This window comes from Stegostoma tigrinum, chromosome 13, assembly GCF_030684315.1.
Source record: "Stegostoma tigrinum isolate sSteTig4 chromosome 13, sSteTig4.hap1, whole genome shotgun sequence".
NCBI lineage: Eukaryota > Metazoa > Chordata > Chondrichthyes > Orectolobiformes > Stegostomatidae > Stegostoma > Stegostoma tigrinum.
Genome location: NC_081366.1, coordinates 49185108 through 49473465, shown reverse-complemented (window position 1 = coordinate 49473465; position 288358 = coordinate 49185108). Strand labels below are relative to the sequence as shown.

At 40.6% G+C, this 288358-nt stretch overlaps 1 protein-coding gene across 3 annotated transcripts; it reads right to left on the bottom strand.

The window, feature by feature from the left end:
• Window positions 1-70252: 70252 nt before the first annotated feature.
• Window positions 70253-240614, bottom strand: htr4 (5-hydroxytryptamine receptor 4). 3 transcript variants are annotated; one of them, XM_059650525.1, is made up of 9 exons: window positions 239996-240614; window positions 217352-217549; window positions 214853-214934; window positions 199158-199304; window positions 190084-190284; window positions 187855-188008; window positions 178533-179095; window positions 124200-124273; window positions 70253-71271 (listed from the first exon to the last, which is right to left on the bottom strand). In XM_059650525.1, the coding sequence occupies exons 3-8, from the start codon at window positions 214876-214878 to the stop codon at window positions 124213-124215; spliced, it is 1152 nt and encodes a 383-aa protein (XP_059506508.1). In that variant the 5' UTR covers window positions 214879-214934; window positions 217352-217549; window positions 239996-240614; the 3' UTR covers window positions 70253-71271; window positions 124200-124212. The 3 variants fall into 3 exon arrangements, with proteins under 3 accessions (XP_059506508.1, XP_048399439.1, XP_059506509.1); XM_059650526.1 differs by lacking the exon at window positions 70253-71271 and adding an exon at window positions 104510-104553; XM_048543482.2 differs by lacking the exon at window positions 124200-124273.
• Window positions 240615-288358: the final 47744 nt, after the last annotated feature.

Below are 288358 nucleotides of genomic sequence, written 5' to 3'. Positions count from 1 at the left end.
ACCTGAGGACTCGTGGTGTCGGTTGGCTTGGTTGGTACTTCGACTTCTGTTGGACTCAGTTTCCTCTGGGTGTGGTCGGCTGCAAAGTTTGTTAAGGTTTGCCGTCGGAGTGGCAGATGGAATTTAATTTAGATGAGTGTGAGGTGTTACATTTTGGAAAGGCAAACCAGGGCAGGACTGATACACTTAAAGGTAAGGTCCAGGGGTATGCTGCTTGGAGTGCAGGTTCATAGTTCCTTGAAAGTGGAGTTGCAGGTAGACAGGATAACAAAAAAGGCATTTGGTATGCTTGCCTTTATTGGTCAGTGCATTGAGTATTGGAGTTGGGAGATCATGTTGCAGCTGTACAGGCCACTTTTGGAATACTACGTTTAATTCTGGTCTCCTTGCTATAGGAAGAATGTTGTGAAGGCTGTTGTCAGGCTTGGAGGGTTTTAGCTATAGGGAGAGGCTGAATAGGCTGGGGCTATTTTCCAAGGAGTGTTGGAGGCTGAGGAGTGACCTTATAAAAGTTTATAAAATCATGAGGGCCATGGATAGGATGAATATCCAAGGTCTTTTCCCCAGGGTGGGGGAGTCCAAAACTAGAGGACATTGGTTTAAGGTAAGAGGGGAAAGATTTAAAAGTGACCTAAGGGGCAACTTTTTCACACAGAGGGTCTCCCATGTATGGAATAAGCTGCCAGAGGAAGTGGTGGAGGCGGGTACAGTTACAACATTTAAAAGGCATCTGGATGGGTATATGAATAGGAAGGGTTTAGAGGGATATGGGTCAAATGCTGACAAATAGGGTTAAATTTATTTGGGGTATCTGTTTGGCATGACATGTTGAACTGAACGGTCTGTTTTCATGCTGTACAGCTCTATGACTCTATCATTGTTACAGTAGACCTCTTGGCTCCACACTGTATCCATGAGTTACTATCTTCCCTGCGCTATGTGGCCAGAGATGTAAAACAATATCTGAAAAAATCAGAGTTAAAATTTCGGGTCCAGTGACCCTTCCTCAGAACTCAAGAAGTTCTGAGGAAGGGTCACTGGACCTAAAATGTTGACTCTGATTTTTGCTTCATAGATGCTGCCAGGCCTGCTGAGCTTTTCAGGAACTTTTGGTTTTGTTCCTGATTTACAGCATCCGCAGTTCTTTTGGTTTTTGTGCAAGACACTAGTCAGGCCGCCAACAAGACATTAGATAGACGACAGCTGGAATACTGAACAGTTTTGGGCCCGTTGATTAAGAAAATATATACCAGTATTGGAAGCAGTCCAGAGAGGGTTCACTTGATTGATTCCAGGTATGTTTAATGAGGAGAGGTGGAGTAGCTTGGGCCTGCACTCACTAGAATTTAGAAGAATAAGAAGCAACCTTATTAAAACATGTCACATTCTTGGATAACTTGAATCAGGGCTATAGGGGAAAAGCAGAGAAGTGGAGTTTAGGGTTATCAGATTAGTCATGATCTCCTTGAATAGCAGAGCAGACACAATGTGCTCAGTGGCCTACTTCTGCTTCTAAGTCTTAAGGCCTTAAGGTTAAATCCATTCTTATAACTTAACTTCGGAAACCCCAATGTCATTTTACTGAATCCATGCAGTATAATGTCTCTAATTGCGATATCCTTTCGAGGTGTGGTGTCAAGAATGAATGACAATATGGAAGTGGGCATGGGCATGTACCAAAGCTGAATACAGTGGAAGCATATCTCATTCCCTTTGTATTGCTGCCCCTTTGAGATAAAGACCAACTTACTGTTAGCCTTATTGAATAAAATTTGTACGTGTGGACTAGTTAATGGTTTTGTGGTGCCCTTTAATTTTCTTGTAAGACCTACATCAAATACAATCTTAGACTGAGTTTGAAAGTACCAATCTAAAGTTTACTTATCTTTGTTAGTTAGAATACTCATTCCAGCCACATGTATGTTGTCACAAGTTTTACAGAATTTATTAAGTTTGTCACACACGCAAAAGAAATAGTATTTAATAAAAGCAGTGGTTTTCAGCGGTTCCAGATTCAGATGCCAGTTCATGACATTAGTTGATTGGGCACAGGTCTCCTGTTCTGTTTTGTTCCCTGCAGTTTTTTTTTGTCTGTCTTTGATCCTCTTTTTCATACCACTAGAACACAGGTTGTATTAACCCTTACTAGCCACAAACCTTACACATGATCAGAGGCATCTGAAATCTAATTGGCTTATTATTGCAAAAACAGTGCATGAACTTGGATTGACTAAACAATTTGTGTCCAGTTTCTAGATAATAAAACGTGAGGCTGGATGAACACAGCAGGCCAAGTAGCATCACGGGAGCACAAAAACTGACGTTTCGGGCCTAGACCCTTCATCAGAGAGAGGGGAGTTCCCGTTATCTCTGTGTCCAGTTTCTGACTGGTTTCTTTAAAAGCATCAGACATTTTACACAGAGGGAAAGAAGTAGTGAAAAACCAGTATTACTTGGAATTGAGTGAACTGATGATATATGAGCTTCATTTAGAAGTAAGCAAGGCATGCCTGACCAGTGTATTTCATTTGCAAGTATTCCTAGTTTTTCATCTGGATAGTAACATCAATTCCTATTGCCTCCTCATTCATTCCCTAATATGCCAAGTGCTTTATAACAGTTTGTTCCTCTTAGTTTACCATTTCCATAGATTTTCACCAAGATAGTGTGGCTCCAATAAGATGATTTATTTATCTGCTCCGAGAATGTTATTCATAATTCATCTCCAAGTGATCAGCTATCATCCCAAATCTCCCAAATGATACTTTTGAAGAGATTAAAAACAACAAAACTCACTGCAGACCTAATTCCAAACCTATATGTACAGCTATAAACCTGCTACACACTTTGTTATCAACTAAAACATTTTAAAACAGAGCAAAATCTTTGAGTAAAACCCCTTGCACCTGAAAGCATTCTCATGTGTTTGGTACATGCCCATGCCCACTTTCATATTGTCATTCGTTCTTGACACCACACCTTGAAAGGATATCACAATTAGAGACATTATACTGCATGGATTCAGTAAAATGACATTGGGGTTTCTGAACACATTCTCATGTGTTCACCTGAGTTTACATTATCCGGAGCCATAAAACAGCAATAAAGTCACAAGATAACAAAGTGTGGAGCTGGATGAACACAGCAGGCCGAGCAGCATCTCAGGAGCACAAAAGCTGACGTTTCAGGCCGAGACCCTTCATCAGAGAGGGGGATGGGGTGAGGGTTCTGGAATAAATAGGGAGAGAGGGGGAGGCGGACCGAAAATGGAGAGAAAAGAAGATAGGTGGAGAGGAGAGTATGGGTGGGGAGGGAGGGGATAGGTCAGTCCAGGGAAGACGGACAGGTCAAGGAGGTGGGATGAGGTTAGTAGGTAGGAAATGGAGGTGCGGCTTGAGATGGGAGGAAGGGATGGGTGAGAGGAAGAACAGGTTAGGGAGGCAGAGACAGGCTGGGCTGGTTTTGGGATGAAGCGGGGGGAGGGGATGAGCTGGGCTGGCTGTGTGATGCAGTGGGGGGAGGGGACGAACTGGGCTGGTTTTGGGATGCATTGGGGGAAGGGGAGATTTTGAAGCTAGTGAAGTCCACATTGATACCATTGGGCTGCAGGGTTCCCAAGCGGAATATGAGTTGCTGTTCCTGCAACCTTCGGGTGGCATCATTGTGGCACTGCAGGAGGCCCATGATGGACATGTCATCTGAAGAATGGGAGGGGGAGTTGAAATGGTTCGCGACTGGGAGGCACAGTTGTTTATTGCGAACCGAGCAGAGGTGTTCTGCAAAGCAGTCCCCAAGCCTCCGCTTGGTTTCCCCAATGTAGAGGAAGCCACACCGGGTACAATGGATACAGTATACCACATTGGCAGATGTGCAGGTGAACATCTGCTTAATATGGAAAGTCATCTTGGGGCCTGGGATGGGGGTGAGGGAGGAGGTGTGGGGACAAGTGTAGCACTTCCTGCGGTTGCAGGGGAAGGTGCCGGGTGTGGTGGGGTTGGAGGGTAGTGTGGAGCGAACAAGGGAGTCACGGAGAGAGTGGTCTCTCCGGAAGGCAGACAAGGGTGGCGATGGAAAAATATCTTGGGTGGTGGGGTCAGATTGTAGATGGCGGAAGTGTCGGAGGATGATGCGTTGTATCCGGAGGTTGTTGGAGTGGTGTGTGAGAATGAAGGGGATCCTCTTTGGGCAGTTGTGGCGGGGGCGGGGTGTGAGGGATGTGTTGCGGGAAATGCGGGCGACGCGGTCAAGCGCGTTCTCGACCACTGCGGGGAGAAAGTTGCAGTCCTTGAAGAACTTGGACATCTGGGATGTGCGGGAGTGGAATACCTCAATGTGGGAGCAGATGCGGCGGAGGCCAAGGAATTGGGAATGGGGATGGAATTTTTGCAAGAGGGTGGGTGGGAGGAGGTGTATTCTAGGTAGCTGTGGGAGTCGGTGGGCTTGAAATGGACATCAGTAACTAGCTGGTTGCCTGAGATGGAGACTGAGAGGTCCAGGAAGGTGAGGAATGTGTTGGAGATGGTCCAGGTGAACTTGAGGTTGGGGTGGAAGGTGTTGGTGAAGTGGATGAACTGTTTGAGCTCCTCTGGGGAGCAAGAGGTGGCGCCGATACAGTCATCAATGTAACGGACGAAGAGGTGGGGTTTGGGGCCTGTGTAGGTGTGGAAGAGGGACTGTTCCACGTAACCTACAAAGAGGCAGGCATAGCTGGGGCCTATGCGGGTACCCATGGTCACCCCCTTTGTCTGTAGGAAGTGGGAGGAATCGAAAGAGAAGTTGTTGAGGGTGAAGACGCTGTATCGGCGCCGCCTCTTGCTCCCCAGAGGAGCTCGAACAGTTCATCCACTTTACCAACACCTTCCACCCCAACCTCAAGTTCACCTGGGCCATCTCCAGTATTGGGGAAACCAAGCGGAGGCTTGGGGACCGCTTTGCAGAACACCTCCACTTGGTTTGCAATAAACAACTGCACCTCCCAGTCGCGAACCATTTCCACTCCCCCTCCCATTTTTCGATGACATGTCCATCATGGGCCTCCTGCAGTGCCACAAGGATGCCACCCGAAGGTTGCAGGAACAGCAACTCATATTCCGCTTGGGAACCCTGCAGCCCAAAAGTATCAATGTGGACTTCACCAGCTTCAAAATCTCCCCTTCCCCCACCGCATCCCAAAACCAGCCCAGTTCGTCCCCTCTCCCCACTGCATCACACAACCATCCCAGCTCATCCCCACCCCCCACTGCATCCCAAAACCAGCCCAGCCTGTCTCTGCCTCCCTAACCTGTTCTTCCTCTCACCCATCCCTGCCTCCCATCTCAAGCCACATCTCCATTTCCTACCGACTAACCTCATCCCACCTCCTTGACCTGTCCGTCTTCCCTGGACTGACCTATCCCCTCCCTCCCTCCCCACCTATACTCTCCTCTCCACCTATCTTCTTTTCTCTCCATCTTCGGTCCGCCTCCCCCTCTCTCTCTATTTATTCCAGAACCCTTTCCCCATCCCCCTCTCTGATGAAGGGTCTAGGCCTGAAATGTCAGCTTTTGTGCTCCTGAGATGCTGCTCGGCCTGCTGTGTTCATCCAGCTCCACACTTTGTGATCTTGGATTCTCCAGCATCTGCAGTTCCCATTACCTCTAATAAAGTCACAAGCTTTACTCTTGATCAGGGCCACATATCTTTTTCCCTACAGAAAGCATTTAAAACTAATCATACTCAAACAAATTATAAATTAGCTCTTCACTTGCTTAATCAACTAAAATTTTTTATTATTGAAAAACTCTGAATTTTACACCAGTAGTTCATAACAATCTACTTCAGTGCTATGAAGCAGTTAATTATGGTTTTTGAGCTGCTGCAGAAATTCAATTTGTAATTTACTTAAATAATTAAATAAACTTGGGATAAATTAAAAGGTTATCCATTTCAGCATTATGAATAAATCTCTAGAGTTCATATGAAAAATTTGAATACAAATATATCAACCTTTCACTGTATTTTGCCAAATTTACTTCATTAACTACCTGACTCACCTCATGACATCTCACATGACCGATTCCGGCCGCATCTTACTGCATGCCATTCCCAAAATAACTTACCACTGACTGGATATCCATTGAAAACACAGAATCCCTTGTATGTGTGTCATCTTTGTGAAGGTGGGGTGTACCTGGACAAGAATTGGCAAGCTGGTGTTGTCCCTTATCAGTGTAATGACACAGCACTCACAAAACTGCGCTGTCACACTGCATATCCAAGATGATTGACACTTTGTTGCACGTACAACTACATTCTCTCATCCTGGTCACTGTTATAACCCCACCGTAGACAGTTTACCTGTCCTTAGCCACACCCCATCTGAAGATTCCCTTTGAATCTCTGATACTTTTCTCAATTCACAATGGCCACTCACATTTTGTCATTATGCAGTAGGGGTACGTCAGTTACAGGTAACCATTTAGACAAGTCCGAATATGAGCTTTTAGTGTCCACCAACAAAAAGGACTGGAAAGAAAATCAATGCAAGGTACAGTTCATACTTACAACATGCACAAATGTTAGCATCTTAACCTTTACAGGCCATGGTGGCCTTCTGCACTCTATTTGCATCCACTGGAACTGGGTCTCAATAAGGACCTGTCTGTCTTGTAGGGACCAATACAGCTGTTTCCTTTACCCCAGCAACTCAGCATCCAGCACATCACATGGTTGCCTGCTGCAATCATCCAGAGCACAGCATGCCAGGATGATGTGACACACTTTGTCCAGAATATACTGGATGGTCCCCAAGACTGCTTCAGGCCAGAGTATCAAACCTTCAGCAGCCCCATCACTTGCTTAACTGTGGTCCTGGCCACAGCATGAGCAACAAACTGGTGAAGGTGCTGCACTAGCTGCAAGATAAACACATAAGGCCAAATACTGTAGGGGTCTGAGTGATTTGGGCTCTGCTAAGAAGTGTGGCAAATTTTGGTGACAAGAGTAGTATCTTTCATGCTTTTTACAAGTAGCATGGTGAGATTCTTGCGAGGCACCAGTGAATTGCTGATTGATAGTCATTATTGTTTGTTAAGCACCTTACTAATGTCACAACATGCCTTATTAAATTCAGACTCCAATCTTAACAAATTCACCAAACAAGACTGACAACTTGAAGATCTCCCAAGGAAATGAATGTAAACATCCGGGAAGTTCAGCTTGCTGCTTGCTATGCTTTATGTTTTATACCTGGCACCAATATCTCAGGCCACGATCCATGGGCAATGGTCCCTATGTCGATGGACAATGTCATACAACATGTACCAGTCTTGAAGAACTCTCGTGGGACATCTCTGATCTACTTCAGGACATTTTAACACTTCAATGCTGTAACACAATTGTCCCAGCAACTATCATTGTAATGTTCCTGCAAGGACACTGTTCTAAGGGACACATTCCCAGCTAAAGGAATGGCCCGGTCTGCATTTCCAGGCTGTCAGTTGCTAGAATTGTGCTTACTTCCTCTGAGCTTGTTTGGACATTCTCGTCATCCCTGCCTTGCAAAGCCATGCCTTGCCTTTTTGTGCTTTTCTCCTGAGCCAAATATACCAAATTCATAGTGCAGCAGTCCTCAGTTATGTCAAGGAGGGGTAGCCTTTCCTCATGGATTCCTGCACAATAAGTCAAGGGCAGCCTCAGATATCAGCCCAGGCCCTACTTGGGGTGATCAGAGTCTGAAAATTCTCAGCAGAAGGGGTTTGGAGCTGAATGACAGGCAACACATTTCCTGTTTTGAGTCCTCTGTGCTAATTTGGGCTTTTTTCCTCAGGGAATAAGAGAGAGGATGGTATTACTGGAGAAGGAAGTGGGTTGCACTACTACTACTGTTGATGCAGTTGGGGAGGTGTCCTAAGTGTGCGAGTAAGCAGCACATAAGACATACTGGCTTAGTGGTTTCAGGGTGTGGCTTGGGTGAAAATAAGTGGTCAAGATGTTGCAGGCAATAGTGAAAGTGTAGGACATAATCCTTAGTGGGAGCTGGATACAGTAGGAGAGACTAAATATGATGTATCAGAGAACAGATGGTGGAACTTACCCTGGAAGAGTGGGCAAGAGGGTCATTGAGTTCCTTTCTATAGTGTTGGGCATTTCTCCAGATGGCTGAGACTGCTTTAACTTTGGTGGCAAACTTCTGCTCAGGTTGGCATGATCTGGGACCTGCAGGATCCTGCCCGCAAAGTTGGATGTCAACTTCCCCCTGTCTACAATGACCTGGGCAAATGTTAGCATCAGTGCATACAGCTCTGACTGACAGTGCCTGTTCTGGTGCTCAATAGGCTTTTAAACATGGCCCAGACACAAGAGATGCCACTTAGCAGTGAGTTGATGTAGGAAGAGTGGGTGGTAAGTTGAGGTGGAAATTGGATATTAGAGATACCATAGGGGCATGATAGGTAATTAATGAGGTGAAACAAAAACAGAAATCACTTTAAAAGCCCAGCATGTCTGGCAGCATCTGTGGGAGAAACCAGAGCTAACATATCTGGTTGAGTGACCCTCCCTGAGAACACCTTGGTTTTCAACTAATGAGGTGAGTTTAGTCAGAAATGGCAAGATATCGTGCTAGGTCTCATGGTGACAAACCCTGCAAAAAACTCCACACAAGCTGCACTTAGCCAAAAAAGGAAGAAGATTCAGCCTATAACAAACAGGAAATGCTCACTGCACTCTGACTACTTCCCATCCCAGACCCATCTGAACCATTCCACTTTCTACTGCATTCATTAGTTTCAATCATCATACTTGCATGACATATGATGCAGCAAAGTTTTCCTTGCCCCAAAATGCTCTCAGAAGTTCCACAAAAGGTAGTGTGCTTTTTCCCTGCATGCACCTCATTTTAAGTTAGAATCCTGCATCACTGAGATGACAGCGTTTGTTTGGCTAGCAGCAACAGCATTGTGCAATCTGTTATTGACAAACGGTTGATGTAGCTGAAGCTTGCAAATGCACACTTCATGTATTTGTCCCTTCAATGTCCTAATGTCTAGTTGATGTGGTTCCCATGCATTCACTCATCAAAGTGACATTTGATCACCCACTGTGGGAATTGTCGAGATATTTTTCAATAGTTTTGCACATCTAGAGAATGGCAAGTAATGGGATCACAAGTCATGGTGGGCACCGTCAGGAGCAGTCTCCAGCTGGTTACCAGGTAACTGAACACCTGGCCACCAAATTACCATACCCCCTTTTACACCCTGCTAGCCCTTTTCTAGCCACCCTCAGTGCTACCTGAGGGACCCAGGAGTATATCAGAGAAATGCTGTGAAAGTCCAAATGGTATTGGCAAATGGTGGATGTCAATGTCTGTGGATAAGGGGTGTGTGAAACTGGTGCCCATGGCGGTGAGATGCTGTTTGGTCCATGTGCAGGCCCTTCTGAGCAAATGGTGAGCTGAATTCACCTGTTACCCCACTCGTATTTCCATGTTGAGTTTTCGGGATGTCTGGTTTGTTTGGGATACTTTCTAACACAGAAGGCTGAATATTAATGAGGTGAGTTGGACTATTAACTAGGCATTTAACAACTGATAATCTTTCTTAATGTACAACTCGTTGCTGCTTAATCCCACCATGCCGCTTAACAAAAGCATAAAAGATGGAGCAAGCTGCTCCTAATGTCAAGCTCGGCCTCACTGGACATCTCATCTGATTCTGCTGCACATCTCCTCATTGCTCAGACCCCTGTAAGATTCTGCCCTCAGTACATACAAACTTAACTGGAGTTCATCACCTGGCAGAATTGTAAATTATTAATTTTTATAAATTGTCACCAAATTCATGCTTCTCTTTTCAAATGTTACTGATACTATTTTAAATTAATTTTGCCTTTCAATTACTGTTGTGATTTACATAAAGCTACTGCACTTGACTGGTGTTCCATGAGTTACCTTCATTAAATTTGATGTATCTTCCATTGAATGAATGCACCAAATCCACCACGTGAACACAAAACATGGCGTAGCCCTCAAAATAATGCTGCTCTTTCTCCTGCTGCAGGGTATATAGAGACAAAACTCCAGTGAAATTGAGAGAACCAGGAACAATTCGTAACAGATTTCCTAATTCACAACTGCAATGAAGGTAATGCAGATTAGTGGCTTATCAACTCCTCTGGCCTCTCAACTAGAGACAGAAGTGAACACCAGAGCCCCATGCACCCAGGCATGTGGATTTGATGTTATCCATAAATGAAATATGATAATCTACATAATAATCAGTTTCAACATTCTTACACTGCCAGTCTTAACTCATTTTCTTCCCTCTGCCAAGACCTGCACATGTACCAGGGAAAATGTCAGAGTTCACCCTTTGTATGTCCCGAATGATATCTCAGAGCATTGTAGGAGATTTTCTTCCACAGCGTAACCAACTTCATGAAACATTGGTCATGGAAACAAAATGAGTCAATGAAGGTCTTGACCTAACTGGATGTCAACATGCTTATCACACTAAATACGATGCCAGACACCTTTGTAGTGACCTTAAAAAAAGACTTGAATTTAAATAACCACACAGTCAGAACCTCACGACATCCTAAAGTGTTTTACAGTCCTGAAACTCTAGTGACTGTTGTAGTATAGCAAACATGGCAGCCAGTTTGTACACATGAAGCTCCAACACACAAAAGCATAATAATGACTAGGTAATCTATTTCATTGTGACATTATTGAGGGATATTTATTGACCAAGAAACTGTGGAATGTGCTGTTGTTCTTCCTTGAATTATGTTGTGGGATCTTTGTATGCTCTTGATACTGTAGGCTGTGTTCAGTTTAAAGGCCCATCTGAAAGATGGCACTCAAACAGTATGATATTCCTTATGTTCCGTAATGTATACTTACAATAGACCCCTAATTTGTGCAAATTGCTATTCTCTAGCTGAGTAGATCAGACTTCATATTAGGAGAATGCCATTTAACCCTTTGAGCCTGTTCTGCCATTCACATGATCATGGCCAATCTCAAAGCTAACACCATTTGTGGAAGAGACTTCCAAACTCCTACTAAATGTTATTTGAAGGAATATTTCTTAATTATACTCTGAAAGATCTGATTCAATTTTTTGACAAAATTCACTAATCTTCTCCTGACCTGTTTTGTGCTTCACCAAATATTTGGAAACTTTGGTTATATTACCCCTTAATCTTAATTCCAGGGCAGGCAACCATAAATAGTTTAAGCTTACCTTATAAAGTAACCCCTAGAATCCTCATATCAACCTGGTAAACCTATGTTCCATTCTTTCTAAAAACAATATACCTTTCCTAATAGATGCTACAGAACTATACTCAGTACTCAGTTACCATCTAACCAAGGCTTTGAGTAGTTGAAGCATAATTTCTACCCACTTGAATTCTATTCCTCTAAATTTGAATGTCAGAATTTCATTTGTCTCTTTGATAATTTTTTATACCTGTTCATGACATTTTAATAAGCTGGATACCCGGGGTTCTTTGGACTTCTCCTATTTTATGTTCTCTAACATTTTCCTCAATTTTGTCCATTCACTTAATCTAGCAGTGTCTCATTGTAATTTTACACTTTCATCTATGCTGCTTACAATATCACACAGATATTTTTGAAGCAACCTGTTAAGAGATGTTATTACACACTTCTGAAGCAGGTGGGACTTCAACCCAGGTCTCTGAGCCTAAATGTGGGGACACTATCACATGCCAGAAAGGCCCACAATAATATCACATGTACATGTTATTCGAAAATTTGGACATGTAGTTTTCGGTCTCATCATTGAAGGTGTTAATGAGTAGTTACAGACTCAACACATACTAGTCATAATTTTCCGGTTATAGTAACTGTCTAATTTCACTAGCCTCCATTCTCTTCTGCTTAACCAGTCAACTAATCAGGTATTAATTTCAAATTTGTTAAAGGTGTCTTATGAATGGCATGATCAAATTCTCTGTGGAATTTCATACAGATAACATATCCATAAATATATCCCCTGTCCATTAATTTTGTCACTTGTTTAAAACTAAAGGAAGTCCACTATAGTGACCTACCCTTCACAAATCCATGTTGCTTCTTTTATAGAGTCATTGAAGTCATAGAGCCATAGAGTCATACAGCGTGGAAACAGGCCCTTTGGCCCAACCAGTCTGTGCTGAACATGTTCCCAAACTAAACTAGTCCCACCTGCCTGTACTTAGCACATATCCCACCAAACGCTTCCTATTCATGAATTTATCCAAATGTCTTTTAAATGCTGTAACTGTATCTGCACCCATCATTTTCTCTGGCAGTTCATTCTACACACTAAGTACTCTGAGTGAAAAAGTTGGTCCTCATGTCCTTGATAAATCGTTCTCCTTTCATCTTAAGGAAAGGCGCCTAATTTTAAACTTCCTCGCGCTAGAAAGAGACCCTTGTCATTTGTCTCATCTATGCCCCTCATGATTTTATAAATCTCAATAAGGTCACCCTTGAACCTTTTATGCTCCAGTGAAAAGAGCCCAGTCTTTCCAGTCTATTTTTATACCTCAAACTCTCCATTTCCAGCAACATCCTGCGTAAATCTTTTCTAAACCATCTCCAGTTTAGCATTATCTTTCCCATAGCAGGGTGACCAGAACTGCACACAGATCTCCAGAAGGAACTGCACCAATATCCTTAGCAATGTCAACATGGCAACCTAATTCCTATACCCAAAGGTCAGGGCAATGAAGGCAAGCATACTAAATGACTTCTTAACCACTTTGTATACCTGTGATGCAATTTTCAAAGAATTATGTACCTGAACCCCTAGGTCTCTCTATCCTACAAAACTACTCAGGACCCTACTGTTAATTGTATAAGTCCTGTCCTTGTTAATATCACCAAAATGCAACATCTCATATTTATCCAAATTAAACTGCATCTGCCACTCCTCAGCCCAATGACCCAATTGATCAAGACCTCTTTGTAATCTTAAACAATCTTCTTCAAAATCCAGTATGCCACCAATTTTGGTCTCATATACAAACCTACTAACCATGCCTCCTATATTGTCATCCAAATCATTTAAATAAATGACAAACAAAAGTGGACCCAAGACCAATCTCTGTGGAACACTGTTGGTTACAGGCCTCCCATCTGAACGCCAACCCTCCACCACTACCCTCTGTCTCCTACCATAAAGCCAATTTTGTATCCAACTGGCAAGCTCTGCCTGAATCCCATGTGATCAAACTTTACTAATTAGTCTACCAGGTAGAACCTTGTCAAAAGCTTTACTAAAGCCCAAGCAAATAACATCTACCACTCTGCACTCACCAATTTTTTTGGTTACTTCATTAAACACCTCAGTCAAGTTTGTTGGACATGATTTTCTTCACACAAAACCATAATGACTCCCCCTCAGCAATCATTGCCTCTACAAATGCACGTAAAACATCCTGTCTTTCAGAATAATCTCCAACAACTTATCCATCACTGATGTCAGATCATAGGTCTATAATTTCCAGGCTTCATCTTACAGCCTTTCTTAAATAAAGGCAGAAAATTAGCCACCCTTCAGTCCTCTAGTACTTCACCTGTGTTTGTAGATGACACAAATATTTCTGCCAGTGCTCCTCAATTTCCTCCCTAACTTCCCACAATGTCCTAGGATACACTTGATCAAGTCCTGGAGATTTCTTATTTTCTCAGACCTCCAGCACTTCCTCTTCTATAATGTAAACTGTTCTCAAAACACCAATATTTATTTCCCCAAGTTCTCCGGCCTCCATGTCTTTCTGAACAGTAAAAACTGATGTGCAACATTCATTTACTATCCCTCCCATTTCTTGAGGTTCAACACAATGACAGCCTTATTGATCTTAAAAGGGTCCTACTCTCTCTTGTTCTTAATATATTTGTGGAATCTATTCAGTCACTCTGTCATTAATTATAGGTTTGAAATTTCTTGGCAATAGACGTCAAGATAACTTGTTCATGCTTCTTTGCCACATATTTGCAAGATCCACTCGTTTACAGCTGCTAACAGTTAGCCAATATAAAAAGCTCACTTCAGTCTTAATTGCTTCTCTATTTCTTAATTCTACCCATAAATGCTTTATTGCCTCGTTATAGCTCTTGTTATATCCTTTCTTCTTGAACTGATTTAATTCTAATTAATTGATGCTCCTCTCCCTTAGTGACCATTTTCCCAAACTTTACTGTCACTGTAGCTGTTGAATGTGATAGATTCAGTTCCCAGCCACACTTTCTTGCAGCCATGCCTAAGTAATGGCTATCATTTCATCCTTTCTGTGCTGAATTTTTGCATGCAATTCAATCAATTTTTTTACTTACACGCCATATTTGAATAAAGAATGCTTATTTGGGCCATCCATTCTAACCAGTTTTTCAAGATAATGAAATGTGAGGCTGGATGAACACGGCAGGCCCAGCAGCATCTCAGGAGCAAAAAAGCTGACGTTTCGGGCCTAGACCCTTCATCAGAGAGGGGGATGGGGTGAGGGTTCTGGAATAAATATGGAGAGAGAGGGGGAGGCGGACCAAAGATGGAAAGAAAAGAAGATAGGTGGAGAGGAGAGTATAGGTGGGGAGGTAGGGAGGGGATACTAACCAGTTTTTCAGCTTTGTTCAACATAAATTTTAATCTCTTTACATCTTTAATATTTCACTTTGCATAATGCGTAAAACACAACTTCTCCTTTGTTTTAGAATGATTATTAGTACTAAATTTTCCACCCACGTCCCCCCCCAAAATTTGTTAAAGTTCTCCTGAGCATCTTAATTATCCTTTCCAAAGTACTCTGCTAGCACCCTGGTACAGATGGGTCTTGTCTCACTGTTTAGCTCTTTCCAGTTCTGATAATGTTGTCACTACCCTGTGAAATAGAGAGCTTCTTTCCTACACGACTCCTTCAGCCATGTGTTTAACTCCTCAATGTGCTAATCCCTACCCAATTTGCATATGTCTCAAATAATAATCTCGAGTATACAACCCTTGAGATATATGTTGTTAATTTAGTTCCTAGTTCTCCAGAGAACGTCTGACTTAATCTTCCCTGTGGTTCCTTTATTGTGCACCTTGACTGAATCCTCCTACGATTCCTAAAATACCCTCTCAAGCCAGTGGAGCGGTGGTTCACATGGGCACCACAGGCAACATACAACCTACAATTGCAAAGGGTGCCATCTGACCCCTTAAAGATTAAATTACTTGCAACAATCACATTACCATTCCCCTCATTCACTTCCTGCTTTGGACAAGCCACCCGATTCAAGTTTCCATGATCACCACACAAAGGCAGGGCAATGATGATCACCAATAAGAGACAATCTAACCACAGCACCCTCACATTCACTGGTGTTGCCATCACTGAAATTCTACTATCAACATCCTGAGGATTACCGTCAACCAGAAACTCAACTGAACTCACCACATACACACAGTGGCTACAAGAGCAGAATAAAGACTATGAATACTGTGATGAGTAACTCATCTCCTTACTCCCCAAAGCCTGTCCATTATCTATAAGGCATGAGTCAGGAGTGTAATGGAATACTCCCCACTTGCCAGAATGGGTGCACTCCAACAAAATTCAAGAAGCTTGACACCCTTCAGTATAAAGCAACTGGTTTCACTAGCATCCCAGACACATGTGTCCTGTCCTTTCACCACCAGTGCTCAGTATCCTGACTTGGAAATATATTGCTGCTCCTTCACTGTCACTGGGTCAAAATCCTGGAATTCCCTCCTCAAGGGCATTGTAGGTTAACCTACAGTATTTGAATTGCAGCAGTTCAAGGCGGCAGCTCACTACCACCTTCTCAATAGCAGTTAGGGATGGTCAATAAATGTTGCCTCAGGCAGTGAAGTGTACCACAAGTGAATTAAAAAAAACTCTTCTAATTTGATCAGGTTCCATATACAAAATAATATTATTTGCTACCCGATGACAAATCCACTTAGCCTGCACATCTTTGACTGTGGGCGGAAACCCGCACAGACACAAGGAAAACATCCAAATCACACACTAACAGTTGCTTCAGGCCAGAATTGAAGTCAGAACCCTGGCTTTGTGAGGCAGCAGTGCTAACTACGTGCCACCCTAATGGACTTGTCACTGATGTTTTGGTAAATACTGATGTCTCAGTTATTGTCTCATGGGAGCTTGATGCTGCTACGTTTCGCATATTATAACCAATAACATTTGAAGTGCAATCATGTAGAACAGTTTTTGATGTCATTGTTATCGGTGCCATATAAATAAATACATGTCTTTCTTTTTAAATTGGTGATTGGTTAAGAGGTTTTCAATCAACACACCAAGTAAGTCACAAATATTGCACTGCAGAGGCATCTGAACTACAAGTCCCACAGAAACATGAATGATTTGGGATGGGAATTAAACTGTCTTTCGGGCACTACTGTATCACGTTGCTACTGGTTGTAATTTGTTGAAAATCATGTTGCAATGAAAATAAAGAATTCATGCAAATTAGTATGCCTAAAATAAAGTGAATACGTATTGAACAGGAAGATGAAGATTTTCATGATCTTAAGAAATAGGGAGAATGATTTGTTTCTATGATCATTTTGATTGAATAATTTTCCTTGTACTGGACAATTTAAAAATAAACAAGTCTGTTCATTTACTTTATACTTTAATTTAGATATTCTTCTTTGCCTTTGCACCCATTTCATTTATATTTATTCATGCTCTGATTCTTTTCCAATTATTTCCTATTGACTTTTTTCTTTTCTATTTTCTGTTTCTTAGTTTTCTATTTTGTTTCTATAATTTTGCTTGTTTTGTATTGTTCTTTTCATGCTGTGCTTATTTAAGCTGCTTCCTTCTCACTGATAATAAAATGTGAGGCTGGATGAACACAGCAGGCCAAGCAGCATCTCAAGGAGCACAAAAGCTGACGTTTCGGGCCTAGACCTTTCATCAGATCTAGGCCCGAAACGTCAGCTTTTGTGCTCCTGAGATGCTGCTTGGCCTGCTGTGTTCATCCAGCCTCACATTTTATTATCTTGGAATTCTCCAGCATCTGCAGTTCCCATTATCTCTCCTTCTCACTGAAGTGTCCTCTCATAGACGATTTGAGTATCAGAGTAGGGAAGACTTGCTGCAGTTATACAGGGCCTTGTGAGGCCTCACCTTGAGTATTGTGTGCAGTTTTGGTCTCATAGTCTGAGGAAGGATGTTCTTGCTATGGAGGGAGTCCAGCAAAGGCTCACCAGATTGATTTCTGGGATGGTAGGACCGACATATGAAGAAAGATTGGATTGACTGGGCTTGTACTCAGTGGAATTTGAAAGAATGATGGGAGATCTTGTAGAAACATGTAAAATTCTGATGGGTCTGGACAGGCTAGATGCAGGAAGGATGTTCCTGATTTTGGGGAAGACCAGAACAAGGGGTCACAGTCAAAGAATAAGGGGTAAGCCAGCCATGACTGGTGAGGAAGAATTTCTTCACTCAGAGAGTTGTGAATCTGTGGAGTTATCTCTCACAGAAAGCTGTTGGGTCAAGTTTGTTAGAAATATTCAAGAAGGAGCTGGACATGAAGCTTGTGGCTGAAGGGATCAAGGGGAGTGGAGAGACACTGGGAATGGAATACTGAGGTTGCATGATCAGCCATGGTCGTATTGAACGTTGGATAATGGTCGAAGGGCTGAATGGCCTGCTCTTGCATCTATTTTCTCTGCTTCTATGATTCTAATAACCTAAATATTCCTGGTATATTGAAGTTCTGCTGCAAACTGTATTTATCAACATGAGAATTGCTCTTTAACAACTCTGAGAAATGATGCCTTTGATTTTAAATACACTAGTTTTATCCCAAGAAAAGTGACAATTTTTTTTCAAATTCTATCTTTTTTTATGTACCATTTATATTATTCACCTGACAGAAATATCAACTTTGAGATAATGGCATCATGATAAAAAGTTCTGAGAGCTCTCAGAAACAAAAACAGAAATTGCTGGAAAAATTCAGCAGGTCCAGCAGCATCTGTGGAACAAAATCAGAGTTAATGTTTCAGGTCTAGTGACCCTTATTCAGAACTGATGGTAGGTGCCCAGAGAGAAAGAAGACAGTTGACCAGACTAAAGACTGAATAACGCTGATTAGATTAGATTCCCTATAGTGTGTTAACAGGTCCTATGGCCCAACAAGTCCACACCGCCCCTTGGAGCATCACACCCAGACCCATCCCACATAACCCACACACCCCTGAGCACTACAGGCAATTTAACATGGCCAATCCACCTAGCCTGCACATCTTTGGACTGTGAGAGGAAACTGGCGCACCCAGAGGAAAACCATGCAGACACAGGGAGAATGTGCAAGCTCCACACAGACAGTCACCCGAGGCTGGAATGGAACCTGGGTCCCTGGCGCTGTGAGACAGCAGAGCTAACCACTGATTTCTCTCCACAGATGCTGCCAGACCTGTCGAGATTTTCCAGAAATTTCTGTTTTTGTTTCTGATTTCCAGCCTCCTCAGTTCTTTGTTTTTTTTTTCTGAGAACATTCATCCTGTTTATATTAATCAAGACTCTGAATATTCTATAATGTTGCTAAGTTGTGAACTGCTGACAGTTTCAGGTTAGGGTGATCAATATTTGAATCCAGTGAATGTATTTGGCCAACTGAACAAAAACATTTATGCCATAATTCAAAAACAGACATGTTAAAAATATCTTGAGTTAGCGATTAAAAATGATATAACTTATCTGCCATCATGGAATGCTGCTTGAGTGAAGAGCAAAACCAGTCATTAATCATTTTATGAAGAACAATGTAGGACGATAGAAATCAAATATCTCTGCTTTATTATTTTTCATTCTGAACAGAAATGCAAGCTGCAAGATGAGATAACCAGTGAACTACATTCAGCAACCAAATTGACTCAATATATATTTAACTTTTGTTACAGCAATATCTTTTCTTAAAGTAGATTCTGCTGTACATTCATGATCCAAATATTATTGTTCATTTCAGTTTCAAAATAAGTAACTGACTATAATTATTAACATGTTGGCAAATGTAATTCAAGTATGAATATATCACTTCTCCCAACATTTACTAATTCATTTTAATTATTGGTTGCGGGAGGTTTTATCACTAGACTATTAATTCAGAAATACAGGTCATGTTATGGGGATCCGGATTTGGATCCCACAATGCAGAATTTGAAGTGAATAAAAATCTGGAATTAAGGCTCTAACTATGATCAAGAAAAAGTTGCTGATCATCGGGAAGAGCCTATCTGGCTAACTAATGTCTTTTAAGGAAGGAAATCTGCCATCTTTACCTGGTCTGGTCTACATGTGACTCCAGGCCCACACCAATATGTTTGACTCTTAACTGCCCTCTGGGCAATAAATGCTGGCCTGGTCAGTGATGCCCACATCCTAAGAATGTATTAAAATGAGACTGGACTGTGCACTGTCTTTAAAATATAGCCACAGATTTGACAGCAATCTCATAATGCTGCCTGCTAATTTTCTGGTTCATCTGGACTTCCTGCATCATGTAGTTGTTCAGTCTTGTGTCAAATTCATTTTTCATTAAAGAAATCACGTGTATTCATGTATAGCTTTCACTAAATTAGTGCCATTGTCTACGAAAATCATGTCAACTAACAAATTATTGAAGCGAATTAAATCCATGTACGAATTCCTCAAAAATTCAGCAGAATTTATACCTTTTTGAATCTGACCTGAGCTCAGTAGGAAATTACATTTAAAAATGCCAATTTTTCAGTAATTACCCGTGTATGAAACTGGTCTAGTCAGCTGACACAACAGATGCTAGAAATTTGTAAAACATTTGAATAATAGAGCTGGGCCTGCTGTGTTCATCCAGCCTCACATTTCATTATCTTGAATAATAGAAGAAATGGTCTGACTCAAATTTTCAGACAATGCACCCCAGTTCTAGAATACCTAACCAGTGGACATAGTTTATCTTGACTTACTCCTTTTTCTTCCTGTTTATGTCTTTACGACTTTGTTCAGATGATGCCTTAACTGTCTAAGTTCTAGAGAAAGTGGGCCTAATTTGTATAATTTATCCTCAAAATTTAACTGCTGAAGTCCAGATATCATTCTTGTAAACCTATGTTAAGCTCCTTCCAAGACCAATATATTTTTCCTAAGGTATGATGCTCAAATCTGCTCACAGTATTCTAAATGAGCTCTAACCATGGTTTTGTATAATTGCAGCATAACTTCTGCATCCTTAAACACCAGTCCTCCAGATACAAAGGCTAGCATTCCATTAGCTTTCTTGATTATTTTCGATAACTGTTAATGACATTTTCATGAATCTGAACTTCCCCAATCCTCCAAATCTCTTTGGACTTTGCTGTATTTCAATTTAAATCATTTATAAAGTAACCTGATCTGCCTTTTACTAGTCCACCTGCCACAGTTTTGTCCATTCCTTTAGTTTATCAATATCCCTTTCTAATTTTATGCTGTCATTTATACTGTCTACAATGCTCCCTAACTTTGTGTCACCAGCAAATTTAGATATGAGATTCTATTCCATTATCGAAGACATTAATAAATAATGTGAATGATTGAGGCCTGAACACAGATCCTTGTGGAGACGTCGCTAGTGACATCCTGCCAAGTCGTTAGCAATCACTCATTAATGAACATGACTGACCATTCAGGGAATTCTATGTCACTGGTATATAGAGTATTGGGTTATTCAAGTATTTTGATAAGGAACATAAAGATTGAATATTCCCTGTCACTGCACTGGAACAGGAAGTCAGTCACGTTGATATCATTAGTGTGTATTTGGAATAAGAAGTCAGTATCCAGGCTTCTAAAAGGTATCTGTGCTATCCTGATGTCATTGGTCACCATTGTGCCTACAACATGTGGCTTGCTGTCCTGCTTCATTTGTCCCATTTTCAGCCCTACATTGCTCACCATTATGTTCTCCCTTTCTGCTTGTCTCCTCCAAACCTGTCCTGGCCTCCGTTCGATTACTGATCCACTGCTCCATTTAGCTCACTGCCCCACTCCAGGGTCTGGCTTGCAACCTGCCTGACTCCCCATCTTGCTGCCCTGCTTAACACCGTGAGAACTTTGATGCTGGATATTAAGCTGGTGGTTGAGTTCTCACAACTTCTAGATAGCAGACAAACATTTGTAAAACAGCACATTCTGTCAGTTCAATCATAAAACTGTAGTTAAAATAGCTTCAAATTGCTCAATGAAATGGCTTATCTTGGAACTCCCTCTCTAAGTGTATTGTGGGTCTACCCACATTACAGGGACTGCAGCAGCTCAAGAAGGCAGCTCACCACCACCTTCTCAAGGGCAACTAGGGATTTGGAATAAATGGTGGCCAGCCAGCAATACTTGCATCATACAAATGAATTTTTAAAAATCCTAAATTTTGATGTACAAAGATACATGTGGCAATGATGCCATAGGCCTTTGAATGCCTTTGAGATGAACATACCCCTGTAACTGCAGTGGCAGCAAACACAGCTAAATAAAAAAAAATTGAATCATATATTTAAGTAGTTAACTAAAACATGTTAAGGATGACAGGAAAGATGATGTATCATGGATGCAGCTTGTGATCTCCTGGATGTCAGTGTGATCCAGAGAAGCATGTCTGCAATATTTTGAAGGTGCCCTGGCACCTTCAGTTTGGAGTTTAGTTCAGAAGCTACAATCACTGCAACACATCAGAAATGGGGGAGGTTACCTGTACAATTTCTTCACAGGCTTTAGGATAGAATGTTCTGGTTTGTCCTCTGGTTATGGCTTGCAAAGGGACTCAGAGGTCAAGAGTGCAAAACCTTCAGCCTTTGCAATTGTCCAACATGTTTGAGAATTTTCTGAGCTGTTTGGATGACAGTGAGGCAGCAGGATGGATGAGTTAACTAATCATGGCCCTGTTAAGAAGATGAGGAAACTAGGTAAAGCTAGAGGAATGACAATGTTAATCAAGGATGGCATTTGTCCAATAGTTAGATATGTCCTTGATTCAGGTGATTAGGATTTGGTTTGAGTGGAGATGAGGAATAATAGGGGAAAGAAGTCAGTAATGAGACTCCCCAATAGTAACCAAAATGTGACATAAAATAGGCAAGAAGAAATGCTAGGTGCTTATGATAAAGGAACAGCAAGAATAATAGCTTCAATCAACACATAATGTGAAAAAAATCAGATTGACAGGAATAGTTTACTTGAGAAATACTTTGAAAGAATGGAATGCTTTGAGATTTGTTTTTAGAGCAATACATTTTGGAACCAACCAGACAGCAGGTTCCTTAGATTTGCTATTGTGTAATGTAGCAGAATTAATTAGTAATCTTCAATGAACTGTATAATTAAATTTTTGCGTGCTTAGATTTTGTGGAATTATAATGTTTATATATATAGTAGCATACTAATAGCCTGGGACTAGAGGTTTTAAAAACAAAGCCATCTCAGTATATTAATGGTTCATTTTTTTCTTTTAAGAGGGAGGTATTATAAGATGTACTTTTCAAAAGTATGTTCTGTCATGTCTCTTTTGAAAGCAAGTATTATAAACTTGGAGGAGACCTGTCTGGTCTGAGCCCAGCAATGTAGCTAGTTTTGAGTTTTTCCAAAGAAAACAATAGAAGCAGCATGAAGGGATGGGGTCAAGCTCCGAAAGAACTGGGATTTTAATTTAGCCTTCAGTAGCTTTTAGGGTTTGGAAGCTGCTACACATCTCTTACTGCTGCAGCAAATGCTTGAGTTTTTTTTCTCTCTCTCTCTGCTTTGTTTTCTCTCTCTCTCTCACTTAAGAGTTTGTTTCTTGATGGTCTTTCCGTCCGGATTACAGAATTGCCCATTAGACAATCTATTTTACTGAATTTTCCTTTGCCAAGGATGTGTTTATAGTAAGTTACTATCCTGGAACAGTTGCTGTTTAGTAGTTAAATAATCTATTATTCTGTTAAGTTTTTCAATATAGTTAAGTTATTCTGATTCTTTTTTTCTCATTTGTATTTTAACTACCATGTAAGAATAAAGTATGTATTACTTCAGGCTGGTAGTCTGACTGTTCACATTTCATCCATGCCTTACGCTTGCCTTTAAAAAAATAGAAATAGTTGGGGTCACAGCTATTTCCTAATATATCTTAAGAGGGTTTGATCTGATCCATTACATTGGGGAATGCACAAACATAATACCTCTCTCATTTGGGTTTCAGGTCATCATGACTCACCCATTGTTAAGTTTGAACACCACTGTTCAACATGCATTCAGGCCTCTGCTGGTGCTTGTTGGCTTTTGACCTGTGGTAACATTGGCCTCTTTGTATTCCAACAGGCCTTGCTTGCAGAAACTGTTTATCCAGTTTTATGTTGTACTTGTTGCTTAGGCTGTTGGCCAACTGGCCACAATTTAATACTTAGAATAGGACAAACACTGCATTTGATTATTCAGTTTCTGTTTAATTTAGTATGAAGTTATCTTTGTTTCAAATATGTGAAGATGTTGATCTTCAAATAAATGGCTGTTGTGAGAATTATATTGTTACCTGAATGATAACAAAACTACAAGCCGTAGCTGTCTAATATACTCCTTTACCTCATTGTCTCCCTTGCACAATCTGCCAAAGGGCTTTCTACCATTGTTTTTCGCAAGTCCACTTGCACTGGCCAATTGCATGTTGGGTTTTATTTGTCTACTCTATTGCCAACAAGGTTAATCTCTAAACGGGTTCCTTGCCATTTGCTCATCTTGCAAGTTTGATGGAGAAATAGAATGCAACAAAGCCACTCTCAGGCACAATGTCCATCCTAATTACCTAATCTTTTGATATAATCTTGCAAAGGATATGGTGATTATTAACTCATCTAGCATTTATGGCTCATTACTCATGGGCCTTCAGAAAGTAGTGGTGAGCTGCCTTCTTGATTTGCATCAGTCCATATAGTGTAGGTATACTCATGATGCTATTTGGAAGGGAGTACCAGGATTTTGATTCTGGGACAGTGAAAAAAGAATGGTATAATTTCATGTCAGGATCAGTGTGAGCTTGAGAGAAATTTTGCATGTTTGTGCTGTTCCCATACATCTGATGGCTTTGTCCTTCCAGATGGCAGAGATTTCAGATTTTGACGATGCATTTTGTAGATTGTGTGTTGATAGTGGAGGGAGTGAATGTTGAAGGAGGTGAATGGGGTGTCAATCAAGTAAGTTGTTTTGTCCTGGATGGTGATGAATGTCTCAAGTATTGTTGGAGCTGCAGTCATCTCGGCAAGTGGAGAGTAATTAATCATCATTCTGACCTGTGCTTTACAGATGGTAGATAGGTTTTGGGGAGTCAGGAGTTGAGTTAATCATTGCAAAATTCCCAGCTTTTGTACTTACTCTTGTCACCTTAACATGAGGAATTGTGATCCTCAGGTTAAATTCACTACCGGTTGTCTCTTTCTAATGATTGAGCAGCTCTATGGTCTTCTGGAACAATGGCGGCATTACATTTAATATATATGTGGCTTGTCCAACGTGCTTTCTGGTATATGGAAACCTGCAGGATGATGATATTGAGAGTTTTAGTGATGATAATGCCATTGAAAGTCAAGGCGAGTTGGTTAGATTCTCTGTTTTGGAGAGAGTCATAGCTTGGCACTTGTTTATTGTGAATGTCACTAGCCACTTATTGGCCCAAACCAAGATGTTTTTCAAGACTTTTAGGAGCAATTGTGAATGGTGCTCAATATCAGTGAATATCCTTGATCCTGATCTTATGATAGAAGGAAGGTAATTGATGAAGCATCTGAAGATGATTGAGCCTGGTCACCACCCTGAGGAACTCCCCAGTAGTTTTCTGGGACTGATATGATTGACTTCAAATAGCGACAATCATTTTCTTTGGTTGGAGTCGTATAGACCACAAATGTCAAGTTTCCGCACGATTCCAATTGACTCCAGAAGAGTATTTATATCCCAGATGTAATGGGAACTGCAGATGCTGGAGAATCCAAGATAACAAAGTGTGTAGCTGGATGAACACACAGGCCAAGCAGCATCTTAGGAGCACAAAAGCTGACGTTTCGGGGCTAGACCCTTCATCAGAGAGGGTCCCTCTCTGATGAAGGGTCTAGGCCCAAAACGTCAGCTTTTGTGCTCCTGAGATGCTGCTTGGCCTGCTGTGTTCATCCAGCTATACACTTTGTTATCTTATTTATATCCCAGTTGCTTTTTCCACATCAATGTCTTCACCAATCAGACTGATCTTGCTAGCCAATTATCATCCATTTCCCTTGTTGTATAAATGATTGTGATCATTTAGAATTCAGCATGCTTGCATTTGTCCTGAAGAGTGCGAGACAAAAATCTTTAGGTTTTTCTGGACTTTTTTCAGCAATCTTAGGTTACTAATTTAAGACATGTTAGATTTCATTTCAATTTTGGATCTGACTACTTCGCTATTATTGAATAAATTGAATGATTCTCCACATTGTGAAAACAATCATGATGCATGTGCCCATGAAATCAGCTGACCATGAGAAGATATGCCCCAGGAACTATCTGTATATGCACCAACGCACAGGGAAGTCATCATCAGTGCATGCACCACTGACAATGGGCCAGGGGAGGTGAAGTGGAGGTTGAGGCCCTACCAGGAGTGGGACAAAGGCTGGCACTTGGAGTGAGAGCAGGGGGATTGGCCTGTACTGACAATGATTCTGGAAAAGTGTCCCCATCAGTGAGGGAAGAGGTCTGCACTGGGAGCTGGTGGAGTGAAGTCCACATTGGGAGTTGGGGAAGCCAGCTCCATTTCTCTTTTTTTCAGTTTTATTGTTTAGCATTAGCTTTTAAAATAAAAAATATAATAATATAAGAAATTTCTTTTCCTGCAGGACCATCTTTAAGATTGGTGTTCAATGATATCAACTTTGTCTTTTTACATGTGTATATTTTGTGCACCTACAGGTAGTCTTTATCTGAACTACAGTCTTGAATAAGCCCCACATAAAGATTCTGGTCGAAACTTTGTCCATTAAATCAGGATGACAATTAAATGTCTTGCTAAATTTTATAATCCTTTTAAATGCAAAAATTCAGTGAGTATTCTTCAAGTGTGCACAAGCACGAACCGCCACTTTGGAATTTTATTATCTTCCATAAAGTAACAAATCGGATCTGGGGCTATAATTCTTAAAACAAACGGGGAAATTTTTCAAAGGGTACCACGGCTTGAAATTTAAAGTTATCTATTTAAGATCTCTAAACTGTACCTTAACTTTAACGTTCTGCTGACAGATATTGAATTAATCTCAGGCTCAGAAATAATCTTCAACATTCTTCACATAAAGCAGAAAATATGAAAAACCATTTGGGTCTAACATTAGTGAGTTAATGCATTTTGTTTTGTAATTTGCTCACAGAAATTTTTCAACTGTATTTTATGAATTCAGATTTCTAGCAAAATTTTACACAAGTAGCTCTCTCATAGCTTTGCTTATGATTAATCCAATATTGCAACTGTTAAATGGAACATGGGGAGGCTGCTTGTGGATGTTAGAGTGCAGAATGTCACCCTTATTTTCTTTCATAAACCAATCATGCTAAAGGAAGAGAATCAATGAGGCTTGAGAATGTTACCAGACCAGAGAGAGAAGTACTATGATAATATATAAATGGAATAAGGCACAATGTCTGAAATAAATATGAAATGAATTTCTGAAATTTAGAAATGAGGAAATTTGGTACCTGAGGGGGTGAAATTTTCTTTTGTATTCACTCTTGGGACTTGGACATCGCTAACTGGGCTAACATTTACTCCCCATCCCTAGTCGTCCCTGAGAAGATGGTGGTGAGCTGCCTGCTTGAAATGCTGCAGTTCATATGCTGTACGTAGACCAACACTGCCTTTAGGGAGGGCATTCCAGGATTTGACCCAGTGAAGAAACAGTAATAGATTTCCAGTTCAGGATGATAAGTAGCTAGGCGGCAAACATGCAGATTGTAGTGTTCTCATGTATCTGCTGCCCCTTGTCCTTCTAATTGGAAATGGTTGTAGATTTGGAAGATGCTGTCTGGGGATTTTTTGTAGTATCTGCAGTGCGTCTTGTAGATAGTATGCACTGCTGCTACTGAGCATCAGTGGTGGAGGAGGTGGATGTTAGTGCATGTTGTGCCAATCAGGTGAGCTGCTTTGTTCTGGATAATGTCAAGCCTCTTGTGTATTTTTGGAGCTACACCCATCCAAGCAAGTTGACAATATTCCATCACACCCCTGGCTTGTGCCTTTGGACAGGCTTTGGTAGTAAGGAGATGAATTACTGTCTGCAGTGCTCCTAGACTCTGGCCAGCTTTTGTAACCATTACATTTATGTGGTGAATCTCAGTTGAGTTTCTGGTCAATGGTAACCCCCAGGATGTTGATAGTGAGGAATTGTGGTGATGGTACATTTGGTGTCAAAGGGCACTGGTTAGATTGTCTCTGGTTGGAGATGGTCATTGTCTGACATTTGTGTGTTGCAAATGTTACTTGCCAGTTGCAAGTCTAAGCCTTGATATTGCCCAGATTTTGGTGCATTTGAATGTAGACTGCTTCAGTATCTGAGGAGTTGTGAATGGTGCTGAACATTGTGCAATCATAGGTGAATATCCCCATTTCTGACCTTTATGTTGAGGGAAAGTCATTGATGAAGCAGCTGAAAATGTTTGGGCTAAGGACACTACCCTGAGGAACTCCTGCAGAAATGTCCTGGAGCTCAGATGGCAGTGCTATTAGGAAAGGAGTTCCAGGATTTTGATTCAATTTATCATGAAGGAATTTTAATATAGGATTGAATCTTGTGTTATTTTTGCTAGGTGTCAGCCGCGCTGAGGATTTTGAAGGACTTTTTTTGCCATGTGGCCTTGTAGGATTTCTCACCATATCTTACCAAACTTGTCACATTAACGACCTATTTTACTCCAACGGCATCCCTATCATTGTACTCTAGCCCTGTATTAGCATGCGCCATTCAGTGAATATTTGCTGAAAGATTAGCATGTCTGGTTCTCATGCCGTCTTTAAAAGGCCACTGTGCACCTGGATAAGGACTGGAAATCAAATGTTGTACGTCACTGGCAACGTAATTGCTCAGCAGCCGCAAAGCCATGCTTCTTACGGCATATACGCAGCATGGCTGATGCTCCCTTGCACATCTAACCCTATTCCTTTACCCTAATCATTGTATAGCCACCTGGCCTGTCATTAGCTACATCCTGTCCAGACATCCTCTCTAAGTGACGTTTACTTTGTAGGGATCCTGGGGACCCATAGCTTGTCATTAATCAGTCAGGGATGTCACACACAGGCAAGTAATCAAAGGATTCCAGGAATGAGCCACGAAAAATGATTACAAATAAGATGAATAGAGGCTGCAGTGCAAACCAAATGCCGGTACAATGATAAACGACTGGTTAAAATTCCACGGTGGTCTGCTGTACCAAGCTCCATCTGTTGGAACTGGAAGTTTATCAGGTCTTGTCTGGTTGTAGCCTCTGATGCCCCTGAGCTTTGCCATGTAAAAGGAGAGTTTCCTTCTACCAATGTCCTTGTATTACTCCTCCTCCTTCTCCTCAGATGACTGCTCCCAATCTGTCAGCTCCTCAGCATTCAGCAGATGGCCCACTACCCAGTCCAATTGCTCAGAGCACAGCACACCAGGATGATGCTGCAAACTCTGTCTGGACTATTCAGGAGGACCATCCCACCCTCCCACTGACAGGTCTCAGCAGCAGAACCATACCTTCAACTGCCGTATTGTTTGTACTACCACTGCACTTGTCACGGATGTGCATCAACTTGTTGGAAATGCTGTAATGGCTGAATGACAAACACATGGCATTCAAAAGGGAGTACCTGCTGTACTCCAACCTCCAACTATGTCAACATTCAACTTTCCATTACATTCAGTATGGTCCACCATCATACTCACCTGACATGTTGAAGTAATGTTTCCCTCCTCCCTTCACGGCAGCCTCAGGAATTTTTCAGTCATTGCATCTAACTTCCGCATCATTGTGATGCCAGTGTTAGATTCACGAGCACAAACAGCATGGTGCAAGTCACCTTTGATCAGCATTTGAAGCCAAAGCACGTTCACTCTGCATACTTTGCAAGAGGGTGAAGAAATTATTGTAAATAAAATCTGGCTGGAGTTTGCAAATGCACGCTTCATGCATTTTCCCCTTCAATATCCTGGTGCCCAGCAGACACGGGGGTTTGTGTGCATCTGCCCAACAAACTAACACTAACCTGGGCCTCCCTGGGCATTATCCAAAACATTTTTTCATTGCATTTTGCACTTACAGAGTGACAATTGATCGCAGAGATTGCAGCTCGCAGTGTACACTATCAGCACCAGGCCTGGTTCAGGTCCCCACCTTCCCTTCCCCATAGTCTCCATGTCCCGTTTTACCTTGAATTACCCAGACAACCCATTTCCGTCAATGTGCTTATGTAGACACTGATCATATTGAATTGTGCCTCCTAATCCCTGCCCCTGAGCCACAATATTACACTTTAATGATGCCTACCCTGACCCTCTATGCTTACAGTAAATGTTCACTGCCAATAAGCCCTCTCCCATACTATCCAATGTTGTTCTGCCAACACCCACTATACTGTGAGACTCTCCTCCATCGTGAACCTGAACTCACTTTGACACACACCTCTGCTTCTCCTCCCCCACCCTGTTTGGCAGTGAGCCCCCTGCTTCCCCTAAATTATCTCCATGCAACATTTAATGATTAGGGCACACACCCCCAAGACTGTAGTCACCCCTGACCACTAACCAACTTCGAGCACCCCCAGACAAAACTGACCAGATCCCTGACCACTGTCATTGTAACTCCCCAATAGGCAATTCCCCTGAAAGATTGTAGCCTGACTGTTGCCCACTCCTAAACTGTAGTCTGACATAGATCCTAACAATGCCCGGCCCCTGTGGTCAAGCCCCTGGACTGTTTGCAGGCTATGCATGTGACTGAGCCATTGGGATTTACTGACTTAGTGGCAACCTCTGTGTCCAAGTTTGAATGAACTGAGGACTAAACACCCCCAACAACTCTCTGATATGGCCAGTTGGTTGAACAAACGTGCAGTATGTCTGCTACCTAGGCAGCAAATGCTGCAGGAGTTAGACTGATGTATCAGTGAACCAAACAACTAGATGTCTTCCCAAGACATACCATGACTGCTAAGCACGATAAACAGCCTGTCTGTGTGTCTGCACCAAAGACTTATTCAATATGACAGCCATGCTGACGTTGACACTTCATCACTGCAAGCACAAGAGTGTTCCCCCTTAGTGTTGTGACACATATAAACTTAGCCTATAACATTTTTATTATTTTATGTTACCTCTGAATGAAACAATGGTTAATTATTAGCTCTTAGTGTTAAAGAGACATATACATACTCACTGGTAAAATAAATGCCATTTTTAATCGTAAAATGTTCCAGTTACAATGGTGTGTTAATCAACTTATTCAGAGCAACAGGGCAAGAGAATCATTAAGTTGAATTTGAATATCCTGGAGCATTGTATTTCTGACACATTTCAAAATATCTCACTGGAAAGCACCAAACTGTGTCACATGAGTATAGACCCCCATGTACTTCAAATGCTGCAGTCATTAAACAGGAACAAATCATAAGCACATAATCTACTAATGAACAAAAAAGTTCAAGGACTGTCAATCAATCAGCAGTTACATATTTGAAAGATGTAAAGGAAACAAAAGAAATGATTCAGATCATTTTTTTCTCGCAATTTTACTTCAACAATAAGCCAAAGACACAATTTTAAATATAAAAATAACACACCACCGTACAGAGTTCTTGGTTCTGTCTGAAGTGCCATTGGGTTAACAGGCAAGACATGGCATGGCAAGACATGGATGTTTGAGCACATAAGTACGTACTAAATGAGTGAGCATGCAGCTCTGAATTGTTGCATAGTCCCGTCTCCTACCAGTGTGCCTGTTCCTGCGTGCAAAGTGTCTTTGAAGCAACTTTTCAGTGCCAGTTGCTAGTGCTCCCTGCAATCCAGGTCTGGACTACAGAAGCATCCTGTAAGTGGATCAAAGAGATGCTATCAAGTTCCTGAGGGGTAAGCAAATGTCAGATGCCAAAGTCTGTGGGTGATGGGTGCAACAAATGGTGCTCATTGATTGTGCTCTGAACTGCTATTTGGTGCTTTGAACATGGTGGCTTGTGATTTATAACTGTTGGAGCGGCAGTGGGGAATAGTAGATGTGTACCTCACCACGGAATTCCCAGCCTCTAACCTGCTGTAATAAACTGATTATTTGCATGGTTATGACAACGCAGTGTGGAGCTGGAGGAGCACAGCAGGCCAGGCAACATCAGAGGATCAGGAATGTTGATTGGGCCCCTTCTTAAGAAAATTTATATGGCTAGTTCAGTTCAATGGCAAATCCAAGGATATTGGTAGCGATGCTAATGCATCGGTGAACATTAAAGAGGAAATGGTTAGATTCTCTCTTGTTGGAGGTGGTCACTGCTTGGCACTTATATGCCTTTATTACTTGTCACTCATTAGCCCAAACCAAAATTGTGCTCAGATTTTGCTAAATTTCAATAAAGTCTACTTCACTGTCTGAGGAATCACCAATGGTGCTGAATGTTGTGAAGTCATCAGCGAACATTCTCATTTCTGGTCTTTTCATTGAAGAAAGACATTGATTGTCTGGCTAGTTCAGAGGAATGGGAACTGTTCCTTCCTCAACCTCAAATTTTAGCGTCTGTTTATAAGTAGGTGGAAACATGTTATTTTTATTTTTATTTTTAAAAATATGTCTTTGGATTATTGTGGACGTAAAACCGCAAAAAAAGACAAAAATAATCTGAACCATGTGTTTCATTTACTTTACATCTTTGGAATATGTAACTGCTGATTGTACATCTTTGACATATTGATTGACAGTTCTTGTACGTCTTTGCTCATTTGTAGATTTGTTCCTGTTTAATGACTACAAAATTTGATGTATTTAGGGGTCTATACTTAACTGACGCAGTTTGGTGCTTTCCAGTGAGATATTTTGAAATGGGGCAGAAATACAATGCTCCAGGATATTCAAATTCAACTGAATGATTCTCTTGCTCTGCTGTTCTGAATAAGTTGATTGATGCACTATTTTAAATGGAATATTATACAATTAAAAATGTACTATTTATTATACTAAAGAGTATACATATGCCAGTTTAACACTATAGAGTCTCAGAGCTAATAATTAACCATTGTTTCACTCAGAGGTAACAACATAATAAAAAATGTTATAGGCTGAGTTTGTATGGGTCACAACACTAATGGAGAACACTCCTGAGATGCAGTGTCAATGTCAGCATGTGACTGTAAAGTGAGACATGCTTTTATGTGCAACTCTGTTTTCTGCCATTGAATTATGCATTTATTTTGCAATTTGGGTTTTATAATTGTCTTCCTTAAACGAAAATCAGTTACTGGAAAAAATTACAACCGCTCAACTGTCAAAAAATTTTACAGTAGGCTCTTGCAATAGTAAAAATATGTATTTCTTCCACAGCAAACAATTAGTTTTGTTGAGACCCCCCCCCCCCCCCCCCCCCCCAGTATTGGAAACCAAACTATTGCTCTTAACTGTAGACATTCACCATGAAATATTTTCAATGAAATATTTCAGTAAAATACTACCACCCAAAGTTAGTCATAAAATCCTGACCCTGGAATTAGGACAGTTTACACTGACAGGGCACACTCCAGGACACCTAAGTGGAAGTGACATCATGAAAAGTCGGAGGTCTAATGTGAATGGGTGAACCTTCTCACTGGCCCAATTTCTCATCCACCCTGCCAGAACACCCCACTTCCTTTGCTTATTCTCCCAGATTGAGAGTTTTGACATTTATTTTCCTTCTGTTTTCCCTTATTTTCCACCAGCTCAGAATCTTTTAAATATTAAATTCTGACTTCCAACATGAGTTGTGTTCAACATCCCAGTGGGAAAAGAAAACAAATAGAGCACCATTTACATTGTACTGACTCAGTTAATAATGTATCAAATTTAGCAACAGCTCCAACAAATATGATGTGAAACTTTATACGCTCTCAGACAGCCCTTCCAATTCACTAATGTAATAATTCAATCAGCTCATCTAATTGGTAGACAGATCCCAGCATAGATACAGAAAGCTCTATCTTCACTTGACAGATCCAATTGAACTGACAAATTTAAAATGATGATACTACACTGTGATAATCTTCTGCCCATAAAACGCATTAGGAAGCGTCCCCTCAAAACCATTTGTGTAGCCCAGAAGAGTTCAGCTCACCAACTGATTCTGCATTGCAATAATAGCTCACAGCTTTGGTTCTGTCTTATTTGCCTGTCTTCGATCTGATCCTTTTGATAAGATCACTCATTGTTACTGTGCAATCATGAATCTCAAATTTGAATCTCAAGGGCAACTAAGGGTGGCAACAAATGCTGGCTAGCCAACGACACCCACATCCCGTGTAGATAAAAGGAGGTCTTGGTCACATTTATCAAGCTGAGATTTTCTTAGTACTGAGAATGAAACTTTCACTTTCTACGCTGTACCAGTTTACTTTTAAAAGCCACCAGGAGATTAATGTTGAATCCAGTGGACTCCCAGATATACTGAGAAGATCCATTATCGATCAACTGAATTAGCTATGTTAATTTATTCGCTTGTTCAACTTGCTCCAATAAATCGAAAGAAAAGTAATGTAGAGTGGTTCAAGTTGCAGTGTTGAACTGGCCTTGAAGCATCTATCAGCTTAGTGAATGAATCTTGTAAAATGGTAGTAGCACACTGCAGGCTATGTGTGCATGACACTTTTCCATTCGTTAGCAGGAGTTACAGTGAATTTTAAATGCACAATAGTATTGTTCAATTAAGATGGAGAATACCTTTGTTAAGCAAGTTTTCTTCTTGACAGAATTCCTTTCTAAATCTCTTTGAATTGTGACACAGAATGAAAAAAACGCACTCTGAACGTGAGCAAATACCCATTTCTTATTGCCCTTAATTCAATATAGGCCTGCCCAGGTAGGTGCTAGCTTTTTCTTTCCTGAAAGGGAGAAGTTATCTAGTTGAAATATTAAAATAATCCAGCATCTTCCATGGTTGTTTCTTCTAGTGTGAACTCACAACTATCAAATTTCTTGAACTCAGTTGTGCAACTTTCTATGCAAAGGTTTGGACCCAGAACATTAACACTGTTAGCTAAGTTTCATAACCACTCGGCAGTAGCACTGTATTTTTGAGTCAGGACGATGTTTGAGATTGAGGTACCACCACTACTCCAGTGGTGGTAATGATTTCATAATAATAAAGTTTGCAGATGGGAGATACTATGAAATCATTGTGGCTACTGTAGTGATCCTTTAAATAAGAAATAAAGCATAGCAGCAAAAGAGGGGTTGATCTTGAGGCCATCGGCAGGGGGAGTAATTAAGTGAACTGTATTCTGGATGGGGTCGATTGCTTTGAATTTACACTGAAGTCAGTGAACTCTTGCAGCATTATCCTGAGGATGTGATGATAGCTTCTGACAATGAGAGAATCTTCTTTCGTGTCAGGTATGATGTGGATCAAATTTTGCCACTAACCTGCACTGACCTAATTATGTGCTGAAGTTCCTTTATGCTCAGTTGATGACATTTCATTTTACTTCCTCTTTGTGACTGAAAATATGTTGGATGGGAATCTGTTCTATTTTTAAAATAATCCTCATTGATTTCCTCTGGTATTGCAGAAAGGCAGTCAAGGCCAAGTGTAGTCTTCTCTTAAATCGACAAGCATAGCAATAGATAATTGGGACCAACTGGAGAGAACAGTGACAGACAGTAGAGAAGAGTGATGGAAAAAAATTGCAGAGATAGAGGAGATGAAAGCAGGAAATTAGGAGAGCAGGAAGTGGCCATGAAATGACGTTGGCCAGTAGAGTTAAAAAGCATCCCCAGGCATTCTATACATACTTCAAAAATAAGAGGATAACTAGGGAGAACGTAGGACCACTCAAAGATAAAGGAGGGAACTTTTGCCAGGGGCAGAAGATGTGGGTGAGATCCTAAATGAGTACTTTGCATCAGTATTTACCCAGGATGAGGATATGGAGGATAGTGAGATTTTGAGATCAAGAACAAAGTGGTTTTGGATGTCTTGAAAAGCATTAAGGTAGATAAATCCCCAGGGCCCAATGGTATCTACCCAGATTTTTGAGAAAGGAGATTTCTGGGGCCTTGCTCAAAACCTTTGTATCCTTACTAATCATTGGACAGATCCTGGCAGGGGCTGGCAACTCGCTAATGTCTATTCAAGTAGGGAAATAGTGATAATTCAAGAAACTATGGACCAGTGAGTCTCCCTTCGGTGGTTGGGAAGTTATTGGAGAGAATTCTTTGGGATAGGATTTATGCATATTTGGAAAAGCATGGCCTAATTAGGGACATCAGCAAGGCTTTGCGCAGGGTAGGTCATGTTTTACTAACTTGACTGAACTTTTCAAGGAGGTGACAAAGATATTTGATGAGGGTAGGGCAGCATATATTGTCGAATTGAATTTTAGTAAGGCTTTTGACAACATCCCTCATGGTAGACTCATCCAGAAGAATAAGACATATGGGATACACGGTAACATGGCCACATAGATTCAGAGCTGGCTTGCTCATAGAAGGCAGAGGATAGTTTTGGAAGGGTGTTTTCGTAGATGGAAACCCATGACTAGTGGTGTTCTGCAGGGATCTGTATCAGGACCTGTGCATTTGTTATAGATATAAATGACTTTGATGAAAATGTAGGTGGGTGGGTTAGTAAGTTTGCAGAAGATACAAAGATCAGTGGAGATGTGGATAGTGTAGAATGTTGTCGAAGGATACAGTGCAATATAGATCAGTGGTAGATGTAGGTGGAGAAATGGCAGATGGCGTTTAATTGGGGTAAGTGTGAGGTGCTGCACTTTGGGAGAGCAAATGATAAGGAGAAGTATACAGTTAATGGCGAGACCGTGAACTGCATTAATGTGCCAAGGGATCTTGGTGTTCAAGTCCATATCTCCCTGAAAATGGCCATGCAAGTACGTAGGCAGTTAAGAAGGTCGATGGCATGCTCGCCTTTACAGGTTAGGGAATTGAGTACAAGAGTCACGATGTCATGTTGCAGCTGATTGACTGATTGATTTAATGTCATGTGTATTGAAAAATAGTGAAAAGTTTTGTTTACATGCAATACAGACAAACCATGGAAGCAAAGAATATACGGATGAGAAAGACTTAGAGGCATACAGGTTACATTGCAGTTTACATTATTTGAGGCTAGAGTCCATTCAATAATGTTTGAAAACAGCCAGAATGGAGCTGTTCCTGAACTTGCTCATGTAAGAAAGCACTGACACTGGACGACTCCTTGTGAGCTCCTACAGCAGATCTATAGCTTTATTAGACTTTGGTTAGACCGTGTTTGGAATATTGCATTCAATTCTGGATGTCGCATTACAGGAAAGATGAGGAGGCTTTGGAGAGGGTGTGGAAGAGGTTTACCAGGGTGCTACCTGGATTAGAGTATATGAGCTATAAGGAGAGGCTAGAAAAACTCGGATTGTTTTCTCTAAAGCAGCAGAGGCTGAGGCCACACTTAATAAAAATGTATAAAATTATGAGATGCATAGATAGGGTTGACAGTCGGAATCTTTTTCCCAGAGTTGAAATGTCTAAAACTAGGGGTCATGCAATTAAGGTTAGAGGGAGAAAGTTCAATGGAGGTGAGGAGCAAGTTTTATACAGTGAGTGGAGGAGTCTGGAATGCGCTGCCAAGGATGCTGGTAGAGGTGTATATGATAGGGAAGTCTAGGGGAATTTTAGATAAGTACATGATTATGCAAAGAATGGAGGGATATGGACTAAGGTCAGGCAGAAGGGATTAGTTTCATTTGGAGTCATGTTCAGCACAACATTGTAGGACAAAGGACCTGTTCCTGTGCTACACAGTTCTATGATCCATGAAAGATGTGAGGAGAGGCAGGAGAATGCAGGAAGATGAGGAAAGGTGGGAGAATCAAAGAGAAGATGAAATGAAAACTAGAAGGGTAACAGGATGGGAGGAGAAGGAGTAGGCAATAATCTTGCACGGATAATGATGGGGTCTTGAATGGGGGAGGAGTACCATTGTGCATCAGTTTACCCAGGCCTGCTTTGATGCTCTTTGGAGGAGGAAAGTCATGAATTCCATTGGGAGATGAGGTTAGTGTGGGTCTATGTCAATGTACTGCCATGCTCAGAGAGATGGTAGGCGACAGATGTTGCTAATGGAAGGAGACAGTGATGGAAGAGACCAAAAGACATGCCATTGACTAGGTGAGGGAACAAGAGTTCAAGTGTCACTCATTTAGGTCAAGGATGAGTGAGAGGTTGGTGAGGCCCGAAATTATTTAGTGAACAATTGATGTGGAGAAGAGAGCAGCTGTGATAGCAAAGGGGTGATGTGCCTTGTGAAGATAGTACTGTGATGGGAGGAGGTGATTGGACAAGTATTGATCAACTGAACTATTGTTGAAATTGGTTAGAGTGCTAAATTCAGAGAAGCTTTGAGCACTCTTCTGAAGTTGATTCTGACAGAACAAACTCAAATACACAGTCTGCTTTGATTATGTAATACTTAACTGGATAGGTACTCCAAATTGATACTGTTGGCCAGGATAAAAAATGATCTGTTCATCAGAACTCACATCTATCAACTTCATGAACACATATTTTCCAGGTTTTGTTTTACAAACACTTTGAATAGAATTTAGCATCAATGGGTCTATTATATATTTTGGTTTAATTCTACATTCATTAGAAGTATTTCCACTTTGTATTAATGTTGAAGAATAGCCACCTGACTGGGCACTTTATAATCACTCAGAATCAACACCAAGTGCAATCACTTCAGATGATAAATACTTCCCAAATTTTGTTTTCTTTGAGCAGGAATTGTTGATGGTGATTCTGCTTTCCCACTTAGATCTCACTTACAAACATTTCTTAACTTGCCCATTTAACATCTCTTATAACAGCCCTGGCATAGCAGTCTTATTATGTTATAAGGTTACAAGCACAGTTTAAGGGCTTGTATCAAAGCTGCTACTCCAATACTGCATGGGGGGAATGTTGTACCATCAGAGGTCTGTCTTTCAGATGAGACTTTAAATGAAGGGTCCATCTGCCTTCCTGTGTGATGTAAACAATCTCCTGAAACTTTGTTGAATAAGAGGGGGAAAATTAATCCCGACATCCTGATCAACATTAATCCCTTATTAACATTTAAAATCAGATTATCTTGTCATTTCTGCATTGCTGACTGTTGGAGCTTGCTGTGCACGTATTAACTATTGTGTTTCTGACAACAGTTATTATACTTCAAAAAACACTCCCCTGGCTGTACCGTTCAATAATATGTCTGATGCTAATGAGAGAAGCTACATGAATAATACAAGGCATTTTGCATTCACTAGCATCTCTTTCTCTGCTTAATCTCTCCCGTCTTGCATCATAGATATTACATTTTGTTCCTTTCACCATTCCCCTCATTTCCTGCCAATCTTAAAATTTTTACATCTTAAAACACTTGTGGTCCCAATGAAATAATGACCAATGTCTTTCTGTCAGTGGTGAGGCTGAGGTGCACGTCGCTAATCTTGATTTAAACTGTGATCTTACCTTAGTTCACTGGAGTTTAGGATTTCCCTGTTCTGGCCTCAAGATTCAGTGATCAATGAATGTGACCACAAGGGGTCGTGATGAGGTACAGAAGTGTGAAGGCAACATTTACTTTCAAATTAGAGGTGGAAAGGCACTGATAGTGCTAGAACAACATTTCACCCTTCTGGTGAATGTTTTTCAAAGGCCGTAATCTATGTTTTTTTAATATATATATTCATTTATGGGATGTAGGCATCACTGACTTTTCAGCATTTATTGCCCATCCCTACTTGCCCTTGAGAAGGTGCTGGTAAGTTGCGTTCTGGAACTGCTGCAGGAAATTCCAAGATTTTGACTTGGCGCCAGTGAATAAACCGCGATATATTTCCAAGTCAGGATGGTGAATGGCTTGGAAGGGAACTTGGAAGATGGTGCAGCTCTCATACGTCTGCTCCCCTTGTTCTTCTAGTTGGAAGTGGTCTTAGATTTGGAAGGTAAAATCTGAGGACCTGGTGAATTTCTGCAGTGCATCTTGTAGATAGCACACATTGCTGCTACTGAGTGGTAGTGGTGGAGGGAGTGAATGCTTGTAGATGTGGAACCAATCAAGCAGGTTGCTTTTCCTGGATAGTATCAAGCTGGCTGAGTGTTGTTAGAGCTGCACTCATCCAGGCAAGTAGGGAGTATTCTATCACTCTCCAATGATTGTAACACCATTCAATGTAAACGGGCAGTGGTTAGATTTTCTCTTATTGGTGACCAGCTAAGCCTGGCATTTGTGTGGCATGAATTACTTGCCATTTGTCAGCTGAAACATGGACATACAGAAAGTTTTGCATTTGAACATGCACTGCTTCAGTACCTGAGAGGCCGCAAATGGTGCCGAATATTGTGCAATCATTGGTGAACATCCCTGCTTCAGACCTTAAAATGGAGGGAAGGTCATTGATGAAGCAGCTGAAGATGGTAGGGCCTAGGATGCGACGCTAAGTAACTCCTGCAGGGAAGTCCTGAAGCTAAAATGAACACGACCATCTTTCTGTGATCCAGGTATGACTCGAACCAGCGGAGCGCTTGCCCCCGATATTTTGCTAGGGGTCCTTGATGCCATGCTCGGTCAAATTCACCTTTGATATCAAGTGCTGTCACTCTACCTCAGCTCTACAATTCAGCTCTTTTGTCCATGTTTGAACCAAGGCTGTAATGAGGTTAGGAGCTGAGTGGCCCTGACAGAACCCAAACTGGGCATCAACCTTTATTTAGGGCAGGTCCATTTGACTTGAGCGGATAATGTAGTCCAAACAGAAATCTATTGAAAATCAAGTGAACGTATACCTACCTTGGCACAGTAAATGGGCAGGTGATTTTGTGAGATACAGGCAGAAAGAGGCAGGGCAGATACTGGTGTAAGGAAATAGCGGGCAATGATGTTACAGAGATAATGTTGTTGGATTAGAAATCCTCAACTTTAGGCTGATAATCTGTGAACACAAGTTTAAATCCCATCATAATAGTGGAATTTGGAATTCGTGAAGATAGCCTGATGTGACCATGTAACCATAGTTGTAAAAAACCCTCAGGTTCATTTTAGAGAAGGAAATCTGCTATTCTTATATGTTCTGGCCTACATGAGACTTCAGATCCCCAGCAATGTGGCTGAATCTCAACTGACCTTTGAGCAATTAGGAATGGATATTAAGTGCTGGGCCACATCCCATGAATTAAAAATGAAGCCAGATGTTAGTAAGTATCCAATTTTCTGTTCACAGGAGAGACTGACTTACAAAGGACACTGGAAATTACAAGCTAATGTGGCAGGGCAAAGTGAACCTGGTGGAAAGCTGGGAATAACTTTGAGGCTTATTCTTGTAATGCTTGTAATGCTCGCATGCAGTGAACAACAAAAGGAGTTGTTAGAGAAATCTCAATGTGTAATCTAGTGAATGTGAATGTACCCTTTCTTTAGTTCAATGTACTTGTTTTCTTTTACATAATGTCAGATTTCCACTTGTTTTAGTTTGTTAGTGACTGTGGATTTCATTTAAATGATCATTCTCAAGTGATCAATACAAGGCGCTGGTCAAACCATAGTTGGAATACTGTGAACAGCTTTGGTCCCCTTACCTGAGGAAAGATATACTGACATTGGGGACAGTCCAAAGAATGTTCACTGAGTTGATCCTGGGTATGGGCAGACTGCCTTATGAGGGGAGGTTGGGCCTGTGCTCAGTGGAATTTAGAAGATTGAGAGGTGACCTTATTGAAACATGTAAGATTCTTAGAGGACTTCACAGGCGAGATGTGGAGAGGTTGTTTCTTCTTCTGGGAAAATCTAGAATGGGAGGCCATAATCTCCAAATAAAAGGTTGTACATTTAAGACAGACATGGGATGAATTTCTTCTCTGAGAGGAGTAGATCTGTGAAATTCTTTACTGCAGAGGACTGTTAAGGCGTTAAGTAAATTCAAGGCTGTGCTAGACAGACTTTTAGTCAGTAAAGCAATCTAGGTTATAGTGAAAGGCAACCCAATGGAATTGAAGGTTATTAGATCAGCTCAGTTTTTCAAATTAACTACTTCTGCACCTATGTCCTATGGTCTGTTAATATTAAAATGTGAAGTGCTGTCCTTTGGCTCTTTCCACTGTTATCTGGGGAGTTCATCTCTTCTTAAAAGTCTGTATGGGGGCCATAACTAACACACAGTTCACATCAGCTGCATGTTGAGAATTTAGAGAAATGGGGCAAGGCAGGCATTTTGAATTTTTAATTTGCGCCAGGTTTGAAATAAAATATATGAGTAAGGGTAAAGGCACCATAGTCTTATCAGGCTTAATGGCTGCTCCCTCATTACAGAAAGGTGGTTTAACCTGAGGGTCACCATAACCTCAACTGGTGCCCTGTTCTATGTGCACAAGAGAGAATTTGTCCATAAATCGCACTTTGTTCATTGAAAAAAGTGTCATGGAGACGGCGCTTTCTACTGCATTCCCCATGGCAACGCTCTGATCAATCAATGTCTACCTGCCTGGCCTGAGATTAATCAGCGAGTGAGATTGACAGCTAACATCTCTGTGTCAGTCATGGTTCAACCAATCAGCCCCCTTTTCTCTTATTGCATGACTAAATGTTCCCTCTTCCAGTTTTGTTTCATGTTTGTCAGTCCTGATGAGTGCAAAGTGAAAAGCTTTGACTTTGTGTCTTGTTTTAACAATGTTTAAGTTTTGTGTAATAAAGCAATTACTGTACGTTGACCATTGTGCACTTTTTGTTACGCCTGAAGCACTGATAAGGTTTAGTTTCCCTAGAAACAAGCTACTGGAATAATTATTCTTTGGTGGTGACAGCTGTAGCTAGCCCAGAAAGGGGTCATGGTCTGAAGAGAATTTTGCCATTGCGAAAGAACAACTGGATGAAAATGTAAAGAACAAGATTAAAGTAATCTGTGTTGGGCTTTTCATTTAATCTTGTTTAATTTTGATGCTTTCTGAAATGCAAATGTTAATTATTGTGTGTAAATAGAATAGAAGCAAGTTAGAGTATAACATTAGGGTTTAATCGTCTGGTAAGAAGTAAGAATGGATCACCAAAAAGCCTTCGGAATAGACATAAATAACTGATAACAGAACATAAGCAAATAACATAAGTTATCTTTCAAGGCTGGAGGAGGAATGTTTCTGAAGAGAACAAATCTAGCCAGGAGAACAGCTTGATATTAGAATTGCCCAGGTTTAATTGATCAAGAGGAGGAAGCACATGCAAAGGATCAAGAAGTCAAGTGGGCAAAATTAAAAGCAAGCTTTGAACTCCAGGTTTAGGCAGAGAATATTAAGTCTTACAAGGTATTTTGAAGTTAAATAAATCTTTATCAGACAAACAACTTTGGCCATAATCTGTCCAGGTCCATCACTGAAAAGGACATGACAGAGACTTCAGCACAGTTGGCAATAGACAGAAATTCCCAATGAGATAGATCAGCTTGAGTCTGGTATAGTTGAGAAAAGGATTAAGTAAAACAGACAGGGTAGGCAGGCACAGAGTAGAGAATGAGGTAGGACTGATAAATTAAACTGAATTTATTTCAATGCAAGAGGCAGAACAGGGAAGGCAGATGAACTCAGGCATGGTTAGCAACACGTGAATGGAATATCATTGCACTTACAGAGATATGGCTCAGGGATGGACAGGACTGGCAACTTAATGTTCCAGGGTAGAGATGCTATAGGAAGGATTGAAAGTGGGGTGAGAGAGGAGGGAAAGTGGTGGTTTTGATTAGCGATAATATTACAGCTATATCTAGGGAGGATATTCTTGGGAATACGTCCAGGGAAGTAATTTGGATGGAACTGAGAAATAAGAAAGGGACAATCATCTTATTGGGATTGTTCTGTAGACCCCCAAATAGGCAGTGGGAAATTGAGAAACAAATTTGTAAGGAGATCTTACTTATCTGTAAGAATAATAGGGCTGTTATGATAAGGGATTTTAACTTTCCAAATATAGACTGGGACTACCATAGTGTTAAGGGCTTGGATGGAAAGGAATTTGTTACGTGTGTATAGAAAATTTCCTGATTCAGTATGTTGATGCACCTACTGGAGAAAGTGCTAAACTTGATCCACTTTTGGGAAAAATAGGCAGGGCTGGTGAATGAGGTGTCACTTTGGGGCCAGTGCCATAATTCTATTCATTTTAAAATAGTGAGGGGAAACGATAGACCGATCTGAAAGTTAAAGTTCTAAATTGGACGAATGCCAATTTTGACAATGTTAGGCAAGAACTTTCAAAAGTTGATTGGGGTCAGATACCCGTAGGTAAAGGAACTGCTGGAAAATGGGAAGCCTTCAAAAATGAGACAACGAGAGTCCAGAGACAGTATGTTCCTGTTAGTGTGAAGGGCAAGGCTGGTGGGTATAGGGAATTCTGGATGACCAGAGAAATTGAGGTTTTGGTCAAGAAAAAGAAGGAAGCCTATGTCAGGTATAGACAGCAGAAATCGAGTGATTTCCTAGAAAAGTGTAAAGGCAGTGGGAGTGTACTTAAGAGGGAAACCAGGAGGGTAAAAATGGGACATGAGATGGCTTTGAAAAAGAGGGTTAAGGAGAATCCAATGGGATTCTACAAATACTTTAAGAACAAAAGAGTAATTAGGGAGAGAATAGGGCCCCTTAAAGATCAGCAAGGCCTCCTATGCATAGAACTGCAGGAGATGGGGGAAGATACTAAATAAGTAATTTGCATCAATGTTTACTGTGGAGAAGGATATGGAAGCCATAGAATGTCAGGAAATAAATAATGACATCTTGAAAAGCATCTATATTACAGAGGAGGAGGTGCTGGGCAGCTTAACATGCATAAAGGTGAACAGATGTACCCTGGATCTCTGTGGAAAGCTACAGAAGTGATTGCTGGGCTCCTTGCTGAGATAGTTGTATCATCGTTGATAACAGGTATGGTGCTGGAAGGGGGAGAAAAGATAAAGTTGTGCCACTATTTAAGAAAGGTGGTAAGGAAAAGCCAAAGAACCATAAACCAGTGGACCTGACACCATTATGGGCAAGTTGTTAAATGGAACCCTGAGGGACAGGATTTTTTATGTATTTGGAGAGGCAAGGACTGATTAGGGATAGTCAATATGGCTTTGTGTGTGGGAAATCATGTCAAACAAACATGATTGAGTTTTTTGAAGAAGTAACGAAGAGGATTGATGAGGACAGGGCATTGGACGTGATCAATATTGACATTGGTAAGGTGTTCACAATGTTCTTCATGGAGAACTAGCTATTTGGATATAGAACTGGCCCAAAGGTAGCAGACAGGATGTGGTGATGGAATGTTGTTTTTCAGACTGGAGACCTGTAACTAGCAGTGTGCCTCAAGGATCGTTGCTGGGTCCACTGTTTTTCATCATTTATATAAATGATTTGGATGTGAACATTGGAGATATGGTTAGTATGTTTGCAGATGACACCAAAATTGGTAGTGTAGAGGACAGTGAAAAAGGTTACCTTGGAGTACAATGGGATCTTGATCAAATGGGCAAATGGGCCAAGGATTGGCAGATGGACTTTAATTTAAATAAATGTTAGGTGCTGCATTTTGGAAAGGCAAACCAGGACAGGACTTACACACTGGGAAGTGTTGATGAACCAAGAGAATTTGGAGGGCAGCTTCATATCTCCTTGAAAATGGAGTTGCAGGTAGATAGGATAGTGACAAAGGTAATGAAATGTGAGGCTGGATGAACACAGCAGGCCCAGCAGCATCTCAGGAGCACAAAAGCTGATGTTTCGGGCCTAGATCCTTCATCAGAGAGGGGGATGGGGTGAGGATTCTGGAATAAAATCTCCCCTTCCCCCACCGCATCCCAAAACCAGCCCAGTTCATCCCCTCCCCCCACTGCACCACACAACCAGCCCAGCTCTTCCCCCCCACCTACTGCATCCCAAAACCAGTCCAGCCTGTCTCTGCCTCCCTAACCTGTTCTTCCTCTCACCCATCCCTTCCTCCCATCCCAAGCCGCACCTCCATCTCCTACCTACTAACCTCATCCCACCTCCTTGACCTGTCCGTCTTCCCTGGACTGACCTATCCCCTCCCTCCCCACCCATACTCTCCTCTCCACCTATCTTCTTTTCTCTCCATTTTCGGTCCGCCTCCCCCTCTCTCCCTATTTATTCCAGAACCCTCACCCCATCCCCCTCTCTGATGAAGGGTCTAGGCCCGAAATGTCAGCTTTTGTGCTCCTAAGATGCTGCTTGGCCTGCTGTGTTCATCCAGCCTCACATTTCATTATCTCGGATTCTCCAGCATCTGCAGTTCCCATTATCACTCATAGTGACAAAGGTGTTTGGTATGCTTGCCTTTATGGGTCAGTGCATTAAGCATAGGAGTTGGGAGATCATTTTACAGCTGTACAGCACATTGGTCAGAGCACTACAGGAATATTGTGTGAAATTCTGGTCTCCCTGCTACAGGAAGGATGTTGTGAAACTTGAAAGGGTTTACATGGATGTTGTTGGGGTTGGAGGGTTGAGCTTTAGGGAGAGGTTGAATAGGCTGGGGCTACTTTCCCTTGGAGCATTGGAGGCTGAGGGCTGACCTTATAGATGTTTATAAAATCATGAGGGGCATGGATAGGGTCAATAGACAAGGTCTTTTTCCTGGGGTCGGGGAGTCCAGAACCAGAGGGCATAGGTTTAAGGTGAGAGGTGAAAGACATAAAAGGGATCTAAGAGGCAACTTTTTCACGCTGAGGGTGGTGCAAGTATAGAATGATCTGTCAGCAGAAGTGCTGGAGGCTGGTACAATTACAATATTTACAAGACATCTGGATTGGTATATGAATAGGAAGAGTTTAGAGGGATAGGGGCCAAATGCTGGCAAATGATTCTAGATTTATTTAGCATATCTGGTTGGCATGTACGAGTTGGACAGAAGGGTCTGTTTCCATGCTGTAAATCTCTAAGACTCTATGACTCTCTGCTGGCAACTTTTGGCAGCTTAAGAGGTTGTGAATTTGTCAGGCACCAAGAAGAAATGGAAAGTAACGAGAAAACTGTTTATGCAGGCCATCTGATCTGTCTGATCTGGAGTGGTGCTCATAGAGCATCACAGCTGTATGTTTTTGTTGCATAACTTGTGTGCTTCATCCTATATTAAATACTGATTAAACGCAACATCCCCACCTTATCAGTTGCAGTTAGCCTTGATTAAGTAGAAAAATTAAAATATGTTTTAACTGTAGTAATTCATGAATTTTCATGATGTTGTACCAGGATTTTCTTTCCATTTCACTCCCTATCGATTTCAACTAAAAAAAACTTTTTGATAATGTCTTCTGGAGATGTGGTTGCCAGCGATATTGATAAAATGCAGACTGTCATTTCAGATGTGACGTAATGGCTGGTAGTGCATTTTCTGCATAGCAATTAGAGAGTGTTTGAGATGATTTGTTGATTGTTTTTACACATCTTTAGTTGTTCCACTATTATCTTGAACTTCAATTGTTCTGCATTGATGTTCTCAGTGAGAGACTCAGGGCAGGTGGATGAGCTGTTTATGGTTGTATTCTGTGATAAACATTTAGAATATATTATTACAGTACCATTTTTGGGATTTGAAGAAAAAATACAGGCAGGTCATTTTTGGTCTGTTCTGAGTTTTTGTTTCAAATAAGAGTTCAGAAAATTATTTGAACAGTGATTGAAATACATAATTTCCAAGAGATTTGACTGCAATCTTGTGCATGGCAGAACTGTGGTGTTACTTTTTAAAGAAATCATTCAGGTATGTGAGCCTCACTGGATCAGCCAGAATTTATTCCCCATCCCTCACTCCCTTAGGCAGATGGCAGTGAGCTGCCTTCTTAAACCGCTGTAGTCCATGTGGTGCAGGGACAGTTAAAATTATAGATGGAGTTTTGGATTTTAACCATGTGACAGTGAAGGAACAGTGATGTATTTCCATGTCAGGTTGGTGAATGGCTTATGGAGGAAGTTGCAATTGCTCCTATATATCTGCTACCCCTATCCTTCTGGATGATAGGATCTTCCAAAACCACAACTACTATCTAAGGAACTTGCTGAATTCTACAGTGCATTTTGAAGGCGGCACACACTGCTAGTTTTGTGCTTCTATGGTGGAGGGTATAACTGTTTGAGGATGTGGTGCCAATCAACTGGGCTGCTTTGTCTTGGCTAGTGTCAAACACTTTGAGTTGTTGCAGTTGCATTCATCTGGACAATTGGGGAGTATCCCATCATACGCCTGACTTGTGCCTTTTAGATGGTGGATAGGTTTTAGGGAGTCAGTGAATTACTGAGTCTGCAGGATTTCTAGCCTCTGACTTATTTGTGTAATCACAATATTTGTACGGCTACTCCCGTTCAGTTTCTGGTCTCTGGTACCCCACGAGACATTGATAGTTAGGGATTCAATGACGATAATGTCATGTGGCAATGATTAGATATTTTCTTATTGGAGATGGTCATTGCTTGGCACTTATGTAGCATGAATGTTACTTGCCACTTGTTACTAAAGTATGAATGTCATTCAGTTCTTGTTGCATTTGGCCATGGACTGCTTTAGTATCTGAGAAGTTATAATGTTAAACATTGTACAATCATCAGTGAACAACTCCATTTCTGACCTGATGGGGAGAAGGTAATTGCTGTAACAGCTGAAGTTGGTTGCATTTAGGACACAGTGTTGAGGAACTCTTGCAGGGATATTTTGTAGCAGTGATGACTGACCAATGATAACTATAACCATCTTTTGTGCCAAGTATGGCTCCAACTAGTAGAGAGTTTTCTTCTTGATTCCCATTGACACTAATTTTGCTCTGGCTGTCAAGGGCAGTTACTCTCATCTTACCTCTTGAGTTTAGCTTGTGTTTTGACCAAAACTGTAATGAGGTCAGGAGCTGAGTGGTCCTGGCAAAACCCAAACTGAACATCACATAAGCACATATCTCCTTTACTATTGCTGGAGTATTGTCAGAGTTCATAATCTTTGCAGCATTCAGACCTTCAGAGTTTCTTGATATCTTGTTGAGTGATTTAGCTGAATTAGCTGACACCTGGCACTTGTCATGCTGGGGACTTTCGGGGGAGACCAAGATGAATAATCCATTGTTACTTTCACTGAAGATTTTCTCAAATGTTTAGCCTCATTACCTCTGATGTCTCCCCCACTGTAGAGGATGTGAATATTTGTAGCACTCTTCCTGAAGCAAGTTAGAATCATCATAGAATCACAGTGTGGAAACAGGCCATTTGGCCCAACAAGTCCACAACTGACCTTCTGAAGAGCATCCCACCCAGACCCATCCCCCTACCTGATCCCTGCATTTCCCATAGCTAATGCACCTAACCCACGCATTCCTGGAAACTACGGGCTATATAGCACAGCCAATCCACCTAACCTGCACATCTTTGGACTGTAGGAGGAAACAAAAGCACTCAGCAGAAACCCACGCAGACATGGGGAGAATCCACACAGACAGTTGCCTGAGGCTAGAATCAAACCCAGGTCCCTGATGCTGTGAAGTAGTGGTGCTAACCACTGAGCCACCGTGCTGCCCTAATGTTGTTAAATGTCCATCACCATTTATGACAGTATGTAACAGGGTTGTAAAATTTAGATCTGATCTGTTGGTTGTGGAATTGCTTTGCCTGGCCTAACACTCTCTACTCGTGTTGTTTGGTGCAGACGTTGTAGCTTCACATGGTTTTCACTTCATTTTTGCTTATTCCTTGTGCTGCTCCTGGCATGGTTTCTTGCACTCTTCATTGAGTTAGATTTATCCCTTGGCTTGAAGGTGGTAACCTTAATAGATAAGATGTTTATACTATGGTGTTTATGAAGGAAAGAGTAAACACATCCAGACAATTAGCTTAACCTAGACTTCAGAACAGTAAGTTTAAGGTCTCAGTTCAGAAGAACTCAAACTTCAGCTCAGAAAAAAAAAAATTTTCTCCTGAGGTTGCAGTTTTGCTGGCTGAGCCGGTGTGTTTGATTGCAGATGTTTCATCACCCAGCTTAGTAACATTGTTGGTGCGTCTCTGGTGAAACATCGGTGTTCTGCCCTGCTTGTTATTTATATGCCTCGGTTCATTGGGTGATTGGTATTACTTCCAGTTTTGTTCTTCTGTGGTTTGTATATCGGGTCCAGTTCAATGTGTTTGTTGATGGAGTTCTGGTTAGAATGCCAGGCCTCCATGAATTGCCTGGCATGCCTCTGTTTGGCTTATGCTATTATGGATGTGTTGTCCCAGTTGAATTTGTGTCCTTCTTTGCCCGTATGTATTGAGACCAGTGAGAATTGGTCATGTCTCTTGGTGGCTCGTTAGTGTTTGTGTATCCTTATTGCCAGTTTTCTTCCAGTTTGGCCTATGTAATGTATTTTGTATATTACATTAGTTTTGTTGGTTGTGGGTTTGGGATCCTTTACGTTCATCTGTAGCTGCTGCAAAGTGGTTGTTGGTTTGTGGGCTACCCTGATACCCAGGGGTCTGAGTAGTCTTGTGGTCATTTCTGATACATCCCTGATGTTACGGTAGGGTGACTGGTGTGTCAGGCCATATTATGCCTTCTTGTTGTGGTCTGCCATGGAGGTATCGGTGGATTGTGCTTTTTGGGAATCCTATCCTTTTAAAAACTCCATATAAGTGCTCCTGTTCTGGTAGTTCTGGGTTGCTGCAGTGTGTTATGCCTCCGTTATGGATGTTGGGGTGGTTGCTGGTGTAATTACACTGGGACAACGCATCCTTAATAGCATAAGCCAAACAGAGACATGCCAGGTAATTCCTGGAGGCCTGGCATTCCACCCGGGACTCCATTAAGAAACACATTAAACTGGACCTGATATACAAATCATTGAGGATCAAAACTGGAAGTAATGTCAACCATTCTAGCAAACCGAGGCATAAAAACAACAAACGGGACAGAACACCAATGCTTCATTGGAGGCACACTGATGATTTTTCCTAGCAGGGTAACGAAACATTTGCAACCAAACACACCAGCTCAGTGAGCAAGTCTGCAAACTCATTCATAACCTGAGCTACAAATCTTCTCAAAAACTTTAAGCCTTTTCTCCTATTGGGAAAGCCAAGCTTTTCAATTTAATTCAAGACACCAGATCACCTCAACAGAAATGATTTCTAATTTGTACAGCTTCCAAGCCAGGAGAGGATAAATAAAAATCAACACATTGTTTGGAACTGAAAGGTTAGGCTCTCACAATTCTGAAAGGTTGATCCCAGTTTACTTGGACAATTATCTCCACAGTTTAGGACAAAGAAACTAGGGCAAGTCAGTGGAGTAAGGAGCTGATTTAGGAGTAATATTTTTCTGGGATTAAGTCCCTGTATAGGCTTGGAAAATAGGTTTAAACTTTGTTTTCCTGTTTGTGTAATTAGCTTATGTTTCATTGTTTAAAACAAAACTTCTGCAGTCTTCTGTGAATATGTTTTAATGACTAACAAGTATGGTATCCAACTGCAAAAGTTAAATATGTCAACTAAAAACCCAGATTTCATTCTGGAATCTGATTTGTCCAGTATTACCATCATTTGGGGGCATAACAATATCTGTTTTCATTAGACGCATGATGTATTTTATAAAAATCACATTTATTTTATTGTTGAATAAGCTGTGGAATCAAAAAGGAAGATATTACTTTATGCAAAGGAAACTGTGTTCAAAGAGATGGCTGCAGTTTAAAAACATTGGCTTCTCAAGTTATAGTTATATACAGCATTTCTGTCTCCTGGAACAGTGAAAGAAAATGCAGATCATGCAGAGCCCATGAGTTCTGAACTCGGGAAGACTGCTTGACAACAGTATATTTATTAGGTGACCATGGCTTGTGTGGGGCCAGTGTAAGAGAAAGCACTCAGTCTGCAAAAAAGAGAGCACAAAATCTCTCTTCTTGTCTCTCTTCCATGTGGAGGTATGAGAATTTCTCCAGGAACAGCCAGCTGGCTCCAATTCACCCTTTTGTGTAAATTTCCATGTTGCGAGGAAAAAAGGAAAAGCACTTTCAGAGACTCTGAAACCAGTGAATGAAATAGTGTGCAAGTAACCTCAACTCATCTGCAATGAACTAATTTGGCTTTAGAAGAAACTGAATGAAAGCAAATTATTGAATCCTTTGGTTCAGACTGGTGCTGTCAATCTGAGGTTGACTGAATCTTTAATCCACTTTCAGATCCTTGCCTTTCCTGTCTTTGTGTGACTGTTTGTGAAGGGGGAATCTAAAAGGGGTAAATTTTAAGGTATAGTTTTGGCAAGTTGTGTTTCTTTTCTACCAATGAGTAGAAACAATCTATTTGCAATAAATAACAATTTTCTTGTTAAATAGAGGTATCAGGTCAATACATTTTTTACACTGGCTTAGTCAGTCCAGTAAATTAAGGAATTTATATTGCTCCACTGAATTTTTTCACATTTGTGATAGCTGCAGAAGTAGAGAGGCTTTATTTCCAGTGCACTACACCAGTGACTTATGTCAGTATTGTGACTGCACGGTGTGTGATTAGTTTCTCAAAGAAGATCAAAGCAATGAATCAAATATAATCTTCCATAAACACTTCTTATTTCAGTTTTGTTCTCACTACGAGTTTTTGCAGCTATAGAAGTACGACCACACAAATACCATTTGAGGCCATAAGACATAAGAGTAGAATGAGTCCATATGGTCATCGGGTCTGCTCAGCCATTTGATCATGGCTGATATGATTCTCAACTCCATTTTCTTGCCTTTTCCCCGTAATCCTTGATCCCCTTATCAATCAAGAACCAGCTATCTCTGTCTTGAATACACTTAATGTCTTGGCCTCTACAGACGTCTGTAGCAATGAGTTCCGCAGATTAACTATCCTCTGCCTGAAGAAATTCCTCCTCACCTCAGTTCTAAAGGATCGTCCTTTCATTCCGAGCCTGAGCTTGGGTTCTCCTACTAGTGGAAATATCCTGGCCACATCCAGTCTAACCAGGCCTCTTAGCATTCTGTAAGTTTCAATCAGATGTGTAGCTTTGAGACAAACTGGAAATACTGGAAAGCTCAAAATTTTGTTTTAGCTGATACTGAATAGCGCCAGTTATCTGAGCCTTTATCTCAGATTTCTACAACTTAATTTAATTTGACCCTGAAGGAGGGATGAGTTTCTACCCATTTTTCTAATATGAAACATCTCCCTTTTCATGCTTCCCCTACAATTATTTACGACATTTCTCAAAGAGATATTTCTTCTTGCCCATCCTCACAGTACACTTTTGTAATAATTCTCTCCCTGTTACTGCAGCTCATAACACATATACAATCCCCTCTTATTTCCTCATTGGTCAAAAAATTAAATGTTTTCTATCATTGCAGAAGGAACAAGATCCCATTTCCATTAAAGTAAATTTTCAAGGGCAAAGAGATGGGCAGTAAGCAAGATTTATCATTAAAAATTCATTTACACCTGCATGTTGAGGCACTTTTAGTTTAATTGGCATTTGACACCAATTTTACACATCAATTGGTGAAGCAATAATGTGGATTCTTTACTTGAAGATTTGTCTATATACAGATAAGTTTGACTGGGACTCATATACACATCTTCTTGTCCTGATGCTCCAGACTGAACACTCAACATGGGATTAATACGGCACATCCTGTCTATGTATGTAATGTTTGACATCAATACAGTATATGTACATCAGATCAAAACAGGCAACTGCATATCTTTGAGAGCTTGTAGACGTCAAACCTCTTCATGAAATACTGGTGTAGGACGCTTGTGAGAAAGGAGGGCAACATAACAGTCCCTGTAATGCAGGAAAACATTCCAAGGTAATTCATGTAAACATATTATATATTATATAATGTCATTTATTATATGACATGAGATTACAGAAGAAAATTGTTATTAGCCATGTAGAGCTGAAGGACATAAAAATTGAATGCCCACTGACCAACTTAAGAAAATTGTATGATAAGCTTTTAAGTTGAAAGATCTTAACTGTAACAAACAAGCTAAAATTTACATTGACTAAAGATTACTTTGTAGGAAACTAATACCTATAGAAATGACAGCTATCATAAGTATATACAGCTAAGATCAAGTGAATCCTGAGGCAATAGGACCATACCTAAGAGGGAAATCAGGAAAGCAAAAAGGGGACATGATAGATTTGGCAAAAAGGGTTAAGGAGAGTCAACAGAGATCCTATAAGTACATTTAAAGGCAAAAGAGTAACTAGGAAGAGAATAAGGCCCCTTAAAGGCTATGTATATGTGGAACCATAGGAGATGGGTGATATGGTAAATGAATATTTCATGTCACTTACTGTGGAGAAGGATATAGAAGCTAGGGAACTTGGGGTAATAAACAGTAATGTCGTTAAAAGTGTCTATATTGCAGAAGAGAAGGTGCTGGAGGCCATAAAGTGCATAAAGGTAGATAAATCCCTGGGACCAGATCAGGGTAACTCAGAACTTTGTGGGAAACTAAAGAAAAGATTGCTGGGCCCCTTGCTGGGTATTTGCATCAGTGACAACCACAGTGAGGTGCCGGAAGACTGAAGGGTTTCTAATGTGGTGTCATTATTTGAGAAAGATGATAAGGAAAAGACATGAACTATAGAACAGTAAACCTGATGTCAGTGGTGGGTAATTTGTTGGACGGATTTTGAGGATCAGGATTTATATGCATTTGGAAAGACAAGGACCGATTAGAGTTAGTCAACATGACTTTGTTCATGGGAAATTATGCCTCACTAGCTTGATTGAGTTTTTTTAAGAGATAACAAAGAAGACTGTTGAAGACCAAGCGGTAGACTTTTAGTCTATATAGACTTCAGAATTATGATCGATAAGGGTCTGCCTGGTAAACTGATTTGCAAGATTAGATCGCATAGAATCCCAAGGCAGTGAGCCAATTGGATGCAAAATTGACTTGAAGGTAGGAGACGGAAGGTGGTAGTAGAACATTGTTTTTCCAACTAGAGGCCTGTGACCAGCGGTATGCTGCTATGATTGGTGGTGGGTCTTCATCATTTATATAGATAATTTGGATGTGAATATAAGAGGTATGTTAGTATGTTTGCAGATTACACTGAAATAGGTGGTGTATTGGGCAGTGAAGAAGGTAACCTTAGAGTACAATGGGACCTTGATCAGATTGGCCAACGAGTGACAGATAGAGTTTAATTTAGAAGCTGTAGCATTTTAATAAGGAAAAACAGGGCAGGATTTATATAGTCAATGGCGGGGACCTGGGGAATGTTGCTGAACAAAGAGACCTAGGCATGTAGGTCCATAGTTCCAGGGAACTGGAGTTGCAGGTAGACAGGATGATGAAGAAGTCATTTGGCACACTTGCCTTCCTTAATCAGATCTTTAAGTATAGCAGTTGGAACACCTTGTTGAAGTTGCACAGGACATTGTGAGGCCTCTTCTGTAGCGCTGTGTGCACTTCTGGTCGCCCTGTTAGTGAAGAGATATTACAAAACTGGAATGGGCTCAAAAAGGATTTCTCAGGTTGTTGCTGGGAATGGAGGGTTTGAGGTATAAGAAGTAGACTGGTAAGCCTAGAACTTTTTTCACTAGAACGTAGGAGGTTGAGGGTAACCTTACTGCAGTTTATAAAATCATGAGGGCCATAGTTAAGTTGAATGCCAAAGGTCTTTTCTCTAAGATGGAGGAGTTCAAAAGTAGGAGACATATTTTTAAAGTGAGAGGAGAAAGATTTGAAAAGGGCCTGAGGGTCATCTTTTTTTACACAGAGAGGTTTGTGTGTGGAATGAACTGGTAGAGCAAGTGATGGGTGTAGGTACAGATGCAATGTTTAAAAGACATTTGGATAAGTACATGAATAGGAAAAGTTTGGAGGGATATGTGCCAAACTCACGTAGGTGGGACTAGTTTAGTCTGGGTTCATGGTCGGCGTAGACTGGTTCAATTGAAGGCTTTGTTTCTATGCTGTATGACTCTATGACTGCATGGCTGGGGCATTTTTCCCTCGAGCATTGGAGGCTGAGGGGTGACTTTACTGATGTTTATGAAATCATGAGGGACATGGATAGGGTGAATAGCCAAGGTCTTTTTCAAAGGGTAGTGATGCCCAAAACTAGAGTGCTCTGGTTTAAGGTAAGACAGGAAAGATTTAAAAGGGACGTAAGGGACAAATTTTTCAGACAGCGTGTGGTGCCTGTATGGACCAAGCTGCTAGAGGAGGTATTGGACGGGGGTACAATTACATTATTTAAAAGACATCAGCATAGATACATGAAGAATAGGGCCAAATACTGGCACATGAAATCAGATTAATTTAGGATATCTGATCGGCATGGAGGAGATGCACCAACGAGTCTGTTTCCGTGCTGAATAATTCTATGACTCTTGGTGAGTTGATATGCATGAATACACTTCATAGCAAGTTTGCAGTCTTTCTTCACAATAAAAGTATAATGTAACTATCAGCTTTAAAACTGGTTCACTTCTCACTGTTATGCAGACTCAAAGAATTCAATGAGTATTGAAGAATTTTTCCCTCAGATTGCTGACAATTCCCAAACTGCAGTTACAACAGCTATTTCTGAAGAAGGGTCTCAACCTGAAATGTCAATTTTCTTGCTCCCTCATGCTGCTTGGCTTGATGTGTTCCTCCAGCTCCACGCTGTGTTATCCCTGACTCCAGCATCGGCAGTTCTTACTGTGTCTGAGTGAGTTCCAACAGCAAGGTTCACTTTAGTGATTTCTTCCCCTGGCCACTAGGGGGAGGCAGTTGCATAGTGATATGGTCATTGGGCTAGTTATTCAGAATGTTAGATGATTAACGTTTCTATTGGTATGTAATAAATGGGCTTATTTTTAAGGAAGAGAAAAGTTTTCAAAGGATGACTGTTTATTGAATTTGTTTATTTACCAATCTCGTTGTCACTTTAGGAGTCCATTCATTTTAATCGGTGTAATTGGTGAATGGGCTTGGAGTTTTCCCAGCTTGGAATGGAGGGTGTGAAGGGCAATAAGGGGTGAGTTGACAGGCATTGCTTGACATGGGATGGATACAGAGACATTGTTGGCCTAGAGGGAATGAAGGATGGTCTTTGAACTTTGTTTTCTAAAGTTTCCCTCATTCGGACTATGGTTCATAACATCGCTGAGTGCTGTGGACAACAAATCTTTGAAAAGCTAGCCTGAGTCAATCAAAACTGCAGATGGTTAGGTTACATCTATCTCTGCAATGGACCAAACCATTTTGGGGCTGCTGTGTGTGGGCTTGTGACCGAATCAGTCTATATCCTTAAAAAACCCTTGTGAAAATCAGGAATCGTGAGAATTTGATTGGGAGTTCCAAAATTGGGTCACAGTTATCATTTTCAACATTCATGGAGTTTTCCCCATGAAAACCCAAGTCTGGATAGCTGCAGGCACTGCTCCTATTAATGGAATCTTTGATGCTCAGATAGTTCAAAGAGTTCTGAGGTTGAAGAGATAGTGGCATATGAGCTCAGGGGGTATTTGAAAGAAAGGATAAACATTTTAAAATCAAGGTGTGATGCAAAAGACATAATTTAGTTAGATCCAGGAAAATGTTGCTGAGATAGCAGGTTATTTCAATGTGCTATTAAGTTGTCCAAAAACCAAAGAATAGCAGATGATTTTTTTCCCTCTTTGCACAGGAAATGCACCTTGCTTTGATACTGAAACAAATCATACTTCATGCCTTTCTATGACGATGATCATTTCTACCTTTTTGTTGCAGGATAGAATATTGTTCTTGGCAAGTATACAAGTGAAGACCAACACAAATAAAATCATAAATTAGATTAACTTCTAATCTAGTTTGCAAGTCATCTTCTGTACTAATAGGTGAATCAAGGGCACGAGCACACATTTGTCTCACTGCGATAGCTTAAAAACTGTGGTTATGGTTAGAGATAATGGGAACTGCAGATGCTGGAGAATCCGAGGTAACAAAGTGTGGAGCTGGAGGAACACAGCAGGCCAAGCAGCATCTTAGGAGCACAAAAGCTGACGTTTCGGGCCTAGAGTTAATTCTGTTATAACATTCAAGATGGGGATGACTATTCACTACCTGTATAAAATTGCTCATTATAGTGTATGAGCTATAGAATTATACGCAGGAATAGAAATCTATCTGCGTCCATCCTTTTTGAATCACAAACTAATTCACAAGTCGGTTATAACTGTGACAACAAGGTGTGGAGCTGGATGAACACAGCAGGCCAGGCAGCACCAGAGGAGCAGGAAAGCTGATGTTTTGGGTCTGGACCCTTCTTCAAGGAATGATTTTCTGAAGAAGGGTTCAGACCCGAAACAACAGCTTTCCTGCTCTTCTGGTGCTGCCTGGTCTTCTGTGTTCATCCAGCTCCACACCTTGTTATCTCAGACTCCAGCATCAGCAGTTCCCACTATCTCATCTATAATTGTAGCTTGTAGTGAGAGGCAAACTTTTTTTTAAAAGCATGATTCTGAACACAATTTCGGCTCAGTTGTGCCAAAATAATATTAGGATTGAAAGGCACTATTATTCTGAAAAACCTTTCGTTCAACTGCTGTATTCACCTTGGGAGAACAGCTATGTAATTTATTAGTTTATACGGAAGAACATGGCAGATGTCACAGCATGAAAGCAGAAAATGGATTGTTTTAGTTCAGAGATCTTTAGACAACAACATTCGACCACTGCTGAGGTAGGTATTTGTTATTAGAATGTTAAAATTTGAAGTAACATTTTTACTGAAACATAAGTCGAAATTTATCAGACCATAATAAATTATATGCTATAGTCATCTTTTAGATATTTTTGCTCACTCAACATACAGTGGGAAAAAAAAACTATCAATAGACAAAAAATGTAGATGAGCTAGGAGGCGATAACTTAGAAAATGTGTGGCAATGACAATACATTAATCAAATTTCAGCAGCACATACTGTTAACCTAAAACATTTTTTCCAATTATTCCAATTTGAGAAGTAATTCCATTGAAAGTGTTTGCCTGCAGAATCACCCCAATCTTTGTCTGCTGGGGGTAGAAAGATGATTCATATTGTCAAAATTTCAATCAACCTACCAGAATATCAAAAACATATTCAGAATATTCCTAAATATGAATTGATTCTTTGTATTCAGTGATTTTAATTAGAAATGACTCAGTGTCTAAAGAATAGCATCTTCTTGGATGAGATTCCAATTTTAATGAAATCAGAAATCCACAAACAACTGCTCACTATCCATTAGCAGATTCATTAGCAGGTAATTAGTTACAAAGGAAAGTCAGTTGCTTGGCAAGAATTACAGTCTGCCCCAACCAATAACAGTGGTAATATTATCAAAGTTTACTTATGCTATGATGTAAGTGTTAATCCTCAGCAAAAAAGACCACAAGTGCTATGTTGGCCCTTTGTTTTCTGCGCTATCAAAATAATGTTAAGTGATTCCTAGCCTAATATAAACTGGGAAAACCTGAGGTGTTTTTATTAAGCTCAGCAGAACTCAGTACTAAGGAAGGGTCACTGGACCCGAAACGTTAATTCTGAGTTTTTTCTTCTCAGATATTGTCAGACCTGTTGAGCTTTTCCAGCAACTTTGTTTTTGTTTCTGATTTACAGCATCCACGGTTCATTTGGTGTTTTTGTTAAGTACATGTAGTGTGCACAGTCCCAGGATCGTGTTCCAGTTTCATAATATTACAAAATAGTTACAGCACTGAAGGAGATCATTTGGCCCGTCACATCTGTGCCAACATTCACAATAGCAACTCACTGAGTCCCACGCTGCTGTCTTTTTCCTCACAGCCTTACATATATATTCTCTTCAGGCAGTTATCCAATCCTATAAATTGAATGCTGTAACTGAATCTGCCTTCATCTCATTCTCAGAAAAGGCGCATTCTTGATCCTTACCATTAGCTTCTCAAAAATGCTATTCCTTATCTTGCCTTTGCTTCTTTTTGCCAATCATTTCAAAATCATCTCGGGCAGCACGGTGGCTCAGTGGTTAGCACTGCAGTCTCACAGTGCCGGGGACCCGGGTTCGATGCCTGCCTCAGGCAACTGTCTGTGTGGAGTTTGCACATTCTCCCCGTGTCTGCGTGGGATTCCTCCGGGTGCTCCGGTTTCCTTCCACAGTCCAAAGATGTGCAGGCTAGGTAGATCGGCCATGCTAAATTGCCCGTAGCATTCAGGGGTGTGTGGGTTATAGGGGGATGGGTCTGGATGGGATGCTCCAAGGGGCAGTGTGGATTTGTTGGGCCGAAGGGCCTGTTTCCACACTGTAGGGAATCTAATCTAATCTAATCTTAAATTAGTGTCCTCTGGTTACTGATGTTTTAAGGAGTGGGAACATTTTTTCTTTATGTACTCGATCCAAGCCCTTCACAATTATTAAAAACTTTATCAAATTTTCTCTCATCTTTTATAATCTGAGGAACACTGCTCTAGCTTCAAAAATTTTCTCATCTTCTGATCTGACCAAAACCCCTAATCTCTCAAATCAATTTCATGAATATTTTCTGCACTCCCTATGCCTTCTCGTTCTTATAGAGTGATACTGCGAATTGTCGTCCTACACCAACTGAGTCAAATCAGTAATTACAAAAGTTATAAATAAGTTCACTGCCTTTCTACTTGATATTTCTTTTTTAAGTTTAGTCAGAAAGGAAAAGGAAGCAAAAAACTGAAGTCAGACATGAAACATGGAACAGTACAGCACAGGAAGGAACCCTTCAGCCTGACATGTCTGTGCCTACCGTGATGCCATTCTAAACTACTCCCAAATGTCTGCATTTGTTCCATTCCCTCTAATCCCTGCTTGTCCATGCGTCTGTGTTAAACATAATTGTTATTGTATTTGCTTCCAGCAGCTCACTGGAAGTGTATTTCATGCATCTACTACCTGCTGTGTAGAAACTTTCCTCGCACATCTTTCTCAGACTTTTCTACACCTACCTCAAACACCTTATTATGTCCCCTTGTATTTAACATTTCCAGTTGGGAAAAAGACTCAGATTATCCATTCATTCATTCATTGGCAGTCCCTTGCAGATGAGGGTAACTCTCTTCCACTCTCAGGGTAAGTTTGCACAGACCGATGTGAGACTACCGCAGGCTCTGTTACACTTGGGGCAGGTGGTGGTCACAGGAAGGGGTAGGTGTGGCATTGGTGTGTCAGCGAGCTCCTATCGCTGTTTTCACCTGGCTTCCATTTTTTTCTCAATGGCAAGTCTCAAAGTGCTTGACGTCTTCTTGGAGAGGCAGGGGAAAATATTCCTGGAGGCTTGACAGGAATCTTTGTATCCTCTTTAGCCACAGGTAAGGCCCCAGAAGACTGAAGAATAGCCAGTGTTATTCCTTTATCTAAAAAGGTCAACGGGGAGAAGCCAAAAAAGTATAGGCTGGTGAGCATTACATCAATGGTAGTAAAACTATTGGAAAAGATTCTTATGGGCAGGGTTTATTTCCATTTGGAAAAAAATGACCTATTATCTATATTCAAAATGGCTTTGTTGTCCGTACTGTCCCTACTGAGGCATTTAACAAGGTCTGTCATGGTAGGCTGGTCCAGAATGTTAAGTTACATGGGATCCACTGTGAGTTGGTAAGTTGGATACAAAATTGGCTTGGTCATAGAAGACAGAGGGTAGTAGTGGAGGGGTGTTTTTCTAACTGGAGGTCTGTGACTAGTGATGCTCCACAAGGATCCGTGTTGGGACTTCTGTTGTTTGTAATATATATAAATGATTTGGATCACAGAGTCAGTTGTCTGATTAGTAAATTAGCAAACAACATGAAAATTAGTTAAATTGTAGATAGTAAGAGGCTTGTCAAAGGATACAGCAGGATATAGAACAGTTGGAAAGTTGGGCAGAGACATGGTAGATGAAGATTAAACCAGCCAAGTGAGATGATGCATTTTGGGTGGCTAAATGCAAGAAGAAAGTATACAGTTAATGTAGGACCCTTAGAAATATTGATATACAGAATGATCTTGGGAAGCATGTCCATTTCTCCCTGAAAGTGGTTAAGGTGGTAAAGAAGGAGTGAGGTATGTTTCCCTTCATTGGTCAGGACATTGAGTATAAGAGTTGACAAGTCATGTTGCAGTTGTATAAACTTTATTTAGGCCACATTTGGAATATCATGTGCAGTTCTGTTCACAACACTCTAAGAAGGATGTGGAGGCTTTGGAGAGGATGCAAAAGGGGTTTACCAAGATGTTGCCTGGATTGGAGTGTAGTCGCTACAAGAAAAGGATGGACAAATTTGGATTATTTTTGTGAGAGCATTGGAAGCTGAGGCAAGACCTTGTGGAAGTATGTAAAATTATGAGAGGCATAAATAGGATGACTAGTTGGAGTCACTTTCCCAGGGTGAAAATGTCAAATACTAGTGGGCACAGGTTTATGGTGAGAGAAGAAAAGGTTTGAAAGAAGATGTGCGAGGCAGGTTTTTTACACAGAGGATGGTAAGTACTTGGAATATACATCCAGGCGAGGTAGTAACATATATGACAGGAATATTTAAGAGGTGTTGAGATTAACACATGAACAGGTAGGGAATAGAAGGATATGGACCAGCTGTAGGTGATTGAAATAGTTTAGTATAGTATCTCGATCAATGTAGACGTGGTAGCCAAAAGCTCCTGTTCTGGTTATAACAAAGCATGGAGCTGGATGAACACAGCAGGCCAAGCAGCATCTGAGAAGCACAAAAGCTGACGTTTCGGGCCTAGACCCTTCATCAGAAAAGGGGAATGGGGAGAGGGTTCTGAAATAAATAGGGAGCGAGGGGGAGGCGGACCAAAGATGGATACAGGAGAAGATAGGTGGAGAGGAGAGTACAGGTGGGGGGGTAGGGAGGGGATAGGTCAGTCCGGGGAGGACTGACAGATCAAGGGGGTGGGATGAGGTTAGTCGGTAGGAAATGGAGGTGCAGCTTGAGGTGGGAGGAGGGGATAGGTGAGAGGAAGAACAGGTTAGGGAGGCGGGGACGAGCTGGGCTGTTTTTGGGATGCAGTGGGGGAAGGGGAGATTTTGAAGCTTGTGAAATCCACATTGATACCGTTGGGCTGCAGGATTCCCAAGCAGAATATGAGTTGCTGTTCCTGCAACCTTCAGGTGGCATCATTATGGCACTACTGGAGGCCCAGGATGGACATGTCATCTGAGGAGTGGGAGGGGGAGTTAAAATGGTTCGCGACTGGCAGGTGCAGTTGTTTATTGCAAACCGAGCGGAGGTGTTCTGCAAAGCAGTCCCCAAGCCTCCGCTTGGTTTCCTCAATGTCGAGGAAGCCACACCGGGTACAGAAGATGTAGTATTCCACATCGGCAGATGTGCAGGTGAACATCTGCTTGATGTGGAAAGTCATCTTGGGGCTGGGATGGGGGTGAGGGAGGAGGTGTGGGGGCAAGTGTAGCACTTCCTGCGGTTGCAGGGGAAGGTGCCGGGTGTGGTGGGGTTGGAGGGCAGTGTGGAGCGAACAAGGGAGTCACGGAGAGAGTGGTCTCTCCGGAAAGCAGACAAGGGTGGTCATGGAAAAATGTCTTTGGTGGTGAGGTCGGATTGTAGATGGCGGAAGTGTCGGAGGATGATGCGTTGTATCCGGAGGTTGGTGGGGTGGTATGTGAGGACGAGGGGGAATTCTCTTTTGGCGGTTATTGCAGGGGTGTGGTGTGAGGGACGAGTTGCGGGAAATGCGGGAGACACGGTCGAGGGCATTCTCGACCACTGCGGGGGAGAATTTGTGGTCCTTGAAGAATGAGAACATCTGGGATGTACGGGAATGGAATGCCTCATCCTGGGAGCAGATGCGGCGGAGGCGAAGGAATTGGGAATAGGGGATGGAATTTTTACAGGAAGATGGGGTACTTTTCCCTGCAACCGCAAAAAGTGCCACACTTGCCCCCACACCTCCTCCCTCACCCCCATCCCAGGCCCCAAGATGACTTTCCACATCAAGCAGATGTTCACCTGCATATCTGCCAATGTGGTATACTGCACCTGCTATATCCGTTGTGGCTTCCTCTACATTGGGGAAACCAAGCAGAGGCTTGGGGACCACTTTGCAGAACTCCTATGCTAGTTTCGCAATAAACAACTGCACCTCCCAGTCGTGAACCATTTTAAATCCCATACCCATTTCTTAGACTACACGTCCATCCTGGGCCTCCTGCAGTTCCACAATGATGCCACCCGACGTTTACAGGAACAGCAACTCATATTCCACTTGGGAACCCTGCAGCCCAATGGTATCAATGTGGGTTTCACAAGCTTCAAAATCTCCCCTTCCCCCACTGCATCCCAAAACCAGCCCAGCTCGTCCCCGCCTCCCTAACCTGTTCTTCCTCTCACCTATCCCCTCGTCCTACCTTAAGCTGCACCTCCATTTCCTGCCTACTAACCTTATCCTGCCCTCTTGACCTGTTCATCCTCCCCGGACTGACCTATAACCTCCATATCTCCCTTCCTATACTCTCCTCTCCACCTATCTTCACCTCTATCCATCTTCAGTCCGCCTCCCCCTCTCTCCCTATTTACTTCAGAACCCTCTCCCCATCCCGCTTTGCTGATGAAGGGTCTAGACCCGAAAAGTCAGCTTTTGTGCCCCTAAGATGCTGCTTGGCATGCTGTGTTCATCCAGCTCTACGCTTTGTTATCTCAGATTCTCCAGCCTCTGCAGTTCCCATTATCTCTTGTCCTGTTCTTGTGTTGTGCTGTTCTATGTTTTACGCAATTTCTCAATGTGTTCTGTCACTTTCCATGATTTACTTCCATACACTCGCAGCACCCTCTGCCTGAAATGCATTCTTTGTTCCATGTTGTTTCCCTTTATCCCTCTGACCAAGATATATCACCACACACTTCTAGTAATAGATTTCTCCTGTTGCTTGTCTACCAATCTGGATGTTTTCTCTCGAAGTCTAATAGTCTACTCAATTCGCAAAACATTCAGGTTTGTGTCATCTAAATTTTATATTTTGCACACCTGCACCTAGGCCATTAATATAACTCAAGAAAAGTAGTGGTCCTAGCAGTGACAAAATGAGAACCCAAATTGACCTTCCTCTAGTCCGATTTTTAAAAAACCATTGTCAGTTTCTTGTTGCAAACCCAGCCTCTTATCTATATGACCACGACTTGTACTTTTCTGACATGCTTGTGTGGCTCTTCATCGCATGTTTTTGGATATTTCTGGAGACCAAGTAAATGGTATTTAGTCTTCCAGATGGTGTGGTAAGGTGTCTCATAAAGAGTTATTATACAAGATATGAGCTCATGGCATTGGGAGTAATGTGTTAGTATGGACTGAGGGTTGGTTACAATATAGAAGACAGCAAGTAGCGATTAATAGGTTTTCTTCAGTTTGGAAAGATGTAAGTTGTAATGTCCCACAAGGCTCAGTTGTATGGCCTGAATTATTTAGAATATATATTAATGACTTGGAGAAGTGGGCAGAGTGTAATGCATCCAAATTTGCTGATGATATAAAAATAAGTGGGAGGGCATGTTATGATGAGGACATGAGGAACCTGCATGGGTGTGTAGATAGGTTGAGTAAGTGGGCATAACTTGACAGGTGGAATTCAAAATAGGAACATGAGTTCATGCACTTTAGTAGGAAGAATCAAAAGGCAGACTATTATTTACATAGAGAGAAACTCCAAATAAAGAGCAACACAGAGGGATCTGGCTGTTCCTGTGCATGAAACACAAAAAGTTAGCATGCAGCAAGCACTTAAGAAAGCAAATGTAATTTTGGCCTTTGTTGATAGAAGTTTGGATTTTAAAAATGGAGAAGTCTTGTTACAACTTTGTCGAGTGTTTATGAGGCAGAACCTGGAGCATTGCGCACAGTTTTGGTTTCTGCATTTAACAAAGCGTATGCTGGCACTGGAGGCAATTCAAAAAAGACTCACTAGGCTAATTTCTGGGATGAAGAGGTTGACTTGTCAAAAACCATCAGATAAGTTAGGCCTTCATCTGTTAGTGTTTCAAAAAATGAAGGATGATCTTATCGAAACATTTAAGATTCTGAGGGGGCTTGACAGGGCAAATGTTAAGAAGATGTTTCTGCTAGTCGAGGGAATTCTGAAATTCAGGTACAGTTACAAGATAAGGGACATTCATTTAAAATTGACACACAAAGGAAAGTCTTCTCTCAGAGGCTAGTGAAAGTTGTGGAGTCTAGATCACTGGAAGTATTTGAAGAGGAGCAAAACAAATATTCAATAAATTGTGGAGTTTAGGGCTTTGGGGAGCTGTTATAAAAGAAGAGTTGGGGCATTGGGCAAGTCAATCATGAGCTTATAGAATGGCATGGCAGGTTTGAGAGGCTCAATGGTTTACTCCTGCTCCTATTTCTTATGTTATTATGTTCTAAGTACATTAGTCTCTCTACCACCTCATTAAAAACTGAAACAGTTTATTTAAGTACAATTTGCCCTTAATAAATTCCCACTAGCTTTATTTAATTAATCTACATTTGTCGAAGTATAATTCTAGAATTCTAAGTTGCTGTTAATTCTGTCCTGTTTCCAGGAACCGTGCCACCATAGCAGTTAATTGGCTGGCTTGCAGTTATTTGACTTAACCTTGCACTTTCCTTAAAGTAAAGAATAATGTTTGCAATTCTCCAGTCCCTGGTACAATTTTTGTATGTAAGAAACATTAGAAGACTGTGACTATTGTCTTCAAATTTTCTGTCCTTACTTCTCTTTGTATCCTATCATGTGACAATAGTAGTTTTCATTTTTAAGTGAACACAATAAATTGAACATCCCCTCTGAAAATTCCTTGCTATTTGTCAAATACATCTTCTTTCATAATAAGTCTGGTAACATCTTCCTCTACGGTAAAGTACTCATTTAATACCTCACTTGTACCTTCTGCCTATGTATAAATTTCTTATTTTGTCCCCAATCAGTGCACTCTTCCTTTTACCATTGCTTTAAAAAGTTTATGTCTTTAGAAGACTTTCAGCTTCCTGTTACATTATCTTCCAGTCTCTTCTCAGACTCTATTCTTGCTTTTATTTCTTTTCCACTTCTTTCTCTGAATCTTCTATATTCATTCTGGTTTATCACCTGTGTTATCAGTCTGTCAACTTCCATAAACTCCTTCCATATGCGTCATGTCACTTTCTTTTTTTTTTATCATCCTGGCTGTCTTTATCTTAACTTTTTTCCATCGTGGAAATGTACCTCAACTGCAGATTATTTGTCTCCTTTTTAAAAGCACCCCCAGTGTTCCATAGCATTTGTTGCCTGTCAGTATTTGACTTCAATTTACCTGGACCAGATCTATTCTCAACTCTTTGAAATTGTCCCTCATTCAATTAATTGCTCTTACTCAAGATTTCTGCAGTTTGGGAGCAATCCATTTGATGCCCAATTATCTTTATGTTGCACACTTCTACTGCCATATCTCTGGCCAAACTGTTCAAGTACAGCTGCAAGTATGTCTTGTCCACAAAATCAAGACAAATACATTTTGATCAGTTACAATCCCGTAAGCCTACCTTCAATCATCAGCAAAGTAATCAATTGCTGCTCAGTTAATGTTGCATTAGAGCACTCGGCTCCAGACCTCAATATGGCCTTAGTCCAAGATGCACATTTCAGGTCTGAATTCTAATGGTAAAGTAAAAGCAAATACCCTTGATATCAAGGCAGCATTTGACTGAGTGAGGCATCAAAGATCCTTGATAAAATTGAAATCAATCAGGGGTAACTCATCCCCTGGATGGAGCACAAATGGAACATTGTTGAATTATTGGAAGCCAATTATCTCAGTCATAATACAGCACTGCATTCGTCCCCAGGGTAGTGTTTTAGGCTTATTAGTCTTTCAGTTTTTTCATCATAATGTCAAAGCTGGGGATGTGGTTGATGAATTCAGTTCCATCTGCATCTCCTCACATAATGAAACAATTTGTGGCTGCAAATTGTAAGATTGACACAGCTATCATAAATGGGCTGATAATTGGCAACAAACACAGCACACAGTTAATAATAGAGTTTGATGATCTCCTTTTGACAATCAATGGGATTACCATTGCTGAACTGCTCACTATCTGGGCACCAAGTTGTGGGAAGAGGGGAGAGCAGAACAGAGGCTGGGAATTTTGTGGTAAGGAAGTTATTTCCTTGCCCAATTAACCTTTACACGATACACATGGCAAAGGTCCATGCTGTGATGCAATTTCTGTAATAAACTCAAGAAACTCAATACAATCCAGGACAAAGTAACTGCTTCATTTTCATTGTTTCTCACAACCTTGGAAGACACACACCATCCCTCACTGGCAGATTGTTGATGCAGTTTGTACTACTGACAAGATACACTGCAGCTAACTTATCCGCTTTGACATGCCTTCCATACCTATGACTTAGGCCTCTTAGAGGGGCAGCAGGCACATAGGAGCATTACCAACAGCAAGTTCCCCTGTAAGTTACATGTGGTTAACATGTATCACTGTTCCTTTATTGTCACTGTGTCAAAAGAAATGCCAGATCTCCATCCCTACAGCTCCATAGGGATAGTTTCACCAAGTGGTCTGCAGCAGTTCAAGAAGGCAACAACTCAACAACACCTACTCAGGAATGGATAATGAATTCTGCCTTTGTCAGTGATGTCCATGAAAAGTAATAGAAAATTTATGTTACATATATCTCTCATTTCATAAGCTATTCAAAAATGTGCTGCTATGTACCCACCTTAATTTGCTGGATGCCCTGTTAAAAACTGGAATATTATTTTGTAAGCCAATAAAACATATTTTTCCTTATGCATGCTAATTATATTCATGCAGTTATGAATTTCAAGCTGCCTACTTACACAACATCACTGAAAATTACTTTAATTAGGGATGTCTAAAATAATTTGACATTTCCAGGCTATCCACGTTTTCTCTAAATTATATGTAAACGTTTTAATAATTAAAATAGCTAGTTTCCTCTTCCTTTTTAAAATTCATTTAAATCCTTAATTGTAAGTTGAGAAATGACAAATATATTTAAATGATAATTGATGGTGAAGGCGTTTGTATATCACCACAGAAAACAATTTAAAATGTTGGATCTTTAACCTAATACTTTAATGATAACAAAGGAAATGTTTATATATTACCTATTATCCATCCTGTTTCTGACTTGTACATTAGTGACTCTAGATCATACGTTGAAGTGCTAATGAGAATTATTTTGCAATTAGTTTAACAAATTAAAATGGTTAAAAATGTATAATTGTACTAGTTTTATTGGATTACTTGAAAATGTTATTTATTTCCCCTGGAAACTGACAAAAATTTGCCATATTCTGATGATTTTCGTCTGAGATATGGAATTGTTCATTAAGTAAGGCTGCACATTATGGTGTCCCTAAAATTCAGCCCACTTGTTTTTACATCAAGGCATGGTCGGTCAGTGGTTATCACTGCTGCCTCACGGTGCCAGGGAACTGGTTTCAATGCCACCTCAGGTGACTATCTGCATGGAGTTTCACATTCTCCCCCTGTCTGCATGGGTTTCCTTTGGGTGCTCCGGTTTCCTCCCACAGTCTAAAGAAGTACAGGTTAGGTGAATTGGCCATGCTAAGTTGCCCATACTGTTCAGGAATGTGTAGATTAGGGGGAATGTTTCAGGGTGGGATGCTCTGAGGTTCGGATTTGTTGCGCTGTAGGGCCTGTTTCCACACTGTAGGGATTCTATGAAATAACAATACTGGCCTCTGGAATAAAAGTAAATTATCCCAGATGGTAGAGGTATGAAACAAAAATAGAAACTACTAAAAATAGTTAGCAAGTCTGACAGCATTCTTTCAGATTCTGTTGAAGCAACATAATTGACTCAAATCTTTCACTCTGTTTCTCTCTCCATTGATGCTGCCAGACTGACTGAGTTTTTCCAACATTTTCTGCTTTTAGTCTTGTTGATCTCTTGTACCTCACTGTGAGTGGCCACTAAAATTCCTCTCTGTGCCTTTTACCCCTTCAAACCTGGTTGTTCTGCAACGGTCTCTAAGCCAGCCTCTTGAAAAATTATGATTAATTATAAATCCATACCTGCAGATTTAGGCTACTTTTTGATGAATGTCTATTATTTAGTTTTGAAATTCTTGAAACATTGAGTGGTTTAAAACTTAGACATTTTGTTCAGTGTTTTAACAATACACAATGAACCAAAGTCCAAAAGTAAAGCCAGACAATAATATTGGGATTATACCAACCCTCAAGAGAAAGTCAGGAAAATGGATGATTAGTGAAGCAACAGTGGAGAACATGGGAAGGGAAGCCCAATATATCTTGCTGCCATTGAGTAATTCAAAAGACAGAACACCAACTTCACAATGCCACTGACTGAAGTGGCCATTGCTGAGGCTGAAAGGGGAAGAAGATATTTTCTTAATGAATCTGTTCAAGGGTATCATTGGATACCTCTGGAGAAGGTGGGACTTGAGCCCAAGTCTCCTCAGTCAGAGACAAGGCCACTCTGCCACAAGAGCAAAGATAATGCTCCTTCAGACTAAGCCATCCTCAAAGTGGGTCAGGGAGAAGCTTTCTTAATCTCCCGGGCCTTGTAGACAGGCTGCAGTGATCAGAGGAGTGAGCCCTCCGCTGGTGATATCAGAGCTGCAGACTGGACGCTGTCACCAGGGATCCCTTCTGTAGGCCATCAAGCCACACACAGAGAAAGGCCCCTTAAACTGCTGGGCAATTGCTTCCATTTTACTGGCTGTCCTCCCACATAGTTTTGGAAAGGATGTAGTGCTATTCTGACACTGGAAAACTGGAGGTGCAGGCTACTTAATCTAATTAATTGGTTCATTCACAGCTTTGTCATATCCCTCCATCGATACTTACATAATTCTTGAACATTCTGGCCAAAGTCTTGCATCCAAATTTCAAAACATTAAGCTGTTGTCAATGCATTAACAGCCTGAGTATTTAAAAGAGTACCCAGGAATGTATATTTATGTTATTAAATATTTATTTTCCTCTCAAAACATCCGTCAGCAACATTTGAAAAGAAAACATCTTGTTAAAGCCATTACACATGGAATGAATTAACAATTCAATACCTTGTGATGGAACAAAATCTAGCATAAGCATTTGTTTTATTTTTGTCAAGCCATTCCTACTTCAAGCCGTATATAATATAAAATGACATTTGATCCACATAATTAACTAATTGATTCTGTTGAAGATATTTACCAAAACTATGAATCTATTTACACAGATTTGCTTTAGATACCACCTAGAAGTATGTGACTACTAGGTATATATTAAACACTGCTTCATTTTCCAATAACTGATTATATGTGGGAATTACAGTTAAAGCTCATGACTCAATTGCTGTAGTCACTTATCTGTCATCTCTGGCTTCAATAAGAGCAAAATGAACTACAATTTTCCAGCAGGCAATGTCTTAAAATCCTTTCACAATGTAAAATACTTCTAATGCTTTGAATAGGCTTCACGTTTTGAAGACATTTGAGACACATTTACACCACTTGGTTTTAAAGCTTACAAATAGTACATCCCATTTTACAAGCAGAAACTCAACACCAAAAGATTGTGTGCATTTGATCTATTATTCGTAATATGTAAATAGCTGATGGTGATTTTGTTTTGTCCATTATCTGTTTCTAACATTTGGTTTAAAACAGCTGTCACATGGTAACAGAAAAATACAACATAAGTTCTAAAATTTAGAAGCCATTCATAAAAATTCCCTTGAGGAGCACACTTTATTCACTCTAACAATAATTTACAAAATATTTATTCTAACCATGCAAATTAATCTTTTATTTTGGGTATAATGGCATTGTAAACATATTTAGTATTTATTAGTGGGAGGAAGGTCTTAAACAGAGAGAGAGAAAAAAAAATTCCAGTGATGAGTTAAGGCCGTGTTTTCTGCGTCTTAGTCCTGTTCAAAAGCAATACCTCTACGACTCAATGTCAGTTTGTAGAGACAGATTCTCATGCTCCTGAAGATGGCCGTTGTGAAAAACTGTGTACCTATAAACAAAAATTAAAAGGGTTCAGCTAATACTATGATAATAATGTAGCAACATTTCTTGGGAATTACACTTACTTACATTATATAACAATCTTATAACCTTTGTCAATCTGTATAATGTTTCTTCAAATTCGTTTTCTCATTTTCTCCAATCTCTTCTTAAACTGCCTCAAAGTGCATTTTGTGTATTAATTCTAACTCATCTCCCCTTAACCCTAGTTCTCCTAAAATATTGATCATGCAACTTCACTTCTTGACTTTCATGTTAATTGTTTTTGTTAATAGTATCGCTGTCGAGAGTTATGTTCCTCTCTTCAAATCTGCTGTCCTTAACTATAGCAGGAGGCTGCTGATTCCAAAGGTGGACTAAAGTGGAAAGCTTACCTGGGAAATAAAGCATAAAGCATTGCCCTTGTTTTCACCTTCTCAATGTCCATGCCTCATCCGTGCTAATTAATGCCCTACACCCACTTCCATTTCCTGTGCCAACCTATGCATCTGTTCAATGCTCAATGTCCCTCACGCACTCATACCACACTGTGCCCATCCAGGGATTTCCCTTGGGCCTTTATCCCTTATGTCATGCTAAACATAGAAACATAGAAAATAGGAGCAGGAGTTTGGCTCTTTGACCCCATTCCATCATTCATTACTGTGGCTGATCATTTATCTCAGTGCTGTTTTGACACTCTCTCCTGGACACCTTGACACTTCTGGCTTGTAGAAATCTGTTTCTTTCTGAAATATATTCACTGACTTTGTCTTCACACCTTTTTGTGTGTAAAATTCCTCAGTTTTGCTACACTCTGAGTGAATAAATGTCTTCTCATCTGAGTCCAAAATGGCCTCATGTGAACCCTGAGATAGTGACTCCATGCTCTGGATGCCCCAACTTGGGTAAACACCATCCCTACATCCAGTCTGTCCAGCCATGTAAGAATTTTATATGTTTCAGTTAAAGCCCTTCTCATTTTTCTAAACACCAGTGAATATACACACATTCATCCAAATCTCTCCTCTTAAGACACTCCTACCTTGCAGCACTCCCTCTATGGCAAATGTATCTTTTCATATGTCCATATTATCAGCAACTGGAGCTATCCATCAGACTGCTAACTCATTAGGCACACCTTGGTGAAAATGATAATTTGGGAAATCAATTGTATAATATAAATCCTGTAATGGTTTAAGTCAACAGGAACATTGAAATACCCAACACAGATTTTTTTCTTCTCAGCACCACTCATTTTTGGTTAATTTCTTTACAGCCTTCATTGTCCCAATCATCATCATCAGCAAAGTAGAGGAGTCATCATTAAGTGGCTTTGGATCAGCAGTAATCTGTTTAGGGATATTCAGCCAGGATCCTGCCAGGGCCACTCATCTCAAGCCATCATTACAAAGTTGGTTCAAACATGATGGAAACATGTGAACCCCAGATGTGAGGTGAGATTATGGCATCAAGAGGGCCTTGAGAAACTGCAGTCAATTTGGATTTTGAGGAAATGTTCCACGAGTTGGACTTTTTCAGAAGATAGTTTTGGATGGTGGGAGATCAAAAGTTTCAGTCCAAAGCTATCATGTGTTCCTCTGGGTCATGTTTTAGGTACAACCCATCTTCAGCAGCTTCATCAATGATCTTTTCTCCACCATAAGGTTAAAAGTATGGATGTTCACTGATGATTGCACAATGTTCAGCATCATACACAATTCCTCAGATGCTGAAAGAACCTCAGTCCATATGCAGCAAGACCAGAACAAGATCTAGGCTTTGGTTGGTAAATTGCAAATAACATTTATGCTATACAAGAACCAAATAATGACCAATACCAATGAGACAAAATCTAAACTTGATATACCATTACTGAATTTCCCACTATCATTATCCTGGGAGATTACCGTTGACCAGAATCTGAACTGTGGCTACGAGAGCAGGTCAGAGGCTGGGAAGTCTGTAGCAAGTAAAGCATCTCTCATGTTTCCACCATCTACAAAGCACAGTTCAGGAGTGTGTTGGATTTGAGGAACATATTTTCATCCAGAGGGTCCAGGGATCTGGAATGCACTGCATTTGAAGCCAAATATTGGCGTAGAGGCAGACTCGAGGAGTCTGACATCATTCAGAGCTGTGGTAATAGGGGACTCCATAGTGACAGGGACTGAAAGGGGTTTCTGCGGCAACAGGCGGGATTTGAGGATGGTGTGTTGCTTTCTTGGTGCCAGGATCAAGGACGTCACTGATAGAGTGCAGGGAATACTCAAGGGCGATGGTGAAGAGCCAGAGGTGGTGGTGCATGTTGGCACTAATGATGTCAGGAAGAAAAGGAGGGGCATTCTACAGCAGGACTTCAAAGACCTCGGAAGAAGGCTGAAAAGCAGGACTTCCAGGGTGGTTATCTCCAGTTTGCTTCCAGTTCCTCGGGCTGGAGAGGACAGGAACAGGGAGATAATGGGCTTGAACGTGTGGCTGAGGAACTGGTGCCGGAAGCAAGGCTTTAAATTCTTGGATCACTGGGGTATGTTTTGGAGTAAGGATAAATTGTACAAGAGGGACGGGTTGCATCTTAATAGGTGGGGGACCAGCTTTCTGGCAGGCAGGTTTGCCACTGCAACACAGGTGTGTTTAAACTAAGTAATGGGGGGGAGGGGCCAAACTGGAAATTTAAGAATGAAGGTAAAGGGAAAGTGAGAATAAGAGAAGTTAAGAAAGACAACAAAATCAACAGAGCAGAAAACTCAAGAAGGGATCGTACAGTATGGCCAAGTGAAATAGGGATTGATAGGAAGGGTGAGGGGAGAAACAAATTAAAAATATTATATATGAATGCACGAATCATAAGGAATAAGGTGGATGAGCTTGAGGCTCAGTTGGAAGTTGGCAAGTATGATGTTGTGGGGATAACTGAGACATGGCTTCAAGTGGACAGGGCCTGGAAATGAATATTCAAGGCTATACATGCTATCGAAAGGACAGACTAATGGGCAGAGGGGGTGGGGTGGCCCTGTTGGTGAGGAATGATATTCAGTCCCTTGCGAGGGGGGACATAGAATCAGGAGATGTAGAGTCAGTATGGATAGAGCGAAGAAATTCTAAGGGTAGAAAGACCCTAATGGGAGTTACTACAGGCCCCCAAACAGTAGTCAGGATGTAGGGTGCAAGTTGAATCAAGAGTTGAAATTGGCCTGTCGCAAAGGTATCACCGCAGTTGTTATGAGAGATTTCAACATTCGGGTAGACAGGACTCCAAGAAAGGGAGTTTGTGGAGTGCCTCTGAGATGGATTCTTAGAACAGCTTGTACTGGAGCCTACCAGGGAGGAGGCAATTCTGGATCTGGTGTTGAGCAACGAACTGGATTTGATCAGGGACCTCAAAGTAAAGGAGCCATTAGGAGGTAGTGACCATAATATGATAGGTTTTAATCTGCAGTTTGAGAGGGAGAAGGGAGAATCGGAAGTGTCAGTATTGCAGTTGAACAAAGGGAACTATGGAACTATGAGGGAGGGGCTGGCCAAAGTTCAGTGATACAATACCCTGGCAGGGAAGACAGTGGAACAACAATGGCAGGTATTTCTGGATATAATGCAGAAGGTGCAGGATCAGTTCATTCCAAGGAGGAAGAAAGATCCTAAGGGGAGGCAAGGGTGGCCATGGCTGACAAGGGAAGTTAAGGACTGTATAAAGATAAAAGAGAAGTATAACATACCAAAGATGAGCGGGAAGCTGGAGGACTGGGAAGCTTTTAAAGAGCAACAGAAGATAACTAGAAAGGCAATACGCAGAGAAAAAATGAGGTACAAAGGAAAACTGGCCAAAAATATAAAGGAGGATAGTAAAAGCTTTTTTTAGGTAAGTGAAAAGAAAAAAAATGGTTAAGCCTAAAATTGGGCCCTTGATGTCAGAAACAGGTGAATTTATTATGGGGAACAAGGAAGTGGCAGAAGAGTTGAATAGGTACTTTGGATCTGTCTTCACTAGGGAAGACACAAGCAATCTCCCAGATGCAGTAGTGGCTGAAGGACCTCGGGTAATGTACGAACTGAAGGGAATTTATATTAGGCAGGAAATGGTGTTGGACAGACTGTTAGGTCTGAAGGCTGATAAGTCCCCGGAACCTGATGGTCTGCATCCCAGGGTACTTAAGGAAGGGGCTCTAGAAATCGTGGACATATTGGTAATCATTTTCCAATGTTCTGTAGATTCAGGATCAGTTCCTGTGGATTGGAGGGTGGCTAATGTTGTCCCACTTTTCAAGAAAGTAGGGAGAGAGAAAACAGGGAATTATAGACTGGTTAACCTGACATCAGTGGTGGGAAAGATGCTGGAGTCAATTATGAAAGATGAAATTACGACTCATTTTGATAGCAGTAACAGAATAGTCAGCATGGATTTACGAAGGAGAAATCGTGCTTGACTAATCTTCTGGAATTTTTTGAAGATGTATTTATGAAGATGGACAAGGGAGAACCAGTGGATGTAGTGTACCTGGACTTTCAGAAAGCCTTTGATAAAGTCCCGCATAGGAGATTGGTGAACAAAATTAGGGCACATGGTATTGGGGGCAAAATATTGACTTGGATTGAGAATTGGCTGGCTGACAGGAAGCAAAGAGTAGTGATAAACGGGTCCCTTTCAGAATGGCAGGTGGTGACCAGTGGGGTACCGCAAGGTTTGGTGCTGGGACCACAGCTGTTTACAATATACATTAATGATATAGTTGAAGGCATTAGAAGTAATATTAGCGAATTTGCTGATGACACAAAGCTGGGTGGCAGTGTGAAATGTGAGGAGGATGTTATGAGAATACATGGTGACTTGGACAGGCTAGGTGAGTGGACGGATGCATGGCAGATGCAGTTTAATGTGGATAAATGTGCGGTTATACACTTTGGTGGAAAGAACAGGAAGGCAGATTACTATCTAAATGGTGTCACGTTAGGTAAAGGGGAAGTACAAATGAGATCCAGGTGTTCTTGTACATCAGTCAATGAAAGCAAGCATGCAGGTACAGCAGGCAGTGAAGAAAGCTAATGGCATGCTGGCCTTCATAACAAGAGGAATTGAGTATAGGAGCAAAGAGGTCCTTCTGCAGCTGTATAGGGCCCTGGTGAGATCGCACCTGGAGTATTGTGTGCAGTTTTGGTCTCCAAATTTGAGGAAGGACATTCTTGCTATTGAGGGAGTGCAGCGTAGGTTCACGAGGTCAATTCCCGTAATGGTGGGACTATCATATCTTGAAAGATTGGAGGGACTGGGCTTGTATATGCTTGAATTAAGAAAGATAAGAGGGGATCTGATTGAGACGTACAAGATTATTAAGGGATTGGACACTCTGGAGGCAGGAAGCATGTTTCTGCTGATGGGTGAGTCCAGAACCAGAGGACACAGTTTAAAAATAAGTGGTAGGCCATTTAGAACAGAGTTGAGGAAAAACTTCTTCACCCAGAGAGTGGTGGACATATGGAATGCTCTGCCCCAGAAGGCAGTGGAGGCCAACTCTCTGGATATTTTCAAGAAAGCGACGGATAGAGCTCTTAAAGATAGTGGAATCAAGGGGTATAGGGATAAGGCAGGAACAGGATACTGATTGTGGATGATCATCCATGATCATAATGAATGGTGGTGTTGGCTCGAAGGGCCAAATGGCCTACTCCAGCACCTATTGTCTATTGAAGTGTCATAAAATTCAGGGCTATGGATCTAGTATGGGTAAGTGGGACTAGTGTAGGTAGATGAAGCAGCCGAAGATGGTGTTTTGCCATCCAGACTCACTAAGCTGTAGGGTCTTTTCTGAACGATATGATTCTCTGATTCTCAGAGAACGGTGTTACATGAGTGAGACAAAAGTAGGATTGACTATTTCACATTGATGTACTTTATCACATGCTAGAAAAATAAATGATACATATTTAGGTCATTTTACTTTGATGTCAGATGCATCATAATATGCATGTTTATGCTTCAGTGGTCTCTGATCAGGAAGGTCACTTTTACTTCTAATGTTTGATTTTTGATTATTAAAGTTTTCCAGGTAAGTCAATAGGTCAAGCATTTTAAAGCTGTAAGATTTCTGTGATATTAATTTGATCACTATAGAACTCCTGCAAATAACTCTAATGAAACTACTTTAGAAATAGAAAATATTCATATGTGGGTGTGATAAGCTCATTGGAAGTAAAACCAATTTACTTGCTTATTTCACACACTGTATTTTACAATAAATATTGACACGCACAGGCCAATACTTACATCACACTCAAATAGTATGTCCACTTTTGCATCATATTTAAAGAGTATTTATACATCTCCAAGTGTTGCTCTGTGTGGGAATTAAATGTTTTCAGAAACTTGACACCTACTTATAAACAAATCTTGGAGCTGCAAATAATAAACTATTTATATCAGATCTCCATTTAAGGACTTTTTAGTGTTGTGCCTTAGGATCTGTTTCCGGTGAGGTTGTGATTGATCCAGTAAATATATTAATACGTTATATATTGGATGGGAAATTGCCAACAATGAAACAAGCACATATTCCTACAAAGAGGGAAAAGTGGAAGTAGTTATGTATGGTTATCATTAGTTACTTAAAGTTTTCAAACAAACGTTCTGACAATAGTAATCAAGAACCAGGAATAATCTTGAATCATTTCATTATTTGGACGTCATATAAGTCGGTCAACTGTGTTTTAAAGTTGTGCTGTGTTTGCATCTCTGACCATTCCATCATGAAGATATCAGCATCAGCAAAGACTCCAGTATACAAACTTCACAGCTCCTAATATCTAAATTGCACTGTTTCTGCTCAAACTAACTGAAACTTGATCTCCATACTGAACCCTTGATACATTATACTGGCTGACTGCAATGCATCACATCAGTGTGATTTCCCTTTTCTTTAATGTACAACAGCAACATCTCACATTTATGTGTGTGTCTTTGACATTGAAATTTATCTCAAGGCATTTCACAGCAGCAAAGCAGGGTGTGGCATAGGTTTAGCTGTAATAATGACAGTGACGTTATCAGAGTTCACTGTAATAATGGAAAAAATTTGATTGCCCAACCTTAATAAATCACTATTAAAGAAGCCTGACAAATTTAGTGCTGATGCGTTTAGGTGTGAGCTTTAAACAGCTTGATAAGGGATAATTACTGCTGAATGCCCCTTTGCCCCTGAAACAGCAATTTTATGAAAGCACAGCTCCTCAAAAGGAAATTAGTGTTTAAATTTTATTTTTACCATTTCTCCCTTATCTCTCTTTCTCTCACTTAATTTCATCTGTATATCACAATTTTTTAATCTCACTTGTACTACAAACATTCAAGTCTAATTTCTATTTTCTAGTGTGCATTTGTGAGGCTTAGTGAGGATTCTTCATTCTCGTTGTTTGAGGAGTCTTATTGGGTGGAATCCTCCTAGTCCTTGAATGAAATGGGCCAAGATGAGAAATTTGGGAAAATTGGTTGAAATGTCCCATCAGGATCTTCTCAACATCAAGATCAAAAAGTCCAATTTTCCAAACAAGTGTTTGACAGTGAGACAAGATTCCCATCAGTGAGCACTGACAGGTCTATTTGAAGAGATTATTGCTCACTATTACCCTCATCACCGCCTAATCTCACCTGATTAATGTGTAGTTTCTCATTCTCCCACCTGTCAGTTAGAAACTGGACTCTGAGAATCCCTGACACCGAAGTCAAAGTGGTTACTCGGTGATTCCAACTCACTGCCTGCTCCTTTGAACCTCCATTTTGGACATCAATCATCAAAACCACTTCCATGGTTAGCAACTACAAGAACCCCATGCCTACAGACACTGGTGTCTGACACATACCAACCTCATCATTATCTTCATGGTATATCTCTGATGTACTTGCAGTGTAAATCAATGTTACACTACGGAGCTCACTGGCATCTTTTATTGGAATGCTGCTTCCAGCATATTTTATGCAGAGGGGTGGTCTCCCAGCTCTTGGTTTGATCCAGACTCCATCTTCAGAGTAGTTACTGAGCTTAAAATATTAACCCCGCTCAGTCTCTACACACGCTACTAGACCTGCTGAGCTTCTTCAGCAATTTCTGGTTTTCTTTCACCTATATACTGAAGATGAAATACACCTGTAGGCAAGACTTGCTTTGTGAGCCTTCGGCATAAAGAGGCCATGTTTTTGCTCAAAGCCCTGTTGACCACTTCATACAACATTATGTATCAATCCCACTAAAGGTTGTGAGGCACAAGCAATGTTTTGCCACCCAGAAAAATTGATCCTAGTTGTCAACTTAGACCGCACCTGTCAATCACCACAGCCTATTCACTTCACACCTTGTACCATTGAACATTACGTTGCACTAGGCTCTGTACCTTCAATGTTTGTAGATGTGGCTACACAAAGACTTGCCCATAAAGCTGATGAAGAAAAGTTCACATTGATTTACAAATGTGATATCATCGCCACAGCGTCACCCATGCTCCCTTAGAAGATCTCCTAACTTTCCTCCCACTATGTCTCACTGCAGTCTCTGGTGCTACTGCTGGGGTGAAGGGAACCTGCCCAATGGTGGCCTAGGAATGCTGGTTCATTGGTCCTGATGGCATTTATGACTTGTGTCCTGTCCATATGCATATGCAACCTCCACTGCCTGAACTCTGAGGGAGACCAGCAGGGGAAGTCTTGACCAATTCTGGAGTGTCCTGAGAGGAGACTTCTGGCTGACCTGTACATAGTTCATCCTCCAACTGTCTCCTTATGTGGAAGGGGCACCTAAAATGAGGTCAAGGTTCCCCGTTCCCCTTGCTGTTGTTACTAAGCCCATAGCTAAAGTGACGGAGTGCAGGTCCGTGTGTATATCCAGCAGACACTGATAGAGCTGGACCTGGCCCTCAATGGTGGCCACTAATGTTTCCATGGAGGCAGCTGGACAATTACACATTCGCAGCATTTGAGTCCCCATAGTGTAAGTACATTCATGTAGCCTCTGGGCAAAGAGAACCATTGCCTCTCATGTACCGGTCTGCTGCTCCTGTTCCTCCCTATGCACGCGGACAAAATCAATGGTTGCCAACATCACTGTATTATTGTATGCCTGGGGCTGACTAAATTCCTGGTATCTGGAAATCCATTAAGTGTCAATGACCTGGGTGTTTCTTCCTCTACCAGTTGTAGAGACCAGGCAGTGAAGAGCTCATATACAGGTGCTCCCAACTCTTAATCTGATACTTCCTCTGAAATAGGGATATGTTATAATGTTGCTTTCTTAACTACAGAGGCCATTGCATCTATGAATGCATCTGCATGGACACAAAACCGAGGATGAATTATGAACAAGAGCTAGAACGTGTAACATGTTTGGGTTCTGCCAGGACCACTCAGCTACTGACCTCATTACAGCCTTGGTTCAAACATGGACAAAAGAGTTGAATTCCATAGGTGAGGTGACAGTGGCATTGACATTACGACTGCATTTGACTGAGTGTGGCATCAAGGAACCCTGGCAGAACTGGGATCAATAGGAATCCAAGGCAACCTTTCCAGTGATTTAAAGTCATACCTGGCACGCATGAAGATGGTCGTGGTTGATGGAGGTCAGACATTTCAGCTCCAGGATATCTCTACGGGAGTTCCTCAAGGTAGTGTCCTGGGCCCAACCATCTTCAGCTGCTTCATCACTGACCTTCCCTCCATCATAAGATCAGCAGTGGGAATGTTCACCGATGTTTGCACAATGTTTAGCACCATTCATGACTCCTCAGACACTGAAGCAGTCCATGTCCAAATGCAACAAGATGTGGACAATATCTAGACTTGGGCTGGCAAGTGGCAAGTGACCACACAAATTCCAGGCTATGACTATCACCAACAAGAGACAGTCTAACCACTGGCCCTTCACATTCAATGGCGTTAGCATCACTGAATCCCCTACTGTCAACATTCTGGGGGTTACCATTGACCAGAAATTCAACTGAATCCACCGCATGAACACAGTGGCTACAAGAACAGGTGAGAAGCTAGGAATACTTTGGTGAGTAACACACCTCTTGACTCCTCAAAGCCTGCACTCCATCTACAAGGCACAAGTCAGGAGTGTGATGGATTACACCCCACTTTCTAGGGTAAGTGCAGCCCCAACAACACTCAAGAAGCTTGTCACCATCCAATACAAAGCAGTCTGATTGACTGGTACTACATCCACAAGCATCCACTCCCTCCACCACCGACGCTAAGTAGCGGCAGTGTGTACTATCTACAAGATGCACTGCAGAAATTCACCAAAGATTGTCAGGCAGCATCTTCTAAACCCATGAACACTTCCATCTAGTGGGAAAAGGGCAGCAGATACATGGGAACACCACCATTGTCAAGCTCCCCTCCAAGCTCTCACCATCCTGACTTGGAAATATATAACTATTCCTACACTGTTGCGGGGTCAAAATCCTGGAATTTCGTCCCTAATGGCATTGTGGGTCAACCCATAGAAGGTGGACTTGAGCAGTTCAAGAAATTAGCTCCTACCATCTTCCTAAGTGCAACTAGGGATGGGCAATAAATGCTGGTGAGCCAGTGATGCCTACGTCCCAGAAATTAAAAAATAAAAAAAGTCCTGTATTCACTTTAGGGGCACTGGAAGACTAACACAGCAAAGAAAAATGCTTCTGACTTGGTTGTGGAGACTTATTTATTTCTGCATCTCTACAGGATGTGCTCTGATCCATGCCAACGAGAGACAAGATCTTTTCGTCATAGTTGATGAGGAACCAATTGCCAGGCACTTCACTGCCCGTTTAGACTGTTTTGGACCTATGTAGACTGTTGTCTCCTGAAATGAGATATAAAGGGAGGGATCAAGGGGCTTATAGTGTCTGGTGCAGCTGTTAGAGCTGGGGAAAACATAACACATCCCAAGTGAGTGAGTAGGCAGCAATCATGGCATGTAGAGTTAGTATTGTGTTGGTTTGGGGTAAGAGAGAATGACAGAGGGAAGATACTACATGCAATATTGAGAGTGTAGACCATGAGTCTTGGTGAGAAGGGGATGCAAGCAGAGATTCAGTGAGTGTGATGTAGCAGAGAGGATGTGGCACATAGCCTGACAAAGTGCAGAAGACTTTATGGTATTGCTGGCATCCTTCCAGATGGCCAAATATTGCACTGAACTGAATGGCAACCTTGGGCCAGTCTGGCAGGGTCTGGTGTCATTGCATCATTGCCAGACTGGCCAGCATAGGATAAACCATCCAAAAAGAAGGATATCAATTTCCCTTTGTCTGCCATGTCTGAGGCAAATGTCTTAAACTCTGCAGGATAGTTTGGCCTTTGAAATATGGTGCTAGTGCCAGGGATCCCAAGATCTCACAGCATGGGGCAGTACTTTTGTTTATGGCGATTGAAAGAACCAGCTCACCTTGGATAAACAAAGTGCCATAGGGGTTTGACATTTCGTAGATGAGGTGAGTTGTGAAGATAGTATGAGAAACATCACAAGGCTTTGCGAAGGGTAACCTTCACTGAAATGCAATGAAAATGATACTTAGAGAACAAAGTGTGAAGCTGGATAAACACAGATGAAGGGTCTAGGCCTGAAACGTCAGCTTTTGTGCTCCTGAGATGCTGCTTGGTCTGCTGTGTTCATCCAGCTTCACACTTTGTTATCTTGGATTCTCCAGCATCTGCAGTTCCCATTATCACTGATACAAAATGATACTTAGCTGATTTCAGGTAAGATTCAGCCCAGTGTTTCTTGCCTGACTAAACTATGCCACTGATTTCCTGTAGAGAGTGCCACAAGGAAGCAGAAATTCAATGAAAGGAAGTGTTCACCAAAAACCTGTAAAACCTGCTGTTAGTAAGAAAACCAGCGAATATAACTTCCTGTGGCTGGAGGTCATATTATTGATCCAGCTTTTTGGCTAGAATACATCCAGTTGACAGCCATTTTACCGGGTCACTGGAATTTTACCATCTCAAATGTCATATGATCTGTCTCACAGGTACATTAAAGTGGTCACCCAGCAGTTTCCCAGCATGGGTCAGAGTGCGTGCTTCCTATTTGAAGACTCCAGTGACCCAAGGAGAAGCAGCCTGGTTGTAAAGGTCATTTGGCAGCTCCATGCCACCTCTGGGGGTGGGTATTCACCCATTTGAACACTGGAACTGGCCGACTTGGTCCTGGCACATCCATTGTCCGACAGCTGTAGAATTGCCCAAGATATCCTGATCATCCACATGAGCTTGGTTGGTACTTTTGATTCCAATGTCAATAACTCACTGTGTGTTAAGATTCCAGATTGCGCATCAAAATATGAATCATTAGAGTATTTATTGTTGTATTACATTGCCAAATGAAGTTAAATGTATGCCTGTAGGTTTCAGGGCATGACTTGTCTCCACATTGTCCCCACTCACCCATACACATCTCCAGCCATGAGTTGACAATCGCATCCATCTTTATAATGCGCTGGCTTCTGTTGCTAACTAGAATGCAAAAGAAGCCAAGACAGACAGCCATTTTTTTGCAGTGGATCATGAGTAATGGTGAGAAAAATGGAAAAATATGGTGTAAAAAAATCTGACTCTTGATGTTCCAATTCTCCTTTCCATCACCAAGAAGCTAGACAATGTAAATCCCCAACATATAAGTCAGTGTTGATATCTGACAGTTGCTGCATTTCCTGGGCCGTCATGCAACAACTTCTTCAGAACAACATCCCTACATGCTCCATGGCCACCATCCTCCTTAAGCCCTCATCGATGCCACATAGCATCAGTAAAGCACCAACCTCATGAACTCATTAAGCCTGCTCTCAGACCAACTCAGATATCACTTGAATCCTTCAACACTTGACTTTGGGACACCCTGTATGCTTGTGCCACATCAATTTGTACACAGAGACGCTCACACATCCCATGGATCCACACAGGATGCATCCAATTGTTCTAATTTGCTTTCTTAGCACTTATTCAGTTTACTACTTACTTGGGGGCTGCTACCCTCTAAACACTTCCTATTGTTTTGACAACACAGACCGACTGACTTCAGTGCTGACCTACTGGCTAGCAAGTGATTCACATTGCTTTCGTAGCATGCAAGGTCTTTAGAGCTCAGTTACTGGCTGTCAATCTCTGTGGTTTGCATTACATTTTAGCACATATTGAGAGTTGTAGTCCAAGAACATTGGTGAAATATGTGCAGTGGTAGAGTTAGAGTGAGTGGTGGCTTTTTCAGTGTGGTCAAGTAGGCAGAAGAGGCAGCATTTATCCTTGTGGAGTGCAGAAGATATTTGACCTTCTTTCTAAGGTAGGGCGTCCCACTTCACACAGGCTCCAGCACCGGTTCAGTCTGCAATCTGAGTCCAGGTTAGTTATGTCTGGTGGGAAAGCCTCCAGTGTTAGCTGGCTGGGCAAACAATTGCCCTTCTTAGCAGCATTCCATGCACTGACACGTTCAGATCCATGTCCATGAAGAAGCCTGTAAGTTTTCCTTTCCTTTTGGCTATGTGTTTGGTAATAATGTTGGACCAGCACAATGTGAGGTATAATTCCTGGCTTGCACTGTCTGAAGTGGAGCTATAAGCATGGCATTCCATTTCCTCAGGTCCAACCCTGACCTTGTTATTAGACCTACTGATACAGCTGTTGTCTAGCATGGTGTCCTCTACCCAGTGGAAACTGAGTGCCTGCTCTCAGACATTTTCTCTTAACTTTCCCCACATCATGACCCCACCATTGACTACCAGGCTGTAGTTTTCAGGACTACCACAGACCTCATCTCCTCTGGAGATCTCACTTCCAATGTATCCATCTCATTGTCCCTCAATGTCACACAGCCCTCCTTTCCAAAGCCAACAAACAGGACTGCCCTGGAAGGGACATCATTTCAGCCTGGTCCTGCTCCACTGAGCTTATTTCTTCCTGTCTTTGCTATATCCTCTCCCCGCCTCATTCACTCTGTTTTCATTTATACTACTTCTGATTTTTCTGAAACTTTATGTAGGTTCCACAATTTCTAGTTTTTTGGTCCTAGCTGCCTTCTCTTCTACATGGACATGTAGTCCCTGTATACATCCCTTCCCATCAGGAAGGCCTGAAGATTCTCCACTTCTTCCTTGAAAAGAGGCCTAATCGGTCTTCATTCACCACGACCTTCCTTCATCTGGCTGAATTTATTCTCATTTTGAACAACTTCTACTTTAACACATCTCATTTTCTGCAGGTGTGGCCATGCATGGCTCCCAGCTATGCCTGTCTCTTTATGGGGTATGTAGATTCTTCTAATCTCTTTTGGGCTCCCATCCACAACTTTTTCTCTGTACATCAATGATGTTTTCAGTGTCGCTTCTTGCTGTGATCTGGAACTGGAAAATGTAATCAATTTTGCTTCCAATTTCCATCTTTCTGTCACCTTCACCTGGTCCATCTCTGATTCTTCTCTTCCCTTCCTTGACTTGTGTTTTCATTTCTGGAGATAGGCTGCCCATCGGTGTGCACAATAAACCCACCAACTCCTCAATTACATCTCCTCACAACCTGCTTCCTCAAGATTCCATTCCATTCTCCTCTTTTTGCAACTAAGGATTTTCCCCTCATTGTTGTACAGTGCTTTTGGTATGTCTGAACCATCTCCTGCATTCTGCCCTCAATAACTGTACTTCTTTCCAGAACAATGATTGGGCTCCCCTTGTTCTCACTTTCCACTCCACTAGTCTCCGCATTCAAAGGACCATCTTCTGCCATTTCTTCCCCTCCCTTCCACTGTCAAGATTTTGCAGAGACCATTTCCTCTGTGATGCCCTGGTCTATTCCTCCATGATACTAACACTTCCTCACTGTCCCATGGCACATTTGTGTGCCATCATATAACAGTTGCCCATTCATCCCCTCCATTCCCATTGTCCGAGCCCCAAACACACCTCCCAGGTGAAGTGATATTTTACCTGGAATGGTCTGGCCAGGTGCTAACACCCACATTCTTTCAGAATGAACTGTTGTTTATACCTCCAGTGACCTGCTTTGTAGAAGACTGCTATGCAGACTTGGTGGCGCCCAACTCAGTAAGTGACCAGAGGCATAGGACAGCACCTGACAGTTGAAGGTTCAAAATTTTGCAATGTCCAAACATGGAAAGTAGTCACCTCATTGGATTTCTCGCTCCCCCCACCGGTGCAAATATCGATGAAGAGCACGGAATCTTCCAGAAGGCCACGATGAGGGGGATAAAAGGGGCAATCTGGAACTTCAGCTCTCTGCTTTTTGCACATTCTTTAACAGCATCATGAGAGGACCACCTTGGTGAGATGACTCAAAGACCAGAACGAGCCCTAAATGAGAGGGGCAGCCCAAGTCAACGCTGTGGATTCTGAAAAATCTACCAACACCAAAACTGAGGAACAGTCTGTCCCAGTTTTATTGAATGGGCATTAATAGTCCTTTCAACAAGCAGTTCAAATACAATGGTAGGGACCTAGTGTGTAAGGAATCCTTAGAAGTGCCTGTCAGGTGTAGATAGCTAGCGTAAATTTGAAACTTAGAGATTTAAGGATGTTGACCGAAGAATCCTGTTAAGATACTGCTAGAGTCTGACAGAGGTTAATTAAAGTATGATGGTAGAGGCTGATAAATATCGTTTTTCCTTGATGAAGTGTTCTATAAGTTGAGTTGGACCTTCCCCAACTCTTGTCCCGTTTATCTATTTCACCTCATAGTGTGTCTGAGTTAAAAAGGGTTTTTGCAAAATGGTCAAGGTTAGTCAGGGCACATTTACCTACACTTTCACTTTTCAAACATATGTGATTCTGGATCAATTTTATTATGCTTGACTCTAAAGTGCTGTCTAAAATGGCTGGGCAGTTGGAGGCAGATCACTACTGGGGCAATTACAGGTGAAATTGGAATGATTCTTGGTAGCCTTATTATTGATTATGTCACAAAACCTTCCCTGAAGCAGCAGTTATTCTTATTTGCCATCCTTGGACTTGCCTCTTCTGAAGTTATGTGGCTTTTCTGTTTAATGAGATAATGGGAACTGCAGATGCTGGAGAATCCAAGATAATAAAATGTGAGGCTGGATGAACACAGCAGGCCAAGCAGCATCTCAGGAGCACAAAAGCTGACGTTTCGGGCCTAGACCCGAAACGTCAGCTTTTGTGCTCCTGAGATGCTGCTTGGCCTGCTGTGTTCATCCAGCCTCACATTTTATTATCTTCTGTTTAATGGTTGTCATTTTGTTTGCCGTGTAAAATTTGCCGATAAGTAGCCTAATCAAGTATAAATGCAATTAATATTTCACTGTGGCTCCCACAAGTATTTATATTGATGTCATGAAAATGTACATTTCATTAGTCAGCTCTCAAGTGTTCCAATACATCCTGATAGAAGAAAAGCATTATAGATGCTTGCCTTGCCATTGACACAAGCATCTCAAGAATGAATTAATAAATCTAAAAAAAACCTTTTCCATGCCACTTCATGTTAGCTTGTTTGATTTTTGATGGAATATAATATGACACATGCATTTCAAAGTTTTTTGAAGACGTATTGGAACAAATCATATGAACATATTGCAGCACTTTAAACATGTAGGCAGGCTGCCATTTTGCCTGAACCCAAATATAAACAATACCTCCAAATCAGACAGGAAATCCTGGCATTCAAAAGCTTTTAAATGAAAAGCATGATGATTATTTAAACAATCAATATATTACCCTAAAGCTTTTAAGGCAATTTAAAACTCAGCTGGAAATTGATTGATTTTCCTTCTGCTCACAAATGTACTTTGCAGAAACAGTTACCAAAAAAAAATCAAAATTCATCCCGTGTGGATTATACTGAGCAACAATTATCTGTGGAATCATCTGTGCATCTTAGATATCATACAGCAAAATTGATGGGTTGGTGAAAGTTCAAAGAAAATAAATCACAATTTTATGACTTGAGATCTAAATTGTGAGAATTGCTTTGATAGAATAAAAGATTAGGGCATCATGACCCAGTCTTCAAAATGTTGGTAGGTGTATAGAATGCTGGCAATGTTTTTTGAGCCCTTGCACTACTTCCAGAATGTATTTTCCCTCCAGAATTCATTTCCATTATCATTCATATAGTTTACTTTAATAATCTTATGTAGCACTTTATAAAACAACTTGGGTGAAAACTGCACAAAATCTCCCGTTCTTTCTTCTTAATTGCATCAACTTCAATTTATTCACTTTGAAGGATCCTCTTTTGCAAAGAAAATGTAATTGTTATCTGAAATCACGACATGTTCACTCACCTCTGTGAGTCCTCAAGGACAATTTCATAAAAAACGATTTAGCAACTAGAATTGCAGAATATTCCAGATGAGGCATACACTATAAATATACTAAAATAACCTCTAAATCTAAACTGTTTCCTTCTCAAAATACAAGGGTGTATTTTATTCTTTCATTTTTACTACAATCCTTTTATATGTATTTAAATTGTGTGAATATTATATATCACTGTTCCATTTGAAATATGCTCTGCCTTCTGCTCCCTTGCTTTCCTTTATGATACAGTCTCTTGAATGATATTCTATCCTAAATGACTTGAGTTTTCATTTTAGATTAACAGTTCTCTTTGTTTTTGACTAGTGCCCTCTCACTCACCAACAATAAAAATTACCATCCTCCTAAAATTCAAGTTTTTAAAAATTATATATTCATTGGATTTATTTTCTTTGAACTTTCACCGACCCATCAATTTTGCTGTATGATATTTAAGATTGCACAGAGGATTCCAATTATAAAAAAATTATATAATTGACCAAATTTATTATTATTTTTGCCTTAGTATATGTAAGACTAATGAAGAACAACAAATCTCATCCCAACATTTAAATAGTAACATCATGTGACTTCTCTCCATAATTAATGCATGTTTTAAATAAATCTTCAGACACATAAACATTAAAATTGAAGTAATATATAGTAATATGGCTACAACTTCTAATGACTGGATATGTCGAAATTTCTGCCCTAACTCATTGCCCCTGACTCTGATCCATTGGCAAGTGCCTTGAAAACAGATCAGAACCCCAAATAACTTGCAGATATTTTTGAGCTTTTAAGTACAACATTTGCCTTTTAAAAGAAAGACAAATAAACCAAAAGATTTCTGAGGATACGATTTCAGTGGCTGTCTAAAATCCCTGTGTAGATTACACTGAATCCCAAGAATATCAAAGGAGCTTCAGACAGCAATACTTCAAAGGTTCAAATGCTATAAATTGAACAGTAATCCATGGATTGTGGCCCAGACTATGGGCATGGTGTGTGTTGAATGAAAGGTGGTTCCGGGTGTAAGGTTTGTACTTTTACCCTTCCAGGAATATGAAGAGAAGTACTCTGTGTGCTAGTACAGTTGCTTGTAGTTCAGATTTCACTGTCATATAGTGCACTGTGAAAAGGGATAGTTGAGAAATTCCACTAGGCGCCATTGCTTGTGTAGGTAAAAATAAATGACGCCTCTCTTTCTGCTGAAAACAATCAGTGAAGCCATTATTGAAGGAAACTGGACAAACTCCTTTTCTGCAGAACCAAGAATCTCTTGCTCAATTGCCAAAGTGGGCGATATTGGAATCACCATGATATTTCACAATCCATTTCTTTCAGAGACGCCAAAGACTGATGTGTTTTTTTCAATACTTTGGCTTTTTAGACTTATCTATATATATATGTGTTGTATTTCATTGTCCTTTCTCATGATTTCATAGCTAATAAACTCACTCTTTCTTTAACTGAGAAAGTCGACTAATTTAGCTCTTTATAAATGTATATTGTATATTACACATATATATCAGGTGGGAAAGATATGCATATGGGATCATTCAAAGGGAAGGGATCATTTTAAATTAACCTTGTTGTCACCCAACCTAGAAGGAGCTGAATGAATAAGGAAAGCCAATTCATTTGTCTCCACCAGGATTACAAAAAAATGGGGACCAGTCATAACATAAGCTCCTTTTTACATCTGGCTGCCACCCATGAAGCAGATATGGTATGAGGAAACCATGTCAGAAGATTAACATCCACATAAATGCTGCCTTTGGTTCCTTCTGCCAAAGCTAAGAATTAAACACAGCCTGGGAAAATAATTTAAATACCCGCTTCTCAATTTCTTTTTTAGGAACTTAAAGCTACGTACTTTTTCCTGACATCTGTTCCAGTTCAGTTGTTTCTCTGAGATCTCAGTCTGAGAGATGTTTGGCTAATTCTCTCCATTTACCTCCTCTTGACTGACTGAAGACAAGTGTGCTTTTTAAAAATGTAAAAGGCTGAATGCTACTTATTTTTGGCTAAGACTGAGCTGCATTGAGTTTTTTGGAGGGATTTCTATTGAGAGGCTTAATGAGCTCTCTCTCCATATCTTACTAAACTTACTTTGTTAATTAACTACCATGCCCTTATGGGATTCCTCAAATCCAACACTGGTCCCATCTTACCATGCATCTTTTCAAGAACAACTCACCACTCAGTGGACATCCCAGAATTCACTGGTATCTCCTGCACCCATACCAACTTGAAAAGCCCATTGCTCTGCTGGACAAGAACTGGCAGTCTGGACGTGACCTGCGCTGTTCCTGTCATCAGCCCTGGACAGGAACAAATTGGTGCTCTGCTTTGTGCTCAGGGTCCTGCCAGACAGGGTGATACAGAAGCAGGAATTTCTCTTCTCCGAGTTTCAGCAGGTTACCATGACTTCAGATTATGTCGGCATGGTCCAACGTTGCTCTGTCTGCAGGAATGCACAGTAATGTAGGAAGATGTAGGTCAATGATCTTCTCCAATCCATCAGCATGAGGGCCATCACATTCTCTGTGATATCTCACAGTCTCTCTGTCTCTGCCTCTGTACCCATCTCACACCAAAATTCATGCTCTACCACTCTCAATAATGTATACACAATTTTTCCTCACTCATTGTCATCCCAACCCCTGACACCATTAATCCTGAATGCCCTCTGCACTGCTTACTCACTTGTTTGAGGCATTCTCCACTCATATCGAAAGTATCAGTCACTTTCATCTCCCTTAACACCTGCATTCTAGGAGGAAAACAGACTGCAGTAAGGCAGAAAGACACTGAAGAAGTGATGGATTGACTGTTATTCAGCTCCTTACCCTTTGTGGGGAAAGGTTTCTGACTCTGATCACCCCGAATGGCTGACTGACCATTTCCAAGCTTGTGGACCGCTAATGGAGGCTGTCCTTGACTTACTGCGCCGCTACCCTGTATCCAAAGACTTTCCCCCGAATTTGACTGAAACCTGCTGCCAACCATGACAAGCTTCCATCTTGTGTGCCTGCACTAAATGTCACGGCAAGACAGAAGCTCAGTGAGATCGGCATCTCTTGCTGAGTGGTAAAGTGCAAAAAAGGCAAGCTAAGGCAATGCAATGCAGAGATGCTTGAAGCATCCAAATGACTTTGACAGTGAGTGAAGAGATGCAGTCTGCTCCAGTCCATGAGCATGGTGTGTACCCCTGAGAGCACTTTGTCCTTGCTGCAGCATTACAATGATTGTAATGAGGTCCAAATTGAAGTGCAGAAGCTTCCTGTTGGTGAGTCCTGTAGGCATATGCCATGTGTGTTCTTAGAGGTTGGCATATATCAGAAAGCCAATGTTGTTGGCTGTGGATGCATGTGGCTACTGCCCAGGAAGCATGCACTAGAAAATGAAATGATAGCACAGTGGCATTATAGCTGGAATATTAATCCAGAGACCGAGGTAATGTTCTAGGGACCCAGGTTTGAATCCTGCCATGACAGATAAAAGTAAAACTCTGGAATTATTGATGATTATTGGGAAAACCCACCTGGTTTACTAACATGCTTTCGGGAAGGAAACAGCTGTCGTTACCTGGTCTGGCCTATGTGTGATTTCAGACCCACAGCAATGTGGTTGACTCTTAACTGCTCTCTGGGCAATTAGGGATGGGCAATAAATGCCACCCTAGCCAGCAATGACTTAATTCTATGAATGAATTGAAAAGAAAATATTGGTGCGCGATGTCCAAGATGGAGGTCACCCCGAGCAACTATTGTGCTAAATTCGCTAGGTACCCATTGTCACGTCTTCTCAATGTTATGCTTGTTTGATGATCTCGATAAGGTACATAAGTGAACATTAATAAGGTGAGTTGGACCATCAACAAAGTGATAAACAAATTTTAATTAGTATCAACTGGCAATTCACCAACACCTCATGAGAAACTCACTTGTGAAAAGTATAAACATTGAAGAATTAGGCTCCTGCTGTTCAGATGGGTCTCAGTTGACATTTCCTTCAATTCTGTTGCAATTCTCACCATAGCCCATGTCAGTCAGACCATGTAAAATTCTGCTCACAGTGTTTAACTCCCAAATCATGTATCTGATAAGAACAAACTATTGAAATTATTTATTTTAAGTTTAATCAGAAAGATAAATGTATATTCCTGAACACCAAAAATATATTTGCCAATGCACCCACTGAGACAATCAAACAGACAAACACACCCAAGGAATGGCATGCTGGTTCAGTGGTTAGCATTGTTGCCTCATAGCACCAAGGACCTGGGTTTAATTCCACCGTTGGGTGACTATCTGTGTGGAGTTTGCACATCCTCCCCATGTCTGTGTGGGTTTCCTCCGGGTGCTCTGACTTGCTCCCACAGTCCAAAGATGTGCAGTCTAGGTGGATTGGCCATGCTATATTGCCCGTACTGTCCAGGGATGCATAGACCAGGTAGGTTGTAGGGGGATGAGTCTGGGTGGGATGCTCTGAGGGTCAGTAAGGACTTGTTGGGCCAAAAGGCCTGTTTCCACACTGCAGAGATTCTATGAAAAGATTGTCTTTGTAAGACGAGTTGACATTCTTTTTGGTTTTAAAAGACAAAAAATTGACTGCTGTACTTGCTATCCAAAGATTAAATTTTTTGCAGACCTTTAATACCTTTGTGGTCCACTGAAGAAACTGAGGTTAATGAAGTTGGGTTTGCATCTATTTCTTACTTGGTATACCAGGTTTCTCCTGCTTTCACTCTTCTTGAGGCGCAGCTGCAACCCTATTGCAGAAATTTGGTTTGGTTCTTCAATTGGAAAGGTTAAAAGATAGCCAGAATCTCTGATAGCAAGTTGATCTGAGACAGGACCCTGTTACTTCCTCTCTCCAGTGCTCCAAAATGTTCCCTCTTAAATGTTCCTTCGCAGAAAATCAGAGCTCAATTTTATGACTGTCAATTGTGGGGAGATCTATGAACAGTTTCCCTCTGTGACCTTTAGCAAGTTAGTGCATGCAATTTTCTGCTGTTCACTTCAATATTATGCACCAAGCCTCTACAGAGCTCCTCCGAGCTCTCTTCTGCTCACTAGCAGAGGATGTGTTCGCCATGACTGGAATCTTCCAGGTTTCCCAATGGCACCACATTTAAAGCCCAGCTGCGCGCCAGGTCAAATGCTGCCAGCCAAGAATGCCCTTTACAGTAGGCACACGAGGGAAAATGGAAACAAAAGCTTCCGAGCACACTGAGGTGACATGGATGACATTTAATTGGAAGTAAAAGATTGCATTCATAAATACATTGGCACTCGTCTAATCAACTGCATTGTAATGGCAGCTATAAGAATAAAGTGGGAGGGGCCAATTGTCCTTAGCACCACTCCTCTGCACAAATACCTGATGTAGCAAATATCGTGTCATAGTTGATTGTGAGAACTTTGTGCTGTAAAGCCAACAAACAATTTTCAAATTTAACTTCTACTAAGCAATGAACAAACAAAAAACTATTTGCTTCTGGGAATAAATGGGAACTCATTGTCTTTTAAGCAACAGTAAATCTACAATCATTAAACAACAATCTATGAGCATCCACAGCCTCAATGTAACTCTGAAAGGTAGGAACAAAATTGATTCCAGTATTGCAAGAACTGATGCCCCATCTGCAGTTCCTGATCATTGCCAAGCAACACAGCATTGAGATTGTTTATGTCACGAATTGGCTTCTTCCTATGTGTCTATTAAGTGATAGATCCCATTGCCCCAATGGATGTTGCAAAGTTAGGACTGCTCAAGACACTGTCTTGACATTGACTCTTTCAGTAGCCTTAGACTTTCAGATGGTCATGCAGGGCTGTTGGACAGGCTTTTCTATCCGCATTAAAGGAGGAGATGCTGTGAGAAATGAATGTCTAGCACGTCAAAATCCAATTTGGAACAAATCTTTCAGAATTACTTAAATCTGACTAACAAAACAAGTATAAAAATATAATTCTGTTAAGGTGAGTAACTTTGCAACGTGATGGTAAGTCAAAATGTGAATAGTGCAGCAGAGTTTTCAATAATTCAGCTTGAATTCACCTGCAGCCCAGTCAATAGAACCACTACAGTGTTCAGTGTACATTACAATTAAAAATATTAAACTCACAGTAAAGGAGTAGGTAGTAAAGAAATTAGATAGGATAAAAATAGATAAGCAGCAGGTGCTAAAATGGTTGTCAGCCTTCAAAATGGAAGAGTCACTCAGCCTGGACAAAGTGCATTCTAAATTGCCAAGGAAAGAGCATGAAAATTGCTGAGGTGGTGCCCACAATCTTCCACTCCTCCATAGATATAGAAATGTTGCCAGAGGAGTGGCAATTGTCTATGTTTCAGTCTTAGAGTCATAGAGATGTACAGCACAGAAACAGGCCTGTTGGTCTAACTCATGATGTTGACCAGACATTCCACACCAATCTAGTTCAATTTGTCAGTGTATAGCCCACATCCCTTTAAACTCACTCTATTCATATACCTATCTGGATGCCTTTTAAATATTGTAATTGTACCAGCCTCCACCACCTCCTATGGTAGTTCATTCCATACAAGCACCACCCTCTGTGTGAAAATGTTGCTCCTTAGATCCCTTTTAAGTCTTTTCCCTCTCACCTTAAACCCATGCCCTGTAGTTTTTTTTACTCCCCTACCCTGGGGTAAACACCTTAACTATTCACCCAGTCCATGACCATCATGATTTATAAGATCACCTCTCAGCCTCCGATACTCCAGGGAACATAGCCCCAGCCTATTCAGCCTCTCCTTTTAGTTTAAATCCTGTGACCCTGGCAACATTCTTGTAAATCTTTTCTGAACCCTTTCAAGTTTCACAACACCCTTCCCATAGCAGGGAGACCAGAATTGAATGCAGTAGTCCAGAAATGGCCTAACCATCGTCCTTTGCAGCTACAACATGACCTCCCAACTCCCATACTTGATGGTACTGAGTAATAAAGGCAAGCATACTAAACACTTTCTTCACTATCCTGTCTACCTGTGACTCTGCTTTCAAGGAAATATGAACCTGCACTCCATTCTCGTTCAAAAGGAATGAGAGAGATGAGTTGGCAAACATGTCTAGTGATCAGTGATACAGCAATTTTCAGAGGCATTAATCACAGATAAAATTAATTGACACTTTAGAAGATGTGCATTAATTAATGTGAGCCAACACTGATTTGTTAAAAGCAAATCATATTTGAATGATTTGGTTTACTTCTTTGATGTAATTACTATGAATGTTGATGAGAGACATGTACTTGATGTGACTTTCAAAAGATTTTATTCCAAAATGCAATTAATACATTTGTTAACCATAGGGCTAAAAGGATAATGATTGCTTGGAAATAAAATTGGCTAAAGGAGAGAAAGCAGAGACAAGTCTTGAAAAGTTGTTTTTCAGCCTGGATTGAAGCATTAAATATTGTCTTTTAGGGTTCGTGTCGGGGCACTATTCCATTTGATATGTTTTATATAAGATCTGGACTTTAGCATATGAGGACATAATTCCAAAGTTCAGAAATGAAATAAACAGTGAGGGAGACAGTAATAGACTTCAGCCGTCATATGACAGGCGAGACAAAATGGACAGGCATGTGGCAGATGAAATTTAACATGAGATGATACATTTTAGCAGGAAGAATGCAAAAGGGTAATACTCTAATAATAGACCTGAGTTGTATAATTTTAAAGAGGGTCCAGGAGCAACGATCCAAGGGATATAAATATTCAAGCTTTTGAGATGATAGAAAAAGTTCAGAAGATTAAAGTTCTCAAACTAAGGTAATTGTGATCCTTTGCTTTGCAGGTGGAGGCACAGAGTACAAAAGCAACAGGTCATTTTAACATTCATAGAACACCGGTTAGGGACCACTTGGAGCACTGTGCTGAGTACCATGCAATATACTTTAAGTAAGATGCCAAAACATTGGAGTTTGCTAGAATGGCTTGAGGAATGAAAGACTTCAGGGGGGTGACTGAAGAAACTAGGGATGTTCTCATTGGAGCAGCAAAGTTTAAGGGAGGGATTGGATATTCTGTTTAAAGCAGAGAAGTTAAAGAGAAATTTGATAGAGGTATTCAGAAAAGGAGAAACTTTGCAAGAAAGTACATGAATATAAGGTATTTGGCAAAAGAGCCAAAGATATACTGAAGGAAAGAAGGATTATGCAGCAAATTGTTATGACCTGTAATGAGTTGCCTGAAATTATGGCGGAAGCAGATTTAATGCTACTTCCTTTCAAAACTGGAATTGTAAATGTTTGCAGGGCTATGGGCAAAGTTCAGGGATGTATAACTAATTAAAAAAACTCTTTCAAGAAGCTTGTATGAGTATGATGGGCTGAATAACTTTCCTCTGTTCTACATATTTGATGATTTGTTAAATCATCATATATGTAGTGTGGTGCTGCTGGTCATTTTTCCTGTTACATTTTTCTTGACAACTACCAAGAAGTCAATATGAGCTTGCTGAAAGAATGACAGGCACTAACATTTATCCCAAGCAACTTAATTTGTTCAGTTACTGAATGATTGTAACGCTTAAGTTCATGTGATGTTCAAATACGTGCTGTAACGCAGTGTAGATTATTCTCAGTTCAATGGGTTTTTTGAGATATTTTCAGTATTACTTGAAATTAATGAGCTTTAATGAGTTATTTCCTCATGCACACTGCTCCCTTAATCAAGGAAGTAACAGTGGGTATTAAACTTCCAGGGTTTCAGAGGGATCACTAATCTGATGTAAGGCTTATTGGATTCAGATGGGTTGTTATTTGAACGTGAGGTTTACCATGATGCATCTGTCACAGTCTGTGCATTATGTACTTATTTGGATTTTATTTATTTTCTTGTGCAAATGACCTATGAAACACTAGTATACCGTCAAATTATGAGACAGAGTAATGCAACATCTGGTACACAGCTTGGAATACATTCTTAGTACGGTACATGACATGTGGGTGATATTGTCAATAGTTTCGGGCTTCTAAACTGGTCAATGTAGGGCCTTGATCTGTTGTCCTCAGCACAAGATACCGTCTTGGTAAAGGAGTTGAAGCATAGTCCTGGAATGGCTTTTTGTTAATGCTGTGCTTGTCAATTAAATTGTATGCTGGCATTTATTAGAGTGTGGAAGTTAAATTAACCCCTCTTGTTACAGAGATCAGATGCATAGAAGAAATCATTGCTGAAGATTCTGAATTCTATTTTAAAGATACATATAATTTTGTGGTTTGCTTACTGCTAGAAACGGATTGTATTTGAAGAGAACGTTTGAAAGAGTGAGAGACTTCCGGGACATTTTGTCAAGACTTCATCAGTACTCCAGTAACATTTTATTTTTCGGGAGATTCTGTGAGGACTTATCTAAACTGAAGAAATTTGATTCTACTAAACCAAATTGGAGATCATAGTGGAGTCATAAAAAGAATAAGAATGTTAAATCGTGAGGCTTGAAAGAGTCCCCTTGAGTTGCAGGAGGAATGGGAGGAGGAGGTGAGGTTAGGTACAGTAACATCTGCTGCTGAAGGTATGTTCTCAACCCCACTCTCATCAAACACCACTCTGCTCTCCTCTTCCCCCACCTCCAGCCCATTACTCCATAGACATCCTCTGAACCTCCTCCACACTTCGAAGCATATGGGTTCCTGTGTGTTATCTCCCTCAGGTGCTGAGCTATCTTCAAACATTTTGTGGATCAGCTAGTGCATGCCATACCTAAAGTGGAATGGGGTGTCTGGTAAACCACTCAAGAAAATTGTTTTAACCTCAAGTTTAATTGTTAAACCTGCAGGTGGTGTTCTTGCATGCCCAGGCAAGTTTAAATAATGGGGGGTAATGATAATTAGCTCCAAAACCAGACTTTCAAATAAACCATCCTATTTCCACAGGATTCACACAGTAGACTTGTTTCCACGCATCCACCAATTTTTTTTTAGCATCCCCAGAATGACTCATATCCACAGAAGCATGGGATTAGCATGACATGCACTACTCTTTTTTTTGCTTGTGTGATACAGCCTTTCACTTATTGCTGTTCTTCCTCTGTTGTTGTGTATTTTCCATAACCAAAACCTGATTTTCCACTGGGCACATCTACTATTTGTCTCGTTTTTTAGAAAAATTGGTAATGGGACACAGGGGCCGGTATTTATTTCCTCTGGGCAATCAGGAATCAACCTCATTGCTGTGGATCTCGAGTCAGGTACAGGTAAAGATGGCAGAGTGCTTTCCCTAAAGGACATTAGTGATTTTATTTTATGGTAATCAACAGTGGCAAAGCAGTCACTGTGAAGGGTAGCTCATATTCTAGCTTTTCCTTCATATTTAATTCAATTTCACCATCTACCTAGCAAGATTTGAACCTAACCACCACCACTCAAGCCCCCTCTTTGAACTAGTTCAATGTCATTGCCACTATAACACTACCTGCCCAATGTAGCATTTGTCATTTCAAACTTAAAATTTTATTTTCAAACTATGTTCTGTGTGCCTATCTTGATGGGGTCTCTTTCAGTTTCAGATTGATTGTATTTAGCATTTGTCTTTTTTTCTGCAAGTGAATAAATAACTTGCTTCGTGAAATTTCTAATTCAGCTTTTCCTGATTTGTGAGTATCATATACAGATGAATGAACAGTTTGCCATTAATGCAATGAAACAAAACTTCTGAGTATCATTAAAGTGCAAACAATATCTTTACTCTAGGTCTATACTCCTTAGCTGGATTACTCCTGCTAAAGTTATTTTAAAATTATTCCATTAAATCTTGTAATATGTGAGCTATTAAATTACAATCTGCTAAAAAGACGGAATTGGAGCACTTAAAACTCTTTATGGAACCGATGTTTACTTGGTTTAAAGGGTTTAATCAAAAGCAAACAATTATATAAAGTGTCAACTGATAATATATCATCTTTATGTAATATGAATTATGCTGTGAATACATTGCACTCTACTTTGCCTTTCTATAATTAACAACTTTCACAATCAAGCAGAAATTAAAACTTAAATATTTAGACACTTAAAAAATATTATTATTTACATGTCACCAAAACAATAAACAATTATAATAATAAAGTGTTTATTATAAATTTTAATTATAGGTCTTCAAGGAGTTGCACATAAATAATGTAATGCTCATACTAAAAGATTACATTTTCAAAACTCTTAGGAAATTAGTACTCATTCAGTTGCATTGTGATAGTAACAGTATGAAATCATTAAGAATAATTATCTTAACAACCTTTCTAATAGAAATTCCATAGAAGAAATTGTGCTTATAGCATAGCTTACTCTTTGATGTTATAGTGGTAAATAATTGCTTTTAATTTTATGCTGTGCAGCACATTTAAATTGTTTCCTTATTGCAGACTTAAAAAAGACAGCTGACGCACAATATCTATTACAAAGTTTGAGTGGGTTTTGTTCCTTTTAAGTTTCAAAGGACCAAAGTCACATGAAGCTAGCCTTAATTGTGTCAGATCTATCTACTGAATTTAAACAAAATGATTGAACAGCGCAATTTACATTTCCCTTAAATTTTGAAGAACCAGTTGCTGATCTTCTGAAGTTAAAAAGGTAGATGAAAAAAAGAAATTTTCTACTCGCCAGGACGAGTGCAGCTGCAATAACACTCAAGGAAATCAATCCCATTCAGCATAAAGTGGCCGATTTTACTGATACTCTATCCACTGCCTTTAATATTCAGGCACTTAACCATCAGCACACAGTAGAAGCATTGTTCACATTAATTCAAGGTGCACTGCAGAAAGTAGTCACCGAAAAGGGAAAGCCCAATTTTCAGAGGTGCAAAGATACATTGCAGACACTGACAAAGAACTCCTACTCCCCCTGGCTCAGAAGGGACCCCTATAATAAATGACAGAATTACTTTGTCGTCTTTAAGGTCTACTGATGCTTTCTGCTGAATTTTGCTTGTGCTTTTAGTGCTATACCAGATTCTCAGCTTCCTATTTAAAGTCGTGTCACGTTACAGTTGACAGTTAATGACGTTACAGTTGACAGTTAATGTTAAATTGGCTCTCATATATTTCAAAAATTAACATGAGATCCAAGTTTAAAAAATCATTTCAACATTAGAATTTCCCTCCACTAACTTTGAAAGAACTGCCCTCCTTCAGTTATCTCAATTATCTCTGTGCATATAGCTTCTGTGTCAGCCTATCTCGCCTACACATTCTCCCTCCTGGCATCTTTGGTAGCAGTTTCTCCCTGCTTTTATTTTTTTTCCAATCCCAAGTCTGCTCCTTCTAAATATCCTTTCAGTTATCTTTTAGCTGCAGTCTCACGTTATACTACCTTGTTTGGTCCTGGGTCTCATATAGGTGCTAGGTGTAGTTCATTTGGCAGTACTATCCTGGCTAAACTGGAAAGTTGTAGATTCAACTCCTGCAGTCCTTCTAGTGAGAGTTTGTGTTAAGATGTTTTTGGATGAGATGCCAAAATGTTACCCCCTATCCCATGTGCTTTAGGCTTCCTCACTAACTTATTATGAGGGATTTTAATAAAAGCCTTTTGGAAATCCAAATATGCTACATCCACTGGTTCTCCCTTATCCATTCTACTAGTTCCATTCTAAAAGCCTCCATCAAAATTGTTAAGCATGGTTTACCTTTCACAAATCCATACTGGCTTTGTCCAGGTTTGATGATGCTCTCCAAATGTTCTGTTATTGTGTATTTTATAGCAGACTCTAGCATTTTCCCCAATACTGATGTCTGATTAACTATTCTGTATTTCTCTGTTATTTCTCTCCCTCCCTTTTAAGTAGTGTCTTTGCCCTTTTTAAATAGTGACACCATGATAAAATTTCAAAGAAGATCAGGGGAGCTATTCCCTATGTCCTGGTCAATACATAACCTTTAATCAGTATCGTTCAAACAGATTATCTGATCATTATCATGTTGCGATTTGTGGGAGATGCTGTGTAGAAGCTGGCTGTAGTTTTCCCTGCCATACAATAGTGACTACAGGCAGTATTCCATTTCAGTTGAGCCATGTACAATGGAGGCATCCCTACCAGACTGGGAGCCTACCTCTCGAAGACCCCAGCTTCACAATGGCTCTTTAGCTGAACTGTGGTATTGGTTTCCCATTTCTAGGATAGCTGACCTATCAGAGAGAGCATGTGGGATATTATGCCAACTCTGTTATCAGAAGGAATTTTACAGTGACCATGTCATAAGTCAGAAAGGTTGCAGCCTTTAACCTGAAGATCCTGCTGCATGATGTGAGAGACCGCAGTGTGGTGCTGTTTCCTAAGCAGGTGAGGAAGACATCAGACGCTGTAACCATTAGTTGTGTGTGGAAGTGGCTGAGAGCACCTGGCAGCTTCAGCAGCAGCTGTATTGGCTTAGTGCAGTCTCAAGGCTGTGATGTCATCAGCAGACATAAGATGGCGCCAAAGAACGGCGACCCGGTTCTGTGGCAGCGACATGGCGAGGGAACTGGTGCTAGTGGTGCTGTCAGTGTCAGGGTTGAAAAGTCTGGGTCCAGAGCCATGCCTAAGCACTTAAGAAAGATTGTAATGCTAAACGTTTAATGTTATTTCTTCATTTTCTAATTCATACCTAAGTTTTGTACCTAGGTAACTTTGCAACTAAGATGGTGTCGGAAAACAACCTTGTACATCTTTCACTGTTCTCCTGTATTCCTGTGCTTGAGTACATGTGACAATAAAACCTAATTCTAATTTTAATTCTAAATCAGCAACGGAGATGTAGTCCATTTAATCAGAAGCAGTATCCATATAGCATCTCATGAGGATATGGAAGATTAGAAAAATATTTTAAGGCACCAAGCCTCACAATCAGCATGGAACTCCTCAAACCAACACACCTTGCAGATTTACTCATTTCTGTCTCTCCAGGAATCTCCTCACATTTACATCTGAACATCTGACACTCACACTCAGCCTCATTCTAGTAGCATGCCTCAAACATTCCTCACAGATGTTGTTCTCTCTGTCTACACCATCCATTTCAGTCCTCATTGCTCTTTGCTTTGTCTATTTGCAGAAGAAAGGGGCAGACAATGAGGAAGAGACAGTGTGAGGGTGGTGTTCGTGGAATTAAGAGATGGTGTCCAGTGATACACTCCTTATTGACCACTGACAGTATGTAACTGACCCACTGAGGAGGACATCTTGCTCCAGGAGGCTTCAGGTGACAGCAGGACTACCAATGAAAACCTGAGCCTCTGTGAGTGACAGTGTTCAGACATGACTGTAGAGAAAATCCAATGTCTGCAAGCCTTGCTTTTGCGGTCTCACTTACTAGGATCTGGTAACCTGTGGTTGGGAAGAAATTAACTAGTGATGCTGACAAGGTAATGCAACTCCTCTTCTTTTCTGTCAGAGGTTGAAGGTGGAAGTGCATAAGTGTCTCCAATGTTACACTGAATGTTGTCAGCAGGGAAACAAAGGTGAAGGAAGCCCAAGACAGGAGAACTGATTTCCTAGAAGTTGGACAAGTAGTGAAGACATACAGCGAGCAGTGAGCTTTCACCTGGGCATTGTTGCAGCTTTTCAAATTTCACTGTTTAAAGGCTCGTCAACCTGTCCATTTCACAATTTCACTCTGTCCACTGTCCATGTGCTTAGTTGACTCTGTGATGTTGTTGACTGCTCACAAAATGTGAGTGCTGACTGTAAAAGCCAGAATGCTTGGTTAAAACTAGAATAATTTATCTGGTTGCATATTGAAAATATGTACTTAACATCCACAAGGGAACATCTCCACATTAGGTAAATCCAGAACATGGTGGTGGATGGGATGGTTTTTGGATTCTGATCCAGTGTCACTTTCACAGGATTTAGTACCACAGAACCACACTTTCACACACCTCCCCTTGGCAGTTAAAGTTCTGGCCAGGACTTCAAAGGTATTTCATTGTAATGCCTTCCTTTGGTTGTAGTTTGTGTTATGAGCTCAAAAGGAATGTTCTTCTGCTATTGTAAACTATTGAACTGGAAGATGTCAAAAATAATAAAATGAAGGACTTGTGTTTATATAGTACCTTTCACAACATCAGGGCATTCCACGGGGTTTTACAATCACCGCTCATCTATTTACTCCTGTATTTTGCACACACGTTAATGAGCTAACAGAGTTGGAACATTCAGTCCACAGTTCATCTATTCACAATTAGAATCTAACAAATACAACGAAGATTATTTATGATTTGCTTGTCATCGTGAAAAAATGCAATATGTTCATAACTGTTCCTTTTTCTCATTCAAAGCTGGGAAGAAAAATTACTGCTAATGTTAGTTTTGATTGCATGAAACATTCACATCTAAATCATTAATTAACTTTCCATTCTTATACAGCTCCTCTCCTTTTCCTTTGCATTATAATTTAACATGGTCAATCTGCCGCTACTTATTTATGAGTCTGTCCTTTTCTCCTATCCCATGGTTGATACACTGACACATCTCCTACTTATCATTCCCTCTCTCTGCTTAGCTTCAACAACTCTTCCCAAACTACTAACTGTTCACAACCACTTATTTTTCAAAACTCCTAAATTGCTTTCACACAGCCTTCTCAACGCTTATCCACCTCCTAAACATCCTTATTAATTTTAGGAGCACCGTCTGACCATTTATGTCTTCCCCTAAGGCTTTACCATGTCTCACTAAATCTATTAAAGGGGATTTGTAGACCTAATAATTGACCAACTAAATGTTTTCAACTTTCTTCTATTAGAAATACAAAACAAATAGGATATCTTTATTTTCACTAACTTTCTGGTGTACCCTCATGCTTTATCAATGATTTTTATCTCTCACTTGTACTATTTTCACAGCCAACGATCTAGTGTAATATACATGAGAAAACACCTGGTTTGCTCTGCTGTACATGATGAAAAGAAGGTTTTAAATGCTTGATTTAGTGGCATACTTACTGCTGTTCCTGCTAATGTTCCTCATTGCTACATTGGGCAGCCTCCTGTATGGGTATGAAATTATATATAAAATTATATATAAAACTTATACTTACATCTAAAAATCATGGGATCTTGCATTAATATGCAAGTGGGAATTTGTTCAAGAATCTGAGTTAACCCTCAAGTTAACAGCAATTTCTGTTGTCAAGGAAAAGGCTGGAAAAATAAGTTGTCATTTACAGCAGGGAAGCATCTAATTTATATATTCTGTTGTCACAGCTGAGATTTAAAGCTGACAATATGGGAAACTGTGCATTGATGCTCTAACGCTGCACTGCAGCTCCAATGCATATAATTCTTCTAAACTGCAGCTCAGTTATTATATATCAGTGGAATCATATTTGTGTGACATGTTACTACATTCAATCTACAGTGACTAAATATTAAAGGCATTTTCAAATAAAGATGTGATTTTCTTTTTAGTCTAACTTGGAGAAGGACTAAAATCTGATCTGAAGTATAATGAACAATGTTGTTGGCAACTCAGCTTTATTCCACATTAAATGTCTCTTGTGCATTGGTCTCTGTCTAATTTAGTGCAGACCTCTTTTATGATTGAAATGCAGTAAATTATCTGAATCCCAAACTCCTAAGTATAGTTACATCTCAAACAGCTGCTAATCTTTCTGCATTTACACGAAGCCATTTAATACCGTCCTGTAGTTTCATATCTATTCAATTACACAGCATGAATGCTGGAGAAAACATTTCAATGTTTCACTATCAAAGAACATCTTTTTCTCTTATCAATACCTCCTCACAAAAAAGGTATGATTACATTATAAAGGATTACAGTGCCATTAATTATTCATTCATTCTGTAATATATGACTATTGTAAATATTCTATTACCTCTCTGCCATGCAACATTGCACCATTTTCTGGCTGATTGGGTAAGGAAGCCAGTATTTTTGCCAAGGATATTCATCACTCAGAGATCACAACGGCACTTTTCTCCATTTGCCAGTACATGCTGTCACCCTCTCCTAATTCCCTCAGTTAACATTGGGCCACTTCTACCCAGCACACCCTAAAATAACTTTTCTTGTACTTCCTATTTTCTTTCTGAAAATGGCACTCATGATTTCTCCCTCTTGGTGCCTCAAAAGTATTACTCCCAGTTTCTGCCATCTTTGATCTTTCTTTCATTACCCTTCACTGTCATCAATGGTCCCTCTCACTTCCATGTGGGTGAACAGAGTTATCATGATTTCTGTTTCTCTGTGCTAATTCCCTGTTTATATTCAGCTCATACTGTTGGCCAGCAGCAATGCAAAAATGAGATCAAAATGCATAAGTCTATCCCTGTCTTATACAGTATTTCCATTGGTAAATCTTCTGTGCATCTTCATGATGCCACAATGAAACTGAGTGCCTTGCAATTTCAGGCTAAAGTGGTGATTTAGTTGTCAGATACAATGAGCAGGCCCAATGCCATGAAGTGTTGCCTGGCTCTCATGAAGCAAACTCCCATCACAAACTTGCAGCTCAGCTAAAGTTCTGTGGACGTAGGTTCAGATCCCGCCATGGCAAATGATGGAATTTGAATTCAATAAAGAATCTGGAATTAAGGGTCTCATGATGACTACAATACCATTGCCAATTGTTGGAAAAACACATCTGGCCCACTAATATCCTTTAGGGAAGAAAATCTGTCATTCTTACCTGGTCTGGTCTACATGCGACTCCAGACCCATAGTCATGGGGTTGACTTTTAACAGTCTGGGTAGTTAGGGATGGGCAATGAATGTTGGCTCGGCCACATCCCATAAGTGAATTTTTAAAAAATTCTATGGGAAAATAACTTCAATAACTTGTGGCTGCTTTGAGACAATGGATGATTTAGGGAGCCAAACATGATGAAAAAAAAGAAACTGGATTGCAACGTGAAGATGGCTGATGTCTAATTATGCCATCCATCTGCCATCTTTTGTAATCATGTTGGTGCCAATTGATGTGCTTTGCACTCACATATAGAGAAAACCTTGTATTTGGGCAACCCAGCATCTCTATAAATTTTGCTTAGTCTTGTGCCCTGGAAAGGACATCACAGTTACACGGCAGTGTATTAACACAGTGTGGACTTGCAGTAGGTATGAATAATATATCCACTTTGATTGGCTTAGAAAATGGGTGGTGTGATGCACAATTTAAACAGCTCAAACATAAACAAGAATTAGGATGCTCTATCTACCTGAAAACCCAGCAATAACAGACATACTATGCAATCAAGACTTGATGACTGAAAAAAACAAGGTTATAGCACATTTTCAGAAATCCTCTGCATTGACAGACAATGTTCTCATACAACTGATAAAACAAAGGCTTACAATGATGGAGGAAAATATTTTGTTTTGTGGCGATGTCTGAGGATAAAATTATTTTGAATAATTAGCTGAGAAAAGCTTTCAGCTGCAATTAATAAGTGATGTTCACATGTTTAAAACTGACACTGCTGAGAGATGACAAAAAATCTTCCTTTAAGCTTGCAGCAGGTTATCAAGGAGAACTGAGTGTTTGTCAAGGGTCGAGATCACTTGCTGAAGGAAGATGATCTTGTGAAATAAAGCTCTCAGAGAAGACTATTCCATCACAGATGATAATGCATTTCCACTTCCCCATGACATTTCAGAAATGATGCTGTTACAGAGAAATGGTCATTCCACTTTGAGCAGGCATTCATCCTCCTGGACAATTACAGAAGAGTTAATGAATCCTATACATGCTCAAAGAAAGTTGAGAATGCAGTTGGAGATTAATGCCTCAAGCAAAAGTAACTTGTGGGGGTGGGAAGTGGAATAAAGAGATAAATCACGGAATTATTATAGTGTAGCAGGTGTCGTTTGGGTAATTGGTCTGTGCCTGTTCTATTACTTAGCGCCAATATCCTGCCTTTTCCCTATCTTCTTGAAAAACATCATTATTGAAATAATCATCCACTGGCATTGTGAATATCTCAATTGACCCTGCCTCCACCAGATTTCTAGGCAGTGCATTCCATACTGTAACAATTTACTACGTGATTTTTTTTCTCACATTATCAATGCTTTATTTGCATATCACCTTATATTTCTGCCCTCTTATTCTTGTTCCTTTTAAAAGTGTAAACCTTATCTACTCCATCCAGCCCACCCAAGATTTTGAAAACCTCAATCTGATCTCTTTTCGGCCTTCTTTTCTGCAGGTAGAATGTTCCTAACTTCTTCAATCTAACTTTTTTGCTAAAGTTTCTCATACCTGGAAACATTCTGATAAATCACTTCTGCATTCTCTCCAATGCATTCACATCTTTCCCTTAATATGGCACCTACAACTGTACATAATACTCCAGCTAAGGTACACTAAGTGTCTTGTATGAGTTTAATATCATCACCTCACTCTTGTAGTCTATGCCTCTATTATTAAAGCTCAGGGCAGTGTCTGCTTTATTTACTGCTGTCTGTACCTGTACAGCCACCTTTGATTACTTTTACACATGCACCCCCAGTTCTTCAGCTACCAATTTCCTTTTACAATTGTACTCCATATTCTATATTGTCCTTCAACCAAACTGCAGCATCTCACACTTCTCTGCACTGATTCTTATGTGCTGCCTATTTGCCCACCCCATCAACTTGTCAATGTCTTTTAGGAGTTCCACATGATCCTCCTTATAGTTTACAATTCTTTTAAGTTTAGTGTCATCTGAAAACTTGGAAATTGTCTCCTGCACAGCAAGATTCAGTTATAAATATATACCAGGAAAAGCAAAGGCTACAATCTTGACCTGTCACAACAAATATTCCTCTAGCCTGAGAAATATCCATTGACCATTACTCTCTGCTTTTCAACACTCAGTCACTTTTGTATTTACATTGCCACTGTCTCTTTTACATCATGATCTATGACTTTCCTCACAAATATCTTATAGGACAGAGTATTGAATCCCTCTGGAAATCCACATATATCGTGAATATATTCATGGTTAAATGTAAAACGTTTTTGGCTGAGTGTTGATTGCTAAATGGGGTGAAAGAACTCATGGGGAAATGCAGAGTAAAAGGTTAATTATATATTTACCCCAAGAACAGTGACTGAGCATATTTAAAAAGAGTTATGTCATTGTGACATCAAATCACATAGAACTGGAACCTGCATCAAAAGGCTACAGCAGCATATCCTCTCTGACCATGCCTTATAAATAGTTATGTTCATAAAACTTGTGAAGTTCATTCAGATGAATGTAGACCATGTCTTTATGTAAGTTGTCTACAGTGATCAGAGATACATGGTAACTGGTCAGCCATGACCCATCTCAAGTTGAGTAGTTAGGACTGTCAAGAATGCTTATAAGTGCCATGGTCCATCTTCTTCAATGGGGGTCTGCTTAAGAAGTGGACATGATCCATTGCACAGGTAAACAAGTGACACAGTAAAAAAAAATCTGCCACCTCCTCATTTTGCAAGCTGGAACATCACTATCATGTGCACATGACTGACAGTCAACTTACTGCTGAATGATCATGTGCACAAGACAGTTATGTTCAACGTAGAATTTGATAGGTTGAGCATCGACACAACATCCCTACAATGGATCAGACGTGCTGAGGTCACTGAAAGAAAAACACTACTAGTTTATCTGGCAGGGCAGAAATTCAGAGGAAACACACTTGCAAGACATAATCTTCGGTGTAAGGAACTCTTGATGATAGATGCCCTAAAAATTGTTCAACGTGTGTACCCTCCATCTGATTCAAACAGGGCCAATTAATCTCAAGAGACTCTATTCTCCAATGTAGTGGTCTAGTACAGATGTGAATGACTAACGCTATGAAGACACGACATTGCAACAGCAAAGAACCTCCGAGTCAGAACATTGTTACATAATGGAAGATTTCAATGCAAGAGTGGACAGAGACCACAACATATGACCATCCTCTCTTGGACATCGTGGCCTGGGAAAATTAAATGAGTAGAGACAGAGACTTATTGACCCTTGCTGCTATCAAAAAGTTTGTGAAACTGGTACCTTTAGAAACATCCAAAGCATTAACACTAGTTGGATTTGATCATAACCTGGTATGACTCCCTTAACTGTGGTCTCAATGTACAAACTTCCAGACTGTGGGAGTTATATCTACCCTTCCTTTTATTTGCAATTGTTTCAGCCTTGATTATTACACATCTTTAAGATTATGTAAATATTGTCAGCTAAATGTACTCCATATCAAAGCAATGCACAAGAAGCGCAATGATTTATCTGAAATTAATTTTACAACAACCATTTTTTATGTTTAGACATCTAGGATAAAGGTTACCTAAAAGGTATTTTTACCTAAAACATTATTGGTTATTCTGCAACTGAAGAAATGGTTTGATCGTTAATCTTCCTGCACTATAAGAGGTTATTTTCTTTCTGATGTCCAGATGCAATTCTGGCATACCAACACCAAAGTAGTGGTGGAAAATAAAATTGTAAATTCCTGTTCTAAAATGTCTCATTCTGCTGAGTAAAACACATTATTTTCAGCCACGGTGCATACTGATAAAAATGACCTGGAATCTGTCTGCTTTCTTTTTAACCTAAGATTGAAGCTCATCTTACAGCACCTTAGTTGGTACCTGAATAATGTAAAGCTAGTGATACAGCACTCAGGAATGAACCAATTAACATAACAAAAGGAAATCAAAAACTTATAAGAAAAGATATGGTTTACATTGTATCATAGTGAAAATCAGTCAACTGCCGAAGAGGATTTTGAGCCAGCTACGAAATAACTGAGTGCTGACCACTGTAAAAATGACAACACATATGGTAAAAATTAACTAAAAGAAAATCAATACAGAAAATGTGGGGAGAAGCAAAACACAAACATTAAAAATGGACTTATGATTGGAAATTAAGCCTGCCCTTGATGTAATAAATCCAATTCATGTGAAGAGTACTTGCAATGCATACTTCCAAAAAAAATACAAGGTATGCAGTCAATTGTCTTTTTTTTCCCCAAAACATCTACCAAATATATTAAATAATGTTTCAAACTGCTTGCTACAAAGTGTCATGTTGATTTTTATTTAGCTGATTTTTAAAGGTATACCCTTCACTATTTGCAAGAAAATGGGTAAATTTTGCCTTTTAACTGCATGTATTCAGAAATATGTTTTCATCTTTAGTAACTGGCTGGTGACATAAATCATTTGAGTGAATAAAGTAATAAAAATTATTTTGCTGTAGAAGTCATCGAAAGAATACGAGAATTGTAAACAAATATTATATGTGTCAAGGATCAATTGCATGTATCTGAAAAGTTTAAATCGAAACGCACAGTTTAGAAAAAAATAGAAAATTTATTTTTGTCGTCTCTACATCAGATGTTATTATTTACAGTCCTTATGCATTCAAAAGGAAAGCATGAGGAGGAAGAGAATGTTTCACATGAATGTAAGGGAGGCAGCATCCAAATAATTTCATCAAACTGATTAGTTTTCTGCGTCACATGGGTACAACTGCGTCCAAAGATATGCTAAAGTCACGTCAGTTTTATAATTATTGACCAGAAGTGTTTGCCAATGAATTAAATCATGTAACATTGTCAGCAATGTAAAGCTGGAGGATTAATGGAAACCAGTTATGATTATCCCTATTTGGCTAAGAATTTATCAATTTCTGAAAATGAGCACAGCAATTGTGTTGCACAATTTCTCTCTGTCAGATGGATTTAATGCAGCAACATGCAATCTTTGTGCGGCCTACTAATTTCCAAAAGCCTTGATAATTGTGGCATGCTGCCCTGTTGCTGACTGACTGAATGTTCAGTGTGCCAAGTTTAGCTAAGGTTAGCACCAGTTAAAGCTAATCTGTACTTTTTAAAAACAGCCTGTGTCTCTCAAAGGGGAGATGCTTTCTGTCTGCAACAAATAGTGAATGTATTTGCTTAAGTGTTGATAGCTAATGAGTTGGTAGTGAAATAGTATAATGGGCAAGAAGGAATTTGCAAGATTCTCTAATGCAGTGCTGAATGTTGCATGAGACATTTAGTATGTAAAAGGGTTAAGTTGGATCACAAGATAAGCATGTCCATCTAGAGACAGAAAGCTGTTTCTGGCTGGAGCTAACAAGGCTTGTGAAGGGTGTCACACCTATGAGCCCTCCATGTGTTCCAAAGAGTTGCAGACAGCTCCTGCGTTGCCGTTCTTAGTGTTAAAAGCAGGATGTCTCACGTGAGACAATTACTCATTTGTATGCAATGCAACTAGCTATTAAGTAATATATAAAAATCCTTTACTGTTTAATTAAGTCAGAGTTTAATTAAGTTTTCTGCATAAGACATCCCTCCCTACACGGCATCAGTGGACCAGACTAACACCTGCAACGGGAATTGGTGGTTTTGAATCTATGCAAGATATTCTAGATTGTACTGAGAAAAACCAAAATTTACAATGTGCTGGCAGCACTGGGATATAACATTACAATATTGATGTATTCATGCAGGAGATATGCAGGAGTGGAGAGATTCTTCTACCTACACAGTACAAAAGCAGTGGTTTGAGATATACATAAGGGTCAATGCCAGGAGGTCAATGCCTTAAAGACTGGCTGTATTAAAGAAGTTTAACAACCTCACAAAGTCAGTGAACTTAACTTCCACATGTATCCGAGATACAGCACCACCAGCCTCACATGTCTGCTTTACTTTCTTATCATTAATGTCCACCAACCACAACTTCTCATTCATAGTATCATCCCACTTTATGATGCAAAGTGCTATTTTTTAGAAACATTTCATTAATGAGCATTGCTGTCTAGGTCAGCATTTATTGCCCATTCCTGCTTGCCTTGAGAAGGTGATAGTGAGCTGCCGTCTCGAACTATTGTAGTTCATGCTCTGTAGGTAAACACACAATGCTGTTACAGGGGAAGTTCCAGGATTTTGACCCAGTGACACTGAAGGAATGACAATATATTTCCAAGTCAGGATGATTTTTAGTTTGGAGGGGACCTTGCAGGTAGTGTTGTTCCTGTTCATCTGCTGCTCATGTCCGTCTAGTTGGAAGTGTTCATGGGTTTAGAAGGTGCTGGGTAATGAGCTTTGGAAAGCGAGTGTATGTTTTTGGGTGTGGTGCCAATCAAATGGGCTGCTTTGTCCTCGATGGTATCAAGCTTCTTGGTGACTGAGTGTTATTGGAACTGCATTCACTCAGGCAAATGGAGAGTATCTGACAGCACACTTTTCTTGTGGATGGTGCACAAGCTTTGAGGAGACAGGAGAAGAGTTACTCATTGCAGGATAGATAAACCACTGAGACACAGAGGGTCACCAGCAGCACCATCCTTATTGTGGTCTGCAGTTACAGTGCTGTTTCAGGAGAAGGCACCATTCTGTGACCACTTATTCAGCGAAGCAGGCTCTCATCTTGGCCAAACTAGAGGCTCTGCAGACCCTGGATGAACAAGGGCACTTGCTGACAGCAATCCTCCTAATCCTAATAGGCAGTTTCTTCTTGCTGCCTATTTGGCTCTTAATTATATATTTAGATAAGGCGATTGGGCTGCCAAGATCAGCATCTACCCACTCCCTGTACTGTGACAATCAGCTAGGTGATGGTTAGTAGTCTAGATACCTGATCTATTTTATATGCCCCCATCCCCTACCATCCAATAAAATTACATATGGCTTTGATGCATAAAATCAATCCATAATTGGGTGTAAAATGTTCAGCAGAGGTCTTAATGGTCATCCAATTGTTTATAATGATCCAGCATGATTTCCTTTTGATTGAAGAAGCTTCAGTCATTTCTTCGAAAAGTCACAGTTTACTGTACTTCTTCTAGGTCTGCAGCTGCAAAATGTAAAAGGACCTCACCTTTAAACTTTATGGTGATCCCTTTAAAAAGCATAAATAGTCTTGATTTTGCATATTGAATGCAAGTTCAGTTGTTAAAGTTTAAGGAAGGCCAGTGATGGGGTAAGTGATGTTGAAACTGGCAAATTGAGTTCCAAGCCAAGTAAGTGTTACACACTGACTATCATTACGATCTGCCTAATCTACATGCTTCCAGTGTACGCTCTTGTGTTTTGTTGTTGAAAACACAGCATGCGGCAGGGGCTGCACCACAGGCTACTCTGTTTTCATCTCCTGTTATTTTTGTCCTCTACTGGCTCAAATAATGCTGATACCAGTGGTGCCATGGAACTAAATTTAGCGGCCCTTATATTTGATGATAACATTGAGGATAAATGATGAATGATGGATGTAGCAGATCTGAAAATGTGTAAGTTTTATGATCTATTTCCTCTGGATGTGTTGGTTCAAACAATTTTAGGAAAACCTGTTTAGAAATGACCTTTTTACACCCTGATTCTGACAATAGAAATCTTAACAATGACCTCAGTTGCACTTACCTGCAGTTATGATCTATTTTCATAGCATAGAGTCACACAGCAAGGATCAGACCCTTTGGTCCAACCAGTCTGTAATCCCAAAATAAACTAGTCCTACCGCCCTGCACTTGGCCCAAATCCCTCCAACCTTTCCTATTCGTGAACTTATCCAAATTTTTTAAAAATGTAATTGTACCTGCATCCACCACTTTCTCTGGCAGTTCTTTTCACACACAAACTGCGCTCTGTGTAAAAAATATTGCCCCTCATGTCCTTTCTAAATCTTTCTCCTGTCACCTTAAAAATATGTTCCCTAGTTTTGAAATCCCCCACCCTGGGAAGAAGATCCTTTTCATTCATTCACCTCATCTATGCCTGTCATGATTTTATAAATATCAGTAAGGTCATTCCTCAACCTCTTGTGCTCCAGTGAAAAAGGTCCCATCCTTTCCAGGTTATTTTTAGATGCTTGATGACTTACCAGCTGAAATATTTAACGAAACAGTTCATATAAATCTGTTAAATATATGATGTTCTTGGGTGTGCTTGATGATTAGGTAAACATACAAACAATTGATATTTGCAGAAAACTGCGGCAACGTTGTAGTTTGTATAAAGCTATGTTTAACGACTGACAAGTGGGAGTATGACGCAATACTGATTTTGCTAATAACAGAGTACAAATAATTTATTCTGTTTGAAAAAGGCAATTTCCAAAAGCTTATTATGACTGCATCAATTGGATATTTACCTCAGAGGAGGATCAGGAGAAAATTTAAAAAACACAACAATATTCCTGAAATTGAATAGGTAACTACAGTTACACACTGAAATTAAGAAAAACAGAAATAAAATCCTGCTTTCCTTGGTGGCATGGCATAAATCCAATGTATTTATAGTTACGTGAATCTGATGCAGCTTGGTATACATAGATTGTATTACACAGTGACTTGACCATGATTGTTTATATTAGTGTTGTTACTTGGAATAGAAAGAGAGAGCAATGGCAAGGTTCAACAAAATACACCCACTTGCCAATTTACATGTGGCGAATGGTCAAAGTCATTGGTGAGTTTGAGTTTGTCAGCACCATATATTAAGGTGAAGCTTTTAACGTGCTGTTTATGTGGAATGCCTTATTGCCTCAGTCCCTTAGCTTGTCACTTCAAAACCATTTACACATTATTGTGGGCCATAATTTATTCTACTCTAGATATTTTTGCTTGATTTTAGTGTATTAAATTATTCCTGTAAGCAATCTTTCACTTTCTATAACTGGAAGGTTGCCACCCTTGGGATCAGTAGCAAACTCAATGATTTCAAGTAGAAAGAGGAATAATTAACAGGCATTTTTGTGAACTGAGTGCTGCTTCTCGTGGGGGTCCACAGGACTAGTATTGGCTCTGTGGCTTTTAGTAATATCTATCAATGATTTACACTTCAGTGGAAAGCGTCATTAAAAATTTACAGATTCCACAAAATGTGATCATACGGTTAACAATGAGGAAGACATCTGTAGAGTTTAGAAAGATTTCTGCGGAAAGGCCAGGTAGGTTATGTTCTTTCTAATTTCTCCAGCCACTGAATGGATATCTGAGATATGTGGCTGGAGAAATCAGAAGTGAGTGTATGGATCTTCAAGTGGCTGCACTGCTTGGAGGGAATGTTTGAGATAGGCAGAAAAATGGCAACTGGAATTCAATCCAAAGAATTGTGAGATAATGCATTTGGGGAGGTCAACAAGACAAATGTAATACACAATAAATGATAGGATCTTGAGAAGTGCACAGGAATGGAGAGAACTTCAATAGCATGTTTACAAATCCCTGAGGGTAGCAGAATAGGTAGATGAAATGATTAAGGCATATAAGATATGTTGCTTTATTAGCCAGAGTCTAGAATACAAGAGTAATGGAGTTAAATTATATGAAACACTGCTGCAGTACTGCTTACAATTTTACTCACAGTATCACAAGAAGGAGGGTTTGTTTGCTTCAGAACAGAGGAAATTGAAGGGAGATAAAGTTGAAGTCATCATAAGATTATGAGGTCAGAAATCACATGACACCAGGTTACAGTACAACAAGTGTCAAGAGATTTCTGACGTGGTCCATCCCAATCCAACACCGGCACCTCCACACCATTCAGATTATGAGGGGCCTAGATAAGAAAGGTTAGGAAGCACCTAATTCCCTTCACTGAAAAGTCAGGTTTAAAGTAATTGGCAGAAGGATTTGAGTGAAGTTAACGTGAATTTCTTTTCACGAGAGGATGGTAGGGTTCTGAAACTTAGTGCCTAAAAGATTGGTGCAGCCAGAAATCCTCATAGCCTTTGAAATACAGTTGGAATATGCACTTGAAGTACTATAAAACAAGGCCATAAAATAAGAGATGGAAAGTGAAATTTGACTAAATTGGTCTTTTCTTGGTTGATTCATTTCAATTAATGGCTCCCCCCGTGCCATAAACTTACTTTATTTTATGTTTTAAATAAAGCCCTTTGTGATGTACTTTTTGTTTGAAGAAAATACATTCTTTGATCTCATAAAGGAAAAAATGCTTCATTATTGTCTTCCATAGCTATCTCTTCAGATATGTTTAGGTGAAACAGTGTTAAGACTGTAATTATGGTCTCTGCACGCAAGATTAGAAGGGATACAACCTATTTGATAGTGCTCTTGTCTCTAAGTCATAAGGTTGGAAGTTCAAGTCCTACTCCAGATCAAGCAACAAAATCTAGACTGACAATCCAATACAGTGCTAAGGGAATTGTGGAATTGTATATTGTCAGAGATACCATCTTTCAGATAAAACATTAACGTTTGGATGTGATGCAGTTATGAAAGGTTGTATAAAAAGTCAAATCTGTTTTTCTTAAAAAACAATATACTTGTGTTGTAGAGATAGTAGGAACTGCCGATGCTGGAGAATCTGAGAATAACACGGGAAGTAAGGTCTCGATCCAAAACGTCAGCTTTCCTGCTCCACTGGTGCTGCTTAGCCTGCAGTGTTCATCCAGCTCTATACCATATTTGTGTTGTACTTGTGATTGCCATTCCTATCTACCAATAAACTTAGTTCCATTATCAAAAGCAGGAAGTAGCAAATTTGTCATTCAGCAAAATACTGCAGACGCTGGAAATCTGAAACAAACATAAAATGAATGAAAAGCAATACTGAACCCAAACACTAACGTATTTTTCTCTCCGCAGATGCTGCCAGAGCTGGTCCAGCATTTGCTGTGTTACTATTGCTCAGCAATATTGCTAATATCTCAAATATTACAAAATACTGCAAAAATGCATTCATAAAAATATTTTGCAAGCAACAAAGTTGCCAATCCCTGCTTAAAACTACCCTCATATTCAGATCACGTTAAGTTCAACACAAAAATTGGGTAATTTTACCTGACATTTACTTAAAAATAAATAACCCCAGATCATGAAATCTGCATGCAAGATGCAGCTGAACAGAACAGAAACAGAGCACAAAGCATATTTGCTTTACCAGCAACCATTCTGGACCATTCAATTTGCACTGACAGGTGCAGAACCAACCCTATACTTGTGGAAAAGACCTAAAGAGATCTGAGTTGCCTGCAAATCAGAGATACCATTTTTCAGATAAAATATTAAATTTTGGATGTGCTGAAGTTATAAAAGGTTATATAAAAATGCAATGATACAAGTGGTGAACAGGTCAAAAAATTCTCATGCCTATGAGTGTCATATATCTGAGAAGACCACCCAGTGAGGTTCAGAAGCATGGATCATAACCCAATAAGAACCACTTGTTCGGTTTGAATTTATTTTGTGCTTTCTATTTGTGTATTTTGTGTATGCTGTATTTTGTCATAGTCAGATGTGTTGCTTTCTGTTTAGGAGTGTAGTGATTGTAAAGAAGTCAGCCAGGTGGACATTATAGAATGAGCTCCCTAATTGGGAATGTTAATCTGGTCCAATCAGGGAGCACTGGCTAATAGATAAAAGCAGAGGTATCAGAGATTCTAAAAACTGAAAGAACTGTGGATGCTGTTAATTTGGAGCAAAAACAAAAGTTGCTGGAAAAGCACAGCAGGTCTGGCAGCATCTGTGAAGAAAATAATCAGAATTAATGTTTGCTCAGAAGGGTCACCAGGCTTGAAACATTAACACTGATATTTTCTTTATACATGCTGCCAGACCTGCTGAGCTACTCCAGCAACTTCTGATCTTGTATCAGAGGTTCTGTTCATTCTGAGAGCTGTCTCTGAAGAAGCTGGATCAGTGTCAAAGACTTCCCACGAGTAAATAAACGGTGATTTGGTGATGGGATTCTGTGGAGTAATTTTAAGGAGCAGAAACTGTTGAAGCCTGCACATGAAGCATGGTGTCAGAAGTAGATGGCTGAAAGTGTATGGATTTTAAGAACTGTAAGACAGCCTGTTCCTACACTTGTGGAGATGAACGGTGATGTCAGACAGGTTAGTACTTCCTTCCTGTCTCAAGAATAAAATGACGAGGAGGTCGTAGAGCTAAACAGAAATCCTGAAAAAATTGGAATGGCAACTCAGTTTTCAGAGGAAAGACTGTTGTAAGCTGCTGATTGGTGTGGGGCTGGGTCAGGGCAGAGTCAGTTCCTGGTCCATGAGGAGTAGTGAGAGTCAGGGGTTAAGTTTGGATTAGGTTGGGTTTGGATTAGGTTGGGTTTGGATTAGGTTGGGTTTGGATTGGGTTGGGTTTGGATTAGGTTGGGTTTGGATTGGGTTGGGTTTGGATTAGGTTGGGTTTGGATTAGGTTGGGTTTGAATTAGGTTGGGTTTGGATTAGGTTGGGTCAGACAATGGGATAGTGCTTTTTGGGTGAAGTATCAGATGTGGCAGAGTAATCTGGGTAATGCCACATCTGATACTCCGGGGGTATCTGGGGGCAGAGTTGGGGATTCTGACTCTAAGTTGAGCACACTCTAGGAGGGTTCCAGACTTCAACTTCATGGCAAATTTTCGTAGAGTTAACTTCATCCGGACTTCCGCATGAACACTGTACATATTCCAAGTCTATGCCACTGCAATAACCATCTTCTAATCGAAAGATGTGGGCCCTTAACTCTTATGTCCAAACACCAGATAGTGTGTTACTTTATATTGTGCAATGTTGACAGTTTGAATTAACTCAGCTCCTGCCATAAGAAATGTCACGATTTTTGTACTAAACTTGATGGATTGTTTCAGTAAATTTGCAAACCTAACCTTGTACAACAGATTTTTCTTATATTTTGATATTACACAAATATTTTGATATTTTATGAACTATTCTGCAAGTTTATCAATAATTCAGCAGCCCTCGAATGAAGTTTAGACATTACTAATAAGTTTTGCAATGGAAAATGTCACTATTTCTGTGAAATATTAAAAGTTAACAAGAGCAGATTTATGATGACAATATTATGATGTGCATTTGCAGTCATAAAATTTATTCCCATTTGGTCCATACAACAGTCTTTACCTTTTAATACATATCACTGAGTTAGTAGCAGCAGATCAGGAAACAATACAACAAAAAAACTAAAATTTTGAAACTTTTGCGTTTGATGTCTGATGGTCTGCAAATACTGCCTTGCAGGGATTAATTAGATTAAAACACAGATGGTAACCATAAGGTTCCACACAAAAGCTGAAAATTTAAATTGAGATCATTATAACAACTTTAAACCAATCAATCGAACAGTTATTGTCCTAAGATTCACAATCAAGTTGAAATTTTAATCAAGGTGAAGTCCTTAGCTTTCTCAATGGAGGATTAATATCCAAGCAAACTACATAATTTGATGTTTACTCAATTTTATTCTTGTTTAAGAGGAAGATGTTTATGCATATCATCCCTAGAGATCAACTTATGCACTGGGTCAACTTCTTTAAATGATTTTGCCATTAAAGATGTGGCAGACTGCCTGAAATGGTCAGTATGAGTCTTAGCAAAGTTTACAGTCACTTAACATCTTCCTTTCAACGTGTGGCTGCTATAGCAGCAGATGATACCCTGACTAGTCCAGATCTAAGTTCGTCAACTCAGTATTCAAGATCCTGCGTTGATTTTTATTCATATTTGGGTGGATCTGCAGGATATAATCTCCGTCATACCAGCTCCAGGACATCTTAGCAGCAGTTCCTCAGGGTAGTGTCCTAGGCTCAACCATCTTCAACTGCTTCATAAATAACCTTCCTTCCATCATAAGGTCAGAAGTGGGGATGTTTGCTGATGATTGCACAATATTCAGCACCATTCATGATGTCTCAGATACTGAAGCAATCCATGTTCAAACACGACGAGATCTGGACAACGTTCAGACTTGGTCTGACAAGTGGCAAGTAACATTTGCAACACACAAATGCCCGCAAATGACCATCTCAATGTCAGACATTCTATCCACTGCCCCTTGACATTCAGTAGTGTTACCATCACCGAATCCCTCACTATCACCATCCTTACCATTGTTACCAATGTTACCATTGACCAGAAACTCACTACATTCATCACATAAAAAAATGGCTACAAGAACAGGTCAGAGGTTAGGATTACTGCATTGAGTAACTCACATCCTGATGCCCCAAAGCCTGTCTATCATTGACAAAGCACAGGAGTTTAATGGGATACTCCCCACTTGCCTGGATGAGTGCCGCTCCAACAACAGTCAAGAAGCTTGACACCATCTAGGACAAAAGAGCCGACTGCTCTGGCATCACATCCACAAGCATCTACTCTCTCCATCACAGCAGTGTGTACCACCTACAAGATGCACTGAAGAAATTCACCAAAGATCCTCAGATTGCATCTTCTAAATCCATGACCACTTCTATCGAGAATGACATGGGCAGTAGCAGATTCACGGGAACACCACCATCTTCAAGGTCCACTCCAAACCACTCATTATCCTGACTTGGAAACATTTTGACTTCATTCCTTCACTGTCACCAGGGCAAAATCCCGGAATTCCCTCCCTAAAGGCTTTGTGCGTCAACCCACAGCAGGTGAACTGCAACGGTTCAAGAAGACAGCTCACTACCACCTTCTCAAGGGCAAATATGGATGGGCAATGAATGCTGGACCAGCTGGTAATGCTCATGTCCCATAAATTAATTTTTAAAAAGCAGCATAAATATCTGGGAATGTCAGCAATCAAATAGAGCTGTAATGGTTGTTCTTCCTTAGTTTGCTGTTTATTCACTTCTGGGTCAAAATGACCGGGATTTCTGTGGGAAACAGCTGCTTTGGGAACTAAAATTGACGAACAGGACTTTGCTCTGGGACAATGTACCTGACACCATAAATGCTCCAGGAGGCAATTCCCTGATGGAGGTGAGAGGAGGAAGCTGGGGTAAGACAACAGCAAGGTTTTCTTGCAGGGCATAGAGATAAACTCCAGTTCTTCTCTGCCCTCAAGAAAACTTTGACAAAAGTACAGCAGTTATCTATTCAGGTCCTGGCTCTTGCTCCAGACAAGTTAACTGGGCCGGGGGAGCCATCACTACTTCCTCATGTTAATTGATCACCAATTACATCATTGGATCACAGTCTGTATATTTAAAAGCTCAAGCTCAAACCAATATGGTGTGGGAAAGGAATATGTAAGCTCTAGCTTCATTTTTAACTGCTTGGACAATTCAGTAAAAGAAGCAAGGTGTTTTTTAAATTACTAACAGAGAAAGCAATTAGTCCACGAATATGCAAATAACATGTAATTATATTCAGAATATAAGGTGCAACAGGTAAATCAACATGATATTGCTTTCTGCAAAGTATGAAAAGAAAACTGGCAACACTGACTGGTTATTACAGGATTGCTATTTGTCGTTTTAACAATAAATATGCTTAGAGAGCTTTCATTTACTTCAACTGTAAATTGCAACTGGTGATCTAATCACACGTTGGTTAAAATAGCAATATAACAAACGTTGTAATTAAATATGGATGCATTGGCATTGCTCCACTTCCATTTGAATGCATTGTTCTGCAGTGACCTGTCAAATGGCTGGCAGCTGTCTCATATCGGCAGCACCATTGACAGCAGTGGCTGCCCCAGGCCTAAAGGCAGTTTCCACTGAAGTCCAGCCATCTTCCCAGACCCCTGTAAGTAAAGTCCAGGGGTTTTCAAGAGTGACCAAATGACTTGGGGGTAAGTGGTAGTAACCTTGGCAGGGCATAAGTGGGAATAAGTTGGGGGTCTGCCTCCATTCAGCACCCGAACAGGAGGGATTCCTGATCATTCATCAAAAAGGTTTCACTAGAAGATGTGGCCATCTCTTGTTGCTGGTAAAATATCCATATCAGTGGAAAGAGGCATTTATGTGGCCAATAATTTGCAACTTCAGGGTCTCAATTGGTCCAAAGGTGAGTAGGCTACCAAATGCTCCCCCCCAACCACTGGCAAAATACCAGCAGCTGTGAGGTAAGTGTGGTTACCATGGGATCTGATTTTATTGACTGTTCCAACTGCCGGCTCATTCCCAGGGCTGGCACTCTATAAAACTCCATTCATAACTTGCAGTGCTACAGCAAAACTCATGGAATTCCCTTTCTAACAGCATTCTGCATCTACATGGTCTGCAGTTGTTCAAAAAGGCAGCTCGCCACCAGCTTCTCAAGGTCAACCAGGGATGGACAATAAATGCTGGTTCAGTAAGCACCGCTCATGTCTCAAGAATGAATTTTTTAAGAAGTGATTTTGTTACAGTTTAGAATCAGGTTTTTAGTTTACAACATCCATGCTGACTTGATCGCCTACTTCCTCTGTGCAATGCATGCGGTTTAAATCCCAGCTTTTGCATTGAATTGGAATTCCACCATCTGCCTCAGTGGGCTTTGAACCCATGTCCACAGAATATCAGGTGCAAGATTACCAGTCTACTGACATTACCACTGTGCAATGTCTCTCTCATGTTGCAAACAGAATTTAGGTGCCTTATTCACTACGCCATGCTCCTTCCATTCCTTTGACTATCAAATATTTAGAATGTTTATCCTTAAATCCCTTTATGCTGGTCACCTCAACCACTTTATGTAGTAATTAGCTACAAATTCTAATTACTGTCTGAATGACCCACCCCTTTCTGCCTCCACACATTTCCAGTAATTCAGCTATGGCAGGTACCTTCCCCAAACAGTACCGCACAATCATTGACATTCTGTTTGTTTTTCTTTGTCATGCAGGGTGAAGTAATCACACAGGAGAAGAACCAAAGCAGTATATAGAGAGGCAACGCTAGCTCCTAAACCCTATGGAGGAGATTCCTATTTTCACTTTGCAGCTTACTGCAACAAAACCCATGACATTCAATGTCTGAGATCCTTCAGGATGATAGTATATTCCTGCCCGTGGTCCTTCTTTAGTCTCAACTCATCCATGTTCTGCCAAATGTCACAGTGAACATTACATTGATTGGGCAACCATGGATCTTTTGCTCCCTAACCCACTCAACTTTATTCCGATTCCTGTGAAATTCCGATACCCAAGAGTTGCTGCCGGCCTAACTACAGCAGCTGATTTTTTTTTTAACTTGAGCTGAAGATGCAGCAAAACAATAAGGCAGCAATAACAAATGTGCATATCACTATAACAACTCCAAAAAATACACTTCAGTAATTCTAGGCATTGCAATTGCAAAGGTTCTTCAAAATTACCTCACCTGCAAGTTGTGAGTATGTCCTTTAAAGACTGATCACTGCTGGGCCATCTCATTGCTCACTGTTTGTAAGTGAGGTGCAAATTTGTCATCTTAAGTTGTATCCCCAAATTTGACATCTTTGACATATCAGCTGGTAGGGCTACGAGATGTCAGGATAATAGTCTAATGAAGTTTCCAGCACACTTTGTACTCCTCCGACAGCACTCTTATCATTATAGTTGACCATATCATATGTCAGTGTGGACTCAGTGGGCTGAATGGCCTCCCTCTGCACTGTAGTGATATCATGATACTAAAAATGTTTGGTGACACAGCAGCAATGGCAAAAGGGAGCTACATTTCAATGATATGGAGAGTTGAAACTTTTGACCATACTGACTCCTAAAGCAAACCTTATCATATTATAAATATTGTACATGTTAATTTCTTAAAAGATAAAAAACAAAGTGATGCCAAGCAGACAATGTTCATCTCAGTTGCTGTAATTTTCTTTCAGTTTTATTAACATAAGTTTCAAAGTAAACACCAAACTTATAAAACTTGTGAGGGAATATTTCTTTTCAAGATTTTTACAGCTGAACTAAACTGTCAATGGATGAGAGATATAAAAATCCAGCGTCACTTACGTTTTTTTTAGATCTACACAGGTTCAGGGCTACTACAGAATTGCAGCAACAGCTTGGAGACTGCAGAACAGCCACTTCAAAGTTCAAGCAGGAAAGGTTGCAGATTGTTGGACATAGAAAAAGATAAAAGTGAAAAGATAGTTAATAGATAGAGAATAAGATAAAGGTACCAAACATGTGACTGCAATGAATTAAATTAAGAAACATAGTAGAGGAGTATTATTATTTTGCTTGATTGATTCCTCTGGTTTTAATGCAAAGTACACATGCTAATAAATTACACACATAAAAGTAGCTTTGCGACGAGATTTCCTGTCCCAGTCCTTGGGTGGGAGTGAATGTATATTATACTGACCACTATTTTTCCACCCACGGCCAATCCAGCCCTATAAAATGGTTGGAGAGCCCACCCACGAGTTTTAATAGTAATGAACAGATAATTGGGCTTGTTGACATGTCAAGTGACATAATCATTGCATTGCGTACACCAATATACAGTTGACATGGACAGCCTGGTTGGAGTTGGAATGCAGCCCTGCTGGTTAAAAAGTGGGAAGTAAGGGCTGGCATGTCCTTTGGGGTGTTCCCTGTGCACATCAGAGGGACCACTCCCCTCCCACCTCCACCTACTTTGCCACCTGCTGCTTGGTCACCAAAAAAAAATGTTCCTCTATCCTCTTTTCTAGGCTTCTCCATATATGTCTGCCCAAAAGGCTCAGGACACCACCTTGATTTTGTGTGTCTCCTTCCAGTCCCAGCAGCACCCACAATTGGGTTTCACCAGTGCTGGGATTACTAGCACTACAGGTTCAATCAAATTAGCTGGCAGACTTTGAGGGTAGGACTTGCTTCCCCTGAGGGGTAGATGTCAGACTGTTACCTTCTTAACACAGCCCAGGGTGTGTCTTGTTACGGGACAGTCTTGTTGAACATCGATCCTCTTCTTCTGGGGTACTAGTGATATGTCATGTCCAGAATTTAACACTTGGTTTCCAGGTTTTAAGCAGGATTCAATTTTACCATCTTCCCTGTATGTTATGGAAGACTGCTTTCAGGAAATTGTTTGTTCTTGGCACATAGGTTGGTTCTTCATTCATATGAACCTTGACAATGAGTGTCCATAAACTATTCTACCACTGCGAGCATCGTAAGTCAGCAAGCTCCGTTATGCCCTTTTTATGCATTTTGATTCGCAGTGGAATGCAGACCGTCATAGAGCTCTACAGCACTGAAAGAAGCCCTTCGAAACATCTCAAACACCTACCTTGTATCATCCCATTTTCTAGCACTTGCTATGTAGTTTTGAGTGCTGTGGCTTTCAGGTGTTCATTTCAATGTTTCTTAAGTGTTGTGATAGTTCCCGTCTCTACCACCCTTTCAGGCAGTGAGTTCCACATACCAATCATCATCTAGGTGAAAAAAAGTCTTCCTTAAATCCTGTCTAAACCCTCTGCCCCTTACCTTGAAACTCTGCCTCCTGGTTATTGATCCCTGCACTAAGGGGAAAGGTATTTTCATAATGTCACTATTTATGCCACCCAATTTTGCATATCTCAATTATGTCCTCCTTCAACCCTCTCTACTATTGACTCATCAGCCTTACCCACAAGAATCATTGCATTAAAATAAAGATGATCCAACTTTTGCTCTTTTGTGCCTAAACTTGACTATGTAAACTCTGCCCTCTAGGCATACTTGTTTCTTTTCTCCACATTGTCTCTACATGATTCCTATAGTATCCACTCCATATCCTATTCTCCTGTTGTTTTGCAAAGGAGCAATGGTGGGATTTCTGGAAGAATTTAGATGGCTACCATTTCATTTCTCTGTTCAATATTTTTAGCAAGAAAGTAAATGAATTAAAGTGAAAATACTATAGAGTGGGTTGGTGGACTCGGGCAAAATAGGCATACAACTATGTAGGATAATGGAAGTTTCATTCACATGATGAGCTATCTTATACACTGACAGCCATTACCTGTTTAAATCTGTTACTGTCAGTGATACCTAAATGTTGCCTTTAAATATAACAACAATGTGGATAAAGACAGAGTAATTTAGTCCATGCAATTATCTTGTGTAATACATTTTGTCTCTTACAGGTGTGACATAATTTGTGAAATTAAGCAATTAGAATTTAATTTTTACTCCATATGAATGTATTTTTGTCATTTTCACGCATGTCCTTCACAACTACTGTCTTTTATATCCATATTCACTGGAGTTCTACTTCACAATAAAAGTACCTAAAATTCAGGGAGTGCAGATGAATGGTAGAAGGACATTAATGACCTGGAGCCTGTTTTACTCAATGAGATCATGACCAATCTATATCCAAACTCTATACTTGGTTCCATAATCTCTTAATACTTGTGACTACCTTAAAGCAATCAATCTCACACTGAAAACTATTAACATAGCTAGCGTGTACAGCTTTGTGAGAGAGGCTCTGCACTTGTACATTCTTCACATACAAGTTGTTCCTTAACTTTTATCCTGAATGGCCTGCCTCACCAGCAGAAAAAATAATTCATTTACTTCTTTTTTCCTTTTTAACTTACTTCAAAATTTTGAATCCTCATATCCCTTAAATGTATATAAACTTAAAATACAAACCTAGACCTGTATTTCTGTCATGGTGGGAAGGGATTCCATTGCACTGAAAGTGCAGAAGATATCACAATTCCTCATCCTGTGCCTGAATTTCTCATTTCATAAGAATGGGGTTGGGGGCTGTCAGGCAGACCATATAGAATAAGATCAGAGTTGTTAACTTGATCCAATCAGGGCGTACTAGCTGACGGATATAAACAAGAGTGTCAGGAGTTCCGTTCATTCCAAGAGGCGGCTCTGTACGAGCTGGGTTAGTGTCTTCTACATGCATGTGTAAATAAAGGGTGACTTGGTGATGGGATACCAGCTGTCCTGGAGTTATTTCAGAGGTAGTCTGTAGTTTGTGAATCCACGATTTCTGGAGGCAGCTGGACATTTCAATGGTCAACTGTCTCCACTGAATCATAGTGTTGGAATCTCCAGTCTCCGAAAGCCACAGAGCAGAGATTTCACCAGTTCTGGTCTTAACATATTTCCTTTGAATAGATAGAGTACGCCTTTGGAGAGCTGAGATGCCCCTCTGAATGTGGTCCCTGCATACCTTGGGGTGGAGGTCAGTTTTTTGGAAAGGATGGGCACAAGGGCTATCCTTTGGGGAAGGGTGGATCAGGTTCCCTTTGAGACTGTCAACTATGGAGGATATTGTGTACAGATAGTGCATAAACCTCTTGGAACTGTCCAACTTGTCATGTCCTACCATGAAGTGCACATAAGTGTCAAAATGTGTTTTTAAGAATAGATTGTGCACTGCAATATGGAAAACTAAGTGATTGAACCATACTTTTCCTCCTAAATACTTGGGCTTTTCTGGATTCTCACTGCATTGGCATGGTAGGTGAGGGAGGACAAGGAGGTGGATGGAGTGGGCAAAAATTTAACATTGGTATTTGTGGGTCAATCAGAGATGGGTAAAGTACATAAGTTGTATGGGTTGGACACGGGGCATCTGTGGGGTGACAGGACTGAATAGGGCATGAGGGGTAAGGGCTGAAGGAAAATTTTACATTTTTTCCCCTTTTGGAAAGTACTTCTTTGGATCTGATCCCAGGATGGATACCTTTGGTGGAAATAAGCCACACTTTGGGTTTATGAAAAAGTATTCTCAGGCATAAACAGTACATAAAAATATTGGAGATAATGGGAACTGCAGATGCTGGAGATTCCAAGATAATAAAATGTGAGGCTGGATGAACACAGCAGGCCAAGCAGCATCTCAGGAGCACAAAAGCTGACGTTTCGGGCCTAGACCCTTCATCAGAGAGGGGGATGGGGGGAGGGAACTGGAATAAATAGGGAGAGAGGGGGAGGCGGACCGAAGATGGAGAGCAAAGAAGATAGGTGGAGAGGGTGTAGGTGGGGAGGTAGGGAGGGGATAGGTCAGTCCAGGGAAGACGGACAGGTCAAGGAGGTGGGATGAGGTTAGTAGGTAGCTGGGGGTGCGGCTGGGGGTGGGAGGAAGGGATGGGTGAGAGGAAGAACCGGTTAGGGAGGCAGAGACAGGTTGGACTGGTTTTGGGATGCAGTGGGTGGGGGGGAAGAGCTGGGCTGGTTGTGTGGTGCAGTGGGGGGAGGGGATGAACTGGGCTGGTTTAGGGATGCAGTGGGGGAAGGGGAGATTTTGAAACTGGTGAAGTCCACATTGATACCATATGGCTGCAGGGTTCCCAGGCGGAATATGAGTTGCTGTTCCTGCAACCTTCGGGTGGCATCATTGTGGCAGTGCAGGAGGCCCATGATGGACATGTCATCAAGAGAATGGGAGGGGGAGTGGAAATGGTTTGCGACTGGGAGGTGCAGTTGTTTGTTGCGAACTGAGCGGAGGTGTTCTGCAAAGCGGTCCCCAAGCCTCCGCTTGGTTTCCCCAATGTAGAGAAAGCCGCACCGGGTACAGTGGATGCAGTATACCACATTGGCAGATGTGCAGGTGAACCTCTGCTTAATGTGGAATGTCATCTTGGGGCCTGGGATGGGGGTGAGGGAGGAGGTGTGGGGACAAGTGCCGCAACTTCCCCCCCACGGTGATTGAGAACGCCCTTGACCGCGTCTCCCGCATTTCCCGCGACACATCCCTCACACCCCGCCCCCGCCACAACCGCCCCAAGAGGATCCCCCTCGTTCTCACACACCACCCTACCAACCTCCGGATACAACGCATTATCCTCCGACACTTCCGCCATTTACAATCCGACCCCACCACCCAAGACATTTTTCCATCCCCACCCCTGTCTGCTTTCCGGAGAGACCACTCTCTCCGTGACTCCCTTGTTCGCTCCACACTGCCCTCCAACCCCACCACACCCGGCACCTTCCCCTGCAACCGCAGGAAATGCTACACTTGTCCCCACACCTCCTCCCTCACCCCCATCCCAGGCCCCAAGATGACATTCCACATTAAGCAGAGGTTCACCTGCACATCTGCCAATGTGGTATACTGCATCCACTGTACCCGGTGCGGCTTTCTCTACATTGGGGAAACCAAGCGGAGGCTTGGGGACCGCTTTGCAGAACACCTCCGCTCAGTTCGCAACAAACAACTGCACCTCCCAGTCGCAAACCATTTCCACTCCCCCTCCCATTCTCTTGATGACATGTCCATCATGGGCCTCCTGCACTGCCACAATGATGCCACCCGAAGGTTGCAGGAACAGCAACTCATATTCCGCCTGGGAACCCTGCAGCCATATGGTATCAATGTGGACTTCACCAGTTTCAAAATCTCCCCTTCCCCCACTGCATCCCTAAACCAGCCCAGTTCATCCCCTCCCCCCACTGCACCACACAACCAGCCCAGCTCTTCCCCCCCACCCACTGCATCCCAAAACCAGTCCAACCTGTCTCTGCCTCCCTAACCGGTTCTTCCTCTCACCCATCCCTTCCTCCCACCCCCAGCCGCACCCCCAGCTACCTACTAACCTCATCCCACCTCCTTGACCTGTCCGTCTTCCCTGGACTGACCTATCCCCTCCCTACCTCCCCACCTACACCCTCTCCACCTATCTTCTTTGCTCTCCATCTTCGGTCCGCCTCCCCCTCTCTCCCTATTTATTCCAGTTCCCTCCCCCCATCCCCCTCTCTGATGAAGGGTCTAGGCCCGAAACGTCAGCTTTTGTGCTCCTGAGATGCTGCTTGGCCTGCTGTGTTCATCCAGCCTCACATTTTATTATCATAAAAATATTGGGATGGGCAAAGTTCTCCAGGAACTGCCCAAACTAAAGTGTGGAGTAAGAAAACAGTTAAGTATTTTAGAATGCCTGTTCAAATAAAACCAGGAGTGGGTCTTGTGACACAAGGATAACATCACTAACTCTGGACTTGAGGGTCTGGTTTCAAGTCCCTCCAGCCCTAGAGATATGACGTTAAAATGGCTTATCATGTTGACAAAAGATATTTAAAACTTTTATTTTGGAAATGTTTATTGACATAAGAGATTATGCACTTACATGATTGTGTGTTTACATAAATCATTGAACAATTAAGCTTTTTTCATAAGGACGTCATTGAAGCAATTTCAGTGGTTGGATTTTTTTGTATCAATGAAAGTGTTTTTTCTTCAATTGCAGCATCATCAATATGATGATAGCATTGTTAGCTGTCAGAGTACCTCTTACATTATGCCTATGTTGAGTAATAGGTGATTTTGCAAGATAAACGCAGAGCCAAGGGTGGTGGGGATGACTTCAGATAAAGACTTTAAATTGCGAGGAGAATGACTGGGAAATGAGGGACCATGGCGGATGGTTACATTGACAAAGGAGTATCAGGAACCATATAGTATGCTTAGATGATCATAGAGTGCAAAAATAGAATGAGGAGTTAGGGGGATTGGTAGAAGGACATAGTATGGCACAGGTGTTATGACACGGTGAGTACTGTGGCATAGGTTGGCATGGATTAATATGGATGGAGCTTGGAGAGTGAGTGGCTATGAGTAAGAGGGATGGTTTATGTTTTAAACTTTATTTTTACACATTGAACACAATGCAGAGGGCTCAGGCTAGCTTTCCACATAGCTTGCTATGGCAGCCGACAGCTTCATCCATTCTTCTCTGCTTACCCAGCCGGAATGCCAACACAGATGGACTGAAAACGGGAAGAGTGGGCAGCCACTTTTAGAGCTGAATTTTGCAGAGCCAGGATTTCCCCCAACTTCGGTGCCCATGATCCACGAACAAAAATCAGAGCTCTAATTCATGGAATCTCTGCTCATAATTTGTTCCTTGGAATCCTATTAACTTCTTGATGAATTGGAACTGTACTCGTTCCAAGTTGAATCTATTCTTTCCCAGGTGTTGTGCCCAAAATTATACAAAATGTTCCAGGAATTGTTGACCCACAGCTTCATATAGCAGTAGAACAAAGGAGAGCACAGCATGGGAGTAGGTCCTTTGGCCCACCAAGACTGTGCTGACACATGCCTTTCTAAACCAAAAAAACTTTTGCTTTTATGTGTCTGCTCTCCAAAGTCTCCACACCCTTGGCGACCAGAACTGTACACAAAATTCAAAATATGGGGTAACTAAAATTTAATGCACTGCAGCATCATTTGCCAATTTTTATACACTATGCCCTGAACAGAGAAGGCAAGCATGCCATATGCCTTCTTGACCATCTTATCCATTTGGCTTGTCACTTTCAGGGGCCTGTAGACCTGTATGCCTAGATCTCTCTGTATGTTGATGTTACTAAGGGTTCTGCCATTACCTGTATACTTCTGTCCTGGATTAAATCTTCAAAATGCATCACCTTGCATTTGTTGGGATTAAACTCCATCTGTCATTTCTCCACACAAGTCTCCAGCCTATCTATTTTCTGCTGAATCTTCTAGCAATCATCCTCACTATTTGCAGTTCCCCCAGTCTTTGTCTCATTTGCAAACATCTAATCAGCCCCCCTACATTTTCCTTTAAGCCATTTATATATATTATGAACAAGAAGGGGCCCAGCACTGATTCCTGCAGAACATTTCCCTGCCTTTAACCCTCTTGTTTTAAGTCTAACGTTCCTACACTGCCAAACACCACAGGTAATGAACATTTTTGCCTCAAAAGAACAGACAAAAAATATTTCCTCACTTCTAGTTGACATATATTGCAGAAGAGGGAACATGTTTTCTAAGTTTTCTGATGTCACAGAGATTGATAACAAAGAATGTGGCATAGCTGGAAGCATAAAATTACAGAGAGACTTTGATAGATTATACATAGAGATAAAACAATGGCAAACAAATGTCAATATATGTGGGATAACACGGTGTAGAGCGTGATGAGCACAGCAGGCCAAGCAGAATCAGAGGAGCAGGAAAGCTGATGTTTCGGGTCAAGACCCTTCTTCGTGGGTTCTGGTTTGGGTTCAACATTGTGCATGACTGAATAGGGAAAGGCAGCTGGGCCACAGATGCTACATCTCTGGGACAGTGGTGATAATGAGTGAAGCAGTACTTGGCTAAAGATCTTAATGAGCAGAAACATTGGGGAATGAGGAGTACAGATAAGCATGGCTGACAAAAATGTAAAATGTGCTTTCCTAGGATATGGGTAGACAATGGGAGAATAAATGATGGATGGGTAAAATGTCAGTGTAGAAACAGAAAAGGCGATCAGCTGGAGTGACAGGCCAGAGTGAGAGATGAAGGAGCAGTACTTCCTTTTACTTCCCAAACAAGTAGCAAAACACTTCGACAATAGTGATATGGGAAAACCAGCATCAATTAAATTAGGTACTTCCTGTTAATTACTTTTTACAACATTTTCCAAAGGCTTTTTACATCAAGACTAATTGCATAAAATTGGAAAATTCTCATCAGTTCAGTGATTTATATTCAACTTCTATCTGGGTGGACTTCAATCATGCAGTTCAACTTGGACTTCACCCATGGACTTCAACATCAACCATGCCCCTATGGCGAAGAATCATGGACAGTAACTACTGGATTCCTGTGTTTCACTGTGCATACCTGGACTCTAGGTTTCAGAGGAGTAATGATTGTTAATAGTAACAAATTTGCTGTCATTACAACAACAAAATCTTCAGTGAAGGCACAGTCTTTGATAGTAGGAACTGTGACCACAATCCCCACTGAATTATTTCTACCAATGTTAAAGTAGTAACAAAGCAAATCATAAAGAAGGATTTTAACAGCTCAAAGATTGGAAAATATTTGGTTTTCGTGTTATCACAACTGGAGCTTTTCACAATGAAATTGAAAGATTTGAATATTAAAACTCAGAAGTTTCTTGCCATTTGGTTGACAAAAGTTGTGAATGTTTAGTTGGTTGTTATTTTGTTGTTCTCAGTAAGAGAAAGTAAAGATGGAAAAAAATGTTTCAAATAAGAACAAGGCCATAAAATTTGAGAAATAAATCTACGATTTGCTTTGATGTCACAAAGTAAACATTGCACTCGAACCTTTGGAAAACAACTCCCTCGGGACAGTTTTACTACTATTTTAGCAAGCAGTAAATCAGGCTCTGATCCAAATTGTTACTTTTCTCCTTGTTGGCAGAACAGAAGACAGAAAAAATATATAAGCTGTTGAACTAAATTTATGTGTTGTGTTGAATTTTTCTTCAATCACTATAGGGTAACAGCACTGAGAACGCCACAAGGAATAGCACATGTTGTCTCTTGTCTTTAATTAAAGCAATTTCTAAACAAAATCTCAGGAGCATGATCTGTGGGAAAAATGCAACATAATTTTCTGTCCAATCATTTTAACAGCTGGGAAACTGAAGATAGAAGAACATGGAAATAGAAAACACTGGCCACTATGTCAAGTATGCAGTCCTTCAATACTGATGTTTAACCCATTACTCTTACCCTGTGATGCATTCCATCCATAAAAGCTTACAAATAAAAATTATTTTGCTCCCTCCATCACCATCACTGGCAATGGCCCTGGTAAGACTGATGATAGGCATGCAAACTGAATGTTTTATATACTAAAGAATACGACAGTACTGTCAGTAATATTTTCATATAAACTCAACACATCCATATCACAATCCCCTCTGCTCCATTTAAACAGTTTTACAGTGGGCAAGGGAGCGGTGTTGAGAGTTTCCTGTGTCTTTAAAAACTTGTGGCTCTCTGTGGGACCTGCATCAGGTTGTAATGCTGGTTCAATTCCTCCAGCATTACTAATCCCAAGTTCTTGACCACTTCTCTGCAAAAACAAAATACAAAAATCTGTTCGGCCTCTTCAGTTCTGTCTTTAGATTTGATACAAGCTTTGGAAACTTATACATTCCTAGCTCATTTATTTATTTATTTGGCAGTGCTGAGTCAGGTCTGATAACTGATTAGGGATAGTCAACATGGCTTTGTACATGGGAAGTCGGTTCTCACTAACTTGAGTGAGTTTTTTGAAGAGGTAACAAAGAGGGCAGGGGGTGAATGTGATCTATATGGTCTTCAGTTAGATGTTCAACAAGGTTCCTCATGGTAGACTGGTTAGCAAGGTCAGGTTACATGGAATACAGGGACAACTAGCCATTTGGATACTGAACTGGCTCGAAGGCAGAAGACAGAGGGTGATGGCGGAGAGTTGCTTTTCATACACAGGAGGCCTGTGTTCAATAATGTGCCACAAGGATTGGTGCTGAGTTCACTGCTTTTCATCATTTATTTAAACGATTTGAATGTGAACATAGTAGACATGATAAGTAAATGTGCAGATGACACCAAAATTGGAGGTGTAGTGAAGAGCGAGAAGGTTATCTCAGAGTATAACGGGACCTTGATCAGATGGGCCAATGGGCCAACGAGTGGCAGATGGGCTTTAATTTAGATAAATCCAAGGTGCTGCATTTTGGAAAGGCAAATCAGTGTCGGACTTATACACTTAATGTTAAGGTCCTGGGAAATGTTGCTGAACAAAGAGACCTTAGGGTGCAGGTTCATAGTTCCTTGAAAAGTGAGTCGGAAGTAGATAGGCACTTGGTATGTCTGCCTTTATTGGTCAGTGCATTAAGTAGAGGAGTTGGGTGGTCATGTTGAAGCTGTACAGGATATTGGTTAGGCCACTTTTGGAAGACTGTGTGCAGTTCTGGTCTCTCTGGGAAGGATATTGTTAAATTTGAAAGGGTTCAGAAAAGATTTATAAGAATGTTGTTAAGGCCAGAGGGTTTGAGCTATAGGGAGAGGTTGAATAGGTTGGGGCTATTTTCCCTGGAATGTTGGATGCTGACGGGTGACCATATAGATGTTTATAAATTCATGGGGGGTGTGGATAGGGTAAATAGACAAGGTCTTTTTCCTGGGGTGACGGAGTCAAAAACCAGAGGGCATAGGTTTAAGGTGACAGTAAAAAAATTTAAAAGGGACCTAAGGGGCAATGTTTTCACACAGAGGGTGGTGTATGTATGGGATGAGCTGCCAGAGGAAGTGGTGGAGGCTAGTACAATCACAGCATTTAAAAGGCATCTGAGTGGGTATATGAATAGGAAGGGTTTAGAGGGATATGGGCCAAATGTTGGAAAATCGGACTAGATTTATCTAGGATATGGGGATGGCATGGATGAACCGGATGGAAAGGTCTGTTTCCGTGCTGTACATCTCTATGACTTTATGACTGTTAGTCATATTCAAATCAACACATAGACCAAGGGTAAAGGTTGATTTGTGTGCCAGCCCAGCAGAGGGCAAGATTGCAGACAGGTTCTGCTGCAGATGGCTCATCTGAGGTGTTCCTTCGAGGAGCGTAGAAAAGAATGTTGATTTGTAGATTGGCAGGCTTGCCATAAAGCCTCTCGATACATCAAGTAGCATGGAGGAGTCTGGCTTCAATTTTGCTCAAAGTTCCGCACAGAGGTAGGGGCATCTTTAGAAGTGTAGAACTGGTTGCATTTCTGTGACAATAGTCACTCAATACCTTTAGATGAAGATCAACCTGAGGTCATGAGACAACGTTGGTGCCATGCCAGTTCAGTTTGATTCAACACAAAATGACTGCTGCTGTAATATCTGCAGGTACCAATACTCAAGAGGCCATGCAGACACATTGAATACGTTAGTCTGAAATGTTGCTAATATCATGTCCTCCTATCTGCAAAGATCTACTGGTCAAGGGCACATGATTGTCAAGGCCATTTCCAGAAGCACCAGTGATCTGCCGTGTGGCTGTAGGTCAAGTTGCAGGAGATGGCAGAGTTTAGTCACCACTTTTGGTGAAATGCAGGAACTGCTTTGGCTGATGTTGATATGGTCTTGTATTGACAGCCTTCTACTTCATCATTCCATGCATAGCTTCCCCTCTCTGCTGCCTGCACTTCACCTCTATGTCATTCAGTAGCCCAAGAAGAGCAATATGATTAACGAAAGCTCTCTCCAGACACAACTTCCAACTCTGAGAGAACAAAGTGTGGAGTTGGATGAACACAGCAGGCCAAGCATCATCTTAGGATGCTGATTTGTCTGCTGTGTTCATCCAGCTCTACACTCTGTTATCTCGGATTCTTCAGCATCTGCAGCTCTCATTATCTCTGATACAACTTCCAACTCGTTTGTTAATGTTCAGTGCCATCCCCTTAGCACTAAGAAGCCATATTTTGCAGTTCTCCATGCTTAAAGAATTTTACAATTTAGCTATTTATCTACGATAATAGTATCCAAAGTTATCTTTTTTTCTCCTGAATATTATGTTTTCCTTCTGTCCAGCACAAAAACAACTTGCATTTACAAAGTGCCTTCAGTTTTAAGTGGGCTCTTGAAGGAGATATTGGAGCACATGAGTTAGATTTTAACATGTGTCATAAAATGATAGACAGAAATAAAGACAATGAAATTTATGGAGAGAATTTCAGAGCTAAGATTCTCAGCAATTTCTGCTATATTCACACAATAAAAACTGGGGGCGTGCAACAATCCAAAATTGAGGGAGCACACAGACTTGAGAGGGCTATAGGTTTGGAGGAGAGAAAGAAAGAGGGAGGAAGGTAGTGAGGCCTTGTGAGGATTTTAAAACAACGATAATTTTACAATTCAGTAATCCAGAGATAATGTGTAGTTAAACCGGAGCTCTTTTGAGAGCTACACTTTATTTTTTTTTCCAAGTTCCTATTTCTCTTATATCTCAGTTCCATCAAATAAGGATTTAAGATTGTTATTTTTGATTTAATGATGCTGCAGGGTTTTTTGCCCTAGTTTTTTCATGCTTCCTTCTAAAATTAGAAGATTGCTGCTAGGCATAACGAGCTGTTTAATCTTACGTTTTACTGTGACTAACCACAAATCATCAAAGTAGTTAATTATTTTTATCTTTTACTTTCCCAGATAGGAAGTTTCAAATTAGTTACGTATTACCTCCAGTTTCAGGACAAGAAATCAGCATTAACGAAGCAATCTCAGCGAGCAGTATCTTGCAACCAATGCCACCTTCTCAGCTCCAGTCAGAAATAATCAAAATGTCTGCCTAAAATGGCAATAAAGCCTCTTGATTATGTTAACTGCTAGCTTGTTCCATTCACATGCTGCTCAATATTTTTAGGTCTATAGCAGTTTGGGTATTGGCACCTACTGACAACTGGAAGTTATTGGAGATGGTCTGCTACTGAATCCACAGCTCTACGAAGACTGCTTTCCGACTTTCAAATCTCACTCAAGCCTTATTACCCCACTAGCCTTTCAAGAATGTGCTGCTATTGGTATCATCTCCAATAGGTGGAAGGATGCTGAGTGCTGCAGAGTGATCATTTGTGTCAGATGCAATTTTGGCCTCATTGCTTTGTATTGTTTGGCGGCTTTAGTGTTATAGAGTCCAAGATCTACTCAAGTCAAAAACCAAGATCTACTTAAGTCTCTGCAGCTCAGTGGATGGATGTGATACTAAAAATAATATCACCTTCATTTAAAGACACTAATAGACCAGCCACTCGTTGAATTGGAAATCAATTTATATCAAGTTCCTAGCCACATGATTTATAAAGGCATTAAAATACAAATGGCCTTGCAAATGGCCATGTTTCTCTGGGAGTTCTGCAGGACTAACCTTTAACATTCACCACAACTCCATTAGTGGCAAGATTAACATTTGTTGCTTACGTTTAATTTGCTTTGTCAGTAATAATGAGTCAGCCACATTGCTGAGAGAGTGAAGTCGTGTGGGAGCCCTGACTGGATAATAATCAGGGATTTTCTTCACAAAAGGTCATTTGTGAACTAGATAGATTCTTGAACCAGACTATGAGAGCTTTTATATCATCATTACGAAGACTAGCCATGAATTCAAGAATGTATTGAGGAAATGATTTAAATTCCACCAGCCGTCATGATGGATTTTGAACTGATCACCAAAGCATTAGTCTGCTCTTCTCATTTACAGCCTCATTTACTTACTGACATGAAAGTATTTGCAGGAGGTGGGGGAGTGATGTGATGATGTGCAAAGGCCAGGGTAGAAATCACTGGTCCTGGTGTTGCATGTGACCTGGGCTGCATCTCAATCTGAGCACAGTGACCCTGCCCTCTGACATGAGCCCCAGGCACAGTTTGAGCCCTTATGTCACCCCTACTCTTCCAGGCCCTGAAGGTTCACCCACTGAGGCATTGGGAAAGTAAACCTACCATCCTTACCTAGTCTGGCTTATATGTGGGTCAAAATTCACAGCAAAAAGGCAGTTCACCACCACCTTCTCCAAGGCAATTAGTGACGGGCAATAAATGCTGGTCTAGCCAAATCCCTCATGTTGTAAATGAATAAAAGAAATCTTGAAATAGTACGGATAGTGAGGTGTAATGCCTTCACGTTTCTTCCTCCTATTCATGCCTGCTGGTGGCTTGTATATGCCTCCTCCATTTGTCTCATCTTGCAGGATGTAAAGGTCATGCAGATGTGTCAATGCATCATCAGGCAGCAGATGCTGATTCCCACTTCCCCCCAGCTCCCCACACCTCCACCCCCAACGAAGTGGCGAGAATCAGCTGGGGATCCACTGTGCAATGCCAATTACAAGCCTGAATTTGTTGTGCAGTAAGAAAGGCTCACCCTGTCAGAGGAGTTTATTGACCCGTTTGTGGTATGGCACACTTGTGTTGCTAAACTCCAGAGCTACTTATTTCTACTGCTGCACCAATCCAGCTCCCTTGGTTAGGTGAAGGGCTTCTCTTCTTGCAATCCCTTATGAAGCCTATTCTTCAACTTGCTTATCAAGCAGAACCTGCAGGGAGGCATCACTAAACTGACAGTCATGCTTGTGCTTAATTTTTATTGCCCAATTCTCACACTCAATTCAGCCAAGTAGAGGAAAGGTCTTTCAATTAAGTCAGGTGATCTTCCCTACGTTAGCTCAAGTGAGCCTTAAGATTGAAGGCGGACCCATCATCACCCCTTCTGGCAGGTATTTCTAACATCGACGACACCTCAACTACCCATCACTACCCTCCTCCAGCATGTTCATTGGCCATTCTCTTCATGATCATGGGCTACCTCACCTCCAGTCAGCAGCATGATGGTTCCATGCCCATTACTGATATCAGCACTGATGGCATCAAATTCAAATCTCTACACCTGTTCAACCCTTTTTGCCATGTACTCTGCTACAGGGGGAGCTGGTCTTCTGACTTCCTCTGTCATCAGTGACTTATTAAAAGTTCTGTCAATAAAATTCGCCATGTCTATTTCTTTCCTAAAGTTCAGATTTTTAGAAGTTATCTCCTGCTATTGTCAAAAGCATAAAGAACAACCTGGTTTATTTGATCTAGACCAGGTCAATAACCTTCTATCTGTCAGTACGCTGTAATCTGGCACAAAAAACAAATTTGATTCATGTAGTTTTTGATAGGCATTGCCATTGTCTATTTTTGTTCTAAAAGGTGCATGTGCATGTTATTTTAAAACCTTACACTTGTGCATTGCTCCTTTCTACAACCTTCTGTATGAAGTAAAAGGAAACATAAAAATCTAAAATGTGGCAAGCATTAAACACTTTTATAAGAGTTTTTGTTGCTCCTTTTGTCATCTTGTACCAAAATTGCAGCACCACAATATTCCAACTCAAAATCCTCAATTCCTATATTTTAGTCAATGGCTTGTTCATTTCAACAACAAAGAAAGACACATCAATCATCTATTCAAAAATATAGCTTCTGGAAGTGATATGCCTTGGAATAAATCTCAAATAAAAGTCTCCTGCAAAACCCAGTGTGGATCTGTCCAAGTTCAAGTCATTGATGTACAGTTGTAAATTTTAGAACAGAGGTTTTGAAGATGGCCTGGTAACTCTCACAGCATGTGTGGAATTTAATGCTCTCTCCTGTGGTGAGATTGGTGGCATTGTCATTTTATCAGATGGGAGATTGGTAGACAGGGTCCCTGTCATCTTCCCACCACAGTACCAAGTAAGTTGGAGATGGGAAGGTTTGTGAATGGCCTTTCCTCTGTTCATTTAAGGACTTCACTCTGCCATTGCTGGTATTGACTTAGCAGGACGTGATGGGATATTACCAGTAAGAAGACCAAAAAGCAAAGCCTGATATATTTGCTTATGGACTTCTTGAGTTTGTCTTGTATCACGCAATGGAGGAGGGACACCCCACTAAGAACTCCCCTTTACACTTGCTGCTGTCCTCTAGCCCCTCTCTCACCATTACCCCATTCCCCCAGAACATCTCCCTGACACCCAAGTCCTACCTCTCCTTTCATCCTGTCTTCACTTATCTGTGCCTGGATCCATGTGATCGTCAACCTCGGGTGGATGTAATACTGGCAGCAACTACCCTGGTGGTGCTGCTGAGTAATAAACAGGGCTCTTGATGGATCTTCTTTCCCTGGGGTCTGAGAGATTGGGGAATTCCTGTCACTGCCCAGCTAAATGCCTAATTGGCATTTAATACAGCAGGTCTCCCAAAATGAGGAGTTTCAGTGCTGTTATCAATTCTGTAATTAGTAAACAAGAACTCTATTGCCTCCAATAAATAGTGATTTTCTGTACTGCATAAATAAGAAATAGACTCAATTACAATCTATACTGAATTGTGAACAATTTTGTGCCAATGTTGCAAGTTAGAAACTCAGTTGTAACTGTCTAAGCTATTTTTAATCAGGATTCTCACAGGCAACATAAATATCTACAAAACTTACAGGTTCAGAGATGAAATGCTAAGAGTCTTATTGTGCTGCCACACTCTATTTCAACTCACTTTATTACAGCCAGGCAATCTGTTCCTAATAGGATGTTAGAGTTAGTGTGTTCATTTAAAATTCTTCTTTCAGTTAATTTAATTGAAACCCTATCACATTCCCATTAAACAAATGTGTACCTTCAAGAGATTGGCAAGGAAAAGAGTGTGAAATACCCATGTTAATTATTTCCACACCAATGTCAATGCCTTTGTGTTTAAATAGCTTAACTTCACTGAGAAATGAAAAACTATTATTTAAATAATTTTCCTCTTCTGTTCTCTGCCCTAGGGTGACACGGTGACTCAGTGGTTAGCACGGCTGCTTCACAGCACCAGGATCTGGGCTTGACTCCAGTCTTGGGCGGCTGTCGGTGTGGAGTTTACACATTCCCGCTGTGTCTGCGTGGGTTTTCTGCAACAGTTCAAAGATGTGCAGGTTAGGTGGATTGGCCATGCTAAGTTGTCAATAGTGTGTAGTTTAGGAGGGCTGGCTATAGTAACTGTAGGATTACAGGGACAGAGTGGGGTCTGGGAGGTATGCTCTTCAGAGTCAGTGTGGACTTGATGGGTCAAATGGCCTGTTCTCACACTAAAGGGATTCTATGATAGCAGAAATCCCAAATTGTTTCATAGCATTACATATGGTGTAGTTTGGTGACTGTTTTTTGTAAAGGCAAAGTATATGCGCTGCAAATGCAGTAAATTGATAATTGTTTTGCCAATATTGGCTGAAAGATGAACCTCAGGTAGGATGTTAGGAAAAGCCGCTGCTCTTCTTCTTTTATATGGACCTCAACAGATTGACCTTTTGGTTTAAACTCATCTGAAACACACACCATTAAGGTGATTCTTTTTCTTCTGTTCAATTCATATATTTCCCACAAATCTTCATTAAGAACTAGATTCTTCCAGGCCCAAAGCCCCGCTGCCTTTGTTAAATGGAGATTTAAACAGTTAACAAAGTGTGGAGCTGGATGAACACAGCAGGCCAAGCAGCATCTCAGGAGCACAAAAGCTGACGTTTCGGGCCTAGACCCTTCATCATCTGATGCTGTACCTTTAGCTTTCTTTTAGCAGTAAGTTCAATCTCTGTAAGGCATACAGCCTTCATACATTGACTCCCTCCCTGTTGTTATTGCTTCTGGATCAAAATTGACCAAGTCACATGGACCAGAATGTTTTTTCACTGAAGGGGATTGCAATTTATCCTACGACAATTGATGAAAAGTCTTTTTTCAAACATTGTTAAAATCATTTCACAGTATTCTAGATGTTTTAAGGGAATCACTAATTTTCTTTACTGAACTGCTCCTGGGTCTATGTTCACAATAGTTACTTTGATCCACTGACGGCAATCCATTAATTGTAATTTTCTACCCTTGGGGATCCCCCCCTCTGGTGTTCTCTCTCCTAAGTTAACTCCAGAAATGGGTCCAGTTGGTCTGGCACTAATCAATCTGCAGTTCTGCCTGTACTTAATAATACTGAATACATTGACATCTGTTGGACTGACACACTATGTACTTTTCCTACTGCCTCCCTTAAATGCAGCACCCGTTCTCATTAGTTCAATGTAGCTCAGTCCATTTTTGGCTTTTCATGTTTGTGAATTCTTATTTCTGCCTACTTTGTCTTTACTGCATCTCTGGGAAACAGATGAATCATACAAATTATTATTTTAAATCTGGGACATACACAAAAATTGTCTACATGTCTCAACATTGAATTAGAATCCTGATTTAGGTTAATCTCTTAAATACTCACTTTATTACTTGCACTGATCAGATAATAAAAGGGAGGGAACTTGTCAAAGTTGTTTTCTTTAATTAAAAGGTTGGACAGATGATAAACCTGAAGTCCACTTGTAATTATATTTAGCCTAATGGCAATCTGAAACTGAAATTGACATTTATAAAGATGATGAAGGGTCTAGGCCCGAAACATCAGCTTTTGTGCTCCTGAGATGCTGCTTGGCCTGCTGTGTTCATCCAGCCTCACATTTTATTATCTTGGAATTCTCCAGCATCTGCAGTTCCCATTATCTTTGACATTTATAAAGCTCTGTTAGTTGGTATGTTTGTTTCAATGAACCTTGTAGGTAAAAAGCTTCTCAATTTTAATGTTTCTTCCATTTAAGACAAATGGTTAACTATATATTAGTCTTCTATGTAAACATTATTACAACTAATTGATCTCTCGTGCTGGTGCACTGAGTGCTGATATAACCAGGATTAGAATAGTGCGATGTCTCTCTAGAGTTCTAGAGTCCTACTGTTCCACTGGTCAAAACATTTTTAAGTGCAATTTGCCACCCTTAAGGATTCCCCCTCTTGAGTTCTGTGTCAAAATTACCAAAAATGGCTAATGTATACTTTCTCTGTTTAGGTTCAGAATGTTTTAAAAGATCAGATTTCCTGAATAAACAGCAAAAACCTGAGGCTTCATAGAAATTGATACAATTGAGTGACTTTCTAGGCCATGTCAGAGGGCAATTGAGAGTTAACCAGATCGTTGTGGGTCTGGAGTCACATATAGGCCAGACCAGGCAGGGATGGCAGATCTCCCTCACTGAAGGACATTGGTGAACCAGATGGGTTTTTCCTGACCATCGACAATGGTTTCATTGTCATCAAGTGATTCTTAATTCTAGATTTTTTGTTGAATTCAAATTCCACAATCAGCCATGGTGGGATTTGAACCCAGGTTCTCAGAACATAAGCTGAGTTTCTGGATAATAGTCGAGCAATAATACCACTAGGCCATCACCTCTCTCTTTTGTTTAAGAAACCAGCAAAATTATTGATTAATATAAAACAAGACTTATTTGGACGCATTAAAGATGCAAAGCTGGTTAACAATACACAGTGTAAAATAAGGAAATATAAATGTTGACTCCACTAACTAATACACACACACACACACACACACACACACACACACACACACACACACACACACACACACACACACACACACGAGGAAAAAAATTACCATTATATCTGCAGTGATTGAGTTTAGAATAATAAGTGACCAATAACCGTTAGTTCTTGAAAGAAAGAAGTGAAAAGTATGCAATATTCAACATTGCTTTCAGTCAACATCCTGGCACACATGGATATCAGCAAACATAGGTGGTTGTCTCTGAGACTTTTACAGATGAAGTTCATACAGGAATTGCCAAGAAGTTGTTTAGATGCTTTTCAAGAGTTGGAATAGAATTTCAGTTCTTGCATTGAACTCACATTAAAGGTTTTTTAGAAAGGTTGAGGATGAAGTAAGTAGCTTCTTCCTCTCGGAGGACTGTTAGATGCGATTACCTGGAAATAGGTTGAAACAATTGACTTAAGGCATTTGATTTCCCAATGTGTCAAATATGAGTTTTCAGTGATTTTCTTTTCAAATAAAGAACCCAGCCTTTCCACAATACCTCAAATGAACTAATATTCATAACTAATTCTCAGGAAAAAAAAGCAATTGATGACAAAATACAGATCAAACCTAAATTAGAAGGCTGGAGATTTTAGAAGGAGACCAAAAGGTAATAAGGGAGAGGGCAATTAAGAGCACAGCGAAGAAGCTTGGGGGTGAGGGGGAAGACGAATGGTAGTGAAACAAATGGGGAGGACAGGGAAGAGAAGAAGCTGAGAAGAATGAGAAGAAATATGTAAGTAGGTTAATGATGGTTGGATAACAAAGTGTGGAGCTGAATGAACACAGCAGGCCAAGCAGCATCTCAGGAACACAAAAGCTGATGTTTCGGGCCTAGACCCTTCATCAGAGAGGGGGATGGGGAGAGGGAACTGGAATAAATAGGGGGAGAGGGGGAGGCGGACCGAAGATGGAGAGAAAAGAAGATAGGTAGAGAGGAGAGTATAGGTGGGGAGGTAGGGAGGGGATAGGTCAGTCCAGGGAAGACGGACAGGTTAAGAGGTGGGATGAGGTGGTAGGTAGGAAATGGAGGTGTGTCTTGAGGTGGGAGGAAGGGATGGGTGAGGGGAAGAACAGGTCAGGGACGCAGAGACAGGCTGGGCTGGCTTTGGGATGCAGTGGGGGGAGGGGATGAGCTGGGCTGGTTGTGGGATGCGATGGAGGATGGGGAGATTTTGAAGCTGGTGAAGTCCACATTGACACCATTGGGCTGCAGGGTTCCCAAGCGGAATATGAGCTGCTGTTCTTGCAGCCTTCGGGTGGCATCATTGTGGCACTGCAGGAGGCCCATGATGGACATGTTGTCTGACGAATGGGAGGCGGAGTTAAAATGGCTCGCAACTGGGAGGTGCAGTTGTTTGTTGCGAACCGAGCGGAGGTGTTCTGCAAAGCGGTCCCCAAGCCTCCGCTTGGTATCACCAATGTAAAGGAAGCCACACTGGGTACAATGGATACAATATACCACATTGGCAGATGTGTAGGTGAACATCTGCTTGATATGGAAGGTCATCTTGGGGCCTGGGATAGGGGTGAGGGAGGAGGTGTGGGGGCAAGTGTAGCACTTCCTGCGGTTGCAGGGGAAGGTGCCGGGTGTGGTGGGGTTGGAGGGGATTGTGGAGCGGACAAGGGAGTCACGGAGAGAGTGGTCTCTCCAGAAGGCAGACAAGGGTGGGGATGGAAAAATGTCTTGGGTGGTGGGGTCGGATTGTAGATGGCGGAAGTGTCAGAGGATGATACGTTGTATGCGGAGGTTGGTGGGGTGGTATGTGGGAATGAGGGGGATCCTCTGGGGGCGGCTGTGGCGGAGGCGGGGTGTGAGGGAGGTGTTGCGGGAAATGCGGGAGACGTGGTCAAAGGCGTTCTCCGCCACTGTGTTTCGATCACTGATACAATATTAATGATGGTTGGAGTAGCGCAGGAAGAGGATTAAGAAACTGCCAAGATGGTGGAAACAAAGCAAATTGAAATGGAAGAAGGGAAGATGGTGGCAGAGGAGGGAAAGATGTTTGAAGGAAAACGGAAAGGGTAAAGAGAGAGAGAGAACATAAATTGAGAGAAAGTGAATAGAAAGAGAAAAATGAAGATGATATGACAGGTGGACAGGTTTCATAGAACTTTGCTTGTTTTGACAGCTACTGAAAAATCGAATTAGGTTTCAATTTTAAAGGAATTTCTACATGAATGTCACTCAGTGTACCTTTTAAGGCTGTTGCACAATGTCAGGAGCTACACTATTGCTTTAAATTTGTTACAATTCAACATACTTTCATTTAGAACACTGAGACCATTGACAGTTTTAATAGTTAATAAATAAGTTACAATGTTATGGCTGAAGTAAGAATAAAATACTAAAAAACAGTTTAAAACATAACAATATACGAATTCGCCCTTAGACTTTGTTGCATTTGAATGGTCCTCCTGGCTATGTAAACATCTCATTACTCACTACCACCAGAAATCTCCAAACCACATCATGATTACCTCACTCTCCATGGCCATTATATCGGCTATAAATTGAGGCTATTCATAAATGAACATCAGGATTCCATTCTTAAGACATCAAACATTGTTGTTTTGTGAAAACTTTGAAGAATTAGTTGAAATTTTCATGAAAGGTTTCGTAGTTATGATTATGGTAATGACTTTGAATGGAAACAAGAATCATAAAATCACCTTGGAAAACAATCACAAATTGAGGGTAATATGAGATTGCATTGCAGTTTGTGTCAAAAGTGGAAATTCTTCACCCCATATATTATTTGAAAATTAATCATGTTTTGCAAGTAGAACAAAATGTCCTTGATTTATCCATTTGTCATTGATTTTCAAGTTTGCTAGTTGATGGCTTTGATAGGGTCATTCAATTAGGCATAGGATCAGATAAGGGCTGCTGCAAGATAAATTACTAAATCTGCAGCTTCAACAGCTCCATCAGGCCCAGAAGAGATCATTTATCCATTGTGCAGGAAAGCTTAAATGTAAAACAAGACAAATGAATTGTGTCTTAAGTGATATAAACTGTATAAACATAAGTGGAGAATGATTCTTTACATTTACAGAACACATGAATTTCAAATCAAGTTTGTACCTGACATCAAGATAACAAAGTGTAGCTGGATGAACACAGCAGGCCAAGCAGCATCTCAGGAGCACAAAAGCTGATGTTTCAGGCCTAGACCCTTCATCAGAGAGGGGGATGGGGTGAGCGTTCTGAAATAAATAGGGAGAGAGGGGGAGGTGGACCAAAGATGGATACAGGAGAAGATAGGTGGAGAGGAGAGTATAGGTGGGGAGGTAGGGAGGGGATAGGTCAGTCCAGGGAATTTGGACAGGTCAAGGAGGCAGCATGAGGTTGGTAGGTGGGAAATGGAGGTGCAGCTTGAGGTAGGAGGAGGGGATAGGTGAGAGGAAGAACAGGTTTAGGAGGCGGAGACAAGCTGGGCTGGTTTGGGGATGCAGAGGCGGGGAAGTGGAGATTTTGAAGCTTGTGAAGTCCACATTGATGCCATTGGGCTTCTGGGTTCCCAAGCGGAATATGAGTTGCTGCTCCTGCAACCTTCGGGTGGCATCATTGCGGCACTGCAGGAGGGCCATGATGGACATGTCGTCTAAGGAATGGCAGGGGGAGTTAAAATGGTCCGCGACCGGGAGGTGCAGTTATTTATTGTCAACCGAGCAGAGGTGTTCTGCAAAGCGGTCCCTCAGCCTCTGTTTGGTTTCCCCAATGTAGAGGAAGCCACACTGGGTACAGTGGGTACAGTATACCACATTGGCAGATGTGCAGGTGAACATCTATTTAATATGGGAAGTCATCTTGGGGCCTGGGATGGGGGTGAGGGAGGAGGTGTGGGGGCAAGTGTAGCACTTCCTGCAGTTGCAGGGGAAAGTGCTGGGTGCGGTGGGGTTGGAGGGGAGTGTGGAGCAGACAAGGGAGTCTCGGAGAGAGTAGTCTCTCCGGAAGGCAGACAAGGGTGGGGATGGAAAAATGTCTTGGGTGGTGGGGTCAGATTGTAGATGATGGAAGTGTCGGAGGATGATCGTTGTATCCGGAGGTTGGTGGGGTGGTAGGTGAGGATGAGGGGGATCCTCTTAGGGCGGTTGTTGCCGGGCGGGGTGTGAGGGATGTGTTGCGGAAAATGCGGGAGACACGGTCAAGGGCATTCTCGACCACTGCAGGGGGAAAGTTGCAGTTCTTGAAGAACGTGGACATCTGAGATGTGCGGGAGTGGACTGCCTCATCCTGAGAGCAGATGCGGCGGAGGTGAAGGAATTGGGATTTGGGACCGCAACTTGCCCCCTGCAGTGGCTGAGAACGCCCTTGACAGCGTCTCCTGCATTTTCCGCAACACATCCCTCACACCCCGCCCCCCCAACAACCGCCCTAAGAGGATCCCCCTCATCCTCACCTCCTACCCCACCAACCTCTGGATACAACGCATCATCTTCCGACACTTCCGCCATCTACAATCCGACCCCACCATCTAAGACATTTTTCCGTCCCCACCCTTGTCTGCCTTCTGGAGAGACCACTCTCTCCGAGACTCCCTTGTCTGTTGAAGGTTGCAGGAACAGCAACTCATATTCCGCTTGGAAACCCTGCAGCCCAATGGCATCAACGTGGACTTCACAAGCTTCAAAATCTTCCCTCCCCCCACTGCATCCCAAAACCAGTCCAGCTTGTCCCCGTCTCCTTAACCTGTTCTTCCTCTCACCCAGCCATTCCTCCCAACCCAAGCCGCACCTCCATCTCCTACCTACTAACCTCATCCCGCCTCCTTGACCCATCCGTCCTCCCTGGACTGACCTATCCACTCCCTACCTCCCCACCTATACTCTCCTCTCCACTATCTTCTCTTCTCTCCATCTTCTGTCCGCCTCCCCCTTCTCCCTATTTATTTCAGAACCCTCTCCCCACCCCCCTCTCTGATGAAGGGTCTAGACCCGAAACGTCAGCTTTTGTGCTCCTGAAATGCTGCTTGGCCTGCTGTGTTCATCCAGCTTCACACTTTGTTATCTTGGATTCTCCAGCATCTGCAGTTCCCATTATCTCTTGTACCTGACATCAGATTGTCAACCTTTAAAAATTAACAAAGAAATTATTTGTTTCCAAGGTTGACAATGGCCCAGATTTTCAGGTCTATTGATTGGCAAAGCTAATGCCAGTCCCCATTATTCATGCACAACTTGAGGTGTTGGGCATTTGAATGAGTAACCAATAAATTCCAAATGTTGCAGCCTATGCTGCACCATTCCAAGCTAGTTATTAGCCATCTTTAACAAGCTTACACAGTATCTAATGTTAGATGCAATTCCACAATTAGACAACATTTGCTAAATAACCCTGGATGGTGTGAAGGATTTAAGGATTAAAACCAATTTAAGATCTACTGTTGGGCTCATAGTCTACCCTCCTTATGTTCACCAAAAGCCAAATGTATTAACAAATAGGACCCTGCTATTTGCAGGCAGAAAGCACACAGCACCTGCTTCAACTTGACAGAATGGGTGACAGCCATTTCTCTGGGCAACGCCTTAGATAGAGTCAACCTGCCTAGTTTAAAAATTAAACAATACTTCACAGTTAACTGTAAATTTTTATTAACTGGGCATTCTTCAGGGCCACACAGCTACTGGAGTCTACTTCTCAAATAATTAGTATTATTCTTTCATGCATGTAAATGTTGTTTTCCCTTTAGTATTTCTTGTGAATTGTTCTGATGAGTATAAGACAAAAAACTCCAACAAAACGCAGCTTATTCTTTTCATAATGCTCAAATTCTCAATGAATATTTGTTTCAGGAATGATTAAAATGTTTTATACATATAAAAGGAAAAACAACAAAGGTGTTAAATGCTGGTTCTAGAACTACAAAATGTAACCAAGATCAAGAGTGTTACTAATCAATACTATATATTTTCTGCTGTATATCAAACTGTTCAAAGATGTTACGACATACCTCTGAAGCAGACGGAACTTGAACACAAGTATTCTGGCTCAGAGGAGAGACATCCCTGATTAATACTTTTATACATTAAATAATTGAAATCAATAGAATTTACTAATTATCAATTCACCTTTTTCTTCAATGAAGGTTCAGATTAAACCTATTGTCATGAATAAACAAATTATTTCTATTAACCAGGCATTTGATAAAGTTGCCCATGGTAGGCTCATTCAGAAGGTCAGGAGGAATGGGATACAGGGGAACTTAGCAGTCTGGATACAGAATTGGCTGGCCAACAGAAGACAGCGAGTGGTAGTAGAAGGAAAATATTCTGCCTGGAAATCAGTGGTGAGTGGTGTTCCACAGGGCTCTGTCCTTGGGCCTCTACTGTTTGTAATTTTTATTCCTGACTTGGATGAGGGGTTTGAAGGATGGGTCAGCAAGTTTGCAGACGGCACGAAGGTTGGAGGTGTCGTTGGCAGTATAGAGGGCTGTTGTAGGCTGCAGCGGGACATTGACAGGATGCAGAGATGGGCTGAGAGGTGGCAGATGGAGTTCAACCTGGATAAATGCGAGGCGATGCATTTTGGAAGGTCGAATTTGAAAGCTGAGTACAGGATTAAGGATAGGATTCTTGGCAGTGTGGAGGAACAGAGGGATCTTGGTGTGCAGATACATAGATCCCTTAAAATGGCCACCCAAGTGGACAGGGTTGTTAAGAAAGCATACGGTGTTTTGGCTTTCATTAACAGGGGGATTGAGTTTAAGAGTCGTGAGATCTTGTTGCAGCTCTATAAAACTTTGGTTAGATCGCACTTGGAATACTGCGTCCAGTTCTGGGCGCCCTATTATAGGAAAGATGTGGATGCTTTGGAGAGGGTTCAGAGGAGGTTTACCAGGATGCTGCCTGGACTGGAGGGCTTATCTTATGAAGAGAGGTTGACTGAGCTCGGACTTTTTTCATTGGCGAAAAGGAGGAGAGGGGACCTAATTGAGGTATACAAGATAATGAGAGGCATAGATAGAGTTGATGGCCAGAGACTATTTCCCAGGGCAGAAATGGCTAACACGAGAGGTCATAGTTTTAAGCTGGTTGGAGGAAAGTATAGAGGGGATGTCAGAGGTGGGTTCTTTACACAGAGAGTTGTGAGAGCATGGAATGCGTTGCCAGCAGCAGTTGTGGAAGCAAGGTCATTGGGGTCATTTAAGAGACTGCTAGACATGCATATGGTCACAGAAATTTGAGGGTGCATACATGAGGTGCAATGGTCGGCACAACATCGTGGGCTGAAGGGCCTGTTCTGTGCTGTACTGTTCTATGTTCTATGTAACCAACAGAATCCTGTGGCGCTCTCTGCTTGGTGGCTCTGCAGCGTTTAGGATTCAATATCAAGTTTAATAATTTTAGGGCCTGACCACCTTTTGCTGTGTCCTTATCTCATAGAATCATAGAATCCCTGCAGTGTGGAAACAGGCCTTTTGGCCCAACAAGTCCACACCGACCCTCAGAGCGTCCCACCCAGACCTATGCCCCTAATCTACACATCACTGAACACTATGGGCAATTTAGTATGGCCAATTTCCCTAGCCTGCACATCTTTGGACTGTGGGAGGAAATCCCCATGCAGACATGGGGAGAGTGTGCAAAACTCCACACAGACTGTCACCCAAGGGTGGGATTGAAACTATGTTCACACGGCTGTGAGGCAGCAGTGCTAACCACTGAGCCACAATCTCAACCTCCACACACTAATGGTCCCATTAGCAGCTATTGATTCCCCCAGGAATTTTTACCCATTCTTTTGTTTCTCCAACTGTTATTCTCTCTCTTTAGGCTACACCTCCACCTATCAGTTACTCCTACCCCTCCCCATCCCCCATCTTCAGCATACACAGCAATCTTTTCCACTCAACAATCAATTCCTAAAAAAGGCCACCGGACCAAACCTTAACTCTGCTTTCTCTCTACAAATGCTGCCAGATCTGCTGAGTCTTTCCAGCAATTTCTGTTTTTGTTTCTGATTTCCAGAATCCACGGTTCTTGGTTTTTATTTTAACTTGTGAGTGCCACTCAAGTCTTTTTGCCAGGAATATATCAAATCATGTTTTCTACTAGGATTCTGTTGATAATTTTCAACGAATAATTGATATCTCAAAATAAATGACACTATTGTTGGAGTGAAAATTTACTGAAATGTCAGCAGTTGTTAGAAATGCAGATCTAATGAAAACTGACTGTTGGCTTTCTTTATATCATAAGTAGTGTTGACTAAATGAAATGTTTATATTTCACTTTATCAGGCTAGAAATACATAGGCCTTGAAAGGTTGCTGCTGTTAAAGATATGGAAAAAGAAGTCCTTGGACAAATAATCATGCTGTTATAAGTTTGGACAAATGACATGTAAAAATGAATTTTAAATGTTTGAAGACGAAAATCAGAAATGCTTGTTGATAAGAATGTAATTACTAACTAGCTCTCGATTGTCAAATACACAAATACCCAAATTTTCTTTAAGGCATAAAGACACCATGAGCCCTTAAAATTGAACGATGTGATCCAGATTCAGAAGTCAAGCCCCATTTCTGATAGATCCCATTTTGAACAGGACAGGAAAAGTGGCTGGATATAACTCACACATGAAGGAAACTTGGGGCTAGATTTCACATGTTCATGCTGGCTGTGTTTTTAGTGGTGTGGCAAATAAAATGGTGCCCTGCCCATCAACTTCCTATTCAGTCTATACTGATGGGTGCTGAAAACCGCAGACTGTCCAACACATTTAAACAAATAATTCAGGGTCAGTTGAGCCCATTACCAAACAAGTGCTTGCATTTATTGGTTAGTAAATTGAGTAAAGGTGTTGCGAGGTCGTGTTGTGGCTGTATCAGACATTGATTAAGCTACTTTTGGAATACTGCATTCAATTCTGGTCTTCCTGCCATAAGAAAGATGTTGTGAAAGTTGAAAGGGTTCAGAAAAAATTTAAAAGGATGTTGCCAGGATTGGAGGATTTCAACTACAGAGAGAGGCCAGATAGGCTGAAGTTATTTTCCCTGGACCGTTGGAGCTGAGGGGTGACTTCGCAGCAATTTAGAAAATCATGAGACGCATGGATAAAGTGAATAGTCATCTACTCAATGCTCGTGTTGAGGGAGGTGACAGAGTAATGGATTTTGACTGTTTGCTGTATTGACTTTGCCACAATCAGGAGTCCTGTCTACTAGTTCCAGTTTGGGAGTATAAGCCAGAGGATTGGAGAGTGGAGGAAGCTGCAGGGACATTTGAGTGGGAGAAAGATTTCTTCAGGCCTGGAGTAAGAAGGAGGCTGCAAGAGAGCCAGTGTGGCATAAAGAGGATCCAGGAGGGCTGGAGTGGGAGGAGGAGTCTGAAAAAGGGAGGAGAGGGAAGCTGGGTTGAGAGCAAGGGAAGGGGAGTGGAGTAGAGGTTAAAGGAGTTTGCAAGATGGGTAAATGAGAGGCTAAAAAAAATGGTACGGAAGGGGAGGAGATTGCAAATGAGGTTGCAAGAGGGTTGTGGAGGTTAACGGAATCTGTAAGAAGGAAGTAAAATGTGGGGGAAAAGGAGGTTGCAAGGAGGGTATGGTTGATTTGGGGAGAAAAAGAAGCTGGAAGGGGGCAGGGTGTCAAATAGAAGACTGCAAAGGTATTGTGGAGAAGAGAAAGGGAGAGAGAGGCAGAGAGAGAGAGAGGTGATAAGGTGTGCAAGACAAAGAGATTGCAAAGCAGAGAGGACAGTTTTTAATCTGTCAACAAAGGAATACTCAATTAACTGGGATCCAAGAAAACTTCACATCATTAAGGTAATGAATTCCATGCAAATTGTTGTGGAATCTCTAATTTAGGGTTTATTTTGGAAGCAAATATACTTGGAAAAAATTTCATTGCATCCTAGTGTAATGAACATTAATCAGTTGTTATATTTAAATCTCATACTAAGGTCTGAGATGCAGGAAATAGATTTGTAATTCTATTTAAAATGTTCCAGCTTTGTGCATGTCGCACAGAATTGCATTTGTTGTTACCTAAGCAGTCTGCTGAATATGTGTTTCGGGTGAGAGATAGTAGGAACTGCCAATGCCAGAGGATCTGGACACAGACCCGAAACGTCAGCTTTCCTGCTTCCCTCATGCTGCTTGGCCTGCTGTGTTTATCCAGCTCTACACCTTGTTATCTCTGTGTTTAGGGTGGGGTCTTTTTGTGTGTGTTAATTACTTTGAAAAGTGCATGCTAAAGCTGTTGTCTTGTGCCAATTTAAATACTGTTGTCTCTAGAATATTAATGCTCTCCTTGAATGTTGTATCTTTAAGTTTATTGGAGAGTTGGTAAGTATTAAGATATTGATGGATTATTTTAATTCTGCTTCTGTGTGCGTCTACATACCTCCATATCTCAACACAGATACAAAAGGTATTGTTATTTCACGATAGCATCACCTAATAAATTGGCGAGTGAGATTGGAAAGAGTAGTTGTTGAAAAACAAAAGAAAGCCTTGAGAAAACCTCAAAAGGGTCCTTGAAAAAAAAATTATTTTTACCTCCAGATCTCACCATTCAGGAGAGTTATCTCTGAGGCAGATGCAGCAAGTTGGGAGATGTCCCACTTCCTGATACCCTAACATGGGTGTGAAAATTCAAGTCAAAGTGTAACATTCAGTGATGAAATACTTTCATAAACCTAATTTTTTATTTTCATCTCGTGTAATTTTCTTGTGTTATTTGGAGGTTGCTTTGCCTGACTGTTATTTCTTTACTTCGACGAAATATACCCAGCAAATTATACTGACCACTGGTAATGCTGTACTTCCCATTTACATCCCTAAAAGGTTTTCAGAGGGTCAAAGATTTTTAATGTTCTAATTTTTCTACATGCTATTTTTCAATCACTTGCAAAGGAAAAATTTTACAAAACAATTTGTATTTGAACATACTAAAATGATGGATAATAAAACAGGAGTTGGACCTTTGAACCTGATTCATACAGAGCTTAATGATTCCCAATATCCTACATCCACTAATAGCCAGGTAATTTTCAGGGACTGGCAAATAAAATGCATTAAAAGCTGAAAGATCAATTTAAACCAGAACAGATATAAACATTTCCTCTTTGAAACTATTAGGTGATCAAAGCTGGTTTAAGGGACAACAGTATTTTTTATAATACTTAGCATTCTATTCACATCTTGTATGTTGTCATCTCTGTGTTAGTTGTCTTTTGCGCCTATGCAGCGAATGAGCACCGCACCGTGCAAGGTGGCAACTTCTCCATCGGCCAACCTACTGGCTAACCTAGCGCTGCCCATATGTAATTGATATATATAGCCACTAGTCCTCCCCAGTTTAGCTAATTGGAATATAGTGGGGTGAACTTGGCGATGTTGTGGTTTGAGGCCGTGCAGATCTTAAATAATTTGCTGTATACTTCTACTCAACAGTCGGCCAAGTTGAAAGCTGGCCAAATTGACAACTTTATTGACATAAGGCAATGGGTGAACTGGGACAGCTGCCTCAGCTAGAGACTCATAGCAGAAGTCCATTTAAGTTAGTGAGGGTTTGTGGCCATGATTGGGCATTTTTTCTGTGACCAAGTATTTGTGCACCAATCAGGGAACGTTGGGTCTTGAAGTGACTTCAGGCAGGGGAGAGCTGGTTTTGAATGTGTGGCGAATGATGCAAAAGAATTCTCTTTTGTAATTGTGAGGCCCGCAGGAGTCCCCTTGAACCCCACTAAGAAATCTGAAAGATAAATTTGGAAATTACGTTCTGACTTAGGGTCTGTCTTTTCGCAAATTTTACCAGATAAAGCAATCAACATTTGTTCCCTTTCCAGTATAGCTTCAACTATAACTTGTGTTTGATGCTAAATTAATCATTGAACACACAAAATAGGATTCAAAGCAAAATACCGTGGAATGCTGGAAATCTGAAATAAAATCAGAAAATACTGGAGGAACACAGCAAATCTGGCAGAAATAATGGGAACTGCAGATGCTGAAGAATCTAAGATAACAAAGTGTGAAGCTGGATGAACACAGTAGGCCAAGCAACATCTCAGGAACACATCTCTGATGAAGGGTCTAGGCCCGAAACATCAGCTTTTGTGCTCCTGAGATGCTGCTTGGCCTGCTGTGTTCATCCAGCTTCACACTTTGTTATACAGCAAATCTGGCAGCAGGTGTGGAGATAGTAAAAGAGTTAATGTTTTGAGTCTGCTATGCTTCCTCTTCAGTTCTGAAAAAAAATCGCACTGGGCTCGAAATGTTAACTTTGTTTCTTTCTCCACTGATGCGACCAAAACTATCGATTTCTTCAGCATTTTCTGTCTGTCTAACACAAGAAAGAAAAAGGAATTTAATGGGATAACTGTCTTGTGTTATTATAATCCTCACGTCCCCCCACCCACTAATGCATCAGCTGAGGTTGCAACCAGAAATGAGAGAGTGTCAACCTAAAGCCAAGATCAATCTTTCTTTGACAGTCATCCATCGTTCTAAACCTCTATCCGATCATCAAACATTATGTAAAAAACTACTAAATTTCAGGCTAGGACATATAATACAAGGTTAAAAATATGTTTAGATATAATAGAGAACCTATTTTAAAAATACTTCTGAAGTGGAATAAGGCTGAAATTGACAGAAATTCAGTTTGTCAAGTAATTCCAAAAAAAAAGCCGGGTGAAACATAGAGTAACAGAGGTAAAAATAGCAAAGTGAAGGATGGCTAAGAAAAGAGGGATGAACTACACATATCAAAATTAAGTTGGGGAAGGAGTTTATATATTCCAGCTCCCAGAAAATCCAAACCTTTTTCAAGTAACTCATCTCCTCCAACAGCTTAGCTGAGAGTAAATATTTATTGTTAATCGGTCTGTTCAGACATATTATGATGCACCTTTGGAGCAGATGAGACTTGAATCTTCTGGTTCAGGTGTAGGGTCATTACTACTATATCATAAAAGCATTATCAGAACCTAACTCTATAAAATTCTGCACCATCATTCTTCCTACAAAAATGGATTCATTCTCATTTTATCACCTTCTTAATCAATCACTTTATCTATATTCCTCTGTTGGTTCCTTGTGTTCACTGCAAGCTTGCTGCCTCACAAGACTGAAATTGTCAGCAAACTAAGGTACATTTCTTTCTGTCCAAATTTTTCCTAATGAACCTATTCAGCCATATAATGTGGCGCATGTAGATCAGGTGAGACTTGAACTCAAAACTTCACCACTTTCTTCTCATCTGTTTCTTTGCCCTCCTCCTCTTATCTTTCTCCACTTGATTGCTCCAATTATCCCGCTACCTTCTGGACCTTCATATTGGATTTGACCCTGCCGCCTCTTTCGGAAAACAAGAGAAAAACTAAAATGCATCATCATTTCAATTATTCAAAAAATACTCTTCACAGTCGGTAAGAAACATGTATTCTCCCATACAATGTTTTTTTTAAAAAATGGAATCCTAATTTAAAAATTAAAAAAAAAATTTCAATATCTTTAAGAGCCTTAATATGAATTCTCTGTTGTGCAATGCACGATTTTCCACTTCAATAAGTAAGCCTTGTCTTTTGAGCCAGATGTTAGGAGACTGTTCAGAGTTGGCACATGCTATAATTACTACCTAACTATATTAGAAATTTAATGTGTGTGTCTATATATACATATGAAATAAAATTTATCATGAATTTATTTCTCCTTTAATAAATCAGATGAACATTTACTTTAATGTCTTTGTGCAAGCATAATTGTTAACATATGGTAGGTTAGGTCTCATTTACGGCTAAACAATTTCAGTTTGTCTGTTTAACTCAACTAAATGTATCAACAAATTATGTATGACCCAGTATCTGCAAGTTTTGGATGATTCTAATTTTGATGTTTCCCTGTTTATTGGCACAATTAGTGACTCCTGCAACCTGCCATGTCGCTCACTGTTTAAATAGCTGTGTTACAAAAAGGAATAATGTGTTAGCTTAATACAAATCTTGATTGAAGTCTTATTTATAACATATTTGCTAGAGATGAAGTCAATTTAATATTTGGTAAGTCATAAAAAGCTTTACAGGAAAAATTAGTTTGGTTAAATATTTGACAATGCTATTATTGAATTAGGGAGGCAAGAATATAATGGCATTGTCATCTGTGGTAGTAATCTGGCAACCCACATAATGCTCTGGGGATTTAGTTCAAATAATACTATGACAACTGGTGGACTTAGATTTCTTTAAAAATATCTGGAATTAAAAGTCTAATGATAACCACAAAATCATTGTCAGGTGTTCATTCTCTCACTCAGAGCTAAAAGTCAACTGGCTTGAAGCAAGACAAAATGAAACAGGTCCATAAAAGGACCCTCTTTCTCACCCTGAATGCTGGAATGCAATTGACTGAAAGCAATTGGGACTATGGGATCTTAACCAAAATGCAAAAGTAAAGAACAAGATACTGAACATTAACAACCGGAGTCATGCAACTGGTAACCTCCACTGTAACAGCATAATGTTAAATTATCCACCACTCACTAACAATTCAGGGACTGACTTTATGTCTTTTTATGAAGTTTTATCCTTTTGGAGTTGCCAATTATTCCTCATGTGTGTTGCATGAGGTTTTTTTTTACATAATTAATATATGCGCTTTTTGAATTCAAAAAGCGTACTTAAATTGGCCATTTACTCAGACATTTTCATTTGGTCTGAATGTTATCCATAAGGGGAGGAATCATTTTAAATTAATGTTGTCGCAACCAACTGAAGAAGTAGGCGAATAAAGAAGGGGAAGTAGCTCACCCCACTTCACCTGGGAGCTTGACAGTTTGGGGTGTCCCAACTGGAACTGTAATGAATTGGGGAATGTTACCCCAGTGTTTGTTCACAGAAAATGGACCACCACCAACTCACAAGGCACATCAAAGAGAAGCAAGAAATGCTGGCCTTGCCAGTGAAGTTGGCACCATGTGGATATTTAAAAGTTGGTGTCGGGTGATTGGTCTGTTCAATATTAATGGTGTCATGCTTTATAACACACATGAATTGTAACTTTATAGTGAACATATTGCTCAGTGACTACGTAATCTATCTGTTGGGTTTGCACAACTGGCTCAAAACACTTCTCATTTTTTATTTTTCCAGTAAGTGTCATCTCTAATAAAGATAAGGATTTAAACAAAATTCAATATTTTAAATGTTATCTTTCAGAAGATAAATATTATATTGATAAATTGAATACCCTTGTGTCTCTTAATGACTACTTTCAAGGCTTTACTCAAAAGACATAATTTCTCCCAAAATTCTTGGTTTGGGCTTGATATTTTTGCATAAAGTTGTCATACTTGTTGGTATATGGATAGCACATCAGATTAATCAGCAACTTGACCTCAAAAGCTTTTCTTTAAATAATTATGTAAAACAAAATGTCAAAATAAAAGTAAGATAGTGTGTGTGAAAGAGGGAACGATACTGTTGGGTATAATGATGTGGAAGTGCTAGTGTTAGACTAGGATGGACTATGTCAGAAATCACACACTAGGTTATTGTCCAACAGGTTAATTTGAAAACACAAGTTTTTGGAGCATGGCGCCTTCATCAGGTGAAGCGAGAAAGAAGCACACAGAACACAGAATTAATGAGTAAAAGATCAAAGGGTCACATAACTGAGAAGATGTATTAAACAAGCCTAAGATGCTATTAAACCTTTAATCATTTAGAAGGTTTTAATTGATTAATATGTGTGTATAAATCCCCAAATTTCTTTCAAGTCACTGCCTGAGAGAACTAAAGGTTTTATCAGTGTAAAGAAGTTGGTAACATTTTAGGTCAGACAATGCATTTTAAGTATGAGGCCTTGTTTAGAATCTGTTTGTGTTTTGGTTTGCAGTCAGACTGGTGTTATTTCTAAAGTAGGAATTTATAAAATGCCACACTGTGTATAAATTGTGTGTTTTATGAACAAAGTAGAATGTATCTGCAAATACAAATTCACCCCATAGATTTGTGTGTGTGTGTGTGTGTGTGTGTGTGTGTGTGTGTGTGTGTGTGTGTGTGTGTGTGTGTGTGTGTGTGTGTGCACGCGCGCGTGCGTGTGTGTTTCTGTATGTGTGTCTGTCAGTGAGAGAGAGAGTGCATGTGTATATATGCATGTGTGTGAGAGTATAGGGGTGGCTTCAACTGTAGTGCAACAGGAATCCAAGATCTCAGTTCAGGCAGTCCTCATGGCTTTCGAACTTGGCTATTAGCTCCTGTTCGGCGACTTAGAGTTGCTGTGTATCCCAAAGTCTGCCTTGGAGGATGTTTACCCGAAGATCCGAGGCTGAATGTCCTTGACTGCTGAAGTGATCCTCACTGGGAGGGAACATCCCTGTTTGGTGATTGTTACGCATTGTCCATTCATCTGTTGTCGCGTCTGCATGGTTTTGCCAATGTACCATGCCTTGGGGCATCCTTCCCTGTACTGTATAAGATAGACAATGTTGGCCATGTCACATGAGTGGCTGCCGTGCATGTATTGGGTAGTATTATCAAGTATGATGGTAATGTCCATGTTGAAGATCTGATATGTCTTACAAAGGCTGCCATGACAGGGTTGTATAGTGTTGTGGTTGATGTTGTCCTGAAGGCTGGGTAGTTTGCTGTGAAGAGTGGTCTGTTTAAGGTTTGGCGGTTGTTTCAAGGTGAGAACTGGAGGCGTGGGGAAGATCTTAGTGAGGAGCTCATTGTCATCGATAATGTGTTGAAGGCTGTGAAGACCTTGGTGTAGTTTCTCTGCTCCCAGGAAGTACTGGACTACAAAGGGTACCCTATCAGTTGTATCCCTTATCTGTCTTCTGAGGAGGTCAGTACGGTTTTTTGCTGTGGCACATTCGAACTGGTGATTGATAAGTTGAGCATCATATCCCATTCCTATGAGGGAATCCTTCAACACCTTCAGGTATCCGTTGCGATCCTCCTCATCCGAATAGATCCTACATATGCGTAGGGGTCATCTGTAGGGGATGGCTGTTTTAATATGTTTACTGCGGAAGCTGTGAGATCCTCTCTCATACACACACTGTCTCTCAAGCATGCGCGCGCACACGCGCACACACGCGCGCACACACACACACACACACACACACACACACACACACACACACACACACACACACACACACACACACACAGATACAAGAGAATATATGGGGAGAATTTGTATTTGCAGATACGTTCTGCTTTGTTCAAAAAGCATATAAGATATAGACAGTTGGTCAATGTGGTGTTCCATAAATTCTGACTTTAGAAATAAAACAGTCTGATTCCAAACTAAAACACAGATTCTAAACAAGGCCTCACATGTAACATGCGTTGTCTGACCTAAAATATCATTTCTTCTTTACACTGATAAAACCTTTAGTTCTCTCAGGGCAGTGACTTGCAAGAAATTCAGGGATTTACATAGACATATTAATTAATTAAAAGCTTCTAACTGATTAAAGATTTTAACAGCATCTTTTTAATACATCCTCATCAGTTGTGTGATCCTTTGATCTTTTATATATAAATTCTATGTTCTGTGTGCTTCATTGTCACATCACCCGAGGAAGGGGCTATGCTCCGAATGCCTATGTTTTCAAATAAACCTTTTGGACTATAATCTGGTCTTGTGTCATTTCTGGCGTTGTGTATACAGTTTAGTGTAAACTTCAGAAAGTGGTTTAAGCTAAGGGATAGAAAAGAGATCAAGAAACTGGTGTCAAAGAGATTGGGTCAGAAAGAAAGAAAAATAAAAACTTCATGGCTACAGAAATGCACAAGTTGCAGGAAGAGAGTAAATGCTGCTGGCGTAAATGGAAATCCCATTCACCGGAAAGCCTTCTCCAAATTTTGATACTTAGTTATTGTAAATCTGGAGTAAACTTGAAATTTAAACGAAACTTGCACTTACAAGCTGGAAAAAAGAAACTCGGTGCCCTTCATAATATCATGGAAGCCCCAAATGCTGCTCTTTTAATAGTGTAGCATCTTTTGTAAAGTAGTAATTCAAACAATTTACACAAAGAGAACATGATAATTGCCATGTGACTGTTCATAAGGATGTTATTTGAGGGATAAATGTTGACCCAGATACCAAGATACCAAGCTTCCCCAGCTGTTCTTTGGAATAGTGCCCTGGGATCTTTTATATATGACCAAGGTGGCAGGGAGTGGTAAACAGATTAAACTTCACATTCAAAAGTGGCATTTCTGACAACACACATTCACCGCTACACTGGAGCTGGGTTTAGATTTTTACTCAAACTCTCGAGTTAAACTTAAATCTGAAGTTCTGATTCAGAGGTGAGAATCCTACTATTGAGCCATACGTACCACTTGAAGAATGATATAACATTAAGAACTTGAAGTAACTGCACAGAGGCCGGTATCCCATCACCAAGTCACCCTTTACTTACAAAGCACAATGCATGAGCTCTGACCAGTTAGTTCAGTTCCAGGCCTTGGAGTGAAAAGACTGCCTGAGACTCCTGTTTGTATCTGTCAGCCAGGACTCCCTGATTGGTTCAGGTTAACGGACCACTTCCAGGATCTCATACTTAACGAGGCCAACCTCGTTCCAGTAACTACAGAACTATAATAATAGAAAGGAACAATATCTCAGTTCCCCTCTCTCCCACCTCTAAAACTAGCTGGCCACTTCTGTTGGCAGGAATATGGTACAGCAGATACTGCTGTATTCTACTTCTGACTGCAGAGTATCAAGCACCTTTCTCCGTTGGTTTCATTGCCCCATTCCACCCCTCCACTTCAATCTCATTAAAATTGCATTGACGGTTTGCTATCTTGGCCAATAGGTTTTCTGAACATGAAAGTTTAAATCGAACCTACTGCCATCAGGGTCACTTAGAAGAATCCACTGGGGAAACTGACCTTAGCAGAATAGTAGTACCATCTATAGCCAAGAATACCGAAAGTTAAGTTTAATAATACGTATACTTTACAACTTAAAGAAAAGGACAGGATATGATCGAACAGAATGAAACATCAACATTTAAATGTTTGGAATTACTTGTTTCCTGTAGCCTTGAAAAAACTTATAAAATAATATACGTAACAGATTGATACATTTTGCTTGATCTCTGGTGGTCTCATTCATGGTAAGCCAGGAGTTGCACTCTGAGAAGGAAAGTCAGTTGTACAATAGAGGGTAAAGGTAAAGTTGCCATTGTACTACCAGACCATGGGGCCAGTCCCCCATTATAGAGAGATGACTGGTGGTGGTTTAACCTGCAGGACATTATGCTTCAGGTGAAGATGAGAAGGAGATTTCTTCATGGTGATGTCAGCCTGGGTGGGAACTGAACCCGTGTTGTTGGCATCACTCACCAGCTAAGTGAGCCAACTGAGCTAACCAATTCTCTAATTAAAGCTTTGTAATCAAAGTGATATTATACCCTACATCTCATTTTCATGATTATTTTCTCTACTATAAGTATAGAATATGAAATAACTTCATGAAGGCCAGTATCATGTTACCAATTCACCCTTTATTTACACATGCGCATTACATGTCATTGACCTCGCTCACTCAGACCCAGGTCCTAGAGTGAACAGAACCCCTGACGCTCCTGTTTATATCTGTCAGCCAGGACTCCCCAGTTAGATGAGGTTAACAGCCCCAATCAGAGAACTCATAATCTATGAGGTCCAATTGGCTGACCTCATTCTAATCACTACAGCCCTCCCCTTCCAACTACAGGGATGCAGGCCTGTTTTTTACTCCTACAACTTCTCTTTGGGAGTATGTGCACCAGGTCCAGTTCCTTTGATGCTGCCTCGGATACTGGTGGTGTATTACGGAATGCAACCTGCCTCTTGCATCCTGAGTGTCTCAGAACAAATTCATCCTTTTCTTCTGGCTATAATGGCGTTGAGGCTGGGACATCGGCTGTGTCCATCTCATCCTCTGAGGTTTCTTCAACCCTTGGCAGAGGGGGAGAACCCATGGATTCTAACAGCCATGACGGATATTCTGAGGGGCCAGGTATGTTTTGCATCACGCTGCTCGTGAGGTTGCAACTTTCATGTGGTACACACGCTTGTTCAGAACTGCCTTCCTTACACGAACTTTGCACATCACTGGACATGACCTTGTGTCAACCATGCCTCTTACCCATGCAGGGCCATTCCTGTGGTTTTGACACCAAACTGTCTCCTGTAGTAAACTCCTCTCGCTTAGAGGAGTCTTGTGTCCAGCACTGAGATTCCTGATGCAATTTCACCCTTGTCCCCAAGTCCTGGAAGATCATATTTGACCTGGTGCAGTCTTCTCCCATCTTCAACTCTGCTGGAACTGTCTCTGTAGTTGTGTGAGGGGTGATCCTATAATCAAACAGGAACCAGGACAGTTTGCTATCTAATGAAGCCTGCCTTCCAAGTTATTCTGGTCTTTCTGCCAGACCATCAGATGATGAACAGTATGGAGCTGTCCTTAAATGCCAAATGTCATTTGACTTTAGGAAGTACTCGAATTCCCCACTGGAAAATGATAGCCTGTTGTCTGTGACCAACACGTCTGGGAGTTGAAGCTTTTCAATCATTGTCCCCGTGTTTGTGGAATGAACTCTACGTCGGTACAATGACTTTGAATGAGTGTCAACAATGGCTAAGAGCAAAGAACCCATGAAAGGACAAGCACAGTAGATGAATCATTATGCATAATTAAGATACAGAAACAGTGCCTCTGGGAAATTTTCCAATGTTAAATATGCTGTGTAACTGCAAGCATAAATGTTTTTATATAGAATCATAGAGTCATAGAGATGTACAGCATTTTTGGCCCAACTTGACCATGATATCCTAAATAAATCCAATCTGATTTGTCAACATTTGGCCCAGAAACCTCTAAACACTTCCTATTAATACGCCCAACCAGATGCCTTTTAAATGTTGTAATTGTACCAGCCTTCATTACTTCCTTTGGCAGCTCATTCCATATAAACATGAAAAAGTTGCCCCTTAGGTCTCTTTTAAAATTTTCCTCTCTCACATTAAGCCAATGACCTCTAGGTTTGGACTTCCCCGCCCCGGAGAAAAGATGTTGTCTATTTATCCTATCCATGCCGCTCATGAATTTATAAATCTCCACAAGATCACCCCTCAGCCTTTGACATTCCAGGGAAAATAGCCCCAGTCTATTCAACCTCTCCCTATAGGTCATATACTGCAACACTATTTACATCCTTGTAAATCATTTCTGAACCCTTTCAACTTTCATAACATCCCTTCTATAGCAGGAGACCAGAATTGCACACAGTATTCCAAAAGGGGCCTAAACCAATGTCCAGTAAAGCTGCAACATGACCTTCCAACTCCTATACTCAATCTGTAACCAAGCCCTTGGTTTACCTGGTAATTCCCACAAAAGTGGTAACTTTTTTCTCTTTTGACATTCTGGGCACTTCCTCACTAATATGGCTACATCAGCATCCAACCCTGGCCACCAGACATATCTTCTTGCCAACATATTCATTTTGGAAACCCCTGGATGACCCCGGTGGTGTTCATCCAATATCTGGCAGCAAACTTTGCTTGGGGCAATTACTCTCGGACCCTATAATAATATGCCATCCTATACCATGATCTGGTCTCTCCAGGTCCAGAAAAGTTTCAATCCTGGTTGTGATGGACGTTTTGTTTCCCCCATCACCAACAGTTTTGCCAGGGTGTGATCTTTTTGTGTCCACAGTCTAATATTGCCAGTGGTGACCGGAAGGATGTTGAGAAAGTTTAAAACCAGAATGGAATCTTTTAGTCGTGCTACCAACGGTGGTGGATCTGCCAGTGGGAGGTAGCTCAAGGCATCCACATTTGCCACTTGGCCTCCTTAATGGCATTCCAGCTTCAAGAGCCCACTGCTGAATTCAGCCAGAAGCTCTGGGTGGCATGGCCCTGTCCTCTTTAAGTAGTTATAGCAGGGGTTTGTAATCCATTTCCATTTCAAATTTATGTCTGTAAGAGAATTTGTGGAACTTTATCACACAAAGATGACAATCAAACCTTCCTTCTCTATCTAACCATATTTTCATTCAGCATGAGCAAAAGTTCAAAAAGGGGAATAGGGATAACCCCGGAAATTACAGGCCAGTTAGTCTTATGTCAGTGATGGGCAAATTATTCGAAAGGGTTCTGAAAGATAGGATTTATGATCACTTGGAAAGGCACAGTTTAATGCATGATAGTCAGCATGGATTTGTGAGGGGTGAATCATTCCTCACAAACCTTATTGAATTCTTTGAAGAGGTGACCAAACCTGTGGATGAAGGTAGAGCAGTGGATTTGGTACACATAGATTTAAGTAAGATGTTTGATAAGGTTCCTCATGGTAGGCTTATGCAGAAGGTAAGAAGGCATGGGATAAGGGGAAATGTGGCAGATTGGATTCAAAATTGGCTGACCCTTAGAAGTTGAAGGGTAGTAGTGGACAGAAAATATTCAACATGGTGCTAAGTTACGAGTGGTGTACCACAAGGATCTGTTCTGGGTCCTCTTCTATTTGTGATTTTTGTAAATGATTTGGATGAAGGAGTAGAAGGGCGGATTAGTAAATTCACAGACAATACAAAGGTGGGTCAAGTTGTGGATAATGCAGAGGGCTGTTCTACATTACAAAGGGACATTGACAGGATGCAGAGCTGGGTTAAGAAGTGGCAGATGGAGCTTAACCCTGAAAAGTGTGAGTTGATTCATTTTGGAAGGACAAGCTTGAAAGCAGAATACAGGGTTAACTATAATATTTTTGGCAGTGTGAAAGAGCAGAGGGATCTTGGGATTCATGTCCATATTTCCCTGAAAGCTGCCACCTAGGTGAATAAAGTTGTTATGAAGGCATATGATGTGTTAGTTGTCATTAATAGAGGGATTGAGTTCAAGAGCCGTGAAGTTATGCTCCAGCTATACAAAAGCCTGGTGCTGCCACATCTGGAGTATTGTGTCCAGTTCCGGTTGCCTCTTTATAGGAAAGATGCAGGAGCATTGGAAAAGGTGCAGGGGACATTTTTCAGGATGTTGTCTGGAATGGAGGGAAGGTCTTATGAGGAAAGGTTGAGAGAGCTAGGGCTATTTTCGTTCAAATGATGAAGGGTGGCAGATGACTTGATAGAGGCGTACAAAATGAACAGACGTATAGATAGAGTGGATAGTCAGAGACTTTTTCCTAGGATAGAGGTAGCTATTTTGAGGGGGCATAGCTTTAAAATGAGTGGAGGTAGATGTAGGGGAGATACAGAAGTAGGTTCTTTACTCAGAGAGTGGTCGGGACGTGAAATGTATTGCTGGAGAGGGTAGTGGAGTTGGCCTCATTAGGGGCACTTAAGCGGCTATTATACAGGTAAATGAATGATAGTATAAGGTACTGGTGGAGGTTAGATAGACCTGAGGATTAGGACAGGGCCATGCCACCCAGAGCTTCTGGCTGAATTCAGCAGTGGGCTCACTGAAGCTGGAATGCCATTAAGGAGGCCAAGTGGCAAATGTGAATGCCTTGAGCTACCTCCCACTGGCAGATCCACCACCGTTGGTAGCACGACTAAAAGTTTCCATTCTGGTTTTAAACTTTCTCAACATCCTTCCGGTCACCACTGGCAATATTAGATTGTGGACACAAAAAGATCACGCCCTGGCAAAACTGTTGATGATGGGTTCTACTGTTCTATGTTCTATGTTCTCTGTTCCATGTTCCATGTTCCATGTTCTAAGTTCGGGAAGCAGATGCTATCGGGTGCTCCTCTCTGCTGGGCCACCGGTGAGCCAATGCTACCCTGATACCGTAGAGGAAGGCATCACATATCAGCACCACATCTCGCTTGTAAATATAGTGTGCCAGTACCTTATATGAAGATTGCTGTTTCTTCACTTCCCTAAAGGCTATGTTTTGCCTATGAGACCATTTCAAAACTGACCCTTTTCAATAACAGATGTAAAGGTGCCAGGATGGTGGCCAGGTTACTTACAAATTATTGGTAATAATTCACCAACCCAAGGAAAGCCCTAAGCTCTGGCACAGATGTGAGAGTTAGGGCACCTTTAATTACTCTCATTTTATCTTCCAACAAGTGTAACCCAGCCCTATCAACTCTTTAGCCAAAGAAGGTCACTTGGGATGCCTGGGACACACATTTTTCCCTCCTAAGGCATATCCCCACTTTGGAGAAACATTTAAGCACTATGTCCAAATTTTCTAAATGCGCTTTATTGGTCTTCCCAATTAATATCATGTCATCCAGATAAATGGGTGACCTATGGTAGATCCAGGAAAATATTTTCCATTGTCCCCAGGAAAAGGATGCAGTCTGATCATACCCCAAGTGGCAGTCTTGTACATTGGTATAAGCCCTTATGGATATTAATTGTAGCATACTTCTTGGAATCCTCATCTAATTGGAACTGCAAGTACACATGACTCATGTCCAGCTTCATGAATGACAGCACCCCACCAGTTCTGTGTACAAGTCTACTAGGCAAGTGGTTTAAAATGATTTATTGATGGTTTGAAATCCCCACAAAGGTGAACCGAACTGTTGGGCTTCACAATCAAAACAACTGTTGCTGCCTATTCTGCAAACTGAACTGGTTTGATGACTTCTGCCTCAACTTTTACATGTAAGGCAAATGGCACTAGGGGCCTTGCAGCATCATGGGATTGCTTCTTGGTCAACAGGCAAGTGGCCTCGGCCCATGTGATAGTTTCTAGACCTTCCTTGAAAAGCTTCTGGATATGTAATTAGAAATTATTTGGATGTGACCGTAGGAGGTATGGTTAGTATGTTTGCAGATGATACCAGAATTGGTGGTGTAGCACACATCGACGAAGGTTACCTCAGAGTCCAACATGACCTTGATCAGATGGGCCGAGCAGTGGCCGAGGGAGTTTAATTTAGATTAATGTGAGGTGCTGCATTTTGGAAACGCAAATTAGGGCAGGACTTTTACACCTAATTTTCAAATCCTGGTGAGTGTTTGTGAACAATGAGACCTTGGGGTACAGGTTAATAGTTCCTTGAAAGTGGAGTTGCTTGTAGGTGGGATTGTGAAAAAGGCATTTCGTATGCTTGCCTTTATTGGTCAGTGCATTGAGTATACTAGTTGGGGTTCATTTTGAGGCTATACAGGACGCTGCTTAGGCCACTTTTGGAATACTACATTCAAATCTGGTTTCTCTGTTATGGGAAGGGTGTTGTAAAACTTGAAAGGGTTCAGGAGAGATTTACAAAGATCCTGCCAGGGTTGGAGGGTTTGAGCTGTAGGGAGAGGCTGAATAGGCTCAGACTATTTTCTCTGGAGTGTTGGAGGCTGAGGTGGTGACTTTATAGACGTTTATAAAATCATGAGGGGCATGGATAGGGTGAATGGCCGAGGTCTTTTCCTTGGGATAGGGGAATGTAAAACTAGAGGGCAGAGGTTTAAGGGTAAGAGAGGAAAGATCTAAAAGGGATTTCCTAAGGGTCAACTTTTTCAAGCAGAGGGTGGCATGCGTATGGACTGAGCTGCAAAAAGAAGTGGTGGAGGCTGGTGCAATTATGACATTTAAAAAGCATCTGGATGGGTGTATGAATAGGAAGGATTTAGAGGGATATGGGCCAAATGCTGGCAAATGGGAATAGATTAATTGAGGATATCTGGTCAGCATGGACGAGTTGGACCAAGGAGTCTGTTTCCATACTCTAAGTATGGTCTAAGCTCTAAGGTCTATGACTTAACTCAGGCAGCCATTTTCTAATTGAAAAATGTTGAGCCAATCAAATTGAATAGTGCTCAGCCAATTTTGCCTCGACAAGGTTTGGCCCAAGCCTTTTACGACAATCAGTAGTAACTGCACTGGCTGCTTCTCATAAGAGACAGGACCCAAAGTTGCACCATTAATCTATGTGGGTGCCCTGAAATAGTCCTCACCCTGGCCGAGGTCTTATGCAAACATAAGTGTTGGAGTCCAGACCGAATTTTGGTAAAGACTGCTTCCGAGCTGGTATTGACCTCTATTAGAACCCTGGTGGCCATTTGGCCAGATGCTTGTTTTGATTGATTCTAATTTGGATAATACAAAGTAATTTACCTGTTCTAAACCAGCTGCAGATGGACTTTTTAGGATATGTACTGTTCTGGATACCAGCTAATGAGTTCTCTTACTCAATTCACGTTTATCAGGACTCTTGCTGTTTTGAGTCTGCATACTGGCAGCACCTACAGTAGCTTGCCTGTCTGGATCCTCGAGAACATTTTAACCTTTTGAGTGAAGCTTAGCTTTGTTTTTGGGGTTTTACCATGGGCTGACCTAGAGTCCCTCTGTTGAGGATATTTCCTGAGTGAGGCTACATAATTGCCTTCACTCAAATGGTATTCCTCAAGCTCGGTCAGCCTGACAAGGGTGTCCACTTTTGTCCGAATACCCTGTTATTCATAAGCTCTACTTGCCGCATGTTCTAATGATAAAGCCAGTTGTAGTGCCTGTTTGAAGTCCAGCTGGGCTTGTAGATGCTTTTGTACAGTCATATCATTAACCCCACTCATGTTACCATTGAAACAACTCCAAGAAGGCTGGTATCCTGTTATCAAGTCACCCACATATACCGACCCAGTTAGTTCAAAGCCAGCCCCTAAAGTGAGCAGAATACCTGACACTTCTATTTATATCTGTCAACTAGGACTCCCTGATTGGCCAGGTTAACAACCCAAATTGGGGGACCCAAGAAACCTACAGTACATTTGGCCCATCAAGTCCACACCAGCCCGCTGAAGGGCATCACACCCAAGCCCTCCTGCCCTATCCCTGTCACCCTGCATTTCCCATGGCTAGCCCACCTAGCCTGCACATCTCTGGACACAATGGGCAATTGGGCATGACAAATCCACCTAATCTGCATATCTTTGGACTGTGGGAGGGAACTCGGGCAGATACAGGGAGAACATGCAAACTCCACATAGACAGTCATCCAAGGCTGGATCCAAATCAGGTCCGTGCTACTGTGAGGCAGCAGTGCTAACCACTGAGCCACCATGCTGCCCCACCATATTGGGTGTCATCCACCGGGCTGAACTTTTTCAATCACTACAGAATCTGTTGTAAGTTTTAAACAGCCAATGTTCTTCTTGTTTTAAATGGCACTGAAGCAAACAAAGCATTAATTTTTCCCGACTGATTGTATCATTGGTGCATGTTACAATAACCAGCAATTTAATCCACACTTTAAATGGTACCAGTTGATTTTGTGCTGCCTGCTATTACCATGACTAGCTGTAACTGTCCTTAATTGTCTAAAAGTATTTTAAATGTATGGCTGATAAGTTTGAGTCCTGATGAGGAAAGAAAATGACTAGTTTGTAAGAAAAGAATCTCCCATAATCCTCTCAAATTTCAACCATTTTCTTGTAGTTCTTTGACAATTTTCCTTACACCAAGTCACATGCCCTAATTATAGCTGATCACCAGTTGCATTGTTCAAGACAAGAATGAGAAAGCCCACTAAATTTGCTTTTCATCTGTGCCTTCCTCCCATGTACAATCTACAATATTTGTGAGCATATGGAGGAGTCTGTTTTTCTCAGAACTCTTTTTTCTTTCTCCTTTTTGTGTAGATGTGTTATTCTGCATTTCTTTGTCCCACTTTTAAATAAAGATAGAAAGATACTGTCTGTGCTCGTCACTTTCCAATAATAAGTCTGTGATTTTCTGTGCAAACCTCCCTCAAACTAAGATGCCCATGTTCCTTTTTTACATTATATCTTAAAATTGTCTAGTTAAGCAAAATTATAATTAAGACTGTATTCTATTGTAGCTGAGTTTCTGGCTTCTAAGCATATCACTTGCAGGGAATCACATTGACTCATGAAGGGAGTCTTCTTAACAGTGCTTGCAGTATGTAGAATGCTAGCAACTGTAGGCTGTATTGCCAGCTGATAAACACATGTTCTGAACTTCTTCACCTGTCAGAATTGGCTGTCTCATGCCTATTATTTCAAGCCCAAGGGCTCTCAAAGAAGCACAGGCATTTAATGAAAACCCTTATGAAATTATTTTAAACACAGAAAATGCAACTTTAAAATAATAATGTTTTCTGGAAAATGTTATAATTTTATGTAAACACTGATCACACCTTTAATTTGTACTTTCCATACCTGTTTAGTATTGATTTTTTGCTGTTTTATGAATATACAATTTGACCCACTTAACTGTGAAAGATTTTCATTCACCCACCTTACTGAAATATGACAAAGGAGGTGGGATGTTGAATTGCACACAAGATCCGACATTGTTGAGTTTCCTTAAGAGACCTTTTAGGAATAGATTGAATCAGGAACAGCTGTTGGTTACTAGTTGAACCCCCGACCACATTTCACTTTCCAAAAATAAATATATCTGTATGAAGCAGGCTGATGATCATGCCAAGACTGCACAACCAGGCACTTGTCAGGGGAAACTCAGTAGAACTAACCAGGCTGTAATAGTGCCTCTCCAGAGTAATTCAAAATAAATAACTTGTTGTGTTCTTGAGAAGCAGTTTCTAAATTAACCTACAAGAGCACTGAAGCAAATCTTTTAAAATTTTAATGCATCCATTAACATAGTTACATTGGATACCAGAGACACAGAGGCATTCTTAAATTCAACATTAAGATGAAGTTTTGAGAATTATGTTTGATGATTCCATGTCCACAGCTAAATGCGACATTAAATGGATCAGAATGTTACTGTGCTTGTCCTGGCAACACCCTAGTTATGGCATGATGGTTATTTATTTTCTTCCCTGGCAAACAAAGAGGAAAGTGTGAAAAGCATTACAATAGATCTCTTGTGCCCTTTGCTTTATATTTTGAAGATTCTCCTTTGGAGTGTTGATGGTCACCATACCTTCTACCAATTATCTGGTCCCTGGTTAGGGAAACTTCAAATGATAGGACAGCAAGTGGGCCAACCACTGTCAGGTCAGAGGAAGAGGGATGGGACTGCAAATAAATCTAAGAGACAACGGAAAGGCAAGTCTCATTTTATAAAATTACTTTGCCTTGACACCCTTCCAAATGTTGTGTCATCTATTGATCCTATTGAAATGCATCAGGCCACGGTAAGTTTCTCATTTCCATGCCACTACAACTGAGCCTGTGCCTACCTCCCACTCCCAGACACCGGGAGGCCCAGAAAACATAGGCAGTAAGCATGACAGATGCCAGTGCTCTTTTCTTGTCCTTTGCACCTGGATGATAAGATTTCCCAAGGCAAGAAAAAATCAGAAAAGTCTGTACCCAAAAGTGCATCATCCACATTCTTTAGACTTGGACTTTCAGGTTGTTCCGTGATAAACTGGAGTTGGCTGAAGGTGTATTAAACTTCTTCTTGGCAAACACAGTGCTATCAAAATGTATAATGTCTTATAGGCAATTGTACAAATCAGGGTAGGAAATATTGACAGCGTACAGGTTGAGAACATCTGCAGTGTTGAGTATGTTATTTAGCAAATGACGTTTCAATAAAAGAAACTGAATTTTCCATCCAAGGTATGCTTAATTTTTTTTTCAAATCAGTTGATGTGCACTGTGGAGCAATCACAAAGTTTGAAATTTCAAAAAACTGAATGTATTATTAAAATAATATTATAAAAATATCAGGTAATGCCTGTGGATTTTGGAATCTGTGCTGAAAATTGGTTTGGATCAAGTGTTTTCTATAAAAACTAAGCGTGAACAATTCAGGGCATTGATGAAAAATTTAGAAAAGCCTTGTGTTTTCTGAATTACAATTCCCTGTTCCAAACAATGGTGCTTTGTTGACCATCTGTCATGTTGCTCTTTGCTGTTCTGTAGGGATTTTACATTTCCTGATAAAAGATCCAGCTAGGTAGGTCAAGTTACAAACATCTCTGCATGATAATTAGATAAAATCAAAAGTTCAGGTCAAGTCCCTATATTAGTATAGTTCTGGTTTAGAGTAAAATGACTACCATAGTGAGAAATGAATTTACGACTGTCACTCAAAATGATTGATGTTTGGTATGTTTGGCCTATTGCTACCACTTGTGCACTTTCGAAATGATAGGCAATTAGCTTATTGTCTCATCATGATTATGACTGTTTATCTCTGAAAAACTAAATGGTCTTTCCATCTTTAAGAATACACGAGGTTACATTTTCTATTAACTTCTCATGATTATTTCAGTTATCACAACACCATTCATATTAATTATCATTCTTAACTCAAATGTCACATTGCATGCAATCAAAGTATAATATCAATTAAATATCAAGAATGGCAAACAAAGTCACACATTTTCAATACTAATAAATGAATGAGGAAATTAGCATTTAAAAAATAGCATGGTTTGGGAAATTTTTGCCACAACATGACAGCCCAATCTTCATTCTCTTGAATATGGCTATCAACTGGGGGCTCAATAGCGTTGAAATACTCTTTATTGACAGACGTTAAGTGATTAAACTCAAAGAACAGGTGGGAAAAGCACTTTTTCTTGTTAATTTATTTACAAATCTACTTTGCAATGTAATTTGCAATTATTAAAAGAAGCACCCTTTATTTGAAATAGAGCAAAAACAGCCAGCTAGTTTTTAGGACTAACTAACTGCAGAATAATAATCTGCTGAAGTAATGTTTAAAGAGTTTTGGATGCGTATAATATATGATACAATTTGAGAAATTCTCAGTGGTGGCTTCATGTCAAACAGATTTATCAATCCAGGATGTTTGTATACCCGATAAGAATGCAGGATTATTCAGGCACATATTCTATGGTTAAACACTGAAAACAAAAAAATGCTGGAGATCATAATGGGTCAGGCAGCGTCCATGGAGACTGAGCAAGCTAGATGGTTCTTTAGAGTCTAGATGACTGTTCATCAGACCAGCTGTGATCTCCAGCATTTTTTTGTTTTCAGTACAGATTCAGCATCTCCAATAATTTGTTCCTTCTCTTGTTAAGTATCTGGCTAGCAGCTGATAGGAGGTTATGATGTTAAAATGTATTCATTCATACAACGTGGGCATCCCTGCTAAATCCAACATTTATTCCTCATCCTTAATTGCTCTCAAGAAGATGATGTTGAATTGTTAGAGATAATCATATACAGCAGAGCATAGAAACTTCCCAGGGCCTGTGTGATGTGGGTTACAATGAAAAATTTGGGAAAATCGGATAAGATGCCAAGCAAGGTCCTCCTCATTATTGAGAATGAAAATTCACATGTTCCAACTAAATTCCAGATGTTGAGAAGAGATTCTCAGTAGCGAAGAGCAGGGATTATTGCTCATTATCATCTACATTATTACTTAATCTCACCTTAATAATATGCAATCACCGATTTAGCTGACTTCCAAACAGAAAATAGATGTTGAGAATTCTTGGCAGCACGTACCTGGTAGCTCCAGCTCACCACTTGCTCTTCTGGACCTCCATCCTGGACAGTTGGTACTAGCATCTGATAACAACATTATCTGCTCCATGGGCAGTGAATGCATGCACCCAACGTCCATGGACATTGGCATCCAACATGTACCAGCTTCACCACACCCTCATGACACATGACAGATCCACATATAGCATACATCAGAACTTTAATACAACAGTTTGAAATGCACTGGCGCCTAACAGTGCAATGCTACTTCAAGGATGCTATACCCACTGGACAGACACCTAGATCATGGATTGGACCAGGCTGCATTTCAGGGCTGCTGGCTCACTTTCTTAGAGTTTACTCATCTTGAGCCTACTTGAATGCTCACAGCATCTCTGCTTTGCCTTGCCCTTTCGTGCATTGCCCCCTTAGCCAGACCTAAAAGACTCACTTTATTTCAGCCTTGCCTTGCTTTTTAGTATAGACATATGACCAAGAAACTTGTCATTTTCGTCAGTAGTGGTCAGTCAAAGGGGCGAACATACATAACAAACATAACATGCTTCAACCTAATGGCCACTTTCAATGTCTAAGGGGAGTGTTCCTCATTCATGTCAAGTTCAATTAGGGGGTCATGGTACAGTAAGTCAAGGACATCCTCAGAAATCAATACAGGTGCTTGAGCAAGGGCAGTTGGCCATTCAGGGTGGTCAGTGCAGGCTCCTCTCCTTGAAAGGGGTAAGAAGCCAAATGTTAGTCACCATAATGCCTGTCTTGGCTCTTTCTGTCCTATTGTTAGGCGTTTTGCCCTGAAATGAGTAACAGGGAGAAATTATGTAAGTTGAAAGGAGATGGCGCAACTATTAATTCTGGTGCAGGTGAGGGAAAAGTGGTGAAGTTTTCTGAGAAAGTAAGTAGGCAATGTGGAGGACAGGTTCAGTTCTTGGTGTGGAGGTCTGAGGTGGGAGGTAGCAAGTGAAGCATGTTACATGCAGTTGTGAGAGTGGTAGTGCATGAATCTTTGTAGGAAGTGGGCGTAGTAGCAGCGGCAGAGTGAGTGAGGTAGCAGGGAGATGATGGTAGCACTTACTGTGACAGAACAGTGCAGATCATTGACCCCTTGTATTGACAGGTGTTCTTTCAGACAGATAATGCAGCACTGACCTGGGGTGCAATTTCAGACTAAGCTGGCAGGTTCTAGAGACATGGCCTCCTCTAGTGGTCCTTGTGAAGAGGAGGATGGCCATGGAGGAGATAGGGTGAAGCAGATAGACCTCTACTGCATCATCCTGTCAAATCAGGACATCCAGGTCCCTGTCTGCAAAGCAGGGCATTAATTTTCCCCTGATGCACTACGTTTGAACAAATGTCACAAACCATGCAGGACTGACAGAAACTGACTGAGTTCACAACAACTTTTTTAAAGATGGCACTATCGCCAGGGGATCCTGGGCTATTGCAACAGTGGGAAATACTTCTGCCTATGGCGAATTGGGAGAATTGGGCTGGCATTCAACAGCAGGGGCACCACAGGGATATGTTTTTTAGCTAATGAGGCAAACTTAGGACAATCACACCAGTAAACACACCTAGCAGAGAGAAACCCTCAAAGAAACTCGACAAAATTGATCATTAGCCAATTTCTGTCAAGATTCAGCCTATAATAAACAATTACATCATGAAATACAGAGGCTCATCAGCATTAGGAGCTGAAGTTAAGAAGTTTCAGCACATCAGTCATCCCACCATGACTTTTCAAATGCTAATTTCTCACCGAATGATCAAAGTAGAAATTGTAAAAATCCAAGGCTCCTGAACTATATCTGACCCTTCGATCCAATATAAATGTGGAGGTTTTTTTCTGGGATCCCAGGTTACCACTTAAGAAAGGCAATAGGACTCCTACATATGCTCATCAGGTGTCACAAGACCATAAGACAAAGGAGTTGATGTAGGCCATTCAGCCCATTGAGTCTGCTCTTCCATTTAATGATATCATAGCTGAACTAATAATCCTCAATTCCACTTTTCTGCCTTAATCTCATATCTGTTGGCTCATTCCCTTACTGATAAAAACTGTAACTGAAAAGCTGTACCTAGGCACCTTTTTTGCCAGATTTTTGTGATTTATTCACGAGGATCCCCAAATCCCTCTGAGTAGTAGCTTTTTTGCAATATTTTTCTATTTAATTATTCTTTAATTTCCATCTTTCTCCAGCCAAAGTGCATTATTTTCCATCTTCCACGAAGAGTCATATGAGACTCAAAACATTAATTCTGTTTCTCGCTCCATAGATCAGTAGGCCAACAGACCTACTGAGTTTTTCCAGAATTTTCTCTGCTTTAGATTTCCAGCATCTGCATTATTTAGCTTTTATGCAACCCAGAGAGGCCAGTAGCCTCCAGTTAAGTGTAAAGTGAGTGAGCAATGAGAAATGAAGCTAAGAGCCAAAAGATACATCTTTTGTAGATGTATAAGCTGACTGTTTGTCCTAGTACACAACATGACCTGATGGAAGCAAACAAGCCAAAAGATGTCACTGAGATCCAGGGCAGAAATGGATTCTGAGTTGGTTTGAGATTAACCATGGCTTTTGGTTGGTGGATGCTGACTTCGGTAGCCTAACAGGAGAGGAGGGTGCTGTTGCTGGAGTTTTCAAGGACACATTGGTGAAGGGGCATTAAAGTAGAGACCAATAAAGACAAATGACTATCTGCATCAGCCAAGTGACCGTTCTGACTTTCAAGCCAGGAATTGTCTGCATTTAGTTTCTTGGTGGGGAGAAAATTCAAACATTTTCTCTTGAATTCAAGGCACAGATTTATTCAATTTTGTGATAAATTTTCACATTTGCTGCCATTGCCCAAGAACTGAGAAAAGTCTACCCTGAGGTTTAAGTCCTTATTCAGTTGCTGATTGTTTTTTTCCTGCAATCAAGTTGCTACTCTAAATTTTGAATCCTCCCTTCCCCAACTGCTTCAGTACTCCTGGTTGCCAAGAAAGGAATGATGTTTCTGCTCCCCAGTATTGTCAAAATGTAAATGATGCTTATACATCTGTTGTTAATATTTAATTTGAATACACCCACTTAACAGCAGGACAACCTGCCTAATGTTCTTCCCTCACTTGCCTGCTCAGAAACCACCCCTAACTTGCATACATGCTCATAGAATTTGTTTTGTTATATCTTAAATTGAATAGCCTTATGTAATGAAATACGACTGGATGAACAAACTAAAAGTCTACTTCCCAGGATCATAAACCTGGACCTTCAGCTAACAGTGAAATTGTTTGATCCCTTCCATTAGGACTAATTTAAAAGCAAATTTAATATGGAACACTTACCTCAATATATGAGCTGATCCATTGATTGTTGCCGCGGAGCATGGTATTGTCTGCCCCAGCAGAGACGATCGCCTGTATCGATCACCGCAGCACAGAATTCGCAGGAAGGCACGCCTAAAGGACTTGTTCAGATAAGCGTACAGAAATGGATTGAACCCTGAATTAATGTATCCAAGCCATAAGCAGGCTGTCCACAGTTGTTCTGGCACAGAGTAATTTATAAATGGGTCCACAATGTTTGTGATGAAAAATGGAGCCCAGCAGAGACAAAAACATCCCATAATAATACACAAGGTTTTAGCTGCTTTTGTTTCAGTTTTCATTCTATGGTTGCCTGAATGGTCAGCTTGTTGCCCAGAATCTGTTGAAGTTCCTGCACGTTTTAACATTTCAATTTGTCGTGCATGCTCTCTGGCTGTCACATATATCCTTTGGTATGCCAGAACCATTAAAAGAAGAGGTATGTAAAATGCTACAACTGAACACGTTATAGCAAAGGGTTTGTTCACCATGAAAACACATTTTGTTATGTTTGTGTCATTACTTGATTTTCTTTCTTCTACCTGCAAAGGGAGAGAAAGATAAAACAAGGTCCTGCTATATCATGCATTTAAAAATAAACAAATATATCGAAACAAATACATTTCATTGGAAACATGTTGATTTATCACTTATCAATTTAAAAAATAAATATTTCACAACCTTCATTCATTTGCTAAACTATTCAAGAACTAACAGGTCTTCACAAGTATTACTAGCGTTGGAATTAATCATTTTAGAACATACCGTAAAAATTTTACATGTGTAATTTCACAAAATTCAAGGGAATGGCTTTGTTGAACATGCGAAAAGAATTAAGAAAACTGACAATTTAAGCCAGAATTAAGTTATTCTCTTGGTAAGGTTTTAATTTTGTCTCTAATTTAGAAACAATAACTGTTCAATATGTACAGAAATACAGCAGATTTTCTCAACTCTATACCTAGCTGTTGTAGAGAGCAAAATGTGACAATACTACGGTTTGACGGGATGTATTTTGTCCTGTTTTCTGTCTGAAAGAGACATTTTGAGCCATAGGTATTGAGCTGCCTGGTCAAGGCCAATAAAATAAATAGCTTGTGAGGCCACAGCTCTGTTTTGAAAAGTTTGAACAATAGAAGTAACCAGGGTTTTAATTTTGCTTTCAGCAATTGCGGGGGCTTTGAAGTTGATTGTGGAAGCTGCTACATCTTTGTCTCTGTCACAACATAAAGTTGGGATTCTCTTGCTGCTGCCAGAAATGCATGTGTTACAATCTGTTTTGCTGAATTTGCCTATGCCAGAGGTGTGTTTACAGAATATTATTACATTGGAACAGTTACAGTCTGGCAGATAAATAATCTATTATTCTATTAAGTATTACAATGGAGTTCAAGTTATAGCAATTCTTCTTTCTTTTGTTTGTATTTTAACTGGGGCTAAGAATAAGTGTGTTTTGCTTAAAGCTAGGTAGTGTGACCAATCAAATTATGTCTGGATCACTGCACCGTACATTTGCCTTTAAATAAGATAAATGTTGGGGCTTAGGCTATCTCTTAGATATATTTGCAGGGTGTTTTGTCGAGTTCGTAACAAAAGGTACAGTGAGTATGGGGGATTTTAACAGATGTAGCTACTTTTCTGTTTGCATCTGTATTATATTCAAATGATTCAACACAACTCAAAGCAAGAACAAGAGACCTTATAAACAAAGGAACACTTTCTATTTATGTACAAGCTTCATTTTAAATATGTTATTAAGAGGTGAGAAATAATCACACAGGTCAATGACCAGAAGGTGCCTTGCATCAATGCAACCATATCCAGTATGAAGACAATTCCTTCAACAAGTTATGGTAGGGCAGAAAATAAACATATGTTGTGTCACATTGATGTTTTAAATCATCATTTAACCAGACTACACTATGCAAAGAAAATGATAATCACTGGGAATATAGGGGATATAATTCCAAAGATCAGAGGACTTGTCTTTCTACCCAGGTGTAAATATAGTATTAAAGCAAGTACAGAGATAAAAATGAATACCAAGCAAAAGGAAATGTTAAGGAGAGGTAACTAATGGCTTGATTGAAGAAGTGGATGTTAAGAAGGGTCTTAAAAGAATAAAGAAATGAAGAGGCATGTAAAGAGGGGATATAGGGCTTAAGCAACCAGATAAACAATCATTGACTAGTGGGGCAAAGAAAATGGACTGCACCAGGTGTTTGTGTAAGGGGGACAAGAGTTTTTGGAGCTTGGGAGGGTATAAAAGTAAATGAAGGAAAGCATCTTGATGACCTACATTCTCTGAACATATGAATTAGGAGCACGACTAGACCCCTAGTGTCCACCATTTGAAAAGATGATGACAGCTCTGACTGTGGCCTCAACTCTACTTTCCTAAATATTCCCCTTACCTTGGACTCTCCTGTTTGCCAAAAACATATCTAGCTCTGCCTTAAAAATAAAACCATGACCCTACCTGCACTGCTCTAGTGAAGACAGTTCTATATATTCATGATCTTCCAACAGAAAAAAAGACACAACCTTCTCATCTCCATCTTAAATGGGAGACCCCATATTTTAAGATTGAGTTCTAGTCTGTCCTGTAAGTGGAAACGTCCTTTCAGTATCAAGTTTCCACGGGATCTTATCTGTTTCAATATGATTATCTTTCATTCTTCTAAACTCCAATGGATACAAGTTCAGCTTGCCTAGCGTTTCCTCATAGTTAACCCTTTCATCTCAAGAATCAATTGAGTGATATTTTTCTGAAGGGCTTCCAATTCAGTTATGTCTTTTCTTAAGCTCAATACTACAGGTATCATGCCACAGATGCCCTCTAAAAGTGATGTAAAACTTTTATATTTTTATATTGCATTGTCCTTGCAATAAATTCAACATTCCATTTGTCTTCCATTCACAGGCTGTGACTCTATATGACCTTTTTGTGATTCATATACCTGGAAAACTGAATCCCTCTGCACAACAGCAATCTTCAGTTTCTCTCCATTTAAATAATGTTCTGCTTCCTGTTCTGCCTGCCAAAGCTGACAAGCACACCTTTTCTTCCATTATATCTCATATGCCAAATTTTTGTCCTTCACTTAACCTATCTACTTCACTTTTCAGACTCCTTACGTCCTCTTCACACCTACTCACCTACCTATCTTTGAGCCATCAGCAAACTTCGCAACCTTGCATGTAGCTCAGGCCTCAGTCCTAATCCCTTTGACACTCCACTCTTCAAATCTTGGCAAACCAGAATTAATCAGTTTGTGCCTAGCCTCTTGCCTGTTATCTAATAAATCCTCTACCCATGTTAATATGCTACTCCCAACATCATTAACTCTTAACTTATTTTCTGGAAGTTCAAGTATACCACATCTATATATAGATAACTGAAGTTGTTATAGGTTCTCCTTTACCCACGTTGCTAGTTACCTCCGTAAAGAACTTTAATCAAACATGACTTCCCTTTCACAAATCCATGTTGGCTCTGTTTGTTACATTAATATTTTCTAAGTGTCCTGCTATAACTTCTTTAATAATAGCTTCTACCATTTTCATCATGACAGATATAACTAACTGGCCTTTAGTTTCCTCCTTCCATCCTATTTTGAAAATATGTGTTATATTCACTGTTTCCCAATCTGATGCACCTTTTCCAGACTCCATGAAATTTTGGAAAATTAAAACTAATCCATCTATCAGTAGCCATTTCATTTATCCTGTCTTAAGTTTAAATTAATCTGTCATTTCCTTATTTTCCATTATAAATTTCTTAGACTCAGAGTCTGGAGGACTAACATACACTTTAGTTACTCTTTTACTTTTTAATTCCTGTAGAAAACCTTTTTCAAAATGTCTTGATATGTCTCTGTCATACTTGACTTTCTCTGTCCTTTTTTAACTCATTCTTTGCTTTCTTTAAAATTTTTGATCCAATCTTCTACCCTGCCACGAATATTTGTGGAATTGTATGCTTTTTCTTTTAACTTGTTTCAATTTTTAACTTCCCTCGTTGGCCATGTAGGCTGTACCCTTTTCTCAGAAGCTTTCTTTCTCAGTGGAATGTATCTTTGCAGCTTACTATTAAATGTCTCCTTAATCATCTGTCAATGCATTGCTGCAGACCTGTTACTAAACCTAATTTCCTAGTTCAGCTAGATTTGTCTTCATATATTTATAATTGTCCTAATTTAAGTTTATAATGTTGTCTTTGGCCCACTCTTCTCTACCTCAAGTTGGATGCAAAATTCAATCGTGTTATGATCACGGCTAGCTAGGGGCAGCTGCATACCTTAACCAAAGGACTCTTCAGTGACCACTGGAAGGTATATCAGAGCACATTGCCTTATTGAATGAATCAAATTAGTACATTTTTTGTGCACGTCTGTAATCTTTTGAATATCAAAATATGAATAACATTTTGTAATTCATTATCACAACATTCAAGTTGAACAGGTGCAAATATAGTTTTTGAAAACCTCCCTGTGTGAATGACATGCCTTCACTCACCTTACTCGACTGCCACTACATACAACAGGAGAACTAGCTTGGCAGGAGGTGATTGTTTCCAAAGCAGTCATGGATGGGACTCAGGTGGACCTTCTTTCATGGGGGCTTGCCTTTGACACTAAGGTACTCTGTTTGCATCTCTACAGCATGTTCAGAGCCACCACTGACCTTCCATTGGCTTGGGTGCTCAGAGAGTGAAGATCTGGAATATGTAGCTTTTCAGAGAGATGGCAACAATTGTGGACAGTGCTATTCCATTGGCCTTTGGATTTTCTTTTTAATGCGTGTCCATGTGATGTGTGTTTTACTTAAAGGGCAGTAGTTATTAACCAGCCCAAGTTCCTTTAAGACTGTTGTAGTGAATTGCACTCTTGAATGCATGGTGGTATTCATGTAAGAAGCTCAAGGGTTTTGACTCAACAATGAAGGAGCAGGAACAATTCAAGATGGAATGTGGATTGGAGAGGAATTTGCAATTGGTAGTGCTCTCATGCAGTCCCTGCCTTTATCCTACAAGTTAGACAGCTTAGTCTTGGTAGCGTTCAGAGAATCACTGAATTGAAGAAGGCCATTTGGCCCATCTTGCATGCACAACCTTGTTTGACAAGCATAAAATCGTGAAAACTTTAAATATCAGTCATGTGTATTACAGCCGTCATGATCGAAAAACCAATATGCAGAGTGTTGTCTCATTTCTCCTCAGTACCAGTGATCTGCAGCTTGTGTTTCCCTGGAGATACCGAATTGTCACCGGCTGCTACTAGGCAGGGAGGGCTGCTAGAAATTCTGATGAAGTTGCCAAATCATGCACAAATCAAAATAAAAAGTTTTCTTGTCTGCCGTAAATGGTGTTGTAGGGTGGAACTTTCAGCTCCAGTGGGTTTGTAACACTCCTATTATCAATTTGGCTGCCTGATTAAAGATTGACTTTAATGGGAAGGAATATCAGATTGGAGCCAAAAGTTTTCATGCTGGGCACAAACAGCAACCTGGACTCAAAACTGCACTGGTTTTCAGAATTATTTTTCACTCAGGTTTCTGCTGATTCAATTTCCAGATCACCGTTACTGCCACGAACTCATGCAATCAGGCAGTGTTAAATTGCACATAAGTTGCTTTTTAAATTTATTTAAGAATAGTAACCTGATGCTGCTTTATTAGTAGTGCAGAAAATGGGCTTAACACAAAAATAAACAGTTTTAATTAAAATTTACACTCTGTCATGTGTGAGTAGCCTTAATTTTAAAATGGTGAAAGAGTGTAGAACCATCACCTTTAGTTGTCTCCCTGATTTGAAGGTCATTTTTATTCAGGAAAGTGAGTTTCTGTATTGGGCCTTCATTTGAGTGAATAGGCTAATATTCAATCTGCAAAGCTTTTGGTCATAAGCCCAGAAATCCCATTAGACTATATATTCTGGATCTGTTTCCTTTTCTTTCCTTCTCTGTCGCCATTTTGCCTCATCACTAAGGCCATTTGGAGTCAAAGCATGATGCAGCTTAATGGGCTAGCTGTTGCCGTATTGAATGATGAGTGGCATGTTCCTTCCAGCCATTAATGTCAATGCTACTGTGCTTCAGGGAAAGCTTCATTGTGTTATTGTATTGTTTTCTTTTCCTTCGCTGGAACTTTGGCCATTTAATAGTTGAGAGAACAGGAGCCAGTGGAGGAGGTACCTTTCAGTCATCCAGGCAGTGTTCAGTACAACGCATAATTGGTGTTTCATGGGTTTTGCCTGAATGCATATACAGGTGGCTTAAAGAAGGACCAAGATGGTTCTTCAATAGACTTCTCCAATTGAATAAAGATTACATGGAGAAATAGTTTATTGGTCTACCAGTCCTTGATGCACAATCCAGGGCTTGTTACACTATAGCAGAGTGGAGATGACAACTACTCTGTACAATAGGACTTTTGTCAATGTGTCAAGGTCTTTGTTTTTAAACACTCTTTTTTATTGTTTGTAGAAAATTGAATCTTCTTATCTTGTAGCCTATTTCCTGTGGGTGAGGAAATCTTTCCAGTATCAGTGTGACATTATACCTTCCAATGGAACCTCTGAATATATCAATGCACTGTGGTCTAATCTTACCTCCTTCCTATCATCGTACTCATTTTCCTTAGAATATTGAACTTCATAAAACACTAGCTATGTCTTATGTTCACTCTTCTCACTTACATATTACTTTGCTTTTTTCAGCCCGTGCATATTCCGTTGACCTGCTATTATGGATTTGCAGAATAGGAGTGAACAAAATAAGATGGATAAACATTACCCATTTGTTTATAAGGAAAGGGAATAGCGGATGGAAGCTCATGGCACATCGCAAGAATGCAAGGAATATTGTAGATATTCAATCACTAATCTGGTACCAGAAATATGTCCCTGACATCACTGTCTTCCACTAGCTCAATGAACTTTACTTCCATAACCCTGAGGGGTAGAATTTAGATGAAAAATAGGAGGATGTCAAGCATAGAACTTTGGGAGTTGCCAGAGGTAATTATGAGAGTGTGGGAGAAGAAGCCATTACAGGTGATTTCCTGACCACAATTCAGACTTTAGGGAAGCAGTGATGCTGTGATAATGTAATTGGACTCATGATAATATCACTGGACCAGTAATTCATGAAGGCCATGTTAATGTTCTGGGGCCATGGGTTCAAATTCCATCATGGCAGTGGGTGAACTCAATAGAAATCTGAAATAAAAAGTTTGTGTAATGGTGATCGAGAAACCACTGTTGATTGTTGTGAAAACCCAACTGGTTCACTTACATTCCTTAGGGAAAGAAATCTGCCATTCTTGCTGGTTGGGTCTATCAGGTGCACGGCAATGTGGTTGACTCATAACTGCCCTGTGGGCCATTAGGGATGAACAATAAACACTGTGATGCCCTTATCTCATGAATAAAAAGGAATAGCATTTAGCAAGGGATAACACAGTGTGGAGCTGGAGGAACACAGCAGGCCAGGCAACATCAGAGGAGCAAGAAAGGTGACATTTCGGGCAAGGGCTGCCCTGTCTAATGCACAGTCGAAAAGAGGTGTTTGAGGAAAATGGCGTGATTAATTGTGCTAAAAGCTACAGGCTACCTGAGTAGGAGGAGAGATAGATTACCATAAGCACGATCACAAACAAGGTCTTTTGCTTCTTTGGTGCAGTAGGAGCAGAACCCTTCATATAAAATGGAAAGGTAGGCATAGATTTGGGAGACATCAAATCACTCAAAGACTTTGGAGTAGTTCCCTATAATTATCAAAAAGAGTTATTTTCCATGTATGATAACAAAGTGTGAAGCTGGATGAACACAGCAGGCCAGGTGGAGAGGAGAGTATAAGTGGGGTTGCAATGGGGGGAGGGGACGAGCTGGGCTTGGGGACCGCCTTGCAGAACACCTCCGCTCAGTTCGCAACAAACAACTGCACCTCCCAGTCGCAAACCATTTCCACTCCCCCTCCCATTCCTCAGATGACATGTCCATCATGGGCCTCCTGCAGTGCCACAATGATGCCACCCGAAGGTTGCAGGAACAGCAACTCATATTCCGCTTGGGAACCCTGCAGCCCAATGGTGTCAATGTGGACTTCACCAGCTTCAAAATCTCCCCCTCCCCCATTGCATCCCAAAACCAGCCCAGCTCGTCCCCTCCCCCCACTGCATCCCAAAACCAGACCAGCCTGTCCCCGCCTCCCTAACGTGTTCTTCCTCTCACTTATCCCTTCCTCCTACCTCAAGCCGCACCTCCATTTCCTACCTACTAACCTCATCCCGCCTCCTTGACCTATCCATCTTCCCTGGACTGACCTATTCCCTCCCTACCTCCCCACCTATACCCTCCTCTCCACCTATCTTCTTTACTCTCCATCTTCGGTCCGCCTCCCCCTCTCTCCCTATTTATTCCAGAACACTCTCCCCATCCCCCTCTCTGATGAAGGGTCTAGGCCTGAAATGTCAGCTTTTGTGCTCCTGAGATGCTGTTTGGCCTGCTGTGTTCATCCAGCTTCACACTTTATTATCTCGGATCCTCCAGCATCTGCAGTTCCCATTATTTCTGATACTATTTTGCATGTATGACCCACTAATGTAACATACAACAAAATTCCGTTTTTCTGAAGCCATACTAACTGACTGATTCACTGACCAAAATCTGCGATTTCTCCCAGTAAAAATTAGAACTTTAACTGCAGGAGGCATTCTGATGACAGAAAACAATTTATTTTAAAAGCACTGAGAGCCCACATTGCACCAGCAACAGCCCGCTTTTGTCCATTAACAAGTTGCACAGAATAACAAGCAAAGTCCCAAATGTCATTGCTAATTTATGACAAATCAGCTCTTGTTGTCTCAAGAGAGGATTTCAGTCAATACAATGAGTGGCCAAGAGGCCTCTTGCATGGTCAAGAGGTGAATGTCTTTCACACCTCATCAAGATTTAAGTATATAGCCTGCACATTTGCTCTAGGCCTGACAAATACAATATACAGGCTGTTTCCAGGAAAAGCAAAATACAAAAAAGAAGACCTTGGAAGGTATCCCAAGTATTTTACTTATAAGTCAAAGCGCAATTAAAACCTAGTCAGAATGATCATTGCAATGGGTTTCAGAAAAAAAGAGTAATTGTGATTTACTTTTGGAAAGATAGCTTTCCAAAGACAAATTTCTTGCTTTACCAGCATTTTTGATTTACAGATGCTACCTATTCCCAGTCTGTGCTGGATAATGTGAATTTCATTGCATGTCCATAACGCAATTTAATCTTATTATGTTATAAAGTACTTACCAATTCCTGTATTCCAATGATATTCCAGCCTTGCATGATAGGTAGGAATGAAATAAAAGATGGGATAATCCAACAACCCCCGAGCATTATTGTAATACGCAGGGGCGTCATTTTGTTCCTGTAAACCAGAGGTTGACAACAGATAGCATAGTACCTAGCAAACAAAACAAAAAAAGTCCACATTTTAAAATAATTCCTTTCTATTCTTCAAATGATAGTCTCTCTTTGCTTTAATCCAATGGTTATTTCTTTTAATGTCTTCATTTCCTTCCTCTGCAATGTCATTATAGATCATTAATATGTCATGAAAAAATATAGAAAATAATTTTAAAAGGCTTACAGAATTCTGGCCTCTCTGTCCAGGGAATTGGAATACAAAGGGTAGAATTTAATTTCAGCTATTCAAAACCATGGTTAGAACAAACTTGTACTACTGCCAGCAGCTCTAGGCATTATGTTTTAGAAGAAAATTTTAGCTTTGAGGGGAGTGCAATATAGATTTAACCGAATGATGCCTGATTTCCAAGGATTAAATTATGAAGGGAGACGCATAAACTAGACTTGTAACCTTTAGAATTTATAATTCCAAGATATGGTTTGTTCAATTTTTTTCAGGATAACAGCCATGTGTGTAGAAGCAATTTTCACTGTGGAGTCTAGGAGCAAAGGACATTGTTTCAAAATTGGACACAGATATTTCAGCAGTGAAATTAGGAAATACCCTGACACACAAAGGGTGGCAGAAATGGGAACACGTGTTTTCTACAAATAATTGGGCGCTGGATAATTGTTAATTTCAAAACTGAAACTGATAGATTTTTGTTACCCAAAAGCATTGAGGCAGAGGACACAAGTGGTACAGATGCTGCAGCTGAAAATGACCTCCCCCTCTTCCTGTGTTCAGTTGAAGAATGGCTTATGTGTAGACTCAACACTATCAGTTTCATCTTTTTTCACAAAAGTTGGCAAGTGTTCCATTTTTGTTTAGCAATGCTGAGGTCAGATAGGAGTGTTGTAGTTACTACAAAATCTGAAAAACCTCTTTTTAAGGTTGAAGATGAACATTTACATAATAACACAATTTGCAATGATCAGATGTCTCTCTGTATTCTTTATATATACACTTTGAGCCAATACATTACAATAGCAAATGTCTACCTTTAATTCATTAAATCCAGCAGATCAGTCAAATCTTAATGAGCCATTTGAGCATAGAAGTTGATTTGAGGAACATCAGCACCTTCCATATATTGCTTTATCATTGCCTGTGCCACCAGGCTCAATATTCACCGTCTTTTGCCACTCATTGGAAATTGTTATTGCAGTATTTACGAGCTACAACATGCAGATCGCCAATTCTCTAAGCTCACCTTAATCTCATTTCCTATCCCGGTGGTCTCTACCACCAGGACTGATGAAAACAACAGATTATGAAACAGGCATCAATGTAAAAATCCCCTCCAAGTCACAGACCACCCTTACTTAGGTGCACATTTGCATCCTTTTATTAGGTTAAAATCCTGGAATGTACTATTTCATACAGTTGTGAGTATTGTCAGCAAAATGGTTGCAATTTTAGAGGGAAAAGGCCTAGCATCATCTCCTCAGGCTTACAAGGAATAAGTCATTAAGCTGACTTTGCCAGATTTCTCCATATCCTGAGAAAAGGAAAGAAATAATACCCCCAGGAAAAAAAAAGTCCTTATAGCAAATCATAGTCATTAAAAATAAGCAGCACCAAAGCTCATTCAGCTCATTGTGGCTCTTTGATGAAGCTCTACTATTAGTCCCACTCTTCTGCTTTTTTCTTCTGCAGCCCTGTGGATTTCTTTTCGATTAAGTACATATCAAATTTCCCTTTGAATAATGCTCTGAAACTACTGTACTTCCACCACTTCTTCATATAGTAGTTTTCATGTTTTAACACTATGGGCATTTTTTTTTAAATGTCAAAAATATGATGGTAAATTAAGGAGTCTGTGATTTTTGATTAGTGTTTTGTATCTTAAACTGTTTCTTTTCAATACATCCATGAAATTTACAATATATCATTTTGTTGATTCCTCCATGTTCGGAGTCACAAAATTTAAAACAACGTATTTTGCTCCAAGGCTTTGAAAATGACAAGGTTATGTCTGTAGCAATATTTTAAAAAGAGTGAGGAACATACACAACTAGTCTGTTGTCCTATGCTATTTTAAATAGAATACAGTGTACAAAAGTACATACCTATCTAAAGAAATACAGCACAGATGAAGAATAGACGCGGTGGTAAGCAGGACATCTAGTGAAGTGCGGACGAGACAAAATCTATCTCCGTATATCCAGTTTTGCTGTATTAGTTCAATAGCTCCGAAAGGCATTACCATGACTGAAACAAGCAGATCAGCAAATGCCAAAGAGACAATAAAGTAATTGGTCTTGATTTTCCTGTGACAAATCAGAATATTAAAGCAAGATTCATTAATAAAATTTCAGGACGAATTGTAAAAATAGGTTCCAAATAAATAAACTGTCTACTTTTGAATTTTCATATAAACACAAGTATTGAGATGGCAAATATCTCTAAACCTAGTGCAGTCGCTAAATATATAATACAATATTTATCGCATGATTTAATTTCAATGGAATGCCACAAGCTCATACAGCAGCCTTAGACCAAGAGCAGAAAGGCAGTCAATATAATCAACAACCTCTCCCACCCTGGTTTTAGCCTCTTCCAAACTCTTCTGTTAGGCAGAAGATACAAAATCTTGAACACACGTACCAACAGCTTCAAGAACAATTTCTTCCCCACTGTGATTATACTGCTGAATGGACCTCTCAAACTTTAAATTTAATAAATACCTTGCTCTTTGTGCACTTCTCTGCAGTTCTAAAACTGTGTTCTTCACTCTGTTGTATTGTCCTTATGAACTTTGTATGCTATGATCTGCCTATACTGCACTCAAAACAAAACTTTTCACTGTACCGAGGTACATGTGACAATAATAAATCAAATCTAATCTAATAAAAAAGTCACCAACTTGACTGCCTGCTCTTTGGCAACACATTTAGATGGCACCCAGAAGCATCTCCTGTCTATCTGAGATGAGGATTTTGAACTTGAACTGCTATCAACCCCACTCCACATGCCACACATGGTTTCCTGGAGCTGCAAGTCACTATGTTGCACCCTCTCTCAGTTATGTTTCATCTTGGCTCCATTGCCTTCAAACTTCCCTTCATCACACTAACTTGCTTTCCGACCCTCATCCTGATAAACTGTCTGTTGGAGGCATTGTATGGCATAGTGCTGGTGATCCTACCTCTGGGCTCATCACTCACCAGGCTTTGTTTGCTATGGAATAAAACATTCATGAGACAGCTCAAAAGATTAATAATTAGTCTGGGAATCCTTACAACCCCAGAGAGAAAATAATGTTTATGAAGATGCACTTAAAAGTGCCCAACTGTTGCCCTAGAACTGCGCACATCAGCTTCAAAATTGGACCCTGGAACTGCACCTCTCATCACTATTGATATGCCATTATCCTTAAACACCCTTACCCTGCCTTTCTTTACTTTTAACTATTCCAGCCTCACCAATAATCTGTTCTCAATCACCCTTGGTCACCGCTTATCATGATTGAGCTGCTTTCAGTGAAAATGGACTTTCCTTCTTCCCCAACATCCTCACTCTGTCTCATATCACCCTTCGTACAGCTAACACAACTTGATCTCCACAACTTGACTAACAAAACTTGAGTTGGAAGGCTATGCCCTGATCTCCCTGGGTTATTGCCATCCTTCCTTGTATGGACAGCCATGCCTGACCTCCTTGAACAATGACCACAATGGCACAAACAACAGCTCAACTTGTCCTCTCCTGGTTCATAAATATTCTCTGTATGAGTAAAGCAGTGTAGATGCTGTTGTGCACCACCTTTAACCAACCGTAAATCTGAAGGCACTCATTTCTTGTTTGTTTCCAAATTAATCACAAAAGTATAATCAGATCAGCTGACAAAGTGTTTTGAAAACTATGTATGATATGCTGATGCATTTAGAACAGGTTCATATCTGTCTTTAATTCGCCACCAAATTACTTCCCAAATTTCACCCACCATCTGCTGCAAAATTAATTCTCTGCCAGTCTTGTGTCTCATTCTCTGTTTCCACCCAAAATATATGCTCTCAGGTTGCTCCACCTCATAGTTTTCTCAATTTTCTAATTTTTATCCCCTCCAAATCTCTTCTTTTGGGAACAATTAGGAGTCCAAGCATTGACACATTACAGATGTTCTTAATCATGGAAATAAAGTCTGGAACATTGATGAAGGACTCAAACACCTTTCTCATTAACCAAATATGCAACTTCTTATCAATGTGGTTGACTATGTTATGGGAAAGAATGTTTCCCAAGAAGAAAGAAAGTGATTTCTCCATCAGATGACTCATGGGTTCCTCAGAAGTTTCCAGATGGCTTGCATTTCTTTGACAAAAGGAAAACAGTTGAAGACTATTACATCAGATTTATAATGGCATTTAAGAAGCACAGTACATATATCATTTATTTATAAATTGTCATCCAAAGCCATATTAATGATGTGTGAGACTTCAAGTTTAATGGTTACCTGACAATATAATTTTTCACTCAATAACACTGTTTATATGATTGCAAAGGTATTTAAAAACTTCAATTATACTTTCAGATTGTCCACATGCTTGCTTGTGTTAGCTAACATTATAACGTTACAGGACACCTATCTTCCACAATTCACTAGCATCCACTTACATTTTCTTTTTAAATCAGATAGCTTTATTGATTAAAATTATTTGTCATATATTTTCCCTCATAATATGCAATAATAAATGCAATTTGCATAAACCTGAATTTGTGCGTGCTACATTGCTGAATTTTATCTGGCAATTTTTTTTTAAAGCTACTGTCTAACTAACATTTCTGTGCATTCAAATAGGCAATTTTTGCATATTTATAACACCCACAACTTCCTTTCGGTCCATTCATGTACTTTGTTTGTTATTGCAGTGTTGTATTCGAAATACAATTTTGTACTTATCTTCAAATTGTGCTATTTATTCTACCAGAATACTGCTGACACTTTTGTTTATGTATTATCGTATTCATTTTCCTTCTTACATTCTTGGGGCCCATTTTCCTCATCAAGAAAATATCTACTTTTTTGTTGCAAGGGTTAGATATACATTCAAGGCTTAAGCTGAAAATTAATCTTTCTTGCTGTGTATTATGCTAATATACACAGATTTGGCACCTCTTAGCATTTATTTAAATTAAATGGCTCATTAGCTATTTGAGAAATGTTGATACAACATTGTTGCAGGTGCAGTAATTTCCTGTTTTATTTTCCTATTGCCTGCATAATCCATTCTCTGAGACAGCAATTTTCAAAATGTTAAAGCATTTATTTGTTAGAAAATTATAAATTATAAATTAAAACCAATTCTTTCCTCATCTTTGCTTTTCAAACTGGTTTACCCTTGAGTTTTAAAAATTCATGATGAGATTAAAAATGAAGTGTTTGGATAATTAAGTATAAACCACTAATATATGTAAAGGGTTATAACTGTAGCAAGCAATGAAAAGTCATTGAGGTGTCGAGTTGCACATAAACATATGGAACATTAACATATGACATTAGATGAGTTTACTCCTAGTCATTAGTTCCAGTATTTTAGTGAAATATGAACATGCTTTGTTACAAGATTGGAATATAAAGAGTTTTCAAGACATTATGTTAAGATAGAAAAACTTGTCTATAATACTGCTAATGATAGCATGCTCCTTAAGAAATCCAGAACATTTGTTGAAATATCCAGCATTGAAATACATGCAATTATACAAATTTGCTGAATTTACATGCTAAACAGCTATTAAGATCACCAAAACAGTTAAATATCATTCTTTGCAGGGCAATTTTCAACAGTAAATTATTCTTCATTATTGATAAAGATCCTCAGTGGAGAATTAACACTTTTTCTTCAAGTGGAGGATTCCAATCTTTCAACTGTTAATTACTATGGGGATATTGCAAAAAAATGTTCTTTCAGTCTCTTGTATCTCTCTCACTTGACCCCACCCTCTTTGTGATGTGGAGGTGCTGGTGGTGGACTGGGGTGGACAAGGTCAAAAGTCAAGCAATGCCAGGTTATAGTTTCACAGGTTTATTTGAAGAAACAAGCTTTCCCGATAACCAGGTATCGCGTGATTTTTGACCTTGCCCATCTTCTTTGTTTAGTGGTATCTGCATGATCTGCCAATTAATGAACTACTCTAACTTATACTTCCTACTTTAGATATGTTTCTGCTTCAGTCTAACTGGTTATGGGGGTGCATACAATTATGCCTTGCTCACACAGTCTCAGAATCCATGGAGAAAGTGCTGCACCACAATGGCTCACTAATCATTGCATATTCCAGTAAAAAAAACTTCAGACAAACTTGTGAGCAATTAGTGTCATGAAGAGTTGTTGTTGTTAATTTATTGCTGATAGTTCTGTTTGTAACTGTTTAAATTTATTCCAAAAACAGCATATAGGCAGGGCCTGCTGTGTTTATCCAGCCTCACATTTTATTATCTTATATAGGCAGGGAATGTGTCTTTGTTTTCCGTGTCCCTAAAATGCATTGTGCAGCAAAACTTTAAGTGGAATCAGGAAATTATTGCCTGTGATAGAAACATGGGAGATTCCAGTGCATCGTACTACATAAAGGCTGGTCAACAAAATTTGAAGCTCCTGGAATAGGGGCGCCAGTGTCAGCTTTGATAAAAAGAAAATTGGCAAAAGGCTGACATCAGTTATGGTCAATGGTTATTTATCTAGGCAGCAGGAAGATTGGCAGTGTCACAGATCAAGGGTTAATTTTGACACCAAAGCTTTTCAGATTCTTGTTAAGTGATTTGGATTTAGGGAGACACAGTAAATTTCAAACTTTGCCAGTGAAACTTTGAAGTACGGCAAGCAGTGAGGATGACACCAATCTACCAATAAGCTAACAGAATGGGTAGACAAATGGTCAATGAAATTTTATACATTGAATTGTCAGATGATGCATTTTGATAGAAGGGATAGAAAAAGGCAACAAAGTGTGGAGCTGGATGAACACACTTTGTTGTCTCGGATTCTCCAGCATCTGCAGTTCCCATTATCTCTGATAGAAAAAGGCAATATAGTTTTAATGGCACAGTTCTAAAAAGAGTACAAAGGCAGAGGGATCTGGGGGTTCATGTGTAGAGGACATTAAAGATGAGAAACATTGAGAGAATATTTGGCAAAGAATAAGGGAATTTAAGCTTCACTACTGGAGGTATTGAGCACAGAGTCTTACATCCAGTTCTGGTCATTAAACTTTACAAAAATGTTAAGATCCTTGAGAGGTGCAGAGGAGACTTACCAAAATGGTGCCAAGGTTGAGGAGTTCATAGCTACAAAATTTGGTCAGGAAACTTAGCTTATTGTCCCTGGGGCAAAGACTTTGAGGGGACATTTGCTAGAAATGTAGTAAAGAATAAGACCATGGGAACACAGGAACGGGAATTTGTTATACAGCCTATGGAAACTGTTCTTCCATTTAATACGATTGTGGCTGATCAACAACTTCAAATCCTTTTTACCCACACTATTCCCAAATTCATTTATGTAGCTGGTCTTCAGAAATCTACCAATCTCCACTTTAAATATACTTGCTGACTCTCCGAGGTAGACAATTCCAAAGATTTACAATTTTCTGAGTAAAATCAAATTCTCCTCATCTTAATCCATTACAGATTCCCTGATATTTGAAACTGTGCCTTCTGGTTCTAGACTCTCCAACCAGGAGAAACATCTTACCTGTTTAACTTATCTATCTTCTTTTTAATATTTCAATTAGATCACTTCTAATTCTTTGAAACCCTGGAGAATATAGACCCAAGATAACAAAGTGTGTAGCTGGATGAACACAGCAGGCCAAGCAGCATCGCAGGAGCACAAAAGCTGACATTTCGGGCCGAGACCCTTCATCAGAGCTCTGATGAAGGGTCTAGGCCCGAAACGTCAGTTTTTGTGCTCCTGAGGTACTGCTTGGCCTGCTGTGTTCATCCAGCTACACACTTTGTTATCTTGGATTCTCCAGCATCTGCAATTCCCATTATCTCAGAATATAGACCCAATTTCCTATGCTCTCTTAACAGGACAGTCTCACCATACCAGGAACAAGTCTTACCAAATCAGGTACACTCCTTCAATAGCAATATATTTTTCCTAAGATAAAGGGACCGAAACTGCACACCATTCTCCAGGAATGATCTAAACAAAAGGCTATACAATTGAAGTAAAGTGTCGCTACTCCTGAACTCAAATCGACATGAGATAAAGGTTAACACACTGTTAGGCATCCTAATAGTATGCAGCACCTGCATATTGATCTTCAATAAATTAACACCAAGGACAGCCAGAGCACTTTCTACATCTACACTCTTTAATCTCCTCCCATGTAAGAGATACTCTGCATATCTGATCTTCCTACCTTGGTGGATAGTTTCACATTTTCCACATTACATTCCACCAGTGATATCTTTGGCTACTTACTAAAGCCTGTCCAAATCCTCCGGAAGCACACATTCATGTCATCTGTAAACTTGGGAAATATAATATTTGGTTCCTCCATCCAATTCATTGATTTATGATATGAACAGCTGGGGCTGAGGTGCTGATCCTTATTATACACTGTCATAGGCTGACAAAGTTAGAATGTTCTGTTGAGTCCTTCTCTATTTTATGCCTTTTAGCTAACACGTAATCTATGCTAGTACATTACCTCCTAAACTATGGGCTATAATTCTACTAATAAACTTCTTGCAGGGATCCTTCTCAAAAATGTTCTGAAAACTCAACTGTACTATGTCCATTGATTTTTATTTATCAATTCTGTTAGAAGCAACCTCTATAACCTCCAATAGGTTAATCAAACATGACTTCTTTTTCACAAGCCCATGCTGACTATGCTTAATCTCACCATTGTTATCCAAGTTCACATCATTAATAAAAACTGAAAGAACTGCAGATGCTGTAAATGAGGAACAAAGACAAAGTTGCTGGAAAAGCTCAGCAGCTCTGTCAACAGTTCTGAGGAAGGGTCACCGGACCCAAAATGTTAACTCTTCCCGCACAGATGCTGCCAGACCTGCTGAGCTTTTCCAGCAACTTTGTTTTTGTCACATCATTAATGTTCTAATATTTTCTCTACCAATAATATAAGGTGAACTGGTTTGTAGTATTTGGCTTCTCTTTCTCTTTCTTCATACACGCTGGAGTACCATTTGCTATTTCCAACCTATGGGAACCATTCCAGAATCATAGAAATTCAGGAGATAATCAGCAAAATATTCACTATCACCATGCATACACTGTCAACATTCAATCAAAATTTTTAAAAAAGCTGTTCCTATTAGCTGATGGTGTAGTAATTTAGATTAGATTCCCTATAGTGTGGAAATAGGCCCTTTGGCCCAACAAGTACACACTGTACCTGAAGCCTCCCACCCAGACCCATCCCCCATAACCCACACACCCCTGAACACTATGGGCAATTTGGCATGGCCGATCCACCTAGGCTACCCATCTTTGGACTGTGGGACGAAACCCACGTAGACACAGGGGGAATGTGCAAACTCCACACAGACAGTTGCCCAATGTTGGAATTGAACCCAGGTCCCTGATGCTGTGAGGCTGCAGTACTAACCACTGAGCCAACATGCGGCCAAATATAAATTTAAGATGCTGTGCTAAAAGTGCATGGGAAGTGTGAAGAAGTTGTTTTATTTTTGTGCAGTAATTGATAATGACTTGGAACCCACTGTCTGCCAGGGTGGTGGAGTCAGAGACAAACAATAGAAATTCAGTTTGCACTAGTGTGTAATAAACATGCTGGGCTATAGGGTTGTAGAAGGCAAATGCAGCTGAGTTGATTGCTCTGTAAAGACGCAGAATAGGAATAATGAGCTGACAAACCTCCTTAGGTGCTGTTAAAATTATTGGGGTGGAATTTAAAGCCACCTCTTGTGGCAGAATTTTAGAGCAGGTGGGCATTTAATCTAATGAGAGGGTGGAATATAATATCGATGCAAGAGTTTTATGCTGCTAGTGATTCTGGCCTCAGGTTGGTGCATTACTGCCACCCTCGTGGCATTTCTAAGCAATCATGAGTTTCCAGTGACTAATTGGCCATCCTCAGCAGATAAGATTTCCATCCTGGTGCTTGATCTCTGGGAAATTTAAGGCTGCCCGGTTTAGTGCTTGATTGGTGCTTAGTTTGGTGGGCCTTTTCAAAAAGTGGTGCTGTGGGGTGATTGCTGGCTGTCCGAGCAGCACATGTTAGACCTGACATGTCCATTACATTCTGTCATATAATCCTATAATTCTATATTGCACCTGAAATTCCTCGACTGGGAAGGTTGTAGGTGACTGAAGTTCAGGGTTGGAAAATGGGTTGGATCTTGGACTAGTGTTCCATTGTATTTCAGCTGCAAGTCACGAATTTCCAGTCAAGGGACCAGGAGAACATATATTTGTTTCCCCATATCACTGGGCATATTTCAGGTGTTCCAGGCTTTTTTGGGAAATTCCAGCTTTTATGCCTTAACAGACACCAGCCAAACTCATGCTAGTAGGGATCAACTGAAGCTCTATTGAAACCACACAAAGTTCTGAAATGATCTCACCTCTGAGTGGCAACAATATATGAAATTCTAAACTAAAATCTTGGCCTGTTCATTCCTTCCAGAGGATTCCATGCAACTTGGAAGTGTAAATTGCCTTGGGGCAGATTGATGTTCACTCATGAATCCTTGTAGAATTCAGTTGTATGAAAGAACACAGCTCTCTGAAATCTTTAGCATGGGTGGCTGGATGGAGGTTTCATTTTGCTGTAACTCGCATTTTGTTCCACTTTACGCTAGTGGTGTAGGAACAGTGATGCAAATCTCTTGCAGAAATTATTTTTGAATGGTTGAAATTGCCCTCTGTGAAAAAGATATAGTCAATCCATTCTTCCATATGGAGATATTTCACTGCCCACAGAGATTCCTTGCCCTCCTGATGGATAGCAAATGCACATAGTTTTCAGAATGAGTTTGATGATTGTTTGACATACATTGTAAATGCTTCAGTAAATAATGGTATGCTAATTCAATGCAGCACCATCATTCATTTATACAGAGGAGTGCAACAAAAAACTAAAATGACTAACATTGTCAGATTTCAGTTTCAACTCACATTTTGATTCCTATATAGCCACTCACCGTAGCTGTCTGTCCTTGCATACAGCTACCATAACCAGTAGGTTTCCCAAAATAGTCATCATCATAATAGCTGAAAGAAATGTGATGAGAACTGTCTTCTGAAGTATGGAGAAACCAGGAATTTCATGTGGCTCACGATCACTTGTACTGAAAGCAAAACAGAAAGTAGATTTAATTGATTTCAATTACAAATCTCTGAACAGCATGTGTCATGCAATACAGAAAGAAATGTACACAATAACATTTTTGAAAATACTAGGTGCTAGTAATAGGTAGCAGAATGGAGAAGAATTAGACTGGTAACAGGTTTATTATTTAATCAATATGATTGAGGGGTGATTTAACAGAGGTTTACAAAATTATGAGAGGCATTGTTAGGGGGAATAGCCAAAGGCTTTTTCCCAGGGTGGAAAGGTCAACTACAAGAGGGTTCAAAGTGAGAACGTGAAAGCTCAAGAGAGAAGTGCAGGGAAAATTAGTCACACAGAGGGTGTGGGTCCACGAAATGCACTGCCAGGGGAGGTAGTGGAAACAGGCACAGTAGCAATGTTTAAGGTGTATCTTGATAGACACATGAGCAGGAGGTGAACAGAAGCATAGATACTGTGTATGGGCAACAGGCAGCAGGTCTAAACAAGGATTAGGAATTGGCATGGGCTTGGGCTGATGGGTCTGTTCTTGTGTTGTATTGCATTACTAATTGTCTGAAATACAGGCAGAATTTGCTCATCATTATTGCATCAAACTGTAGGGACCATCATGTCATTCTCAACCAGTAAGAGAACTTACTGGTTCACCCAGCAACCAGCTCATTAAAAGAAGAGAGGCAAGCAAGGATATGATTCTCACCCCATCAGGGACCTTGACACTGGGGAACTGAGTCTCCAGAAGCTGACAGTTTTGGTTGAAGTCTACTTTCAAGATGATTCAGTGACAAGAAGGTACTTTTTAAATCTTCTTATGTGGTCTGGATCAAAGGGAGAGGACGGAGTCAGAGGCAGGACAGTGTGATAGCTTTCAAAGGAATCTCCATGCACCTATCCGTGTCTCGGATTATCTCCAATAGGAGTGATTCAGGGTTCCCACCAACTCAGCAGGGATCATCACTTTCCCACATGGGAGACTAACAATATTTCTTGAATCTATATAGAATCACAGAATCTCTAGATTGTGGAACCCATCGGCCCATTGAGTCCACATCCACCCTCCAAAAAGCATCCCACCCAGAACCACCCCTCTACCCTATCCCTGTAGCCCTTTAATTCCCAGGGCTAATCTACCTAACCTGCACATCCCTGACACTAAGAGCAATTTGGTTTGGTCAATACACCTAGCCTGCACATCTTTGGACTGAAGGAGGAAACTGGAGCACCTAAAGAAAACTCACGCCAACAAGGGGAGAATGTGCAAATATCAAACAGAAGTCATCCGATGGTGAAATTAAACCTGGGTTCCTGGCACTATAAGGCAGTAGTGCTGACCACTGAACCACCCTTGGCCACCACTGGTAGCACATTGAACATGAAGGTGGCAAGGTAAGGTCCTTAAGTGACCAATATTTGGCCCCTTAAGGACCTTAATGGCAGGTATGGCGTGAAAGTCATCCATATATCTTCTCATTTTCTCAGCAAAAATGGGGCAAGTCTCTCTCAAGAGCCAATTCACCCATTATTTCTGCTTCTTACTACCTCTCTCATTGGCCCCAAGGAAGGGAAAATTACACTCATAATTACCATTCTAAGAACACAGAGATGAATGTCCAAGTTACATAAAATGTTTTGGAGGGATTTCCATTGTGAGGCCTGGCAGGTTTTCTCACTGTATCTTGCTAAACTTTCCTCATTAACTACCTGCCATGTCATTTGGTGGAATTTATGTCTCCAGCCAAGTGTACCGCAGGCCACCTTTCTGGTTGTAGCTTTCATGTGCACTAATCATGTTCAGAAATGGATTTTCATAACCATCTTCAACATGGCTGCAACCTGTTGTATCAATGTACATGCACTCCACCATGTTGCTGATAGCGGCATGTCTCTTGGGAGTCTTTGTGAACCATACCTGCAGAGGCAGCTCTCTTTGACCCAGTCAGCAACTTGTGACCTGACTGCCTGCTGAAGGTAGCATCAAGAATTTGAATGAATTACAACCATGGCCAGGCTACTGTGTGTTATCCTACATGGGGCACAATACCTGCAAAACAAGCTGGATATTCAGGAATTGGAATGCCCTTTCTAAGCAAATCCTGGGGAAGGCTGCATTCCATGAAAAACTTGTTATTATCCCCCTGCTTTGCTCTGTAAATTGAAAAGGTAATGCAGGTGGTTTTCCTGGTATAGGGAGTATCTCTGATGTCTTGGATTCACTGCACTCCTCTTTCCTCTACTCTTAGTTGCTTCTTCCTACTTCTGTTTTCTTTACTGCTTTCTGCCACCCTATAAGCAGACCAATCGGATCCCTCAACTTCAATAAGATTGCTTTGTAAACACAAAAATGTCATTCAACATCAGCAAGTACTAATCAGAAATCAGAACTTAATTGCAGAAAAGCATATGCTTGGCCAAATAGAAAACACCCAGGGGTTAACAAGCAGCCTAAACTAACAAGGTAGTAACTACGCTCTTTAGAATGAAAGGGTAATTCAAATAAGACTGCTAAACATTCATCTGTCAGTGAATGCTACGATTTGCTAACTGAGTTAACCAAAGTCAAATTTCACATCTGAAGTATTTTGATCAACATAGTCCCAGAGCTTTTATAGCCCATCATGACTATGCTGACCATCAGCATCCATCTATACTAGGCTCAATTACATTGCCCATATTCTTATAAGCCATGGCAGGGTACGTGTTCAGTTAAATAGTTCTTATTTGTCTCCTCAACCGCCCTTTTTGACAGTGATTTCCACATACCCGTGTCTCTCTGGGTGATTTTTTTCTCTCAAATCCCTTCTAAACATCCTTCTCCAAGTCTTAAAATTGTGGTTCTGACTCATTTTCTCTCTACAGAGGGAGATGTTCCTCCCTATCAACCCTGTCTATGCTCCTTATAACTTTACATATCTCCAACAGATAACACCTAGACTTCTCTGCTCCAAGGAGGACAACCCCAGCCTAACCTAAGATAATAAAATGTGAGGCTGGATGAACACAGCAGGCCAAGCAGCATCTCAGGAGCTTTTGTGCTCCTGAGATGCTGCTTGGCCTGCTGTGTTCATCCAGCCTCACATTTTATTTAGCTTTTGTGCTCCTGAGATGCTGCTTGGCTTGCTGTGTTCATCCAGCCTCACATTTTATTATCTTGGAATTCTCCAGCATCTGCAGTTCCCATTATCTCTGATACTATTTTAACCCCAGCCTAACCTGCCTCTTTTCATAGCTGAATCACTCCAGTCCATGCAATGTTCTGGTGAAAACAGTTTTTTTATATATACAATCCTTACAGTGTGGAAATGGGCCCTTTGGCCCAACAAGTCCACAGAGCATCCCATGCAGACCCATCCCCCTATAACACACCTAATCTACACATCCCTGACGACTATGGGCAATTTAGCACAGCCGATCCATCTAACCTGCACATCTTTGGACTGTGGGAGGAAACTGGAGTACCCGGGGGAATCCTACGCAGACTTGGGGAGAACGTGCAAACTTCACACAGACAGTCGCCTGTGGGTGGAATTGCACCCAGGTCCCTGGGGCTGTGAAGCAGCAGTACTGATCACTGAGCCACCATGCTGCCCTCAAAGGTGCTGTGCTAGTTCAAACAGGTCGCACAGTGGCTCAGTGGTTAGCACTGCTACCTCACAGCGTCAGGGGCCGGGCCTTGATTCCATCCCTGGGTGACTGTCAGTGAGGAGTTTGCATGTTCTCTTCTGTCTGGGTGGGTTTCCTCCAGGGCATTGGTTTCCTCCCACAGCTCAAATATATGCAGGTTAGGTGGATTGGCCTTGCTAAATTGCATAGTCTGGGGATGTATAGGCCAGGTGGATTAGCCATGGGAAATGCAGGGTTACAGGGATTGGGTGGGATGCACTTTGGAGACTCATTGTGGACTTGATTGGCCAGTGGTCTGCTTCCACTCTCTAAGGATTCTATGTCGTATACATTGTCTCTCGTGCAATCATATCTTTCCTATAGTATGGTGATGTGAATTGTACATAGTACTCCTTCTATGACCTAGTTACTGTTATATACAGCTCCATATTAACCCCCTTACTGTTGTATTCAGTGCGTTGACTCAAAGACAGGTAACCTGTATGCCTTCTTGACCACCCTACTTACTTGTCCTACTGCCTTAAAACATCTATGAACATAGATGCCAAAGTCGCTCTGAATATTTATGTCCCCTGGGGTCCCCTACTTCCATGTGTACTTCTTTGTCTGGTCAATCCTCCCAAAATGCATCACCCAACACTTTTCAGGATTCAGTGCTATTTGTCACTGTTCAGCTCATCTGATCAGCTAATTTATATTGTCCTGTAGTCTAAAGTTTTCCTCCTCAGTGTTTAACACACCATCAATTTTTGTGTCATCCACAAATACAGAGCTCTTGCATTCATGTTTAGATCGTTAACCCACAACAAACAGCAAGGCAGCCAGCATAAAACCCTTTGGTATGCCACTGGACACAAGCTTACTGATCACAAAAACAACTCTCAACCATCACTCTTTACTTCTTGCCATTAAGCCAATTTTGGATCCAATTTGCCAAATTGCCCTGGATCCCAATGGTTCTTAACATCTTAGCCAGTATGCCATGAAGATCTTGTCACAAGCTTTACTGAACTCCATGAAGGCTACATCAAATGTATTACCCTCATCTATACACCTAGTCACCACATCAAAAAATTCAATCTCGTTTATTAGACATGATCGCTTTAAAAAGCCATGTTAACTATCCTTGACTAATCTTTACCTCTCCAAATGGACAGGAGTTCTGTCCCTAGAACTTTTTTTCTAATAGTTCCCCTGCCATAAGTGCTGGACTCACTAGTCTGAAGTTTCCGGACTTATTCCTACTGCCCTTCTTGAAAAGTGGTAACACATTCACTGTGCTCCTGTGGTCAGGAATTAAAAATTAATGTCGGGATCCCTTCAATCTCCTCCCCTGCCTTCCACATGACCCTGGGATATATGTCTTCAGGGTCTGAGGATTTCTCCACCTTCAACTTGCTAAAATTACTAATAGCTCCTCTCTTTTAAACCTAATTAATTCAAAGATATCACAGTCCCTCTCCATGATTGCAATGCCTACCTTGTCCTTCTCCACCATGGATATGGTACACATTACACAGATCTCCAATTTTTAATATTTCCTCATAATATTTCCAAAGCACCAAATAGTCATGGAGACCAATGGAGATACTTGATTTAATACAGCAACAGCACATGGTGAGTGGGAAATCAACATGTGTTTCATTTATCACATTGGATCTTTCAGCTCCTGTATTATGCCTATGGCAGAATCTCTAGGCCATATCTTTTTTTAACAAAGGGTTAACACGCACTTAGTTTGGTACTTTAGTCTGTCTTGGCGCTTCAATAATAATCACCTCTGATTCCAGTTTGTTCTTAGCAGCTAATGGAAACACATTTTCAATTTTATTCCATAACTCTTAAAATCAATAGAATTTTGAAAATACACAATTTTGTCATTTTATCTGTAATAAAGTATGCCTGTAGGCAATATATGAGACAATCTCAATTTTATTCCTGTTTTTCTTCAGTCCCACCACATAACTCTTCTCATTACTTTGTAAACAGTTTAATAAACTCTAACAAAATATAGAACTCTCGCAGAGTTTTCCCTTTCATGTTATCTTATTGTATTCTCGACAAAATGTACCATTGTTGAGGCCTACAGGCCACATATACCATCCAATACCATCCAATACTACCCCATTATGTTATATTCCTTATAAACCTTCTTTTGAATGGGTCCAAATTATTCAGCGCACATTAAACTGGAGAAGCAAATTGATTTGTGTTTGGCTGAAGTGGGTTTAAGATTAACAAAAATATGAGTGCACTGGGAAGCCAGCAGTTTGTCAACCCAACATCAAATTTGAGCATGTCAGCGGTTTTAATCTAACATAATATTGTTAGGTAGTGGCAGGTATCTGTAACATCCTCAAAGAAAACCTCCTCACTCTTTAACGTGGTAGAAAAGTAGCCATTGCCCTCAACATTTGTGTTCTGGGTTCTTCCAGGACCTGGCTGGAGATTAGTGGCTGTTAGTGCTGTTAGTGGCTGGAAGTATGCAGGACAGGGTGATGAAAGTTGCTTACTAGGGACAGAAATTATGTGAACATATCCTAAAATGATACTTGTTAGAATGAGGGGTCATTAAAGCTTCCGAGGGTCAAGGTTTCTGTCTGGCTTCAAACATATACAGGTGTAATTAACTGTAAACACAGAAACCACTCCAGTAACTGTGCCCAAATTACCCAGGAATATTTGTGAACTGCAAAGACTTCCACTCCATCAATGTGCAGCTGCTGTGCAACCACAGCAAACATATTTCTGGAAATGCACCAGATTCCATGGCAGCTGCAGAGATATTTTTATCTTGTGACATCGGGGGGGGGGGGGGGGGGGGGGGGGGGGGGGTGGGCGGCGGGGGGGGTGGTGGTGGTGGTGGGGGCGGTGTGCATGGTGGCTCAGTGGTTAGCAATGCAGCCTCACAGCACCAGGGACCCAGGTTCAATTCCAGCCTCGGGTGACTGCCTGTGTGGTGTTTGCACATTCGCCCCTAGCCTGCATGGGTTTCCTCCGGGTGGTCCAGTTTCCTCCCACAGTACAAAGATGTGCAGGCTAGGTGGATTGGCCATGCTAAATTGCCTGTAGTGTTCAGGGGTGTGTGGATTAGAGGGGGATGGGTCTGGGTGATATGCTTAAAGGGGCGGTGCAGACTTGTCGGGCCAAAGGGCCTGTTTCCAAACTGTAGGGAATCTAATCAAAGCATCCAAGTTCCTTGACAACTTTGGACCATCAAGCATACTGCTTTTCAGCGAGGAATATGCCCTTGACTTAATCTTTTCATATTCATTCACAGGATGAAGGCATTGCTGTCTTGGACCAGCATTTATTACCCAGAGGGCAGTTAAGAGTCAACCACAGCACTGTGAGTTGGGGTTGGAGTCACATGTAGTCCAGAACAGGTAAGGATGGCAGTTTCTTGCCCTAAAGGACACAAGTGAATCAGATGGGTTTTCCCCCTAAAGTACTCATTATCAGACACTTAATCCCAGAGTTTTCTATTGAATTCAAATTCCACAATCTGCCAAGGCAAGATTTGAACTCAAGTCCCAAGCGCATTACCTCAGTCTCTGGATTAACACCACTAGGCCATTGCCTCTCTTCAGTAACTCAGCCAGTGAAACTCAATAGCACTCCAATGAGTACTACACAATCACTATGTGTGTGAATGAGCAAGCTATCAGCATTCTGATGATGTGCTTTGGTTATTTAGACAGATCTTAAGCTAGCTTTTAGTACATGAAAGCAAGGGTGAGCAGAATGGCTGTTGTGTTCTGCACTCTGCACAACATTGAACAGTATTGAAGCTCAGAGCCACAGGGCAAACAAAGTGCAGAGCACAAGCCATCTGCTGACAATTCCACAGAGGGCAAGAAGGAATAATGAGATGAGGGCATTGCATCAGCAACTGTTTACATTGGGCAGAATAAGCTTCCCTCAGAAGCAAGATTGGTAGCCAGGTATATAGTGCCCAGAATTGGCAGTGAATAGCAAGCAGTCAATAAAATACAATGCAGAACAACACTGCCAGGTTCCTCCCAGAATCAGAGTGGCCTCCATGATTCTAGAAGCTTTCAACTCTGTGAAGCTGGCTAACCAACAACAGACCGAGGGAGGGCCGTTATCAGGTCTGAAGGCACCATGCATCAAGCAAGATAATTACATGGAGAAAAGGTCACATCCACAGACAAAGTGAAATTGCCTGAAGGGGTGCCATTCTACTCCAATGCGTCCAGCAGCCTTGGGTCTCCTGATGTTTAGAATTGTATTCTGAAGGTAGCATGAGGTAGCATCATCCTCTCCCTTCTGTCTGGGCAATGCCCACCTCCCCACGTCAAGTTGGCACCCATCCTGACTTGGTCCAGTGTGCTCAGGAACACATCCTCCATTCAAATGGAGGCAGCCATATCCTGGAAGATCACATTGAAAGACATGCAGAGATTCATGCAAGGCTAGGATGGGGAAATGAAACTCTTACATCATAAGATTCCAGCCAATGTCATCCAGGAAGCTAGTGAGGCCACTGTTCGTGCATAGTTCAAGTCATTTACACCACTGGGCTGATAAGAGCAGCATGTGTCATGACCAGTCTCCCTGCAGGCCCCTGACATCCACATCTGCAATGTCACTGACACAAAGCAGTGCTGCAAAACAGCCATGGGTCTCTAACAATTTGTGTCTTCCTATTCATCATCAAACAAGTTTAAAGGTGATTTTCTGCCAGCAAACAAGGATGGCTAAGAAAGCTAGCACAAAATAATAACATTTTTTGTCACTCTGTGAATGAATGGAAACTTCCCAAAACATTTTCTCCCAAACCCTATGACTTCTGTTGTACATAGTACAAACCTTGTAACGAAGCTGTTGAGATCCTTGCTTCAAATTCTGCAAATCTCTTGGTTGATGATGCTGAAGGTTTAGAGCCCACTAAAGATTCTTCTATCAGCATCTCTGTGGGCCAAACTTGACCACTGAGAGGCAACAAATTAGCTACTGCTTTGAGTAAGATGTAAAAGTGTTGAAAATACACCCTCAGTTCTGTGCCCCCTTTCACCATAAACCCTCCCACAGACCAACCACACTCAATGCTGCTGTTCTACTGGAGAAAGATTATCTGGATATGCAGGAATGTGGAGTTGTGGCCACAATCAGAACATTCATGTTCTTGTAGAATGGTGGGGCAGATCTGAGGGGCTACATATCCTTCACTTTTGCATAATATGTATCTTGGTATGAAGCATTTGGAACTTGGCACAGATCAATCTGGCATCATAAAAACTTATATAAGATATCGATCATTGTACTTAACACTGCCATTTTGAGTGTGTGTGACCACATTTGATGTTCAAAGGTGTTGACCACTCTATCTGTGAAAGACCACACCAAGGCAATGCCTAGTGACATGAACAGAACACACAGCGACACAAACTCAGCATCCAGTTGCCTCAGCCTAATCATACTTGTATTTGTTCTTATACTCTGCAGTCATGATCAGAGTGATTAGAAGGTACATTGTATAATTTCTGCTTTTCTATAATTAATCCACCTTTTATTGCCACTGCTTTCTTTCCTGTTGACCCCATACCCCACAAAACCCAGCCCCACCTCAAAGGCACAGTATCTCTGCCGGGCTGAGCACAGTTTGGAGAGCTCTACAGCCCCCAGTATGGACTTTCCACCACCATCTGTTCTTCCCTAATTCAGAAGTGCGAGTCACCAAGTGAAAACTCAACTATCTCTCTAACTGGTTTTGAGGAAGGGTCACTCAATCAGAAACGTTAACTCAGATTTCTCTCCACAGATGCTGCCAGACCTGCTGAGCTTTTCCAACAATTTCTATTTTTGCTCATGAGATCTTAATAATAATAATAATTAGAACCAAGCAGATTTTGAAGAATATTATATATCACTTGCTTCTGAATCAAGTCCAGGTGATTAGATGTTGCAGGACAAGTATGTTGCTGATATTTAATTGCATCACCAGGAGGATGGGAGGTTTTCCAATTTCCAATTGTCAGAAATGAAAAAAAAAACGTTATCAGCATTCGTGATAATTGGAACTGCAGATGCTGGAGAATCCAAGATAATGAAATGTGAGGCTGGATGAACACAGCAGGACAAGCAGCATCTCAGGAGCACAAAAGCTGACGTTTCGGGCCTAGACCCTTCATCAGAGAGGGGGATGGGGTGAGGGTTCTGGAATAAATAGGGAGAGAGGGGGAGGCGGACCGAAGATGGAGAGAAAAGAAGATAGGTGGAGAGGAGAGTATAGGTGGGGAGGTAGGGAGGGGAAAGGTCAGTCCAGGGAAGACGGACAGGTCAAGGAGGTGGGATGAGGTTAGTAGGTAGGAGATGGAGGTGCGACTTGGGGTGGGAGGAAGGGATGGGTGAGAGGAAGAACAGGTTAGGGAGGCAGAGTCAGGTTGGACTGCTTTTGGGATGCAGTGGGTGGAGGGGAAGAGCTGGACTGGTTTTGGGATGCAGTGGAGGGAGGGGACAAACTGGGCTGGTTTTGGGATGCGGTGGGGGGAGGGGAGATTTTGAAGCTGGTGAAGTCCACATTGATACCATTGGGCTGCAGGGTTCCCAAGCGGAATATGAGTTACTGTTCCTGCAACCTTCGGGTGGCATCATTGTGGCACTGCAGCATTCCCTCCTTTTGATTTGTTATCTGCGGGCTCTCATTTTTGATTCTCTCTGCATCCAATAAAGGAAAGAACAGACCTATGAATGGCTGTCATAGTATGAGTTTATCCAGTGTATGCAGCATATTTGGTAGGGGTGACTGTAATGGAGAGAAATAAAATTGCCTATATCTCCAGGTGAACAGAAGCAGTCAATGGATAGATAGGGGAATGAGGACGTACAGTGAAAAAGAAGGATTAATGTGCTTACAAGTTAAATGCCTTGAATCTAAGTTAGTTTGACATGACACAGTGAGTGAAGGAAATGAATTTGCAATTGTACTCACTTTGCTTGACCTAGTTAAATCCTTAAGGCAGTACCTGCACTGAATCCAGGCATACAGAACATAGAATACAGAACATTACAGCACAGGAACAGACCCTTCTGCCCATGATATTGTGCCAGACATGACGCCAGATTAAACTAATCCCTTCTGCTTGCCCTTGGGATAGATCACGCCATTCCTTCCATATTAAAGTACCTACTTTAAAGCCCCTTAAATGCCCCATCATATCTGCCTCCATCACCACCCCGGCAGCATGCTCCAGACACCTACCACCCTCCGTGTAAAAAACTTAGCCTTCACTTCTCCTTTGAACTTTCCCCCTCTCATCTTAAATGTATACCCCTAGTATTATGCATTTCAACTCTGGGAAGAAGATTCTGACTGTCAACCCTATCTATGCATCTCATAACCTTATAGACTTCTGTCAGGTTTTCCCTCAACCTCTGCCACTCCAGAGAAAACAACCCAAGTTTTTTGAACCTCTCCTTACCGTAATGCCATAATCCTCCTACCGTTGACCTGCTGAGTCACCTCTAGCCATGCTTTACTGTAGCAATAGGCTGTTTCCTCCAATTCTTGGCAAAGACTGCCTCTATCCCGGATTAAACCAGCAACGACAGTGCAATGGTTACAGTGTGGAGCTGGAGGAATACAGCAGGACAGACAACATCAGAGGAGCAGGGAAATCAACGTTTTGGGTTGGGACCCTTTATCAGGAACAACCCCACGACAGCTAGCACCTTTCGGGAGCTTACAACCCATTGGCCTCAACATCAAATTCACTAGTTTCAAAATCTCCCCACCCCGGGCCTCATCCCATGTCCAGCCCTCCCTCTCATCCCGCCTCCCTAACCTGACACAACCTGTCCATCTTCCTTCTCACCTATCAATCACACCCTTCCCATTGACCAATCTCCACAACCCCCTACCTGCATTCACCTATCACCACTCCTCCTATCTTTGCCAGCCCCAAACCCCTCCTATTTATTTCTGAGCTCCCTTCCCCCTTCCCAGTCATGTTGCAGGGTTGTGCCATGGAACATTGACTTTCCTATTCCTTAGGTACTGCCTGACCTGCTGCGTTCCTCCAGCACCACACTGTGACTCTGACCTTCCAGCATCTGCAGTTCTCGCTATCTCCTAACTACAATGCAATGGTGCTTCAATAGTTGTAAATCTGTTCAAGAAGTTCTGAGACAGGGGCTATAGAAATTAAAGTGTGGCTTTTTATTTTCCCAGCTCCTCACTGACCACGGCAATACATCAAAAGAAGCATCAGTGAGTTGCATTTCAGAGAATTAATGCCCTGAATCCATTGCCACTGCATGCCTTCTATCGCTTCAAGCCCAAACTCCATCTGTTTTATTGGCTCTTTAATTATGTAGTTGAGATTATGCCCTACTCATCCTCACTCTCACGATAGTGACACCAAAACTGAAAAAAAATGATAATGAGCAGGCTGTAAGAAAATATTGCTCAGAGATGCACTGAGCTTACTTCTAGATTCCCCTTTTGATTTTGGACACCTCTTTCGCAGTGTGCCTCTCACTTGATATTGAGGTTATGTCTGGAAAATGACTAGCATGGACAGAAGGCAAAGAAGATCATGGAAGTTTCCTACCGGTGTATCTTTCTGACAGAGGGACCACTGTTTCCATGGAGACACCCAATCAGTGAAACTGGTAGCCATGGAAACTACAGCTGAGCCATCAAAATATCTGGAATCAGTACTATTAGTGCACAGCTAGGTCTGCTTGTGGACAGATTATTTTAGAAAGTAACCAACCCTATAATGAGTGATTTGTGCAATCAAACATTTGAGAATGTAAAATCATCAACGTGTAATTTGGGTTCTGTGTCAGGTGTGTGTTTGCACCATATAAATGTTGACCATAGAATATGATGGAATGTGATTTTATTCTGTGCCATCCAAATCAACCTGACAGATTCACTGGTTTGACTTTGAATTTTCAATTAATGGCCCAAAACTTCCAGTACCACTATTATCAAAATTGGAACTTAAATTGGAAGCTGCACATCAGGATCCATACGGCCGTCATAACTAAGCATCAAAACTGACCCTTCCCACTCACTACCACAGAACCTAATTTGCCTGTCCTGACTGCCTTACCAAATCCCAAAACCCTGACCCTACTCTCTCTTCCACCATTAGCCCCCTGACCTGATGATCCGACTCACCCACTGCCCTATCTGCTCAACTGCTCATTCTCCCAATCACTTACCCACTCCATCCCCCAGTTATATTTCCTATTCTTTTCCTATCCTTTTACTATTCACAAACCCATTTATTCATGTACTCACCCACCCACTCATCTAGCCACACACAAGCTTACCCACTCATTCAACACCCAGCCGTTTGCTCACCCATTTACTCACTCACTCAGGAATCCACTCAATTCACCACTGATCCATTCACCTAATCAAATACTCCTTCAAACACTCACTGACTCAGCACATTGCCCATTCCTTGGCTCATTCTCTCTCTTATCCACATTCTCGCCCAGTCAACCACCCTTTTCCTCAATCCCAATCATCACTCCCTCACACTCATTCACACAGTTGCTTACTCATCCATGCACTAACTCAGGTACTCACCCATAGGCTTAACATCCTAATTAATCATTCCCTCACTTACTCACCCATTCATTCACTTACTCACCAATTCACATAACACCTAACAGCTATTCATTCACTCACTACTAAACCCTTCATAGAAACACTCATTCCAGTCCATCACCCAATCCCAAATTCACTCTTGTCATTTCTCACATACTTACTCATTCATTTACTCCCTCAATCACTCAATCATTTGCTCACTCAGCCCATCACCCAGATCTACATTCACCTCTCTGATGAAGGGTCTAGGCCCGAAACGTCAGCTTTTGTGCTCCTGAGATGCTGCTTGGCCTGCTGTGTTCATCCAGCCTCACATTTTATTATCTTGGAATCTCCAGCATCTGCAGTTCCCATTATCTCTGATACATTCACCCTCTCCCTTGTTCACTCCATAAACTCACTCACTCTGTCCCTAACTCTCTCATCAGCTCACTCACCCATTCACCAACTCAAACTCTCCTCAGCCAATTTCTCAACTATTCATTCATTTACTCACTCACTCACTCAACCCCTCATAGACTTATTCAACTTCTTATCTAACACCACACCCAACTATTTATTCACTCAACCACCCACACACTCACCCACGCACTCATTCACTCACGCCCTGTCCCAGCCCAAGCAACCAACCATTCACTCACTCACCCAACCACTCAGCCAGCCTCCAATTTATCCACTCACTCACTTATCCACTGAAAGACATTAAAAACTTAATTAAGTATGACAGCAATATGGTAAAAAGGCAATGTGCCCTCTCTTTGAACAAATTCCTCTCTTGCTGGTCTTTAATAGGGGTGGTGGTGTTGCCTTATCCCTGCTGAAGTCAGGACCAGAAGTTCCAGGTGAAAAATCTCAAAAAGTTCAGGTTGTAGGAGTCTTCACAGGCTGCAGAAATGCATGCAGCCTTGATGCTCTCAAGAAGATTTGACCAATGTATTTGAATAAAGAGTTGCATAATAGTATAACTCTCAAGAGCAAAACGTTTAGCTGTGCAGGTACCGGATGTGAATGTATGTCCCATTAGCCACTCAAAGTGCTTGCCTACACTCTTTCTGCCAGGCAGGTAGAATTAAAATTTGCTTAGGGTACAAATTAAGGATGTTGTAATAATGGCACTTTATTTTAATATTGTGTGAATCATTTGTGTTTTGAGGGATTGTGGAAATAGGGATTTACTTGAAGTTTTGAGAACGTACTTGGAGTGTTTTTTTTTCTTAATAACGCATTGAAAATTGACTGTGGACATTGTAAACTTTTGTTTACAAGGTTCCCTCGAAACGACGTTACTGGTGATAACTGCTTGGGCCTTGCTGTTTTTGAATAGTGACTGGCTTGTAAATGTGCTTGTTTTATTTGCTTCAGTTGGAAGAAAGCCCAATAAAGATGAACTAAGTTAGATACAAGCTAAGTGAAAGAAAATCTCGCTGTCAATGAACTGCCGAGTTGATCTGTCCCACTTCTGAAAAGAAACTCCAGTATATCAGTTTGCAGTGAAACATATTTGTTCTCTTTAAAGAATGTTTGAAAGAACATCACAAGATGATTTTGTCTAAGAATCTGTGTTTGTAAGACTTCAGAGCCAAATGTACATGATCAGTAACTTGACCACCATGGCCAGAACATCAGGGTTAATGTTTCGGATCCAGTGATCCTTCCTCAGAACCTTTCTCAGTAAGATCTGCAGAAGGGTCACTAAACCCAAAATGTTAACTCTCATGTTATCTTCACAGATGCTGCCAGACCTGCTAAGCTTTTTCAGCAATTTCTGTATTTGTCCCATTGGTTAAAGTGTTTTTCTTCATAAAGCCAATCCCTGCAGAGAAACCTGTTCTTTGTTTCTCTTTTCCTGAAGAATGTATATCTGGGTGTTTTGCTGATATTTATAAGGATATATATTACTAACAGACATTACTGACAAACTGAAAGGCTTTGTATGTATATATACAAAATAGGCCCATAATTGTGATTATTAAGAAACCTGTTGATAGATCTATCTGTTGAAAACTTAATTTTGATTAAGTATTTGATTGGTCATTTTGGTAACTGGTAAAAATATTTTTACTTTAGTTTGCAACTGTGGAACCAGAGCAAGTGTCCAGCCTCTGTTGTAACAATTTAAGTAAATACAAATTATGAAATTACATTATTCATATAAATTGTGATCCTATGAAAATATGCAGAAAAACAATCATTTATGGGTTTTTGTTACAATTACTTTGATGTTCATGAATTGCACACATAGATTTTCAATTATTACACTATGTTTGACACCACATTGAACTTCTAAAGACTTCATAAATTGTAAAAGTTTCTCCATGACATTACTTCCATACCTCTCATTTACATCAGCTTCATCCATCACAGGGAATCAACATGTAAATATCTGACCTTAGTGCCCATACAGAATAACTTGTCCTACAAATAAAACAAGAACTGAAAATTAGTTTGCTGATTTTGAATTTGTTTTTACTTTTTCAATTCACAATAAAATGAAGACATAATTGGGTTAATGCATGTCTCATCATATCTTCGACATATCTTAAAGTGGTTCAGATGAGGAACAAAGTGTTATGCAAATGGTTTTCACAACTGGCCTTTTTGCATTGAAATAAAGATAACAAAGTGTGAAGCTGGATGAACACAGCAGGCCAAGCAGCATCTCAGGAGCACAGAAGCTGACGTTTCGAGCCTAGACCCTTCATCAGAGCTCCAGCATCTGCAGTTCCCATTATCTCTTTTTGCATTGAAATGTTATCTTTCATAACAAAACAAATACACCTTAGGATTAGGGTAAAAGTTTGGCACAACATCATAGGCCGAAGGGCCTGTACAGTGCCGTACTGTTCTCCGTTCTATGTTCTATGTTCTAACTTATATTAAAGCATCTGGCACAATACTGAACCTATCAAAGCTTATGTTGAGCATCTGCATTTTTCATCTATGTGCTGCTTTAGTTTTGTGGCAGTGGTAAGTTGGCATTTAGACCCCACATTGAATGAAGGATCATTAATAAAGATTTTGAGAGGTGGCTACTTATATACACAAATATGGGTTCTACACCAGTATTGATGGCATATTCAAGACCAGGGACTCATTTTTCTATCTGCACTTGAGAGATTTCAAAATCAACCTGCAATAAGAGTAAAATGCCTTGTGCTGATTCAATTGCAAAGTAATTTTAGTCAACTTCAATCATTTGTAGGGTGATTTTTTCCAGATATATCTCTTGGTTCTTGAGATCATGTCGACACAGTAACCTTTTGAAAGTTTAGGGGTTCAACTGCAACAAGGAAATTGAACATGGGGCCCAAGTAAAACAGTTACTAGAAACATCATGATATCACAAAATCACAATGACAAAGACACACATAAAGCAACCCCAAGAAAGTAAAAGGAGCACTGCTTTGTCATAATTTGATTATGACTGCAAAAACATTAAATAATCAAGCTGATTCTCACTGGACCATTTTTTAGGGAGGCAGTGGCCAGCAAATTCTCACAGGCAACCTAGATAAGTTAGCATGGGGGCCAGTTGATTTTGTTCTTGAAATCTCATTACAATACAGCTAGAAAATGTAGAAAATGTAAAGTGTGATAAACCACAGTTTGATAATCCAGAGGTAGAAATTTGAGCAGCAAACCAAATGTGAAGGGTCTGCAACATCTGAGGATAGGATGTTATTAGGTCATTATGTACCAAAGAATCATAAAAGTTTGGGGAAACTTGATAATAGAACAAACTGAAAGTTATTGAATGAAGCATTTGCGATAAGGTAGATGAACTGACAGCACAATGGAGACAAATGAATATGACCTCATTGCCAATAAGAGGCTGCAGTTAAAGGAAATCAAAGCTGGGAAGTTAACATTTACAAGGGATGAATTGAGGACAGTTGTGAGAGATGATCTAGGTTTGGTGATGTAGAGTCCACTTGGGCGGAGGTAAGAAATAGCAAGGAAAAGAAGGCAGTAGTAGAAGTAGGATACTCAAAAAGTAGCCATTCTGTGGGAAAGTACATAAATCAACAAATAATTAGAGCATGTTAAAAAAAGCAATCATTCTGGGTCACTTTAGTCTTCATGATGATAGGGTTAATCAACTGGAAAGGGTAGCTATGATAATCAATGTATAAGGGATAGTTTGCCAGAGCAATATGTCATGGAGCCAACCAGAGAGCAGGCTATCTTGATGTGGCAATGGGTAATAAGGCAAGTTTAATAAATAACCTCTGAGTAAAATATCCCCGAGGAAGTATTGATCAAAATATGATAGATCTTAATAAACAATTTGAAAGTGAGAAACTAGGGGTAGAAACAACTGTGTTAACTTAAATATAAGCAATTACAATGAAATGAGGATAGAATTAACTAAAGTGAACTGGGTGGATTGCTTATTAGGAATGACAGTAAGTAAGCAGTGGCAGACATTTAAGGAGTTAATTCATGTCTCTCAGCAAAATTATATTTGTAAGAAGGGAAGATTCTAAGAAAGGGATAGACCAATCATAGCTAGCCAAGGAAGCTAAGGATAATATTAAGCTGAAATCAGAAAAACATATACAGAGGGTAAAGTCATTGACACCCTGAAAGCTGGGCTAAATTCAGAGTTATGGAGAAAGGCAGCGAAGTGAATGTATGGAACTTTGGATCAGCCATGACCCCACTGAATGGTGGAGCAGCTTGAAAGGCCAAACAGCCTACACCTGTGCCTATTTCTTATTGTCTTATAATTAGTGTAGCATTGGGGCTGAAACAGCATAATTTTAGAGCAATTAACAACATAGTTTGATATACAGCAGCACGTTCATTCAATACAGAAATCTAAAACTTACAAGGAATTGTCAAAAACTGCCATCCAAAGCTGTACTCATCCTTTTCTGACTGAAGTTGAAGATGTCTTTAATTTTCACTGGAACTGATTGCCTGCACATTGGCACCGATCATGGGTATTAACAGTAGTCAGGTGGAATTGAGAAGTAAGTAAAGTCTTAATGTTGTCACCTATTTCCAGTTTGCAGGCGTATAATGCTCTAGGAAGGATCACAGGAACAAAAGTAACATTCACTCCTCAAGCTTTCTCTGCAAATCAATTATGTAATAGGCATTTTATACCTTAAATTAATCTTTCCCCTTCTGTCACCCTTATCATTCTTGCTTAATAAAATAGCATTAATTTCAATTTTTAAATTGCTAATTAACATAGGTTCAATATTTTGGTCAGAGAGATTTCCAGATTTTCAATTATCTTGCAGAGACTGGGACTGTACTCAGGATCAATGATAAAATAGCAGCAAATCACATTTTACCAGCCACAGGATTCTGAATTCCTACATTCATCAAACAAAGCAAAATTCTGATGTCACTACAATCCTGATTTAAGTGCAAACAGGTCAACAGTGATATGAAAATTTCCCTCTCCTGTTTGCTTAAAATGAAGTGCATGGATTAATCACAGTGTACCAAATAAAAGGTGAAAATGCTGTAAATATTCAGCAGGTCTGGCAATATCTGTGGAAAGAGACATAGACTTTAGTTCAGTTTTGATGGAAGTCATGAACTGAAAATGTTTCTCTCTCAACAGATGCTACCAAGCATACTGAATAATTGCAGTATTTTCTCTTTCTTCAGATTATCAGCATTTGCAATATTTTGTTTATGACATAACACAGTACAGTTCTGGAGCTGACAAGAATTATTTCAATAAGTCATTCTAGCTTTATCCATTGCCTCATAATCCTTACTCTATAGTGTGGGGCTCAAGACAATGAGTTTGATCAAAGTGTTCCTGGATTTAATGTGACATTTTGGTGTAGAAATTTGTTCTGGGTGAAGGTGCAAATGGGTTAATGTTGCCTTGTGCATCCAAAAAAAATCAATTTATTTGGAAAATAGGTTTTACATAGTCTTTAAGTACTATGAATGTTTTCTGCCATCTTTGCACTGCAGTTGAGGAATTAATGTAGCATCCTTACTGTGGCTTTAATTATGACTGATTGTTATTGCGTTGTGCCTTAAGAACGCTGAGATTAGTCACCATTATAGCAACTGCAGGAACATAACTGGACAGCAGATAAATACACACACTTTGTAGAATTCAAGATTTCAAGCTATGATTTACTTCCCTTTTGCATGAAATCAATATTTTATCAGTATTATCTGATTTTTGGACAATCACAATTTTTAAAAAACTTGAATATTCTCTCTATTTTTGAATTTTGTCAGTATATCTTCAGGTTTGGATTTAAAAACAATAGGTAAAATGCCAGTGTCCTAAAGATTTTCTCCAGCCTGTATACTATAGATAACATTGAACGAGGCATTCTATAAATAGGGTTAGATCTGCTCCCAGTGAATCAGTGAGTAAATACACAATCTGGTGCGACAAAGAACAATGCCAACATGTTTTTGTGGTACTGAGAGTGAACTGAATATAACCACAATATCAGGTAAGTTACTACAACTGGTCCAAGAATTTGTTGACGGGGGAAAGATAAATATAACAGCCAATCCTGATCAATCTTGAACCACTGATAGTCGCCCATATTTGTGGTTATATTAAAGGACACAGTTGAACTTGAATAAGTTAGGTAGTATTCTGATGATGGATCAGAAGTCCACATTATTTATAGACTTTTTTTTTCTTTTAGTTCCAAAATGTATTATTTTTAAATGGAGGAAAGCTACAAAAACAGAACTGCAGATTTAAATTCAGTGACTGGCTGGAAAGGTTCCATGTGAATGTCATGGACAGACACACATGTAAATTGTCATGGAAACATCAAACAGGGAGAGACTTAACAAGAAAAAATGAGGAGGTGGAGTGCTGACTAACTTGCCCTCCCTTGGCAAAAAGACATGTCTTGCACAAATGTATGTTTTACCCTCCAGAAATATAAAAGAATGGGGTTAAGAGGTGAGTTGCCACTCTACTGGAGTGGACTAGTGGGGCTAAATGCTCTTAGAATATGTCATCTTAGCTTCCAGTGTTAGTGTGCTATGAAGGTCACAGGTAAAAACTAACCCCTAGATACCCATGTTTTGCATTAAAAGAATATTCATGCTCACCCTGAGTACTGCAAACCAGTTTGAAAATAAAACAGGAGAAAGGAACTTCATTCAGCCTATGCTGAAAAAAATCTCTCAAAAGATATCTCAGTTCCACTATCAATATCAATGCCATTAGTAACCTTTCCTGCAATGGCTGCAATGTTCAACTATCCACTCTTCACAAACAACTCAGAAACTGGTTTTTTTGTATACTTTTACATTTTTAGATTGTCTTATTTCTAGTCTGAATCAATGAGTGTTACATTACTAAGTCTTCTCTTGTTTTCTACTTAACTCACTAATTCACGGAAGCCGAGTTAAATTGGCTCCTTTCAAAACACAAGTTACTTTGGTTTGGGAGAAAGATATCCACAAGAAAAAGGACTCTCTTTTAAACTGGTTCAGAGATAGTTGGAACTGCAGATGTTGGAGAATCTGAGACAACAAGGTGTAGAGCTGGATGAACACAAGAGGCTAAGCAGCATCAGAGAAGCAGGAAAGCTGATGTTTCAGGAAGGGTCTCGGCCTGAAACATCAGCTTTCCTGCTCCTCTGATGCTGCTTGGCCTGCTGTATTCATCCAGCCATACACCTTGTTATCTCATTTAAACTAGTCTCATTACTAACAACCACGATGGGTAAATGAAGAAGCTTTAGCAGTTTGTGGTCTCCCATCTGGATTCATAATGAAGTGAGGAACCGCACAAGCGGTCTGGTGATAACAGCCAAAAGAACTGTACACTCTAGTCTCAGGTAGAATAATTAATCTCATTATTTCCTTGGCCTTTGAAGCTTTAATTATAATGGCTCTTAGTTTTTAACACTAAGCATGACAATTGGCCCATCACCTTTAGTTGAGTGGCCCTGACCAGTGAAATTATATTTTTGATGTCTGGATTAAATGAGGCTTGAGCCATGACTCTGTCACAGAAATAATTGACACTTCATCTCCTGGAAATTTGTCCAGTGTTTTTTGACTATAGTATCCAGCACACTAAAAATCATCTTTGAGTCATGACTTCACCCAAAAAGGCACTTCATGGTCATTGGTATTTTGCATGGCAACTTTTGGCCAGACTGCTCTCCATTCGAATTTTTAAATTGATGTTAGAAGTTCTCCGCTGCTGGATATCGCTCTAAAGTGGCCCCTTTGCTTGCTAGAGCTGCAGCCTATATTAATGGCTGTGTGGGTTTGGCACCAGTCAGATATTTCCTGCCAAAATGAGGACCAACGCAATGGCAGTGACATCACCTTCTGCCTTCCCATTCTGAATTGTCAGAGTTCTTGGGGTCCTCGCATCTTCACATTTAGTTACTGTGTGACACAGATTATGGGCAAAGAAATTAAAATATGTAATGAACCCTGAATAGCAACGCTAAGTTTTACCTGGACCATGAAAGGATTGTACTGTGAAACAAAAATGAGAATCAAAGGCCTTATTAATATTGTCATAGTTGGCAGCATCTTATTCCATCTACTGTTTACTCAGAATGGAGTCAGCATTGCTGCTGGTTACATCTATAAGTACACTAATTTGGGGCTTATCGGACTTCTGTTGGAGGTGAGAGGTGATCCAGTTTTCACTGAAATTGTGGTACCAATCAATCCATTCCTACAGGCTCAGGAAGAGGTAAAGGCTTAACGCCTTAATGTGAGGTCAACATCATTGGGCTATGGTAACAATGTGTGGTTCCGATTATTGTTGTTCTCTCAAATGCATTCTTGTAGCCAAAGCCTTTTCAATTTCCGGTGTTTTGTCAACATTGACTGAGAAGTCTCATCGATGGTTTGCAGACTGCACATTATCAATGGCATCCAGCTTAAATATCACAGTCAGTTTTTGGGAGCCTAGGACAGATGGAGACTTGACATTATGCTAATGAAAGTGGAAAGCATTTATTAGCGATAACTACAAGGTTAGACTGGACATCACTGGAATCTTCCATTAGGCCCCAGTCCTCTGTGATCTGACATTAATGATGGAGGTGTTTCACTATTTGTATGAGCCTATACAAATAATTCTTCTACATCAGTGGGTCAGGCCATATGTTTCGATAGAGTGCCTATGAATGAGAAACACAGTTCAAGTGGAAGAAGCAACTATGGGCAGTTCTGCCTCAAGGGATGCTTGACAGAAACAGCCATGCTCAGCTGCACACAGATGCAGGTCTCAGGGTCCCACACTAAAAGAGATTCTACTGCAACAGTAAGTCTGTTCCCAGTTATTTGAATAACCTGAGGCAGTTCAATATCATGGGCTGAGAACAGAGAGGAATCCATTCAACTGATGCATGCCACAATGGCTCAAGGTTTTGAATGCATGATCTCCCTTTGGAGAGAGTGGCCAACCTCATGAAAAGCCATATGTAGCATCACATAAGAGCATACGTAGGAACCGCATGTGGATATGAACAGGATACATGCAAAGATCAGTAACTCTAGGAATGTAAAAATGTCTAGATTGGATGCCAGTTTCACCACAGCTGATGATCTCCAGACATCTGAAATCATGGCCAAGAATATCAGAAAGGAGAATGAGGGCTTCGCACCTCATGGGGTATTTTCATCATTTTCAGCATCCATGTTCCCTCTGCCTGTGGGAGTCCCTCTGCAATAGAGCTGAACAATAGAGGGTGCCCTTATAATAATTGCAGCAACCACTAGAGATGGCCCCATGGACACCTGTAAGATGAGTACAACTGCCACATGGATCTCAGTCACAAACTGGCCTCCACATCATCTGAGGCCACAACTGGAACACTGTGTGACAGTGGCTAACAGTGGAGACACAATTCATATGGAATAGCGAGTGCCTCACTGAGGTGCATCATATTTTCTCCTTTGTTATGAATGCTGGGCTGTATTGGGTGGTCTTACACAGGTAGGTCCCTCACCAACTTCTACGGATGCACCATTGAAAGCATACTGTCTGGGTGCATAATGGCCTGGTATGGAAACTGCTCTGCCCAGGACCTTAAGAAATTACAGAAGGCTGCCTGCACAGTCGAAGCCATCATGGAAACCAATCGTCTATCCATGGACTCTATTTACATGGCTCACTGCCGTTGAAAGGCTGCCAATATAATCAAAGGCCCCTCACATCCTGCTAATGATCTTCTTCAGCCTCTTCCATCAGACAGAAGATACAGAATCCTGAGCACATACATGAGCAGGTTCAGGAACAGGTTCTTCCAGGCCATCGTTGGACTGATGAATGGGCTTTCTTGCCTCAATTAATGCTGTTCTTGACGTTGACCTTGTCTAGGGCACACCCTATACAATGTAATCTATATGTCTCTGTCTCAGTCTTTTTGTCTTTTTGACCTGTACATCCTTTGTTTACTATGATCTGCTCGTAAACAAAGCTTTCCACTGTACTTCAGTACACGGCACAATAATTAATAAATAAATACAGCTTTGAATTTAAGCCAAAACGAATGTCCCAAAATGGAGATCAATCTAAACCCACATGATTTGGTTGTCATGGGAAAAGAAACTAAGCCTGAAGCCTACAGAAAAGCAAATGCCTGTTATCATAATAATTTAAGCAGAACATACTGGAGAAGCTCAGCAGCTCCAGCAATATCTGAGGAGATAGAAACAGAATTAACATTTTAAATCTCATATGACTCTTCTTCAGAATGCAGTTGCAATGCATTGATACGAAAAAGGGACAGCTGGTCTTTCTGTACACTGACTGTCAAAGTTTGACTCAAACAGATGAGGGAGCAACGATGCAGGGAAAAAAGCTATTGCTTTCAGAACAGGATGCTTGGAAGTCAGAACAGATAGGTCTCTGGAGAGTTAAGAAATGTGGAAATTCCAAACTGAATCTGGCTGCCTAACTTTAATTAAAGGATACCTGGAAGGGCACTAAAGACTAATCCTGGAATGGTGGGGTGAAGTGAACTGTTGAAAATCCAGGAGAAGTTTGGATTCAATTCTTAAGGTTGTTAGTGATCAGATTGCACTGCCTTTATGACTCTGCTGGGGTCTCCTGTATACAGGTGAGTAATCATCTCTTTAAGGCATAACCCTTTGTCCCCTAGAATCAATCCATAGGGTTCAAGGGAATTGATTAAAAATCTCTGGCAACCTGGACTACTGAAGGACCAAAACATCATAGCATCTGCCAAGAAAATCAGTACACTCATGCACGAAGCTCTTGTTATGGTCACAGACCAGGTCAACATTGAGGGAACAGAAGGCCTTTCTGTTGATGGATCTCACTGGCTGGTCATTAGGTATCTTGATGATTTAATGGGTGTTATTGATGATAATCCAGCAATGGGCAGCAAAATACACTGCCTTTCATTCCTGTGAGGCTGTATCTGTTGTGAAATTATTTCATTGCCCAGCTGTGACATAGAGGGTATCCATGACCAGAAGGATGTAATGGTATGCAGCCATTGACAAAATAGCATCAAACTCCATAGCTGACCTGTACAAGGAACCAGAAACAAAGGAGTTTAAGGTCACAGTGCCTTTGACAGCTACAGATACATTGTGGTGACTATTGATGCAGGGTGAGAGGTCTTCAGTGATGAAGGCACAGGTCTCAGTGAACATCTGTCTGAATCCTTTCTGCCCCTTGATCCTCCTCATTGTTCTCTTAATGTTTGGGGCTCTGTTGTTTCCATTGAGGGAGATGATTCTCATCACCATTTGTGCTAGCTATTGCCCTCCTTTTGATCAATTAGTTACCAAGTGTTCTTTTGCTGCTGCGTTCCCCCGCTCCTCTATTCATGTGAAAATCTCTTGGACTGTCATTTTCACTACATGGGACAAAAAGACAATCTCACCCTGGTGAACATAACAGGTAGCAAGAACAATATTGATGGCTGTTTTTTTTTTCTCCTTTTCACATCTATTCATTCCCTTACTGGGGACAATAATATAGCCTAAAGTATTTTTTAACACCTCTGTTAGTTCTTTATTCCCTGTTAACATTTGTCTCAACTCTGCAATCAAGGAATCAATATTTACTCTCACTAACCACTTTATTATTATATATATGAAACTTGTAAATAGAAGAAAATTGAACTATTATTCTAGTTGCTAAAATAATCCCTCGACTGAGAAGTAGAGTTAAAGTGCTCTGGATGAAGTGAAATTTCAAATGCAGAAGGAATGATGTTGGTTTATCACTTTCTGCCTGTTCATACAAGAACAGCCTATAGAAAAGGACCCCTAATTTTCTGGGATTTCTTCTCCACTGTTGTAATTTTGTTTTATCTGTCAGGCTTGTGCTAAAGCTAGAAAAAAGATTTGCCAGGAAAGTCAGTTCCAAATTCCAAACCTATCAAAGAAAACAAAAAGTCAATTTAATCTTGGGTAGCTTCCATTTGCAAATAATCCTCCTGGCAATTAGAACGGAAGCACTTAAAAATAAGAATGCAATAACTCTCAAAATTAAAATGCTGGACTGCTTTATTGGCACAAGCTAACTCCTGGCTTAAACAGTGTGTACTAAACTGACATTCAATAAGCAAAGATTAGTGTTTTCTTTTCATTGATTTCTTTTCTCACTTGGAACTGTGCTCTAAGATAGCCGTCATTACCAATGAAGAATTGTCTTTGATGAGGGATTGTGAAAACAATTTTCTGTGTGGACCTCTGGTGAGACAACTTTTAAATTCCATTTAAATAATTTAACAGTAATAGGAATAAATTAATCAGAAAAGCAGAGAAAGGTAGTTTCAGGTGTGAGTATTGTTTCAGGACGAAAAGCAGGGGGGAAGCAGGCATTCCTGTTACCCAATGAACGCAAGTTACATACAAACATATAAACTGTGAGCAAAAGCAGGCCACTTGGGCTCTCAAGCCTGCTCGCCATTTGACAAGTTCATGCTGATTTGTGTCCTTAACTCCACCAAACCCCTGCAACGAATAGCCCCTAATTGCCTTGTTACTCATTAATCTACTTGCCTTTCTTTAAAAAATATTCCAACATGCCTCCATGACTCTTTGGGGAAGAGAATCCAAAGACTTACAACCTTGGAGAAAAAAAAATCTTGCCTCATCTCAATCTATAAACTGTATCTCCTTGTTCTATTCTTTCCCACAAGAGTTAATATCCTTTCAGAACCCAATCTTGTCAAGTTCCCGGGATCTAATGTCTTTAATAAGATCACAACTCATTCAATGGATACAAGCCCAACTTGTCTGATTCTCGTCACAGAACACCTCCATGCCAGGGATCAGTCAAGAGAAGCCTCTCTGTACTGTTTCTAATGAAATAATGTCCTCTCTTTAATAAGAAGACCAAAACTGCACATTGTACTCCAGATGTGGTCCCTGTACAACCTTGCAACGAACAACAAAATTCCATTTGCCTTATTAATCACTTTCTATACTTGCAAACTAATTTTATATGATTCATGCACCAAGATACACAGATCTCTTTGTAACCTCAGGGATCTGCAATCTCTCTTCATTTCCATAACGCACAGCCCTTGTGTTCTTCCTGTCAAAGTGGACAATACACATTTCCTAACATTCTATTCCATCTGCCAAATTTTTGCCCACTCAGTTAACTTGTCAATATCCCTTTTCAGACTTCTTATGTCCTCTTTGCAACAAACTTCCCTGACTATCTTTGCATCATCAGCAAAATAGCAATCATACTTTCAGTTCCTTCATCTAAATCATTAATATAACTTGTAAATAGTTAATGCCCCAGCACTGATCCCTGTGGCAGTTCACTTTCCATATCCCAACAGCCTAAGGGTGACCCTTTCACTCCGACTCCTGATTTCCAGTTAGCTGATCAATTCTCTGTGCATGTTAATTTGCTGTCCTGAGGGGTAGAGTTCTTATTTTGCTTAGTAGGATTTGGTGTTGCACTTTGTCAAAAGCCTTCGATAAAACTAAACCACCATTTCTTCATTTCTTTTGTTACTTCAGAAAACTCCAATAAGTTAGTCAACCCTAATTTCACTTTCACAAAACCTGGTTGACTGATTGCATTAAGATTTTCTAAATTCCCCTGTACCCTCCTGAATAAAAGATTTCAGAATTTTCTCCATGATAAATGTTAAATTAACTGCACTGCATTCAATTGTTTTATTTCATCACCACTATTAGAAGCATCTTCACTATGAGCTTATTAATTAATCACATCTAATTGCACATTAACACATCTCATACAGCCTGCTCTCTGCTTGGCTGTAGAAAGTGCTACTATGAGAAACTGTCCCTAAAATGCTCCATAAACTCATTATCCAGGCTACCTTTGCCAATCCTATCTGATCACAGATAGATTAATTACTATTGATTATCACTGTACCTTCCTTGCAAACACCTGATCCTTCTTGATGACTCTGGCCTACAAATGGCTACTGGTGAGTGGCCTACATACCAGCCAACATGCCATTTCCCACTTTTACCAATTTTGATCTCGATCCAAACTGATCATACATTTTGATTTCCACAATTAAGGCTACCTATCCATTATACCAATGTGATCCTTAATAAACAGAGCTGCACACCCATCTTGTCCAAACTTTATACCCTTCCAAAACATTTTATACTTTTGGATATTTACATCTAAGTCTTTGTCATCTTGTAGACTGGTCTTTGTAATGGCTACCGTAACATACATGTTAATTTCTATAAATATCAATTCATTTTTGGAGGGGAGATGGTAGTCTAAAGATAATGTTACTGAAACAGTCATCCAGAACCCAAGGCTAACGAACTGAGGATATTAGTTTGAATCCCACCATGGTGGATGGTGAAAATTTAAGCTTAAAGGAAATATACGCCAGCCTAATGGTGGCCATGTAACCATTCTACTGATTATTGTTTTAAAAAATTGTTCACTAATGTTCTTTAGGGAAGGAAATCAGCCATCCTACCTGATTTGGGATGGAGGTGACTCCAGACCCTTGACAAAGTGATGGATTTTAACCAGTCGTGCAAACCATACCATTGTGTTTAAAGCTGCTATAATGATGATAGAAAGGATATCAAAGGATGGCCATTTAGCAACAAACTGTGCACTGGAACAATACCAATTACAGTCCTGTTAACGCTAAGTACTTCTTATCAATATTTGGGTGCTTGTGCCAAAAAAATTATGAGATCTGCTGTTTAGACCAGTTGAGCAACTGAACTGAATCATAACTTACAGTCAATATGGTAAACATCACCATCACCATCCCTGTGTATGTACTGTCCACCTGGCAGGTCATACCACCAGAGCTGGAGGCACAATGGTATACAGGTGGGTTGGAGTTGGCCTTGGAGCCCTCAAAATTGACTACAGACTCCATGAAGTCTTATGGCATCAAGTCAAATATGAGCAGTGAAGCCTCCTGCTGGTTACTGCCTTCTAGCCCGTATCAGCTGAGAATTAATATCCCTCACTATTGACAGTACTTGGAGGAACTGCAGGTAGTAAGGGCATAGAATGCATCATGAGTGGGTGACTTCAACATTCACCACCAAAAGTGGTTACTACTAAATAAGCTACTTGAGTGCTAAAGGACGTAGCTGCCAGTCTGGATCTGTATAAGGTGATGAGGGAGTGAAGATGGGAAAATCTACTTGATCTCGCCCTCACCAATCTATCTGTTGCAGAAGCATCTGTCTGTATTAATATTGATAGGAATGACCACTTCACATTCCTTGTGAAGACAAGGTCTCATCTTAATATTAAGGATATGCTCATGTGTCGCATTGCATTATCAACGTGCTATATGGGACAGACTTTGAACACATTGAGCAACATAAAACTGGGCATCTATGAAGTGCTGCAGGCCACAAGCAGCAGCAGAATTATACTCAAACACACAAACTGTAAGGTCATAGCCCGGTATGTGCCCACTCCTCCATCACTATCGAAACAGGAGATCAGCCCCGATTTAATGAAAAGTGCAAGAGGGCATAACCAGGATCAGCACCAGGCACACCTAAAAATGAAGTGTCAAATTGGTGAGAAGTCATGAATGGTGCTGAGCACTATGCAATCATTGGCAAACATCACGACTTCTGACCTTATGATGAAAGCATAACCATTGATGAAGCAGCTGAAGGTGGTTGGGCCAAGGGCACGACCCTGAGGAATGCCTGAAGAGTTGCCCTGGAGCTGAGATGACTAACCTCCAAGAACCACAACCATTTTCCCATGCATCAGATATGACTCCAACCAGCAGAGAGGTCGCTCTCTGACACCCATTGATTTCAATTTTGCAAGGACTCCTGGCATTCGGTTGAATTTAGCCTTGATATCAAGGGCTGTCACTCTCCTCTAACCACTTGAATTCAGCTCTTTTGCCCATGTTTGAACCAAGGCAGTAATGAGGTCTGGAGCTGATTGGCCCTGGTGGAATGCAAACTGGGAGTCACTGAGCAGGTCATTGTTGAGTAATTGCTGCTTAACAGTACTGTTGATGTCATAGAGACATAAGAGCCATACAGCATGGAAAGAGTCCCATCTGCTCAACCTGTCCATGCTAGGTGGATTTCTTGAACTGAACCCATTTGCCTGCATTTAGTCAATATGCCTCTAAATCTTTCCTATCCATATATCTGTCCAAATGTCTTTTTAAGCATTGTAATTGTACTTGCCTCTACCACTTCTTCAAGCAGCTCATCCCCTATAAGTACCACCCTCTGAGTAAAAAGGCTACCTCTCAGGTCCCTTTTAAATCTGTCTCCTGTCACCTTAAACCAATGCCCTCTAGTTTTGGACTCACCTTCCCTGGGGAAAAGACCTTGATTATTCACATTATCGATGCCTCGCATGATTTTATAAACCTGAATAAGGTCACCCTCACCCTCCTCCCTCCAGGGAATAAAGCCCCAGCTTCTTCTTTTAACTCAAAAACTCTAGTCCTGGTAAGATCCGCATTAAGCATTTTTGCACCCTTTCCAATTTAATAACATCCTTTCGAGAGCAGTGCAACTGGATTTGTACTCAGTACTCCAAATGTTGCTTTACAAATATCTTGAACAGCCATAACATGCGTCCCAACTCCTGTACTCAATGTTCTGTCCAACAAAGGCAAATGTGCCAAATGTCTCCTTCACCACCCTGTCTACCTTTAATGCCATTTTCAAGGAACTATATGCCTGCACCCTTGGCCACCCCGATCGATAACGCTTCCTACGGCCCTACCATCAACTGCGTAAGTCCTGCCTATATTCCATCACTTTACTAATGATTGAAAGTAGATTGATGGGGTTCTGATTGGCTAGGTTGGATTTGTCCTCCTGTTTGTGTACAGGATACACCTGCACAATTTTCCACATTGTTGGGTAGATGCTCAGTGTTGTAACTGTACTGGAGCATCTTGGCCAGGGGAGCAGCAAATTCTGGAGCACGGGTCTTCAGTACTATTATTAGGATGTTATCTTTGCAGTTTCCATTGCCTCCAACTGTTTCTTGATATCAGGTGGAATGAATCGAATTAGCTGAAGACTGGTATCTATGATGCTGGGGACCACTGGAAGAGGCCAAGATGAGGCCAAGATGAATCAACAATTGGCACTCCTAACTGAAGATTACTACAAATGCTTCAGCCTTATTTATTGCACTGATGCATCACGCTCTTCCATCATTGAGGATGGTGTTATTTGTGGGGTCTCCTCCACCAGCAAGTTGTTTAAGTCTCCGCCACCATTCCTGATTGGATGTGGTAGTACTGCAGAGCTTAGATCTGATCCATTGGTTGTGGGGTATCTTAGCTCTGTCCATCACTTGCTGCTTATGATGTTTGGCATGCAAGTAGTCCTGTTTGGTAACTTCACCAGGTTGGCACCTTTTTTTTCAGTTATGCTTGGTGCTGCTCCTGGCATGCCTTCCTGCACCCCCCAGTTAACCAGGATTGATCCCTGGCTTGATGATGGTGGTTGACTGGGGAATATATCAGGTCATGAGGTTGCAGATTGTGTTGGAGTAAACTTCTGCTGCTGTTGATGGCCCACAGTGTCTCAAGGATGCCCAGTATTGAGTTACTAGGTCTGTTTGAAATCTCTCCCATTTAACATGGGGACAGTGCCACACAACATGATGGCGGTTATTCACAATGTGAAGGCAGAATGTGTCTCCACAAGGATTCTGTGGTGATCACAACTGATACTGTCTTAGACAGATGTGTTTGCAGCTGGCAGGTTGGTAACGTTGAGGTTGAGTGCGTTTTTCCGTCTTGTTGGTTCCCTCAACACCTGTTGCAGACCCAGGCAGCTATGTCCTTTAGGACCCAACCAGCTTGATCAGTAGTACTGCTGCTGAGTCATGCTTGGTAGTGACATTCAATTGCCCCACCTGGAAAATTATTTCTGCCTTTGCCACAGTCAGTGCTTCCTCCAAATGTTGTTCAGCATGGAAGAGTGCAGATTTATCAGCCAAGGGAGAATGGTATGTGATAATCAGTAGGAGGTTTCTATGTCCACATTTAACCTGATGCCATGAGACTTCATGGGGTACAGAGTAATTGTTAAGGACTTGCAGGGCTCCGAATGTATACCACTTTGCCTCCACCTCTGCTCGGTCTGTCCTGTTGGTGGGGCAGGACATATAGGGAAAGTGATGGTGGTGTCTGGGTCATTGTGAGGTCTGATTATGTGCAACTATGTCAGGTTGTGCTTGACTGGTCAGTGAAACAGCTCTCCCAATTTTGGCACTAGCCCCCAGATGTTCATAGGAAGGACTTTGCAAGGTCGATGGGGCCATTTCTGCTGTTGTCAATTCTGGTATCTCAGTTGATGATGGGTAATCCATTTGGTTTAATTTCTGTCTTGAGGCTTCATAGGAATTGATATAACCTAGTGGCTTGCAAGGCCATTTTAAAGGACAATTCAGGGTCAACCACATTGCTGTGAGTCTGGAGTCACATGTAGGCCATACCAGGTAAGGATGGCAGATTTTCTTTCCTGAAGGACATAAATGAGCTGAAATAGACTCATTACAAATCCACCACCATAATACCCCACCAAAGAATCCCTGCCATAATATACTTTGTCCTAAGTGAACAGCTATTTGCAATGTAAAGTGGGGTCCCAAAAATAACACAACTATCAAAAATGTGAAGTGATAAATTCTACCAATGTTTCTGAGGGATTGTTGTGTCGCTCCAAAATGGGGCTCAAAATGCAGAAGTGCCCTGGAGATTAAAAGACATGGACAAATTATGACCGTGGTTCAGACCATGCTTTTCAGCAGACATGCTATTAGGGAAGAACTGTGTGAGAGTACACTGCCTCCATTACTGCCACCTTTCAAGTGGTGAATCCAGGAATTAGCAACAATTGAATAGATGCCAAGTAATAACGTACATTGACACCCAATGTAATCCACAAGGGGGCAAAGTGTAGTCATGGTCATACAGCACGGAAACAGACCCTTCGGTCCAATGTTTCAATGACGATCAGACAGCCTAAATTAACCTCATCAGATTTGCCAGCATCAAAGCCTTTCTTATTCATGTACCCTTCCAGATGTGTTGTTCTGGTGTGTAGGTGTGAAATTTTCCATCATTCTCCAGCGCTACCTGAGAGGCAACTGCAGAGGAGATAGAGCAGATCCACATAGACAAGGAATTGACATAGTCAAGGTATCCATTCAACTAGGAGAATCTCCTTATGTTGCTTGAAATTATCATCTTTTTCTGAAGCCAGGCCAGTTTGCCAAGAATCAAATCCATATCCACATAGAATTTACATCTTAAAAGCCATTGTGTTTGACAAACAATTATATTTGTTCCAGAGTTTTTGGACCAGAAACATTAACTTTGTTTCTGTCATTACAGGTGATGCAGATCTGCTGAGTTTCTCCAAAAAGATTGTTTCACATATCATAATGCTGAATTTCTTGTAAGAGTCATCTATCACATTGAGTCAGTTAAGTAGCAATTTTCTATGACTCAGTCAGACTGCTTGCATCACAGATGTTCCAATATATGATTTATAAATTGATAGCCAGCATCCTGTCTTGACTTTCCAGTGGTTTAAATAATCTGGTTTTTAGTTCTACAAACTTTAATTAACTACTCCTGAAAAGTGAAATTTGTTTTCTGTCTCACCTCTATGCGTCACATAGCTCGTATTAACTCTCCCATTGTCCTTAATCTTTTCATCTCACCATCTCTGATCCTTATTGACAAACGGGAAACAATGTGAGTTCTTTCCCCCGTAAAATGCTCTTTATTATTAATTACTTTAAAGGGTAAAAGAAATGAAGGGGTCACTTTTTTCACACATCATCAGACAGAAGGTGTCAACTCTCTTCCAAGAAGAGTTGAAGAGGAAAAATTGAATTAAAAAAAACATATCCATCTATCTCATTATGTTATATCTTTTCTGCAAAGCATCCAACTTTTCTTTCTGTCAGAGCTGTGTATGATAACATGGCAAATTAATTAACCTTGTATCAGGCTCAACCCTCCTCTCTGTCGAACCCCTGCCAATTCAGACAGTAACCACAAAACAGCTATATTATTTCAGGAATACCAGATAATGTCCAATTTTCCATGACATAAAAGATCCATTGAAAGGTTGTACAAAGTAAAACAAAATTAAATAAATAGTATTAATTCAAACATTTTTTGCATGTTGCAAGATGAGTTATGTTAATACTGAGGATGTGATAGTTTTCTGCTTTTGAGTTTCAGTGTTAGCATAAGAGCTTAGGTATTGCAAGACCAGGTACAAAATAAAACACACTTTACTTCATGTTAACATTGAATTTGAATCTCTCAACATTAGACCGATAGTAAAATTATAAAACAAATTATAAAATTTGTTTATTATCGCCTCGGGAAATCTTCTCTCACCTATATTTTAACACCAACTTCAGAATATATGTGTTCTCCCATAGACTTTACCAGTTTGGCTTCTTGTTGCTATTTTCCATTAGATAAATGCCTCGGGTTGAAAATTCATATGGAAGGGTTAAAACTGAAAACCTATTTCCTAAAGTGGAATACTAGTGTAACTCTCCTAAATTGTAAGTTTTCAGAGAATTATATATACTTCCAGATTGGACAATATTAGAATTGTAATGTCACCCTTCACAGTTCATTGAGATCACTGATACCATGTGATTTAAATTCCCACTCACACTTTTAAGGAATATATTTGGAAAATGTATGGATTATTTCCCTTCTTAATGTTTGTTGTTCCGTGCCATAAGTATACTCCCTGCAAATGACTAATGTGTAATTTTCATGGAAGAAATTTCAATTCTTGATGAAAAGATTTCTGATTTATTGAATTTTCTTGTAAGTATGTCGATTTATGAGCATGTTGAATATATTTTTAATTAACCTACAGACAAACCCATCTTTTACATTAAATCCTGGTATTTCCCACTGAGATGTTAAAGAACACAAAGGCCAGTGCCAGGATAAACTGTGCAGATTCATTTGACTTGATACTCCACAGTTTGCCGTCTGGTTTCTGTAAATTTTATTGCTCCATGTTTTACAGAAGAGCTCTGTCTAAAAGCTATTTAAAAGCTGTCCATTTCACATCATTCATTAAACTCTCAATAATGCAAAGTATCCACAGATGAAACATACAACTCTATTGTTTACAGTATAAATGCCATTCAATATAATGATGCTGAAGAATGACATTTACGTATAAACATCTTCATGCCCATATAGGGATACTTCTGAAACACAAATTGACTCTGACCTGATTTGATTCATTTGATGGAATGTGATCCTTGTGTCATGCTCATGATTTTAACCTGAGCTTTACAAAATCAGAAAACAAAGGATATTTGTGAAGAGTTGTTTCATTGCTTATGAAAAGAATGTCTTTATTGCATCCATAGAACTTCTTGTTTGTGTTAACAGTCATTAGATTATTTTATATGACACAACTGAAACATCCAACTGCATTTTCTGATTCATCTAATTTTAACAATGAAATTCTTAACAAGAACATATCGTTCTGTTTTTTGTTATTAAATCATAGCCCTTAAAACCAGTCCACTTTTTTGGAAAGTACTTATTCTTATTTGATCTGTGCAAAACATGTGCTTACATATTTCAGTGAAATGTTGAAGTAATGAATCTACGTGTGTCATTGGTGATGACTAAATGGAACTGGGAGCTAGTATTGGCTACTTGGTATTCTTGGACTCATTCTTAAATGCTGAACAGTGCACATTGCTGGGAGGTGGGTATTGACCTATTTTTACTTAGTTATTGGTTGATGTTCTGTACAATTTCTCACATCTTTACTGTAAAAACTCAGCTCAAGTAATTTGTTGGCTAACATGAATCATTAAATAGTCATTCAAGAAGCTGATTTGAGAGATATCAGAAATTAATTGCTCAGTTACACAGCTCCATGTTCTCCTTAAATTAGTGGTGATCTAATTACCAGGACTGTAGAGCTCCTCAAGGTATTTTCCTAGGCCCAATCATCCTCAACTGCTTCATCAACAAGCTTCCCTTCATCATAAGCTCAGCAGCATGAGGGCATTTTTTGTTTACACAGAGGGTGGTTTGCATGTGTAATAAACTTACTGAAGAAGTGATGGATGTGGGTATAATTACAGTGTTTAAAAGACATTCGGCTAAGTACATGAGTATGAAAGAGTTGGAGGGACATGGGCCAGGAACAGGCAGGTGGGACTTGTCTCATTTGTGATTATGTCAACAAGGACTAGTTGGACCAAAAGGTCTGTTTCCATGCTGTATGATTCGATTACTCTATGGTAAGTGGCCTGTTTGCCATTGACTGTACAATGATCAGCACCACTCTTGACTGCTCACATACTGAAGCAGTGTATGTTCAAATGCAGAAACATCTTACAATACCCAGGCTTTAGCTGACAAGCGGCAAGTAACATTCATGCCACATAAATGCCAAGTACTGACCGCCTCCAATAAGAAACAATAATAGCCACTGCCCTTTGACATTCAATGACATTATCATTGCCAAATCACCTACTATCAACTACCTGGGGGCTACCATTGACCAGAAACTAAACTGACCATATAAATATAGTGGCTACAAGAGCCAGTCAGAGGCTGCGAATACAGCAATGAATGACTCACCTCCTGACTCTGCGAAGCCTGTCCACCACTTATAGGGCAAAAGTCAGGAGTGTGATGGAATATTCCCTACTTGCCTGGATGGATACAGCTCTAACAACACTCAGTAAGCTTGATCTATCCAGGTCAAAGCAACTGCTTGATGGGTACTACACCCACAAGCATCCATTCTGCCTACCACCAATGCTCAGTAGAAGCAGTGTGTTCGATCTGCAAGATGCACTGTAGGAATTCATCAAGAATACTGAGACAGCACCTTCCATGCACAAATACACTACCATACAGAAGATCAAGGGGAGCAGATACTTGGAAGCACCACCATCTGCAAGTTTCCCTCCAAGCCACTCATCATCCTGATTTGAGAATGTGCCATCACTGTTGCTAGGTCAAAATCCTAGAGTTCCCTCCCTAAGGGCATTGTCAGTCAACCTATAGTACACAGACTGCAATGGTTCAAGAAGGCAGCTCACCTTCTCAAGGCCAATAAGGGCTGGGCAATAAATGGTGGCCAGCTAGCAATGCCTACATCCCATGAGTGAATCAAAGTGACACCTTTGTACATAAACTTATACACCCAAGGAAAAGATTGACATTTATGCAGGGGTCAAATATGTCTGTGAGACAAAACTTTCATACGTCTGTGGATAGAAATTGAGGTCCAAGCATAGACATTTGTCTTCAAAGGATTATTGTTATATCTATTGCACACAGAGAAAGGCTGAAAAACCAGTGTTAACTCAGACTTAATGGTAATGAGGAGCATTGGAGGAAAACTCGCTGTCACATTCTCACTGGTCTGGGGTGTATCAGCCCAGGGTGCTTGATCCCATTCTTACTTGCTGTATTTAAAATAGAGGGGCTAAATTTGAACCTCATCCTAAAATCTTACGGGCATGTAAATTCATGTTCATGTGCATACATTGAGACAATAAGGCAGAATGCATATGTATTTGCATGATCACAACTGTGTCACTTGAATAAGTGCAATTTTTGACTTTGAGGACAATGGAATTGAAATGCCCAAGGTAAGATTTGAAGAAATTTGGTATCCCTGAACTGTTCTCACAACAGAGAAGCTGAGTGTGTACATTATTGATTCAATTGTTTTACAAATTAAAAACTTTAATAAGCCCTTTTATGTCCTTTTATTCCATGTTAGGTTTTTATAAAAGGAAATCATTAAGCACCATTTGTTGAATTTATAAAGAGATCAAACTTCAGAATCCAATGGAAGCAAACTGTTGATATTAGTCATGGTGTCACCACAATTTCTTTCAAAATGGGCGAGCTGACACTGAAACATCATTTTACTGTGAACAAGTAAAGATGAATTAAGCTACTTTCCAGATATAACGAGAATAAAACTGTATCAATAACAGCATTCAAAATTAAAAATAAAGCCCTGACAGAACTCATGCAAATGTAAAAGTTACCTAATTTTTAGGAATAATGAAGTATTTTGCATGGTAAACCCAGCGGTGGGAGTGGTTGAAACCGGGAACGGCAAGTCAAGGAAATGTTTTCTATATTATTACAATCCCAATTGAAATCATAACCCTCACTACCGAATTGATCTCCTCACAATGTCCTCGACACACACTGGGGCAGATTAAGGGCAGGTAAATGTACTAGATATTGCAGAAATCAAAACATGCATGGCATGAGTTTAATATGCCACTTGTAAATATGATTGCGTTTAAATAATTCGTAATTCATACGTTTAATGTGTTCGCTAAAATAACCCAAATTTACCAACGCTCTCGTCCCATTGTCGATCTGGCGGATCGGAATTCAATAGAAATCAATTGCTCCTGGATTTTTTTTGAAATTTCTCTGTTCGTAGTTACATAATTTTAATAATTTAAATAAAGACGCACACACATATATATAGAATCCTTCAACTGCTTTTCTGTCAAACACCTTGCCAATGATCGCGATGCCCACCTCCAGTCACATCCACCCACTGGAACCTAATAATACCGAAATGCCATCTCCTGGATACCTTTCATTTTGCAGACTGAGACAATGCAGAAATATTCAGTTAGACAACTTCAAACATCGCACTCAATCAGTGCAATGACCCAGATGCTAACCTCTGACAACGAATAGACAGATCATGAACACTACTCTGCTGAATTGGACAATGATTGTCTTAGAGATGAGCTGAATGCATTAATTTCAAGTTAAATGCTACAAATGTCTATTATTGTATCTCGTGCTTACTATACCGCGCTCCCTTTTTGTAAGCGTTGAACTTAATAGAGACTGCTAGCTTTTTTAGAGAAGGGATAGCGCGCAGGAATAAATTAATTAATGTCTTCGGAGACATAGTCACAGTTGTATTGTTGAGAATGAGCGATAAAACTGTCCTGGAATAAGACTGAAAGCGTTTCTGAAATTTACGTCAGGTTTTGGAATAGTGGCCCAGATCTCCATAGCAAGTGCCTGCCATCTGTTTGTGAAGGAGGACACTCCAGAAATCGGCGCTTTCTTGCGGCTTCGCCCACCCCCACACTAAAAACACACACTTTCCCATGTAATAGACCAAATTAGTAAACAAAGCATTATTCACGGTTTCCTTTCTGGAAAGTTTGTTATTCTGACTTACATCTTTTAAAAATGTTTTTCGCGGTTGCAAGTTGCTGCCTAGGGGACTTGGCTGGTTGTTTTAGCATTAACTGGCAGCCTGGGGTGGAACTGCTTTGAAAGTGTTCGTTTCGAAGCAGGTTTCCCGAAAAGATTCTGTTTCTGCAACAAATGTATCCCTCAATGAATGGCTGGCTGCCTTGGAATGGATCTTTCCCATTATCTGTAGTAAATAGACCTCTTGCCCAACCAAACAAGCCTCCTGAATGCCAGCTCAATGTGAGCTAACCCTCAATGAGTTCGAGGCGTGTCGAGGATCATTTGAAATGGTAGGTTTCATTACGGGGTTTTCTGAGAGGCTATTTAATATAAAACGTAACTTGTCTGATTTTGGTTCACCCATTTCTGCACGCAACATACAATGAATTAAGGTAAAGAGTTGAAACAAGTAGACTTCTCGGCAGACCAAGCTAATGAGGAGAATCTAGTTCCACACCTGTTCGAACTCGTCCCCTGCAGAGGACGGTCTAAGCTGGGAGCAAGTAGCCAGAAAGAGCAGCCGAGGAGGATACGATCCTAACACCTTGGTAACGGGAGAACAGTTATTTTTACATCCCAGAAAGATGATAGCAAAGTTCTTCTTCAGAGGAAACTATTGTGAAATCTAATCTCACTAATGATCCGCTCAACTCTAACCAATTGCGATGACTTCGATTGATTTCAGTCTGTTAAAAATCAGAGTCAAGGACTGGAAGGTACCCAATTCCATAAAAACGGCATTTCTCTTTTCTGTGCATGCTTTCACCCACTCATGCTCCTCTGAATAAAGTGACAGATCCCTTAACCAGCTAGTTCCCATCTGGAAAATTTTCAAATGCGGATATTAGAAATCTGAAACAAACACAGAAATTGCTGGAGAAAGTCAGCAGACTTTGCAGCGTCTGTGGAGAGAAAGCTGAGTTAATGTTTCGAGTTCACTGTCCCTTCCTCAGAACTGTTAAAAGTTCTGATAAACTGGTAAAAGTAAGCCTTCCGTTTCTGGATTCGAAACATTAACTCGTCTTTTTCTCTGCAGATGCCGCCAGACTTGCTGAGTTTCTCCAGCAATTTCAATTTCTTTTCTGAAAGAACTTTCTGCGGTCGGACAATTAGCCTGAAGGTGAAATACACGGCACTGGACGGGAGTTGAAGCATCATTGAGCAGACTGTGATGCACCCACTTCTCGTCCCTCACCAGATTGGAAATAGAGAACGGTATGTTTGCTCTCTGTCGACTTTAACTGTAAACTACAGCTAATGTTTACTTGTGACCACTCTAATTTGGGTTCATCAGCGGTATGATAACATTCAAACCGAACGGCGTCTTAAAGATTACACAAACCAGTCCCAAATCTGGTGTTGCCAGCTGATCAAACGCCTGGTTTTTCTTCCTGTTGAGCATAAAAGCTGCAACAACTACGAGCGACAGTTCATCTCATTCGTCTACTCACTCCCATCTTTGACTGAACCGACTGCTCGCATGCGAACTAGTTATGATGTCCAAAAATATAGTCAGATTACATGCAATTTGTAGGATCTATTTAGATTAGAAACACTGGTTTTGAAGTGTACAGACAGTCAGGAAAATAAGCTGTAACGCAGATAATTAACATTCCTTCAGTCGCAAGTAATTCTCATCATAGTATGTTCACTCATTTCAAATGCGGCTCAAAGTGAGAGCATACTGAATTACATTTCTCTTTTGAACGACTATTCTTGGAAAGAGACATAACATTGCCCTGGCGTCGTCAGTGCAAGTTCGCCACAAATACAAGGCTAAACTCTTACCACTTCAGTCCGATGCAAGTACGTACAAATGACAGTGTTACGCACAGTTGAAAAATGTTCGTTGCCTTCATCTCGGAAGCTGCTCAGAAGGATTGGCAGGGTATGGGTGAAGCTTTCTGTTTATATTACAAACCGTTCACTTGTCGAGACTTCGGCTTTTGTTTCTCTGTAAAGTATGGGATTTGAAGATCCGACGGCTGTGACGTGAATGTTGTGGTCTTGTCAGTCACATCTCGCTCTGGGCAAACCGACGGGACTTCATAGGAAATTGAAGCCACTTTTGAATTAACAAGTGTGCGTAGCTTTTTTTTACAAAAATAACGTTAAATGGGTATGCAGATCCGGAGCTGTGGTGGTGAAACGGTCACATCCCTCGGAACATATCAAAGCAAAACAAAAGCAAATCCTTATAATGAGCAGATCTTCCCCTTCCTACTTCAGCAGCATCTCGCAGCCTGCTTAGAATCAGAGGCAATCATAAAACGTCTCTTTGGGTTTCATGAGCAACGTTGAGAAGCGCCATGAGGAGGAAGAGTAGAGTATTATTTGTCAAAAGAAAGCGGCAGACCGCTGCTACATCGGTTCAAAGCGCTCACTTGCCCAGCAAAAAAAAACCCTGTCGATCCTTTGACAGACTCCAGTCGGAAAATCCCTCACAGACCAGCCTCCCCAACATGAAAAGCTTCCGCAGTGACATTATTGCTCTTCTCGAGATAAGGAAAAGATTTGGCCTTTGCCCTCCCTTGATAGCTGGCAATGACTCAAATCGGTCATGAAGCGCTGTTTCAAACCGTGGCAATGCGAGGGTGAATCCTTCTGACATTTAAGGAGAAATCTGGCTGTGTTGAAAATCAAGCACCACCGACTTTGGTGGGCGCATTTTACATCAAGCTTCCCGTCAATAAAGAAGACTGGGCAACGTAGAACCAAACACACAGCATAACAATAAACTATCAGTTGTCATTTAAACTGATTTGTAAAGCCATTAATTTCATGGAATGTTACAAGAGCAAAACAAGTTAATAAAGTTTGTGTAAGATTGACTTTTTTTTCTCTCTGTGAAGCCAGTTGTAATTCTATCTACCAAAACCGAAACTCGGCGGGCCTATCAGCATCTGTGGGGAAAAAAAACAGTTCTCTTTTCACCCTTCAAATGTTACCAGACCTGGTGACTTTCTCCAGCAATTTCTGTTTTTGTTTTAAACCTCTAGGATCTGTAGTTTTTTTGATTTGTTGTAGTTCCATCTTTGCTACTTGCAATCCCATTCAGTGAGAAATATCACCTTTCTATTGTTGAACACGACTCGCCATTATTAACAAGGTTCCATCCGAACATGCAAAATTGAAACATTTGGCCCCTGGAGCTTGCTCTGCCATTCAATAAGATTATACCTGATCTGTTTATTTTCCAAATTCTACATTGTCATCCACCCCGACAACCTTCGATTCCCTTAACCAAAAAGAATAGTTTATTAGATTCCCTACAGTGTGGAAACAGGACCTTTGGACCAACAAGTCCACACCGCCCCTTGGATCATTCCACCCAGACCCATCCCCCCAACCCACACACCCCTGCACAATACAGGCAATTTAGTATGGCCGATCCACCTAGCCTGCACATCTTTGGACTGTGAGTGAAAACCGGAGCACCCAGAGGAAACCTACTCAGACACGGGGAGAATGATGCAAACTCCACACAGACAGTTGCCCGAGGCTGAAATTGAGTTTAGAAACAGAATCCACAACATCTTCAAGGAGCAAGTGGATAAATATTTGAAGAATCATCCATCAAGCCAGAACAATTTGACTGAATAAATTTCAAATGGCCTTTTTCTGGACTTTAAATTCTTATTATTCATTTGTATCTTTGTTCAGCAGAGTTTAAGTGAAGCTCAAATCAACCATGGAGCTCCAGTTAAAAACCTTTGATGATCCAGTTTTCATCATAAGCGGTAAGGCTAGAAGAAGCTCCATCTAGCCCATCAAGCCTGCTCTGCAATGTAATAGTTCCCAACTCCATTTTCCTGCCTTTTCCCCATAACCCTTGGTTCCTTTAACAATTAAAAATCTATCTTTCTCAGCTTTGAATATACTTCATGGCATAGCCTTGACAGTCCTCTGCAGTAAAGAATTCCACAGATACATTACTTTCAGAGGTGCAATTCCTCCTCATTTCTGTCTTAAATATGCACCCCTTTACTCTGAGATGATGCCCTCTGGTCCTAAATCCTCCCACAAAGAGAAACAATCTGTCTGCATTAACCCTGTCAAGTCCCTGGAATCTTGTATACTCTAGTAATGTTGACTGTTGTTCTTCAAAATTCAAATGTTTACAGGTCCAAACTACTCAACCTTTCCTCAGCCTCTTTAGAACCCATATTGACCTAGTGAACATTCTTTGGTCTGTCTCCAATCCTTCCAATCTTTCCTTGGATAATAGACCCAGAACTATTCATAGACTTCTAGATGTGCCCTACCTAATGTCTTGTATAGCTTTAGCAAGACTTCTCCATATTCATTCTCCATTCCCTCTGAAATTAAAGGTGACAACCTATTTGCCTTCACTGTCACCTGCTGAATGTGGCTATTAAACTTCTGTAAATTATGCGTAAGGACCTTCCAATCCCTCTGGGATGCAGCCTTTTGCAGTCTTTTCCCATTGAAATAATGTTGAGCTCTTTAATTCGTCCTGACAATGTGCATGACCTCATATTTTCCTGTGTTATATTTCATCATACTGGAACAAACTTAACTTTTCAACATATTTGACCTCATCCTTACCAATCTGCTAGCTGCAGACGCATCTGTTCATGACAATATCAATAAGAGGGACCACCACACAGTCCTTGTGGAGACGAAGCCTTGCCTTCACATTGAGAATAACCTCTATTATGTTCTGTGGCACTATCACCATGCTTCAAACAGATCTAGCAATGCAAGGCTGGGCATTCATGAGGTGCAATGGACCATCAACAGCAGCAGAATTGTATCCCAGTACTTTCTGTAACCTCATGGCCTGGCATATCCCCCACTTAATTATTACCATCAAGCCAGCAGATCAAGTCTGGGCCATTCAGCTCCTGACCATCATTACGACCTTGGTTCACATGTGCTTAAAAGAACTGAGGTGAGGTGATAGTGACACTCTTTGACATCAAGGCTGAACTTGAATGAGTGTGACAAGAAGGAGCCCTGGCAAAACTAGAATCAAAGTGTATCAGGGGCAAACTCTCCAGTGGTTGGACTCATACCTGACACATAGGAAGATGGCCATCATTGTTAGGTCAGTCATCTCAACTCCAGGACATCTCTGCAGGAGTTCCTCAAGGTAGTGTCCCAGGCTCAAACTTCTTTGGTTGCTTTATGAATGATGTACACTCCATCTTAAGGTCAGAACTGGGGATGTTTGCCAATGATTGCAAAGTGTTCAGCACCATTCTCAACTCCTCAGATACTGAAGCAGCCCATGTTCAGATGCAACAAGATATGGACAATGACCAGGCTTGGGCTGACGAGTGGCAAGTAACATTCATGTCACACAAATGTTAGGCTATGATTATTACCAGTAACAGAAGATCTAACCACTATCCCTTGACATTCACCAGTGTCACCATCACAGAATCCCCCACTACCAACATTCCTGAGTGCTATCATTGACCAGAAACTCAAATGTACTTACTACATAAATACAATGACTACAAGAGCAGGTCAGAGTCAAGGAATACTGCAGAGAGTAACTCACCTCCTGACTCCCCAGAGCCTGTCCACCATCTACAAGTCAGGAGTGCAGTGGAATGCACCCAACTTGCCTGGATGAGTGCAGTTCTAACATCACTCAAGAAGCTTAACACCATCCAGGACAAAGCAATCCAGTTGATAAGCACTGCAGCTGCAAGCATCCATTCCTTCCACCACTGACATTTAGTTGCAGAGGTGTGTACTATCTACAAGATGCATGCAGAAATTTCACCAAAGATCCCCAGACAGAACCTTCTAAGCCCAGAAACGCTTTCGTCTAGATGGACAAGGACAGAAGATATACGGGAACACCACCATTTTCAAATTCCCATCCAAACTCCTCACCATCTTAACTTTGAAATATATCACCATACCTTCGTTATCACTGTGTCAAAATTGTTGCATACCCTCCATAAACCCACAGGAGGTGGACTGCAGCAGCAGCTCAAGAAGGCAGCTCACATCACCTTCTCAAGGACAACTAGGGATGGGCAATAAATGCTAGCCAACCAGTGATGCCCACATCCCACGAATGAATAAATTATAAAAAAATCCACCAAGCTTTTTCCTACTCTTTAAACTTGTCTATAGCTCTCTGTGGACTTTTTATGTCAATGTCACCCTTGTTTTCCACCCCAGCTGCAAACCTGGTGATAAAACCTTCACTTTCCTCATCCAAGTCAAGAATATCTATTGTAAATAATTGTGGTCCTGGCATTGATCCTTGTGGCATTCCATTAGTTACAGATTGTCATCCTGGACATACACTTCCATCTCCCTACCACCCCACCCTCCAATTTTCTAACTCTAGCATCTGTTCAATAGCAAGTCTTCTATCCATGTAATTTATACAATCTCCAGTACCATGACTTCTTATCCAATTAAATAGCCCTATATATGGTACCTTATTGAATTCCTTCTGGAAATTCAAATATGTTATATCTACTGGTATCACTTTATTCATCCTGTTTGTTGGTTTCTCAAAGAATTTTAACAAATTCTCTCCTTTATGAAGGTACGTTCACTCTGCTCAATGATATCATTTGCTTCTAAATGCTCAGCTTTTTCAATCTTAATGACAGACTCAAACATTTTTTTTCCAAAGACAGACGTTATACTGACTGGCCTATAGTTTCCCTTTTGTTACATTAATTGTTTTCAAATCCTGAAACTTTCCCACAACCTAAATATTCTTGAAAGATTAATGCCAGTGCATCTGCTATCTTTGTAGCCACTATTAAACTTCATTTAACATGCCAGGATGCAACCCATCCGGTCCAGAGATTTATTGGCCTTTAGTTTCCCTTGCACTTTTTCTTGAGTGATCAACAATACGTTTATTTGCCCCCTCCCCGGGCCCCTTCATTTAAGATTTTTGGAATGCTGTTATCCTCTTCTACCATGAAGACTGATGCAAAGTATTTATTCAACTCCTTTTCTATTTCCTGGTTTCACATCATTATTTCCCCAGCACTATTCTCTAGGAGACCTGCATTCGCTGTGGACTCGTTTTGGACATTCAAAAAGCCCTCATGTCCATTTTGATATTCATCATCATCATTGGCAGTCCCTTGTAGATGAGGGAGACTCTCTTCCACTCTCAGGATGAATCTGTAGGTGGGTGTACGGACTGATGTGGACACCACAGGCTCTGTTATACTTGGGGGAGATGGTGGTCAGAGGGAGGGTGGGTGGGGAGTGGTCGGGGTTGGTGGGTAGTAGGGCTTTGATGCGGCAATATGCTCCTTACGCTGTTTTCACCTGACTTCTGATCTTTCCCGACAGCAAGTCTTGAGGTGCTCGATGCCTTCTTGGATACTCCTCCTCTATTTTGGGTGGTCTTGAGCCAGTGATTCTTAGGAGTCTTTGGGATTTCATTGTTACTTGCTAGTTCAGCTTCAAGGTTTATTTTCTCTCTTTTTTTCTAACAATCTTTTGCTGGTTTTAAAACTTTCCCAAGCCCCTGGATGACCGTTCATCTTTGCCACATTCTTTCAATCAGATGCCAGGTTTAATTCCTTTTGTGAACCATGCATAGTTCACCCAAATGCTAGAACCCTTCTTCCTCACTGGGATGTCTCTTTCTCGTGAGTTACAAGCTATTAAACGCTTGCCACTATTCCACAACCATCTTTTCTGTGAATCTCCTTTTCCAGTCCACCCCTGCCATCTCTGCCCTCATTTGTTTATAATTATCCATATTTAAATTTAGCATTGTTGTTTCTGATTTTCACTCTCCACTGAATGCTAAATTCCACAGTGTTATGGTTACTCCTTTTAGGTGGACTTTTACTCTGTTCATTTATGATGCCTACCTCTTTGCAAATTATCAGATCTAAAACAGCCCAATCCTTGGTTGGATACACAACATATTGTTCTAGCAAACAGTGCTGAGTACATAGTACGAACTATTTTGCATGGTTATCTTTGCTAATTTGATTTTTTCCCACTAACAGGAAGATTAAAATCACCCATGATTAATGCACTGCCTTTTTTTACATAGCATTGTTATGTGCTGGTTAATAATCTGTCCTTAAGTATAGCTACTTTTAGGGGGCCTAGAGGCTACTTACCCTAGGTATTTCTTCCCTCCATCACATGAATTCTACAACTTTTAGTTGAAGATTTTTCTTGCTATTGGAGTTATTTTGTCTGTCTTAATTAAGCTACCCCAACTTTCCTTTCTACCTGTCTTTTTGAAAAGTCAAACAGACCTGAATTTGTAGTTCTCAGCTTTGATCTTCTTGTAACTAAGTTGGCTCTAAGATCATGGCCATTATCCTCTATTTGTGCTATTAATTCATCTATTTTGTTCCAAATACCCACATGCATTTATGCAAAGAACAAATAATTTAGCTTTTTTACCTTTTGATTACCATTTAACTTTACTTACTTTTTTATATTGTTTGTATACTCTGTCACATCTTGTTCCACACTGGGTTTCATTGTTCATATAGCTGTCCTGTAATATCCTTTCACTCTGTAAACTGATGTTTTTGCTTTCCTAAATCCTTCACACGTCTAATTCATTTAAAACCCTCTCTAGAGCCTGAGTTATTTGATTGTCTTTGCATGTTTCAAGTAAAGCTCCGCCAATCAGATCAATTCCTTTCTGTCCTTCTTTAAATGAGGAGACCAAAACTACACAAAGTGCTTGAGACATTGTTTCACCAATTCACTATTCTGCCAGGTTTATGGATGTAGAGACTTGTCAGTGCTCACAAAAATTCACTTCATCAGATATCAATTCCTTGCCTTTGATTTTATTCTTAACCTAACCGACAACTGTCGAAATAAGCAATATTATGCTGAACGTAATAGGAAACAGATGATGCTGAACCCCACATGTGGGTTAAGGTATTTGAAATATAATAGTTTTTGAGTTAAATGATTATGCACTTTAGAACTTCAATTAAGTTCTACTTAAAGTAAAACTGTACAAAATCATAAGGATTTATACAAAATCAGAAATTGTTAAAACTCAGCCGGTCTGGCTAGAAACTCTAGAGAGAAAGTAGTGTTAACATTTTGAGTCCAGTGATCCTTCTTTAGAATTGACAGCAGGTCAGAAAAAGTGGAATTTATGCTGAAGACAGGGGCTGAGGGATAAGGAGTGAGCAGATAGGTGGAGGCACAGCCCAGACAACCCAGAGAAAGACAGTTAGATAGACAAGGCGATGGTTTACAGTAAGTCAGGGATTTGATTTGATTTATTATCGTCACATTTACTTAGGTACAGTGAAAAGTTTTGTTTTGCGTGCAGTGCAAACAGATCATACCACACAAGGTTCATAAGCGTATAGAACAGAGCAAGGGATACAATGTTGCGGTTGCAGAGATGGTGCCAAAAGAGCTGGGTCAACATTAAGGAGAAAGGAGGAAGGAGAAAAGCTGATTTTGGGGACAAGGAGTAGGTGAAAATGGGTTGACTATGCTGAAAGCAGCCGATGTAATGACAAAACCAGGGGTCTGGGGTTTGGTAAAGGGGTTTGGTAAAGGACATGGAAGAAAGTGGTCAGGCCTAAAATTATTGGACCAGATATTGAGTATTGAAGACTGCAGGATCCCAAAGTGGAAAATGATATGCTGTTCTTCAAGCTTATGTTGAACCTGACTGGAACACTGCAGCAAGCTTGAGACAGAAATGTTGGCCAGGGAACAATGTGGTGTGTTGAAGTGGTAGGCAACTAGAAACTTAAGGTTATTTATACAGATACAGAATGTAGATGTTCTGCAAAGTGATCACCCAGTCTGCGTTTTGTCTCCCCAGTGCAGAGGAGACCACACTGCGAGTAGCAAATACAGTAGACTAGATTGTGTGAAGTGCAGGTAAATTACAGCTTCACCTGGATAGCGTGTCTAGAGTCTTGGATGGTTAGGAAGGAAGTTGTAAATGGGCTGATGTTGTACTTCTGCGATTGCATGGACAGCTGCCGTGGGATTGTTGGGAATGGAGGAGGAGTGGACCGGCATGTCCTGAAGGGAGGGGAATGTGTGCTTGATGGTGTCATTCCAGCTGGAGCTGGCAGAAAAAAGTGGCAGCTTATGATCTTTTGGTTATGGATTCTGCTGGGGTAGAAAGTGAGGACCAGGGGGATCCTATCAGTGAAGGAAGAGAAGAGGTGAAGGCAGAAGTGTGGAAATGGATCAGACACGGCTAAGAGCCCTGATAGCCAACGCGTACTCTTCCATGCAGGTGAGGAGTACTTCATCCGATTTCCGACTTGTGCCTTGTAGATGGTGAACAACTGTGGGGAGCCAGGTAGTGATTTATTTGCGGCAGGATTCCTAGCTTCTGATCTGATCTTATTTATATGGTTAGTTCAGTTCAGTTTCTGGCCAACAGCAGTTCTTGGCTTGTTGATAGTGGCGGATTCAGTCATAGTAATACCATTGAATGTCAAGAGGCAATGGTTAGGTTGCCTCTTATTGAAAATGGTCATTTGTGTATCATGAATATTACTTGCCACTTTTCAACCCAGTTCTGGAACTATCCATGTCTTGCTTCAATTGGACATGGACTGCCTTGGTATCTAGGGAGCTGCGAATGGTGCTGAACATATGCAGTTATCGACGAGCATGCCGCTTCTATCTTATGACAGAGGGAAGGTAGTTAATGAAGCAGCTGAAGATGGTTGAAGCTGGGACACCACCCTGAAGAACTCCTGCAAAAATGTCCTGGAGCTGAGAGGACTGACCTCCAACAACCAACTATCTTCCCCTATGCCAGATATGACGCTAACCAGAAGAGCCTCTACCCCTGATGCTCCAGTTTTGCCAGAAGCCTTTGACACCACATTTGGTCAAATGCAGCCTGGATATCAAGGGCAGTCATACTCACCCTGCCTCTGGAATTCAGCATTTTTGCTCATTTTTGAGCAAGAGCCGTTGTGAGGTTAAGAATTGACTGGCCTTGGTAGAACACAAATTGAGCACCACTGAGCAGCTTTTGCTGAACATGCACTACTTTATACCATTACTGACAATGTGTTCCATCATTTTAACCAAACACCTCTTTTGTTAGAACATTTATTAAACTCCTTACACTGAGGTAACTTTGTTTTTAACAGTTCTAAACTATTTTCTCCCTTTCTCAGAAGTAATTGCTCTACCCAGCAAGGGACACTGCAGAACTGCCTGAACTGAAACTCAAAAAAAACTCTTTCTCCCCCAAGCTATCTGTATTTACCCTAATCAAAAGAAAGAGTCAATTCCTGAGGATCTAACCTGGAACTTGATGCACAACTGATTCCCTTGTTCATTAGTAAATTTCTCCCAATGTAAACAAAAACCCATTACTCTCCAAAAATCTTTCTCTCATACTGTGTTTTCAAAGTCAGAAGTCACACGACACAAGGATATAGTCCAACGAGCTACCTGATATCACTTCTGAAGTGTAAGTCTTCCATCATCTAATGAAAGGGCTACACTCTGAAAGCTTCTGATTTCAAGTAAACCTGTTGGACTATAACCTGATGTCATGTGACTTCTGACTTTGTCCACCCCAGTCCAACACCGGCATCTCCACATCATGCATTTACAAAGAAATTGCCATGGTTTCAAAAATCTATGCACAAATCTCACACTTTACGTCATGAAATATTAATTCATCAGATGGCAGAGTTGTTGAACGAGGAGAGATTAGGTTACAAAGGCTTGTATTTACTGGAGGTTAGGAGAATGAAAAGAGATCTAATTGAAATATATAAAATTTGGCCAAAAACTAGAATTACTGGGTGAAGGGATCATGTTTTCTTTGTCTTAGGTGGGGGAAGGTGTTGTCCATTACAAAGTGTGATGGTCTCAGGATATGTGGCATGACATATTAGACACAGACAATGAGAATTTTTTTTAATCTGACAGAACATAATTAATCAGCATTAGAGCCAGACCTTTGTTGGAATACACAGCATTTGCTGTAACTAAAGCATTTAGCCATTTTTTGTTATAACATGCAATGAATTTAATGAGCTGAACATTGGTACCTGTAATGGTGGGGATCATATGAAACATCCTTTCTGCACTTCTGCAGTAGATAGTTATAAATGCTTCACACTAGACATTTCCACTAATGTGCTGGGTTCCACCATAATTGAGGATGGGGTCGTTACTTCAGTCTCCTTCTATTAATTGTTTAAATTACTGGGTATGGCAACATTGCAGAACCTTGATCTGATTCATCTGGTTTTGGAATTGATTAGTTCTGACTATGGTATGCTGCTTCTGGTTTTTAAACACATGTGGTCTTGCATTTTCTGTATGTCTGGGAATGCCTCTGGATAATGTCCTACACTCTTCATTGAATCAGTTCACTCCCTTGTCTTGGTACTAATGATGTATTGAAGGACATGAGGTTACAGGGTGCAGCAGAGTACAATTATATTGCTATTGATGCTCCACAAGACTTCATGTGCGTATCTCAAAGATCTGTTCTGTACCCATCACATTTAATAGGTGGATGGCTAAGTAAATTAGCCATGGGAGATCTGGGGATATGGGTTTAGGGTGGGGATGGGAGTCTGAGTGGAATGCTCTTTGGAGGGTCAGTGTGGATTCAATGGGGTGAATGGGATGCTTCACATGACAGGGAACCTATGATTCGATGAGTATAATGGAATGCCATGCAGCAAGATAGTGGATATTCTTAGTATGAAAATAAAACTTCATCTCAATTGGGTTGTTTTCATAGTCAACACTAACAATGGCATCATAGATGCATGAGCAGCAAATAGATTAGTAAGGATGTGGTTAAGAATGATTTTTTTTTCCTAATGTTGATTCTCTGTACTCTTAACCAGAGCCCTAGCTCCTTTGGGACTCAGCTTACTCGGTCAGTGACGGTGCCATTTGAGTCTTTCACATAGATAGACATTGAAGTTTTATGCATTCTGTGCCCTCACCACCTTCATTGCTTCTTCCAGGTGGAGTTAAACATCAAGAGTTTAACAGATTCTTCACTTGTGGGAGAACATTGAGTGATAATCAACAGGAGGTTGTACTGGCCATATTTGACATGATAAAGTGCGACTTCATGGTGTCCTGAGTCAATATTAACAATTCCCAGGACATTTCCCTCCAGGCTGTTCCTTCACTTTTCATAGGTCTGTCCATGCTGTAGGACAGAACATGCCTATCATTGAGGCTAGAGGAGTCAGAATGCTAATGGAAAGGTTTGATTTTGTGAATATTTCCATGTCAGGCTATTGCTCGATGAATCTCAAGTCTGCTTTTTCAGTTTTGAGACAAATCCCGCCATGTTAATCAGGGGTTTGCAGAGTCATCTGAAATAGATTTTCCTTTGTAATGTCAAGTGCCAAGGTCAATATTGGGAGGTCGTTACTCTTCAATTCAGATTAGACATTTTCATAGAAGTTTGGTGCAGCCAAATTTCTTGCTAGGGCATTTCAGAGTATTGTAATGAATTAACTACAAACACATAGGTCTGAAAAAGAACAGCAGACTTCCTTTGTTGAGCATTAGCAAACCAGAAATGCTTTTGGCAACAATCTGGTAGTTTCACATATGTTATATGCAAGGCAGTTTTTTTATTTTTATTACTTAATAAATAAATTTAAATTCCCTCCTGATACGTTGGAATTTAAACCACTGCCTCAGGATCATTCATCCAGATTGACCCACGATGCTATCATACACTTTCAATCCCATTATAACTTCCAATGCATCATTTAAATTTTTTGTAATGCAAAATCAAGCAAAGCAGGAGAAAATCAAATTCTCCATAGATGAGATACTTAGGCACAAGCTACAAAAACAGTAAGCATCTTTTTCCACCACAGGCAGAGACAACTGGTTACATTGTTTGAGGGGCACCACACACTGTAATCATGCAGCAAGGTGAGGAGACATACCTCTAAATCTGCCACATCTAAAGCTTTATACAGAAAACAACCAGTATTAAAAGGGAACCCATCCCTTCTGGTATCAATAGGAATTCCATAATTTTAAAAATCTTATTTGACAGAGAGTGCAGCAGTATTACCAATTGCTTCATTTTTAGTAACCCTCAGGTTTCAGTAGAAACTATGGCTTCATGCCCTTTCTGTTTTTGTAATGATATCTGCAGCTTAGCTTTCAGAAGTCCTTCAAAAAATGTTATAAAACTGCCCACAAGTTTCACGAGAATGAATGTTCTGCAGTGATTGGAGCTCCATGTAACTATGCTTAACCCATTCTGCCTGTCCCAAGAAATGGGACAAGTAAAATTATTGAGAGCTTAAACAAATGTGGAAAACAAATCTGATGAAACAGTCTTCTGTATTAAAAAGGAAGGGAAATACTGGTTCGATTATTGAAAATCTACTTTAGCATTTTATTACTGAATTTCCTGAAAAGCAAAGACAGTAAATCGTCACACTCATTGTTTTGAACCAGACTAGACTGCCTCAAAATATTTTAATAAGATAGCCTCGACCCTAACCTTTTCTTGTTTACAAAGGCAAATGTGAAGTGCCTATTTCAGCTGCAATGTAATCAGTCAAACTACTCAACCTTAAGCAAAACACAATTTATTTAAACCCCTTCATTGAAATGCACCCAAACAAAGAGGAATTTAGAATAACAACTCTATTGGAAACTTAACAGAATAATAGATGCAGTAACTACTAGTAGCTAACTGTTCCAATCTAGTAACATCCTGTAAAAAACATCCCTCGGCAAAAAGCAAAATTCAGACACAGTTTCTCGCATGCAGTTCTCCAATCCAGGAGAAAAAAATATCGAGAGGAAAATCAGAGAGAGTAGCAGCCAGGAGACATTCAACCTGAAGCTTCCAAATTTGTTGAGACCCCAATAGCTTCTGATGCTACTGAAAAACCAAAACCCAGAAATCTTAATCAGAGATAATGGGAACTGCAGATGCTGGAGATTCCAAGATAATAAAATGTGAGGCTGGATGAACACAGCAGGCCAAGCAGCATCTCAGGAGCACAAAAGCTCACGTTTCGGGCCTAGACCCTTCATCAGAGAGGGGGATGGGGGGAGGGAACTGGAATAAATAGGGAGAGAGGGGGAGGCGGACCGAAGATGGAGAGTAAAGAAGATAGGTGGAGAGAGTGTAGGTGGGGAGGTAGGGAGGGGATAGGTCAGTCCAGGGAAGACGGACAGGTCAAGGAGGTGGGATGAGGTTAGTAGGTAGCTAGGGGTGCGGCTTGGTGTGGGAGGAAGGGATGGGTGAGAGGAAGAACCGGTTAGGGAGGCAGAGACAGGTTGGACTGGTTTTGGGATGCAGTGGGTGGGGGGGAAGAGCTGGGCTGGTTGTGTGGTGCAGTGGGGGGAGGGGATGAACTGGGCTGGTTTAGGGACGCAGTAGGGGAAGGGGAGATTTTGAAACTGGTGAAGTCCACATTGATACCATATGGCTGCACACTGCCCTCCAACCCCACCACACCCGACACCTTCCCCTGCAACCGCAGGAAATGCTACACTTGTCCCCACACCTCCTCCCTCACCCCCATCCCAGGCCCCAAGATGACATTCCACATTAAGCAGAGGTTCACCTGCACATCTGCCAATGTGGTATACTGCATCCACTGTACCCGGTGCGGCTTCCTCTACATTGGGGAAACCAAGCGGAAGCTTGGGGACCGCTTTGCAGAACACCTCCGCTCAGTTCGCAACAAACAACTGCACCTCCCAGTCGCAAACCATTTCCACTCCCCCTCCCATTCTCTTGATGACATGTCCATCATGGGCCTCCTGCACTGCCACAATGATGCCACCCGAAGGTTGCAGGAACAGCAACTCATATTCCGCCTGGGAACCCTGCAGCCATATGGTATCAATGTGGACTTCACCAGTTTCAAAATCTCCCCTTCCCCTACTGCATCCCTAAACCAGCGCAGTTCATCCCCTCCCCCCACTGCACCACACAACCAGCCCAGCTCTTCCCCCCCACCCACTGCATCCCAAAACCAGTCCAACCTGTCTCTGCCTCCCTAACCGGTTCTTCCTCTCACCCATCCCTTCCTCCCACCCCAATCCGCACCCCTAGCTACCTACTAACCTCATCCCACCTCCTTGACCTGTCCGTCTTCCCTGGACTGACCTATCCCCTCCCTACCTCCCCACCTACACTCTCTCCACCTATCTTCTTTACTCTCCATCTTCGGTCCGCCTCCCCCTCTCTCCCTATTTATTCCAGTTCCCTCTCCCCATCCCCCTCTCTGATGAAGGGTCTAGGCCCGAAACGTCAGCTTTTGTGCTCCTGAGATGCTGCCCAGAAATCTTAATCTTGTGAGAGCTGGCCACACCAATTCAGGCTGTTAAAAAAAAATGCCCAAGGCCTCTCAAGCTGTTTACTCAAGTGATATTAAATTACCAACTCAACATCTTTTGTTCAATCTCTCTCTTAAAAGAAACCAGGATAAAATAATCTCTTAAATCTACAGCATCGTCATATCATGGTAATCTCACTTTTCTTGCAATAAAAAATGCTTTGGCTCTTTCAGGTTTTGCAGCAGTTTGCCAGCTGAATTCATATTGAAGAGAATGTCCATGGTTAAAATGCAGACCTTGCATTTTGCTGACTCTCAGAGGATAGTGGAATGGTCCAAACATCCAAACCATTTGCTTAATACTGGAAAAATAAGCACAAGGAGAAAATTCACTCATTTAACATAGAACATAGAGCAATACAGCTCAGAACAGGTCCTTCGGCCCTCGATTGTGCGCCAACTTGTGAACTAATCTAAGCCCCTCCCCCTACTTGCAGTTATCTTTCTGTTGATGATGGACAGTTATGTAGGCATAGATCTATCATGGTTATGGGGGTAGCTCATACCTCTAAGGAGTCAGCAATCTGTCCTGTCGTCCCGTTCGGAACCTAGGCCCTGATTTTCCTCTGGTCACACCATCATTGTCCAGTAGATGAGAATTGTGGAACCCCCAACACAGCACATTCCAAGGGAGTAGGTCAGGAAATTTATTCAGAAATATCTCAAAATTTACAGCGACTAGATTGAGGAAAAATAGCAGAAGTAATGGAGGAACTAATGAATTATATGCACATTAAAGTCATGGTGGAACTAAAAGTTGGTGAGCTGCAAACAAATGATCCATTAATAGAGACATGGCACGTACAAGATCAAGAATACGTTGTTAATATTACCAGTTAATAAGTATTCAGAAATGATAAACAAAAGGGAAAAGAAGAGTGATGATAATATAATTAAGGTTGCTGCAACAGTTTTGATTACAAAAGATATAGGGCTGAATCATGGAATTATACAGTACAGAAGAAGGCCTTTAACCCATTGAGTCTGTGCTGTCAAATCTATGCTAAATCTGCACTAGTCCCACTTTGTAACTCATGGCCCAAAGCTTTGAATATTATGACATTTCAAGTACTTTTCAAAGTTTTTGAAGTTACCCACTTCTAATAGCTTCACGGACAGTCTATGCCAGATCCCACCACCTTCTGGTTGAGAAAAGACATTCCTCAGCTCTCTTCGAAACATCCTGCCTTTCACCTTCAATTAAGTCCCTTTGTTATTGACCCTTTAATGAAGAGGTATAGTTGCTTTCTGTCCATCCTGTCCATGCCTCTCATAATCTTATGCACCTTAGTCAGGTTTTCCTCAACTTTCTCTGATGCAAAGAAAACGACCCAAGCTTATCCAACCTCTCTTCATAGTAAAAGTGCCCCATCCCAGACAACATCCAGGTGAATCTCCCCTACGTTCCCTCCAGTCCAGTCACTTCCTTCTTATAGTATGGTGACCAGAACTACTGTGAACAGTACTCCAGCTGAGGCCTAATTGAAGTTCTGTAAAGCTCCAAAATACCCTCCCTGCTATTAGAATCTATGCCTCAAATAATAAAGGCAAGTGCTTTTTATGCTTTTCTTCAACTCCCTTGTTAACTTGTTTTGCTACATTCAGGGAACGGTGGACAAACATTCTGGATGACTTATCTTTGGTATATATCTGCTTTGTACTTAATTTTACCTTTTATTTCTTTTGCCAGAGTGTACTATCTTTGGAAACTCTGAACTTCACCTTCAAAGGAATGTGCTCAATTGCATCTACGGAATCACTTCCATTAATTCCTGTGTTGTTCCATGACTGCTTTATCCTGCAGTTCCTTTTCTCTGATTTACTTAAGCTGAGACACATCATTAATCAATGAAAATAGCTTTTCTCTCAGCTAAACATGATTTATTCTCAATATTTTCTGATGCCCTTTCCATTATTACTTACATGAAAGTTAGTTTATGCACTCTGTTAGCTGGATAATCTATTATGATCGCCACCCTACTGTCTAACTTCATTGTCCAGAAAGGGTGGCAGGATAGCCCAGTGGTTAGTACTGCCGCCTTATGGGACAAGGGGCCTGGATTCAATTCCATCATCAGGCAACTGCCAGTGTGGAGCTTACACTTTCTCCCTGCGCCTGCTTGGATTGCTCTGCTTTGCTCCTGCAGGCCAGATGGATTAGCTGTGAGAAGTGCAGGGTTATGGGGATAGGTAGGGGAGTGAGTCTGGGTGGGATGCTCTTCAGAGGGTCAGTGTGGACTTGTTGAGCTAAATGGCCCCCTTTTTCATTTAGGGATTCTATAATGCTATTTTTCCTCTCCTTAAACAAAATTCTGCAAGCACTCAGCAGGTCAGGTTGCATCTGTGAGGAGAGATGCAAAGTTACGACTTAACATTGGTTAAGTTAAGATTTAACACCCTCTTTCAGAACAGCCTCCTATCCTACTGAATGCAGGATCAAGAAAGCTTGCCTGTATATATGTTAGAAATTGTCTACTTCTTCCATATCCTTAACACAATGTTCTTCCCAATACACGTTAGGAAATTTAAATATCCCAATATCACTACCCTAGCTTTGAAATTTGCTAACAGACCTGCTCGTCTATCTACAGCTTTATAAAACCATGACTCCCAAAAATTTACCGGCTTCCACTCTTCAACTAAGTGAAAATTCAGTGTTGGAGGTTTTGGTTGTCTTAAATGGGGAAAATCCCCAAGTCCAGACAAATTGTATCCCAGGCTGCTATGGAAGAACAGCAAAGAAATCACAAGCGTCCTGGCCTAAAATTTTGATTACTCTCTGCCCGCAGTGGAGGTGCCGAGGATTGAAGGATAACTAATGTGGTTCCACTTTTCAAGAAGGGTGGTAGATTTAAACCAGGAAGTTATAGACTACCGTGTCTCATTCCAGTGGTCAGATATTTATTCAAGAAAATTCTGAAGGAGAGAATTTATCTCCATTTAGATAGGCAAGGCTTGATCAGGGATAGCCAGCGTGGGTTTGTCAGTGGAAAGTCATGCCAAACATATCCGGTTGAATTTTTTGAGGAGATGACCAGGTGTACAGATGAACCTAGTGTAGTTGATACAGTTTACATGGATTTCAGCAAAGCCTTTGACAAGCTCCCACATGGGAGACTGATAAAGAAGGTAAAAGCACATGGGATCCAGTGTAACTTGATAAGTTGGATCCAAAACATGAACAGAAATTCCTGAAAAGCTCAGTAGGCCTGGCAGCATCCATGTAGAGAAATCAGTGTTAATGTTTTGGGTCTGGTGACCCTTCCTCAGAAAGTAAGATCCGGTTAAGACCCACAATGTTAACTCTGATTTCTCTCTGTCGATGCTGCCAGACCTGCTGAGCTTTTCCAACAATTTTTGTTTTTAGTTTCTGATTTACAGCATCTGCAGTTCTTTTGGTTTTTATTAAGCTGGATTCAAACTTGGCTAAGTGGTAGCATACAGATGATGGTGATAGGGAGTTGTTTGCGTCACTGGAGGCAAATGTCCAGTGGCATACCAACAGGGCCCATGTTTGGTTTCTTATTGCTCATGCTATGTATCAATATCAAAGATGAGAAAATGGAGGGATGATAAGTAAGTTTGTGGATGATATAAAAATCGACCAGATGATTGACGGTGAGGATGAAGGTTATTGAAATGTTTGAAATGGTGCAGACTTGAAGTGGCTGAGGAGGGCAGCAGCAAAAGTGTGGATTTTATGTCAATATAGATTCAGTGAGTTCATCAGAGAGGAAAAGGTAAATGTCATCCCATGTACAAGTGAAAAACCCCAATATTCTTTTGCACAGTGCTCTACAGAGCAAAACATTTTGCGGTGCCATTCATTTGACACTCTTAGAGTGTGGAGAATGTGAGCTTCAACAACAGTAAGATCATTTTTCACGTATGAAAAGCCAGGGTGATAGACAAGATTAAGAGGTAGTCGGTAAGACTACTAATTTTGCATTCATTTTATCACAACTTACTGCCAACGTTTATCATGCAGGGATAAAGGTTGTTGGCTTGCTCACTGAGCTGGCTGGTTATCGTACAGATGTTTTGTCACCATGCTAGGTAACATCATCAGTGCGACCTCCAATGAAGCGATGTTGTTCCACTCTGCTGGGAATTTATATGATCTGGTCTGTTAATTTGTGTTGTGATATTTCTGGTTCAGTTCTGCATGGGTTTGAACATGGGGTCTAATTCCACATGTTTGTTGATTGCATTACAGGTTGAGAACCAGGCCTCTAGGAATTCCTGTGCGTGTCTGTGTTTGGCTTGAGGTAAGATGGCCATACTGTCCCATTTAAATTGATGGCCTTCATTATCCAGGTGCACTCAGCTGAGGGAAATTTTGTTGTGTTGTTTTGCCGCTAACTGGTGTTCATGTATCCTGATGGCTAGTTTGCTTCCAATCTGGTGGATGGAATGTTTGTTGCAGTCATTGCAAGGTGTTTTGTAAACGACGGTGGTCCCGCATGCCGTGGGTATGGTCTTTGGCCTTTTGTCCTTGCAGGTGTTAGTTATAGTGTGGCTGTGGATTTGTAGTGCGAGCAACAAACATGTGGAATTTGACCCCATACACAAACCCATGCAGAACAGAGCCAGAAATGAGAAAACCCAACTTAACAGACCAGATCATATAAATTCCAAGCGGAGTGGAACAACATTGCTTCATCGGGGGCTGCACTGATAACGTAACCTAGCTGGGTGACGGAACATCTGTACGATAGCCAGCTAGCTTGGCAAGCAAGCCAAAAAACTCATCCACAACCCGAGCTACAAATCTTCACAAGAACCTTGAATATGCAGGGAATGTGGGCTCTCTCAGCATCCAAAGTTCTTGTTCCGATGCACTGGGCAAAAGGCAAAGAGTACAAAGGGATTTCTTTTTAAAGCTGTAAGCTTAACATACTGGAAGAATTATAGTCCACACTAACATCCTCCTTGTACTGACCAGTTTGTCCGTTTTAAGGTAATTTTAGTGCTTTTCTTGCCATTTGTTTCCATGTCAATTGGATTTTGTCTAAGATTGTTAACAATGGCATGGATCAAACAATTAGACCTCTCATTGATTTAATTTTGAAAGCATTTAAGTACTGGTTTATGGATTTTTCTGTCAGGGTAGTCATCATTAAATACAGAAACTAAATGTGTGGCTCTAATGGAACGTTAAATATCAATATTGAGGTACAGTTCATGCCAATTTTACCCTGGTTTCTGCTTATTCTCTTGTATCCCTGCTTGTCACCTAAAGTTTCTGTCTATTATTTTGCCCAATTACTGGCACATTGGATATAATTATAATGACCGTCATAAAACACAGTCTTCATCCAATTATTTTGACAGTTCTGTTTTTTCTTTCATTATACATAAAAGCACAATGTAAATTGTCTTGTTGTCATATGTATTTGATTCAATGGGATTTTTCTTTCTTAGTATGCACAGGATTTTCTCCAGAAAATGTGAAATGATGGACTGGACTTAATAGAGGTGACAGGGGCCTTGCTGCAGGCCCAGCAAATGCCCAGTGTCTCCTTTTTTCTAAAACTCCACAGAATAAATGACAGACAAGCACTTAACTGGACAGAAAAGGATCTTTGCTGGACCAAGGATTGGGCACTGGGGCATAGGAGAGGTGGGCTATGGAATTCCTGCCTGCTGATGGATGCTCACCAATGAAAGGCTGGCAATTCTATTAAACAGCAACAGTGGTGAGGAGGTGATTACGGCCAATACCACACATAAACTCTAGGATTGCCGTTAGATCTGAAGCCTTGGGGGCATATGGGAAGGGGAGTAGTAAATGGTGTGAAAAGAGAGTGTCAGCAGCAACAAGTGCAGGGTTGTGATTGCTAATGGGCACCTTTCCCTTCCTGGTGCTAAGCCCCTTAATCAGCGAATGTTTTGAATGAGGGAACCTCCCAGGCACCCTCAAACAACCACACACTGCTTTGCTTGTCATGCTGAATGGATTAATTGTTCACTTAAACCCTCAAATGACATCTGTGTTGGAATACTTTTACAGATGCTCCCACAATGGAATTACTTGAGATGAATGTAGAAAGGTGTTCACTTTCTTCATTGCCCACCCAACAATGCTTAATATCTTCTTGACACCGAACTTGCTACAGGGGATAGCATGAAATTCTGCTGAAGTGTGTCTTTAGAATTGTCTTCTGCTGTGAAGTGACTTCATTAATTTTAGCCTTATTAGTTCTTGCCACTTTGCCCTTAAGTTCAAGTTGTTGTACTCAGCCATTTAGTCAGAGATTTGCAGATGACATAAAACCAAAGGAAACAACAGAATACAAAAGACAGCATGGTGAGTTGCACAAAAAAATTCTATAGAGACGAAGAGAAACCACCCATTGAGATAAATGTTTTGTTATAATCAGAGCATTTTCATATCCATCGTGTTTTTATTGTTATGTTTTATTACCCACATGAAGTAAGTTAAATAATGAATTTAGTATAATTTATTCCTGCCTAAAGATCTTTCGGTTTTCCTCATATCACTAAATAAAACATTAGGTCTTTTAATTGCAATAAATCCTTCTCCTTTCTGTTTTTAAGCCACCTACATTAATAAATGTGGTACTGGTTCCTTCAGAAAAAGGTGCACAAATTTTGATTAGCCTGACCAGCTAAAATGCTGACATGACATAGCAATCAGATAGAAAAATATCTAATTTTCAATTCCATTGATGTATTAATAAAATATATATTGTTTTAAGTTATAACTGCTTGGGACACTTATTCTGGGACTTGTAAAACAAAACAGCCATGTTGGTGATTGATTAGTTTAATTTTTAGCAACATGATTTGCTAATTAATTTGGTATAGGCTTACATGTTACTATTTGTGATAATCCTTAACAAACAAGATATAAGGTAAGCAAAATTTTTAATCACTTCAAAATATTTGTGGGATCTTTAATTTTTTTAGGAAGATTTTTCAGAGTTTGATTCAGTTATAAAGGAATCAATTGTAATTTTCTTTGACCAATACTTCTGCTTATTTATGACCTGGTGACTCTTGACCTGAAGCTAAAACATCAAGAAGGAGGTCAAGATATGGAGACAGTGTGACTAGACACAACCGATAGTTTCTAGAAGAATCAGAAGCAGAGGAACTCTAGATTGAAGGTTTAGATGCAAATGCAAAGAGAAAACAGATGCACAAACACAAAGAGGAACAAACAAATTCTTGTGAAGTGGAAAAATGAAGAAAATCTCTGCTGGGAAGTGTTTTATTTGTTTGGTAGAAATGTAGATTGGAACCTGGGAAGCAATGTGCATTCTAGTTAAAAGAGGTCAAAACATAGGCAGCTGTGTCAATAGCCTGGGGACACTAAACAGCTGGGAGTTTTCCTAGAGGTGACCAAACTGTGAACCAGAATGTTAGTAGTTGGCCACTGAAATGGAACTGTGGAGAGCTGTGGAGGATAGTTTTGACACAAGGAGGAGTGTGTTCATGGAAGTGCTCTTTTCTCGTGATAAACATACTTATCAGACTTGAAGGAGAAAGCAGTTGTCACACAGCGCTCCTGAGCTACACTGCATTAAAAATCGGTGATTTGTGGAAATGTACGCATATGCAATCCCATAAATGCTAAAGAGGAATGTTTGTCATATTTGCCTGTTAATTCATGTTTAATCTGTGTTGGTTCAAGTTGTGTTAAAGTAAAACTGCGAAAAAGTAGAACCCTGTTGGTATTTTTTTAAATTTGGGGATAATTCAGTAAATCCGCTTATTTTGGTTTACAGTTTCCCCCATGAGGATCATAACACATTCGACCAAGAAGAAATGTGGACATCCACTTTTTAAGAGATGACAGAAGTTGTCATATATAATCTTAATTAGAACAGGAGATGCCTGAAAGGGATTGTTTATTGCTGAACTGTGAATTATGAACAGAAAGATATGTTCCTAAATTGACTGTGCAAGGAGCCAAACTCGTGTCGCCATTATTAATTATAACATTCAAGTAAAAAAAAATACAATCATTGAGCCAGTTTCTGAAAGTAATGAGACGCCATTAGTAATACTGTCTGCTTATGGCTATGTTGTTTCTGAGTAGTTAAATGCATTCAAAAAATGATTGTTCTTGCTGTGTATGAAGAAAGCACATACATTTTGCTTAAGATTGAAATGCATATCCCAGCATAACTCAGAGTGCTCTCTTGTTCCATTGCAAATATAAAGCTTAAACATGTGCAAAATTGATGTATTCAGCCTGTCCTTCATAAAGGCTACTTACATTTGAGGAAGGAATATGGGGCATCAGGCCTGAGAACAAGCTCCTGGTTCAGAGATATAGGTTTGAGGGCATAAATTACCAAATAGATAGAAGAAAGAAAACATGGCACTTCTGGGGCCAGGACCTCTTCAATGCAGATCTTCCAAAGCAGCTGATTTGGGAGGTCATACCAAGAGCCTGAATACATCATTCAGCAGTTCCTAAAGAAGTTTAATGACCTTGTATTTCTAATCAAGTCAGCAAATTCTCTCCACAGATGCTGCCAGACATGCTGAGCTTTTCCAGCAATTTCTGTATTTATTTGTGGCATTGAATACATCATTATCTCACATCTCATTCATCAAACCATCAGCCTGTCCGGTGTCTTAATGCACCTCAACACCATCACTCATCTGGCAGCACTCACAAACACTCAGAAACTGTGACTAACATTTACATACTGCACCCCATACACGCATTTTCTAAAGATGCCAGCTTCACACTAATCTCTCCCTCCTTCAACACTCTTCTAACTGTTAAGCAATATCACGTACATCGTGCAAATGCAGAGAAACACAATCACTGACCATCTGCATCCTCTCCGCAAAGGAATGGTGACAGGGAAGTGTAGTTGCAGTAATCAATGGTAAGCCCAACAGAGAAGATGATACTGGGAATCTAGTTAAATTCCATTACATAACTTGAGAATGTAATTGTTAAGTACCCACAAATAATATGGCAGAACAGATAACGTGTTAGACTTGTGGATATCCATGCAATTCACAACAAGTCCATCTATGGCCTGAGGAACTATAGCTCAGAGTTGAGCTACAGTCTGAGCTTCAGATTGTGTTGTGCATCAGGAACAGTAAAGTTACTTGCACACCTTATTGTAAGAGGCACACTCCAATGGCCACCTTCTTCACAGTTGGCACTCAGGGTTTTGAAGAAAAAGAGCCAGTTCTCAGGATACAGCAGGTAACGCTGGAGATCCTTAAGCCCTTGCAAATGTCCATCAGTTTTGATATTCATGCAGCTTGTGTGGATAAGAACAGAGGCTGAAGAAACACAGAAAAGTGCACCAGAGTACAGGGAGCCATTCAAGTTGAGTGTGGAGTGATAGGAAGGAATGCAACTGCAATGGGAGATGGCAGAATTCAGGGTGTCAACAGTGCAGTCAGTAGCTAAATGAAATGAAGTCTGAAGGCTCTGTTGCTTGACTTGTGCCAGAGTTAAGGACATCCTCTGAAGGAGGTGAGGAACTTGGAATGTGATGGGAAGGATTCAGTTGTCATGCTCACACAGAGTCATACAGCACGGAAACAGATCCTTTATCCAACTAGTCCATGTCAAATACAATCTCAAGCTAAACTAGACCCACCTGTCTGCTCATGGCATATTTCCTTCCAAATCTTTACTATTCATGTACTTATCCAAATGTCTTATAACTGTTGTAATTACCTAAAAGTGGAATCACAAATGTAATAATGTCTGGATCACAAAAGAATTGCCATTGAATAAAGAAGATCTGGAAGTTGAATGCACGAATCAGACTAATGTGGGAAAATAGATTTTATTTCAAGGACTACATCTCCAATACTGGGCAGATAGGGAGTTGTATAGTTAGGATAGCCTTCACATGAACCATGTTGGGGCCAGTGTCCTAGCTAATAAAAACAACAGAGAGGCTTTAAACTAAACAAACTCAGAAATTGCTGGAGAAACTCAGAGATCTGGCAGTATCAGAGGAGAGAAAGCAGAGTTTTCGAGCCTAGTGACCCTTCTCTCATTATGTAAATATGCAGAATGAGAACAGTTCACACAAAAAGAGATTTAGATATTGTTTAAAATAATCAATGCAGCTTGTGAGAAAGATACTGCAATGAACATAGGTGATTTTCATCTTTGTGTAGATCAGACAAACCAAGTTCACAAATGTAGTATGGGGAATGAGTTTATTAATGTATTTAGGACGTTTTCTGAGAATAATATGTTCCTGAACCAATGAGGAAACAGACTATTGTGCGATGAGACAGGACTACTTAATGATCTCGGAGAAAAAAAAATCCACTAAGTAGAAGTAGTCAGTTCATAACACAACTTTTACATTCAGTTTGATGGTAAGAAGTATTGATTTGAAACTAATGTCTTAAACTTCAAGACAATTACAAGACTGAAGTCAGTGACAGCCAAAGTGGATAGGAAAGTAGGTTAAATGAAATGGTGATAAATTAGCAATATCAGATACTTAAGGAGATGGAACAAAGAACATAGAACAGTACAGCACAGCACAGGCCCTTCGGCCCATGATGTTGTGCCAACCTATCATCCTACTAAGATCAATCTACCCTGCACACCCTACATTTTACAATCCTCCATGTGCCTTTCCAAGATTCGCTTAAAAGCCTCTAAAGTATCTGACTCCACTATCACTGCTGGCAGTGCATTCCACACGCCCAACACTCTCTGTGTAAAGATACTACCTCTGACACCTCCCCTACACCCTCCTCCAATCACCTTAAAATTATGCTCCATCGTATTTGCCATTTCTGCCCAGGAAAAAGTCTCTGGTTATCCACTCTTATCTATGCCTCTCATCATTTTTTATACCTCTATCAAGTCACCTCTCATCTTCTTCACTCCAATGAAAACAGCCCTAGCTCCCTCAACCTTCCATAAGACCTGCCCTCCAGTCCACAAAGCATCCTGGTAAATCTCCTCTGCACCCTCTCTAAAGCTTCTACATTTTTCTTCCAATGAGATGACCAGAACTGAGCACAATATTCCAAGTGTGGTCTAACCAGAGTTTTATAGAGCTGCAGCATAACCTCATGGCTCTTAAACTCAATTCTCCTGCCAATGAAAGCCAACACGCCACACCCCTTCCTTACAACCCTATCAACTTGGGTAGCAACTTTGAGGGATCTTTGGACGTGGACCCCAAGATCTCCACAATGTTCCACACTGAGCCCTATTCCTCTACACTGCTGAAAATCCTGCCATTAACCCTGTATTCTGCACTCAAGTTTGACCTTACAAAATCAATCACTTAACACTTTTTGGGTTGAATTCTACCTTCCACTTCCTTGCCCATCTCTGCATCCTGTCAATGTCCCATTGTAAACTTGAATAGCCCTTCATGCTGTCCACAACTCCACCATCCTTCGTGTCGTTTGTAAACCCACCCTTCCACTTCCTCATCCAAGTCATTTACAAAGATCACAGAGAACAGAGGTTCCAGAATGGATTCCTGTGAACATCACTGGTCATTGAGCTCCAGACTGAATACTTTCCATCTGCTATCATCCTCTGTCTTCTACTGGACAGCCAGTTTTGTATCGAAACAGCACAATGTCCCTGAATTTCATGCCTCCTTACTTTCTGAATGAAGATATTTCCTAACTCTCAACAAAAATTTATTCCTTTGAGAAAGAATCTACAAGGATGATGCAACATCTGTGGCAAAGTAAACTAAAAATAGTATCAAATTGAAAATGAGGTTTATTATGCTACAAGCTTTGCAATTGCCCCAAGAAATGGGAAAAAAGTAAACCAACAAAAAATAACAAGGAAAGGGAAAAATGGAATAATGAGATAAAATGTTAGCAAGAAATATAATAGCAGAACGTAAATTTTCTATGTAAAAAGGAAAAGAGTGACAGAAGTGAGCATTAGTTTTTTAAAGGGTGAGATTGATGACGTTATAACAGGAAATGAGAAAATGGAGACTTTGAGTGAATATCTTGTACCTGCCTTCACAGTAGAAGACAAAAATAAATTCAAGAATAGTAGAAAAGCAGTCAGGAAGTGTGAAACAACTGTGGTCACTGGAAAAAAAACTAGTAGAAAAACTAAGTGGACCAACAACTAACTAGACCCCTGGATATGTTGGCTTGTACCCTTAGAGTCTTAAAAAAAAAGTGCCTGCAGAAATTTTGGATGATTATTTGCAATCCTCCAACATTCCTTAGATTTTGGCAAGTTTGCAACAAATTGTACAGACATTTGTGGAGTGGCAAACAGTGAAGAGGCTAGCTTCAGACAACCAGGGGACATAGACTGGCTGGTCAGATAGACTGGCCAGTGACAAATAGCATAAGTGCGAGTTGATACACTTGGACAGGACAAACAAGGCAAGGGAATGCATAATGAATGGTAGGACTGTGGGAGGCACTGAGGATCAGAGGGACGTTGGTGTGAATGTACTCACTTCCCTTAAGGCATCAGGTCAGTTGGATAAATCTTTCAAGAAGACATGTGGCATACTTGCTTTTATTAGTTAAGGCATTAAGTTTAAGAGTAGGGACGTTACGCTACTACTGAATAACATGTTAGTAAGCCACAGCTAGAGCAGTGTGTGCAGTTCTGGAGTCCACATTTGAGCAGGGATGTGATAACACTGGAGGCAATGCAGAGGAGAAATACTAGGCTGTTGCCTGGGATGGAGAATTTCAGTGATGAAGAGAGATTGTCAGGCTTGGATTGGCTTCCTTTGAGTGGAGGAGATTCAGAGGGGACATGAATGCTATGTATGAAATCATGAGAAGCATACATTGGACAGATTGGAAGAAATTTTCCCCTTGATGGATAGATCAATGAAGGCAGAAGGTTTAGAGGAGTTGTGAAGAAAAGCTTTTTCACCCACAGCATGACAGGAATCTGGTACTCACTGCCAAAATGGATGGCATAGACAGAAACTGTTGGTGCATTTAAAATTATTTAGATGTGCAGTTGTAATGCTAATGCACACAGGCCACACACTGGAAAATGGGATTAGAATACTTAGGTTAAAATAGTATCAGAGATAATGGGAACTGCAGATGCTGGAGATTCCAAGATAATAAAATGTGAGGCTGGATGAACACAGCAGGCCAAGCAGCATCTCAGGAGCACAAAAGCTGACGTTTCGGGCCTAGACCCTTCATCAGAGATGAAGGATCTAGGCCCGAAACGTCAGCTTTTGTGCTCCTGAGATGCTGCTTGGCCTGCTGTGTTCATCCAGTCTCACATTTTATTATCTTAGAATACTTAGGTGCTTGTTTTTGATTGAGGTGCATGTGATGGGCAGAATGACATTTTTCAGTACATCTCTATGACTCTTGGACTCATTATCCAGGAGTGGAGGGACAGAGAAAGCAGGAAACCAAAGACCTGCTGGTTTAACATTTCTCATTACGAAAATGCCAGAATCCATTGTTAACAAGGTAATAGCATAGCATTTAACAAATCATAGCACAATCAAGCATAATGAATATTCTTGTATGAAAGACAACTAGTGTTTGGCACATTTATTAGCATTATTTTAAGGGCGGTACAAGCAATTTGGATGAAGGAATAGCAGGATCTGTATTTGGCTTTTCAAAAGGCCTTTGATAAGATGCCACATAAAAGGTTATCATACCACATGAGTGCTCATGGTGTTGGGGATGATGTACTAACATGGGCAGAGGTTTGGCTAACAACAGAATTGGGATAAATTAATCATTTTCAGGTTGACAAACTGCAATATAGATTCTAAGCAGTTGAGGTCACAGCACTGATACCTGTGACACTCCAATGGTTAATGATTTGGATGAAGGAACATCTGTACCTGACGGTGCAAAGACAAATAAGAAATCCAGCTGTGAGAAAGACACAAAAATTCTGCAATAGGGTATAGGTAAGTCAAATGAGTCAGAAAAGCTTTGGCAGATAGAAAATAATGTGGAAAAAAACAAAAGGCTGTCCATTTGTCAGGAAATTTGGAGAAAAACAGCCTTTTGTTTGTGTAGAAGAGACTGTAACATGTTGTAATACAAAAGAATCTGTGTATCCATTAAATTAAACTCAACAGTTAACAGATACCACGAGTAATTAGAAATGCAAAAGTAATGCTGGCATTTATTGCAAGGAGCATGGAGTATAAAAGCAGAAATGTCTTTGCCCATCAATGTATGGGAGCTGATAGCCTAGTGGTATTATTGTTGGGCTGTTAATCCAGAGACTCAGATAATTTTCTGGGGACGCAGGTTCAAATCCTGCTGCCGCTGATGGTGGAATTTGAATTCAGTCAAAAATATGTGGAATTAAGAATCTAATGATGACCATGAATCTGTTGTTGATTGTTGTAAAAACCCATCTGGTTCACTAATGTCCTTTAGGGGAGGAAAGGGCCATCATTACCTGGTCTGGCCTACATGTGACTCCAGGCCCACAGCAATGTGGTTGACTCTGAACTGACCTCTGGGCAATTAGGAATGGAAAATAAATGCTGCTTAGCCAGCAATGCTGTTACCCCATGAATGAATAAAGAAAAAGAATAGAGCAATGGTGAGATCACATCTGGAGCACACAGTTACAGTTTTGGTCTCCGTACTTAAGGAAGGATAGAGTTGTATTGGAGGCAGTTCAGATGAGGTTGGGATCAAGAGTGGTCTTATGATGAAAGATTCAGCATGTTGGTACTATTCTCCTGGCAGGTTAGAAGAGTAAAAGATGATCTTACTGAAATATGTAATAATATGAGGGCATTTGACAGGATAGATGTTCAAAGACTGTTTCTCCTTGTTAATGAACCTAGAACTATGGACCACAGTTTAATTATAAAGCATATCCATTTAAGATGGTTGTGAAGAGGAATTTCTTCTATTAGCGGTTCATTATACTTTTCAGTTGTCACCAGACAGCTTTGAGACTGGATCGTTACTCAAGACTGAGCTTGACAGAACTTTGACCGAGAAGGGAGTCAGGGTTAGGGGAGGGCAGGCAGGAAAGTGAAATCCACAATCAGATCAGCTGTAATCGTATCATATGGCAAAGCAGACTCAGGTCAAATAATTTCTTCCTCCACTTCAGTGGAGCCACTGAGAGCACCAACAATGATGGTAAATTATAGCCTTTCCTCAACTCATTCATCAACTTTGTCCTAAGACTTGACACGAACTAAAAACTAAAGATAGTGCCACTGTGACCTCCTCCTTTCTTCCCTAACCATCTCCTCACCCCAAACCCTCCCTTTTCTTTTTTTGTTCTTCCAAACATCCAAGAACTCCCAGGAGGCTAGCCTTAGCTGCCCAAGAGGAAGAGAAAGAGCAATCCTATGCCACAACTGAGGAAGTACCAATATTTGACAATAGCAGTCACCAGGCGAAATTCTGACACTTGGTCTACCTGGTAGAATCAGGAACAGCACAAGGTGTGTTGCTTGACATGAGTGGTCTACAACCTGGCCAGCAGAAGGGATAATTCACACATTAGTTCACCAGAAGAAGTTTCAAATGGTTCTGCTCTAAGGGAGTCAGATGAGGACCTCAATGGCCAGTTTGCAGAAGAATGATGATGAGTACGTGCACAAAAGTGCTTGGTGTATTGGCAGGCTTCCCACACAACCTCTGTCAATATTAGATAGCATTGACGAGTTCAGCTGCAATGTGGAAGAGGGTACCCCTTCCAAACTGGAATGAAGGAAGTGCTGGCCACTCCTTGACAACATTTGCAGACCAACTGTGATACAGTATCTGGTAGCTGCTGTTTTATTGTCCCTGGCTGTCTATCATCTTAGTGTTGCAGTAGAAGCTCAGATGGAATGCAGTTTGCTGTCAGCAGGGCTGTGGATCACAGTGCTCAAAGAGCGTGAGGGATCTCACTGTATGAATTCAGTCCAAAAGTTAATCCTCCAAAATATTATTAGGATTGTGGAGGAGAAGCCAATTGGTATTGCATGCAAAACAACACTTTTCACTATATCTCAGTACATGTGAAAACAACAAATCAAACTCAAACTCATTAGTGCTTCCATCACAGCCGTTCAACCAATGTCCTCACTGTTGTCTCTTACCAGCTGTCCAAAGCCTAGGTGCTTTATGGCTAAGTCTTCCCAGGGCATTCTGCAAGCTCATTCACAGTAACCTCACCCACAGCCAAGTCAAAAATCATCTGTCTTCCACCAGCCATCCTTTAACCATTGTATGGGTATTTCTCCATAGTTTGTCTGGCACTACCATTATGCCAAATGGGAAAGATTCTGAACAGAACTAGAGGCTCAACACTGGCAGCTGTGAGACATTGTGAGTTCTCAGCCGTCACAGGATTGTATACCATGCCAGTCAGTAGCCTCATTGTCTGTATGTACCTGACCTTACCAAGGGAACAAACCCTAGTAGGGGGAGAAATGCAAAAATAAATGCCTGAAGCAGTATCTGACATAACTTAAAATGAGAGAACAAACTGGCAAAACTGTTACAAGTACTAACATGCTGTTACACGTCACACTGGTACCTTGTTAGAAATGAAGTCCCACTCTTCCCAAACTTTAAAAAGTACACAGAATTCTGTAACTTACCTGCACATTATAGAAAGCATGGATCAAGTTTCTGTAATTAATAATAATGAATATCTTTTTTAAAACAGGTAGATGGTAGCTACAACTAAACAATTATGAACTCTTGACAGTTCACTAGCAATTAAAATCCAAACCCATTTATAAACACAGTTTCCGTACAAAGGCAGGAGAAAAAAGGTGTTGTGGGCAGAGGGAAAGATTAGGAAGGCAGTTCAGTAATTCCTGTGAACAGGGCTTGCTGAGATGATTCTTGTGTCATTCAGAACGCAGCTTCTTGAAACTCCTTCTCCAAATATTTGGACTGTTTTGCAGAAGGCACATGGTGACTAGTTCCCACTTATAAAGGTTTTTGGTTTATCAATTAAAAGTAACATCTTACAGAAATTGGAAAGGGGAAATAAAACAAAAACAAGAATAGTTGGCAAATGTCAGCAGGTCCAGCAGTATCCGATTTGAGAAAGCAGAGTTTACATTTTGGGTCTGGTGACTCTTCATCAGAACTGGTTGATCTAAACAGCTCCAATGAAGAGTCACCAGACTAAAAACATTAACTCTGCTTTCTCACTACTGATGCTGTCAGACCTGCTAAGTCATGCGAGCAATTTCTGTTTTTGCTTCAGACCTCCAGCATCCGCAGTTTTTTGTTTTATTTTAAGAAAGATGAGAAGAAATTTGGTCTTTCTCCAGGCTTAAACTGCTTTTTACTGCTGAGCAAAAATAGATTTTGTCTTCTGAGATCTGATGGCATCCATCAAAACATTCACACTCCAAGGTGTTCAGCTGCCTAGGAGCCAGTTATATAGAGCTTTGCAGGCAGATGGCCTTTATCATCAATAACTAGCTACTAATCCACAAATTAATCAGCTACTTGTTCAAACCCCTCAGCTCCAGCTCATCTGCAAACTAAGCTTTCACTATTGCTTAAATGAGCAGCTGTGTACGTTGTATTTTTAATGAGTGTCAGGTAACTTTCTTTCAAAATATGCAGTAATCTTTCAAAAATCCTTGTACTATTTTTAAAGCAGCACTTTTCCTATTTCAGTCCAAATCAAAAATGCAGAAAAATAAAACAATATTGTCTTTCCAATCCCTATTAACCAGTGGAAATAATATGTCATAGTTAGATCTAATTTATTTCACAAGCAATAGATCAGTTCAGAGCTCTACTGCTCTTTCAAAGCTTGTTGTAAATGCCAATTGTCAATTAGATGTCCAATGAGAGGAGGATTTCACCATCTCCAATGATAGTGGAGCCCAGAAAAGCAATGAGAGACAAAGCTAAAACTTCTACAACCATTTTAAGCCAGGATTGTTGAATGGACGATCCATCTCTACCTTCATCTAAGGTCCGCATCATTTATATTGGAGCAGAAGTAGAGCCTTCAATCCCTCAAGTCTGCTGCAGCTGTTTGTGTTTCAAACTCCACATTCCCATTCACCCGTAATAACATTTCGTTCTCTTGCTTAACAAGAACCTACCTACCTCTGCCTTAAAAAATATTTAATGACCCCACTTTCACCACTATTTGAAGCAGAGATCCAAACTTGTAAGGGCGACCTCTAAGTTTAAAGCAGGGTGACCCTAGTCTGGTATGACTGACAAGGGAATATTCTCCACTCTGTCGAGACCATTCAGAATTATATGCACTTCAATTACATCATCCTTCCCTCTTCCAAATAACAGTGGAAACCAGTCCATCTTGTCCAAACTATTCCTTATAAGGCAACCAGCTCACTCCAGGTATCAATCTATTAAACTTACTTTGAACTGCCTCCAAAATATTTACATCTTTCCTTAAATAAAGTGACCAAAACTGCACACAACAACTTGAGATGTAGTTTCTCCAATGCCATTGCAAATGGCCATCCTCAGCCAGTTAAGTTTAGTCCATGTGATACCAAGAAATACCTGAGTACACTGTAAGGAACAAAGCCTAAGTATCCGTACTCACATGCCAGCATAGGGGCAGCACGATGGCTCAGTGGTTAGCACTGCTGCCTCACAGCCCTAGGGACAAGGGTTCAGTTCAGTTGAAGGATTGTCTGTGTGGAGTTTGCACATTCTCCCTGTGTCTGCGTGGGTTTCCTCTAAGTGCACTGTTTTCCTCCCATAGTCCAAAGATGTACAGGCTAAGGGATTGGCTGTGCTAAATTGCCCATAGTGTTCAGGGAGGTGTCAATTAGAGGGATGGGTCTGGTTGGGATGCTCTGAGGGTCAGTGAGGACATATTGGGCTGAAGGGCCTGTTCCCACACTGAAAGGATTCTATGGTTCTAGGTAAAGCATACACAGCTATATGTTCCAGAACTAGCTTTGCCTTTAGCCAATTTGATCTACTACAGCAATAACATTAGCATCTATCTGACAATGTTGGAAAATGGGCCATGTATATCACATCCACAAGTTACCAAAGTGATGGACTGTGTTATTTACAGTGTTACTACATGACTCCATCACCAATAACCTGCTCAATGATACACATCTGGAAGGATCACTCAACTTCATACAGCCTTGGCCCAAAGACAGACCAATGCAAAGGACTGAAGTGGAGGGGAATTGACGGTGACTGCACTTGACATCAAGGCAGCACTTGACTGAATGTGAGTGACAAGCCCTAGTAAAGTTAAGGTTAATGACACTTGGGGATGATAGGGGACGACAATCATCTACTGGTTGGATTCAGAACGAGCACAAAGGAAGATAAAGAGGAGGAGCTTTTCTCACGTCCACCCTGACTTAAGTGCTAGTTGTCAGAAACCACATCCAAAATACACAGCATAGCTTTCCCACAAATATAACCTCAGCAAAGGCAAATCAAGAGCACTTCGGTTGCAGCCTGTTGTCTGGTCATTTATTGGTTTCAACTCCTTTGGGGAGATATGAATGAAAACATAAAATGGACTTAAGTGATCCAAGCATGTAAATTCACTACCAGATTCACTGCCGAGTGATATCATGACAGCTGTTGCACACAGGGGTCACCTATACAACTGCTCTTTCCAGTATGCAATGCAATGTAAACCAGTAATAGCTGGAGGCCCAGCATGTCCCACCTAGAGGCTCTTATGTGCTGTCTCTAACATCATGACCAGTCCAAATTTCATGTCACAATGTTTTTTTAAATGTCACAGTCAGATGAGTGCTCTATTCAGTGACTTACAGAAAAGAAATTGACTGAGAATCTAAAAATGATAATGAAGCTTAAAAGTAAATGAATGCTTACAACATTTAATAAGATGGATTAAAGTACTACAGAATAGTTGGTTGGGTCTTGTTGCTTGTTTACAAACTATACAAACGTAGGGCAATTAGTCCAGTTATAGTGTTACATTCTCATTAAAGTGAAACGGCTTCAGTAGCATATTAGCATGAAGAGTACAGCAACACAAATGCGTTTGGGCTCTGTCACAAGTGGAAGCAATTTATCCCTTAAACCCATCACAGTAGGAGAGGCTATCAGAAATTTGGGAAGCTAAAGCTTAGCAAAGTAGCCTTGCAACAGTAAGAACTGCCGATGCTGGAGTCTGAGGTAACACAGTGGAGCTGGAGGAGCACAGCAGACCAGACAGCATCAGAGCAGCAGAAAAGCTGATTTTTCAGGTCAGGACCCTTCTTCAGAAATGGGCGGGTGGGGAAGGGAGCTCTGAAATAAATAGAGAGAGGAAGAGTGAGGCTGGGGGAGGTAGATGGGATGATGATAGGTGAATGCAAATAGGCAGTGATTAGGATTGGTCAGTGAGGTGGGAGGAGCAGATGGGTGGGAGAGAAGACAGACAGGTCAAGGAGGTGGGGACGAAAGGCAGTACTGGTCATAGGATGAGGCCGGGAGTGGGGAGATTTTGAAACTAGTAAAGTCCACATTGGTTGCAGGCTCCCAAAGCAGAATATGAGCTGTTGCTCCTCCAGTTTCCGGGTGGTGGCATTGTGACACTGGAGGAGGCCCACAATGGACATGTTGCCCAGGGAGTGGGAGGAGGCATTAAAATGATTTGCAACCGGAAGGTGTTGTTGTTTGTCGCAAACTGCACACAGGTGCTCTACAAAATGGTCTCCAAGCTTTGCTCTGCCTTTTAACTCAACCATAGCATTAACATCTTATTTCAGAATTTCCCAACTAATCAGAGTGAGTGGACCTGATTGTTAAAGCCTCAATATTTGCTCCTGATCAGTTGTATTGCTAATTGATATTTTAATTTTAAAAAATTAGTAATTTGGTGGGGGCTTAATTTAAAAAGTGTTAATATTTGAATGGACCCTGACAGGGATCAGAATGAATCAATTTTGCAATTTCTGTGACATCTCACATCTATCGCTGACAACTACCCTTCATAAATTTTGTCATTCTAACCTCACAAGCCACTTTGACGCATATGACTGTTTTTCTTTCCTTAAAGGAGAAATCACAGAAGTCCATGAAGAGGCAGAAAACTGTGGGGACCTTTGTAGATGTAACTACCCTGAGCACTGTCAATGATGAGGCAATACAGGTCATCAGAGTTGCCATGCATGGGAATTGGAGACAGCGAGATTGTGAACTCCCATAATCTAGTGACAGAATTATACAATCACAGTGCACACAATGTTTACTCAGGTTGACTTGATATGACCAGTAATTGAATTATAACTACGTCCACAGTGATGACTTTGAAATATTTCCCAAATCAGCTGTAATCTATATATTCCACATACTATAGTTTAATTAGGTGTCACAAAGGCGTTTTTGTAACTGGAGCCAATGGAAGCCTCAGCAGAGGACATGGATTTGAGAGATTGCCATTCCTTGCCTCATGCACTCACTTTAACAGATCGTACAGAGATGGCCTAACTCCAAAGCAGATAGTTGGTTTGTCAAATGGTGAGACACATATCATAGCTGAATGAGAGCAGATACTAGAAGAGAGCCAGACTGACAGTTTAAGAAAAGCCACATCTTAATTCAGTGCCTCATCAAAGTGCAGCAATTTATCTCTGATTCCTATCCAACAGGGAACCACAGGTAGAACAACTGAGGGAAGAAACAAAAACGCATGTTGAAGTCAGATCTCCAGGAGCTCCCTAACCTACCCTTGTCATCAACTGGTATGCCACATGCTGATTCTGCTCCTAATGGTCAAGTCTGCCCTTATATAAATGCAAGTGGTAATAGGTAATAGACACATGACAGGCTCTGCTGAAGGCACAAAGCTAATGTCACACAGTGGTAATAGGAATAGTAAGAATTTGTCATTTCACAGGGGATTTACATGGTGTATAATTGTCTTTGATGTGTAATTTTACTGTCAATCTTTATGTATTATAAAATTAATCTCATGTCTCCAAGATCTATTGAACTCCATTGCTGCACTTGAGCCAACAGATGGTGAAATCCAGCAGGAATCTGAAAGGAACTTAAGAAATTCAGGGCTGTCATATCTTGACCATAATTGGCAATGCTTGCCTGTCTTGTCCAACCTGCAGACAGTCTTGCTCCAGGAGGTTGCACGTCAGCGGCATGTTATGAGAGTCTGAGCCTTCAACTCAATGGGATTCAGTTTTATCCAGAAAGCTTAAAACTGGCCTATATATGTTAAGCAACGAATATCAGCTCCTTTGAGCTGAAGCTCTGTGTCCAGCCCCTGTGTCCTACAGACAGCCAGGTAACTGAGGAGAAGGCAGCTATTTGTCCTCCCACAGCTGATGATGATGAAATGCAATATCAAAACTCTTATAATGTCATGGTGACATCTGTTGGGAAGCCTTAGAATCACTGGGACTCATTACCATCAATTCTTCTTACTGGTATTAGCCTATATATCGGATGCCAAGTGGGAAGGATTTCCACAGCAAAAATTGGTCTCAATGCAGTGTAAGTTTACTAAATAATACTTTACATCTGAGTTATGTGAGACCCCATGGGCTTATGCTCCTGGCTGATGGGGATTAATAATATTCCAGAATAAAACTTAACTTGAAAAGATCATGTGTGTTTTTAGTTAACATGGTTGGTACACACTGAAACATAATTGCACCAACAGCAGAAGGTAAGTTTTAAATGAAAAGAAAAAATAAACAAAACTGTGTAGATATTGAAAACAGTTTTGAAATACCGTAACATAAACAGCAAAACAAAGCGTTAACATTTTCCCAAAACTAAATTTTATAGCAACTCGAATTTAGATAAATTGTCATTGTATCTCAACTCTGAGCTGAACCTTGCATTCTTTGGCAAATCTGAGTTGTTTAAGTATTTCAGAGGCCATGCGAGGCCGAGCATGTTTTCTAACGGTATCTTTCCAAATTCTGCTCAGTAACTACCCACTCTGCCCCTATGATGCCCTATATGCCTGGACACCTTTCAGGAACCATTTTATCAGGAACCATTCCCAGAACAATACATCACTCAGAAGGTATGTTGGAATTCACTGACATCGTTTTAGCCAATGCCATTGGTTAAAGTCCTGTTGTGCACCTAAACAAGGACTGTCAGCCCAGAGCTGCTCGGCAAATGTGGCAATTAGTGCCCCACTCTGTTGACAGGGATCTGGGATTCCTGCTGGACAGGGTGGAGCAGGAGCAGGTCTTCCTCTTCTTTTAGGACTCACAGTGTAGGTCACAACATCAAACCATGACAGCCTGGTCCAAGCTTGCCATGTAGGGTAATGACCAGCAATGGCAAACAGGTAGAGTCATCGTGGTTCTAGAGAACCATAAACTGTTTTCTCACTAGAGACATATAACTGATGGCGGTTTAACGAAAGGATCACCATTACACAGATGAGGGGCAAGGTTGAGAAGGTGGGGTTTTCGGGGGAATTGAACCCACAGTGTTGGTGTCACTCTTCATTTCAAACCAGCCACCCAACCAACTGAACTAACAGACAGAAGAAGGTCAATGACCTTTTTCACTTCATAAGTGTAAATGCCACCATCATCTCATTGACACCTCACACTCAGTCCCATCTTTGCTATTGTATCTACCCCCCCCCACTAAAGCTCATGTTCTACCGTTTTCACTAATGTCAGCAATAGCCTTCACTTGCTGTAATTCCATCCCAACCCTCAATAACTTTGACCCCATAAACCTTCAAAGCTGCTGAACAACTCACTCAGGACACCTCCCCATCTGCACTATAAGTAACTGTTGTATCACTCATTTTCATCTCCTTTAATACCTGATTCTCTCAATCCAGAAGGAAAACAGGCCACAGCAGGGCAGAAGGACTTAAGGTAAATGGTGGGCTGACTGACATTCAGCTCTTCACCCCTTATGTGGAGAGCATCCTGACTCTGTCTGCCCTGAGTAGCTGACTGGCCCTGTCCAAGCCCCTGAATTATTATCAGAGGCTTCTGTTGACTTACTGTACTGGGACCCCCTGAGCAAAAGCTTTCCCCCTCAATTTGACTGAGGTCTGCCGATAGCCATGACAAGTCTCCATCCTTTTCATCTGTGCTAAACAGCAAGGCAAGATGAAAGTAATGTGAGGCCCATATCACTGTTTTATTTGCCGGTCATAAATGCACCAGTGTAAACATCAAATCTAATAACATAGAGGTGTCCTCCCAAGCCCTTGGGTGTAGTTACATTCTTTAGAAATGATATAGTCACTGTCCCCGATGACTTTCTGCCCTCATAAAAAAATTATTTCACAAAGCTGACCAAAATTGGGCAGCACAGTGACTCAGTGGTTAGCACTGCTGCCTCACAGTACCATAGCACTTGGTTTCAATTCCACCTTTGAGCAATTGTCTGTTTTTGCATATTCTCCCATCATGCCTGCATAGATTTCCTCCAAGTGCTCTGGTTTCCTCCTACAATCCAAATTGGCCATGTTCAATACAGGGTTACAGAGATAGATTGGGAGCGGGGTGGGGGGGGGGGGGTTGCTTCTGAGTGGGATGCAATTCGCAGGGTTTGGAGTGGACTAAATGGACTATTTGTCCATTTAGTGTGGACTATTAGGGATTCTATAAAAATCCCTCTGCCTCTTTAAAAAACCCAACTTCCATAAATGATAATACCATATCTGTCATCGCACACCCACTTCAGGAAAACATATAGAGGTATTCTTCACAGGCATTTCCACTTCCATTAAAAAAAGTCATGATCCTATTCTATGTTACATGAACAGTAATAATAGTTTGCTGCAAACAAACAATAATGTTCATAACAATCGTATTCTTCACAGAAAAAAAAACGATTGCTGGAAAAGCTCAGCAGGTCTGGCAGCATGTGTGAAGAGAAATCAGAGTTAACATTTTGGGCCTGGTGACCCTTCCTCTGATTAGACCCCAAATGTTAACTCTGATTTCTCTTCACACATGCTGCCAGACCTGCTGAGCTTTTCCAGTAATCTCTACTTTTGTTTATGGTTTATAACATCCACAGTTCTTTCGGTACATATTCTTCACAAATCTATTTTTTTAATGGAATTTAGTTTTCTTCATATTTGCTTTTGAAAGAGTGTCCACTATGACAAAGTCCTTGTTGCAAAATTAATGGCTTTTCTTTTCATTGTCTGGTTGCTGTATTAATATCTAACAAAGTAGTCTTAAACTTCCATCCCAGTACCTCATTACAAAAAATAAAGGCTATGGTTCACATGACTAACATTCTCTTTAGAGTTGTTGGACATGTAATTTGATAAGTATCCAATGTTGAATGCCTCTTTCTCCACTGCCAATCACTTCCGTTGACTAGTATTCGATTTCTATGAAAAATAGGTGACCAGCTGTTCAATTCACATTTTGTCGCCTCGCAGTAAAATGACATTCACATCAATCTCATGAACATCCACAGCCAGTTTGTATCCCTTCTTTTAATATGGTGCATCAGAATCCAGTGTGCTTGAAAGCACATGTTACAAATTGTTACAAGACTTTCTGGCATTCTTTTTCCATTCAAATTCCTTGTTTTTCTTCAATAAAGTTGTCAAAGATGCCACTACAGTGCTGAAACTTGGAATGAATGTCCAAGGAAATACCACTCATTACAATGTATTATAGAATTCTACATGTTGTCTTAGGCATGGGAAAATCCAAATTGAGCCTATATTTTCTTCTCTAGGTGCTACTCGACCTTGCCCAAGATTTGTGAGAAAATTGTCTGTTTGTAGCGATCAAGCAGTTTGCTCAAGTTGTTCTCAGGCTTGGCTGAACATATCAAGATTATCAATGTTGACAATCTACCTGTGACTTTGTTGGTTATTGTTGGAACATTGTTAGTTCTTTTTTTCTTTCCAAATGACATGACTTTACATTGATAAAATGCATCTGTTATTAGAAAAACTGCTGTCCCTTTGGCTCCATCAGTTTATGGAAGTTAGCAATATCCTCTTAACAAGTCAATTTTGGTCATGAATCATTGGTTTCCTGTTCATTCAAAGCAGTCCCCTGGTCACGGAATAGCATAACGGTCCATTTTTATTACCACATTGACTTTACAACGTTCAGTTTAAAATCTTTGTGATCTATCCAGTTCCAGTACAATTACAAGAGATAAGCCACAGTTACCATGACTTGGTTCAATGTCATGTGCATCATGAACTTAACCTCTTCCCTCATTTGAGCAAATCTGTCTCAATTTTGTTTTATGGATAATGCATTCTCTACTTCAATATCATATGTAGCCAAATAATATTTTGCTGTACAATTCACAAAATTTCATTTATGATTCTGTGATAACTTCTGTAGACCACTCTGATACCTTTCTGAAAGGTAGCATAACAACCCACCTAATTTTTTAAGCTGCCAATATTGCCTAATGTTATTATTAAGGGTCAACTTCTGAATTTTCAATTTCTGGTTCATTCTATTCTGATATTTTTATTTTATCCCATATTTGTTTCACCATTGTGAATACACTTCTGTTCTAATTATTCTCCCTGTCCTGGAACCTCTTTTAACAAGTTAACATGACACACTTGCTGTTTCTTTTCTCCTGTCTGGCAAGCCCACCACTTAACTTAGATAATTGCATTTCTATTTGATTTGTAAGGCCCAGTGACCATGCTCTTAATAGTTCCCCCGAAACAGGTAATAATACTAACAACTTATCTCTGACAATTAAATTCTGAACTTTGATCTCTCTCGGCTCCAGATTTCATTGTTTGTTGAGCACTTTTCGAATACTTTATGACCAACTCACATGCTTTGCTTTTCTCTACAACTTGGCACACAGGTTGGAAATATAATCTCTGAGCTTTGGTTTATAAATTTCTCTTTCGGGAGATCCCTAAAGGAAGTCAAATAACAAGACAATTCCTTTACCCCAATCAATAGGACATTCCTGACACTAGAGTCTAATCAAGGTCTGTGATGTTAGGAGCTATCTTTTCAATGCTCCATGAGGTAGTGGATGATATACTGAAGATATAAATTGTATTATTCTCAAATTGTTCATTATTTTCTTGAAAATTTGTGACATAAATTTGAACTTTGATCTGATTGTATTTCATCAGGAAATCCACATCTTGCCAAAAATTCAATTAACATATCAATTACAATTTTTGTCACAATTTTCACAGAAGGGATATCTTGTCAAAACTTATGCGTTACAAAATGCCGGTGCTCACTGTCTCTTTTACGTAGATATCTTAGACAATCTGTTAGACCCTTTTAAAACAGTTCCGTGTAAGCTGATCTCAAAACTAAAGGTACATGTTAATTAACGTTTAATGGGTTTCTCCATTACCTGACATGTCTGGCATATTGGAAAAAAAATCCACCATAGCTTTGTATAAACCCGGCTAATAAAAAATATTTTAGCATTTTGCCCTGTATTTATTTTCACTAAAGTGTGCCATCATTGGAATTTAATGAGCCACTCGTTAATCATTGCTATGCTACTCAGATGGTACCACCACTTGATGGACCATTACCCATTGTTCATTGGCTGCTATTTAAGGTGTTCTCCATTTCCTCCTTGGTTTTTTGTCTGATTCAATTTTTGAGTAGACTGTTTGTATACCTCTCTCATTTCAGGTTTTGCCGATTGCACTTCTATTAAAGAACATGGGCTTTCCCATTTCTATTACAGAAGATGGGCTAGGCCTTCACATTTTTATTTAGTCTTTTGAAAAGTTATATCAAATAACTGAATTCCCAAGATGTCTTTTCAAAAAAATCCTTCTCTTTTGATCTAATTCTACCATCCTGATGTCTCATCACAACTCTGTTGGAAAAGAAGTCAATGATGCTCTTCCTGTAGCATCTCAGTTTATTTTACTTCTACTGATGGTTCCACAATCCTCAGTGAAGCCAATATTTTGAAACAGTGGCAAGGGTGCACAAGATAAAATTGATTCTTTTTGTAGGAATTTGTTGCATTACTCTGGCATCTACTTTTCTTTTTACTAAGTCAATCTTTTATCCAACTGTATATAGTGGGATTGGCCTTTGTGTATATCAAAATATCATATTATATTATATGTTTTCCTTCATTAATCCCTCTGGAGGATAAAACATCCAGCATCAGTAACTTGTTTGCTCCAATGTCTTTCATTATCAATGTTTAATCATCCTTTTCTAACATCTAGTCCTTTGAAATAAAATATTCAGAACCTCCAGCATTTTGATTGTGTTTATCAATAACAAAGGAAGAATATTCTTCAGTGACTTCTCCCTCCCTATTAGGTTCAAATGAAGCATGCTCCACTTATATTACAACTGTGGTTTTAACACATATTCAATTCCTTGATATACACTTTTTCAGGATTTTTAGGGCATTCTTCTTGCTATAATCCATCTCCCATTTAACTTAACAGTAATTGACTGTTTAGCGTCAAGCCTTGTTGTTTTCTTTTTATTCTTGTCCAATGCAAATTCCTTTGATTTCTCTTTCTCCACAGGTTCAAGATTCTTTCATTTTTGAAAAAATACCAGCAGGTTCTCGTGGTGACGTTTCAATATCAGTATCCGCTCCTTTTAATTCTAAATGCTGTATAAACATTTAAGGCATCTTAACTTGCTTATATTTCTAACTTCCATTTATGTACTAATTCTTTAAGTTTAGCCTTAATCTAAGATTATTATGAATTGTTCTGAATCCAGAGAAGTTTTAGCAATAGTGAAATTTTGAAAATCCAACCCATGTGATATACATCGCAGCGTACCCATTTCCAGAAAAAAAAATCACAGATCCATATTAATTCAAGAACTCCTACCCAGCCTATGCCCATTCTTTTGTTATCTCAGCTAATGCTCATACTGGACATATCAGATTCAAGAGCGAAACCTAACTTGATAGATAATAAGTTTAAGTTTTGCAGTTTGTTTACGGTGGTGGTTAATTACTCAACATATTCACATTGGGACGAAGCAATGTATACAACAGTTTAGAAAGATTTTAACATATTAAGCAAAAAAAATTCAAGGTTCTTTTTTCCAGCAACAGCTTTTATAGACATTAAATCTCAGTGAAGTATCATGCCTATCATAACTCTATAATTTCTTACTTAACTGACTTTTTACAGTTTTGATGCCTTGGATACTTCTTGCAAGTTCTGTTTTAGTTCTGACAGATTTTTACAAGCTCTCAGAGTCAGAAGATTCTACAACTGAGCAAACTTCCCTTAGGATGTTCTGATGAACTACGATTTGATTTTTTTAACAGAACATATCAGTTGTCCCTTGACCATTTGCTTTTCTGTCTGTTGTATAATTCAGCATTGTAAATATTTTATCAATTAAGTCCCTGGCTATCTTGCCATGCACTTAACTTAAGTCATTTGTTTTCCTGTGAATAATGCATTTAGTTTACTGGTCCAAACTGTTTTCTGATAGTCAAAAGAATAGTTAACTTCACAGAACTGAACCATAAATTTAGTTTGTTTTAATTTTAAAAGCCCAATTCCAAAATAATAATGATACATTATAAACATCTATCTATTTTTCTTTGTCTGTAGCTGTCCACATGTGTGTACAGGGTTATGAAGAGGTGGAATTTAAGTTAAAGAGTTATAGTTGAATAAGTCATATTTTGTTTGTCTGTGGTTGGTCGTGCTTTATTTATAATAAACAATAGTTTCTGGTTAAGTGCAGAAGCTTGCTCAGTATTTTCTGTTAACCTGGTTCAACGGACAGGATAATTGGGACTTTGAGTAATAGAATTAAATCTTTAATTTTGTGACAATCCTGAGAGTAGAAGAGCTTGAGTACCAGTATCCCTCTGAGATAGATCATGACATTTAAATTGCGAATCACTTCAATTTTATTAAATGTAGAGTCTTATTTGGCAAGTTTGTTATGTATTTTTGAATCTTGCAATTACGTTCTTATCACATAATTAAAATGAATTGCTAATAATGCTTTGTCATTAAGAAGCTTTGTTATTTAATTATTTTAATGTTGCTTTAATTTATTTTTATCAATATCTTGAGTGTTACCATTGACCAGAAACTGAACTAGCCATTTAAATTCTGTTGCTAGAAGTCTAAGCTAAACTAAGAAAGCTGCAGTGTGTAAATCACCTCCTGACTCCCCAAAGCCTGTTCAGGATTTGCAGGGCTCTCGTCAGGTGTGTGATGTAGTAGGCCCCATTTGCCTTGAAGAGTGCAGCCAGAACAACATTTAGGAAGCTTGACAACATCAAGGATACGCAGACAACTTGATTGGTGCCACATCCACAAACATCCTCAGATATCACCTTTGAAACCCACAACCACTCCCAACTATAAGGACAAATGCAGCAAATATATGGGAACATGATAACCTGTAAGTTCCCCTCCAAGGCACTTACCATCCAGACTTGGAAGTATCTTGTCATTCCTTCAGTGTCACTGGGTTAAAATCCTGGAAAACCCTCCTTAAAAGCATTGTGCACCTACCTACACAAATGGATTGCAATAGTTCAAGAAACCACTTCTCCTTCTTAAGGGAAACTGAGGATGAGCGATAAATACTGGCCCAGACAAGCAATGCCCACATTCCACGAATGATTTTTAAAACAAAATTATGAATTTTAATTCCCAGCTTATTTCCCTTTGCAGAAATTTTCTTTGCTCGCTGTTAATTGAAGTTGAAAAACTTTTATTGTTTCAGCATAATTCTATTATTGTTGCATTAGTTGTTTTGAAGTGCTTAATTGTTGTTGGAATGCTTTAAAATATATAATAATATGTAACAAGAAATACTGTATTGTTTTATTTTCTCAAAGATAGAGAAAGCACTGCAATAAATTTACATAATTTCCCCTTTTTAGTAGTTTGCATGCCATTTTTAAGAATATGGATAACTCATAAATGACATTGCATGGTTATCAGAACATTTATAATTTTTTGGTTTAGCAATAAAATTTTTGTTTTCCTATCAAATCACAGCTTTTCAATGAATAATTATTCTGCCTTTCATGCGCAGTTCGAATTATGGAACAAATGTTGTGAAATCATGGAAGCACATCTAATGGTGGACACTGTGTTGTGACATTTGCGAGTTTGGGCTGGTTATATGCAGTCAGTTACTTGCCTATGATAAACAGCTAAAAGGATATTCTGTTTGATATGATCTGTCAGTCTTCGGGATGTGTAGCTTACTTGTCCAGCATCTGACTTGCACTGAAATTCACAAACCACATTTGTTATTTGTCAATGCCCTTCTGGGCAGGCGGCAACGTCCTGTTAGTGGTGAATTTTTGGATTAAAGGCAGCAAGGTGGCTCAGTGGTGAGCACTGCTGCCTCACAGCACCAGTGACCCAGGTTTGATTCCACCCTCAGGCGACTGTCTGCGTGGAGTTTGCACATTCTCCCCATGTCTGTGTGAGTTTCCTCCTGGTGTTCTGGTTTCGTCCCGCAGCCCAAAGATGTGTAGGTTAGGTGGACTGGCCATGCTAAATTGCCAATAGGGATGTGTAGATTTAGTTCACCCTTTTCTCCAAACCTTGTGCTACCTTCTCCTTTCAGTGTAACTTGAGGTAAACTGACATATTTTGGACAAAAAGTGTTGACCTTAAGTTTGGTCCTGAGCATGCAAGGAATTATTTTGACAACCAAGTTGGGATTGTCAATAAGTTTATAATATATTAATACATAGTGCCCTGTTCTTTACAGACAGAAAGAACATTAACATGTTAAATCCATTTCAATCCAAGCAAACAGGTGACAGGTGTTCTGTGGTTGACCTCTCAGGGTAATGTCAATTGACCAATCAGAGTCAATCTGCCCTATTTAAAATTTTACAAAGGCTGTCAGTCATTATTTCAAGTGTATTCTTTCTAACAGCATCTCTAATAATCGTAGTCCACTTGCCAACTAAGCAATACAATATAAATGCTGTTTCAGAGATAGTGGGAACTGCAGATGCTAGAGAATCTGAGATAAGAAGGTGTAGAGTTGGATGAACACAGCAGGCCAGGCAGCATCAGAGGAGCAGGAAAGCTGATGTTTCAGGCCAAGGCCCTTCTTCAGAACCCTTTTTTTGAAGAAGGGTCTAGGCCCGAAACATCAGCCTTCCTGCTCCTCTGGTGCTGCTTGGCCTGCTGTGTTAATCCAGCTCCACACCTTGTTATCTCTAATATGAATGCTGTGTTCCCTTTGATGTTTTTTTGAGAATTGTTCTGATCAGTGCAAAACCAAAAGTTTTGAAAAAATGTGCTTTTGTTCGCCAACACCAAAGTATTACACAATCCAAAGAATGAATTACCACAATGCTTATTTGCTTAATATTGCAATGTATTAGCTTTTTAGCCTACAATTTCTCCTTCAATGTAATCTTTTTATCCTTTATCTGAAAGAAAATGTCTGCTTTGTATGTATGATATCAAGCAATATATCTGAGGATTATGATATGATTTATTCTCTTTTAAGGCTCTAATGAAATCCTGCATGGTGTTCACAAAATTTTTCCATATTCCTTTCATTATTTCTAGCTGTTTTAAGTTTCTGGAGGGAGTTTCAGCACTGCTATCGTTTCCACTGCCATTTGGAAATGCTAGCTGCTACTTATACAGTAGCTGACAGGCTCCAGTGTTTTTAAACAGTGGAATATTTGTAGATACACTCACAGTTTTCTGATTGGGATATTTTATCAATTTTCTCAGATGGCTATGGCTTACTCAGAATGTTTTTTTTCAGGATATTATCCCCGCTAGCATTTTATATGAGAAAGTTGTGTCCATCACTAAACCACCTTATAATGTCAGATCCCACCATTGTCAGCATCTAATAGTGTCCTGTCTATCTGAACCATCTGACAGGCCTTGAGTAGATGCACAGCCACCAATTCTTCTTTGTGGTAACAGCCTACATTAGTATACCAAGTGGGAAGTATGCCTACACAATGTCTTCATCGGAAGGTAGGATCAGTCTTGTTAAGTAGAATAGGTTTATTACATTTTACTTAATAGCCAGTTACACTTCAACTGAGTTACACAAGAGTCCATGGTAAGACCTAGTCTTATACCTAAAATTAAGTTCTCATTACTGCTACTTAAACATTCTGCTAACACCTAAACAACAATGAAACAAATGCAGACTGGAATTCAAGATCCAGAGTTTGGTAACACTTTTCAGGAACAGTCTTTTATGTCCTCATGAGCTGAGCTTATCTCTTTGTGTCAGTTAATGTTGTCTGGTACTAATTATCATATACAACAAGATCAAGTCCTGTGAGCAAAAACCTTTCTTCCAGACAAAGAGATAACTGTCTGGCATTAACTACTGAGACATTTTTCAGGCTGACAAACCTGCAAAGGCTCTCACTCTGTTGACCTTGGTGAGGTTCAAAGGCCCTGAGAAATGTTTGTGCAGTAATTTGACTTTAGGTCCAAGCTTTTTCACATTATTGCAGACTTGTTGATTTCACTAGGTTTTCCCCTATTTTGAAAGGTGATAATTATTAATTGGCGGGATTTTCCAAGAAAAGCAATCGCACACAGATTGATGGTTCTAGGAAGGTGGGGTGGCAGTGCACAATGCAGCAAGGGGGCCAGGGAAGTGGTGCTATGTCTAGGGTGTGGGTGAGAGCAGTTGGGTCCAGTGTGGAGCAGGGTAGGAGGGGGATGTCAAGCGAAATGGAGAATGGATGTGTAGGTGCTGAAAGTTACTGGGTTCTGAGGGGCCAATGAGATGTCAGGTCTGGTGGGTCATGTCCCAGGGGAGCAATACAAATATTAACTCTAGCTACAACTGGGTTGGATTTTGGGGTTGGAGATGGTGCAGGGGAAGGTCAGGTCTGGTGGCAGGGTTGGAATGGTTGGGCCCTGCAGTGGAAGAAGCAGGAAAGCTCAGCTCCAGTATCATGGTAGTGCTGTTGTCAGGGCCCAGGTTGTACGAAGGGAATGTCCAATCCTTGAAGTCTTGGAAAGGGATTTTGT

Bases quoted from the DNA above. Each gene is read 5' to 3' on its own strand.
- htr4 (XM_048543482.2), bottom strand. From the start codon at position 214,878: ATGGATGAAGCTGATGTAAATGAGAG. The intron at 199,305-214,852 runs GTATGGAAGTAA...TTTTGCTTTCAG, and splicing joins GAAGCTGATGTAAATGAGAG to TACAAGTGATCGTGAGCCAC. The intron at 190,285-199,157 runs GTGAGTGGCTAT...GATTTGTCACAG, and splicing joins TGCAAGGACAGACAGCTACG to GAAAATCAAGACCAATTACT.